This window comes from Castor canadensis, chromosome 17 (assembly GCF_047511655.1).
Source record: "Castor canadensis chromosome 17, mCasCan1.hap1v2, whole genome shotgun sequence".
Classification (NCBI taxonomy): Eukaryota; Metazoa; Chordata; class Mammalia; order Rodentia; family Castoridae; genus Castor; species Castor canadensis.
In genome coordinates, this window is record NC_133402.1 from 8972714 (window position 1) to 9255777 (window position 283064).

General features: G+C 51.6%; 5 protein-coding genes and 1 pseudogene across 10 annotated transcripts in view; 3 read left to right on the top strand and 3 right to left on the bottom strand.

Annotated features, from left to right (window-relative positions):
• The first annotated feature begins 1719 nt into the window (after positions 1–1719).
• Positions 1720–191108, top strand: Clec16a (C-type lectin domain containing 16A). 6 transcript variants are annotated; one of them, XM_074059116.1, is made up of 25 exons: positions 1720–2007; positions 13246–13414; positions 13689–13817; positions 17040–17173; positions 22878–23026; positions 25432–25537; positions 27136–27259; positions 29921–30095; positions 31434–31487; positions 34925–35038; positions 51611–51842; positions 65447–65582; positions 70142–70242; positions 83777–83899; positions 87122–87231; positions 87806–87850; positions 90180–90230; positions 91822–91950; positions 100214–100334; positions 143207–143358; positions 145692–145896; positions 148085–148252; positions 178642–178785; positions 184719–184842; positions 188056–188193. In XM_074059116.1, the coding sequence occupies exons 1-24, from the start codon at positions 1965–1967 to the stop codon at positions 184793–184795; spliced, it is 2991 nt and encodes a 996-aa protein (XP_073915217.1). In that variant the 5' UTR covers positions 1720–1964; the 3' UTR covers positions 184796–184842; positions 188056–188193. The 6 variants fall into 6 exon arrangements, with proteins under 6 accessions (XP_073915217.1, XP_073915213.1, XP_073915214.1 ...); XM_074059112.1 differs by lacking the exon at positions 184719–184842 and having other exon boundaries at positions 188056–191108; XM_074059113.1 differs by lacking the exon at positions 184719–184842 and having other exon boundaries at positions 51611–51794; positions 188056–191108.
• Positions 11798–12865, top strand: LOC141418472 (small ribosomal subunit protein uS5 pseudogene; annotated as a pseudogene).
• Positions 191109–233584: 42476 nt separating the features above from the next.
• Socs1 (suppressor of cytokine signaling 1) lies at positions 233585–236054 on the bottom strand. The gene is made up of 2 exons (XM_020152918.2): positions 236011–236054; positions 233585–235515 (listed from the first exon to the last, which is right to left on the bottom strand). Exon 2 carries the CDS (start codon positions 235463–235465, stop codon positions 234803–234805), a length of 663 nt encoding a protein of 220 aa, XP_020008507.2. The 5' UTR covers positions 235466–235515; positions 236011–236054; the 3' UTR covers positions 233585–234802.
• Positions 236055–246109: 10055 nt separating this feature from the next.
• On the bottom strand, positions 246110–246430 carry Prm3 (protamine 3). Its single transcript, XM_020167234.1, has one exon. The coding sequence runs from the start codon at positions 246428–246430 to the stop codon at positions 246110–246112; it is 321 nt and encodes a 106-aa protein (XP_020022823.1).
• A 1613-nt stretch (positions 246431–248043) lies between these two features.
• Prm2 (protamine 2) lies at positions 248044–248563 on the bottom strand. Its single transcript, XM_020167235.2, has 2 exons — positions 248284–248563; positions 248044–248069 (listed from the first exon to the last, which is right to left on the bottom strand). The coding sequence occupies exons 1-2, from the start codon at positions 248561–248563 to the stop codon at positions 248044–248046; spliced, it is 306 nt and encodes a 101-aa protein (XP_020022824.2).
• A 32410-nt stretch (positions 248564–280973) lies between these two features.
• Positions 280974–283064, top strand: part of Rmi2 (RecQ mediated genome instability 2) — a 6983-nt gene continuing 4892 nt past the window's right edge. Inside the window, exon 1 of the mRNA XM_020167238.2 lies at positions 280974–281294. Coding sequence (XP_020022827.1) covers positions 280997–281294 — 298 coding nt within the window. The 5' untranslated portion in view covers positions 280974–280996. The remainder of the gene's footprint in view (positions 281295–283064) is intronic.

The following is a 283064-nucleotide window of genomic DNA, read 5'->3' on the forward strand; positions in this document are numbered from 1 at the left end:
CCGAAGGAAACTGCGGGCTTCCTCTGTACCTTGTGGGACTTGGGTATGGCGCACGCCTCTTTGGGACTCAGTGTCCTCGTTTTAGACAGAGGGGAGTGGGGAGGGGCGGCGGACAGTTCTACTGAAAGTCTTGAACAGTCCCCAAGCAGCTGTGGGTTTTTGTTTGTTTTTAATGGGGTGAGGAAGATTAATCAGTGCCCCCTTCGCCTCTCCAAGTTCTGGCGGCTGCCCATGACGGTGAATCTCAATTGTGGGGTTTGGGAAGACGGGATGGGGGCGAACCCAGGTAGGTCACATCTTCAGTCAGTAAGGTTGCTTATTGTTTCTTTTTACTTTGAAATGCAGGTTATAGTAATAAATGGATGGCTAAACAGCCAAACAACCTAAGTCCACTGAAAAGCGAGTCTCTCCTATCTGCGAATTACTCTGTTCACGGGCAACCGTAGTGCATTTTTAGGACTCACTTGGCCCAAAGTGCCTTCCAAAGCGGGTCAACGAACCTTTAAGGCCACCCCGAGCTGGGTGTTTTCCATGCTCTGTTTAACTGGAGCCACACGAGCTCCAGTAAATGTCCGTTTTTACAGATGAGAAATGGAGGGGACCCTGGAAGCTGCTGGCCTGGGTGTGTTTCTTTGGTGGCCGGAACCTACTCATTTTTCCTCCATAACTGTCGCTCTTCGAGGTGAATTGCAGGGGGAACCATTAACTTTGCACTGGTCTCCATTTATTCCCCGTAATTCCCGAAGGTGAAGCAAGCCATTCATTCACTCGGTTGGTCTGCGAATATTCATTGAACGCCTACTATGCGCCAAGCCTTGGGCTGGACCTTGGGGAGAACATTGGCTCCTGGCGCAATTCTTTTCTGAGAACCTAAATGGAACACCATAGTCCTTAAATAACAATGAGGCGTAGAAATGAATGATTTTGGGTGAACACCAGAGAAATCCAATGAAAGTACAGGATGTCCAGTTTTGGTCCGGTGCTGCTTGCAGACCTTTCCAACATATACTTTAAACTGAAGTGGAAGGGGAAAAAGGTTTTGAGGACAAAGAAGGCTGTTAGTGAGTTGGTGCAGTTCTGGTTTATTAAGGGGATACAAATAAGGATACCGGGGTTTGACCCCTGGTTCTGCCACTGACCTCGGGCCAGGCAACCTCCCTGTGACTCAGTTTCCTGGATGATAAAACTCGAGAAATAATAGTGTCTACTTCATAGGGTTGTTGTGAGAGCTAAATACTTTAATATAGGGCAGTGGCGCATCGTATGTGCCATGCAGTATCTATTTTAATTAATTCATAAATTATGCGGTACTGCGGATTGAACCCAGGGCCTCCAGGTAGGCAAGTGTTCTACCACTGGGCTACACTTCCAGCTCCCTTTAAAAAAATTGAGACAAGATCCCACTAGATTCAAACTTGTGATCCTTCAGTCTCTGCTCAGTCTCTGCAGTAGCTGGGATAACAGGCGTGCACCAGGCGTGCGCCACCACGTCCGGCCCTATTGTTATTCCTACCACAAATAGTTACTAACATTGCAGCGACTTTCTCGGGGCTACGCCCCCAGGCCTCCAGGTCCCGCCCACTCAGGCAGGGGGCGGCCTACTCTCCTCTCGCCCCGCCTCTTCGCGAGGGCCGCGCGATGCATGCTAGACCTTGTAGTCTGTTCCGAGAGTCCTGTCGCCTGGTGCCTCGCAGGCAAACTGCATTTCCCAGAGCTTTTTGCGGCGGTGGCCGTAAAGCGCGGCGGTCGAACGGCCGGTTCCGGCTGAATGTCAGTGAGGGGCTGTGGGCCCGGGAGGAAGGTGGTTGGCGGTTCCTCCACCACCTCCGCCTCTGCCTCCTCTGCTTGTGCGGCCGCCGCGGGCGCGGGACCGCTCGGCGGGTCGGGCATGAGACCGTGAGGCGAACGACGGGCCGGGGTCGCCGACATGTTTGGCCGTTCGCGGAGCTGGGTGGGCGGGGGCCATGGCAAATCGTCCCGGAACATCCACTCCTTGGACCACCTCAAGTGAGTGTGCGGGGGGTAGAGGGGGGGTCCTCGGGACCGGACGCGGGGACGGGGACGCAGAGCTCTGTTCGGGGGACGCTGAAGGTGGCGGCGGAAGGGGCGCCCGGGGAAGGCTGTGCGGTGGCGACAAGCGAGGGCTCTGGGGTCCGAGCGCCTGGGTTCCAACCCTGGCCCCGTCGCTCCTGGCCAGGTGACCTTGGACAAGTCGCCTAGTTTCTTACAGTCCCCGTATCCCCACCTGAAAAGTAAGGGGCTGAGGTTTCGGTTTGTGCACGTGGACTTCGTTCTTTCCGGGGGCAGACGGGGGTCACTAAGCCTCCGGACAGCTAAAGGGCCAAAGGCACGGATCCTGGAGTCGGCCGGATCTGGGTTCGAAGCTGGATGTATGCACTTAGGCTTCAGTTTCCTCAGTTGTAAAATGGATAGAGTGACAGTACCTGTTTCCTGTAGTTATTTTGAGGGTTGGCTGCATAAGAGAATGGCCAAAGGCTCAGAACTTGTACGAGAGTACTCAAAAGGGCAGGAATTAAAAGAACATAGTATTTTCTGGAGAAACTCTAAGCAGGGTTGCTCTGAGTGGGGACAGATAGCAGAGTCCTGGGAAGCAGGCGTGCACAGAGATTGGAACCAGACTTGTGTTCCAATTCTGGGTCCCCCACTAATGGTTGTGTGACCTTGGACAAATTATTTACTTCTCTGAGCCTCCAGTTCCCCATCAGCAAATGAGGATGCTGAATATTGTGCAAGGATTCAGCAACGTCATGCGTGGATTGCTACAGAGTTGTTACAGAGTGGGTGGCCAAGAGTGGTAGCTGTGTTTATTAGCTCAGCAGGGCCTTCCCAGATCTCCCTACCTAATGTGCTACCCCCACCCAATTCCTTCCTGTCACATCGTCTCTTGATTTCATTCCTTGCATCCCTGCCCTCTTCCTTTGCCCTGTTTAATTTTACATTTCTCCCATCTCTTATGCAGAGAGACTGCTTGGTTTGTTCACATTTGTATTTCCAGAATCTGGTACTGTAGGAACTCAATGGATACTTAGTGAAAAAAGTGAATGAATGAATTGGTGAGAGGTGCAGAACATGCAGGCTGAGATCCAGGATTTGGAGGGCAGATAGGAGAATGATGCAAAATAGAGAACTTTGAGGAGGGATGGAGTTCAGGGGGGAAACTAGGGATGGAGGTGCTGAAGGGAGGAGTAGGCAAAATCGTTGGTGGTAAGAAACAGGCAGACCAGGCATGTTAGCTCACTTCTGTGATCTCAGCACTGGGGAGGTGGAGACAGGAGGCTCGAGGTCCAAAGCCAGTCCAGGCAAAAAGTTAGTGAGACCCTATCTCAACAAATAAGCTGGACATGGTAGTATGCCTGTAATCCTGGCTATGTGGGGGATTAGCAGGTAGGAGGATCGAAGTCTGAGGCCAACCCCAGGCGAAAACTCAAGACCCCATTTGAAAAATCTTCTGAAGCAAAAAGAGCTGGGGGTGTGGCTCAAGTGGCAGAGTACTTGCCTAGATAGTGTAAGGCACTGAGGTCAAATCCCAGTACTGCCAGGAAGGAAGGGAGGGAGGGAGAGAGGAGGGAGGGAGGGAAAGGAGGGAGGGAGGGAGGGACAGGCTGGTTTTAAGAAAGAGAGAAAAAAAAAAAAGAGAAGTGGAGGGGAGGGGAGGAGAAAAAAGAGAAGAAAAGAAAGAAAGAGAGAGGCTGGTTTCCAGAGGGAACACACAAGGTTTCTAGTGGGGAGTAAGGAGGGGTTGGGGAGGGTGGAGGAGCTACAGAAAGGAAGATAGGATCTGTGCAAGGAATGGTGAGAGGGGACCCAGTGGAGGCAGGAGTGTTGTGATTCTCCTCTGTGTCCTTTCTAGCATGGAACAGGCATTTAATGTTTGTGGGTGTTGAAGAGTTAGGGGTAAGATGGTTTTGGTGGGGTGCTGGGGAAAGAAGACAAGGAGAGGGAAGAGGTCCAGCCAAGGATGGGGTTTGGTAGGGAGCAGGAGTCTTAATGGGAGGACAGTTGGCCTGGAGAGGGAACAGGGAGTGGCCAAGGATTTCAGGAATTCATCCAGTGGGTGGATAAGGCTGTCCAGAGGGATTGGGCTTCCTGCCAGCCCCAGATACCTGTGGGCTCTCACCTGACTCGCCCTTTTGAATCACTTTATTATTTCTTGAACGCTGTAATTCCTTCAGTCCTCACAAGTCTATGAGTTGTAGGATCTCTCATTGCTTCCATTTCTGTACAAGTGGAAACTAAGGTTCGAGGAGCTTACGTCACTTGCCTAAAGGTGACTGCAGCTGAAGGGTGTCAGAGGCAAAACTTGGCTCTGGAGCTTGCATCTGTTTCCCTGTCTTTCTGAATGAAACTTCCTGGTTTTGGGAAACTCTCTGCTCATCTGAGTGTCATCACCAGTAGGCATCCTTGCTGGCCAGCCAGTGCACCCTGAGAAACATAAAGGGTCTCAGATCCTTTGCAGTGGCCTGAGGACTGCCCAGCTTCATTGTTGAGGTTGCTGCAAACTGGAGCTGCCTGTCCTAGATTGGGCTCATCCTCTTACTCTGGATGACAGCCTGAAGAGCCTGGCGATTTGGGTCTTGACTGGCATGAGGCTTGAAAGATCCCAAGGTGACTTGGAAAAGAGTGCTGTGAGCAGTTATGCCCACCCCAGTGCTGGGCTGCGAGTCATTTGGCCGTGATAGTAAACATCTCGGGAACAGAACATCTCATTCCCTAAGGGAGTCTGCAAGCTGATGGGGGCAACGGCCACTGAGCCAGTGACTATACAGTGTGTCTGCTGGGATCGCAGGAGGCCCAGGGTTCTGGGTCATTCCCTTTCAGAGTCCCCAGGGTTGGGTAGGGGTCACCACATGGAACAGCCAGATGTGGGAGGGGGATACCATAGATAGGATCCTGGGGTTTGTGACATGTCGGGGTGGAACTGGTAGTTGTAGGAACAAGGGTGGAGGTAAGAAGGGTCTTCATCTGACATATGAGACCATTGGTCCTTGCTTGCCTGGGACTTGGGGTTTCCCAGAACATGGGACTTTCAGTGTAAAACCAGGAAAGTCTTGAGCAAATTGGTCACCTTCCCTGTGAACAAGTGACAGTCCCTAATCTGCTTTGTCTTGCCCTGGGGCAGTGTGTGTGAGAGGATAGGTTATGATATTAAAATAATTTAGAATATAAATATAATTTTTTGGTTGTTGGGTTTTGGTGGTTTTTTGGTGCACAAAGTGTGTGAAAACCTTTCTTTTTTAAAAATTATTTTATTCTCAGAGCACTCCCAGCTTATAGGCTGGAAAGGAACTTTCCTGTTAGATGGGTTCCACTTTAGCTGAGTAATGGAAAACTGGGTGCCTGGGCTCTTTGTCTACTGAATTGAGTTAGTTATTTAGTTGGGTCAAGTTGAAATGGTGAAGAGATTTATTTGCTGTACATTACTGGTGGTTTATTGTCCAAACTAAGTGGCAAGGCCATGACATTAACTGACAGATGCCCGCTACCAAGCAGAACCTCTGCTGGTAGAGTCCTTTGATTGCTGCTGAAATGCTGTCTTGACATGGGACTGTGAGTCCACAAACTGATTGAAGCTGGTTGTTGTGTTGCCTTCATTCTGGACACCTGTGTATGGGGTCGAGTGTTGCCTGTGTGCTAGTGGAACTTGATGGGCTCCTGAGGCCAGCTATTTAGCCTCTTTCCTTCTCTTGGCTCTGTCTCCTCCTACCTTGGTGCCATTCTCAGCAGGCTCAGCAATGCCTGGGAAAAAGAGAACTGCTTCTCCTCCCTGTCCCCGGCCCAGTCCTCTTTGGTTTAGGTATTTTTCAGTAGGCTCTCATGTTATACCTAGGCTTGCTTTGAACCACAGTCCTCCTGATCTCTACCACCCAAGTAACTGGGATTACAGGCTTGAGCCACCATGCCTGGCTTCCTTTTCTTAATAGTGGCACAAGTCTAGAATTAAGTGTCTCGAGACCAAGCTGGGGGCTCATGGCTGTCCTGAGGTAGTCACTGTGGCCAAGGGTGTACAGTGTTCCAGTTGACCAAACCTCCCTCATGTGCTCCTGGAGCCAGGTGGGACCAGTTCCCCTCATGCCAGGGGACACAATGGGAGCAAGGGTGGCTTTCTATGGGAGAAGCAGGGGTTATTATCCAAAGAAGTGGGATGTCCACCCAGCAGGCCGGTGCTCACCTGCTCTTTGTGTATTCCTTGTTTTGCCAGTACTGGGAGCTTAGGGTACAATATTGCCAGACAGATTTTCTTGAAATATCATACTCACCCTAGCACAACTAAGGAGTCCCAGGCGCCCTCTCAGTCAAGTCTAAATTCTTCCTGGCCTCAGAGCACTCTGACTCGGTTTCTAGCTCTCTAGTTTGGGAGCATCCTGGCAAGCAGACGCTGTTTGAATGGAGATCTAAGGGTCCAAAGGGTGTGTAGTGGCTCACAGGTGGAAGGGGAGGTGTGGAGGTGGAGGGAGGGAGTTTCCGAGGAGGCAGCTGGGGAGTGGCACATATTCTGGAAGGGAGTGTGCATGGGGAATTGGGGTGAGAGGCAGGTTTAGGACCCTGAGGTGCTGCACATCGTAATTCAGCTAAAAGAATTTGAATTTTAGGTGTGAACAGTGGGGAGAAACTGAAGGTTTTTTAACAGAGGGTGCTGTGGTTTGGCTGAAGTTTAATGAAGGGATCAGAGGAGGTCTAGACTGGAGGTGGGCAGCCACTAGGGGCTGCTGCTGCTGTCTTCTGGTGGATTGTGGCAGCACTTTGCTGGAATCTGAGTGCATTTCACCTGATGGTCCTCTCACTCACTGGCAGGCATCTCTCATGCCCACCTGGGTTCACCTTTGCTTTCCACTTGAGCTCCCTCTTTTCTTCCTGCCCATCCTAGTGACTTCAGCCAACAAGAGTCTCTCTGACTTCTCTAACTTCTCTTGGGTTTGTTCTCCCTGCCTCACCCCGTTAACATGTTCTTACATACTGTCTGCTTCATCTCCAAGACTGGACTCGCTGCTAGAGCTGTGGGTTCTTCAAGCTTCATCCAACCTTGACTTAGATTCCCAGGAAGCTGCCCTGGGTTCCTCAGGCTGTCCTTTTGTGATCAGAAGTCATCATAGTTTATGTATATCTGTTATTTTTCCCACAGTGAATGTGTGTCTTCTGAAGGCAGGGACATGGCATGTTTTGCGGGGTGGTGTTGGATGCCGGCACAGAGCCTGGTGCTCAGTAAGTCACCAAATCCCTGTGACAGGATGAATGAAAGCCAGTTCTGGCCGGCCTTTTCTTCACAACTGCTTGTTCTTACCGGCTTGATTACAGCACCTGTGTGGGAGTCTGGCTTTCTCTAGGCTGATGGCCCTGTCTCCACTCTCACTCTGTATCCTGGGCCCAGTCCCACCTGCTGGCCTAGTTTGACATCTTTGCGGGATGATTTACCAGAGTACCTCCTGCAAACACCTTTCCCTAATCCTCTAGTCTGAGCCAACCTGCGTGGATCGCCTCCCAGTCCTTCTGGCCAGAAGGCTGGACTCTAAGCAGATGACTTTTCCAAGGCCCAGAGAAGTAGGGAAGCGGAATTTGGGGGATGTCTTGAGGGTCTCTGCCCTCGCACTGAGCAAGCCCATCCAACTTAGTGTCCCACAGTTCTCACTGATGCCCAGGGCTTTGTCATTTGGAGGTGAGTGTGAGATTCTGTGCCCCGGCCTCCTGTCATTCTGCCTATCCTTTCTCACTCCAGCCTGTGGATGAGTTCAAGATCTTCTACTAGGAGCATCCTAAGAGGCACATTGTGGTCCAAGTCATAGAAACTGTCTTTAGCTGCCCTCAGAAACTGCTCTTGCTAAAGACAAATGTGGACTTTGCATTGCCTTCTGTAAAATGGGCATAATGATTGATTTCCACGGGGGTGGGACTTCCTCATGTCACTTGTGAATCAGAGGCTCTTGAGGAAGCCAGCTCTGGTGACATGGGCTTTGTTTGCAGCCATAGTCCCGGGTGACTAACCTCTAGAGCACGGGTTGCAGGTTGGCAAAGGCTGCAGTGTTTCACCGTATGGGCATGGCAGCTCCAGCTCCTCTTTCTATGGAGTTGGCTCATGGGCCAGGGTCTGCAGAGCTGTTGTGGAGACAGATGATCTTGGCTCTTTTCTGAAGCAGGGGTGTATGGTTAGTCCTAAGAACTTTCCTTATGACCTGATACGTATTTGCATGGTCTTTGGTTTGTTGTTTATCTATTTGGTTTTCTTTTATGCTAGGGACTCTTAACTTCATGGAATGCTTAGCTAATCAGCATTGACTTCATTGTTTGCATTTTCTGTAGTAGACAGCTTATATCATGGGTTTGGAGTCAGCCTGCCTGGTTCTAATCCTGGCTCCACTCATGCAGCAACTGGGACCCTGGGAAGGTCCCTCAGCCCACACTAGGCTGCTCAGGGATTTAGGTATCCCCGGCCTGTAGGACGTTTAGATAGGCTCTTGGTGGGCATGATTCTACCAATTAACCCAGTCTCTTCCCTATCACTTTTTCAACTAAGAAAGACATTTGTGATGCATAGTCTACCCTGTGGTCATGGTCCCAAAATGAAATTTGGAGCATCAATTATACCTTCTGCAGGGAAGCAAAACACGCAACCCAGCTATGAAAATATCCACGGCAAAGAAAAAGGCACAGGGGAATGGATTACATCTCCAGCAGTGGCTTTGGGCAGTGGCATGCTGGCAATTTCCATGTTTCTTTCTTTGCTTTTGTCAAAGTTTACAACTTCTCTAAAATGAATGGTACATTTCTATGCTGACAGTTATTAAACTGTTTATATCCCGAGTGATTTAATTACTTGATCCCTAAAAGCTCTGGAATGAAATGCAGCATTAAAATATTAAGTCTTAATCCATTCAGCTTTTTCCCCAGTACATGCGGACAAATGTATATGAAGGGTTTCTTCCTAAAACGTTATCAAAACGGTTTTCCACGGCATTGTGGGCAAAAAGATGAGCAGGGTACCGATGTGCCATCCTAGAGCTTAGGGTTGAACCCCAGTGGGTGTCTGTACCATCAGCAGCAGCCATATGAAAAGTAGCCATGCCCCCACGCCATTTCCACTTGCATCAAGAAGCTTCGACTTACCTAGGAGCAGATAGACCCAACACAAGATGTGCCAGACCCCTGTCCAGCAAATGGCCAGAATTGCTGCAAATAGCCTCACGCTGCTCTACTGTACAGATGTCAGCTTTCCAAATTTAGCTGTAGATTTAGGACAGTGTCAAAGGAAATCTTAGCAGGTGTTTTTGTGGACACTGAGAAGGTGATTTTTAAATATATATGGGAATGCCAGGTGTTGAGAATGGCCAATATAACATTGAAAATATGGAAGGAAAGAAGATGGAGGGCGTGCATTACCTCATGGCAAGACTTTTTGTAAGGCTGCAGTGTCAGACAGCATGGTATTGGCACAAGAGTAGACAAATAGATCAATGAAACCAGAGCAACCAGAAAGAGATTCGCATGTGACCACCTGATTAACGGCAAAGGTGACACTGAGGGCAGTAGAGAAATGAAGGCCTTTCAGTAAATGGAGCTAGATCTCCACATAGAAAACTTAATTTTGGCCCATGTCTTATACCAACATAAAAGTCAGTTCCAGGTGTCCCTAAGCCTCAAGTGTTGTGTTGGTCTGTACGATGGTAACAGTGGGCATGTCCCATGGTTATCTGAGGGTCACGTGAAGCCTCCACTCAGTGGCAGGCTCATGGAGGAGCTCTAGAATCTTCTTTCAGAACCTACTACTCTACCCTTTTTCTCTCTGTAAGGCCTTCTAGTAGCTACTAGGATTTTTTCAGAGATTATTTAATGAAAGCAGCAACCGTAATAATAATTAGCTCTTGTGTTATTACATAGTGACTGCCAGTCTAGCTATCTGTCTCTCTACTTACTTGTTCCTCCTAACAGCACCATAACAGGTGGTGCTGAAGTATCAGGTGCTGTTGCTGTTACATTTTACAGATGAGATAGCTGAGGCATACAGTAGCTTGCTCAGCATCACCCAGGTAATAAATGATAGCTTTGTGCCCAGACTCTGGTGTGTGAGCACTGGTGTCCGTAATTAACCCACATACTCTCCTGCCTCTCCCAAAATGACCCTGATTTTTCACTTCCTGTTCCTGTTTATCTGGGCCTTCCCATTTCAATGTCTCCCTTGAGGTCATCTTTCCCTGATGTTTGCACCCAGCCTGATCTCACCTTCCGGAATCCCTGGAATAGCTTTTGTGTAACTTAGTAAGGGTGTTAGTAGTGCCCCCTCATAATGACCTCAGTATAGTAATATAAGCAGTTAGCCCTGCTTTGATGCAGTGAGTGCTTACTGTGTACCAGGTGTCTGCTTGACTCTACCCATGCATTATCGTGTTGAGTGTCTAAAATAACACAGTGAAGAGAACTCAGCTGTGACTGCTGTTTTATAGAATCTGAGCTTCAGAGAGGTGGGGTGAAGTGCTTTGTCCAAGGCCCCAGCTAGATAGGGTGAGGGATCAAGCTCAAGACAGTCAGACTCCAGAGGCCAGCTCTTCACCACAGGGCTGGGCTCTTGCTAGCTGGGTCCGCCACTTGCACCTCTGGCTGTGTTTGGTTTTGTGTGTTGTGATCCAGATTATGTTCATGAAGACCCACTGCAACATTTATTGACCACCTGCTGTGTGCCAGATATTTTGGAGTGTATTGGGGTCACCAAGATCATAAAGATGAGATTTCTGACCTTGGGGAGCTCGTCTAGTAAGGGAGGCAGATCGCTGGGAATCAGGGAGGTCTGTGCGGTAGCAAGGGCACATGGGTGCGGAGGTGCTGGTAAGGAGGCTGCAGTCAGATTCATGGGGTTACAGAGGGTGGGGTGAGAAAGCCTTCTTTAAGGAAGGCTTCACTAATAGCCACCTGAGCTGGGCTTTGACATATAAATAAGAATTTGCTGATTGACAAAGTCATCAAGGGCATTTTAAGCAAACAGCCCTGTCAACTGAGGTCAGACCTGGTCCTAAAGATCTTAAACTCCCCTGTCCTTGTTGGGGGCCCTTGAAACAGACTCTTCCAGGGCACTGTATGCCATCCAGAGTGAGGAGAAGCTGCCCCTTACCCCACCTGCACTGCCAACAGTGCCTTATCACCAGCAGGGCTTGTGTATCCTGCAGAGAGTGTCACTGCTGGGGGCTGGAATGTATGCAGCTTAGTGTGCACAAGGCCACAGTTCTGTCCCCAGCACCTCAAAAGCAGCTTTAGCAGGATTGGGGACCCTGCAAGTGTGGGTGTACCAGGAGCAACAGGCAGTCTGATGCAGGAGGCCTCTGAAGCTGCTCTTTGAGCCTCTGGGGAAGCTGCACTTGATTTCATGATGAGTGGGTTCCCTGCAATCATCCCAGAGAGGTTCAAGTGCTGTGTTCCTTCTCCCAAAGGGAAACTGGCTCTGTGGCCCTAAACCCACCTGCCGCACCGCTGGTACGTTTGGACATGAATGGTGGGAGATTTATGTTTTTGGAGGGCACACTTCCTATTGCATGCTCAGAATTGCACAGAGCTGCTAATTAAATGCTTGATCATACCATGCCTTTTAAAATGTAATAGACAGCAACATATTAATAAATAAGCTCCAGTGCCCTGGAAGCTGTAGGTTGCCCTTTCCTGTTTTGTCTGCAGGCTCTACCTCTTTAGATCTTGCCATTTTTCGAGATTATAGATGAACAGTCCTATCTAATCCTTCCTCAGTTGCTCTCACCGGCCCCTTTCCCCTAACTGGAGGTACCCATGAAAGAAGCCAGAGGGTGGCTTTCCCCCAGTCACTTCCTCTGTGTCTGCTTTTCCTTCTCTGTGAGACTCTTTTTACAGGTGAAGTTACCTGGATGTGTGGCTCTGAAAAGCCATCTTAAAAGCCGTGGCACTTCTTCTTTCTCCGGAAAAAACACCAAATGGCGGATGATGCCGGTGCAGCAGGAGGGCCTGGAGGCCCCGGGGGCCCAGGCATTGGAGGCCACGGCGGCTTCCGTGGAGGCTTTGGCAGTGGCCTCTGGGGCCGCGGTAGCGGTTGTGGTCGGGGCCACGGGGCTCGTGGAGGCAAGGCTGAAGATAAGGAGTGGATCCCTGTCACCAAGCTGGGCCGCCTGGTCAAGGACATGAAGATCAAGTCTTTGGAGGAGATCTATCTTTTCTCCCTGCCCATCAAGGAGTCTGAGATTATTGACTTTTTCCTGGGGGCATCCCTCAAGGATGAGGTCTTGAGGATCATGCCTGTGCAGCAGCAGACTCGGGCTGGCCAATGCACCAGGTTTAAGGCATTTGTAGCCATTGGGGACTACAATGGTCATGTCGGGCTGGGTGTTAAGTGTTCCAAGGAGGTAGCCACTGCCATCCGAGGTGCCATAATCTTGGCCAAACTCTCCATTGTCCCTGTGCGGAGAGGCTACTGGGGGAACAAGATTGGCAAGCCTCACACTGTCCCATGCAAGGTGACAGGCCGCTGTGGTTCTGTGCTGGTCGCATCTCATCCCTGCCCCCAGGGGCACTGGCATAGTGTCGGCTCCTGTGCCCAAGAACCTACTGATGATGGCTGGTATTGATGACTGCTACACTTCAGCCAAGGGCTGCACTGCCACCCTAGGCAACTTTGCTAAGGCCACCTTTGATGCCATCTCCAAGACCTACAGCTACTTGACCCCCGACCTCTGGAAAGAGACCGTGTTCTCCAAGTCTCCCTATCAGGAATTCACTGACCATCTTGTGAAAACCCACACCAGAGTGTCTGTGCAGAGGACCCAGGCTCCAGCTGTGGCTACAACATAGGATTTTTTTAAAAATATAAAAATAATAAAGTGAATTAACCCTGTTTTAAAAAAAAAAAAAAGCCGTGGCAGGTGGCACTTCCAGGATATTGCGCCAGGCTGCTGGTCCCACACCACTCAGGAGTGGCCTCAGCAGTTCTCTGGGTCTCGTCTGCCTGTTTGCCCCAGCGGATGGCTTCCAGGCCTGTTTGGGTGGACAAAATACAGTCCCATTACCTCTCAAGTGAATTTAACTCTGAATTTAACAGTCTGTGCTCAGCAAATAAGACTGCTGCCTCTGCTTCACTTGAGCCCTAAGTTCTGACGGGCATGCCACCCCTTAGTGGGAGATCATGGGCATTCTGAGGGTAACGTTTTCTGCGCAGTATTTGTATCCCAGCCGTTGGCTTTGAGACCCACCTTTCCTAAGCGGTGTCCCCATCTCTCTGAATCTCAGCATCAACCTGGCTGCAAGCCCTGCATCAGACACTTGGCGCTGAGCTGCATCTCTGCCGGCATCAGACCACTGGGGAGCTTGTGAAACAGGCGGTGCCTCCTCCGCCCTCTGTTCTGCTGCACCCAAATCTCTGGGTGGCTCCACTGCCCTGCTTCATCCAGCTCTCCAAGTGAGTCTTTGTACACTGAAGTTTGACATCGGCTCTCTTTAAGGTCTGATGATGCTCTTGCTTCAGTTCGGGCTGTGCGTCCTCGTATTTAATGCCCTAAAGCATTGCCAGCCATTTTCCCTGTGTGGAGAGGTGTGTCTAATCTGAATGCAAAATTATGCTAACCAGATCTGAAATACTGTCCTGTCTGTCTTGTCTCCCAAATTGCTAGTGGCCATGGGGCCCGGCTTTCATGCCAGTTGGTAACCTCTTTTTTTCCTCTCCTTTTTCTTAGGTATCTGTACCACGTTTTAACCAAAAACACCACAGTCACAGAACAGAACCGGAATCTGCTGGTGGAGACCATCCGTTCCATTACCGAGATCCTGATTTGGGGAGATCAAAATGACAGCTCTGTGTTTGAGTAAGGCTTCCCAGTGCCTTTGTTTTCTCATTCTTCCTCTTCCTTTGAGTGTTTTTCCAAATGTGTTCCATGAGTCATTCCTGATGATGTCAGGACTTGACGCTAATTTGGTCTTGCCCAAATACCTAGTTATAGAAAATGTCCTTGGAACACTGTAGCAATGACAGCTAAACAGGAGTTGTAGAAAGCAGTGTCTCTAGAAAACCTGAAGATGTCATGGTTTAATTTCCAAGTGTGTCGGATGATCTCCCCTAAGGTAGGAGACAATGTCCTAGGTGGCCAGGTCTAAGTGAATGGAAAGGACCTTGCCCTGGGGAGCTGCTGAAGCCACCAGATAGTGTGTTTACTGAGAGCCTGGCAAGGTGCTGGGCTTTGAGGAAACAGGTAGTTTTCCTTCACCCCAGGTGCAGGTGCTTTGGGTGTCGCATTTTACTCAAGATCAAGTAGCAGGTAGATCGTGAAAGAGCAGTTCACACGCACAGCCCGGGAGGGGCTTCTCCTCATCCTCACTCTTCCTGGACAAGCAGCCCTAGGCCAGGTTTCTAGTCTCCCTGACCTCTGCTTCCTCAGCTTTAAAGAAGGAGAGCAAAGTACCCTGCCCAGTGCCTGCACAGAGCAGGCACTCAGAGATAACAGCAGGCGATAAAAATGGGTGTTGAACCAGCACGGCCTCCTCAGTACACTGTCACCGTCTTAGTGCCTGAGGATTTTCTGTTGGGTTATGACACCCAGATTGTACATGTGCGTGCATATATATGCACATATTCATTCTCAATTGTTAAATGTTGAGGCCACGTTTAAAGCCTGTTAAAAAAAAATAAAGGCGTTCCATTTCCAATCTGGCTTCTGTTAGTTATCCTGAATTGGTTTTCAGGTTAGCTCTCTGTTTTTATCAGTAAGCTTATCTATCAAAGCTCCTTGTGGAAAATGCAAACTCCTTAAATGCAAGCCTGTGACACAGGCCATGAGCCCCAAAAGAAAATGCTGGGGTTATAAAGTGAGGTGTTGCTTATACATGGGGCTAGTGCCCCATGGGGAATTTGTTTGTATCTGGTTTTGGAAATGAGAAAGACGAAGGTTAGAGATTAAAAATTGGTTCCCCCCCTTCCCTTACTAGAATGGACTTTCTTAGTTCATTCTAGCTTAGAAAAATTGCTGAGCACTGGGCATGGTAGCTCATGTCTGTAATCCCAGCACTCAGGAGCCTGAGGCAGGAGGATCACAAGTTTGAGGCCAGACCCTGTCTCAAAATAAAAGGAAAACTGCTGAGCTCTTGGTCCCAGTGATTCCAAAATAGCCAAACAGTGTGCCCAAGAAAACTTTGTTTTTAGTAAACTCCAGACTGGATTTCAGTTGCCAGTGCTCGCCTGGGCACCCACAATGCATTAGCCACCTTGTCTCCCAGCCTCCTGTGCTCCATGGCAGCTTCTGAGCCTTTCCGTGTTGTTTATGGCTTTGACAGTTTCGAGGGATGCTGGCCAGATGTGCTGGAGAAGGTCGGCATCTGAGCTTGTCTGCTGATCTCATTAGACCGAGGGAGGTGGGGCAGAATGCTGCAGAGGTGAAGCGCCCTTTCTTCCCCACGTGGCAGGGCGCTCAGGATCATGGTGACCTCTGTTGCCTCACCACCATGGTGTCTGCCACAGGTCTCAAAAGCTACTCTTTTCCCCTTTCCCTAAAGAGCATCCCTAAGTCTAGTCCACCTCCACCTGCCAAGATAGATAAGCTCCACCTTCTGGAAGGGCAGAGTACTTCCAAACAATATTTGCAGGTTTGCATGGATCTGTCTCTTCTCCCGCATTTGTTCATTTAGTTATCACTTCCTTATCACAATACAATCTCATGGGTATTTATCGTATACCTTGGGTAGCAATCCAATACCGCACTGTTTATCTTGTTGCTCACATTGTTCCAGCCTTGGCAACTCAGGCTTCTTTCAGGTTGGTCGCCATGTCCCTTTGATATGCTCTTGTCCTTTTGTCTTTTGAGCACTTCCTTCTTGGTACTATAAGATACTCCAGACCCACCTTGACCTTTTCCCGCACCTACCTTAGAATCAACCATTTTCCCAAGTAGTGTCCTAGTCCCCTAAGGAGTATCCAGCCACACCTACTGAGTCAACCCCTGAGCAAAACCTAGGTGCAGACATTTTGATAAGTTACCAGATTGTCACTGTGCAGCAGTAAGAGTATAGGTGATACAGGAGAGTCACTGATTTATACAACCTGAAAGGAAGGTAGACAGAATAGTCAAATGACAGAAATACTCTGGAGGTCACCGTGAGTGGTATGTATAGGCAGACAGGCTCCCAGAATCAGAGTGGGAAAGACTTCAGGATTTTTAGGTCATATTTATTTATTTATTATTTTTCCCTTTTGTCGATGCAAACAGAAGCTGTGCAGTACTGCACCAAGGTATAGGGCCCTAGTCCCTGGAGCTGACAGTAGAGGAGAGAGGCACCCAAGACTGAGCCGCCCAGCAGATGCTTATGACTGCAGAGGGCGCTCCTGAGCATCCTTGTGGCAGGCTGACCTGAGCTTGGACACACAGAGCAATAACTAGAAACATCACTTTCTTCCTTAAAGGAGGGCTATTGGGAGGTTCTGTTGCTAGCATGTACCCTCAGAAGTCAGTGCCCCCAGGCTACATGTACACCAGTGTCCTGTCCAGAGCAAGAAGGCAGAAGTAGGCTTGGAGTCTGGCTAGGGTCCCTTGCCCACACCAGCACCTTCATCTTTCCTTCCATTTCTTTTCCCTGAGCTGTGGAAACTAAACTTGATGACCTGCAGACCAGCATTCTTTCATTATTCAGCACTATCTTCCCCCTCTGCAGGGAATTCCAGTTGCTTTCTTAACACTCAAGATATTTGAGCAAAGGAAAGGGGCTGGGTGAGGATGATGGTACTGAGTGTGTGATGGGAAGTGCCCATGGGGTTTCTGAGCACAGGATCCCATTCTGCTCACCACTTCCTGGGTCAGCACTGTCCCCACCATCTGGGAAGAGTTGAAAGGCTGCATATTGATGTCCCTGGAAGGCGGAATCATGGGAGCTGGGTGGTGTGGAATCTGAGGCCAAGTGAGTGACAAGTGAGTGTGGATATACTTCTCTACAGATGCTCTTGCAGGGGCAGGTCTACATGTGTGTGTGCTGTGACTGTATCAGAGGATGACTTCATTTCCCACCTCTCAAAGCCAACTGACCCCTCCCTCTTCTCTCCCCAGCTTCTTCCTGGAGAAGAACATGTTCGTTTTCTTCTTGAACATCCTGCGGCAGAAATCGGGCCGCTATGTGTGCGTCCAGCTGCTACAGACCTTGAATATCCTCTTTGAGAACATCAGTCACGAGACCTCGCTGTGTAAGGATCACTTGATGTTGCCTCTGCCATGCCCAGTGGTTTCGTGTGTCTATGCCTACTGCGTACTCTAGTCACTCAGGCTGCCCTAGCAAGGCACTGAAGCTCGGAGTGGCTAAACAGTAGGAATTTGTTTTCTCTCTGTTCTGGAGGACAGAGCCCACATCGAAGCTGTCATCAGGGTTAGTTTCAGGTCAGATTCTTCCTGGCTTGCAGGCAGCCACTTTGTCTGTTTTCTGTTGCTCTAGCTAAATGCCTAAGACTGGGTAATTTATAAAGGAAAAAGGTTTATTGTGGCTCATGATTCTGGAGGCTGAGGAGTCCAACATTGGATAGGCACTACTTTGACTAATGGAAGAAAGTGTGAGGGCAGAAGGGCCTGTGCAAAGGAGAAAGAATGCTGGCTTTATAACAACTGCTCTTGAGAACTAGTTCAGTCCCATGGGAGTGAGAACCCCTGTGAGAAAGGCTCCACCCCGTGACCTAAACCCCCAACTAGGCCCATCTCCCAACACACCACATACAGGGATTAAGGTTCTAACACCTGAACCTTTGAGCTCACACTCAAGACTACAGCAGCCACTCAAGCAAGCAAGGCTGGGTAGGGGGTCGGGGGGATATTAATCTCTTTTATCTCTTATAGGAACACCAGGTTCATCAGATCTGGACCTTTACCACCTCATTTAACTTTAATTACCTCCTAAAAGTCCTATTTCTAAATACACTTGCATTGGGGGTGATGACTTCAGCATGAATTTGTTGGGGACACAGTTTAGTCCTCAGCACTGTGTTTACCCTGTGTGGTAGGGTACTATGAAGGGCTGAAAGGGCTCCCCTCTGCTGACTAATTCTGGGGTGTTCATGTCCTTCTATATGGTTTGATATTAAAGAGTCAGTTACTGAACCATGGGCCAACAGCATAAACACTGGAGGAGCAGGCGCCGAGAACTTGATCCAGGACCTGCTGGGGTGTGGGCTTGGATCCTCACCCTTCTGCTTCAGTTTGGCTTCCCACCTAGGGAACGTGGGCTCCTGGGCCCCGAACCTTCCCTCACTAAGCCCGGGTCATTCATCTGTGACAGCCACCCCTGAGGGAGAGGGACCCCTTGAGTTGTGAGCCCAAAGTGGCAGATCTAGTGAGGCCTAAGTAGATAAGGGGTTTCAGCCCAGGGGAGCCATCCAGTGGTCTAACTGGGGTGCTTGTGTCTCCCAGGAGGCATCAACAGCGTCTGGAGATGGGCTTGGTTTGTCATGTCCAGGTAGAGAGGGGTACTGCCTGCCCCTGGTGGGTGGGAGCTAGGATGTTCCTACACATCCTAGAGCCCAGGACATGCCCACAGAGAATAGTCCAGCCCAAGCCATGGCCAGGGCTGAGGTTGAGCAGGCCTGGCTTAGCTCCTCATGCTCCATGCATGGTCACTAGCTTTGTCATTCCAAGATGACCCTGCCAAGCCCAGGCCCTGCCAGCAAGGAGACAAGTGGCCGAATGTCTGTATCAAAAACACGTTCCCTCCTGGGACAAGCCTGAAGAAAGTGGCTGGTATGGCAGAGTGTCTCAGGTGGTAGAGCGCTTCCCTAGCAAGCATGAGGCCAAGTTCAAACCCCAGTACCACCAAACAAAAAGTGGCTGCTAGAAGGAGGTAGACATGGAGACCTTTCTTCTCTAGCCAGAGCTGCTGCATGGTGGTTTTCGACAGCAGCCGCTAGGTGGAGCTGCTGTCTCGGAGACTTTGCTCACACTTCCCATGACCACAGACTGACAAATGTGGGCTGATTCATGTCTCCCTACGTGGTTTCCCTTGTTATCAGCTTCTTTTTCGCTGGATATGAAGCAAGTGTGGTTTCTGAACTCTGAGGAGGGAAGATCCAGCTCAGTGGCTCAAGACCAAGGAGGCAGGCGTAACCATGGTGGGGCTGACTCAGCCATACATTCCCAGGAGTGCTGGGAGGAACTAAGTCTCTGCACGGGTACCTCTGTCCAGCTGAGATAGGAGCAGTTGATGAGGACAGTGGCTTAAGGAGTGTGCAGGAGCGTGGGAATCCGAGCTCTGCTCCAGGCCTGGCAGGCATCTGTAGCATTGGTTTTATCATTTAGTGCAGTGTGTCCTCATGTCCTGTCTCCCGTTGCCCTTTCTAAGCCCAGCTCGATATAGGACTATGGTATTAAAGATGGGCTTTATTTAAAAATCCCCACTTTTATTGTATATATTTAAGGGTAGAACTTGATGATTTGATATATTGTATATTGAAATCGTCACCACAATCAGCCTAATTAATATTTATCACCTCACCGACTTAGTTTTTAGAGTGTGCTGAGAACACCCAGGATCTACTCTTAGCAAATTTCAAGTGTCTAATACAGTATTGTGACCAATAGTCACTATGCTATACTGTATATATCCAGAATTCAGCAGTTTGCAAATCCAAAGCTTTATACCTTTGACCAACATCTCCCCGTTTCCCCTTCCCGCAGCACCTGGTAACCAGTTCCGCCCTCTGCTTCTGTGAGTTTGATGATTTTAGATTCTACACACAGTGATCATGCAGTGTGCATGGCTTTGCTTGCTTTCCCTCCCTCCCTCCCTCCCTTCCTTACCCCCTTCTGACTTCCCTTCCTATCCCTCTCTCTTCCTTCCTTCCTCCCACCCTCCCTCCTTTCCTTCTTTTTTGTAGGGTCTTGCTATGTAGCCCAGGCTGGCCTTGAACTCATGAGCCTCCTGGGATTACAAGCATGTGCCACTGTGCCTGGCTATAGCTTTTCTTGTACTGGGACCAAAGAGGGTGCCTTGCTGTGAGAAACACAGCAAGTGCCCTGTGATTTACAGCCCATCCATACGGACACTTTTAAAAGCCCTGTAAATCAGCAGAAATCACTGCCTGTTCACAAAACTTGTTTTTGTAAAGGAGGAGGAGAGGTAACCTTTGTCTTTATTTTTATTTTCTAATCATGGAAAGAAACTGTTTTCACAGTAACATAATAGAACACAAACATGCACAGGTGCAGAAAGTCGATTTCCTGAGGACCTCACTGGTTGGCGCCAGGTGCTGTTCCCACCTTCCCAGCCATTTCTGATCTCCTCCTGTTCTCCCTGTGTCCTCCCTGCTTTGGTGTGCCAGCTGTGTCTGGCTGTGCCATGGTGGATTTACCTGACCATGAGCCTTTAGGGGCTTTCCAGTTTTTCATTATTACAAGCAGCCATCGCCCGAACGCATCTGTTGCCTGTTGATTTGATGACCTAAGTGACAGAGGCCCGAGAGACTGAGATTACTTACAGACTCCTGGGTTCATTACAAAGGATGCCACAGGAAGTCAGGCACATGGTGAGGGGATAGTAGAAAAATCCCAGCCAAATGACAGAGGCCCCTCCTCTGCCCCACAGTGGTCTCCCAACACCCACAGAGTCATCTCTTGGAGGCCCTGGAAAAGTCCCTTCAGGGAGCTCCAGGTTCCTAGTGCAGCTGAGACACTCAGGGCTCGCTTCTGAAGCACCGCATAGCATCTGTGCCGTTGGCAGCCTGGAAGCCACCGCAGCCACCCCAGGTCTCAATAAGATGCTGGCATTCTCTTCTTCTGTCAGTCTGTGGCCCCCGTCCACAGGCAGGACAACTGAGGGAACAGAAGCGCTCCAGTAGATCCCTGTGGATTGGCACATTGTGGACTATTCAAAGAATGGAATTCTGGACAGCTGTTGGGATGAAGGACAGCAGCCATGCCCAGCAGTGTGGGTGACTGACCCTCAGGTGTGAAGAGCCAGCAAGTGAGGCCAGGCACAGGCAACACATTCTGTCTGCCTCTGGTACACAAGGTTCAAGAGCAGGCACACTGGTGATGGGCGTGAGAAGGGGCCTGCCTGCGGGAAGGTGCTGGTGGGCAGGGGTGTGAGGGAGCTTTTGAAAGCAGCAGAGGTAATGGCCCGTCGAGGTGGGGCCTGGTGATGTGCATGCAGTCACATTCATCATGCTGGATGCCCATGCCTTCTGGGGCCTGTGTACATGGGCTGGAGATACCTCAGGTGTCAAGCTGTGCCCTTGGCATTTATGACAGATGTGACCTCATTTTAAAAAGCATTGGATTGAGATGTTTAGAACTACCATCCCAGACCCTGACTTCTCTTGCAGTGGGCCCTGAGAGCTGCTTAGGAGCAGAGATTCTGGAAACTTCCTCTAAGGCCACTGTCTGCTGAGCCTGCTCAGAGAATGCACAGTGGCCTCCCGGAGAATTGGTTGCTAAGGAGACCCAGCCAGGAAACCACAAAGGGCTGCTGTCCTGTGCAGGGCCCCTGTGTGGCTCCTGGTGTAGCTCTCTGATCTCAGAGAGAACATCCAGGAATACTGCAGTAGCCTAAGTTAGGTCCCCAATCCCCTGCTGGACTGTTTTCTGCTCTCCGTCCTGGAGAGTCCTGAGAGGAGTCATGCATCCTTGCCCTCGATGCTGCCTGTGCCCACACTGTCCCAAGTGCTCTGCACGTGAGCCCCTGTAATCCTCACAGCGAAGTTCCTGCACTTGTCTCGACACCTGGAAACACCTGGGGAGGAGGATGGTGAGGGTGGCTAGACAGTGGCAAGATTGGACCTGGCAGTGAGGGTCTGAGTCTGTCTGCATCCAGTGCCTCAGGAACAGGGGTTTGTGTGGGAAAACTCATGGGCCCTACGAGGCCCAGCATCTGCCAGTGTGTTTGGCTCCAGGGGATGCTGGTCGGAGGACCGGGTTCTGACCCACACTACTCTCTGTCTCCCTGTAGGGTATGGCCCACCATGTCCTGCCTCTGACCCTCTGGGGAGGCATGGGGTGGGGGGAGGCTGGAGCAGCAGCACCTGTTTTAAGGTGGCAGTGAGGACTTGGAACGTGTCCAGCAAGGGCCTGACCCTGAGATTCCAGACTTCAGGCCACATGCCTGCAGTTTTTTCTGGTTGATGCCTTGGCAGTGCTTTAAAGAAAGGAGCTGTGGCATTAAGATCTGTTTGCAGCTCTCCTCCCACAGTTGGACGCTCTTGCTCTCGCCATGCAAGGTCTGCATTTCCACAGGGCCCAGGGGCCCAGAGCTGGGTGGGGGTGGGGCTGCTTTCTAGTTGGCCCTGGTGCCCTCAGGCCCTCCGTACCCCATTTTCATTGTCAGCCCCATCGTGCAGGGCAGATGCAGGCTCCCACATTGAGCCCGAATTTGAATTCCTTCCCTGTGACCTCAGGCAAGTTAATAAACTTCTCTGAGCTCTTTTTTACCAGGTTGCAAAATGGTAAGGCTGAACCCTTCTCTACAGTGTCATGGTGACTGTGGATTATACTATGAACATTCAGAATAAAGTGACCCCAACAAAATCATGTTGCTACATGGGAGGAAAATGCGTGTGCAGCCCTTTATGGCCTTCAGGGATGACCATGTGACTTTTGATGGTCAAGAGAAACCCCCACCTCAGGCAGCCTCCCCTGCCTCCCAGCTCTGCTGATCTTTTCTAGCTACAAAAAGGAACCTTCACTGGGTTTTTTTTTTTTTTTTTTCTGGCTGTACAAGGGCAGGGCCAGGCTTTCCTCTGGCATTGTCTTTGAACTTTGTGTGCAAAAGGTGATTTCTTTGCAGGTTAAGTTCAACTGCCCATTTGTTGAACGCCTGCTCTGGAACCTGAGCGGATTGAGCCTATTTTTGTGGTCCTCTCTGTTTCCCTGCTTGTCTCTGGCTGACCCACTGTTTTGCTGTGTTTCTCCTTCTAGATTATTTACTGTCTAATAACTACGTCAATTCCATCATTGTCCACAAGTTTGACTTCTCCGATGAGGAGGTTATGGCATACTACATCTCGTTCCTGAAGACGCTTTCACTGAAGCTCAACGACCACACTGTCCATTTCTTCTACAATGAGGTAAGCGGTGGCCAGGCCTGTCACAGCGCGCCTCCTGCCGCACGCACGCACGCATACGCTCGCTGTCACGGTTTCCAGTAGTACCGTGTGACTGTGCATGCTTTAACATTGTTTAACTCAACAAGTCACCTTTTCATTTTAATGGGAAATTCAGCGTGTGCTGACAGCACTATATGTAGCAGGGAGGAGAAGTCCACGAGATGTCCTGGGGTAGTGTTGCCCTGTAGGAAAACAGGAACTCTGTTCAGACCTGGCTTTGCTGCTTCCTTGCTTCAAGGTCTTGAGGAACTTCCATTCCCTCTTTGAGCCTCAGTTTCCTCATCTGAGAAGTGGGGTTAAATATTACATACTTTGTAGGATTTTCAGGGGTCAAGTTGAGTGAGATGATGTCATCAGGCATCTATGGGTACCTCAGCCCCTAAAATGTCAGACGTGCTGTTCTCTACAAGCTAATGTCCTGCTTGCTGTTCCTTGGGAGAATTATTAGCCGTTTAAATAAATAAATCTCTGCTGCACTCATGATTGGAAGGTCAGTGTGTCTCCTACACTAAAATACATATATACAACGCTGGCTGTATTGGGGCTAGATCATCCTGTGGCTTGGCCACAGCATCAAAGACCAAGGCTTTTCTGTTTTCCTGCTCTGTGATTGTGCAGTTGGTTCAGCCCACATGGTCACAGGATGGCTGCAGCAGCTCCAAACATTACGTTCTCACACGTTACTGCCAGAATTTCTGATGAGATCACTTCCCTTCTATGTCTCTTTTTGACTTCCAAAATACTTTCTCAGTAGTCTCCCACCAGACTTCCTCTCCTGCCTGACAGGTCAGAATTGCATCACATTCCTCCGGTGGGTCTGGTATTAGGGATTAGCCTTGCAGGACTGTTCTGGCACAGTCTCCAAGAAGGCTAACGTCCTCTGACCCCTAGAGTAAGCCATCTAAGAGCCCAAGGCAAACTGCAGTGCCTCCTGTGGTCCAGCCTGAGAATTCACACGGCATCACTTCACCATATTCTTTGGTCACACAGGCCAGCTCTGACTTAGTGTGGGAGGGGACATTGAGAGTGTGTGAACACAGGGCAAGTGTCTTTGGGACCATCTTGGAGGCTAGTCACCCAAGTATAGGCTGTTTGCATGGCAGATGTCTTCTGACTGGTGGTCATGCACATTCACTCCTGTGTTTGAAGTCAGACCATGTCCCAGATGTATCCTCTGAGTTCATTTGTCCCTGGTGGTGTGACAACAGCAGCCTGAGCCGGATTTGAAGTGTTTAGTGGCAGGGAAGAGATGGTCTCAGGGGAAAGAATGTGACTACCTCTCAACCACATCATGTGGTCTACAGTGAACACTGGGCCAGTAGCAGGCACACAGGTAGGTTCTCAATAAACCCATCCAGAGGACGGATGGACGCCCAGAGGCTCTCCCAGGCGGAAGAGAGCTGCCTGTGAGGCTCAGAGCAGGGTGAAGGACAGATTCTTCCCCTGCAGGGCTTCTGAGCTCCAAGCTGGAAGGACCAGAGGCCCTCCTGCTAATCATCACAGGAGTGGCTGGGGCCTTTTCTTCTTTTGAGGTGGACTTGATTTCCTCTTTAATGTGAGCCAGTAGACACTTGATAGGTGCCTACTTGACTCCAAGTAGGGCGTCCTTATGAGGGGTGTCACCTGTACCCCTCTACCTCCTTAGCTTGGAGGGGCTGGCCTGGAAGACACCCTCCCTCCCTGCGTCTTCTTGGCTGTGGGTGCCTTCAGTGTGGAGCCCAGAGCCATGTGAATGCTTTGGCCACAGGAGGGCAGCAGAGTCCACCCTGTAGCTCCTGGTCCAGCGCAGGATGTTCTCTCCTTAGATTTCAGGGGGTTCCCTTCTCGTTGTCCCTTTGTGACAGCTCTCTTTTCTTCCGTGACAGGGTTTGTACTTTCAGTATTTCCAGACAGAGAACAGTGCAGAACTAAGTAAAACTGTACCTTTTATTAGTTGAGCAGCACCCCCTCCAGTACTGCTTAGGTGTCAGATGCTGGGTTAAGCACTGGACTGGATATGGTCTCATTTAACCCTACAATTAATAAAGTGAGTGTTATAACCCCATTTTACAGACCCGTAATCAGAGGCTTAGAAATAAATGCTCCTTACACAGCCAAGAAGTGGTTGCATAGGTACAGAGTCCAAGTCTGACATTCTCTTACCCTTTGACGTTCTCTTACCCTTTCCCTTTTCTTCTGTGGCCCCGCCTCCCCTTCCTTCCCACACTCCCCATAAGGAACGAAGCACTGGCTGCAGGTTCACTGTGGCAAGGTTCTTTTTCTTTTTCTTCTACTGCAGCCTGATGGATTTCAGAAAGCCACAGGGTGGTGGGGAGGTCAGGCCCTCCTTAGGGAGTTGTAACGTTTTGGTACCCCTCTTGTTTTAGCACACCAACGACTTTGCCCTCTACACAGAAGCCATCAAGTTTTTCAATCACCCTGAAAGCATGGTTCGAATTGCTGTGAGAACCATAACTCTGAATGTCTATAAAGGTAAGTTTCTCTCCGAGCGCCTGCTTTCCGACTCGGCCGCAAGTGCTCGCTCCCTTGGTCCACGTGTACTCAGAGTGATAGGGAGCTCACTTGTTAGAAGCCACATTGCTCATCTCCCCAAAGACCCGCACTCACCAAACACACAGCTGGTCTCACCTTCTCCTTGCATGCTATGCAGAAGTCAAATGTCCCACTCTGAATAGGATTCAGAGTGGCCATGTTAGAACTAGATAAAGTAGAGATGTCTTTTAAATGTTAGATTTTAATTTTTGTGTTTTGGCTTGTAAAAGGATTTTATCTTTACGTAATGTGCAAAACTGTTTCACACCACGACCAGCAGGGGCAGTATAGTATTCCCAACCAGCCACAAAGGCCTTTGCACACTGCCTCCTGAAAGCAGGGGTGCAAAGACTGGCTGCCCACACACTTCCAGAACTGGAATTACCCCTCCCAGTTATATTCTGGAAGTTTTCTACCTAATGCCTGGTTAATTCCCTGTGGCCACCATTGTTTCAGGAATTGGTTTTCATGAATCAGTGACCTTCAATCGGGGATGGGGAAGGGGCTCCTTGGGCTCATGTCAGCCTTGGTGTGGGATGACATTAAATTTAAGGGCCTTGGGCTGGTGGAGTGGTTCAAATGATAAGAGCACCTGCCTAGCAAGTGTAAGGCCCTGAATTCAAACCCCAGTGCTGCCAAAATAAATAAAATAAATGTAAGGGCCTAAGAGCCCAGTGGGCCCATCCAGAGGTTGTAAACCAAGGGCCTGCAGGCTGAATCGAGCCCCTGGAAATGTTTTAATTGGCTTAGATGGTTTTGAAAAAAAGATGCAGTTGCCAATATTTAAAAATGAGGAAATCTCCATGACAATGTGGAGTTTTGACTTGAGGATGTAGATCTGGCTGTTCTGGGCCAGCATGGTCCTGCAGAGCAGGGTCAGGGCCCCAGCTCCCAATCTACACTAGGACCTATTGGTTTTAGTCACTGGGTCGCCAGCCCACCCCGGTCCGAGCCACAGTCGCTCCCACTACCCTCCACCCTCCGCCCTCCATTTTCTCTCGCGCTCTTCTGACCCATGTCTTTGGGTTTAGATGTCTCCTGCCCCAGTTCTCCACCCCTCTGGGCCACTGCCTCACCTTCCCAGTTCCTAACCCTGTTAACTGTTGTCTGTTTTTTCCTCTCCTTCAATGACGACTCCTGTTCCTTATTCCAGTGTCATGTAAGTTATTAACCTCTGGTTTTCCGCTTTCTTAACCTACCCTTACCCATAAATTCAGGGAACTTGCTTGTGAATGCTATGGGTCTCACTGTAGTGCCATGTAGTCCCCTGATGAGAACCAGCCTCTCCCATGCACTACAGCTGTTTAGCCCTCTCATTCAGTTTATTAGCTGTAAGAATAGCATGAGAATTGCTGCAATGAGTGTAGTTTTATGAATAAGTTAAACATCTCCAAGTATTTCCAGGAAAGACAGACAATTCCAGGTTATAGCCAGACTTTTTCATTGTGGTTTGTTGGTTTTTTTTTTTTTTTTTTTTTAATTTCCCCGAAGTTATTTTTGGTAGCTTGACATTTTTTTTCTTTTGTGAATTTTCCCAGTGGATAACCAGGCCATGCTACACTATATCAGAGATAAAACTGCTGTCCCTTACTTCTCCAATTTGGTCTGGTTCATTGGGAGCCATGTGATCGAACTCGACACCTGTGTGCAGACTGACGAGGAGTAAGTGACACCAGAGCTTGGGGGGGTAGGGGAGAAGTCGTTGTCCACAGAGGAAAAGTACAGATGAGAACAGCCCTCACCTGCCTGTGTTTAGTTAGAGCGGGGTTCTACCCACCTGTGTAGGACACGTGCCTTCCGGAGGGTGACAGGGAACAGTGCACCTATAGATGGGACCGCTCAGCGGTGGGAGAGATCGGAGTGAATGAATAATCAAAGTGGGAGCTGTCCACACAGTGGAGTGCCACTCAGCAATAATAGTAATAAGGCAGGATGGAGTGAGTGCAGAGCCTCAAAAAACTGTGCCAAGAAAAGAGCAGACGTGAAGCACTTCGTGTCATATGACTTCATTTGTGTGAAATACCCAGAATAGGCAAATCTAGAGACAGTACAGATGAGTGGTTTCCTGCTGGGGGTGCAGTATGGGAGTTGGGGGGGTGGAAGCCACTGCTAATAAGCCATTGCTTTTAGCAGCTGGGATAAAAATGGTCTCAAATTGATCATGATGATGGTGGACAATTCTGAGCATACTAAAAACCAGCTAAAGACACTACACATCTGGTTGGGGATGTAGCTCAGGGTAGAGTGCTTGCCTATGATAGGTGAGGCCCTGGGTTCAATTTCCAGCCCCACAAAAAGTGTTAAAAATGCTTAGAACTTTAAAAAGCTTGTATTTTAAAAGTGGTGAGTTTTATGGTATGTGAATTATGCCTCAGTAAATCTGTTTAGAAGATATTTAAGATGGTGATTTTTGTCATTGGTGATAATTTCCCACAGCAGGATTTCTCCTCCTTGGCACTATTGACCTTCTGAACTCGGCACTTCCTTGCTGTGGGCTGTCCGTCCTATGCACTGTAGGGTGTTTAGCAGTGTCCCTGGCCTCCATCCACTAGAGGCCAATGGCACTCCTTCCCAGGCAGAACAACCCAGAGTGTCTCCAGATATCGCCAACGTCTCCTTGAAGGAAAAGTCACCCTCAGTTGAGAAGCACTACCCCAGAACAACAGCTTTGCCTAGGCCTGGACAGAGGACACCTGGCCAGAATCAGGAAAGGAGGTCTCCCGGGGGAGAGGAGCTAGACAGCTACACTCGCAGATAGACACTGGGCAAGAAGCAGGGCCAGTAGAGGGCTGAGTTGACTGGGCATTTGGGGAAATAAGAAAGTCCCAGATATGAGACCTAGTGAGACACTTCCCTCTGCAGAGGGCAAAGCTGTACGAGGAAGGACATAAGGACATGCACTTGGCTCTGCAAGGAGCGGTTCTGATAACTACTGTTGGGGAAGGGCTGGATGGGACATGAGGAGTTGTGTCACCAGAGGAGGTCAAGAGATAGTATCTAAAAAGGCCCATTGCAGAACAGAAGTCAGTGCAGATGGTGGAGAAGTAGGGAGGAGGTGGACACAAACTACCAGAACTGAAACCTGCCTCCCCTGGGACGGGAGTTGCTGTTGTCCCTTGTCAGCTGATCAGTACTATTTGAGTTTTAAACCTGTGTGCATACATGACTTTGATAACATTTTTAAACTAAAGAATGTAAAAGTGAGGTTTGTTAGGTACCCTACTGAAGAAACATTTGCACAGTATGTTACTAAGACTAGCTGTGGAAATCACATATGTGCGCTATAGGTCTCGGTGATGGGGGTCACAGGCGCTCATTATAGTCAGTCTTTGCATGTAAATTTGTTAGTGGTATTTCTAAAGATCTTATTAAAGTACAGTGAGGACAGCTAACCCAAATTATATAAAGAAGCCAAGTTGGTCCTGCACTTACTCTCTTGAAGCAGGGGGGCCAGATGGCTAGCAGTTCAGATTGACCTAGGGAGAGGTAAAAACAGACTGTCAGGCAGAAGTCCCAAAACATTAGCAGTGGACACTGTTACTAGTGTTACAAGGGACCTTTTCTTTTTCTTGCTTGCTTTATTTTCTTTTTAAATCTTCTGTCTTTTGAAGTAGCCATCCGTAATAACTTGAATAATAACAATGACGATACAAACAACACCTTAGCCTAGCTAGATTGCTGTTGGCCATCTCTACCCACTTGAGGGTGGCAAAGGTGTGTCCCTGGCTGCTTTGATTCTGTCCTTCTGGAGTGTGAGACTGACAGCGCCCAGGAACCCCAAACATCATGGCTGTTCTGTAAAGACACAGACACCTCCCGCCCAGGCCTGGGGACGGGGTGTTTGTCCTAGCTTTGTATCCCACATGTGGTCAGGCTGCATGCCACATGTGGCTGCTGAGTAAACCCTGCTTCTCTCTTCAGAACTCCTACAGCATGTTAATTGGTGAGGATTTATGGCTCCATTACTACCACTTATCTGGGAGCCAGGGGATCTCGCCACATTGGCTGGTGGTGGCTCTTGTGCAATGGCTTATTACAGGAGCTTAGCTGCTCCTTGCTTTGCTTACTCTGTTTGTTTGGAGGTGTAGTTGAGGGTGGCTTGTACCAAGGCCCTCAGAGGATGGGTTGCACTGAATCATTTTCCTTTTGTGTATCTGCCAAGTTGGGGCAGGAGAGTGGTCTCAGGAGTGAGACTAGCTCAGATATTGGGTGTGTGAGTGAGCGGGCCTCCAGCCATCTAAGTGTCAGGTCCAAATCTCAGAATTTAGGTCCAAAGCCTCTGAGCTCTGGCCTCCAGGCTGAGCTGGCCATCTCTCATGGCAGGCACCGGAATCGGGGGAAGCTGAGCGACCTGGTGGCTGAGCATCTGGATCACTTGCACTATCTCAATGACATCCTGATCATCAAGTGCGAGTTCCTCAATGACGTGCTCACTGACCACCTGCTCAACCGGCTCTTCCTGCCACTCTACGTGTACTCACTGGAGAACCCAGACAAGGTGGGTCTGTGACCTGGCCTGCTGCGCCTCTGGTGTCTTGGGGGCCAGGGGAGCCCTGGCCTTGACCAGGGCTGACTGTGCTTGAGGGTGGGGCCTTTCACAGCCCACTGGCTCTCCTCCCCTCCCTCTTCCTTAGAAAGAGGGACTATGAAAATGACTGAGCAACATAGGATTCCTGACATCAGCCAAAGCAGGAAATCATGCAAATTCAGGGGTTTGCTTTCTGCACACCCTTCCCTGAGGTGTTCTCATCCCGGGCAGCCTTTTCTGATAGTTACCAGAGTTAATTGTTTTGGAGAAGAGCCAGGCAGCAACACAACTCACAAGAAGTAGATGGGAAGGATTCCAGTCACAGTTGTCAACAGGTCACAGGCCTTAGTCCTTGGTGAGGATAGATGGAGACATGTGGCTCCATGGGTAACCTCCTGCCCTCTGGGATTTTACTTCAGCAGGTCTGGGGTGGGACCAGAAATCTGTGTATTTTACTTGCTCTGAGGTGACTCTAAGCAGCTGGTTCTGGGATCCCTTGGGAGGCCTCTGTCCTTCCCTGCAGAGTCAAGGGGGCTGGGGCGTGGGAGGGAAAGAGAGAGAGAGAGAGAGAGAGAGAGAGAGAGCAAGCGCACACGAGCAAGCTGAGTAGGAGTCAAGATAGCAGATGTGTCCTAAGGGAATGTCATCTATTTGGAGATGGAATGTGAGGTTTCTTGCCACAACAGGTAAATATGTTAGAAGTTGCAATCCTAATTAGCTCTACCCATGCAGCTAAGGGAGACATCAAGAAAGCTTGGGGATTGGAGTCCAATCTCCGCCTCTTCCCTTTCCTAAGCCTTCAGCCTTGGCCAAGGCAATAATGTCCTGAACCTGTCTCTTCACCTGCAAAACGAGGCTCTAATGGTCCTCTCGTGTGGCTGGTGAGAGACAGGGCATCGTGAAGCCCCATCCATGTGAGTAGCTGCTTTGAGGCCAGAGACCCCAAACTTCCCCCTCCTGAGCACAAGTGTCTGGGGGAACCTCTTCTTTGGGGCCCTCAGTGCCCAGCGGGGAAAAGCAATGCTCCTGGTGACTTCTGGAGCCAGCCCCTCTTGGGTCAGCTGCCAAGCTAGGACTGCGGGTGAAGGATTTCTCAGGGGACAAGCAGTAGCCTCCAAACGTTGCGTAATCAGGTCATGCCTGTCTTTTAGAGTGAACAGTTGACTAACACCAGGAAAGCGCAGCTTTGTGGGGAAGGGCTTGTCAGGGGCCAGGGCACCTCTTCAAACTGATGGCTTTTGGTGTCATGCATTTTCTGTGGCTCCCTTTTGTGACCTGGAACCCTCTCTTTCCTCCAACCTTTACTAGGGAGGAGAACGACCGAAAATCAGCCTGCCAGTGTCCCTCTATCTTCTGTCACAGGTATGTTTCCACTCATCAGGGTCCCCAGCCCTTTTGGGGTCTTGTGGTACGCCTAGGCCACATTGCCTGTCTCTGTGTCTCCACCTTGAAATAAAATCATAGTCAGAAGAAAGGGCATTCTGTTTTCCTGTTAGAGATGGCTGTACCTTCTTCATGGCAGGGATGGAAATTTAAAGAGAAATGAAAAATAAATCAAACCTGGCACTTGTGTAGTTGATTTTTCTGTGGAGACCACGGTTTCTAAAACAGCCAGAGTGTTCTCCATACTCTGGAAATGTGGGGTCCTGGCTCTTATTCACAGTATTTTGGAATAAGCCCCAACTGCTGGACCACAGCCTGCACACATGCAATGGCCTTGGTTTAACAACGTTCTTGCAGTGAGGCTATTTTTAAAGGGTTTTGTTGTGGTTTTACTTCCCAGATTATCTTCTGAGAGGAATCTTGCAGTAACCTCAGCACCCAGATTTGTGACACTAGCCAGTTTGTCTGCCTCCCCTCCTTAAACAACTGTGCTTCCTTTTTGTAATTATGTAGCATTTACAAGAAGGGAAAAACTCCATGGCGACTCAGTTACATAACTTCAAAAATATTTTTATTGCTTGAGGACCAGACTCACAGGCCATCTCATCAGACTGTCAAGTAGTCAGACATTCACCCAGAGCTCTGCTCTACTTTGGCGGTTGCAGCAATACTGATTTGCTTGGACAAGAGGCTGGTCTCCCAACTGGATCTCCTGCCGTTTTGAGTTTGGGGTGAGGTTGACTCCCACTGGCCCAAGAAGAGAGCCTGAGGCCCTGCCTCTCCCAGCTGTAGGTCAACTGGGATCCTGAAGTGCCTGACCACTGCTCTGCTCACATCCGGAGCCTGTTCTGGAGGCTCTGTTTACTCAGAGCTCTGCATGGTGCTCACTCTGTCTGAATGCCCTTCTGTGTGCTGGAGCTCAGCATAACCCCAGTTCTCCTGGCAGCTTTTTCTGCATCTCTTGCCGGGGATTCTGGGAAGTTGGCAGGACCTGAGTGGGACAGCTGCTCAGCCACAGTAATCCTGCAGAAAGCATCCTCAGGAACCCCACCTATTAGAGCAGTGCATGACTTCTCTGAGGAGTATGGCTCATAGCCATCCCTTTGCTGAGGAGAGCTTTGCCTGTTCTCTTATTGAAGGACCAATAGCATGGGTTCCTCATTATTTCACTATGCTTATCTTGCAAAAAAGCATAGTTTGTAATTCAGCCTGGTGCAGTGGCTCAGGCCTATAATCCTAGCTATTTGGGAGACAGAGATCCGGAGGCTCGTGCTTTGAGGCCAGCCTGGGCAAAAAGCTCATGAGTCCCCATTTCAACTAATGGCTAGGTGTGGTAGCACGTACCTGTCATCCTAGCTAGTGGAGAAGCATAAATAGGATCGTGGTTCAGGTTGGTATGGTCATAAAAGTGAGGCTTTATCTCAAAATAACCAACATTAAAAGGGCTGTTGAGTGGCTCAAGTGGGATAAGTGCCTGCATAGCAAGCACGAGGCCCTGAACCACCACTACCACCAAAAAAAAAGACCTCTTTTAAAGACTAAAGTCTTGAGCCCTTCTTCCCCTTCTTCCACATTTAGCTTCATGTGGCCTAAATGTGTAAAAACTTTACACATGAACCCATGAAAAGTCACATTAGTGGTGTTACTTAAGTGTGATGACTGCTGCTTTCCCATGAGACTAAACTGCCTCCCACACTGAGCATGGTGTGGACAGCCCTGCCCAGCTCTTCAGTGGGGGTCTGGGCACATGGTCACATACCCTCTGTGATGATCGCTCCATTCTCCCGGTCCAGAGCCATGAAGGTGAGCACTGCACATAGGCAAGAGTCTGTCCACAGTAGAAACGATGGGCCTTTGTCTGGGAGGGGCCTTAGGACGAATGCTTATGGACTGAATAAAGGAGTGAATTTGTCACATTCACACAGAGTGCGTGGGAGATGGCTGTGGAGTGAATGAATTCAGTGATGGGCTGCCTTGGGCCTGAGCATAGTGTGGCAGTAACTTGGCTGTAATGAAGGTGAGAAAGATCATCACCATCATGGCTGCCGTTGAGCACATGCCCCAACTCTGTGCTGGGTTAACACAGTTCACCAGAACAGATGCATGGTCTCTGGGCTGGTACAGCCTCCTGGTATTTTAAAGACAGATTGCCCCCATCCTTTGTCAGGTTGATGTCACACTTGTCTTCTCTGCTTGTACATGCATTCAATCTGAATTATATTATTTGAATAATACTCCCCTCCCAACAGCATAAGCATGGGGAGAAGTCTCCCTGATAGGGATAACCAGTCGGTTTCTGTCTTTACTTTACATAAAAAAGTTTTTCAAGTTAAAAATTTCAACTGGGGGAAAACCCCGTTTTCTTTCTTTTTATCAAGTTCAGGTTTCTGGTTTTTCTCTGTCCCCATATACAACTATGGTTACAGGGTTTCTTCCAGAGTTTTCTACCAGCTGTTCTCAGCCAGCGTATTGGGCAAGTGTGGAGATGTGTTTGGATGTCATGACTGAGGAGGGGGTGCCCTGCCCCGCCGTGGGGAGAGGTCAGGGATGCTCCCGAGCACACACAGGACAGCCCTGCGGCAAAGCATCAGAGCTGAGTGTCACTAGTACCAACGTGGTAAACTCTGTTCTCTGCGTGTATAAATGAGCAAGTACATTGTGCACACACACACACGCTTGTATATAGATACACTGCCTTTATATTTTAAAACAAGGGAACAGGTAAGTGTGTCTACACTGCCAGCTCCACAGGTCCGTCCTGGGCCCCCTGATTCCTAATGTTGCTCCTTTGAACACTGGCAGCGGATTGGGTAGCAGGGCCACAGACAGCTCAGTCCTTCTCTTTTGCCTCCTGGCACAGCTGTGTTGGCCTCTGGCTCTTACGACTTTTCTTCCCCAGTTTCCATACCCGTGACACTGCCATGGAGTTCCAGCAGGCTAAAAATCCACTGCAGGGGCTGGAGCATTTCCAGTGACCAGATTTCCATATGCTACCCCTTTGCCATCCCTTGTTTGGAGCAGAACTTACTACCCCCTTCTTCCCACAGAAGGAAAGTACTGGGATGGTGCCTTTTAGTCTTATCAGAGTCGAATTTGATACTAGCATGCCTAGGGAAAGGAAGGCATGTGCTAGTTTGGCTGTTCCTTTCACCCATTGCTCCACTTCAGGCAGAGTTGGCTTCGCTCAGCCATGAGGGATGGTCTGGCCCTATGCACTTCCTTCCAAGGAAGAGCAGCCTGCCAAATAGGCAAGAGTCTGGAGGAGAGGCCAACCTTTGAGAGGAGAGGAGCTGATTTCTCCTGGATATGACTTTTCCCTCGGACTCACCAAGCCCAGCCTGGGTGTCTCTGATTGGGAAGGAGGAGGTAGAGAGACTGCACTCTTTCATGCTAACCCCTTTCTTCTTTCTCACCAGGTCTTCCTCATCATCCACCATGCCCCGCTGGTGAACTCGCTGGCCGAAGTCATCCTGAATGGCGATCTGTCTGAGACGTACCCTAAGCCTGTACAGGATGTTCAGCGGAGTTCTGTAAGTCAGTAGCTTTAGGGCTATGTTTCACCGTGATAAGAAGCCATTCATTGTCTGTTTGGTTAATCAATGGGACTCTCAAGTCAGAAACCATCATTCTGCTTGTGGAGCCACAATGATGCACAAGCCATTTGCGAATTCAGAGAGCCTGGTCCGAGGCTTAAAGCGCACATATGCCCTGGAGAGTCTGGGTCAGCTGTTACCAGTGGATTTGATTGACAGGAACTGTACTACTCTGGGCCTCAAATCATGTACCTGTGAGGCATTATTCCTGGGCAGGGTGAGAGATGAGAGGATGCCCTCTCTAAGGCACAGATATCTACAGCAGTTGGGCAGTGACCATTTATAAATGATGCTGGCCTGTGGGAGGGCAGTGGGGAGTCCCGGGGACCATGGCAAACAGAGCTCTTACCTCCTTTGCATGCAGCTGCTGTTCCACCTGGCCTACAGTTCTGCAGGAAGACAGATATAGTTATTGCCAGGTCTCCTCCTGTTTCCAGAGAAGGTGGAAATCTGCATTTTTGTGAAAAATCTCTCATGTTTTAGATTATCATCAAACTATAGATGAAGGCAAGCTTATTTGTGATATGCAGGAGCTTGGAGTTACATGTCACACACTGATGAAAGAAAACGCCTGATGGCTGGGGCTATGACTTCTCCAAGTCCCCCCCTTGTCCCCTGTGCTTCTTTGCTATCATCCCTCTTACCAGCCTGCTCAGGTGTCCTGAGCTCTAGGCTGCCTGGGTAACTGGCCCAACCCATTCTTCTCCCACCTGTCCTGTGCTTCTGCCTTGGTACCTGTGTCCTCACCATACCCACACCTGGAAGTGCTTGTGCTTGCTTCTCCCGATCAGAGATCCTATTTTGTGGCCAGAATTGTGTCTGTTGTTGAATTGGCTGCAGCCTGCGCCTGGTGCACACATCTGAGATGAGCACGGAGCATTGTGTACAAAGGCTGTTTGATGAGGCCCTGTCTCTGGGTGCTGGGCCTGAGCTGTCCAGGGCAGTACCTGCATTGCCGTATGCATGGGTGGAATGTGATCCTACAGATGAAGGGCCATCGCTTCAGGTTATTCAGTTGCAAGAGGCCCCTGTCCGTCTGGTTTTTCAGGTGTGCCATGGTCTGGCCAGGCCATTTTGCTGTTTTGGGTGAGCACTAAGGCCCCTAGAAAAGTTCCCAGAACCTTTCTCTCCTTGGTGGCAGTGGCATTGTTCAGTGGAATTGAATGGGCCTTTTCCTGGCTTGGCCTGTTCTGGACTCATTGAACAAGTGTTTAACAAGCCCTTTCTTTGGGTTGTCATGCCAGCACTGTGGATGCACCAAATTGTGGTCTCTGATTCAGTGGAGCTTTACAGTCTACTGAAAAGAAGAGACAGAGGTGGGTGCAATACACAGACAAAGGCCCACCTCAAGTCTTTGAGTATAAGTGCTCCAAAGGGAAGGAAGAGAATTGGACTTGGAGGTTTGGTGACAAGTGTTGAACAGGAAGGACTCCACTAGTGGTCCATCACTCAGTCTGGAAAACATGTAGCTGACTCAGTGTTCATGGGACCAGAGGTATTTCTGTGACTTCCTAAGCTAGCTTTTGCTCAGTGACTTGGGATGCTGAGTCAGCAGAATCATCAGGGCCTCCAGTCTAGGATGCCAAGTACCCCACCAGTTGGGTAACCTTGGCAAGTTGTTTCATTCCACTTGGAAAATGGGGAGAGCTTGGCAAGGTGTGAGAAAATGTATTGCAACATACCTGTAATCCCAGCTGCTCAGGAGGCAGAGGCAGGAGGATCTTGAATACTAGTAGACAAAGGTAGTGGGGAGCCCCTATCTCAAAGACAAAAGGGATGAGGGTATAGCTCAAGTGTAGCAAGCACAAGGCCCTGGGTTCAACTCCCAGTACGAAAAATATTGTAAGAAGGAAAAGGAAGGAAGGCAGGGAGAAAGGGAAGGAAAGAAAAGATATTCCAAGTGCCCAGCAAACGCCCCACAGGTTGCAGCCTGGCCCTTAGCTTGTTTAGCCCGGCTTCACAGTATTTGAAAGAAACTGTTATGAATTGTAACATTAGGATTTCCCAGGCTTTACTTACCATCCGGGATCTCTGAGTCAGAGATGTGACTCCCAATTTCTGCAGAAAGCCTCCAGAGGCTGTCCCCATCTGATGAGATACACGTTTGTCATTAAATTTGCCTTGTCCCTACCCAGTGCACTGCTAATCAACACACTGTTGGCATTAATACCAATTTGAGAGGGATGGGATCTCTTTGGACTTTGCTGTGGCACATGATTTTCAGAACCCAGAGTGACTGCAAAGGCTTCTTCACAGGCATCTTCCCAGTGCAGTGTTGAGGTTAGACTTGGTCTTGTCTGACATGATCCCAAAGATCTTGGGGGCTCTGGGGCTCACAAGGTTCTTTTCAATTGTGGTACCAATAGTTAACATGAGACCTACCTCTTAACACATCTGTAAGTGTATACATAATATGGTATTGTTGACTGTAGACCAGTGTCCCACAGATCTCTTGAGCTCATTCCTCTTGTAGTCCAGGGGACTCTCCAACCACCTGCCAGCTGAAACCTTATTCCCCTTGAACTACTCTTCATTTCCCTCCCCAGCCCTGCCCTCACCCTCCTACTCTCTGCTTCTATGAGTTTGACAGTTGTAGATTGCTCATATGAGTGGGATCATGCAGTATTTTGCTTTCTGTCACTGGCTTATTTCACTAGAATAATGTCCTCCGGGTTCATCCATGTCACGCATGGCAGAATTTCTTTTTTTAAAGACTGAATAAAACTGCATTGTATGTATATGCCACTTTTCTTTAGCTTTTCGTTGTTCGATACACAGATTTTTTAGTAGAATTTTTTTTCGCTGAGATAATTGTAGATTTACATGCAGTTATAAGAAATAATGCATAGAGCTCTTCCCCAGTTTTGTTCCATGGTGACGTCTTGCAGGACTGCAGGATGTGGTCATGGAGACCTGGGTTTGCAGTTGGAGCAAAAGCACATTGCAGGTTACTAGTGCCCCTCAGCTTAGGATTCCGGCTTCAGGCAAACTCTGTCATCAGAGGGAGCTTTCAGAAGATCCACGCTGTTTCTCATGGCCTCTTCTCGGGATAGAAGTCCCACCTCACTGTGAGAGACACACCCCTGGTGTGCCTCCACCACTGGCTGTGGTGGAGGCCTGAGCTGAGAGCAGACTGTAGGGTGAAAGGAGCTGCAGGACCAGTGAAAGTGTCAGCTTTCGTCTTTGTCCTTCCGGGTACTGCCTTCCCCAGGTGTGAGATCAAAGGCGCTGTGTTCTGAGACTGCAGGTGAAATCCAGGAAGAGAAGAGGCATACAAAACAATTGTCATCTGCCACTTGCTTGACAGTAGTCCTGCAAGATTTCCCTTCCTTCCCTATAGCGAGAACAGTCTCCTATTGTTTCCTGCCTGGCTCGGATGTGGTTGATCAAACTTGTTTTAAGTTTCTTGGTCTTTTTTAACCTACTTTCTCCTTCCCGTAATTTGTAGATAAGTTACTGGTATTGCTTCATTTTTACCAGCAGCCCTCTCACCAAACCAAACCAAAATTGAAGAGAGAGAGAAGCAGAGTGGAGAGCAGAGTTATTCAGAAAGACTGTAATTTCGGGTTAAATTTGACACGCATCAGCATGCTCAGATAAATGTCTTAATTGAAATCCACGTGTGCAGCAACATCATACGTTCCTGCTAGGGGACAGAATTTTCATTCTGTGGCAGTCCAGTGCTGAGCAGATACTGTTTCTTGTGGGGGAGCAGAGTCAGAGAAGGAGAACTCTGAAACTAACATGGAAATTTTTGCAAAATGAATATAGATTAAAATTTGGGGGGTGTGTCATTATCCTTTTTCTTGAGACAGGATCTCACTACGTATCCCAGAGTGACCTTGAGCACTGGCGTTACAAGCATGTGTCATCACCCCTGGCAGGGTGCTTTTTTTTTTAAAGAGATTTTTTTCCATTCTGGGCTCTGAGGGAGAGTTTCCTTAGTTCTCGCATTCCTTTATGCATTCCATAGCACATGTCTTTCTGTGCACTTGTGCTGAGAGGTTAGGGGTGTGGTGACACACAGCTGAGACGCACTTCCTGTCCTCCCGGCTTCTCACCCTCATAGGGTATGGCACCATTGTGGGGCTTGCCAGAGATGCAGAGGGGGTGTGGGGTGCTGAGATGAAGGAGGTAGTGGGTGTGGTAGCAGCAGAGTCACAAGAGCTCTCATGATCTTGTCATAAGGCCTCTAAGAGCAGTAAACCTTTTGGAGCCTGCCCCTTGAGCGCCACCTTCTCTGGGACCAGGTTGGAGGAGGTGTGTCAGAGCCAGTTGCTTCTGGTGCTGTTCCACCTGCCACCTTAAGAGGCAGCAGAGTACTCTGAAGCCAGACTACCAGGGGCATCTCAAACCCTGGCTGCTCATCTTCTTAGGTGTCCTAGGGTGAGTTACTCCAGCTCTCTGGGTCTCGGTGTGAGCAGTGAGCATGGGTCTGTGGGGAGGATTTGATGCTGTGTGTGGTGCTTACTCCGAAGACTAACCTGCATAAGTGCACACATCTTAGATGCTGTCATCACAGTGGATCATTTCTGAGGCTGTGTAGTTTGTGCTCTCCTGACTTGAGGCCTCCCTCCCTAAGCTTCGAACTGGGTGCTGGACTGACAAATACGGAAGCACTGTGCAGTGCATCCCTTGAGAGGCACCCCTGAAGCAGATGCAAAGGCATGGAGCCAAGAGGTACCAGCAGCGATGATGTAGTGACTGAGGGGAGACGATCAGGATTAAACTTTGCCATTGTGGGAGCAAAGCTCTGTGTGTGTATTCTGTGTGTGCTCCCTGACTTAGCTGTGAGGTTTAATCTCTGGAAAGTGTAAATACTTCTCTGTTCACATGTGGTCCTGCACTGGATGGCTGTGAGTTCAGAAGGTGGAGTGAGGATTCTGGGGCAGAACAGGCTTTCCTGACCTAAAATACCAGCATTGAGCATCGCTCTGTAGGCACCAGCTCAGCCCATTGGATCATTCCCAGATGATTCTCTGGGGGAGCTGAGAGTAAGTGTGCACCTCGGTGTTGGCTGCTAGTTCTCTGTATAATGCCTGGCATTTCTGTCACCTGTCTTCTGCCCAGCAGAGCCTTCAGTGGAGCACAGGCAATGGAGCACATGGACTGTGCAGCTCCAACAGTCACAGCCTAGCTTCCCTGGGCTGTGTGCTTATAGGTCAGAGCATTAACGATTGCTCTGGCTCTCCTCAACCCTGCTGCAGGGCTGTCCCCAACCTGGGCTCTGGATTTGCATCATGGCAGCTGGGTCTCCAGGGGCAGAGCGGCTCAGGCGAGCACCCCTTCCTGCTGGGACTGGAGCTCCCCTGACTTCACTCCTGACCCCAGCTAACCAGAGGGGAGTCTGAGGCACACACTTTCTTCTTCCTGAAAGTGCTAATGGGCCTGTGGGAGAGGGTTGGGAACACCGAAGGAACTTATAAGCAAACCTTCAAATCAAGGTTGTCATTGACCCAATTACAGATATTCCCATAGAAGAATTCTATCTAGGTGTGCCTTCTCCTTTTGTGTGGCCATTGTGGGATTTCCCATAATCCCTCACTGGAGTTACAGTTCCAGGGTGCCCTGGTCCCCTGCAGAAATCTTGAGCATGGCGCTTTGGTTCCCATGAGAGAGCTGTGGACAGAATCGGGGAGAGGCTGGAGTGTTGCAACCTGTCCCACAGATTGAGGAGGACTCTGTGGTCTTAGCAACAGGTGTCCCTCCCAAGGGCAGAAGGAGGGCTAAGCTGCCGATAGGAGTCCCACAGTGTTGAGGCTCCAGGCAGGAGCAGCCTTGGTGGGGGGCTGCAGGCAACTTGGATTGAAGGTAGGCCAGGGGGTCCTGCTCCTGGTCCAGCTGGCCAGAGAAGAGCCAGGGCCTTCAGAATCCTGTATCCTGGGAACCACTGGGGAAAACCAAAGTAGGCAGTGGGCAGGGCTGGGGACAGGGGACAGTCGCAAAGGCTCTGAGAGTCAGACCCTAGCTGGCTTTTTTGTCTTCTCTGTGGCATGACACAATGAGTTGGGGTTAGCCATAAGCCTGGAGACAGCTCTGTGGTGTGTGAGACAGCTCTGGTCCACCCTGAGCTATTAGTAACTTCCAGACTTCAACTCCAGTCAGGAAATGGAGGGTGGGGACAGACAGACGAGGCTCCTGCCACTGCTGGGGTCTGTGTCCTGGGGCTTGGCTAGGAGTTATTGTTGGTGGCATGGTGATCAGAAGATGTCCAAACTCTGTGTCCCCTGGGGAAGAATCCATGGCAGGACACATGGGTATAAATGGAGTTTATTAAAAGGGTAGGGAAGCACAAAAGGGATGGTGGGCACAGGTGGAGTCTACAGGCAGATGGAGCGTGCTTCTCTTCCCCAGGTGCTTTTAAAACCTATGCTAACCTATGGGGAGGGAGGAAGCAGGTGATTCCATCCAGCAATCAAAGAGTGGGGAGGGGAATGGGTGGCTTCTGAGTTGGTGAGGGCAGTCTCTGAACCAGAGTATGGTTAATCTGAGATGTAATATTAAGTTTCTATGAGTCCTGAACTTTCCCTAATTTTAGCCTGCCTCATTATTACCAGTTGGCCTTTTGGGCAGTTGCAATTTCTAACCTGACTGTAAGTTACTTGACGGCAGATCTGTATTTACTCACCTCTTCAACAAGTAACTGCTGGTGTCTCCCATGCACCTGGGACCATTGCAGGCATTGGTCTTCATGCATGACTTCATGGGAAGAGACGGGAACAATAAAATGAATAGTACACATGCAGAGTTAGATGGGAGGGGCTCTAGAAAAGCAGAACTGAAGCAGAACCAAGTAGGGATGATGGGTCATGGGTGGGGCCAGAAGGCTTGGAAGGATCCAGTTCTCATAGGGTGGCTGTGATTGGCCCCTTAGGGTTGGGAAGGTGATGTGTGAGCATGGATTTGAAGGAAGGGAGAAGCCATGGAGATACCTGGAGGAAGAGCCTGTTGGCCAAAAGGAATAGCCAGTGCAAAGGCCCTGAGGCAGGATGTGCCTGGTGTGTTGGCAGCATGGCAAGGGGGTACAGAGCAGATGAATAAGGCTGGTGAAGGCAGGTGGAACCTTGTAGGCCACTGGAGGATTCAGGAGTTGACACGGAGGGAGTCATGTCCCCAGTGACTGGCATGGTTCCTGCAGTGAACATTGATTGTTTTGAAATACTCAGTCTCAGTGAAGGAATCAAATGCCATGTTTCTAATGAGCACAGAAATCCAATCTTGGTCAGTGGCAGCACCCTCGAGCCAGGAAACCTGGTTTTATTTTGGTGCTTTGCCTAATGGGAGGCTGGGGACTGCCCATGGGTGAAAGCAGGCCACTCTGCTTGCTTCCCAGAGACACCTGCCTTTTCTGGGCCCCCAGCAGACTTAACAACAGCCAGGTGATGGCGGTGCTGTGCATCACTCTTTCATGCCTGAGGGCAGCACAGCTGTTCTCCAGGGAGGTGATTCCAGGGGTTTCTGTAGAGCACTGTGAGCCACAGAGTGGTAGATCCCAGCTATCCTGAGATCAGTGGCATCTAACCACTTGATGGGCTGCTCAGAACCTTACCCTGTGAGGCCCTCATGGTAGCCTCCAAGTAAGCACTGAACAGAGTCTGTAGCCTCGTGAGCAGAAAGGAGAGAAAGGTAATGTGAAAGGACTTTATCCACTGATAGCATTGCTCAGGTGACCCTTCGGTGACAGCTGGCTCGTTCCCTGGGTGAGCAGTGCCTGTTTGCTCAGCACAGGCTAGCCAGTGGCTCACCCTTGACTCACTGCCATGAGTGTTTGCTGAGCACGCATACATTGCAGGTAGTGCCATGCTGTCCAGGGAACCAGAGTGAGCAGGAGTCACATCTCTGTCCCAACAGCACTTCCACAGATGGAAGAGCTCATCTGGGAAGGAAACAGATGGCCCTGGGAGGTGACATGAGGGCAGTCCTCCCTAAAGAGGCAGCCCCGCAAGGAGTTGGAGGCATGAGTCAAAGACTGGTGGGATGGGCTGGGGATGCAGCTCAGTGGTAGAGGGCTTGCTTAGCATGTGCAAAGTCCTATATTTGGTCCCCAAGAAGACAAAGACAGGTGGGAATCAGCTGGGTGTGTCTGGGAACAGAAGAGAGGCTGTGTGCAGGAAACATGCTGGGTCAGCAGGAGAAGGACTGCTTTTCATTCTGTAGAAGGTAAGTTTTGTCTCACTCCACATCTTGTTTCATGCTTCTCATCCCCAGAGAACAAGGTAATGTTACTGTCCCAGACTCTCCATGGGGAAGCCAAGGCTCCCAGTGATTGAGTGACCCTTTGGGACTGCAGGTATCCAGCCCTAAATCCTGTGCAGTTTTTGTTCATGCCCTTTGTCCCCATCGGCAATGGAAATCATGTCCAGTTCAGCGTGTGGTGTTAGGATGTGACTTTCTGGATGACTGTTTCTGGTAATGGAGGGTCACCAGTGTCTCAGTTCACTGTCTTTGAGAATAGTGTGCGCTTAGCAAAATGCTCTTCCTAAAGAAATACAAGTGCGTGTGACCTGCCTTTCCTCCCGCAGGCAGTGCGAGCCACCTTCTGTGAGACTGGAGGCCTGTAGGACTCCTGGGGCCTCGCCCCAGACAGTCCCAGTGCATCCCACAGTCAGTACTGGCTCTTTACCGTGTGCCAGGGACAGCACCAGACACTCACGGTGCTCAGCCTGGAGTGCCGAAGGGGGCACAAGGCTGACCACTACAGATTCTATAGCAGGTCAGAGTTCACTGCCCAAGAAGTGGCCACACTGTCCCTTGCTGCCTGACTCACAGTCTGAGCGCTGAGCATGGACCACAGAGTTGGGATTCTAGATAAATGGCCTTTCCCTTTTGCCTCAGTGCTCCCTGAAAACTGGTCAGTTTGGGAGATGAGGGCTGTGGTCCTGTGTTAATGGACGGGGCCCGTTACCTCTTCCCTGTCCCTGTTCATTAGGTTTATTTTCCCTGTTAAATTTGGCAGCATTGTCAGATTCTTCTCTTAACGTGCCTGCAGCTATACGCTCTGGATGTGTCTGGGCTTTGCTTTAGCAGCCTTGTGCTATAGGCAGCCGTGTGACACATTCCGCGCCCCCCCCCCCACGTGTTTATCCCAGCCCATGTCTGCTCCAGCATAAGAGCCTCACCCTGCCACACTTCTTGTATGGCTTGCCTCCCTTCACAGACAGTTGAGAGGTCATGTGCTGTAAAGTCTTTGGCTACAGTGGTATAAACTTGGCCACTGTGACCCCTGTGACTTTTGGTCTCTGGGTATGTGAAATAAAAATGTGAAATGAGGGCTGAGGATGTACCTCAGTGGCGAAGCTATTGCCTAGCCATTTGAGAGGCCCTGCTTTCCAGTGTCAGCACCACCACCAACCAAAAAAAAAAAAAAAAACAAAACAAAAAAATCCTTTGACTGTCACTGAGCTTTTTCTCCAATTAGTGTGATGTGGGCATGGCTCAGGGCTTTTTTAATTTGTTTTGGTTTTGGTGGTACTGGGGTTTGAACTCAGGGCCTTGTACTTGCTAGGCAGGCATTCTACCACTTGAGCTATACTTTCAGGTTGCTTTTTTTTTTAAACAAGATCTCCATATATATCCCAGGCCAGTCTCACACTTATTCTGTAGTCCAACTGGCCTTGAACTTGGGATCCTCCTGCCTCACCCTCCTGAGTGCTGGAATTACAGGTGTGTGCTGTTTATGCTGGGTTTATGGCTCAGCCATTACATCAGTTCTTCAGGAGGCTGGTCTAGTGTCGGGTAGCCAGCAAGTGCTATGGAGGGAATGCAAGTTTGAGCGGTACAACACAATGGTCATGCAGGTGGGCATAGAGCCAGACTTCCCTGTCACTGTGAGAGTGACCATGGGCAGGTTCCCAGGGAAGTGTGTGAAGTGCTCAGAGCAATCCCAGGCACTCTCAAGTGATCTCACTGGGTATTGAGGTCTTCCTGAAAAGGGTAACAAGAGGGTGTGGTTACCTCTATAGCACCTCTCAGCAGCCCCCCAAGGGAGAGGCTAATGTGAGGCCCACTGAGTGAAGCCAGGGCTCATTCTGGCACCTTTTGGATGGGTGGACCCAATTTTGGATCACACCCTGGCTTTGAGCTCTATATCTGCCAGCTTCAGTCCCTGCAGCAGGAGCACCGCAGGAGGCTGAGTCCAGCCCATGAAGAAACTATGAGGCCAGCAAGCAGGGAGTCATCAAGAGTGAGGGGGTCACATTTAAAACAGCGTGGCTGATTTTGAGAAGTTAGTCCTCTGGTGCTGTCTCTCATCCTATGATAACATAAATACTTTTCACATGCCCACTGTGACAGGCCATAAGCCAGTATTAAAAAATACTTCTGGGGTACAGTATGATATGATAACATAAATACTTCTCACATGCCCACTGTGACAGGCCATAAGCCAGTATTAAAAAATATTTCTGGGGTACAGTATGATGTTTTGATCCATGTATACAATGCATAGTGATCAAGTGAGACTAACTGGCTTTTCTACCTACTCAAATGTTGCTTCTTTCTCTGTGTTGGGCTCTTTGGACTCTTCTAGTTCTTTAAAAGTAGATCATTAATATTCATAGACTGTAGTAGGCTTACTGTGCTTGAGAACACCAGACCTACTTCCTCAAGTTGACTAGCTTGGTTCCCTCACACTCCCTTTCCTAAGCTCCAGAGGTCACCGTTGCTCTCTTTCGTGGAATGGATATTTCAGCTTTTGTGTGACTGCAGGCATGCCGAGCAGGCAGGATCTCGCTGCAGCCCGGTGGTGACCTGCCTTGGAGCTGCTGTTGTATGTTTTCCAAGAGGAAACTGAGGCTCATTTGTGCTGTCAGGATGCCTCTGCTGGTCAGTGGGTCTGAGATTTGGACCCAGGTCTGCCTGACGTGGGCATGTTTTTGTTAGCATGGCTGGCCTCCTTTCTTAGGAGAAAACCTTTCTCCTCCCCTCTAAGCCCTTAGCAGAGCTGTTGAAACACAAGGAATCCAGTGACTTCCTCTGCAAGCCTGGGAGAGCCTCCAGGTTTCCTCAGCCTTCTGGTCACCATACTGCCTACCCAGCCAGACAGAATCCAGAGCCAAGCGGCCTCCCCTTCCTTTCCCTGCCCCTCTATCGCCGATATTTCTCCTTCCTGTTCTCATCCCCATTCTCCCCCAAGCAGCCTGTCTGATGCCCTCATGTCCCCTTTCCTGGTCCCCTGCCAGCCACTGCTTTCCCTCTTCCCATTGTAACACTAAGTGGGGAGCTGCAGGGAGCTAAGCAGGGTCATCCTGCCCCTCCTGTACCCCGAGCATCATGAATGGGGCATTTCAGCAGCTGGCTGGAAGGGCTGCCCAGCTGGCCCAGCACCACACCAGACTTCCCAGGAACTCCAAACTGCTGTGCTTGCTGCCACCCGGGGAGCTGGCCAAGGTCACCCAGGGCCTAGCAGACATAGTGGGCAAATGGGCTCTTTTGGGCACACCTAGCTGCAAGCTTCTAGAGGCTGGGGCTCCGGGCTGGCCTCTCCTAGCCTTCTCTTCTTCCCAAGTGCACTGGTGAATTCCTGTTGTTGTTGTTCAAGACTCAGATGGGTCACCTCCTCCATGAAGCCACACAATGCTCTTGTCCAGCACAGGCCTACTCTTTGAGCCCTGGCACTCCCGTGTGAGCCTCCTTCCCCAGGACTCACAGTGCTTCTAGCATCTCAGTCTAGGGCCAACTTTCCCCCCATACAGAGGGTGTCTTTGGAAAACTTTGTTCTTTTTTAAATTGTGGTGAAATAAACATGACTTCAAGTTGACCATCTCACTGTTTTTAAGGGTATGGTTCAGAGACATGAAATGCATTCTTTAAAGATGTTTTTACATTTATTTACTTATGATTTTCTGTGGCAGTGTCTGCCTCAGTCTCCTGAATGCTGGGATTGCAGGCATGTACCACCTTGCCCAGATGGTGTTTTTACATTTAAATTGTACTATCTTGGGTCAAAACAACTGCATACTATGGAAACAGAAAGAGCGGAAAGGGAAAATTCCCCCAAACTCAGTATCTTCCTCATAGGGAGCTACTGGTTGCAGTTTATGTATCTTTCCAGAACTTTCTCTATACATTTTCATGTAAATGTTTATCAGATCTGGGATCTGGAACATAGAATATAAATATAATCCATGTTTTAACTCTGTAGACCTGGTTTTTACCCATAAACCGAATCATTGATTGACTGCTTCATTAACTATAACTCACTTTTTGTGTGCAGTCTCTGCCAGGTCTTTCTAAACTGCCACACCCAGACTTAGTGGGGGACATTCTGTATGATCCCAAACTCCTCCTCCACCCAGGCCCCCAGGCCTTCGTTGTTCCCATCCTCCCTCCCTTTTCCTTGTCTTGTAGAGCTTGCTCTCAGACCCCCCATCTGAGAGGCCTCAGTCTTCCCTGACCCCCCTGGGGATTCTCCTTCCTGAAATATTTGACTCTTTAGAAAGCAAGGACTAGAGCCTTGGGTTGGAGGAGCACTAGGCTGGGGGAGGTTTCCTTTACCAGCAGGCAGATGCACACCCTCTGGGGAGTAGGTAGCTAAGCCCTCTGGCTACCCTTGAAATCCCATTGCTGACTTTCCAGTGGCCCTGACCCTAGAAGCCAGCCTAAGAATCCAACCACAGAACTCCAGGCCCTCTGGCAGAACACATAGGCAGCAAGGAGGCCCCTTCCCCATGTTCCTCCTGAGCCCTGGCTCAGCCCCTGGGAGATGGACCCTTGGCCAAACCCAAGCCTATGACATTTGTGAAGTGGAATGCTTCCTGATGGAGCATTATGTACTTTGCTGTGAGAAGCTAAACCTAAAGTCTTCTGCGTTTTGACTCCAGAGGGGGCTTTGTCATTTCTTTTTGTTGGTTTCATTGCTTTTTCCTTGTGCTAGGGTCACTCTGACGGAGTTAGGCTCTTTTTGCACCCCTTCCCTCCTCCCTTCTCTTCTCCTTTTTCTGTTCTTTTTCCTTCTCTATGCAGAATGACACAGACCTCACCCTGCAGCCAGGAGCTCATGCAGCAGCAGCTGGAGAGCCCCTGCCCTGCTCTAGGCTTAGTGCTGAGAGCGCAGCAGGGAGGTGACACCTGGATGTCTAGAGTCACAGAAGAATTCTGGAGGTCAGCAGCCAGAGGATTTTGAAAGGGCAGCAGCCAGAGGATTTTGAAAGGGCAGCAGCCAGAGGATTTTGAAAGGGCAGCAGCCAGAGGATTTTGAAAGGGCAGCAGCCAGAGGATTTTGAAAGGGCAGCAGGGATGATCATGAATTTCTTCCTACATTTTCTAGCCAAGTCCTACCAGCTTCTCCATGATAACTATGGCATTCTGATGTTAGTATTAAGGAAAAATCGAGTTTTTGATATATAGAGGAGCTGGACGCCAGTGGCTCACACCTGTAATCCTAGCTACATGGGAGGCTGAGATCAGGAGGATTGAGGTTCCAGGCCAGTCTGGGCAAATAGTTTGAGAGACTCCCATCTCCAAAATAACTAGAGCAAAATGGACGAGATGTGTGGCTCAAGTGGTAGAGCGCCTGCTTTGTGAGCACAAAGCCCTGAGTTCAAATTCCAGTCCCACCAAAAACCAACAAACAAAACATATATATATAGACATATATACACACACATATACGTATGTACATATACATACGTACATGTACATATGTACGTATGTATATGTGTGTATATATATGTGTGTGTGTATATATATATATATAAATATAAAAGAAAACAAAAATAGTCCATCATCCCAGTGTCCACCTGACCCACATTGAATTTTAAAAACATAATATGTTTGCATAATGAGAAATTTCAAACCAAATGAAAACATGTCAGCGTGTTGTATGTGGTGGGTAGGCGCAGTGCCTTCCCTTTCTCCAGAGTTGAAAAGTGAACACGTTCTCGGGCCACTTTCCAGGGAAAGTTGTGCTTCCACTCTTGCGTGTAGCCTTTGAAAGCTTTTGAAAGGGACCTGCTTTAGGGCCTCTTCCTGCTTTCCATCCCAGCACTGTTTCTGCATCAGTCCGCCTAAGAATCAGAAGACCTGTCTCTTTAGCATGTGATTGGACTCCCACTATGTAGCCAGACAGATCATAATTGCCTAACCGCTCCCTCGCAGTGGACCTTTAGGTGGTTTCCAGCTGTTCACTGGACGGTTACGTTTCCAAGATTAGAAATCCCCACTAAGCATGCTCCCCTCCCTCTCCTTATCATGGAGAAAACAGGTCCTTCGGAGAGTTCTTAAGTCCATGCCCGCGGCTGTTATTTCTCTATGGACACAGGCCAGCAAAGGAAGGTGGCTGTCATATGTTGGATGCTTACTGTTTTGTCACTCTCTGAAGGAACTTTTTGATTTTGTTTTGTGGCAGTGCTGGGATGGAACCCAGGTCCCCATGCTCTTCCACTGAGCTGTGGTCCCAGCCCTGCAGGAGCTTGAATTCAGTTTCATTTGGTTCTAGACCAGAATGATTCACCTGATAAAGAGCTCCTCTGGGGGTCAGAGCATCATGACAGCCTGAGCCCTGTGCTGTCTTCTCTCAGTTCTGTACTGAGTCCATGTAGAGCTCAGTTTTCCTTAGTCATCCTGTGAGTGTCTGCTCATGACCTCCACCTGGGAGGTGTTTGCTCGGTATTTGCTCTGGGTTTTCTGTGTCTGACAGTGGATCTCTGTGTGGCTTGCTCTAAAATTCCCTGGGAGAAGGCAGTGATGGGAAGACGCAGTCACTTTATCTTGTGGGCCTAACTTGCCAGGTTGGTCCTTCAAGAGAGGGGGGGCTGTCCAGGGCTGCATTTGGTCACGCAGAGTCCTAAGTGAGTCCTGATGGATGCCGTCTGTCAGGCAGTGCGTGCTCTGCAGGCCCACATCTTCAGGCTCTTGGTGGCTGGCGTCTGTAATACACTAGCCGTGTTTCCTGGGCAGTACAGTCATGTCTCAATTTATCTGTCATTTTTGTGGTTGAATAATCCAAAGTGGGTAAATAAAAATGAATGTTTGGATTTGTATGCTAATTTGGCTCACAATTGAGTTTGTTTTGAGCATTATTGAAATTAATTTGTGTTCCTTGAGCATATCGCACTTATTGGCAAGGTATGGTGGCCCCCAGAATACAATTGATGGCTCTTTCGGGTAAATTCATGAGATGGGTAATCCATATCAAGATAATGGAAAAGTTTATTCTAAAACTTTTTTAAATGACAAAATGATGTCTGAACATTACTCAGAGTCCGCCAAGAGGAAAACACTACAGTCAAAATCCTGTCCCAAGAAAATCAATTTCCTTGTCTTTGCTCCTTTCTACACATAGTCCTTTTGCATGTATAGACTTTTTTTTTTGGAGACTATTTTGTTGTCCACTGTGTTGCCTGGGCCGGCCTCACACTCCTTGGGGTTAAGCCGTCCTCTTGCCTCAGCTTGTGAGTAGCTGGGACCGTAGGCACGTGCCTCCGTGTCCAGAGCATGCACGCTTTCTAAAGAGCGCTAAGCATGGCACTGAGACTGCACTCTGTTCCCGGGGAAGTACTATCATTTTAAGAAGAGCAAGCTTGGATCCAGATTCTAGCTCTGCAGCACAGTAGCTAGTGCTATTGGAGTCTCGATTTTCTCAACTCTAAAATAGACCCATAGTTCTTGTATATCATGGCTGTTGTGGAGACAGAGATGCAGGAATAGTGGACATGAACCCAAGTGATAGGGACCCTTCTCATTTCTCTTCGAGGACTCTGCCTTTTCCAGACAGAAACTTCCTTTGGAGTGAGTGGTCTTTGACTCAACACTGGCGCGCACCAGGCTCTTTCTAAGGAGAGCCAACATATAACTGCAGCCAGCTTGCCATACGTGCTTTTTTCTTCTGTTTATTTTTATAATAGCAAGACATGCTGGTGTTCCATTTCCTGTAGTAATGCATAGCTGCCTTTAAAATGAACTTCTGTGTGGTTGGAGGTGTAACTCAGTGGTAGACTGATTACCTAGCATGCATGAGGCCCTAGGTTCAATCCCTAGTACTACCATAAACAAACAAATAAAAAACTTACATAAGTTAAAAGTTAATAATAATGCCAGTGTCCTACAACTAGGACACAGATGGTGTGACTGTGTGGCCTCTGCGCTTTGGCTTCCTCTTCTGTAAAGGGAGGACAACAGTCATCAAGTCATGGAGTTGCTGTAGAACTTAAGTGAGATACTATAGTCAGAGATCTGGGAACAGCAAGTGTCACCTACAAAGTGTGCAAAAGTGCTAACTAGAAGTGCTTTTCCTATGTGAACAGCTGTTGTTTGGGGAGTATAGCACTGGGAAGTAGAAAGCAGCATTTCTGATGTAGGACTGAGCAATAAGTGGTAGCTGGCACAATGGTTCCAGTCACTTGATAGTCATGACGATCTTAGCAATATGAATAGTCCTGACACCAAACCAGGAGGCAGCATTTGTTGTTGGGGGATGACTTTCTTAGATGGGATCACTTGGCAGCTTGCCAGCATCCAGTGAGATCCCAGCATCCCAGGTAATCTGTGGCCTTTCTTGGACTTTCTTAGGCCAAGCCCAGCATTCGGTGCTTCACTAAACCCACTGAGACCCTTGAGCGGTCCCTTGAGATGAACAAGCACAAGGGCAAGAGGCGGGTGCAAAAGAGACCCAACTATAAAAACGTGGGGGAGGAAGAAGACGAGGAGAAAGTGCCCACTGAGGACAGCCAGGAAGACGCTGAGAAGGCTAAAGGTACAGAGGGTGGTTCAAAAGGCATGAAGACGAGTGGGGAGCGTGAAGGTGAGTGTACCCAGGAACCACGTCCTGCACCATGTTGCTGCCCACAGCCAATGCTGCCGTCTGTGTCCTCTGTCCTTTTTCTGCTCCCACATGTGTCTTGTGGATGCTTCTGCTTGTCCCCACTGCCCACCAATGTACCTCATCCCAGACAGAGCAGACAATCAGAGGCAGCTGGGGGTTGTCACATCAAGACAAGTCCCACCCTCGTTGGATGGGTGGCCAGCTCTCCTAGCCCCATCAGCAGGGCATCTGTAGCTGTAGCAGAGCTGCTCACTTAAGCTGTGACTGGCTTTCCAAGTGTAAAAAGAGGACCACAAATAACACCTGCGGTGTAGGACTGTTAGGAGATTGAAACGAAATAATGCTTCTGTTCTGCCCAGAGCAGTGACTGGCCTGAATGAAATGCTCTGTGAGTATTTGTGGCTGCTACTGCCATCACTGTTATTATCGTCATCTTCATTCATCATTAATGTGTACTCACTCCTGGTGACTGGGGATGATGATTTGTATCCAGTGCACTGTGGGAAGAAAAGGGGGCCTATGAAACTATTTCTTCTAATAGACTATGGTTTCTTGGAGTCACAGAAGCAAATGTAGTCCCCCAGATTCTTCCACCAAGCGTTTCAGAAAATGCGTCAGTGTGGCGTGAGGTACACTGTGTGACGCATATGCACTTGGTAAGCAGAATCCTTTCTGTCCTGGGATGATTGGCTTTGCCTTCTCCACCTCCCCTTGTTTAGGTGCTGACACCTTTTTGAGCTTGACAGTGTCTGCTCTGGGATCAGGCACACATGGGCTGGCAATTACTTATGTCATGGGCCAGGCTCACAGCCACACACAGATGGAGCTCTGGCCGCAGCTCCAGGCAGTAGAAGAGGGGGTGATGGGGACTCTGCGTGCTGGCAGTGGGGCCAGGGCTCTGCTCACTGGAGGGAGGGTCCAGCCACACTTACTGAGGCGGATGCAGCCTCTTCTGGGCAGCCTGGCTGGGGTCTGCTACAATGTGGGGCACACTGCCACTGACCTCCTGAACCTGGGCAGTGGCGGCGCTAAAGCCACCTCTCCCAGCCTCATCAGTAGGGCATCTGAAGCTGTTGCATGAGCTGCCCATAGAAGCAGTGACCGGGAACTTCTTTGCCTCTGGGAGTTCCCTGCGACTTGGCCCCCAGAAAACACTCCCACCTCCCCAATCCACTGGCCCTGCCCCAGCAGGGTTTTCCTAGTAGTAATCAGCGAATGCCATGATTGCATGACCTGGAGCCTCCTGGCTCTCCTCTGAGCTGAGATCCCTAGCCTGCTTTTATCTGTGTTCAGTGGACAGTAAGCGTTTTTCATTTAGGAGTTCATTTGGCCTGGGCAACCTTTGTCAGCAAATATCATTTTGGTGGGAAGTTGAGGGAAAAACAAGGTAAGTCATACTTATTTGCTTCTTTAGGACATTTTAGTGTGTTTGTTAACTGGACAGAATGCTATCTGCTTAAACCCTAGGCTTAGCCATTACATAGCCACAATGGGGGCAAAGTGGACATCTTCACCTTGTTTTGTACACTGTGTTCTTGTCCATTTTGTCTTGGAAGGATGTTCCTGGTTTTGTTCCAGTCCTTTTAAGGGTTGCTCTCTAGCCAGACCTTGGCTGTGACTAACCATGGTATGGACAGAGCCGGCTTGGCCCCAAAAACATAGTCAATTAGTCAACCCAGACCCAGTGCTTGGGGACTATGGACCAGCTCAGCAAGGCTGCTGTGGCCACTCGGGCTGCTGGGATTGGAGTTGGGCTCTCTGGAATTGGGAGTGCTGAGCCCTACCTCTTTGTGCAGAGGACTGGGGAGGAATTTTCACCAGCCTTCCAAAGTGGGTTTCCCAGATGGTCACTTGACCACATTGTGCCATACAGCCTAAGAATTTCCCCGGAGGCTTGCTCAGGCCTGGTGTTAGCCTCAGAGGTCAGCCAAGCGTGGCTCTCAGTGACCCCCATGACCATTCGGTTGCCCTCATAACTTCTGGAACACATTAATCATTCCAAAACATGACGGACCTGTCACCTTCCCACTCAGCTCACTTAACTACATATAAGCTGTCACGGACCTGTCTTTCCAGGAGCAGCACTTGTAGTCTGGAACTTTCTGAAAAGTCTGTTAGATCTCTTAGTCCCCCTCTTGAAGGTGCAGTGGGGTATTTTCTGCTTGGACAAAACCCCACAGCTATTAATTCCTGTGACTCAGAAGGGCCTCAGGCACATTCCTTCATTCATGTTGTGATGCAGAGGACAGCGGAGAGGGTGTTCTGGCCCTGCCAGCTAGGTCTGGGTCAGGTGCCTATGGTAGCTCCTTCCATAAGGTGTGGTGCGCGTTTCGGAAGCAGGGCATGGGTGCCAGGCCACACTATGTACCCATACCCCCAGTTTCCTCACGGCCATCTACTTGCTTTCTCCCTTCCTGGGCTAAGGTGGGGCTGTGGGTCTACTCTCCTCCACGTCATTCCTCCTCTAGCAGACTGCTCTCATTGTCCCTGGATCCATGAGGTAGTTGACAGTCTAGTTGTGACAGACACACACAAGTAACTCTTTAGAGGCTGGCACCAATCCGTCCCCATCTCTGCTGCCTTCCTTCTAGTCATGGAATCTACTTAAAAATGAATGTGCCTGGGTATGGTGGTGCATGTCTTACAAACCTGCCCTCAGGAGGTGGAGGCAGTGTGGGCTACATAGTGAGACCCTAGCTCAGAAAAAGAAACCAAAAAAAAAGGACATGTGGTCACGAGGCACAGTTTTGCCATGACCTGATTTGAATGTGGCATTGATGTATCTTTTACAAATGCAGCACCCAGAATTCACACCTCCTCCACATTTAAGCACAGACAAGGAAGTTGTGTGAAATGAGTGTGTGCCCCTGACCCATCTACTCCCATCCCCAGCGTGCAAAGAAATTTGCTCTGCCTCAGTCCCAAGTAATGGGTGACTCATTCTGAAACCACGAAATCACAGGGCCCTCAATCTGCAGAAACTGAATATTAAAAGGAAAAAGGGATGTCATAGTCCCTGTAATCAAAGAAGTGTTCACTCTGCCAAAGAGTCAAACATGCCAGGGTACAAGTTCATTTCTTAGCTTGCCCTTCAGTCTGAAGGACAGCCATCTCTTTGTGGATTTACTAAGAGCGCTAACTTCATAAACAGACCTGAGACAAGAGACTAAACCATTCACACTCCCTGTTTGAACAGCAGGGCTGGGCTTTTGGTTTCTTGCCTGTGGAACAAGAAGGCATTTATTACCTAGCCTGAACCTGACTTTCAGAGCCTGGCCTTTTTCTGGAATTCCAGTAAGGGTGTGGAGTGAAGGAAGGCAACTGATCTCAGCTAGGATTGAGGGATCACTGGAAGTTTATGCCCCCAGCTTTGCCTTTTTTTTTTTTTTCCTTCTGTTACTCTTTTCTTAAAGTCTCTACTAGAATAAAATGAAACCCGGCCTCATTTGTCTTGCAAAGCCTGATGGTATTCTGACCAGGTGAGCAGGGACTAACTGTTGGGAGGTTGAGGTCTGAATCCTAGCCCTGCCCTTGGGCAGCTGTGTGACTCTGGGCAAATCATTGCCCAGACAGGTGTCATTTGTCCACCTGGAGAAAGGCCTTCCTAACACCCAGGCCTCAGGTTGTCACAGTGAGAGCGCCTGCACTGCAGCATTTACCTTGTGACATGAAAGCACCAAATAGGAGCCCTGGCCAAGGTGGAACACAGGTTGAGGAACTTGGTTGGGTGAACTCTGTGCTTAGACCCCTGGCAATTTCTGCAGGGCCCATTCCTCTGTTTCTATTGCTGATAAGTGAGGTGAGTGAATGAGTGTGGATATAAGTGTGTGAAATAATGGGAAGAGAGGGAGGAGAAGGAGTGAATTGGTAGCCTGGACACTGTTGGGAAGACGTGGGTGTCAGCTTTCCAGTGGCTGAGCTAGTGGGAGGAGGAGGATTAAAGGTGAATGAGAACAAATACTCTGAAGAACAACTTCTCAGAAAACCTTTCCCACTCAGTCTCCTGCTGTTCAAAACCAAAGGACAGGGAACTTCCAAATTCTCAGCTCACCACACTTTATTCTCCCCAGGGCAGGGGGTGGTGCTTGTACCTTGAAACTCTGCTCCAAAGCAGCCAACATCACAAGATTCCACACTCACACATACACACACACACACCCTGCCCCCGCCTTCCTAGGTAACCAGCAGATCATCTTCCCCTTCCCTTGATTTCTGTGAAGGCTTCTCCTTCTCCCCTTCCCCTCTCCCATTGTCTGTCTTGCTGTGGTTTCTGGAACATGCAACACAGGGCAATGGGGAAAATCCTTGGACTTGTGAAGCAGGGGTACTCTTCGGAGGCTATGCCTGCCACTTCCCTGAAAAGTACTTCATTACCAAATAGGAATCCAATTAGAATGTGTGTCATCATTCTAGCAAGTCAAGGAATTATTTTTGTTCTTTGAAAAGTCAGTGTGTCAGAACCCTGGAGCTGAATATGTGGCCAGAGTTGTCCTATCAGGAGGCAGAAACTGGCGTCCTGGGATCCTGAGGGCCTTGAGCCTCTCCTGGCCGCCACGGCTCCTGTAGCCCTGCACAACTGCTATGTGGATAGTGAATGATAAATGAGAGGTGGGCCCTACCACTCTGGGTTTTGGTTTTGGTTTTCTTGTGACAAAATATACTTATATAACATAAAATTTACTATATTAACCTTTTCTTTTTTTTTTTTTTTTTTTGCTTTTGAGGTGCTGGTGTTGAAGCCAGGGCCTTGTACATACCAAGCAGGCATTCTATACTGAGCCTGTGCCCTTCCGCCCTGGCCATTTTTAAGTGTGCAGTTCAGTAGTGTCTTCATGTTGTTGTGCATCCATCACCACCTTCTCCAGAATTCTTTTATCTTGAAAATCTTCCCAGAAACTCTGTTCCCACTAAACAACTCCCATTTCCCCTTATCCCAGCACCTGGCAACCACTACACTTTCTGTGTCCATGGATTTCACTGCTCTAGGGAATCTCACATAAGTGGCCCCAGACAGTATTTCTTTATTTTGTTATGTTAGTGGAAATATTTTTATTATTTTCAGTAATCTGAAAAAATGATACATGAATGTTATTTTTACAAACCATTTAAACAAAGTAGAAAATGAAAAGCTCCATAATCAATTCCCATGCAACCACCTTCTGAGGGTATGGGAAGATTTAGTCACAATATAATCATTACATGAAATGGAGAGTATTTATGTGGTCATTAAAAAAAATAAGCATGAGTTGAGCCAAAAAATTTAACATAGCTACTTTGGGAAGTTGGAGAAACATAGAAGGAGTAGGAAACTGGAAAATTCCCCTTTTATAAAGTAAGTGAAATGTGTGTGCTTAGCAATTTGTGTGTGTGCATGGAAACAAAAGCTAAAGAATTAGAAGTAGTTCTTCTGGGGAGTGGAATTCAGCACCACAGGCAGGGCACGCAGATACCACATGTGGCTGTGAGCCTTGCAGGAGAACTTTACTTTGCATTTTATGAGTGTTTACTGGTTACCCAGACAGAATAAAGCCAAGAAGTAAGATGCAGCGTCCAGGTATTTAAACACAAAATCCTCCTGGAAAGCTTATTACGATTCCTATCAATGGTAGTAAATCACTCAGCTTCTCAGTCCTTACGAAGTTTTTGATTTAAACATTAAATTTACTTCAAAAGTCCTTATATAAGCCAGTCATAAATAAAGCTTTTATAATGTATTTCTAAAATAAATAATTTCAATATCTGCTTCATGAGTGACAGTAATATTAAGATGATAGTACTGTTTTCCTAGATTTTCTAAACTTAACAGTTTTCAAGATTGGTTGTTAGTAGCAAATCTTGATTTTCAGTGCAGGTTGAGGATCCTCATTAAAATGTACAGGGCCACAGTGCTCTCAGACTCTGCAGTGTCTGTGACTACTCCCAGTATCGGGAGAAGTCAGTTATCTTGGGGATGGGATGCATTTTGTTTCAGTCACACCTTACCTACATAGCCCAGAGGGAATGCCCAGGGAGCAGGCTCCACAGTGTGGAGTTTTCACTTGAGACATCCTGTCAGCGCTCCAAGTTTTAGATTTTGTAGTTTTGCATTACTAATGCTGAACTCGAACCTTGCTAAAGCAAGACAGAAACATGATACTTTAAAATTATTTTAAATTCCATAGGAATTATATTATAATAAAAAAAGCTATTTAGTGTTAAGTGTTCTCATGCTCAAATTCTAAAAGTAATCTTTAGTCCTCAAACTGATTTTTTTTTTTTTGGTGGTGCTAGGAATGGAATGGAATGGAACCCAGGGCCTTGCACATGTGTGCCAAGCGCTACCACTGAGAGGCAACCCCTACCCTCCCAGCTGAACTTTGAACTCCACATTTTTTCTGTTTTAGTGAAATTGATGTAATAACTATGATGTTAATCAATGTGTTCTTCCTCTTCACTGAAATTTGTGCTTTTCTTTGTCCTTGGGCACCTTTATTATCTGCTATGGAGGCACCCCATGGACTGTCTTCTTTGTGTCTCGCTCTTGTGTTCTGGCTTGCTGAAATGCTATGGCCTGTCAGGTGTCAAAGGCAGGCTCTGCCACCCACTTTCATTGTCTCCTCTTTTCCCAGTTTCTTCTGGCTCAGGAATTTGCTTGCTTTTCTTTCGTCTTTTTCTTTCTCTTTTGGAAGCCCCCTTGTGCAAGTGTTGGTTAGGACAGCGCAACTGGCATCCATCCTCCTGCTTTCCTAACATGGAGATCCCCAGCATGGCGCTTCTGCATGGGAGGAACGGGACAAGCCCCATTGCTCTTTCCTGTCAGTGCACAGCACCTTTATCACACTACCAGGTACTAACCATTGTGCACCACCCTGGACGACGGCAGCCCCTTTACTGTCTCTGGGATCTTTCTCCTTCTTCAGAGAAACCCTTCCAGCTTTACCATACTTGCAAAATACCCAGTGTAGGCTACTGTTTGTCAGGGAGGAGGGCCAGGTGGATACACACGCCATGCTCTTGCTTGGAGCCAAGTAGCCGTTGTTTCTTTAGGTGGAGTGGCTGGGAAGCTGTGAGAACACCAGCCTCTCCCTACCCGACACAGGCAGGTGGGCGGGCCTCAGCATCATGGCTCTGGCACTGGGATGATGGCAGCAGCAGGGCCTCTTCCTGCTGTCCCAGAGCTGGAGCCTGCCCCCGCCCCCTCCCCCGCCCCTGCCTCAGACCACCTGGTGACAGGTCATTAATCCTGCTCTGATGCTGGCCAATCTCCCCTTTCAAGTCATATAACAGCCCTTGTTTGTTCAAATATATTTCTACACTGGATTTTTATTTATACTGGGCTTGTGCTTATAGAAGCAATTTTTCAAACTTTACTTGAAAATAATTTCAAATTTGCAAAACCTTGTGAAAACAAAATATCGTAAAGAACCCCCATTTACCCAGCTTTTTTTTTTAAATTTTATTTTATTGTTTTTACATTTACTTACATGTATATATATTATTTGGGCCACACCCCCCCCCCATTTACCCAGCTTTCTGATTTGCTTACTGGCATTCTCTCTCCATTCTCTGTAAGCGGGGTCCCTCTTCTCTCCATGTATTAGTGTGTCTCATGCACATAGACACCAGTGTTTTCATGGTCCCCACTTCGCTACTATATTTAACTTTTTTGGTATGCAGAGCACCCCAGAGTTGGCCCATGGGGATGCTTTCCAGTTGGTTGCCATGACCTTGTGATAAGCCCCTGTCATTTTTTTGAGCAGTTTCTGGCAGAAGATATTCCATGTTCATCTTGTACTCTTCTTCCCAGTCCTGGAGTGAGCCATTTCCCTGAAAAGCTCTCCTTACTCTCAATGGGCATTACTTTTACTTTTTTTTCCCCCGCAGTATTGGGGTTTGGACTCAGGGCTTTGTGCTTGCTATGAAGGTGCTCTGCCACTTGAGCCATGCCCTCGCCTCAGTTGGCAATAGTTTTAGAGACAAGACCTGGGCACTGAATGTTCTTCTTCTGGGATGTCTCTGCTTTTTGGTCCTTTCAGCGGACAGAGCTAAGAAGCCAGGAAGAGGCAGGGCATATGTTCCCAACATGCACATGTCTGTTTCAGAAATTGAAAGTTAATACCACCACCTCCACCTCCAATCCGTTTCCATATGGTGCTTGTGTTCCTCCATTCCAGACTTGTATGTATTTCCTTTCACAGAGAAATTCCTGACTCTCTACAACATTAATACATTTATTTGCTCAATCCTGAAATACAGCCAAAAAATTTCAAAATTGCTTCACTCAGAATTGTTTATTGTTTAGTAGTAAAGAGCTGAGGATTGGTCTGTAGTGCTTCACCCTCTATTATACCACTGTCCCGGTACTGCACTCACCCCCACCCAAGTGTGTATGGTGGAGTACTCTGATCACCGCTGCTCAGGTTGGCCTGCCCGTCCTTCCTTCCTTTTTCCCTTTCTGGGCTGGGTGTGACATGCATTTTAAATAAATTTAGCCACCTCCCACCACGAATTTAGGGTTCTCCCCTTTATTCTAGTGATACGGTTTTTGTGTGTGTGTGTGGTACTGGGGTTTGAACTCAGGGCCTTCACCTTGAGCCACTCCACCAGCCCCTTTTTGTAAAGGGTTTTTTTTTGAGAGAGGGCCTCGAAAACTATTTGCCCAGGTTGGCTTCGAACTGTGATCCTCCTAATCTCTGCCTCCTCAGTAGCTAAGATTACAGGTGTGAGCCACCAGTGCCCTGCTCTCAGTTTTCTTTTTTAAATACGTGAGATATCAATACTCAAAACTGTGAGACCCTGTCTCAAAATTAAAAAAAAAAAAAAAAAAAAAAAAGATTGAGTGTGGTGCCACATGCCTCAGGTGCCTGAGATCTCAGCTACTGAGGAGACAGAGGCAGGAGGTCACAGGTCAAGGTCAGCCCAGACAAAGTTAGCCTAAGACCCTATCTGAAAACAAACTATAAAAGCCAAAAGGCTGAGGAAATGGCTCAAATGGCGCAGTGCCTGCCTATTAAGCACGAGGCCTGGGTTCAATCTGCATTAGTGACAGACAAACAAACAAACCAGATCTGGTGTTTTCTTTGACCTTGCACATGGGGCAGGTAGCATACTATATGTGCTGTTGGCTCTTTGCTCTTTTTATTTAATAGGAGCTCTGGAAGTTCCACCAGGGAGCTCTTCCTCCTCCTTCTTACAGTGGCATTGTGCGTGTCATAGCTCAGTCAACAGTCTCTTGTCTTGGACATTTAGGGAGTTCCCAGCATTTGGGAATTACACAGCACAGTGAATATCTTGAGTATGTGTATTTTCATATTGTTGGAGGTGTTTCTGCCAGGTAACTTCCTACAAGAGGGATGGGTAGGTTGAAGGTTATAATAGTAAGTTGGACTTCCCTTTTAAACTATTTCATTGGGGAAAAATAGGGAGCTTGTTGGAGGAAAATGCTAAATAGGGCAGGAGATAGGATCTAGCATGCTAAGGAAGCATGCTAGAGACCCTGGGTTTGATCCTCAGCAGCCTCCCCTGCTCCAAGGGTTAAATAAGAAGTAGTGCAGGCAGCATCCACACATGACATGCGTTGTTAGGGCAAGCAAAGCTGGAGCTCAAGCCTCAATGGCTTGAGCTCAGGGCTAAACGGTTGCTGCAGTTCTTTTTAACCCCAAAATTGAAGCTGCTCGGTGGGACTGGGATGACTCACAGTGCAGTGAGATTCAGATAGAGTCCCTGCTTCAGTGACCATCAGTGGCAGACTGTCTGCATGAGTCCATTGGGTTGCTTTGCTTGATGGCAGAAGCTGGCTGCACTGAGATAGAAAATGTCAGCAGGACAGGTGGGAGTGGGGCCCACACGGCGGCACAGAGCCACACCGGATGTTCTGGTGTGGCTAAAGAGGACTTCACTGCGACCTCTCCTCTCCAGTACCCTCTTTTAAAGATGTCTGTAGAGTCCATTCGAGAACAGTGAGAAGTGGGGAGATGCTTACCCCCAAAGCTGTCACCACTCCCGTGCCAACAGCATTTTACATACAGTTTCAGGGAGCTGGCACACCCCAGGTAAGGACCATCATGTTAAGAGCTATTTGGGTACAGTTGTTTAAAAGAAGGGGGGAGCCCTGGTTGGACATTTGAATTGATCTATTCCATCTGGCAAACTAATCTGCACAGAACAGCTTGTTCCATCACTGTGGTGGCTGGATGAGAACTCCACAGGGAGCAAGGGACATGGCTGGGAGTGTTCTGGTGACAGTGGAGAGGCCCCGCCAGCCTGGGCCTGCACCAGTTGGTGACATGGTCTAGGGAGACTTTCATTGCCACGTTTCTAGGGCTGGGGCAGAAAACTGTCCCGGCTCCGGCTGCTGCGTTGTAGCTGTGCTAAGAATCTCTGCACTTTTGGGTGTTGCTCCCTCAGATAGTTTCCAGGATTGGACGGAACCAGCAGTGTTCAAGGCAGTTCTTTGTGAAGCCCCAAAATTTCAAGAAGGGTTCCCTGTGGAGTGCCTCTGAGGAAGCTGAGGGCAAAGATGTTTGGCACCCACCAGCCTTTACCTAGAGCAGTCCTGCTACCTTGATGGTATGCCTGGAAAACTGCCGTGCACATTAGTATTGATGGACTGGGGTGTGGCTCAGTGGGAGAGCACATGCCTACATGCATATGGCCCTGAGTTCCATCCCCAGCACTGCAAAAAATAAAAACACCCCAAATTATTAGCAAGCTGCTTAAAAAGAATGTTTGACAAGCACTTCCCTGGATTGTCTTTAACCTCTCCTCTGCTCCAGAATTCTGGTGGCATCCAGGGAGTTTAAAAGCTGGTAAGGGGACAGCTTTATCAGGCAACTTGGCCTCCAGAACAGGCACTGGGTCTTGGCTCTGCATCCATAGGAGTTCTGGGAGCTGAGTTCCCACCACTTCAGCCTGGCAGGGTGGCATCATGAACGTGAAACACAGGGGAGATGGGCTTGTGGTCACTATGCAGAGGTCAAAGGCCAGGAGTCTTGCGGGTAGAAATTCAGTTGTCTTTGATGGCATGCTTTATTAGTAAACACAATGTACATGTGAAATTGAAGCCTGCACACTCCAAGAATATATGTATTTGTTATTAATTGCACATTTGTATTACTGTGCTAATTTATAAACAGCATAAAGTGAACAAAATAGGTATTTTAAAGATAAGAATAGTTTAAAATTAAAAAAAAAAAAGAACTACCACGAAGTCAATCATCTCGCACCCCACTGAGGTGTCTGTGCCCCATTCTGGAGAAACCTGGGGTGTGAAAGGGGCTGTGCACTGAAGGGGCTGGCAGAGGTGGACACCAAAAAATGGCAGCACCACCTCCTTCTCTACTACTGCCACACGCTTCCTGTCCTGTTGTGTACTCAGCAGCTTTCTTTGCATTGACTTAATAAATTTATCCTAATTCTAAGCAGTCCTGTGCACATAAGAATAGGCTGTCTGTGCAGCTAGGATTTTCTTCTAGTGCCCATTAAAATAAATACAAAACCATACAGACAGAACTTGTCCAGAGGCCACTTAGAAATCATTGCAGATCAGATCGGGAGGGCAGGGCTTCCAAGACTGGCCTCCCAAAAGCCCTGGTCCCATGTGGACTTGCGTGAGTACGTTCCTCCATGTCAGGGGGTGGTCACAAGTGTAGTCATGCTTACAGAATCTTAGGAGGTGAGAGCGTGAGACGCCTCCCCATTAGAACACTTTGGGCACACAGCCACTGTGGATTGTGTTGGTCTGTGGACCACCCCTGCCACATGTCACAGCCAACATGGTTCGGTGCCAGCCATGTCTACTGCAAAACTTCCTGCACTGGGCTAGACTGAGGCACCAGTCCATTTGTCCATTCAAGAGTTATTTATCATGCACTTACTCTGTGCCAGGCCCTGGGCTGGGCATTGGAGATCCAGGAAGGACAGAAGATGAGGCAGCTACTCTGTGAAGCTCACAGTCTAGTGGAGGAAGCTCAGCAGTAAGTGGGTGAAACAGTAGAGAATATGAGATTCAGGTAGCTGTAAGGGCCGTAAAGTAGAATCAAGGAGAGGAGGAGAGGGGACAGCTCTCCCAGGTAGAACTCCAAATGATTGACCCAGATGCCCTTCTTTAAGCATGGCCTGCGCTTCCTGACATGCTCCTGCAGAGCACAGAGTGGGCATTAGTGCAGTCAAGCACTGAAGACTAACAGCCATCAGTCATGTTTCTAAGATGCTCTTGGATGTGATGTGACAAGAGGGCCAGTTCCTCTCTGTCGTCTTCTCTTCCAAGCCCAAACTTCAGCCTAATGGTCAGATTGAGGAACTCTTCAAAATCCCTGAGCAGATCCTCACACTGCCTAGCTTATTACAAGCAAGGAGAGTCTGAGAAACAGTCGTAGCCTGGGGAAGCTAAGCCCCCCACTCAATGGAACTGGGGGTCCTACAGCAGAAAGACATAGTTGGGAAAAAGGAATGAAATCTAAAAGAAGTATGTAGTTTAGTTAATATTAAAAAAGAGGTAAAGAAAAACCAGGTGGAGAGGATGCCCAAGAGGTCTTCAAGGAGGGGAGCTGAGCCTTGAGGATGTGGCAGTCCCACCTGTGTGAGAGAAAGAATAGCCATGTAAAGATTCTGGGGCGGAAACATGCATGGGGCATAGAGAACCATGGAGAAGTACAGCCCAGTCAGCGTGTGGGAGCTGGTGAGGAGGAGAGGGCCAGGACGTGAGGTCAGAGGAGGACGGGCCAGGCTCAAGGGAAGGCACAGCATACTGTTTGGATTTCATCCTGAGTGTGACAAGAGGCAGTGAGAGCTATGAACAGAAGAGTGAGGTAATTTCCATCTAAGCTCACTCATTCGTGTGAACTTAGAGGGCAAAAAGGAAGCTGAGACGTCAGGAGGAGACAGTGGTGGAGGCATCAGAGCTGAGCCATGCGTTCTCCTCCTTCTGGAAACACAAGTATGTTCATTTCATCATTGTTTGCTCCCCCATTACTTCTCTCAAAGAGGGGAGACTACCTGAACCCTGAGTTCCAAGGGTTGCCTGAGAAAGTCCTAGTTCATATGGTCAGGACTCGGGTGGAGAGATCCATCTGTAATTGCAGATGCTTCCTTTAGTAGTTCTCACTTTTCTGAAAATAACAGTGCCCACTATGCTCACGCTGGTTGCTAGAAGTTGCTCTTACTTCACTGGAAAAAAAAACCCAAAATATCCCAAAAGATTCCTTGCCCCGCTCTGCCTTCCAGAAGCGGTGAGTAGAAAGTTGAAGGCAGGAGGTCCAGTCATGCCAAAGCTGTTTTTAAAGTGGAAACAGCTTCAGAATGTTTTCATTGGATGCAGGTGTCTCACTAGCCACATGTCACATCATCTAAGCTGCTCCAGTCCTCTGGGAAGGAAATGTGCTATCAATAAAGTACTAAATAAATGATTGCAGTTTGTGTTTGGATCTCAAAGTCAGGGCCACATTTCTTGGTGTTGCCAAGATGAATGGGGAGAGAGGTTCTGGCCCAGTTGCTGTGGTGTGGTGCTGAGGTCCCAGCTGCACACTCAGACATGAACATTAGGGCGTCTGCTAGTGGAGGTCTGCGAGGTGCAAGGCTCAAGCTGTGTCCGCCTTTGCTTGCAGAGATCGAGATGGTGATCATGGAGCGTAGCAAGCTGTCGGAGCTGGCAGCCAGTGCCTCCGCGCGGGAGCAAAACACCACAGATGAGGAGAAGAGCGCTGCTGCCGCCACCTGCTCTGACAGCACGCAGTGGAGCAGGTAGGCCCTGCTGCTGGCCTGGCCCCTGGGGAGCATCCTCAGGGAGGAGGGGTGGGCTGAGCATGGTGGCTGCAGTAGCTCCTTCTGCCAGCCTGATGACCTCTCCTGTTTCGCCAGGCTGTTTCGCTTGCCCTTGTTCCCTCTTCTCCAGCCTCTGGCCATAAAGGCACAGCCTGGCCTTTGACACTGGAGTGCTTGCCCCTTGGAAAGAGGGTGGCCAGGACAGGGCACCAACACCTTGGAGCACTTGGCAGCTGGGTCCTGTCCAAAGTGTGCAGGCCATGTCCCCATCCGTCCCCCATCCCCACCGTGCTCTTCTCAGGAGGGATCCCCTTGGGGCCAGCTTTGGCCTCCCTACTAGCTTACTTCTGCCACTCAGACTGCCATGGTGGGGCTTCTGTCAGGACTCAGAGTCTGTAGTTAACTGTTGCGAGGGCTTCTTCATTCCAGGGTTGTTTCCTCAGCTGTCCCATGTCCACCTGCATAGTCCCCACAATGACCTCCTATGGACCCTGCTTTAGTGTTGACACAGGAACCTTCTTATTCATTAATCCAACTTCAAGGGGGGTGTCAAAGCCCACCCATTTTTTCCCTCCACATCATGTTTTCCTCTTTGGCAAATGTTTCAGTTACCTAACAGATGGGATTCATTTTTATCAGCTGTGCCAGAGAGCCATTTTCAGTTTTTGTTAAATAAAAAATACTGAAATACATACCTTGTGGGCTCTCAGTTCATATAACCTGTAAAGACCCTTTATTTTTATTTCATTTAATGACAAAAAAAAGTAACTCATAAAACTTTGAAAATGAAGGAAGCCCTTCTAAAGTGCAGAGGTGGGGCAACCTTTAGCTGCTTGACATGGAATCATTAGAGTAGGAATAATTATAAATGCCACGAGTGACGAGAGTGGAGGATTTCACGTGGCGGTGTCTCTGCACCTAAGTGAACACTGCTGTGTGTTCAGTTTCGTAGGTCCCAACGCACGGAAGCATGGAAACAGATGGAGCACAGGTGGAGCATCCTGTGGTCATGCTGTGGCCCTGGGACAGGAAGGAAAATTTCTGTGTCTGGCCCCTTCTGTAGGAAGCAGACCAAAGTGTTTGTTGGGGCTGGTGGCCTCTTGTTTTTTGAGTGTTAACAGAGAGGTTTTCTTCAAATTGGCCGAGATTCTTTCTAACCGTGAGTGGTTAACGTATGTCTTTGGCCACATGGTTTAATAAGGGAATCCTTGAGTTAGGCTACCTGCAGGCCTAGGAAGCTGTGGACCAGATCCCTGCTCTTCCTGAGGCCAAAGGCCAGGGAAGAGACTGGCCCAGCTGGAGCGTTGCTTCTCCTTTGCAAAGGTACTCAGTCGCCAGTTGTCAGAGACTGTGATAGCCCTCTGTCCCCCACTTCCCAGTGCTGCAGCAGAGAACATGCTGACAGGGAGGGAAGATGGCCACTTGTTCTTCAGGACCTAAATTTAATCTTGGCATTGATCACTTGCCCAAAGAAAACAGCATAGTGAAAACTAGAACTATTCTTATACTCCTTATGTATTGTGGGAAACATGGGCACTCAGGGTTGAGTGTAGATAGACTTCAGAAACTAAACGCATTCAAAACACTGTTCTTTTCTCTACAAAAACTTGTACAAGGCGTGACAGTGATGTACATTCAGAACATCTTGTGACGTCTATGGAAGGAATAAAAGTCCACGTGATTCCCGTATGTGGAGGCTCTGCTTTGGTCACCAGTTCTGTTCAGTGCTAACATTCGGAGAGTTCTGCCCCATCCGGCAGATGTGTCTGCTGTCATTTTTATTTTTCCTTGTTTTCTATCTAATATCAAATCCATTCATCTTTTTCATTTTATTACCATGTTGGTAAACAAAATGCCTTGTGGCTTCTTTATGCTTTCTCTGGTACATTAAAGGTGGTGTGTCCCTAGTCCTCCTCTGCTATTGATTGGTTATTCCTATTATTCCCAAACAAAAATATAAGCCAGATTTCAAATAAATGTCTGGTCCTTTACCCTGCTTTTTTTTTTTTTTTTTTTTTTTTTTTTGGTGGTACTGGGGCTTCGACACAGGGTCTTCACTTTGAGCTACTCCACCAGCCCTATTTTTGTGAAGGGTTTTTTCAAAATAGGATCTTGTGGAACTATTTGCCTGGGCTGGCTTTGAACCATGATCCTCCTAATCTCTGCCTCCTGAGGAGCTAGGATTACAGACGTGAGCCACTGGTGCCTCACTGCTCTTGAGTTTGGAGGAATCATTACTGGGAGTTTACAGAAACCCAGATCCACTCCTGGCAGAGCTGTTAACATGTCTATAAGGTGGAGCCCCAGTGGGGCCAGAAGAGCAGAGACTGAATGTCAATGTCCCCTTTGAGGTTTTTCTTTTAATTTTTGTGTGACACATGCTATTTGAAATGTTACCAGTACAATTTTACTAGTTTTTCAATTTAGTATTTTGGGTTTTTTTTCTCATACAAAATGATGGGTTTCATTATTACACTTGACATGTTTACAATGTACTTTGAGTCTGTTCACCCCCATCACCCTCGCTTCCCCTCTTCCTATCCCCAGTCCTCTCCCAAAATAGTCTCCCGATTAGGCTTGTGCCTTTTTGTTTGCATTTATGGATCTAGATTCTGCATAGAAAGAAAACAGGTGACATTTGTCTTTCTGAGTCTGGCTTATTTTTCTTAACATGATGATCTCCACCTCCATTCATTTTCCCGCAAATGACAAAATTTCATTCTTTTTTGTGGCTGAATAATAGTCCATTGTATATATAGAGCACATTGTGTTTATTCGTTGGTTGTTGGGGCACAGAAACTGGTTCTGAAACTTGCCTCTTGTGAACGGTGCTGTGGTAAACACAGGTGTGCAGGTGTCTCTGGTGCTGCTGGCCTACCTCCCTTTGGGTAGTTCTTCTAGGAGTGCCAGAGTCATAAGCTAGGTCTGTTTTCAGTTTCTTGAGGAATTGCTGTGTTGATTTTCATAGTGGCTGCACTAATTTACATTCCCACCAACAGTGTGTAAGGGCTCCTTTTCCCTGTGTCTTCACCAGCATTAGTGGTTTATATTCTTAATGATAGCCATTTTGAGAGCTGAGGTGGAACCTTGCTATTGCTTTCACTTGCATTTCTGTTATGGCTATGGCTGTTAAACATTTCTTCCTGTGTTTATTGGCCATTTTACTTTTGAAAGCTGTTTGATTCATTTGCGCTTTTATTGATTGGATTATTGGTTGTATTTAATTTTCTGAGCTCTGTATATTTTCTGAATATTAATTCCTTGTCAGATGGTTGTTGTGAATTGACATTTATGGAGTTCAGAACTCAAGACAGTATAGAAGGTTTTGTTTTTGTTTTTTTAAAGATTTATCTATTTTATTGATTTTCAAAGAATTTCGGAGTTTTTTGGTGGGGTGGAGGTTGGTGATACTGAGGCTTGAACTCAGTGCCTCATGCTTGCTAGGCAGCCACTCTACCACTTAAGCCATTCCTCCAGCTCTGTATATTAGGTTTTGCAGTGTACCGTTTCCCTCCTGATGATCGCTGTGTGTCCTTCCAGTGCCCTTGGTCACTAGCTAGGGTGCTCTGCTCTCTGAGCCTCAACCTTGCATCCAGAGGGGGAAGACACAGATGGCCACAGAATCACACCTGGATCAGTGCATATCCAAGGCTGGTAAGCCTTGGAAGGGCGTGTTTGGGATGTGTGGTTTCTGACATCTGCAGCCACTCTTTAGAACTCACCCACAGAGTCCTAGTGGCGAGACCTCACTATTGACTCTTACAGTCAGGGAGTGTTGGTCCAAGAAATTGCTGTGCCGGGATCCTGCCAAAATGACATCATGGAGAGGTGCCTTTGAATATTAAGAGTAGAAGTCAACAGGAGCTGCCCAGCTCTGTGCCAGTCAGCCTTGCACCTGAGCCTTCCCAGTCACCCACAGCTTTTAGTGCCTTCACACAGGGGCGTGGGTAACTGGCAGAGGGTCTGCAGATAAGAAGAGGTCAAATCAGAATTAGAACCCAGGCAGTCTGGCTCCAGAGCTGTATTCTTAAACTTGTTCACGTGTTCCTTGTGGCTTTTTTTTTTTTTTTTTCTTCTTTTTTCTCTTTTGGTGGTGGTACTGGAGGTTGAACTCAGGGCCTCATGCTTACTAAGCAGGCGCTCTACTGCTTGAACCACTCTGCCACGTTCCTTGTGGCTCATCTGATATGGTGGGTCTACTGTGCTTCCCTGTTTTTCTCTCTTGACACCCTTCACTTTGAAGTGGTGACATGCATTTGTCTGTTCTGTCTTTGCCAACTGGCATCAGAGTGCCAAAGAGTGGGCACTTTGCATTATTGATCCCTAGGCATCTCAGACACCTGGTGAGTAATTGTTGAGTGACTAAGTGATCTGTTCCTTGGTCAGTTCCCCTCTTGATAGCAGTTTTCCATCTCTCATTTGTGGACTTACCACACAATAGTGGCTTTAAGTATAAGGCAAGGATGGCTGCAGACAGGCGGGAGAGGGGAGATGTGTGTGGTGTGCTAAGGCTCAGGCATGCTCCTCCTCTTTTCCAGACCCTTCCTAGACATGGTGTACCATGCGCTGGACAGCCCTGAGGACGACTACCATGCTCTCTTTGTGCTCTGCCTCCTGTACGCCATGTCTCACAACAAAGGTAGGCATGCTTACTCTCCTCGGGCCTTCCTGGGGCCCGGGGCTCAGGGTGGGGAGAGGAGAGCACCGTTGGGGAGGCGTTTCTTTCTGGCCCGTGGTGGACTTCTGCACGGCTTCTCTTCAGCCTTGTTAGAATGTTTTAAGTGAAGCCGTAGCAATGGGTGACTCAGGCGAGACGGGAAAGGTTAGGATGTGGCTGGCTTCACACTGCTTCTGTCCACCCCTTGCTTTATAGCTGATTTAGTCACTGGCCACTTTCCTAACATCACAAGTGGCACCAGTCAAATTGCAACCTTGGTGTTGCTATTTATAACACCTGGTGCTCTTGCTGTGGGTTTGGAGCTGAAAGAGACCTCAGTGGAAACACAGGTTTTCTTTCTGAAGAAAGGTGTGGTTCTCTGGCTTCCCTGTTGAGGCTGTGTGGCCAGGAGCCAGTGCACCTGACAGTCACTGGGACTTGTCATCCCCCTCCCTGCCCACTGCTGGTAACAACTGGTGTTTGTCCCACCTGGCCTGACATGGCCACATTTGGAAACTCCCATGTTAGAATTTCTTCAAAGAAGAATTCGGGAACATTCTGCTAGCCTCTGTCAAGAGCTGGGCTTGGCATAGATAATACAAGCGTATTGAGCAAGCCACGTCCGGGCCTGGCACTCCAAGGATCATTGTCTCAGGCTTGGAGTAATGATCACTGCTCGGGAGGGTCAAGACTGTCACCACTTCACAATTCAGCCTCTGTAGCACTGCCGGATCTTCTCTTACATTAAGACTGTGGCGACCCTGTCCTTTCCCATTCAGAAACCTTTAGTGCATCCCTCTCCTTCCCTTAACTGTACCTCCTGTTCCTGTCACATGGGGTATTCAGTCTGCACCATCTTCCAACTTGGTCTGATTCCAGAACTTCCTGTTACAGTCCGTTGGCTGTGCCCAGGTTTTAAATTTTGATGCAGTGGCAGAACTCTTTCATAGAGGTAAACTTGTGGCAGCTGTCATGATACTCGATGAACTCTTCAATGTTCTTTTGGTTGCAAGCCACAGAAACTGCCTCTCATTAATGAAAGCTAAGAGAGGAAGTCTGTAAGAAGGCCTCTGGGGCAGTTCACAGGATCCAAAGAAGCTTCCAAAGAGCCTAGGGAAGCTGGACAGGAACTGTCCAGGAACTTCTGGGGATCCCAGCAGCAAGCGTTCATGGCCTCCCCACAAGGGCTCTGATTTTGTCATAACAAATCCCAGACTAGGAGTCTGTCTTCATTCCTGTTTCAAATTCTTGGGCAAGAAATCTGATGGGTGCAGTGGTTTGTGCCTGTAATCCCAGCACTTCGGAGGCTGAGGCAGGAGGATTATGAGTTTGAGGCCAGCCTGGGCTATATAGCAGGACCCTGTCTGGAGGAGGTTAGTGGGGGTGAGAGGGAAGGGAGGTGGAGGGAGAGAGAAAGAGAGAAAGAGAAGTCTGATGGTACCAGCTTGGTAGCTTGGGGGTGTTTTCAGCTTTGGACCAGTCAGCAGTGGCTGGGGCACAGGGTCCTGGGGTTCTGGCCTGTGTCTGGGACTGTTCCTAAGGACAGTAGCTTCCATTGAAGTCCATCAGTTGCTCCCTACTGGGTGCTAATACACCCACATCTCTTGCCTTATGGTGCTCATTTGTGTGTTCTCCTGTGGTTTTCTCTTCCCTGTGTCACCACCTCCCAAATTTCTGCTTGTCCCAGGTTCTTCAGAAAGCTGTCTCGAGTCCTATGTGTGTGTGGGAGGGTTAATACCATCTATTGGGACACTTTACACACACCGCTGGATCTGACTAGCCAAGGCTTTGTTCAGGCTTTGTTTGTTTTGCATCTGTCTCCATGAATTACACAGTCTGTGTCGTCTTGTGACCCTCTTGTTTGATTTGCTGTCAAGGTTATGCCACCTCATGAGATGAATTAGGAAATACACCTTCCTTCATTGTCTCTTCTTAAATGTCTCTTAAACCAGTAATGCCATCCGGGCCTGTAGTCTGGAGTTTTTCTGAGGGAAAGGCTTAATCATTGTTTCTTCACTTGATACATGAATATTTGACATTATTTGTTTCTTCTTTTGGGGGCAGTATCAGGATTTGAACTCAGGGCCTCACACTTGCTAGGCAAGCATTTTATCTCTTGAGCCACACCCTCAGCCCTTTTTTCTTTAGGTCATCTTTGGGCTGTGATCCTCCTACCTCTGCCTCAAGTAGCTGTGATTATATGTGTGCTCCATCATGCCAAGCTTTTTTTTTGGCAGCACTGGGGTTTGAACTCAGGGTCTCATGCTCGCTAGGCAGGCACTTTTACTGCTTCAGCCACAGCTTGTCTTTTGAGATAGGGTCTCACTAACTTTTTTGCTCAGGCTTGGCCTTGAGCTGTGATCCTCCTATCTTTGCTTCTCAAGTAGCTGGAATTACAGACATGTGCTACCACTTCTGTCAAAGGTTATCTCTCTCCTCTTGAGTGGGTTTGGTGTTTTGTATCTTTCAAAGAATTTGTCATTCCAAAATTTGTCAAGTCTATTGTCATAAACTTGTTGGCAATACTCCTTTGTTGCTCTTTTATTGTCTGTGAGATCTGTAGTGCTGTCCCCTCTCTAATTCACAGTATTGATGGGTAATTTGGATCATCAGGTTTTATTGCCGTTCTCTATTGTTTTCCACTTCATTGATTTCTCTTCTCTATTTCTTACCTTCTAGTGCTCGCTTCAGATTTAATTTACTCATTTATCTTACTTATTTGTAAGATAGAAGCTTACATCACTGACTTTTTAAACCAGCCAAATTATTTTTATTTGTTAAATTAACAAAGTGAATTCAGCTGACTTTTGTTTGTCATGTAGTTCTGTGGATTTTAAACATGTATGGATTTGTGTGCACACCACCAAAGTCAGGACACATTGCACTTCCATTACCTAACACATTCCTTCATGCCATTCCTTCTCAGTCACAGCCTCTCCCCACAGTCACTGACTATCAGTCTGTCTTCTCTCATAAGAGTTTAGTGAGGCATGTTTCTCTGTGTGTACACCATCGCTGCATGCAGTAGGTTTGGTTGGGGTTTTTTTGGCAGCACTGGGGTTTGTACTCAGAGCTTCACGCTTGCTGGGCAGGTGCTCTACCACTTGAGCCATTCCAAGCACTGTTTTGTGTTGGGTATTTTCAAGATAGGGTCTCATGAGCTGTTTGCCCAGCTGGCTTTGAACCACAATCCTCCTGTTCTCTGCCTCCTGAGTAGCTGGGATTGCAGATGTGAGTCCCTCGCCCAGACTGCATGCAATAGATCTTGATATATGTAATTTATTTTCCTTCATGTTGAGATGCTTTGTAATTTCCCTTCTGGTTCCTCGTGTAGTCTGTCATCTGTGTAATTTCTTGCTGTGTTTCTGTTACTGACTCTTCTTTTACTTTTGGGTCATATTTACCCTTGCCAGTTTAATTGTTGCTTTCGTATGTCTGGTCATTTTTGATTGGTTGGAAGTTATCGTCAATTTTACATTGTTGGATGCTGGTTTCTTTCTTCCTTTAAATATTTTTGGGCTTATGGTTTAACTACCTAGAATCCATATAGTTGTTTTTGAGGCTTTTAAGCTTTGGTAGGGCTGGTCCAACCCCTTTTCTGGAGGAGGAGGCACTACTAGGGTTTGAATTCAGGACCTTGCACTTGCTAGGCGAGGTCTACCACTTGAGCCCTGTCCCAGCCCCCAAACATTCTTTAGTCTGGGGCTGACTTGGCCCCTACCACTGAGGCAGTGACCCCCTGAGATTCTAAGCAATATCCCATGGTTACTGGCCTTTCCAGGCTGGCCAGCCCTGTGTGAGCTCCAGGGATTGCTCCCCTTTTCCCATGGGCAGAGTCCAGCACTTAGCTGAAGTCCCAGAAGGAACTTCTATACCTCTGTAGGCCTCTCCATGCCCCTCCCCAGGACTCCCACAAATCCAGCTGCTTGGTCCCTCTGAACTCCAGACTCTGCTCATCTCAGACCCTGGCTAAGGCTCTGCAGAAAGGAAGCTGGAGCAATCACCTGGCCACCTCCTTTGTTCCTCTCCTTCAGGGGTCGCTTCCATGCAGCCTCTTGTCTTACCCAAAATCTGCTAACCAGTGGCTTAGGTATTTGGTCTTGTTTTCTGAGTTGCTTGAATTAGGAGGGTAAACCCTGTCTACCTTCTGTGGAAGGCATGGCACTTTTAAGTTTTATTGAGATATAATTGATACATAATAAACACATATTAAAGTATACAACTTGGTATGTCTTTACAAATGTAAATACCCATGAAACTGTCACCCAAATGTTTCCTCATGCCTCTCCCTCACCCTTCACTCTCTCCTCCTTAAGCAGCACCAATCACTGCTCTGTCACTGGAGACTAGTTTGCATTTTCTAGAAGTTTGTACACAATCATGCAATGCGTCTTCTTTGAATATCTGCTTAGTTATTTTGAGGTTCACCATGTGGCCATGTGTTTCCTATGGAGCAGTACTCCATTGTATGAATTTGTTTATCTGTCCTTCTGTACCTCTGTTTATGGGCTTCTGGTCATTTCCAGATTTTGACTATTACGACTAAAGCTTCTGTGTTTGCGTATAAGTCTTTTGTGTAGCCATATGGGAGATGTATGTTTGCCTTTACATTTTTTTTTTAAAGAAACTGCTCCACTGTTTTCCAAAGTTCCTGTATAGCTTTACCTCCCATCCCCATGTGCAGAGCTCCAGAGCACTCCAGATTCTTCATCTCTTCACCAACTCTTGGAGTAGCGCCTTTCCAATTTAGCTGTTCCAGCAGCTATGTAGTGGTGTCTTTCTTGTTTTGTTTTTAGGTAACTCAACTGTTTTTATTTCACTTTTTCTTTTGCTGTGCTGGGTATGAAACCAAGGGCCTCATGCATGCTAGGCAAATGCTCTACCACTGAGCTATACCCTCTGCCCTTTTACTTCTTTTATTTTGTTTTGCTTTTTGAGACAGGGTCTCCCTGTGTAGCCCAGGCTGGCCTTGAACTTGCCATCCCCCTGCCTCTGTCTCCCAAATGCTGGGATCACAGGTGTGTGCCACCATGCCTGGGCGCGTGGCTGGGTACAAGTTCTTTTTCAGATGTGTTTTGCAAAGATTTCCTCCCAGTCTGTGGTATGTCTCTTCATTTTCTTAACAATGTCATTTGAAGAGCAGACACTTTTATTTCTATAAAGTTCCCATGGCATTTTTTGGGGGGGGGTATTTTTTTGTTTTCCAGAGTATAATGGCTAAGAGTACAAGCTCACGGACTTAAATTCTAATGACAACTTTATATTGCTTAGGTAAATTTACTTCCGAGCTTTAAGCTCAATGGCACAGGCAAATTCCCTTTATATTTTAGTCATGGAAATGACTACATACTTAGCACAGTGTAACAAAATGTAATCTTAAACATTTCCTCCTCTGGGTTGGGGTTGTGGTTTAGCTCAGCAGTACAACATGTGCTTACCATGTGCAAGAGCCTGGGTTCAATCCCCTCACACAGCAGTTTTACCCCTCCTTTCCCTGCGTGTTTTCTGTGCATTTCTGGACTGCCAGGCATGGAAAGGCAGAGCCCGGGACTCCCCTGCTGTCCTGCAGTGCCCGTTGGCACGTGGCCCTCCATCAGTGCCACGCCATGTGCTCATTGGTTGTCTCTAGCCACATGGCAGATCCCAAAGGCTGCTGCCTCCTGGCAGCCTGTTCTCAGGGCCTCACCAGAGAAGGTACCACCTGTGATAGGCAGGGCTCCAGGGACAACAGGAAAGCTCTCTGTCTTCGGTGGCCTTCCTTCCTGCAGCCACAGCTTCCAGCAGTGCGTGGAGAAGTCTGGCTTGTATGCCATGACTGCATGTATGTATGTATGCTGCACCTGCCTTCCTCCAGTCTTGTGGCCTAGAGGGGGCCTCCGGTGCCTCTGCCTAGGGCCACCTCTCTTTTTCAGGAATTCTTTGAAAAGAGTGGCACTGTGTACTCAAGGGAATTCAGTTCTCTGTTCATTTCCAGCTGTGCCCTGCATTGATCCCTTCCTTCTCCCTTCCAACAAATATTCCTGAGGCCCTGCTAGATGCCAGATGCATGGTTAATATGGCGAGCCAATCAGATACCTTCGTGAGCCTGGGGTCTGCTGGGGAGACAGACAGTACACTACTAGCCAGTGAGGATAGGTGTTGCTGGGGGATGTGATGGGGCAGGCCAAGGGCAAGGCCTGGGTCCGCCTGGGTGACCATGAGAGGTGGCAACAGGCTGATGTGCTACAGAAAGCCAGGAGAGCAAGGCAGGGGTGGGGAGAGAGAGGGAGAGTGGCAGAGGCTACAGCAGCATGGTGAGTGGAAACTCCCTGCAGCAGGGACGCAGGGGCTTAGATTGTACCCCAAGGGGAAAGCACTGAGGGTCTTCCAGTCTGCCTGGAAGGCACCATGTGCCTGCCTTCTTTTGAACATGGCATATTTTGTCTGAAGTCTCCTTTGATTTCAAAAGACTGTGCCAAGTAGTTCACCAGCAATATCCTTGGCTGGTTATTGGACACATGTACCATGCAGGTGGACCCGGGTGTAGGCAGCATGCTCAGCAAGGGCCTGCCTTGCTTGAGACAGCGTCCATCCCGTAAAATACCTACCAGGTGGCTGCTCAGCACAGAGCCCATGTGCCTGGTGGCAGGTGTGGGTGACCCTGCCCATGGGAGTCAGGGCCACCTTCCTGAGGACACCTGGGCAACTAAGGAAGAAGTGGCCAGAAGATTGAAAACTTGCCCAGGACAGACGAGAGCACAGAGCACCATGTGGGATGGCATCTGTTCACCAGTGTGGGTGGGCAGCATATGCCATGGTGGCAGGGTGCTCTGGGAGGCAGGCATGCTAGAGCCAGTCTACAGTGTAGCATAGTAGTGACTGTCAGCTGTGCCCCTGCACACTGGTCAGGTCAGGAAGTGATCTGATCCACTGTGTGTCCCTCAGAATGGGCACTGTTGTCTAGCCGGAAGATGGGAGCCCATAGGGAGATGTGGGCAGTCTCAAGGGGTGAAACCAAGAGTCCTGCTCGCTGTTCAGCAGATACCTGTTGAGTGCTCACTCTGTGTGAGTCACTGGAACAAGTCTGATGAGTGGCATGACAAGAAGAAATCTGGTGATGGTGAGAAAAGGAAGACAGAAATGGACAAGGAATAGTGAGGAGTCACTTGTACTGGTGGTTCAGGGTTACTTGCCAGGGGTCAGGGAAGGCTTCTCTGAGGAAGGAACATCAGAACCAAGGGCCTAATAGTGAGAATGAGCCAGGTTTGCAAAGTTCCAGGCAAAGTGCTCCAGGAAACAGCATGTGCAAAGGCCCTGAGGTGGGAATGTTCTCAGATATTTGAAGAGCTAGCAGCCAGCCAGGTGGGCAGGGACAAGATCACAAAGGGCCTTGAAGCCAGGAAAAGGAGTTGAAATTTTATTCCAAGTGCAGTGGGACACTCTCGAGGATTTCCAAGAGAGAATGCCAGAGCAGATGGGAATTTTAAAGGAACCTTTCCTGCTGCGTGCAGAGCAGATTAATGGGTTGGGGAGTGGATTGCCAAAGAGGAAGTTGGGAGATTTGTTAGGCAGCTGCTGTGGCTCCCCTGGCAGCATGGGAGATGATGTGGGCTGATTAGGGTGGGCAGTAGAGGTGGGGTCTGGATGGATCTGTGATGGGCTTTGGAGCCAGAGCCAGAATGCGCCGACAGGCCGGATGTGGGCATGAAGGGGAGGGTGAGTCAAAACTGACTCCTTCAGAGTGGCTGGAGTAGCTTGTCCACCCTTTACGAAGACGGGGTGGCTGTGGAGGGGGTGGACAAGAGAAAGAGAAGGTCAGGGAGTCCTGTTTGATTTGAATGGAAGGTATCAGGATGAGGTCCAAGTATCTCTCACTCCTATCACTCAGTGACATCTAGTGTCTAGAACCGACAATTGTGGCCATGGAGAAGAACCCAGATAGTTCAAGTTTGGCCCCTAGGGGACCAGGTCCCTGGGGAAGCCACCTAGTGGAGGAGCCCCTGATGGGCTCCTGGCATGGCACTTGATGGAGGCTCTGGTGTGGTGGTTGGTTGGCTTTCCTGGTTTGGTAGCAGGTAGGTAGCCGCATGTGGCCCCCCAGCTCTCTTGTCCAGGTCATTACTCCCTGAGCAGGTCCCTGAATGAGCTAGTCTCTTACCAATAGGTTTTTTCCCTCCAAAGACAATTTTAACATAAAAGCAATGTTTATGAAAACCAAATGTGAGCTCAGGCCTTCCAGTAAGTCACAAAAGATTAGATGCTGAGCAGAAATGAGCAGGCCACAGTGGGAAGGGCTGCCTGGCTGGAAGAAGGGTCACGGGGCTCAGTCAGGCCACAGAATGAGCTCTGCTTTGGATCTGGAATGGAAGACGCAGCTTTGCTTCTGGGCAAGTCCACGGAATTGGCCCACTTCTCCCCCTGCCCCTCCGGTTCCCATTGTTTGCCCGGGAGGACTCTTGGGCTTTTTGTTTTGTTTGCTGAGAAGTTGCTAGAACATGGACGAGAGGTGTGGGAAAGGGCGGAAGGTAATAGGGTAAAGGAAGGCTGTAGTCATGTAGAGCGCTGGCAGCTATCACATTGGCCCTCAGCTGACACATGAGCAGAACTGGAAGACCACTGGAAATTGGCCCAACATCTGGTTAGCTTTCGACAGAGCGGGTTTATGATTTCCCAGAGCGGGCAGCACTCGCGTGGCTGCAGCCAAGGAGACATCACATGTCCAGGGTCTTCTCTGGTTCCTTTGCTCTGGGTCTTGTCTACTGTTACTCTGCATGGGTGCCACTACTAAGGGGAAGAATCCAGAAACCAGGGCTTCAAGGGGAAGCTCAGTGACCAGTCACTGACAGTGGGAGCCACACCCTTCCCCTCTATCTTGGATTTGAGTTAGTGGGGAGTTCCGCCCCTCCCACTCCTCCATTCGCAGAGGGGATCTGCTTTGACTCTTTGGGGCACACAGGCTATGGTCCCAAGCCCCCACTCCCCACAGACTGCTGGCAGAAAGGAACATGGACGCATGTGGCTTTCTGGAAGTAACATGGGGCTGGTGCATCTTGCTGGGCCACGTGCAGTACTTTGGCTTCTTTGGAATTTATCTGTCATCAGGTGCTTGAGAGCTGAGTAAATAGAACAATATATTTTCCACAGTGTTTATTTCAGTCGGAGGGAAATGACTAGCAAAGAGTCTCTATTGGCTTCCACAGAGCCTGCCTTCTTGTGACTGAACAGCACAGAGGGTGCGTCTACACGCATGTCATAATATGACCTAGACCTTATTCATTCAGGATTGTCAGGCACCATTTTGTTTCAGACTGGTAGCTTAAAAACCCAAATCAAATGCTTTCCTACAAATGAATTGCATTCTTAAGAACAGTCTTACAAAAGACTCGTTACAGAAAATGGAAGTGAGAATGAGTCATCTGTCCACTTGCTGGGGTTGGTAACTGCGCTAACCCACAGCTGATGATTTTGTTGCATTCTTTCCAGCCTCTCGTGTGAGTGACAGTTGTGCTCCTCTGCACAGCTGTCATGGTGGACCCCCTGCTTTACATATGTTTGCCCCTAATTTTGAAACCTATCTGAGTCTCTCTCCCTTGTTTGTCATGGGCTTTATCAAAATTAGTTTACTCCTTTAAGATTTATTTCAGCTGGGCATTGATGGCTCATGCCTATAATCCCACTTACTCAGGATGCAGAGATCATGAGAATCAGGTTCAAAGCCATCCCAGCCAAATAGTTCCATGAGACCCTATCTCAAAAAACCCTTCATAAAAATAGGGCTGGTGGACTGGCTCAAGGTGAAGGCCCTGAGTTTAAGCCCTAGTACTGCAAAAAAATTAATAACTTATTTCAGCAAACATTTGCTTCTAGATAATGTGACACACAGTTCAGACAAGAGGAGGGAAAAAGAACTGACAAGCAGGGCTCCTGAAGCACATAGCAGAGAGTTGGAAAGGGGCCAGGAGCCACAGGCTGCCTCCAGCTCTTGGCTTTCCCTGCTGTCCGTGTGACCTCATGTGACCTCATCTTCTTTGAGTCCCAGTTTCCTCACCTATACACTAGAGATCATATGACCTCTCCATATGGTCACAAGGATTCAGCAAAGTATGCACAATGTCCCCAGTTCTTCAGAACTTACTCTACGAAGGACAGTTGTGTGTGTGTGTGTGTGTGTGTGTGTGTGTGTGTGTGTGTGTGTGTGTTGTTTTGTGGTGCTAGAGATAAAACCCAGGACCTTGCACATGCTTGGAAACTTGTCTTTGTAGCAGAATCTTCCTCTCTTTTCTCCCCAAAGAGACCTGGATTTTTAGTGATTTGTTTTGAGTGAGTACTTTCATAAGTGACTGGGCCTGCTTGAGAAACACTCAGTGGTCAAGGCCCCAAGTGCTTTTGAGGCGGCTGGACCAGAGTAATGTCTGTAGCTTTCAGGTGGCTGCACAGAGCTTGAAAAATGAGGGCCAGGGTGGAATGATTCAGAGTAAATGGGATTTTAGCTGGGCATGAGGACACACATCTGAAATCCCAGCACTCAGGAGGCAAAGGTAGAAGGATCAGGAGTTTGAGGTGAGCCTGGACTATATAGTGGGACGTTGTCTCAGAAACAAACAAACAAAAACAAAAAGGGGATTTAAGAGGTAGGGGTGGGAGACAGAAAGACCAGAGACAGGAGATGAGGCACTTAGCCCATTTTGAAAGAAGGGGGAGGTGGGAATGGGTCAGAGATACTGGAAGGCACTTCAAGTGTCACCACATGCTATGTGGTGTCCACTCTGCTGTGTCTCCTTGGCTGGCGATAAAATCATCTCCCATGGAATGCAGCACAGGGCCAGGACTGTCTGGGTAAAGGGCCAGAAGTTTGGAGACCACCCCAAATCAGCCAGAGCACAACCAAGTCTGGTCACCTTCCTCTAGCCGCCTCTCCACCAATCTCCCGTCAGCATTCCTAGTACCCATACACTCACCTGTCCCTTTTCCCTGCCGTCTACCTTGTCACTTCATCCCCAGTCCCCTAGCCAAGCCCTCCCCAAGTGCTGCTTCTCTCCTCAAAGTCCCCCCTTGGCCTGGCACACCCTGGTCTTCCCTGTCCATCTCAAAGCCAATTCCTGTCCATCCTTCAGAACCACCTGAGCAGCTTACCTCCTGAGGGTCCCAGAACGGTGCCTTCTTCAGGCTGCCTTCCTTTTGTGTGGGGTTTTGTTTTTTTGTTGTTTTATCATTCTGGGGTCTGAACTCAGGGCCTCAAGCATGCTGGGCCAGGACTCTACCAATTGAGCCATGCCTCCAGCCCAACCAATTTCATTAGGTTGGGTTTTCTTTTTGTTCGTGGGAAGCCTGGTGTTTAAAGGGTTAACTATCAAGACAAAACTCCCACACTGTACACCCGCCAGCCACCGTGCTGGGCTCACCCTCCTCCTGTGGTCTCCTTGGGAGACGGTGAGCCTAGGGGCACACAGGAGGCTCAATAGGGTGTACACCTTGGCACTGCTTTCAACGTGGACTCACCCCATGGGCGTGTAACCACCCTGCCTGTCCGGGCCTCTTCCACCCTTTGCAGTCATCTAAAGGCAACTTTGAGCTGTGCCTCTGATAATCTCTGTGACCTTGGGGAAACACTTCACTACTCTGAGCCTTAATTTCCTTCTCTAAGGGAAGGGGCTGGACTTACAGGCTGATCCAGAGTGAGTGTTTGCGTGCTCTGGGACCTCCCTTTGCAAGCGCCAAGCTGCTGGTTAAGAAAGAACAGAATGACCCCAGAGGGCTTTTCTTCCTGTCTTAAGAAGGTTTGTCACAGATTTCTTCATTTTCCAGAAATCCTAAGAGAGGGGAGGGGCAGTAATAGAAAAGAGACAATGGGCCTTCCCCAGGAAACTCAAGCCCTGGCCAGTTTGCCTCTCTGTGACAGCTCCTTCTGGAAATAGGGTGACGACTGATGGGTCATAAAATTGGGTGCCAGAGTGTCAGTTCACAAAGGACCAGAAATGAAAGGATAGAGAGATGTTAGGACTGTATGAACATCTCTGGGAAAAACAAGTGGCAGAAAGATTCAGTTGCCATTCTTGCCATTTAGTGAGCCAACATGCCTCAGTTAGACATTTACCACCAAAATGTAAGCCATAATCCACAAGTTAGACTTCCACGGCAGGCAGATTCTTTGACAAAGTCTCCTTTGGGGGTGCGAGAGAGTCTGCCCAACTCCAGCCATCGTCCGTCCCTCACCTGTGTCACTCCTTGGTGTGACTTGCCTCTGACTGGAGTGCGATGTGTCCGTGGTTATGATGCCAGCGTGAGCAAGGAGTGAGTAAGGAGTGATCGAAGAACAAGGGAGGAGTGCCATCGGATCTGGACAGTGCACTCCTCCTGCACTGCTCTGTCAGGTCCTAAATGGGGCTGCATCTGGTACTCAAGGGCTGTATTTCAACAGTTCCAAGAAGTGCCACCTTTTCCCCCTTTGGAATAACAAAAAGAGACACTCGTCAGGCACAAACAATCCACTGAGGTCTCCCAGCTTGGAGCAAGTGAAATGTTCATTTCTACAGTGTAGTGTTCAAGGCCCATGTGAGCTGAGGAGGTAGAGTTTGGCGTCTTGGCCTGGGCCTGGGCTGTTGTAGCCCTGATAGGCTTTCCTGCAGCCCCGGCTCCCAGCTGTTTCTATAGAAAAACACTCACATGGCTGGCAGCGTGGAGCTGCCCATTCCTTCTTCCCTTTCCCACTCATCTCTCCACCTAATCTTGTCTTTTGTTTTTATTAAAAATGGAGGTTTCCCTGGAGAAGTGGTCCCTCTGCCTCTTAGTGACAGATATACTCTGTTGCTTTTGTAGTCTGTGCCCCTGCCTATACTGAAGGCTTAACTCAGACCCAGGTGCTTTCTGGCCCCAGTGGCAGGGCTGCTATTTGCCCTGTGTGCTTAGCAGCCAGTCCAGCTCTTCACTTTGCCATAGGAGTTTGAGCGCGTGAGCACTGTGGTCTGTGGTCTCACATGCCTGGCCTGTTTCCCCAGGTGTGGAATGTGTCCGGTACAGATGTGGTCTCCGGTGGCGTTCAGACCTGCCACAGAGCGGCAGCGAATTGCCCTGTGGAAAAACTAGTCGTGTTCCATTCCTTTCCACTTCCTCTTCTGTGTCTAGGAGGGTGTCACTGCTGGGGGCCAGTGTGTCACCATCACCACTGAGGGCCTGCCAGTCTCCCTTTACATAAAGATAGAGCAAGCCTCCTGCCATAGCGGGTGGACAGCAGTTGTTGGCCAGAGAGTGCAAACATTGCTTCATTTGTGTTTTGTACTTGCTCTTAGTTATTACATCAGTGCTGATTTCCTGCTTACAAGTAGCAATAGAAGACACACGTTTTAATACATTTATGGACACTCAAGGCACAGAGAACATGGGCATGAGTTACAGCACAGGTAGTGGCTGGACTGACAGAACTCACGAAGGTAGAACATGGGTGTCTGGAGTTGAAGACACCCACTCTGCAGAGCCTTTAGGAGAAGCGTTCTCCCAGGAAGGCAGCTCTGTTGACGTCTTTCCCCTTTCTTCATACCAGGCATGGATCCTGAAAAACTCGAGCAAATCCAGCTGCCAGTGCCTGATGCTGTGGAGAAGACTGCATACAACTATCTCCTGGCTGAGAGGCTCATCAGGATCATGAACAGTGCCGCCCAGCCAGGTACCTGCCTGCCTGGGGCTTGTCTTTTCACAGGGCTCAGTCAGAGGAGTCAGATCCTTCTGAGACCAGACAAGTCTCAGCCAGCCCTTTGCCCCTGGGTCACCAGCACCTATAGTCAGGCCTGCATCTCTGGCTCTCCTCCCCCACTGCAGCAGCAACCAGCTCTTCCTGTCCATCTGCTAACCGACCCTGCTTAGCTTACGAGATCAGGCGCATTCAGGGTGGCATGGCTGTAGATAGCACCCAGCTCTTTTTCTCCTTCTGCACCCTCTCTTGCCTGCAGTCCTCTTTTCTGGGTGGCCCAAGCCTTTGTGGGAATGAAGTAGGCCGAGCATCTGAGTGTGGGGAGGCTTTGAAGATTTGGATGAGGTGCTTTGGGAAATACTCACCTTACCTAGTTAGTTGACCCAGGCCAACACCAATCCACAGCTAGGCCTAGAGCTAGAAAGAGCAGGCTAAGTGACCTAACACAGAGTTTCTCAATTGGGTCACGTGATTTTTGCCCCCCAGGGGACATGGGACAATGTCTGGAGACATTCGTGGTCATCATAACTAAGAATGCTACTGGTATCTATTGAGTGAAGGACAGGGCGCAGCTGACCTCCCACAGTGTGGAACAGCCCCACCACACAGAATGATCTGGTCCCTGCTGTCCACAGTGCCAGGGGCCAGAGCTCAATTCCCAGAGACTTCTCCACAAAGGAAGGCGAGAGGCCACAGAGCAAGTATGTAGAGGAAAGGGCCAACTGCACTGCTGGCCTGGGGAGAATACCCATCAGGAGCAACTTTGGGTGGGCCCAGGCCAGGTCGGGATACCATGGTAGAGCATCCTTCAGGAGCTTCTGAAGAAAAAGTGAGCAGGAACCAGACTGTGACGGAGACAGAATTTGCTAGTGAGCAAGTGGAGGGGCTTGGAGAACTGGGGGCTGGTGGCCTCGGGATGTCAGCAGGTATCAGAGTATTTATTCACTGGACAGATGCCTTCTAAGAGTCTCCATGCCAGCCATGTCATGGGTGACCAGGGGCCAGGAAGTGTGGGATGGACTGGATGAGACTCCTGCCACAGTTGGTGGACTCCACGTGGAGATGGGCTCTGGAGCTCAGAGAAGAGGTCAAGGACAGAGCAGGCACATGTGCGGCCCAAGAGAAGAGACAGGGCTTCATCCATACTTAGGGTAATGAAGAAGAGGAACCTGAGCCGGGAGAAGAGGGGCGGGAGGGTGTGGCTCAGGACAGAGGGTACCTGGTGAGGGCAGCTCCTGCCAAGAGCTCCTGTCAGAGCATGTCCCTGAGGATGGTGCCAAGGGAGAAGTTGGCAGCAGCTGTGGGAGCCAGCAGAGGGGGCAACGCAGGTCTGGATGTCCTGTCAGGAGAGGAACCTTCAGGGTGAGAAGGGGTGGCAGCCCCTGGGGGCTCTGCATACAATGGCCCGGCTTCTAAAGAGAACAGGTGAGGCAGCTTGGAGGCATGGTCTGGAGGCTACACTGAGGACAGGCCTTGCTAGTCCTCTCTTCCCCTGGAGAATCAGGACCAAGGGAAATAGGAGCAGCTACTTGGCAGGAACTTGCAGTAGCAGGGGCTGGGGTGACCTCAGGAATGTTGAGGGGATGGTGTTGCAGGAGTCAGAGTTTGCTGCCCAGACCACTGCAGGTGGGGGTTGGCATAGTGGTAGGCGGGAGGAGACTACTCTGGAGAGAGGCACGCCGGGCCAATGGAGAGAGGCTCTGAGTGCAGGACAGGAAAAAACCATGGGCAAAGACTCGCCAGCCTTTTCCTGTGGTCCTCTCGGGTTTGTGCCCTGCTTGGCAAGGCCTGTTTTAGGTGTACGTAGCTTATTTATAAGCACAGGTCCTTCTGTTTCCTCTAACTGCCACAGTGTTAGCAAAAGGACTGGCTAGGAGGTGTGCAGGGCAATTCTGCCATGAGTACCCCAATGGCCCACCCTCTTCCCTGTGTCTTCCCTGTGGCCTTCCACACTAGGACCTTTCCTCAGAAATAAGCTTAGAGACCCGTGGGACCTTGCCTAAGAGCAGTTGGTCTTCAGCCTGGCCATTACAAATGACTCTGAGAAGAGGTACCACGTGTGGGTTTTGACCCAGCTGTGACACCCTAGACAAGTTACTTCACTTTTCTAAACCTCAGCCTTCAAAGCACCTATGGCAGTGGGCTTTCGTAGGGATTCCTTGAGAAGGTGTGCCTGACACTATGCCTGACTCACAGCAGAAATAAACAGAGAAAGAAAGCTGTTCGAAGTCTGTTGGAATCTGGCTTCAGGCACAGCTGGATCCAGATACTCAAATAACGTCTTCGAGACTTATCTTTAGGGCTGTGACGTAGCCCAGTGATAGAGTGCCTTAGCATGTTCAAGACTCACAGTTTGATCCTCAACACCAAATAAAAAAGGCAAAAAAAAAAAAAAATAAAGACTATTTTTGAACTCTGCCACCTTTTGGGTTGGCTTGATACCAGCATCTGTAGCCATCCTTTCTCTCCTGGACCTCCAGGCTTACCTGATGGAGACACATCAGTTTGGGCAGTCTGGTTGGAAGGGAGAACTAAACTGTATGTGCAGAGCACTCTTGGAAGATTGAAAATGCTGGTGAGGCTGAGGAGGGGGCTGCAGGTTAAAATGCTTACACCATCCAGGCCACCAGAGCTGTCTTCTCTGCAGCCAGTACAAAGATAGACTCACTCAGTGCTGCCAGCAAGCTGCAGATTTGAGCCTCCCTGTCTCTGACTGGCTCCCTTGCCTATTCCCATGCGATCCCTGGGACCAGAGGAGTGGCATACCTGACCAGTCTGGGCCATGTGCTCATCACACCTGGAAAAGGAAAGGAGACCAGTCCTACCCAACTCTACCCAACTCACATGCCCCAGATGGGGCTAGTGGAAGTGGGGATACCCAGTCCTGGAAGTGGGGCAGCACACTGGATGGGCACAGCCACCACAGAGGGCCATTCTCTAGGCCTGTGGTAGCATTTACTTACCTGCCTCCCCCGCCCTGATAAGGGACCTCAGGGAGGTATTTAGTATAAGTATTGAATTAGAACTGATTGGGAAGGGGTTGGAGGTGGTGGCTCCCTCTGTGTCCTCACTGGGTGTTGGAGCCTTGAGCAGCTGCCTATCAGCTGACATGTAAACTGTGCAGTAGATAAGGCACAAGCCTTGTGCTTAAAGTGCTCAGCCCTGGGAGCGCCAGGCTGACCCTGCTGTGATCTGCAGATGGGAAGATCCGGCTGGCCACACTGGAGCTGAGCTGCCTGCTCCTCAAGCAGCAAGTGCTGACCAACAATAGCTGCATCATAAAGGACGTGCACCTGGCCTGCCTGGAGGTGAGGGCTCTACCCTTCCCCGCTCCTGCCCTGCTCCTAGTGTCCTGGCACAGCTGGAAGAAGCTGACCTGAGGCTCCAAGGCTTCGCCAGTCCTCATGTCCATCAGGAACTTCCTTCGCTTGGCACCACTGGCTCCTGAAGGATTTTGCAGCTTCGAATACAGTGGTCTCCTGCATTTGCCCTGGGGCTTTTAAACTGTTCCTTCTGTGTTACACTTTTGTACATACACACACACTTACTTAGTTTTTTGTGCTAAAATGTACATTTACTAAGTTTTCAGTAGCTTTTGTGGCCCTTCCTCCACATTTTCCACATTTTTTAGAAAATGTAGGAAGTATGAAGAGGTGAAAAGTAACTATAATGATGCCAGGGTGTTCTATGCAGAGTTCTCTCTCTCACACACATGAACACACTGACCAGAGAATTTGTTTTATAAAAGTGGAATCCTTCCTAATGGCTGTGCTTGATAATCTGTGATCTCCCACTGAATTAACCATTCTCCACATCATTACATTGAATCGTTTGCCCTTTCCCTGAAAGACCTACCTCCCTACCTCTCTTCTGTTTCAACAGGGGGCGAAAGAAGAGAGCATCCACCTCGTACGACATTTCTATAAGGTAAATGCAGTGCTATGGACAGCCCCATGGGGTGTCTTGTAGAAACAGAGCGTGGTGGCTAGTCATACAACGTAAAGGTTATGTGTCTTCAGTTACTTTTTATCCCCATGGGTACAATAAAAGTGTTCAGTTTCAGTGTCCAGAGCAGTGATCCCTGAACTTTTCAGGCTTATCAGTAAAGTTTCTGAGGACTCACCCCTAGTGTATGACAACTTGTTTAGCAGTTACATGTGTATAACTTACGAATCGTAAACACGTGTGCCTATATTACGCAAGGGATTCTGTTCGTGAGTTATATATACAATACATATAAAATTACTTGTCAATTACTTGTGATTTGATCCATTATATCTGTATAATATTTATGGGCATATATGCTAAGGAACCTCATATAGGCTTCTAAACTTTTATCATTAAGTGTAATGAGATTTTGTTAAGTACCACCATGACTTAGAATCTGAAACATTTGTAGAGATTTCTCTTCAGGTTCCAGGTGATTCATTTTAAAATATCTAGTTGCGGTGGCTTTGTTCAATTCTTATCTTGGGCACATGTTTCATTTCAGGCTGCTGTAACAAAATCCATCAGCTTGGTGCTCATAAGCACTAAGCATTTATGTCTCACAGTTCTGGAGACTAAGAAGCCCAAGCTTAGTGTAGGAGTGGGTTTGGTGAGGCCCACTTCCTCCCGTGTCCTCGCATGGTGGAAAGGGCAGTTTTCCTCAGCCTCTTTGACAAGGCACTAATCCCCTTCACAAAGGCTCCCTCATGACCTTAGTACCTTGTAAAGGTCCCACCTCTTAAAACCATAGCCTGGGGGTTAGGATTTCAACATAGGAACTTGCAAAGGACTCATTCAGACCTTAGCCTTCGCTCAGCAAGACTCATCATTTGTCAGCCAGAGAGGATTAATCCATATATGAACAGTCCTCATACTCTGCTAATTGTTTGGCTTCCACAGCAGATCTCTCCAGGTCCGGTGGCTATGCTGCCCCTGCCAGGAGGGACTGGTATCAGCCTGTGTTCCCTGCTGCTCATGTGTGCTCTCATTATCTGACCTCTAACTGTGTTTCTTTTCAGGAATTTCTTAAGCTATGCCAGCATTGTTAGTGTTTGTTGAGATGAAGCCAGGTCCTGTAGTCTGGAAATCCTCCTTCCAGGCCCAGTGGACCCCATCCAGCCATAGAGTGACTGCCCAGACAAAGGGGTACCACTGAGGGTCCCACACACATCACATGGGGAGGAAATCCCATGTTTTCCCTTAGAGCAACTCAAACCTCACTTGGGGACACCCCTGCCCCCAGCCAGCCCAGAAGAAAGCAGAAAGCCCAGGTTGTCCTAGTTGTCTTTGGGACTCATTTACTATATCTGTCTAAATCCCCCCCCCCCCAAAGCTTTTGGATTGCAAAACCCTTGAGGGTTCTGGGCTAACAAAGGGAAAACTGTATTTGATTTTCAGTTCCCTTCTCCCAACCTGTAACATCTGTAACACCTGTACCCTATGTACATCTCAGAAGCTCTTGGATGTCTTTAGGGCTGTCATATCTGTTGACACCACCTACACCATGCAGAAATGCTCTGACAACTGACAAATAGAAAAAGGATCTGTGCCCTTTCCCTCCTTGACTTGGTGTGTGTGAGTGACGGAGGTGACTATTTCTGGACATAGGAGACAGAGAGAGGATTGTTCTGATAGTCATTGTCCACCAGAGACTATAGTGACTGAGCACTTACATTTCCCTGGCCCCAGATGAGTGGCAGGCTCTGTGCTCTGCAGCTTTTGTACATTAACCCATTTTGCTTTCAGGATGACATGGGCTGCCATGGGGGTTTGTGTTTTGTTTGTTCTTGTTTTGGTCATTTCTACCCTGCAGAGAAACACAGAGAGACCCTCTGGTTTATGTATCTCAGACCCATGTTGGTCTCCCTCACCAACCTCTTCTGAAGGGGACCTTCTGGGTAGTCTCAACCCTGAGGAACTATAGGCCCTTTACAAACAGATGATGTTATGTACTCAAAATATTAACCTTTATTCTACTTTAATTATGGCTAAGGTTATTTTTGTTGTTGCTTTTTAACTGCTTCAGTAGAAGAACTCTAACTCAATACACTTTTCAAAAAGGAGAGAAAGGCTGTGTGGTACAACTTGATGTTTGGTCTTTCATCTGAGCGTGTGTGTTTGTGTTCACGTGTGTATTTTACTTTGCAGTGATTTACGAGAACTCACTAATGGGAAGCAGATGGCCTCACAAGCCCAGGGCTGAAGTTTATAGTACTGTATTCATGGAAAAACTATGAATAATCTCTTCCTTCCCTCCCTTTCTGTACAGGGAGAAGAAATCTTTCTGGACATGTTTGAAGATGAGTACAGGAGCATGACAGTAAGTAAGGGGCTAGAACATACCTGGCTGGCACACCCACGGAGGACTCTGCCTGACCTGGGGCTCTGAAGTGGAGCCTTTTGATCCCCACCACCACTAAAATGTCAGATTACATTCACTTTCCCTGAATCGGGCCATGTCTGAGATGGGGGAGATTCACTTTGATGTGAATCGTGCTGGGGAGGTATCTACTAAGGACTGACTTACTCTGTATCAGGATGTTTTCTTTTTTTTTTTTTTTGTAGTACTGGGGCTTGAACTCAGGGACTATACTTGAGACGGTGCACCAGCCCCTGTTTTGTGTTGGATTTTTTCAAGATAGGGTCTGGCGAACTATTTGCCTGGGCTGGCTTTCTGAGCTCTACACTGCAGGGCCCTTACCACATCTCCGCCTAAGGCCTCCTCTGGGCCTTCTCAAGTCTCTAGCCATGCCCAGCAGTGCCCAGAGGCCAGGCCTCTCATGACTGTGACCATGATCATGGCCTCACTATCAATGCGCAGCCCCATCATCCTTAGAGGGGCCAGACTGGACTCTTCAGATCATTCATTCTGAATGATAATGCAGTGGGCATAGTTGCCTATCTGCTGTTTTATCTTAACTCCCCTCCCCCAGCAACGTAATTCCCCAGTTACATTTCCTGCTGGGAAAGGTGAAGTTCATATTTTACTTGGCCTATGGGAACACTTGGGCTCCTAAAACCCTGCTCGATGTCTTTTGTTGCTTACTGACCGCATGACCTTGGGCAGGTGGCTTCAATTCTGAGTCTTGATGGCTTTCATCTGTCCGCTGGGCCCATGTTACAGAATTGCCCTGGCTGGATGTGAACAACCAGCAAGGCGCCACATGCAAAGTCCATGTTCAAAAAATAGTCCTTTCCTCGCCCTCCCACCTTAGGGAGCTTCCTCAGTTTTGTTCTAATCAAATGTTTATGGTGTGTCCTGCACAATGCCTGATATTCTCCAGAAACACAAAGATGACACACCCCAGGCCTGTGGCTAAAGTCAGTCCTCAGCTCAGCCCTTAGGTAATCAGCCCCAGAGAAAATGCAGAGGAGACAGGCCCCTCAGGGCTGGGAGAGACACCACTGAAACCAGGCCTTGGCTTTGCCGCTCCCCTCACCTCCCTTAGGTCCCTGACTTAATGCTAAAGGTATAAAGGGCTCTGCAGTCTAGCTTCCCCCATGGCAGGCTGGAAGAGCTCCCTGAGAAGGCTATGAAGAGTGAAGGGAGCAGAGCAGAGGTCTGCAAGCCAGCAGGGTGGCCTGGGTGGGGATATGCTGTGCCACCCCTGCTCTGAACTCGGGGATCGGGAGAGGAGGGAGGCCTCTGGGGGAAAGTGCTTAATGTGTCCAGTAGGAGACAGGCCTCCTGCACTACGTGACTCAGTGGCCACTGGGTTCAAAAGGAGCTTGGGAAAAATAAAGAGCCTAGTGCTCACATGTCTGGCAGCCTTGACACACGGTCTCAGTCTCAGCCCAGGGTGGCAGTGCTCCTTGGCTCTGTGCAGTGCAGGTGGAGGCCTGTGTGGCTTCCTGCTGCCTTTCACCAAGTGACGGACCATCCTTGAGACTTCCCGTGATGTCTCTTCTAGATGAAGCCCATGAATGTGGAATATCTCATGATGGATGCCTCCATCCTGCTGCCCCCAACGGGCACGCCACTGACAGGCATTGACTTTGTGAAGCGGCTGCCGTGTGGTGACGTGGAGAAGACCCGGCGGGTGAGTGAGCACTGGAGCTGGCCTCTCCTAGACAGCCTTTGGCCAGGGGCCCTTGGGGCCAGGAAGGAAAGGGTCTCTGCCTCCTGCGTTAGCTTAATCATGGGTAAGAGTGCCACCTCCATGCCTACCACCACAAGTGTCTTTCCCTGGCATCTGGCACCACCGTCAGCTGCAGGCAGGCCACCTCCACCATGCAGAGTGCAGCCTAAGCCCTGAGCTCACTGAGCGGAAGCCAGGAGGCTGGGCTTCTGTGAACTGTGTATGTGTGTGAGGGGGGTGGTGTATACAAGAACATCAGGGCAGGTGAAGTGGGTGTGAAATCTTAACAACGCCGAGGCATCAGGACCCCCAGAGATGGCGTGATGTTAAGATATCTGGCTGATCTTGGGGGAGGCACACGCAAGTGAAATTGTGATTGCTGTGGCGCTGCAGGAGAGGCGTGTAAGAAGGGCAAGGAGTTCTCAGAAGCAGTGGAGCACACGCTGCCCTTATCAGCACTTTGCTCTGAGGCAGCTCTAGGAAGCAGCCTCAGCCTGGCTCTTCATGGTACTTTATCTCCCTCAGAAGATCACAGTTTCTTTCTTAGAAAGCATCACAGCCTTTTCCTAGAAAATCATTCCCTGGAGATGTGAATGTTAGTGGATAATTTAGAGGAATTCATTGCACACGTCTCCTGTTAATCACCATGCTTCTTCTGCCTCAATCTGGGTATGCAGCAGAGGGGTTTCACTTTGGGATTTTGGGAAGCAAGAGGGACCTACCCTGTGTGCCTCAGACAGGAGGAGTCTGCAACCTTCCTCCACCCTGCTGGTGCTTTTGCCTCGGCAGTGACTGGCCCAGGGGCTGCAGAGGAAGTGGGACCCGTGTGTCTTGAGTCTGGGCGCATTCCCAGCTGTCTGAGCAAAGCCACAGACCTCACCACATTACGTGCCCTGCCCAGGGCTACTGCCCTCCTTCCATGTGTTTGGCAAGTGTTCGGCCAGCTGGCCAGGCCCAGGTTTTGTTGGTGGGTGACACTGTCTGCAGTAGACGTCTCTGGCATCAGGTCTCACTAGGAGACTAGTTCTGAGGACCTGGTATTGTGTCGGTGACTCCTCGACGCTACAGCCCACCTTAGCCTTTGATTGGCCTAAGAGTTGCTCCTCAGCAAGGTTCCAGCAAGGCTGCGTGCCCTCCACGGCCCCACCTAAAGGTGCAGGGCCAGAATGCAGAGCCACTACCTAGGCGCACTTGGCCTTCCTTTGGTTCTTGGTCATCTGTGAACACGTAGCCTCTATCAGAAAGTGGCTCCTTCCTTTCAGTTCTTTATGTGGATTTCCTTATTTAATTCTGTTCTGCCCTAGGAGGCAGCACTGTTGTTATCCCCGTTTCCCAGAGGAAGCGTCTGAGGCAGGAGGAGGTGGAACAACTTGCTCAGTCATCCTGGTTGTCAATAGCTGAGCCAGGAGTTGACCGAGGCCCTGAAGCACCTACTGCTCCATGCTGTGAGCCTCCTCATATCTGCTTACCCTGCTTGTGCTGGTCACAGGGACATGGAGGCAGTCCCAGCCCTCAAGAAGCCACTCTAAAGGGCGAGGTGGGCAAACAGTGCAACCCACATGCCCGACCATTACTAAAGTGGCAGGGGGTGGGTCCCTAATACCCACCTGTGGGAAAGGAGGGGACAGGCCCCAGGGGGTGGCCCGTAAACCAAGACTGCAGGGGTGGACTGGACAGGTGGGGGAGGCAAGGCCCAAGAGAGATGTGGCATGTCCCAGCATCTCCAAGCAACTGGAGCTGAGCAGAAACTGATGGAGCTGGAGGGGAAGGGCTGGCAGGAGCAGCTCATAGCACCTTGGAGCCAGGTAAGGACCTTGGCCATCACCTCCTAACACTGTTTGATGACATCATGTCCTGCTGGGCTGGGGCAGACCATCCTATCCATAGAAGAAAAATGGGAAGACTTCAGCGTGCACTGTCAGGCATGTGTCAGAAGTTGTGTGTCCCTTCTGAGCCACCATCTGTTCTTCTGTAAAGCAGACTGCACCCACCTTTCCAGAGTTCCTGTGAGCACAAGAGCATTGTCACATCCTTGGTGAAAGTAGTTCTCATCTTCTCTCCCCCACACCCATCACTAGGTGCAAGTTCCCAGGGCTGTGCCTCCTACCTCCCTTGCCCTGGAGAGAACACTCAGCCCAAGTGGCTCACGGAAACACAGGTGGAGCTCCTGGGGGCATTGGGGCTTCCCCAGGGTCTCTTTTTAGGCCTTCGTGTGTCTGACTGGTTTTCAAAAGCAATGCTACAGTTCCAGCATCCCTGCTAGCAGAATGATAAAAAAAAAATAAAATAAAAAAATAGGGTAGACTCAAGCCAAGTCATCCAGTTTAGAAGAGGTTCCGTTTGTGACTTCAAGAGTCAATTTTCTGAAGGAGCGTTTTGACCACTCACCTCAGTCCAGTCCTTACTGTGAGGCAGCTGTCTAGAGTCACCTGGAAGCTTTGTCCCTCCAGCCTGGTTCAGAAATCAGCACACAGCAGTGTGCTTTGAGTTTGAGCTAAAGGAAGTGTATGCTTTAGCAAGCAGTTGAAGGCTCATCTGGTTGTTTTCAAGATTTTTGCTTGTATCCAAAGAACATTCCTTTCATCCCTTTGGATTCAAAAGTTTTCTTTTTCTTTTTTTTAAACTGAGTAGGCTTTTTTTCATTTTTAGGAGGCTGGTCCTTTTCAGAAATCCTTTATTTTTCTCAAGGACTTGGAAAGAAGTTCCGACAAGCCTTCCTGGTAGATTACTGCCAACTTGTCCAGTATTCATCATGCACTCCTCAGAAAGGAGTCCTGTGTGCCAGGCACTGGGCTGGGCCTGGGGTGCGGAAGTCCCTGCTGCCTGGACCTCCCTCTCTTCACTTGGGGAAGCCATCTGTATTAGCAAGCACCCAGTGCAGCAGGGGCTAAGGGCTGCGGCCTGAGGGAGTGGGGCCTGTGAAAGCTGCTCTGCAGAGCTGCGTCTAAGCAGAGACCTGGAGGATGAAGAGGAGCCATAAGAGTAAGAGTGCGCAAGGTGGCACTGTCCAAATGGACAGTTCCATCTGTGAAAGTCCTGAGATGTGGAAGAGGATGGCGTGTTCAAGGAGTAGTACCCCTGGAGTGGAACCCGCGGGAGGGGCATGGGACTTGGCAGGCCTCAAGAGGTATCTGGCAGCACAGTCGCCTTCCCCTCTCACACATTATGAATCGCAGCACTTACTCTACATGTGATGTATTTATTCAGCCTTCTCTGTGTGAGATACAAGGACAGAGTAAGACCAAAATAGCCCAAGTGCCACTGAGCCGCACTGGCTAAGAAGGGAAGTTCATATTGAAATAAAGGTCACTGGAGCCCTTAGGGTCTGATGGGAACACTCAAACAGAAGTTGGGATTGAGCTGGCGCCACCCACATGTAGGGGCAATTGAGAGAGGCGGTTAAGAAAGGCTGCAAGTTCATGAGTCAGACCAACTGCAGCTCCAGCCCAACTTAGCAGTGTGAGCCTGCGCGAGTTACTTGGGCTCCCAGATCCTGAAGTTCCTCCTGTGTCCACCTCTTAGCCGTTGCCCAGAGTAGATGAGAGCACAGCTGGAAAGTGACAAGCCCAGTGCCCACAGACAATGAGCACTCAGAACTTCTGGCTGGACAGCAGTGGAGTTCAGTGGCATCCTCCATGGGCAAGACATAGGGTCTTTAATCTTCTGCATCTGTGAGGCTTAGGGCTGGAGCAGACACTTGGTCTCCTGCTAGGCCAGGACTTGGTGAACATCGACACTTGAGCTGAAGTGCTAACAGTCTTCATGTGTGATCTTGGAAGTCATGCTGGAATAAGTGATGGCGGCTATGTTTTATTTGTCTCCACCCTGTTACCTGCTCCCTTGAAAATCACAGCAATTTTTGTGCTTATCACTCTTAGCCTTGAGGAAATAGGAATTATGTTTTACTTTTTGCTATGTATTACACATTAAAGAAGATTCAGTAAACTCGACATTTTAAAAGGAAGGAAAAAGAACTTTCCATGATTTCATCACCCAGAAGAAATAGTGCTTAGACATTTTTTTGTGTTTGCATCTTCTCATGATGGCAAAGAGTGTCTTTGTCATGGTCTTGCTTTCCTCCCCCTGTCCTTTTTCACCCTTCTCATTGTAGTTGTTTATGTTGTGATACAGTGGGTTTGGGGGAGGGGGGTTCATTTGTTTTCAGTGTGGGGGATGGAATCCAGGGCCTTGCCATGCTAGGTAGGTGCTCTACCATTGAGCTACACCACCCACCCCACAAAGCAGTTTTAATAAGTCTGGGTTTTTTGGTTGTCGAGAAAGGGTCTTGATACGTGGCCCAGGCTGGCCTCAAACTTGTGATCCTTCTGCCTCAGCCTCCTGATACTGCAAGCATGTACCGCCACGTCCAGCTGTTAAGTCTGATTTCTTAGGACTGCACAGAGGTCTCTCTGGTGACTTTTGCCATAATTACCTTAGGTATTTTCCTATTAGCAGATTCTATTACATTATTTTCAACTAAAGTGTAGTGGCCCATCTTATGAATATAGTGTTTCCTTTCTTTTGAATTTTTTCTTTTAGGATAAGGTCTCAGAAGTGGAATTTCTGGTTCAAAGGGTATGGACATTTTTTGTGCCTTGCTCCAGTCTGCCACATTGCTCTCCCGGGGGCTGTCCCATGTCAAACTGCTTTTGCACTTTTTTCAAAACAACTGACTTTCACAGCCCTTTCCACCACCTTGGTGGGCTTCTAACCTGAGTAACTGTCACCTGACCCCCGGCAGCTTGCAGAAGTGGCAAGAAAGCAAGAGGGTGAGAACTGAGACTTTATCCCAGGGCTCACTGAGTCACCCATGCCGTCTGGTTGCAGTCACTGTGGATGTCCCATGGCACACCATTCCCAGAGTGCAGCCCTGGGGCTTGGGAATTCTGCCCTCACCTCAGGCCCAGCTTGAGCTGAGGTCTGTGTGACTCCAAAGTCATCCTCCTTCCCCCACTCATTGGATTAGTTCCCTGAAGATACCGTGTTTATCAGAGTTTACTTCCAGACTGAGAGGCAAGGAAATTGGAAAGGTTTCTTGTATTTGAGCTCAGTTGGCTTCTCCCCTTTCAAAATTTGATCTAGTCTCCCAGGGTCCACCCTGCTGATATTCTATGGAAGAATTGGAAAGAGTAATCCTTTCTTCTTCCTTTTTAGTAATGCTTTAAAATTTGCATCCTTATTTAGCAAAGCAAAGCACTCAATAAACCGTGGGCCCTAAATCCTAAATCTTTTGAAGGCCAAGGAGTGCAGTTGGAAGAACAGACTTGGAGCATAGTCCTCCACTGAGTGACCTTGGGCAGGCTGCCTACATCCCTGTGCCTAATGAGGGAACCACGTAGGGTTGGTCAAAGGCCTGAGTGAGATGACACCAATGGCCCCACACAGTGGCCAGACAAAGCACTACTGTTTCAGGGGGTGGTAGGATGGAGTGTATGGACCTTAGCCTCATGTTTTTGCTTTCTTTGGTGGATTTTCAGGGTCATGGGCTGGTCAACGTACCTGCCAGGCCCTCACAGATACCCTGGGGAGCCCAGCCTCTCCCTACATGGAGCACCCTCCCACCGTGAGACTCTGTCTCCTGCCATTCGTGGGTGTGGGTGGGGCTCTTGTGTACTCTGCCTTCCCTTGAGAGTTGGGGCAGGAACCAGGAAAAGTATTGGAATTTTATTTTATATGTTTTGTATTCTATTTTACATTTTGAATTATTTTATTTTCACTTGTTTGCATTCCTGGGAAATCTTCCATTTTTTTTCATTTGCAGAGCAAAAGTAGATGTTTTACCAGAAGGGCTACGTTAGGAGCCACATTGGGAACTCTTTAACGTTCAGTGGGAAGCTGTAGGTTTTCTGAGTGATAGGCTGAAGAAAGCCTGTGTGTTTCTATTTTCTCATGCCCATCTATGGTCTGCTAGGGTGTTTGCCTTCAGAACCCAAAGAGGACTGGAGATGCCACACATGGAGTGCCCCAGCCTGCCTGTGATGAGTCTTTTGCTTCTTCTTTCCCCATTCCTGAAGTCATGACTCCTTACCTAAGAGCTCTGACCACCCGATACTTCCAGTGACTGTCCACATCTTGGTTTCTCTGCACTGGGCTGGCCTGGGGTTTAGCATTTCCTGGTGCACTGGGTTAAGTGACACAGGCTGGTACTGTGGACTCTCAGCTCAGCCCTAGCAGCTGTATGAACCAAGGTCATTCTGCCCACTCAGCTCCTCCTGGAGACTTAAAGTTACAATAAAACACACACAGCCCCTGGCAAGCAATGAGTGCTTGCTAGATAGAAACTCTTTTTAGTTTTCAGTGGAGGGACACCTCTTTGTCTTCTGATTGGTACAGAGGAAGACTGTGCTTTAAAAACTGTTAAGGACAGGTCAGGTACAGTGGCTCACACCTGTAATCCTTGCTACTTGGAAATAGAAATTGGGAGGATTGAAGTTTGAGGCCAGCCTGGGCAAATAGTTCGTGAGACCCCATCTTATAAGCTAACTGGGCTTGGTGGCATGCTCCTGTCATTCCAGCTACTTGGGGGAGCACAAATGGGAAGATCACAGTCCAGGCTAGCCCAAGCATAAAAAGCAAGGCCCTATGTCAAAAATAACCAACCCAAAAAAGGCTGATGCAATGGCTTAAGCAGTAGAGCCCCTGCCTAGCACGGTTTAACCCCTGAACCACCAAAACCAAAAACAAACCTGTTAAGGACATTGAGGTCAGATACTAATGCCACCACCGGCATCACAGTGTGGAAGCTGTTTTCTCCTAGTTTACAGAGAGTGCTTTCTGGTTTACAGAGAGGACTGTGTTACTTCCATCCAACCCCGGGGTGGGGGTGGGGTAGGAGTACTCTTACAGTTTTTTGCGTTAGGAACCTATCCAAGGCCTCTCGTTGCTTCGAGGCCAAGGCAGGATCAGGGTTTAGGCAGGCTGATGGATCCTCATTGCCGGGGTCATCAGAAGGTGGTGCCATCTCCGCTCTTTGCAGGCAGGAATGTATCCCCTTCTTTATTTCAGGAGGTACCTTCCTGGATGAAGGAAGCCATCAGAGCCATAAATAAGAAGACCCAAAGTACACTGGAATCTATCTTGGTACAGCTCCCCAGTAGTGATAGTGACTTGTTCCCACACCTTCTCTGTGCCCAGCATTGTGCCTTTCAAGTGACTGGATGGCCACCCTTTACAGAACACTGTGCTAGCCACTTCCCCTCCAGCCTAATCTTGGGGCTGTCTCATACCCCTGTGAGTTAGGGATTGCTGTGCCCAGTCACAGATGAGGAAAATGAAGCTCACAGAAGCTGGGGCCTTGTCTAGCATAGTAGGGCTGGGATTCCAGTGTGGACCTTGTCTCTGCCTCTGGAGCTGTGTCCCTCGTCTAGCCCATGACTCCATGCTGGGAGAAAGGCCTAGAGACACCCTGTCATGTGGATTGCCCTCTGCTTCCTGGCTCTAGTTGGTGGCAAGCCTGCTTCTGGGGCTAACAGCCGCTTCCTGTATAATTTCATTGGCTTCTGGGGACTCTGCCTCTTTTGTGCTCTCTGGAAGATGTCTGATGGCCACACTGGATTCTGACAGACACCCTTGTCCTGGGCCAAAAATCCCTGTGCTGGCAGAGCCATCTCCACCCACCGAAGGCTGGCTGGGAAAAGCCTGAGGGGCACACAGGAGACATTGCCACACCCAGGGCACCTTGGGAGTACCAGCCCTCAGCCCTGCCAGTAGCACACTCTTCACCATGAAGTAGAGGCCAAGAGGTGGAGAGGCCCACCTGGGGGCAGGATTTTCAATCACCAAAGGCATATGCATGCTCTGCTCTTGTCCCCTGCCCCATCAACAAACAGGACCTCAAAACACTTGCTAGTGCTTTGGATTCCATGACCTCTGCTGGCTTGGGTGGAAAGGCAGGCCAAGTCCAGGCCTCCCTGGAAGCACAACCTTGGCTCCTTCCTCTCCGTGGGTCTTGGATGCCTGACTAGGACTCAGGCTCATGCTGAGCAGGGACCTCACTCTTGGCAGGTGCTGGCAGGTGCAGGTGCTTGGTGACAGTGAAATGACCCAAACCTAGCCCATGGATGACTTGAAGGGCAGGCTTCCCCTTCTGTCCTGCTGGGCCCGCTCCAGGTCGCAGTGCTGGAAATGGGACTATGTGTGGTCCCTTGCCTTCCTTTCTTTCTAACGAAGAGTCACCCACCCGAACCGCCTCTGCAGTTCTGCTCTCTGCTCTCTGCCCGTCCAGGCCATCCGGGTATTCTTCATGCTGCGCTCCCTGTCACTGCAGCTACGAGGAGAACCTGAGACCCAGTTGCCGCTGACACGGGAAGAGGACCTGATCAAAACCGATGATGTCCTGGACCTGAGTGAGTGAGATGGGGGACCCAGTTCTGCTGACACACACCACAGGGGTGGTGGTATGTGATGTGCATTTTGTGATACCCTTTTTCAGTGACCGTGTACAGCGTGTATGCATGGCCTATGAACTTTTGAAGGAAAGGTCCCTAGATTCCAAGCATCTCTACAGGTTCTGCTTACTGGAAAGCAGTGGCTTTGCTGAAAGGTCTAAGTAGGGTGTTGAGAGGCTCGGGCAAGAGCGGGCCCGCTGCTTTGACTGCATTGTGTTGTAAGGGTTTTCTGTGGGCTCCACTGATTAAAGGATTCTGCTGATGCCCACAGGAGTTGGCAAAACCAAGTCACCAGTGTCAAGGTAAGCATGAGGGCTCTGGAGACCCTCAGCTCAGCCTGTAGCCTTGGGCTGCCCGTCTGATCATGCCCAGTTTCCTCCATAACATGAGACTGAGATTCACTTTTATTCACTTGTGGCAGGGTCTCACTATGTAGCCCAGGCTGGCCTGGAACACACCATCCTCCTGCCTCAGCCTCCTGAGTGCTGGAATACAGTCATGTACCACCTGGCTGGTGGCTGAGTCTTAAAAGAGACAATGGGTATAAAGTCTGGTTGGGTTCCTAGAACCCTTCCCACGTTTGTACAGCTTTCTCTCTCTCCTCCATTTGCCATGGGACATGTGCACATTGAAGGACACCATGGTGGTCTATTAGGAATCTTTGGTTATAGGAGGCAGAAAACCCCAATTAGTCTGGCTGGTGGTAAAAGAAAGGGGAAATGGCTGATGTCACTAGATGTCCAGGAGTAGCTCTGTCGTTCAGGCATGGCTGGATCTGGGTACTCAAAACAGTACGGTCAGGAAGCTGCCATTCTCCATCATTTAGCTCTGCTTTCCTCTAGTCCAGCTTCAGCCCAGGAGGCCTTTCACCAGGTTGTAGAATCCAGCAGCTTTGGAGTTCTCTCTGCCAGCTAAGCAGCCCAGACAGAAGCAGTTACAAAAGTCTGAGGTAGAGTTCTCAATGACCTGGATCAGTGGTAAGAGGAACGTGAGGCACTGACTCGCCCTGAACACAGAAGTAGAGTCAGGTCCTTCTGACCCTGTCACCTGAGTGTGAGGAAGGAGGAGGCCTTCAGAGGATAATGTCAAAGGAGAGGTGAAGGTCAGGCAGACAGGAACAGCTAATGGCTCCTCTGCTGTGCTTTCAGCTCAGACTGATTGATGTATAATGTACATAGAGGAAAATTCACCAAGCTTTAGTGTGTGATTCAGTGAGTCTTGGCAAAACTGTTCAGTTGTGTGCCCAGTGATCATGACCACTGAGCCCTGGCTTTCAAGCCAGAGGTCTCACCACTGCTCTTGAGCAGTTGACCAAAACTGCTGCCAGAGCCTCCCTTTCTTTGCCTGTAACATGGGGTGGTTGGAGCTGGGCGTGTAGCTCAGTGGTCGAGCACTTGCCTAGTATGCACGAAGCCCTGGGTTCCATCCTTAGCACGAATAAAGGAGTGGTCTTTCTGGTATTTCAGGGTTGTTTTGAGGATTGAATGAAGTGTAATAGGAAGTATGGGGTGACTGAGCACAGTGCCTAGCACGTAACTGTGCTCAGCACACGTGTTGGTGTGGCCTGCAGATGAAATGCCACAATGCTTTTGAAGAGTGAACATACTGCCTGACCCAGAGCTGGAGATCTGAAATAAGACCTGTGCATGTCACCTGCTTGTCTCATTTTTTCTGGCCTTCCTCTTGTTGATTCTCTTTCATCTTTGCCTTTCTTGGAAAAACAAAGCTGTAACCCTTCTGTGCTCTATATTCGTCTCCTTTGGCCCTTTCCCCCTGGAGAAATGGCCATGGTGATTTCTGTAAGGGTTTAAATTGATCGAGATGGCTGAAATCATAACCCAGTCTTTCTCTGATCTAATCCAAGTAGAGGAAGGAAAACAGCAGGGCACTGAGAATGTGTGCATCCATGAAATGGAATTAAATTTCATGCTGGGAATTCACATTCCTTCCCTCCTCCCCCTAGGAATGGTCCGCTGAAATAAAGGTTACAAGTATTTCACTTATCAATTTTAATTGATTAGATTGCTAGTGGAGATCACTTAACTAAGACTTTTTGGGTAGTTGGCCATTAAGAAGGGCTGTCTGTCTTTACCCCATCTGATTGCAAATTATGTCTTTTGCTAAAGAGGGTGACATTCAGAAAATATTGGGGTTATGGATTTTAAAAGTGCATGGTACTAGAATAAGATGCATGTGTTGTGAGCTGGCTTCTTTTTTACACAATGTTGTTTGTTCATAAATGCTGGGAGAAATGATCATACTTTGCAGTGCACAAAGTGCTTTCTGCACCTGTGAAGGTGGAGCACCCTGGGTGAGGGCTGATGACTGGAAGCTGGGCTTTGTTCGAGGAAGCTGACTCAGGGAGAGAGATTTGGGATTGGTCAACTGTTATCTCCCTTGATAAGGCCTGATGGCTTAAAGAAATGCCGCTCCACACAGCAGGAAGCGGTGACATAAAGTATATTTACTGACCTCATCAGACTATGATAAGAAACCACTGCAGGAAGAACACTCCCCAGGAGCCAGTTCAAGTGTTTGCTGGCCAGCAGCAGGTGAGCCCTAGCACCAAAGGTGGCTTCTGCCCAAGAGCATCAAAAGGTGTGGTCATACCCAGGAAAGCAACATGCTTACCTCCCCATGCTGAAAGGTTGTTTGCTGAGGAGGGAGAGTGGCACTGGGTAGAGGTCTCCAGCTGACAGAGGTCCCCAGCTGACTGTCATGGGCTGTGCCAAAGGAGGGAATAGGGGAGAAGGAAGGGAGAGGAGAGCAGACCAGATAGATGAGCTCTTTGGAGCATCACCACTGCCCCCACACCCCAGCCTCAGCTCTGGCATTTCTTTCCTTCTCCCCTGGTAGTTTTATCTTCCACTCCTTTTAAAATACCCTGGCACCCACCCACCCGGTGTTTAAAGTGAATGGAACCCGCATATCATTGCCTCTTTAAACACTTCTCTAACAGACAAGGACTGTGCATTATTCTTAATTGAATTGATTGCCACCATTTGCAAATCCCAAGTGTCCCCAGCCCTGGTGGTGGCACACAGCTTTGGGCTGGAGGTGGGGGTGGGGACAGCCCTGGAGGTGGAGCTAGTGCCCCTTTGTGCTCCCAACCTGTCTCCTGGTCAGTGGCTTGGCCGCCTCTAGTGGAGCTGAAAGTAATCAGCCTTGAGGCCTTCCCTTGTGGGGTCTCCATGCGCAGGAGGTTTAGTGGCCTGGCCTCTAGAGTAGCTCTAGATGCTCAGGGAGGGCTGGGGAGGGGCAGAGAGAGCATGTGCCGTGCTCATTGTACTGCCCTGGGCGCACAGTAGGTGCTCAGGTGCAGAGCTGGCTGTGCTCCCTGCCACCACTGCTGAGAGACATGCACTTCGCTTTCTGCTTGAGCCATGCCCTGCATGCGTATGCTGAACTGTTTAAAGCTTTTTGTCCCTGACATGTGAGCTCTCTGGGGACAGGAAAGACAGCTCTGGCCAATAGGAGGGGCTGTGGTACTCCTTCACTCCTGTGGCCCACTGATAACAACTGCTCCGAGGACCAGCAGGCTTGGAGGAGAAACCCCAGGCTCCTGCCCAGGTGTGGCCGTGGAGCCCCGACAGGATTCCTGCCTATCTTCAAATGACACGGGCCATCATGGTACTGGGAACATTCACCCATTGTCCAGGCACCTGAGAGGCCCCAGGCAGTCAGAGATGCTGGGCTCCCAGCTTCCTTCCAGTTCCATTCATGTGGGCACTTGACACACACATGGTTGTAGCCACAGCACATGCTATATGCATCAAGTCTTGTCTTCTGATCTTAGAATACACTCAATGAAAATCTGTTCCATCAAAATCCATGCAAGCATTCATTCAGCCATTTATTTAGTACTTACTGTATGCCAGCACTGGACCAGGAGCTGGGATGTGATTATGGCAAAATCCAGACTTGGCCTCTGGTCTTTGGGTGCAGCCAGTTTGAGGGGAAGAGAAGAGAAGGGAGCAGACCAGTAATAGGCAAGTAGGTAAATGAAGTTGACCAGCAGGCTCCTTGCTGGAAAATAACTGGGAGAAAATTCCTCATAGGCTGGCAAGGGAAGGCCTCTCAGAAGAGGGGCCACACCAGAAGGGGCCAAAACTTTCTATGAGAAAATGCAGAAGTGAGTATGTCAGAAGTAAGGCCAAGGTGGGTGAGACCCTAAGGGAGGTGACGAGTCTCTCACGTAAGCAGCAAAGGAACACAGTGGCTGTGTCTCAATTGCAGGCTTGCCTGTGGAACATCTGTCTAGAGCTGCACCTCCAGGTCATAGGATCCAGCAGAGGCCTTTGGCCTGTAGTGAGGGGCTATAAAGGACCTGTGGCTTCGTGGTTATGAGCATGGGCCAGTGCACCTGGATGGAGAGCCCAAGCCTGCCCTGGCATTGCCTGTAGCATCCTTTAGGCTAGCAGCTGTGGCAGCCATGGTTCCCTCAAAGTCCTGTAGACGAGTAGCCTGGGTTCCTGCAGAGTCCCTTACATAGGCTGCCACAGCTCCTGAGGCTTCAGCTTTTGCAGAGAAGAAGTTAACCAGAGGAGGGAAGGAGCAACGAATGTGCAGTGCCTAGATCAGCTCTGGCACAATGGCAGTGAGACCATTTAGGAGGGATGTAGGTAGGGATCAGTGCCATGGGTACAGGGGGCTGGGACAGGGTGGGGACACATTTTGTGACTGACTTGTCACAGCAGAGCTGGAGAGTCCCACTGACTCTGGGGATCTGAACTTGGGTACATGGTGGCAGGGGCAGGAGAATGGTGAGTTCCTCATGAGGTGGGCCAGTCCTGGAGGAGGAGCCTACACAGCCATCCTGCAGAAGCCTCATCTACAAGGTGGGGTCCACATGTGGCTCATGCCCTCTGGTTTGCCTGGGCAAGTATCCCTGAGCTCTGCTTCATCCTGTTCTATGGCCTGGGCACAGGGCTCTTCCTTGCACAGAGACCCATCCTATTGGATCCAGCTTGTCCTCTGGATCCCACACCATTGTGCCTTTGAAGCTAATCATCAACGACAGCAGTTCTACCTCATTTGTGTCACCTCTGGCAAGTCAGGCTGTAGTAGACCTTCCTTCTGCCCTCCTGGCTCTTTCTAACCAGGGTCTGCTTGTTTAAGAGGGGAGGCAAAGGCTATGGAGGAAGCTTTGGGTCTCAGAAAAGTTTGGTATAATCCCAGCTCTTTTCTTCCTGGCCATGATACTTGGACAAACTGACCTCTCTGAGCCTCAGCTCTCTCATGGATAAAATGGGAACATCAGTGTTCACTCTGCAGGATTATTGTAAAACAGATACAGGATTGAAACTGCTGGTCCTCAGGCAAGTAGGTCCACAGATAGTTTGGTGGGCAGTAGAATGTCTGCAAGCAAATTTGTGTTAGCCACTGACATTTTAAAGTCAGGATATTTCACTGTAGAAACCTAACTACCTATCTTGTTGAGTATAAGAAGATTGGCCACACAGGGCCTGTGTACCCACAGGTAGCAAGAGGCCACCCCTTCTCATGGGGAACACCCTTGACTCCAGCCACGAGCCTCCACAGAACTCCAGGCCTGTGTGTCCAGCTGCACCTCATGGCTCATCTCCTGCTCACCAGGAGCACTTCAGAGCCCAAGCTTCCTACAAAAGCAGCCTGGAGCCTTTCCATCTCAGTTGACCTCAGCACGTCTTTGACCCCCCCACCTCCCCACTTCTCTCATACTCAACTTTCAGTTGGTGAGCGCACGTACTCAGCTCTTCCCACCAAATGTCACCTCCCATCTTTCCCTGCTCCACCCTGGTACCCTGCTCTGAGTTGCCATCAGCATTCACCTGGATCATTGTAGCAGGCTCTTATCCAATCAACTGCTTCTCAACTCAGTGTGCATGTCATCCTTTCAAAATACAGTCCTTCAGTGACCCTTGAACCTGAACACCCTCTGGCATAACCTTTCTCTACTTCTTGCTCTTTTTCAGACATGCCAGGCACATTCATACCTCAGGACCTTTGCTTGGCTGTGTCCTTAACCCCCACAAAACCACTTGCTCTCCAAAATTAGCATTCTGTGAGAGACTAAAGGCCTGTGGAAGCCCACATGTGATGCTGCTCCAAATTCTTCCAGCCTTGAGATCCAGCCTAAGTCCTTTCTCATCCAACCTTTGCTGATGAACACAATTGTGACTATGAATGTTCTGAAAGACCTATGTGTTCCCCCATCTTCCCCTGTCCTCATGCCCTGCCTGCTTTGTCAAGCTCCATTGCATATGAGAGCTTTGAGGCACATTGGGACTCCCTGCTGGGCCTCTTCTTCCTAGAAGGGAGTAGCTTTTTTTTTTTTTTAAACAGTACTGGGATTTGAACTCAGGGCCTCATGCTTGCTAGGCAGGCACTGTACCACTTGAACCATTCTACCAGCCCCTCTCCTTGCATAGAGATGCATGTCTAGCAAAAGTGTTATGGAGCTCCCCAGGCAAATGATATGGTTTGAAAATGTGAGATCATTGATTTGTCTTGCAAAACCAATGAGTTTTGTGGTCTTATTTTTCAGTTCTGGAAAATTCTCCGTGTTGACTTATTTTGCTGATGGCCCAGTCACGGTCATGTGCCTTACCTTGGTGAAAATGAGAAAATAGCACAAATAATAAAGACCATGAAAAGCAAATCCAGAATGTGTAAATATCCTAGTATCCTAGGAGATACCTGACTTGAGCTTTCAGAAATGTTAACGCTGAGCTGGGGGTATCTCCGGGTTTAAGCACCAAAAAGAGAGATAAACCAATAAAATACCCAGACATGAGATAACTACCCCCCTCCCCAAAAAAAGGGAGGCAGGATGGAAGTACCATTCTTAGGTTATCTGAACTAAAGAGAACTGGCAGCTATGGGTGTTGATTGAATCTTGCACTAAGAAAATCAAAAATGGCTTTTAATTAAGACCATTTTTCTGGAAATTGGGGAATTTGCATGTGAATCCATAATTTGACAATAGGGTTGAGGTCAGTATTATGTTTCCTGGGTGTGATGATAGCATTGTGGCTCTGTGGAGTCCATCCTTGTCCTTGGCTGAAGTGCGTTACTGTGGTGTCTGCCACTTTGGGACCACTCAGAAAACAGTGGGCACGAAGGGGATGGGAGGAGGGGAGCGAGTGCAGTGCATGTTAACAGGTGGTGTGATTCAAGGTGAAGGGAATGAGTGTGCTCATTGTACTTTCTTTAAAGTTGTCTGGAAGTTTGAAATTTTTCAAAATAGAAGTTTAAGAATGTGTCAGGAAAGAGAGATCAAGTTGTTGGAAATCCAGCATTCAATACATAGGGAATGGAATATTCCCTAGATTTCAGAAAGCCTGGGTTTAAATCCCAGCTGTGTGACCTTGGGCAAATTAATTCACCTCTCTATAAAGTAGGGCTGATTGTGTCTGCTTCTGTATCCTATAAACTAAAAGATATCCAGCATCCAACTCAGTGAACGTAGACTGTACACTGATCCTTGAGATGCTTTCTTGTCCACTACAGAGTCTCTGGAGGTATCTGACAGAGCAAAGCCTCACGATTGTCCTTTCCAGGATCCATGATGGCAGGTGGACAAGGTCACCCCGGATTGCTAGTTAGAAGAGGTTTCTCGGAGAAATGACTTTCAGGAGAGCGGGCAACTGATTGGGCTTTCATTTAGACCTGGGTGGTTCCTCGGGGGCCTGTAGTTCTGGCATCCCAGCAGGGGTCCTGGAGAAGCAGTTTGTTTAGTGCTGATGCTGAAGTGAACCAGTGTTGTTAAGGTGAAACCAAGATGTGAGTGGGTACCTGTCATTTGCAGAGTCAGATGTGGAGGCAAGTGTGGGTAATGGCCCTTCAGCCTGCACTCCCCCTTCCATACCCGGTCTTCAGTGGGAGCAACAGACCAGTGCCAGGAGCTCATTTGGTGGGGCACCCTGGTGGGCATCCCCGCAGGCCTGTTACCCAACCTGCTGACTTGTCTCACTGCAGACCTCACAATTGGGCTCACCAGCCATGCAGCCCCTGTAGCTCCACCCCTTCCCACTCCAGCCCTCTGCCTCCTCCCCTGGCCAGTGTCTCCTTCAGGGTGCCCCTCCCCTATGAGCTTCGTGCTCCTCTTCCTGCCTGTGTCTTGGTGCATCTCTATGCCCTAGCTACAGTGCTGTGCGCTGGCTCCTGCCCGGAGAGCTTTCCATCTCCTGGCCTCCTTTCTACAGCTCCATTCCCCTTGGGCACACCTCAAACGAGCACCTCCCACTTGGTTGGTGTCTCTCTGGTGCCTGGCATGGCACCTGGTACACAGTAGGCACTCAGAAAGGACTTGTTGACAAACGTGAGGCCCTGAGTTCAAACCCTGCCAAAAAAAGGGGGGGGGTTGTTGGATTGAACTGATTCAAGTTTCAGCAGCCACCTTAATTATTTGTAGACACTCCGAGACTTTCATTAACATGACAGTGGCATTTTTCAACACTGTTTTGTGTAATTTAAGGCAGCTGTATTGTTAGAATAATGATGTTTGTCCCTTGTTAGGTACATTTGAATAGTCAGGTTCCCAGCACACACTTTTCTCCCCCAAAATAGCCCCAGAATCTTGTACCCATGGTGGCAGTTTCTAAAAATGTGGATCGTCTCAATTTCAATGATTTGAAGAACCCCAAATCATTTTCCAGCTAAGGGCTAAGGCATTTCTCTTTTTTCTTCCTCCTCCCACCCCATTACTCTGCTTTAAAACTGGGGCTCTGAGCTGGATGGATCAGAAACAGTCATGTTTGAATGAAACCACCAATTCTCTAAGGAAATGGGGAGCACGGGATTAACGACATTTCCTCTCTCTATGAATTAGACTTTTTCCCCGTGTGCTTGATGAATAATATTGCTGGCCACTTTTCAGAAATGAAGTAGAAATAAGGAGAAATGAAATTTGTATCTTATAAACTGACTGGAAATGTGATTATAATACAGCTGTCAGTTTTGTTCAAGTGGAAAATTTTTAAGTAAATCCAATTGCAGCATTATTTGGTTCTTTTAAAGCAGGGTGATGTAGCTGTTTCCTGCATATTGATTATTTGATTGGTACCTGTCTGCTGGACCTATTTTTTTCTTAGTAGCTCTCATTGATGTGGTTTAATGTATATTCCTGTAATCTTTCCCCATTTTATAAACTTACAATCATAATTGAGCTACATTAGAGAGACATGTTCTGCTGAGATCACAAGGTCACCTAATGACTGTGCGCTCTTTGGTTGGCTGTGGATTGAAGCGGTTCCAGGACAGTTGTGAACAAGACAAACATTTTTTTTTCCTCTCCAAAGCAGGATTTCTACATTCCAGTCTGCACACTGGGGAAGTAGGGGAGACTGGGTTTAAGCCTTTTCCTTCTTTGCCTATTAAAATGATTGTTTTTACTGAAGGCACGCTACAGTTTGAATATTTTTCCCAAAGCCCTGACTTCCCACACACTTGAAAACAGGGCCATGGTTCTGTTTGCTCAGCTAGGAGGGCAGCTGGTAGCTGTCCTTCTGTGCTGGGCAGGTTCTGGATGCTGTCAGGGGCAAGGACGGATCCTGCTGGCAGGACAGTCTCAGCTCTGGCACCCTGAGGCACTGCCACTTGATGTGTTTCTGCCTTCCCACCTCAGATCTCTGTGGCTGTACTTCACGGGGTCTTGGGGAGGATGGGTTGTTACCTATGAGTGGCCCAAGAAGCTGGACATCTGGCTTCTAGCTCTTATCTGAGCCCCATCCTCCCCAGGAAGTAAGTGTTAACTTTGCTGAAAACCTCCAGTACCTTGTTTCCTGTCTTCCTTTTATCCCTGCAACCACATGCTCAAGCAAATCCTGTCAAGTTCAATCGTCAAATAGATGGAGAACCTGTGCAACTTCTCCACCCTGCTCAGGACTGGGACACAGCCCTCTGACTGGGGTGGCTTCCTCCACCAAAGCAGACATCAGAGCCCTTCAGGGGCCCAGACTTCCTATCTCAGGGTCAATTCCAGAGTCCTGTCACCTGCAGGGCCCTGCACCATGTGTGCCCCCCTTCCATCTGTCCCTCACTGTGCTTCCCAGGCGTACAGAATTCTAGGCTGCTGGCTCCCCAGTGGTCCCAGCTGTGCTTCGTCTCACTGCCTGCTGAAGCCAGCTTGCTTGGTACCTGGCTGGCTTTAAGACCCAGTACAAGAATTCGTGGGGGAGTCGGGCTGAGGGTTAACGTTGTGCTTCAAGACACCCTCACTCTGGCCCACTCACCACTACACAGAGCTCCTCTCCTGGAGTCAATGGCTTCCCACTCATGATACACCCACCTCCTCCACCAGCCCAGCTGCAAGGAGTGACACAGAACCTAATGGCTGCCTAGGCCTCAGGAGGGAAGGTTGGCTTCTGGCCCTGATAGCTGATCAACCACAGAACACCCAAAACAAATCTCTGGGGAGACTGAACCAGCGATAGACAGTGTGACCTTTATGAAGGTCTAAATCAGAAGAGGGCCACCCCCATGCCCCTCACCTCTCCTGGCCCAGAAAGCCACTGGCTACTTTCCCCAATGTCTGGTCTGTTTACCAACCCCACTCTGCTTCCAGTCAGTCGTCCCCCTCCAGCCCACTCTGACCCAATGAGAAGAACAGACAGGGCTGGGGAAGAGACCAGCCCCTCCCACCTTCTCAGGGAGATGGTTCCATTCAGATTGGGCAGAAGCCTAAATATAAACCACACGAGGCTCAGGAGCCCCTGGAACAATGCAGAATGTCCATTGAAGTCTGTTAAAGAACAGACACCCTGGTAGAAGCCAGAGGCTCTACAGAGTCCTGGGGATCAACACGATGGATGGCACAGTAGTCCATGTGCACGGAATGGCAGATGTTCTCCACTTTGCTAAGCTTTGAAGAGATGTACAGAATACCAAGCTTGGGGCATTTTAAAGCCTAAATTAAGTCATTTCTACTTTGACTTGTCTGAAAATAGAAGAGAATGCTCCTTTGCCACACGGTCCTTGCCTAGCTGCCCAGCTGCCCAGCTGCCCAGCTGAGGAGATGCTCTGGGCCATTAAATCTGCCCCTAACCTGGCAGCCTGGCACAGCAGGTAAGGGGAGGCCAGTGGTTTCCAAGTCAGTGGGATGCGGCTCCTTTCCAGAAAGTTTCTGTTTTTCTGGCTTTGGGCTGGGCCCTGACATCTGTGTGCTTCCTAGCAGATTCATTGCACAGCCAGTATTCAGAACCATGGGGTTAGTCATAGTGAGGAAGGTTCTGGAACTCAGCGCTTCTTCTTTGCTGCTCTTTCCAAAGTCCAGTTCCCTTTGGGAGTTCTCCTTGCCTGCCTGCTGGCGAGGTGGCTGGAGGTCTGCAATACAATCTCAACTCTCTCTAGGTCCTAAAGTTGGCTTCCAAGGTGGAAACCGAAACCGTGTATTTTCCAGGTCATGCTCACAAGTGTGACATCCCTCAATGAACTGGCCCCAGCTGGCCTTAACTGCCCTATCTTGAGCACTCTGGAAAGCAAGACGTGTGCAATGCAGTGTCTGCCTGGGTGTCACCTGGGCATGGAGAGAGGTGCTTGGGAGAGGCAGGAGGAGTCACGGGTTCTGCTGTCCTGTGGCTCCAGCAAGGCCCGTCCTGGCCAGTAACCTTGCCTGGTGTGATTCTGCCTAGGTCAAGGTCAGCATCTCCACCTTGGGCACCTTATCTGAAAGCAAAAGTGTCTGTTTTGATGCGTGGGTCTTCCTGGATGTTATCCTCGTGTCCCATCCTGCCCACCCTCCCCTTCCCTGTGCTTCAGAGCTGAATGCCCCACCCTGCAGCTCCCATGTATGAGTGCACACTCAGGTAGTCACTCAACTGTTCTGCTTGACATTGTTTATAATCACTGAGTCTGGGTGGAGCAGGAGGCTCCCTTCCAGAGCTCACAATTCTCAGCATGGAAACCCCAGCCTGCTCCTAACACTCCTAGTTGTCCTGAGCCAGTGCGGGTCCTGGGAACAGTGATTCTGTCTCAGCAAGGTTGTAAAAATGCTTTGAGGAGCAAACTGTCCAGGCCAGAGTTAGACAGCCAGACTAGGAAGGCTCAGAAGTTGGCAGGGCCGAGCTGGCCTCCCCAGTCCTTACAACTTTTTGAACTCTTTGTTTATAAGTTTACAAGTGAATTGAGAATTTCACCCCATCTTCCCCTCTGCTCCTTGGTCTAGTGGGCCACCATTTTTTTTTTTTTTTACACCAACTTAGTTCAGGTTCTTCCCTCTCCCTGCCAAAATAAATAAATAAACCCATGCAACTTCCTGGCTTTTCAACTTAGTGCATCCAAATTATCTCTCGCATTCATCTTTCTTCTTACCCATACTCAGCCCTTTGAATCTTATATGTTTTGCATTTTTCTAAATGCAATTGGGGTTTTCCAGAGCTGTACAAAGCCAGGAAATACTGAATGTCATTTAAATGACTCCTGTTAACCTTTAGCCTTTAACTGGTTTCTCATAGGACTTGCTTCTTTCCCAACTCTGCTTTGCATTCTCCATGACCTGGGATTTAATGGAAGTCTGCAGCTTTCCACTCCCTGCTGAGCTCTGTTTCTGTTGTTGCCTCTGTCTGTCCTGTGAGCCCTGCTACCAGACTCCTATAGCAGAAGTTAGAGGGAGAGTGCAAGTCCCAGGCTGTGTCTAGCAGAAGGAAGGTTCCAGGCAAGATGTTGCCACTTCCTGAATTCTCCAGGCCCCTGGCCTCAGCTGCTTCCTTTCCTGTCATGGTGTCGTCCTCTGCCATGGTGCCACAGATGGTATTGAGTGACCTGTTTCCTGGGATCTTAACTCATTGGACCCCCACAAACTGGCCAAGTAGGTCCTGCTGTCACCTTCTTTTATGGATGAGGATGCTAGAGCAAAGAGAGGCTCAGAAGCCTGCCCCGTGTCATGCTGTGTCAGAGGCAGGCACCAGGTTACAAGCACACAGCTCAAAGTGCAGCCTTTGCTAAGACTGGGCTAGGACCCCTCTGTCCATCCATCCCCGGCTGCCTGGTGGGTTCTGGGTCAGGTGCCAGGACTACAGAAAAGGATAAGGCCAGCCCTCCTCCGGCAGGAGTGAGACCCATTGGCAGATGGGTGTAGGTACTGCAGGGAGCAACAGGTGGACAGAGGGTAACTGGGGCTTTGCTGGGGCCAGGAGGCTGAGAATTGCTTGAGAGCCAGTGCTCGTGCCCTGTGTGTTCTGAGTGACTGCTTGACAGGTATAGGCAGGTGAGGATGCCGCAGGCACTGGCGTGAAGACACAGAGGTGGGCTTGGCAGCCCTGCTCAGTAGCCCACGTCTAGAGCACCAGGTAATGTGTTGGTTTCCTGTGACTGTTGTAACAAATGTATACAGACTTAGCTACTTAAACCCACACCAGTTCAGGGGTTCAGAAGAATGGTTTTGGTCTCACTGGGCTAAGAGCACCTGTCCTCTTGCCTTGTCTACATTCCAGAGGCTGTTTGTATTCCTTGGCTTGTGGCTTCTTCCTCAGCCAGCAAAAGCAAGTTGAGTCCCTCCGACCTGTGCCTCACTCTTCTACTCTGAAGGACCCCTTCTAGTTAGATCCAGCTCACCCAGATAACCCCCCCATCTCAAGTGCTTTAGTTTAATCTTGTGAATCCTGTTTAAAGATTACATAGTCACAAGTTCCAGGGATTAGTGTGGGCAACTTTGGGGCCGCTATTTGTCCACCTGGGTTATGGAAACTGGAAGCAGATGGGGCAGGCTCTGTGTGATACACTGGACCCAGGTGACACTGTGCAGTGGAAGAGCCCCTGAGAATCAATGGCAAGTGCTCTGGGGTTCTGTGACTGGGCTTTTAGGGCCTTGGCAGGTCCCTGAGGCTTTTTAGCCCTGTGTAGGCCACTGGTGTGAGAACTAGCAAGGGCCCCATTTTTGTGCTTCTAGTTGCAACTCTTCTCTTGGCCCTACTCCTCCCACCCCACCATCCCTCCAATGTCCCTAGCCTTTACCTGCTGCCTTTCCCAAGCCTGGGTGCCCAGCTGTGTCCTGCCTTCTCGCCAGTCTTCTTTCTCCACCCTACCCCTGTATACCATCTCTGGTAGCTCAGCATACTTCTTCTCAGACTTTCCTTGCCTTTTGTCTCTAAAAGGCTCAAATACCATTCTCCATGGCCACCTGGTCTCCCAGACTGCCCCTCACACTCAGGGCCTTTTCATTTCTTCCCACAGACATCTACCCAGGACAGCCATCCCAAGCCAGAGGGTGGGGCCTTGCCAACCAAATGGAGTCAAATTAGACTTTGAAGGATTAGAAAGTTCATTTGTTCAGTGGTCTGCTACAGAGGGTTGGTCTTAAAGTGGTGGGGTTTAAGAGTTTTTATTGACTGTAACAGAAAAACATACTGATTCAGGTCTCAAATATACATATGCAAACTGAAGTTCTATAACACTGCTCTCCATTTCAACAGTAATCTTAGAAACTGTGCTTGTGTGTGCATGTGTGTGTGCATGTGTGTGTACATGTGTGTGCATGTGTGTACATGTGTGTGTGCATGTGTGTGTGCATGTGTACACATGGTAAATCACGGTACCCAGATCTGCTGTTGACTGTTACTCAGCCTATAGTGCCAGGGCTCCTGGTGTCTGCCACTTCTCCAAGTGCTGCCCTTCCCCGGGGACCCCTGTCCAGTCTTTCACTTCTCTTCCTGCCGTGAAGAAAGTGTTTCTCTTGAAAACAAGAGCCAGCTGCCCCCACTCCCTAAATGATACTGGGCCACACCAAACACAGGAAGTCATTTGGGTTAAAATTTGGAGGTTAATGGTGTTTGGGGCTGTAGTTCAATGGTAGAGCATGTCTACCCGGTGCTGCCTCTCCACATCCTTCTGTCACCTTCTGGAAGGAAAGGGATAGTTTCTCCCGAGGCCAAACTCAGCTGGGTCCTGAGGAGCAGAGCCACCTAGCCAGGGTAAGAGGTTTTAACTTCCATATTTGGGGAACCTACATTCTAGTTTTGCTTTTCAGTTGTGTGTGGGTATGAGGTTGTAGTTAGCACTGGGAATTGTGGAAGGTGGATAACTAGCAGCCCATCTGTGGCTTCTCCACCAGTTTAGGTGAAACTAGGGGTAGCTGGGAGTTGCAAGCAAGGTTGCAGTCTTTAGGCTTGTCCTCCTGGCCCCAGCCCTGAAGCAGCAGGGGATTCCTAGAGAGCCCGGCCAAAGATTCTGAGAGTCCTGCAGACCCAGAGCTGGTCAAGCAGATGGGAGGGATGAGAGCTGCAGCTCACCTTGTGTGGGGTGCTGCCTGAACATTCTCATGTACAGGGCCCCCCAGTAGGTGGGGCCTAGCCAGCATCTGAGCCCAGGGCCTGGTCAACTCCAGAGTCCTCAATCTTACCCTGCAAGCCCCACCTCCACTCATCCCACCCAGCATCATCCAACCATTTTCCACTCCAGACCCTTTTTCCTACTCAGCACACACAGCAACATCGTCAGTTCCCCCACAGCAGTTTGTTTGGGACAAAGATGGGGCTCAGGCCCAGAATACTCACCACGGCCCCAGAAGGTGGGCCAGCCTTCTGCCTGCTCAGCTTACTGTTTGAGGGGTCCGTGTGTCTGCCTCACGAGGGGGAAGGATGGCTCTGCCTCTGCCCACAGCAGCATCAAGGCCCAAGCCCTACTGCCTACTGGTCCATCAGGATCTGAGTGGTCTGACCCTCTGCCTTCTTTCCAGCCTTAAGACCACCCTGGGAGCCCACCACACCATCCTTTTCCAGTCCCTCACTGTGACCTGAGCACAGCTGACCCCGCTTCCTGACCCTTTCTAGTGCCACAGCAGCACCCCATCCTCCTTTGCTCAGCTGACTCCTTGACATCCTCCAGCTCTCTGCAGACAGGTCACTTCCCAGCAAAACCTTTTCTGATCACCCAATGTCTAGTTCACAGCATTTCCTGCTGCGGGTGGTAAGTGCCTGTTTTGTGTGGCTATTTGATTTGAGTAGGTGCCTAGCTAGTTTGGGGCAGAACCCCTGACTGTTGCTCACACCTTACCATGTGGTAGGTGTTCTGAAGATTCGTTACAGATGGGTGATTAGAAATAAGAGAGTGGGTTAGGGACTGAGCCCACAAATGAGGACATCAGCCTTGTTTTTAAAACTCCCTCCGTGATCCTAGGGCTTCAGGGCATGGCTGTCAACCCAGCCATTTGACAGACATCTGACATGGCTCTCCACTTTGGGTTGGCCTTTTTTTCCCATGGGGAAGTTGGAATGAGATCAAGACTTGATTTGAGGGCCCAGCATTAGTCTTCTGAACTCGCCTGGCTGTGTGAGTCATCTCCATGGTGGAAGCAGGCAATTTAAACTCTAAAGGTCAATCAATACGTCAGAATACAGAGTAAATCAGCTACGTTCCACCCTGTGCCCTTCCATTCCTTGGAAAGCCTGCCCTCGACCCATGCCCCTTGAAGATGCTGCAGAGGAAGAGGTAGCCCAGGCTGGATGGTGATTACCTCGAGGAAAATTAACACCATGACATCAGTCCTGAAGGCAGAAAAGGCCTGTGGCCAGATGGCTGCACATCGACTGGAATAACTCACCAGCCAATGGGCCTGGTTTAGGGAGGCCTTTCCTTGGCCTTGCACATAAATCAGCAGCCCCTGTGCAGAGAGAATGGTAGCCCTTGTCAGGGATGGGGGAGGGGAGCCACCTCTAGAAGCCCGTCTCCCAAAGGGGTCTGTCATTGTCTGAGGGAGCAGAAGACACCTGTCTGACACCCTTCTCAGCCAAGACCTTGCTGTGGATAGGACCCCACATCCTAGGTCCCAGAAGGACTGCAGTAAGGGGTTTTTAGCCAGGCTATCAGAGCTATCATGACAGCCCTATTTTCACTCCACAGGCCTTAATTTGATGGTCAGGGGTCATGTCTGTGGCTTGTCAACACACAGAATGGTTTTCCTAAAGGAAAGAGCTTGCCTCATGTTGAGTGCCCATAAGCACCCTGGAGACCACAGACCCTCAACCAAGTCCCAGCCTTGCCACTTGCTGTGTGGCCTTGGCTGCCCTTCAGACTTCCAGGTCTCTGTTTCTGCAGCTGTGAAATGGGAATAACGAGGTCCCGCAACCATATAACAGAAGACCAGAAGGAGCACTTGGCAGGCAAAGGCATTTGGAAGTATTTCGAAAAGTATGCACGTGATAAGCTCCTGGCAGGCAATACTCTCCAGTGGTGGTCTGGGGATGCCCAAGCCAAGAACAGCCCTGCTGTCTTGATCATAAATGGCTTTGTCACACTGTGGGTGTGGGACCCTGGTCCCAAGTGTCATGTCCTGTGCTTATCAGGTCAGGCCAAGTTACGCTGCAGTAACAGCTTCACCAACAGCTTAACACAACAGAGATTATTTATTATTCCCTCTAATGTCCCAGGAGCCCTGCTTGCCCTGTCACTTAGAGGTGAGGCTGGCAGAGGCTCCCCCATCCTTTAGCTGCACTGCCTGGCACCCGCCCACCTCCTCAGTGGCAGAGAAATGAGAAGGAACTAGAGGCCACACTCCAGCTTTTTTTTTTTTTTTATTCACATGTGCATACATTATTTGGGTCATTTCTCCCCACACTCCAGCTCTTAATGCTTCAGCCCCAAGGGACTTGAGTTTTGCTCTTTTCTAGTGGCCTCACCAAACTGTCAAGACGTGGGAAAATGAACTGGGGCAGGGATAGCAAGCACTGACTGTTGCAGCCATGACCACACTGATGGGCACACACTGCAGCCTGCTGCTTGGGAGCCTCTGAGCTCAGCAACCAGCATAGGATGTTTGGGGGATCAGATCCCCAGGCCCCCACCCTGAGGCAAGAAGAAATCTGCTGGGCAGAGACTGAAACTGAAAGGGAAGGGAAAGAACTGGATGGATTTGGCCTTGATCAATTTCAGGACATTAGGCAAATAACTGGGTGAGCCCACTTGCCTGGGGCAGGGGTTGATTTGCAAATGATTACATTCCTAAACCGCAGTGCTGCTGGCTGACTGTCAAGCACCAGGGCAAACCCCGGAAATGACCCTCAGTTCCAGGAATTAACACCCCACTGTCCCCACCTCCCCCACTCCCATCCCTGGAAAAAGGGTAGCCTGGGAAGCAAGCCGGCTGTCCATACTGAAGGGCAGCAGAACTGGGGTGGCCTGTGTAGCCTGACCAGAGCCTTCCTGGTGGAGCTACAGAGCACAGGGGATGTGAACATAACCTTTGGGGACGCTGGCCGAGGCCCTGGTTCCAGCTCTGTTACTCTAGGAAGTAACTTACCTCTTAGGCCTTCAGTTCCTTGTCTGTGAAGTAGAAATAAGTAACAGCTGCTGACCAGGGAGGCCGTGTGTTGACCATAGGTGCCATTATTGCTGTTGTTGTTGGAGTTGTGCTTACACTTGGTGATGCTTCCATCCTGCGAACTGTGGCATCCTTGGCTTTTGGGTTGTACGCACAAGCACCACACAAAGTCAGGGATAAGATTCAGGACTGGGCTCCAGGCTCATGCCCTGGCCCAGCAAGTAGAGGAACACACACGGGGGGCAGCCCACCTGGCTCAAGTCCTCACCCGCTCTTTCCATGACCTGGACAATCTATGTTGTTTTAACAGCGCCGTTCTATAGTACATACCTGTCACATTAACTCTTTAGTAAATAACTGCCCATTACTTTTTATTTTGTTTTTGAGACAGTCCCGCTCTGTTGCCCTGTTAGCCAAGATAGGTAGACTTTAGATGGTGGTGGTAGCTGGAGCCAAGTTATTTCATACCACTGCCCAGAGAGACCCCCCCAGGTCCCGCTGGTACATGTGATGTTGGGGCTGCCCTGTCTGTCTCCTTGCAGTCCACTCATGCTCACTCCACTGGCGTGGGGTGGGGAGGTTCTGTGCCAAGGCACCAAGGACCCCCAAACGGAGGCCTTCAAGTCCCACCTTTCAGATGTTTACCATGCCACAGAACCAGCTGTATCATCTATACAATCTTTTTCTTTGAATCTACTTACCATTTTTCCCCCTCAGAGCAAGGTGGGCAGGTTAAGCCAGTCCTAAGCTTTGCCCAAGATGTGATGGGATCAATAAGCCAAGTAGGTTGTTTTCTCACTCCCCCTAAAAAGCTGAATGCAGAATGGCAGAGAGAGAGTGTAAAATCACACACATGTGTGCCATCGAAGGCTCTCTCCAGTGCCCTGTGTGGCCTGCATGCAAGGTGTACTTGTGAGGCCATCTGTGTGCCCACCTGCCTCAGAGTCCAGCTCATAGACAAGCCAGGAAGAGACCCGTTCCTTGGGGTCATCTGTGACCCTCATCATACAGCAGTGAAGCACTCTTAAGAACCATATTAATATTTTCACTTTATGAGTCTTAATTGTGTGTGTGTGTGTGTGTGTGTGTGTGTTGTTAGGGATTGCACCCATGTTAAGCAAGCTTTCTAATACACCCCGACCCTCTAGTTTTGTTTTTTGTTTTTTTTGTTTTTTTTTTTTTTGAGACAGGGTCTCCCTAGGTTGCTGGCCTCAGAGTAGCTAGGATTATAGGCATGTACACCAGGCCTGGCCTAAACTACATGTTTATGGCCTATAGATAGTAAATGTGCACAGATTTTTTTTCCCCAGTGGAACATCTGTTTCAAATTAGGCCGAGATGCATTCCAAGTTTGTGCATTCATAGGATTCAATCCCAGGTTGTTTTGGCCCAAGTAAGAAAGTTCTTTCTCTCACCAATGCTTCTTCCAGGGGCAGGGAAATAGATAGAAGTAAATTAGACTGAAGTTATCACAGTCATCACGGACAGACATTTAAAATGCCAGTTTCTTGCCCAGTGGCTGCCAGACTGGTACAGAATTTGCATTTGTTAATGAACTCTGTGGTCTCTCTTGACATGGGTACAGAGGCCCAGAGGAAGTGGGAGCTGGGAGGTCTTGCCCAGTTCCCAGTGAGGTGAGGGTGCTATTCCCAGTTTATGTGACCAGGAGGAAAGTTTGGGGCAAGACGAGTCAGAAAGCTCCTGGTCAGAGCTTTCTGCACTGCGAGCTGCAGTGGAAGCCCTGGGTGACCCTAAGGGCTTTTCGAGTCCCTGTGCTCCAGAAGCTCTGGGGCTGTATCACCTGTGTGCTCTCTGCCCCCAAAGGGAGAAGACCCGTGGTGTGGGTAACGTGGGGCCCTGCTCTCTGTCAAGTGCCATATGTTTTGGATGAAAGAAACCCTGTGGAATCCTGCCCTTGAGAAGCAGCTAACAGCCTCACCTTAGGCTTTGAGGCCCAAGCTGTGAGAGGCCTTGTGATCGGCCCAAAGGTACACAGCTAAGACAGGCAGACCAGCCTCAGAGCCCAGGGTGCGTGGCCCCCATGGTCCCTCACTCTCCCCTCCACACTCGGCCTTACCTGGTGGACTCAGGCACCCTTTAGCCAGAGGGTCCTGATGTATTTCTGCCTCCAGTGTACAGGCCGCTGCTCTGGGGACAGTTTCCAGGTTCCACTTCCAGCTGGGAGTGGGTGAGGGGTTTGGTGAGGAGGAGGAAAATCTCTGGGGTGTTGTCTCACATGCAGAGAGAGCGACCTGGCAAGGGCCACTGTGACTCCAGGACTGGAGGCAGGCTAAGGAAGACTAGCTGATATGGCCTCTGATGACAGTCTCAGGTTGAGAATATGCCTATGACCTCTAGCCATGAGCTGAGCCCCCTCCGGAGTGGACCATGTCAGTGCGCTGCAAACCTATTTTCAATGGGCCTAGGAGTGATGCCACATCAAACCCCTGGCAGTGGCTGGAAAATAGGTTGGCTCCAAACACCATCTCCCTCTTGGGCAGCCTAGAGTGGATGCCCATCCTGGCCAAGGTATGTTGGGGCCCTGCCATTTAAGTCTAGGCCATGATATCCTTTTGCCGTTTACAGGTGTACTTGTTAGGCCACCAGCTGATAGAGGAACGCATTCTCATTGTAAAAGGCTCAAACTATGCAGTCTATTCACTAAAAAGTGTAAGTGGTCCCTCCTCCACGGCCCACTTGCCTGCAGCTGCTCTCTAAGCCCCTCACCCATCTCAGCGCTGTCAAGGCGTGGTCCTTCCAGACTCAGCTCCTTGCACTTGCGCATATCCATGCTCATCTTCCTACAGAGACTCCACTGTCACCCTAACCCTCGCCCAGGTCTGGTACATAGAAAATACCTATCCAGTGAATGACTGCAGCTCTAGTTTTCACATACTTGGGACCTTATTCATCTTGTTCTGGAGTTTCCTGCATCAGGACACGAAGGTGGAGCTTACTGCACATGGTTGTGTTTAATGGCAGTGCTCTGAATCCTGTCCTGTGCACAGCCACCCTGCCGACGGATGTTGCGCTGTGTGGGTCACTCACTGTCATAGAGGACCAGGAGTGGCAGCTCTGTGAGCAACTGTACTTGCCAATGCGTTGCTTTAGTGGGAAGGGTTTCATGTGATGGAACTGCTGGACTCAGAGTTCGGTATAATGATACGAATGACAGCTCTTATCCAACTGCCCTTCCCCAAAGGACACTAACCACTATCCACCTTTGCCATTGTGCCTGAAGCACATCCATCTACTAAGTGTTGTCAGCCTATCTAGCTGGTCAGAGGTGGTTGCAGGGTTCCACCTTCCATACCTCAGGTGGTCAGAAGGGGCACAGTTCAGGGAATGGCGTTGGTAGGAACACCAAGGCCACCTGCCAGATGGGCAGAGCTTGCTGTGTGGCTCAGCCCACCCTAAAACCAGCCAGCCCTGTGCTCCACTCCTTTTTTCCATCCCATCTTTGCTCATCAAAGAGGTGCCAAAAAAGACTTCCTACAGTTGGAATTCCTGCCTCTGTCATGAGTGTGTAGAGGCCACACAGCTGTGTTCCCTCAAACCTCCACCATCTTTCACATTCAGAAAATGTTTAGACATTACCAACCATCTACATATTGTTTATTTTTTAAAAGTTCCAGAAATATGCTTGCCTCATTATTTAGTTCTCTGCCAAACACTCCATTGCATCAAATAATACATCATCCGCAGAATCCCAGTTCCTTGGAAAAACCCCAGAAGGGAGACCTGCCTCGTGTGACCAAAGCTTTAAAATCACTTTGAAATTCTTGGCTTGAGAAAGAGCTGAAAAATGCTTCATTGCTTCCTGTTTGTGGATTTATGGGATGATTCTTAGAGGCCAGTGAGAAAAGGGACCAGGGGCAACCAGCTGGAGCTCCTCGGTGACAGATGTGCTCAGGCAGGAGCACGTGATGCTGAAGGGTGTCAGCCGTGCTGCCATGGAGCCTCCACATCTCCACGCTGGACATTGCATTACTGCGTTTCTTCTGGGAACTCCTTACCCAGAGCATCTGCAGGCTGTTAGGAGGCTCTGGTGGATTTTGCTTTTAAAGCGCCAGCCTCCTTTCTCAGTTAAGGCCTGAGGCCAGCAGTTTTCTCTCTCTGTTTATATCTTCCCCGACTCACACTGAGAACTGCTGCTATTAAAAGCAGCAGGGAGATTGATAACAGGTGTTGAGAAAGATAACGCTTATTTCTTATTTCCTAACGTAAAAGGGAAGTTGTGTGTGGCTTTCAGTAAAAGTTCACGGGTCCCAGCATTTTGGAGGCTGAGGAAGGAGAATTGCAAGTTCTAGGCCAGCCTAGCCTGCTTCAAAAGAAAGAAAAAAAAAAAGCTCACAGACCTATTTAGTGGCAGCCACTGGATGAAAAAGCCCATTCTGTAGTCTGTACCTCACTCCTTGGGAAGTAAGCCCACACTTCAGAGGCTGCAGTTCCACCCTGACCACTGGGGGCGGTGGAGCTTTGTGGTCTGGCTGCTTCCTTCCTGCACCCTCAGTCTCAGAGCCTCCCCATCTCCAATGGCTGTCATAGGGTACAGGCTCTGCTTAGGGATGAGCACTGCCAAGGAGACAGGTAGAGGTGTCAGGACTGAGGGCACTCTCTGCAGAGTGACCAACCCAGGTACCTCAGTACATCTTAATCTGAGCCTGGATTTCCTCCCTGTGAATAAGGAAGAAAGTCTTGGAGAAGCTTTGAGCCCTTGCCAAATCACAGCAGGCCTCCGCTCCGATAGGTGTCACTAGAGGCTTATGCCTGAGGCTCTCTAGCAACTCAGCTACAGCTGCTCTGGGGCTGAGCTCCCCTGTAACTCACCCCACTTCTCCCAGGTCAGGTGTGCCAATGTAACTGGGCCCATGCGGGGCTCTGACACCCTGAGCTATTCTATGGGACATCACCCCCAGCTGCCATGGGTTTGCTTTGTCTGGCTCTTGCTTGCTGCAGGGTCTGCATGTACCTCCACACACCATTGAAAATAAGCTCTTTGGAAACTTGCTGCAACTATTCCCCAGCTTGTTAACATCCAGTGTTTCTTTGCAATAAAAACTTGAATATAATTGACTTGGATTTTGTTTTTGTTTTTGTTTTTGGCAGAACTGGAGTTTGAACTCAGGGCCTCACACTTGTGAGGCAAGTGCCCTTACCACTTGAGCCATGCCTCTAGTCCCTGACTTCACTTCTTACCCCCCAACTTTTAAATTTCCCTTCCTTCCTTCCTTTCTTCCTTCCTGCCTTCCTTTCTCCCTGCCTCTTTCCTTCCTCCCTGCCTCCTTCCTTCCATCCCTCCCTTCCTTTCTTCCTCCTCTCAGTGGTAAGAGCAGGGACTCCAAGTCAGAATCTATCAGGGTTCCAACACTAAGTGTGTTGTCCATTAGCTGTATGACTTTGGGCAGGTTCCTGAAACTGGCGGAGGGGGGGTCTCAGTTTCCTCACCTAGAAAATTGGGTAGTTGTGAAAATCAGATTACTTTATATACCAAAAGTTGATCAGTCCAGTGAATAGTCCTCAGTTCTGATTGCTGTCACCCTCACTGTCAGGATGGTCCCCAGTCTAGTGAGAAACAGGCAGCTCCTCCATCCCACCCTGCTGCATGTTGAAGTCCCCGTGGAGCAGGGAGGAGCTAGGATGCACATCAACTTTTCCTGAGCCATCCCTTCAGACCTGGTCCTCTTGAATTTCCACCTGTGCTTCCCTCAACCTGTCACAGCCTTTGCAGTGCCCTCTCTTGGTGCTTTGGGGCATTGCACAGGACACACCTTTACTCTTCTGTGAGCTCTACTAGACTGACACACAACAAAGAGAGAATCCTCACTGGGGTAGAGACCCCCCACCATCCCTTGATGTGAGCCTAGCTATGAGAACATTCTGGGAGGTCATCAGGTATGGCTTGCTGGGGCACATCAGTGGCTCTGCCCAGGTGTACTGGTCTTTTTCTTCCTGTTCCCCTTGGTGACAGGTGGGCAGTGATAGATCACCTTCTTTTTATACCCATGTGGCCTGGTACTGAATAGCTATAGTAACTTTCCACAGCAAACTGAACTTGTTTTCAAATAAGTCAGCACAGCCAGGCACGGGGGAGCAGATGCATGCCAGGCCAGGGGCATGGTGTAGACACCAGGGCAAGTCCGGAACTAAGTGGGATGTAGGGTAGAGGTGGAGCATGGGGCCACTGCCACAGCCACAGTTAGGGGTGACCAGGAGCAGAAGGACTAGAAGCGATGGCTGATAGGTCACACCTCTCCTGCTCAATCTGGGGCAGAGGATAGTGCCCCAATACCAGCAGGCTGCAGAGACAGGCAGCAGGGTGGATCCACGGGGGAGGGCAGTGTAAGCCGGTCTCACAAAGCCCCCACATGGGGGCCTTGGTGGTCTTTTCTATCTTCTTTTGTGACAGTGCCACCAGGAAGCAGGACTGCCCTGTTATTCTCACCCTCTTCCTTGGTACTTGCTAGGTCTGCAGGGCCCTTTACCCCAAGTCTGTCCTAGTAAACCACCTTGCTGTGTCACCTTCAGGTGACAGAAAATGTAGGCTCCAGGGCTCAGAGGGAAGCTGAAAAGTAAGGTGAGGCAAGGGTTCCAGAGGCTGGACCCAGAAGCCTCTCGCCAGTGTGGGGCAGGCTGGGCCTAAGACACTTCCAGCCCTGAGGTGCTTACAGTAAGCAGCTTGGAGGGCAGCATGCGCTCCATCCACAGGTGCAGGGCCTGTGGGAGGAGGCAGAAGTGCTCTGTGGCTTAACGGGCCCTCTTGGCTCCAGCTGCTCAGACTGGGGCAGCTGAGCGCCCCAGGAGGCTTTGCCCTCCGCAAGCTCCGCCTCCCCCACCCGCACTTTTTCCAGGCCACACCAGGCAGTTCCCTTCTTAAGAATTGACCTGGTGTGGCCCTTTTGCATCTGAGTTCTTTAGAAAAAAGTCCCTCCCCTTTTCTCTTTAGGGCCCTACCTGCCTGGGCCCCCTCTCCCTAACAATACATGCCCTCTCTCATTTCTCATTTCCCTCCTGCCTCTGCTATGCACTTCATAATACAACTCAAATGTGAAAAAATTAGCTTTGCATGGTTGCCATGAATTTTACATGAATCACATTTAAATCAATAAAGTCTGTAGAATGAATCAAGTTATCGTTATTATGAAGAAATGAAGAAGTGGGGGCTGATTTAAAGGAGCCGTGGGCCTCGAAGCCCATAATGGAAAAAGTTGTCCCCCACAAATCAGCCACGATAAAGCACTTAACCTTTTGCAGCTCTGGGCTCCCGCGGTACCCGGGATGCCTTTGAAGTGTCGACTTTCTTCTTGGGAGGTGTGATCAAGCAGAAGCAGAGTGAAAGTCACATTTTCCATGACTTGTTTCTTCTTTGAACACTTGCTAATCTTTTTTTTAAGCGGGTAATCGTTGAGATGACATTCTGTTTCAAATGTGTGAGCTTGGGATGTTTGATGTAAGTAGCAGGAAAATGTAGGCGGTAATGTTATGGAAGGTGGAAAGGCTGCCTTTTCTAGGTCATGTTTAAGAGTGAGAACCAGAGAGAAGAAAGACAGGAAGGGCAATGAGAGAGAAAAACCAGAGATTGTGGAGAACGAACGAGAAATCAGCCCAGGTATGGGTCAAGGCTGCCATCCCAGCCTGGCTCGGAGTGTTCTCACTTCCCGCCTCTCCACCTTCACCTGGATCCGTCCTGGCATTCTGTCCATGGCCAGCTGTGTTCTGGGGGGCAAGGGTGTGTGCTGGTGGAAGCAGCCCAGCAACAGAGGCTGGGCAGTTGGCACTGCTCAGTTTACCACAGCTCTCCAGATACCAGAGCAAAAGAGGAGCTAACATGAGGCGATGGTACAAGATTGGCACTCAGCAGAGCCTTCGCTTTGAAAGTCAGTGCTTTTTACTGACTCTTAATTATACATGCACTATGTAGCTACCTTGCCCTTGTAAGTAAACCAGACTTCTCCCCCCTGTCTCCCACTTTCCCTGATGACCAAGGTTATTGCTGACTGTATCCTTCCATACCTGTCTCCCAGGAAGCACACAGACCTGTGGCAGAAACACAGAGCCACTGAAATTTTTCTCAGTTACTTTTTAGATTATGAAAGTATCATGAGTTTATCACAGATAATTAAGAAAACAGAGACAAAATTTTTTTTAAAAAAAACTTATAACCATATCATAACCCAGAGATGATCATATGAGTTCATTTTGCAAAAATGAGGTCACCCAGTGCGTGCTGTTTTGTGACCTTCATGTTTCAGTCAGGGCCTGTGCACATCTGGTCTTGTCACCCTCAAGCCATCCTGTGCTGCCATACTTTTCACTCTGATACCTTACAATTTTTTGTTGGCACATTTGTGAAAATTTTGTCTGTGAAAAAAACAGTTTTAGCATCTCTTGACAGATGATGATAATTATGTAAATGATGCAAAGTATCTTCTAAAATTTAAGTACAAAGGGAGGGACATAATTTAAAGAAAGTATCAAATAAATGGTGGAGATAGTACAACTGTGGAAAAATCCTTCAAGACGTAAAGAAACAACTAAATTTTAGGAAATAGTACTTTAATAGCATTTTTAAAGAACTGATCTATAGGGCTGATGGTGTGGCTCAGTGGTAGAGTGCTTGCTTAGCATGCAAGAGGCCCTAGCAAGCAAACAAAAACATTCCCTCCTGAGGTTCTACCCTGAGTTTTTCCCTAGGATATACCCATTGTCAGGATGGGCTTGGTATACAATCGAGAATAGACTCGATTCAGGGGTTCAAGGGCAAGCACAGCTGAGCGGGAAAGCTGTGTTGTGAGTAGCCGGGTGAGTAACCAAGGGCTGTTGTGCTGATTTAAATTCACAGCTGTGAGTAAACCTGCTCACCACTTACCAATTCCCTTATACTCGAGATGTAATCTCACCTCTGACAGGTTCTTGCTCTCCCTGTGTTCTGGGCACCTCTGTAAGTGCCTTTTAATATTTCCATTGTGTGTGTTAATCTTTCATTAGAATTTGACATAGCAGAAATATTTTTAAAAGGCTTAGCTCAATTAATTTCTTCCCCTTTCTATTTTGCATCCTTCTTTACCTGAATCATTAATGGCAAAGAGTGCTGGCGTATGGGACTGAGTTCGAGGCTGCTCTGATTAACTCCTAAGGATGCCATGAACAATCCATCAGCCCTGGGATGGCATTCCAGCCTCCCTGTTTACTGGGGCTTGATCAGTGAGCTCTCCCTGAGCCTTGTTCCTCTAAAGCTTTCTGGCCCCGTTGGCCATCTGCCCCAGTGTCATGGAGTAAGAAGTGGAAGAGGATTTTGTGTTCTGTTTTGAGTTGTCAGCAAACTGCAGGTTCCTTGCATTAAGATAGCAGGGGCCCAAGCATCCCAATCAAACCCAGCTGAGTTCATTACTGGACCCCCCGAGGGTATAGATGGGAAGGTATGCCTCTCAGGTAATACTGGACAGCAGTAGAATCATGCAGGGCTCAGGTCACCTCATGACAATTAGATCAGACTGGCTGAGGGAGCACAGCACTCAGGCTCACTTGAGAGTAACACGATGTAGCATGGTGGCAAACAGAATGTGTGCTCAGTGCCCATCCTCAACACAGGTCAATCTGAGGAAAAGATGAAGACAGAGGGCAGACCTGCTGAGCCCTCTCTATGGAAGGGCCTTGTGAGCCTGTGGACTGCTGATGCCTGTGGGGGACAGGGTGGGGACAGGGATGGAGTAGCAGTTAACCTCTTCTGAGTTGCCATCAGTTTCTCTGTGTCCTAGCTGGTATGGTCACTGCTGAGGCCAGGTTGCTCATAAGGAGGCCAGCTTCCTCACTACAGGCCAAGAGAGCTAGGCTTCCAGTGATCTCTTGTCCTGGTGTTTGGGTCTAAGGGTCTCCAGTATTGTCCTCAGACTCTACCAGGCCTCATCCCCAGAGTTCTCAACTCTGCCCTTTGCCAGTGCCGGGTGCCCCAGGTGGCAGTGGACTTTACTTTGGGAAATCCTGGACCCATCTCACCCTCCCAAGTCCCTCGGCTTTTCAGCTGTCTGCACATCCCCACCCAAGTGCTGAATGGTCCTGAATGACTTTCCAACTCATTTACCCCACCAAGCCTCGCCTGCGGTCCTCAGGCCCTAGATGGAGGAAGGAGATTCCCAGAGGACGCCCTGCCCATAAGGCCAGTGGTGCAGTGTCATCCACTTCGTATCCCCACTCCCCCATCTCCCCAGAGCCCACTTATCATACCCGCTTGCTCTGTGACACGGGAGAGAGCTATGTGGGAAGGTGCCTTCTGTGGGATCTGCACAGGGCATGTTGTCTAAGGTGACACGAGGGAGATAGAGTCCCAGGAGCTCATGTGGCCAAGTTTCTCATTCCTCCCAGGTCTGGGAGCTCCCGGGGCCTGGGTCAAGCTGATCACTCCAAAGGTTATTCCCACCTGGAGCTCAGACCCAGAAGTGAAGGGGACTGTACTCCACAGTTCCAATCAGTGGTCGGGGGTCTCTTCTTTCTCCTGGTCTCCTCTGTCTAGTGTCCACTGCTGAGTGGTCCTCCTTGAAGAATTGCCCAGCCATGTAGCCATAGCCACCTGTGACTACCTAAATCTATCTATCTTTCTTTTTATTATTACTATTTCTGCTGTGTACTGGGGTTTGAACTCAGGGCCTTGAGTTCGCTAGGCAAGCACTCTACTATTTGAGTCATGTCTCCAAATTCTAGTTCCTATTTTCTGCTGGTACTGAGGTTTGAATTCATGGCCTCCTGCTTGCTATATAAGCATTCTACCACTTGAGCCATGCCCCCCAGTCCTACCTATATTTAAATGAATGAAAATTATGGTAGAACTTAAAATTCTGTTCCTCCGTTCCATTAACCACATTTTGAGCGCTCAGTAGGCAAATGTGGCTAGTCCAACACTGGAAAAGAATTTCAATTTAATTTTACTAGCTTGAAAGTTAAATAGCCACCTGTGTTGGAAGCCCCTGAACTAGACAGTGCAGGTAAGGGACATTTCCATCAATGCAGAAAGCCCTGTCAGGCAGCACTGTAGCAGGTGGAGGTTCAGTCAGGAAGGAGAAAAATCTGGGTGTGGAGTCTTCCAGAATCCCAGCTCCTCACTACTGGAATATGACCACTCATATGTTCAACCCTGCTAAACGCCAGTGTCCTCTCCTGCTGGCTAGAGACAGGATGCATCCTTCTGACGCAATTGTAGTGACAGGGACAAGGGATGAGAACAGCAGGTGTTCACTGAGCCCTGATCCTCTGCCTACTCCTTCCTTGTTGCCTGGGAGCTGAGTGTGGCTATCACCCCTATTTACAGGTGGGAAAGTGGAGGCCCAAAGCTGCACTATTGAAGTGCCCAGCCTATGGCAGGAAGCTGAAACAGTGGGGACGGTGATTCTTATCTAGCCAGAGCTGCACCTAGGGGTTAAGAATGGAGCATGGAGTGAGTGAGTGGAGTGAGCAAGCCAGCAGCCTCTGCACCAGCCAGCTGCACCCCACCAAGTGTCCACCACTGCAGCTGCCTGTGGCTCACACTTACTGAGACAACCTGACTAGCTCTTTGCTTTCCCCTTCCTAACAAATTGGCCTCTGTGGCACCTAGCTCTGTGGGCCTACCTCTGCACTGTGCCAGGGAATCCCAGGGCTTGAGGTGCTTGGCCACCCGGAGGCTGGGCTTTCTTGCCACCTGTTATTCCCTCCCACCATCAGCCTCAAATTACCTGTCTCTCTTCACCTTTGCCTTTCTCTCCCTGTCGGTGAATTTCCATCCAAAAATCCAGCAAGTGCAGCCGATGTCAGTGATGTTTACGCAGCCTGGCCAAAATGAAGTCACCCGGCTCTTGGCTCTGCAAGCGGCTGATCTCTTAGCATAGGCAGCCAAACGTCATTTTCCTGGCTGGCCTGATTCATCTGACTTAGTGTGACCCACAGAATCTTTGACAGGATTGGGGTTTGGTTTAAAGTGTACACGGAGCAATTGGACCTAACTCACCATGTGTATTTCCTGCTAGAGCCCTAGGAATTGACCCTTCCAAAGGTTGCAATAGTAGTAGACGACCTCAGGCCATTGCAGTCCTGCCGTGGCCCCTGTTTTCTCTTTTGTAAGGTACAGTAATAGCATCCTGCTTGGATGGTTTTAAGTGCTGAGCACAGTGCCAGGTGCTTGTTAAATGCCAATGCAGAACGTCCTTGAAATGAGCTAAATGCACATTTGCATGTGGGTGGAGCTTTGGATAGTCTGTTTGCAGGACTTGCTAGTGGACTTTTGGAGAGCCTCTAGACAGCTGAGCCCTGCCTTCTCCTTGTGCTAGCGCAGTTTATACTAGTCAGTTTATTTCAGTTACTGGTCACGTGGCCCGTCTGTACCCAACAGACTAAGGCCGCACAAGGGCGGGACCGTCATTTGAGAACCTGGGATTGTGTTTAGTCTATACTATATATTCTAAATATTTGATGAATTAATAAATAAAGGAGATGGAGCACAGGTGACTCGTGCCTGTAATCCTAGCTACTTAGGAGGCAGAGATCAGGAGGACTGCAAGATCAAGGCCAGCCCAGGCAAGAAAGTTTCTGAGACCTCCATCTCAGAAGAAAGGGCTGGGCCTAGTGGCATGCACCTATCATCCCAGCTTCTGTGGAAAGCATAAATTGGAGGATCATGCCCAGCCACGCACTGCAAAAAGTGAGACCCTACCGAAAATAACTGAAACAAAAAGGGTTGGAGGCATAGCTCAAGTGGTAGAATACCTGCCTCACAAGCATAAGGCCCTAAGTTCAAATCCTAGTACTGTCAGAAAAAAATTTTAAATAAGTAAAGGAATGAGTGAATGGGAAATCTTACTAATTTTTTTCATATCCTCAGTAAACCCTTTATTCGTATATAAGTTCTACTCTGGGTCTTACTTACAAGCTTCTAATTAAAGTTTCAGTGGGTTAAGTTTCAGTAAATCACTAGGGGCAAATGCCTTTATGACAGCTTTCCCCAGTCCCCAGTTCCTGGACATCTGTTTATACTCCATGACACTCTTGACAGGCCCCAGCCTCTGCAGTCTCCCCACACCAGCCCACATGTTTCAGTACCACGAAAGACAAGTTTCCCAGGCTTGTCTTTGTCTCTTGTGCCATGGCACATGTCCTGGCCTCTGCTGACTTCTACCCATCCTTCAACTCTGTGGAAGGATCTTGCACGTACCCATGCTCACTCGGTCCAAGAGCCTCAGCCGTCCAGGTCTTGGCTGTCACACCCATCCTACTCCATGTGTATCCTTCATTTTGTGTTCTGTCCCCAGTCTGTGAGCTCCTGGAGAGCAAGGACTTAGCTTTGATCTCCACCTCACCAAACCTTATCCAAACACTTTTCTTAAGAAGTGTTTAATGAACACTTATGTGCCTGGCCGTGAGCAGTGACCGAAAGTTGCAAAGGGATTACATGTGTGTACCACCACACTCAGCTAAGACACAGACTTCTCGAGTGATCACATTTGAATGAATGGGCTTCTTCTTTGTGAATTTAATAAGAGTAATTCATATACAAGCTCTTTGTACATGCTAGGCAAGTTCATTTAAAAAAAAAACTGGGGGAAAATAGTTGAGCTTCTCAATTTATCATGTTTGAAACAGGGTTTCAGGCCCCTCCTTGGGTGTAGTACTGTACAGACATATGCTGATAAGATTTCATTTCATACCTAACCATATTTGAAATCACATGCTTTAGACGTATTGCTCCAGGGCCAAAAGTTTATTGGTCATCAGTTGGAACACTAGAAATTGAAAACAGAAGGCAGATTTGGTTCATGAAGTACAGCTTTTGTTTAGGGCCAAAGGTATAGTTATCTCCACCAGAGGTCTCCCGGATTTTACTGTTAATGTTTAAGTATACTGAATTCCCACAAGCTAATTAAAAAGCAGACTGCTGTGCCGGTAAGCATTCACTCTGTGAACTAATTTCTGCCAAACGGCTATAAATGTGTCCCTTGGTATGAAATTTAGACGTTCTTTCCCATCAAAAAAGAGGCATGTGGTTTAGTCCCAACCTCTTCATTCGAGAGACAAGGAAACCAAGGCCCACCAGGGAAGGTCATTGCCTTCTGGCCCCTCTCCCTCCGATCACACTGGTCCTCGCCAGCCCTGGCTTGTCCTGCTGGGCTGTTGAGATGGCATCTCTGTGCCAGGCACTGGTCTCCACTTTACAAATGTCACTGAGTCTCCATAGCAACCCTATAGGGAAGTACTACAATTACTACCCATTCCCGAGGGCACTTTTCTTGTGAAGTACCTTAAAGAGGAAATCTAAGGGAAAGAGCCTGTGGCCTTATCTCTAAGAACCTTCTAACCAGAGAGAGAAAGGAGAGGTGTGGTCACCCAACACACATGGAGAAAACTCAAAAACCCTTTCCGCTTGCCCTGACAGCATCCCTGTGTATTGAGTGGCATCTCCATTTATCCCATTAGGAAAACAAGGTTTAGCAAGGTTACCCAGAGCAGGGATATACCACCTCCTTTACCCACATAGGAGTCACCAAGCAAATACTGGGTGTTAAGACCCTGACCACATGCTGTGGAGGGGCCCAGAGCCAAGACATCTGGGGGCGGGGGTGAAAGACCAGGATGTGCTTGTTCACTGACCCCAAGGCTCCTGGGGAGCAGGAAGGGAACCACTCCAAAGCCAATCCTTAGACTACCTGATGTGACAGCAAAGGCAGGTCTCAAATTCTTTGGAAATTGCAGGCCTTCCATTTACTGCCTCACAGAATTAGGTAACTTTATTTTCTCATGCTAAATAGGGCCATTTTCAGAGAGGAAATTATGCAATGTACTATGCAAATGTGGCATTCCGAGAGTGCAGAGATAAGCGTGGTCAGCCCTATATTGTAAGATGAGGTCGGTACCCTGGTGGCAGGCTGCTTGTCACCTGATAAGGGAATATGCCATGCTCTACTTGGAATTGCTGCTCATTGAGCTCCTGTTTCTGGTAACTGCATTTTCATAGAGCTGTCTATCTGTGAACTTTGTGCAGTGTGATTAAGAGGAACCAGGAATAAAGCTTTTCCGAGTTGCCCATGTCTGTTTGGCCTCCATCAGCTGGGGGCTGTGCACATTCTGGGTACGTGGGAACAGGAAGGGTAGAGGTCTCTCTTCTCCCGAGAAGAGTCTGGAAATTTTCCAAGTCAGGAAGATGAAATCATGTGACTAGTTTCCTTGGCCATTTTGTGAAAGTCCTGTATTTTACTAGGCATGTGCTTTTCAAACTGAAAGACAGGGAAGTAGCTATGGAAATCCCCACCTCGGGAAGCAGGTAGAGCTGAGCCAAGGCCAGCCCTGTCCCCAGCTGTGAGCACCTGTGACAAGCTGCCTGGTCTCCCAGCCTCTGGCTCCTGGTCTGAGCCAAGCACCAGTGGGTGCCCCTCCCTGCACCATCACCTACCCCACAGTAGCTGCAGAATGAGCAAGTGACAGATTTACCTGGCTGTGGCTGCATGGATGCAGTCTCCTTGATGGCCTTGGAGCCCTCTAGAGACATTAAGACTGTGGGTAAGAGGTGGTATCTCCTGCCATCCCTCAAATCCCTGCTGCTTCAACTCAGGAGCCAAATGAATTTTCACAGTACAGGACTGTGTAGTAATCACTCAAAAGTGATATAAAGGACTAGTGTGTAGCTCAGAGGTAGAGCACTCACCTAGCATACACAAGACCCTGGCTTCCATCCCTAGCTCTGGGAAAACGTGAGAGAAGGAAGTCAGAAAGTTAGTAATCATTATTGCACAGGGATTGTGTATTGACCTTGGGTCAGACATGCCCCTGTGACAATCTGAACTTGACAACAACCAGACCTAGGGAGTCATCTTTTCCCCCAGTGTGTGATCTTGAAATCTTTCTCAAGCATGCAGCCAGGTTTAGAGAATTGTACAGTGAATACCTGTGTACCTACCCCCTGCCTTCTGCCACTAACACTCTATCATGCTTTATTACCTGTCTTCTCAATCCATCTTTTTTTTTGGAGGTGGGGGAGAGTTTACTGGGGATTAAATTCACGGCCTCCAGCTTGCTAGGCAAGTACTCTTCCACTTGAGCCACACCTTCAGTCCTTTTGCTTTTAGTTTGGTTTTTCTTTTCCAGATGGAGTCTCAAACTTTTTCCTGAGTCAACCTTGGGTAGCAATCCTCCTACCTCCACCTCCCAAGTAGCTGAGATTATAGGAGTGTACCACCACACCTGGATTCATCTTATTTTTTTTACATGTATTACAGCCCTCAGTACCTTTCTCTGAGGGTAAATAATACCTCAGCTTTGATATCATGAAGTAGTGCTATAAAGTCTTGTTATTGCCCCAAGCCTGCAGATGAGCCACCTGAAATGAAATCACATGCCCAGGGTCAACGCAGGTAGACAGCAGCAGAACTAGAAAGTGCTATGGGTCAACAGCCCCAGGCCCAACTCCTAGTTGCCCCCCTCCCCCCCGTTCAGCCCCCCTGCATCTAGGACTGTGCTCATGGGTGAGGAAGAAAATCAGAATGTGTTTGGGGAGCAGTGCTCTCTCAATAGGACTTTGGCCAGTTGGTGTTGGTATTGGGGGCAGAGGCAAGTGGAAGAGAGGAGGCCTGAGGCTGGGAGTCAGGGAGGCAGCCCCACCAGTGGCGGCGGAGATCTCAGAAGCAAGCTGTAGGTCCTGGTTCCCTGGGTAACTGGGTTTCAGCAAAAGTCCTCCTCTCTGTATACCTTTTCGTCCAGAGAACACCAACAACACACCTCCCTTTATTCGTGAGGGAGATGCACCCAATCCCCTCTGCATTCCAGGGAGTGGCACTGCACAGCCTCTGCTTGCCCTGCTGGAAGGAATACTTTTGTGTGCTTCAAAGAAGACAGAGTAATTGATTGCTACTTGCAGCAAATAACCCATGAGTTGTTGCTGGGTTGATGGAGAAATTGTTACTTAATTTTCTTTAAAGGATTGATTAGACTGTCAGGACAAGCAGGCAGCCTAATTGAGTGTGCCGGTTCACACTCTTAGTGGGAAGCATCAGCGGGGCAAGGGCCATGTGTGCCCCCACCCCCAAGGGTTCATCAGGGTTCAGGGAGGTCTAGGTGTTGCTCCTGTAAGACTGTTCTCCTTTGCTGTCCCATAGACCTGACCACAGCCCATTCCTTGTCACTCCAACTCAAGTGAATGGCACTGGAATTGGCACCTGCTTCCTGTAGAAAGTGCTCACAGTGGCTCCCAACGAAATGTGATGTGAGCAGCTTTCTGATACCCTGCATAGCGTCCTTTTCATTCTGCAGTGGTTTTGGATTGCGCCCTCCCCCTGGCCTTCTGACTAACCTTGTGTAGCCTATGCCTGCCTCTTTCCTCCATCCCTGGTGACATGGCTGAATCCCACAACTCATCACACACCTCCCAGCCAAGGATCACTGGCTGGGAAAGGGCCCTCCCCTCCACTGCATTCTGTCACCAGGGAGCCCCTACCATGCTGGCTTTCCCTGAGTTGCTGTCAAAGCATTATTCAGTGACACAAAGTACTTTCTCCATCCCACAGAGGCTTGTCCCCAGAGTGTCAGACAGTTCTAAGGGGCTATCAATGGTCAGTGGCCAGTGTTATAAAGGCTCCCTTAGGGCAGGGCTCAGCCTGTCTTTTTCACTGCTGTATCCCAACATCTGAAAAAGAGCCCAAGGGGTAGCAGTAACACACAGGCAGGAAGAGAAACCCAAGGGTGAAAGAGAGTCTGGGTTTCCTTACTGCAGGAGGGCCTAGACCCCCTGCTGAAAGGAGTCACCAAGTACCCAGTAAAGAGGGGTCACAATGCCTTCCAGCACAAGTCACATTGGTGGCAAGGTCCTGACTTCTTAGCATGGGAGAGTCATGCTTTGCCCTTCAGAGGGATACAGAACCCATAGTGTGAGGCGAGCTTCCAGAACCCCTGTGGGGTCCTGGTGTATATATGTCTCTGTAGGGAGGCCTCCTCTGGCCCTTTGTCTGTCCTTGCCCCCAACACCCATTCTCTCCCACATCTCCCTAGACCCCAATGCCTGGCATTCTAGAACTCTCCACTCACTCGTTGCTTCTGGAGGCCAAGGCCAACCCCAAGGAGGCAGGGACTCACTGCTGGTACCTTGGGGTGGGGGTGGCAATGGCTGGTTGAAGCAGTACTGTGGGTCGGGGGGCGGGGAAGAGGCACTCATGGCTTCTGGTGCACCATTTTGAGGCCGTGGTTCTCAACCCACTGTGTTTCTCAGTGAAAGCCTTCCTCCACAGCTCCCTCCCTCTGACAGGCCAGAGCCCATTACTGCACAATAAATACATGGGGCTGGACTGACTTCCTCTGTATTTAAATGAACCCTTCATAATAAAACATGGATGCTAATACATAGTTTAACTCTTGGTATCGGTGGCTCCGACTACATTTATAATCAAGGAAGTCTTCATCCTTACAGAGAGATCAAGGGGAAAGGACACAGACCCCACCACACACAGTGGGAAGAGTCAGAGTCAGACTGTAAGAGTGTGTAGTCAACATAGAAATCCACTTTGGGGCCCTTCCAGTCTATTCTGGTACACCAAGGTTGGCACTACTTTGTCTTAAACCTTGAACTTTCCAATTTCCCTTCTGATCAAAAGAGCAAGCTTGGCTGGGTGTGGTGCCATCCATCTATAATTTCAGCACCTACAAGGCTGAGGCAGGAGGATCTTGAGTTGGAGTCCAGCCTGTCTCAAACAAAAAAAAGAGGAACTTTAAGGCTTTAGGCTATAATTTATTAAAATGTTTTTTCTCGAATCTACTTTCATAATAACTTTATTGACTATAGGTGGTTCTGGTTTTCCATACATGGGAATGATGTGAGGTTTCCTTTTTACGTAAATTTATTTGAACAAGTGCTTCAAGAGAAAAGGCAAGCAGAAGCTCTGCTTTGCAATCGTTCACGTGCAGATGAACCAGAACTTCCCTTCCACTGAAGCAGTAGCAGCTTCCATCAGCTTCCTAGCCATCAGCTGGGAGCTGCTAAAGCATCAGAGTCTTCCCTACCTGGGATGATGTGGCTATGGAAACACCGAGGTGTCCGCCGTGTCCCCAGGAGACATGGTTCAGTGACAAAAGTACAGCATAGGCAGGGTGTACAGAATGCCAGTACTTGTGAAAGAAAAGGTAGGCAGGACATAGCCACAAGAGCAGAAATGCACTGGGGACAGATAATAAGAAATCCACATGGTGATTATCTCTGGGGAAGGAGACTTACTGTCCACTGGAAAAAAAAAGTCTCAGACCTTTTAAATTGGGAACATATACTGTGCTATCTAGTCAGAGATTGATAGGGTTAATGTCTTCAAATAAAATGAAGTGGCAAATCTTTTCAGTCCTCAGATAAAAAAACAAAAGGCAGTGCCTAAGAGTAGAGGGACAACAGTCACCTTTCCTTGGGGCAAGGTTACACTGGGAGGCGTGGCACTCCATCAGGGTCCTGGAGTCCAGTGCAGACACCTGCCATCCCACCTCTCTGGGTCTAGTTCCCCCCCACCCAGAACACAGACTCATTCGGTGGTACTCTCTGGTATCCTGTCCGCCCAGCCCTGCCAGTGGGAACTGGGTCCTCTCTGCTGGACTCTGGGCTTTCAAGGTGGGGGCCACACCTCACTGTCAGTCTTGCCTATGCCTGGCAAGCACGGGACCTAGCCCTGAGTGGGCACTTGGACTGCATGTGCGGGTTGAACTAGACACCAGAGCTCTTGCACTCCCAGGTCTGGCTGTTTTAGAAACGTCACAACTGTGAACCGAGGGTACCATTAGAGAGCTCTCAGCTTCTTGCCATCACCAGTCTGTCGACTGCTTTTGTGATCTTGCTGGCTAGACTGGCCAGCAACTTGGCCAAGGGCTGCTGCCCCTCCCAAACTGGTCCCCAAAAGGACCTAAGGTCCTTTTTGTTAGGATGTAGAGCGAGTCCCTTTTCTCTTTACTCAGTTTTAAGTATGCAAATAACATACCTGTTTTCCCATTGGAAAATCAGAACACTACACGTAAACTAAAATTGCCTTGCAACTTGCTTTTTCCACTTACGTTCTTGAGACTTGTCCCTCTTGAAATATCAGGAGAGCTAATTCATTCCTTGTTAGTGCTACAGTTTTGCTCTGAATGAACCAACACATCTTCTTCAGGCTGTCCCTTATTGCTGACATTTGGGTTCCCACAGACCCAAAAGCTGCTTTCAGCATCCCGTGGGTACCCCTTGCCCACGCATCTGAGCGTTGTTCTTAGGAAGGTACCAGTTGCCGGTCATAGGATGTGAGGCTTTCGGTTTTAACAGATATTGCTAACTTGCCCTTCACGGGGCTGTGTTAACTGATTGTTCTACCAGCAGCTTTTGAGAATGCCAGTTTCTCTGGGCCCTCACCAATACCTGATGTTTTTAGACATTTTTAGTTCTGCTAGCACCATGGGTGGAAGATGGCATCTGTTTTGATTTGGTTCTTGATTTCTCATGAGGATGAGCACCTTTGTGTGTCTGTTGGCTGTCCCCTTGTCCGGGAAACTTCTCATTCATTACTTCATTCACTCAGATCACATGGCTGTTCTCCTTTATCATCTTCTGTTCTCAGCAGCTTCCCCCAACCACCTCCAAGATACTGAGGATTGACCTCAGGGCCTTGTGCTTGCCAAGCAGGTGCTCTACCACTTGAACCACACCCCAGTCCTTTTACTTTCAGTTTGTTTTCCAGATAGGGTCTTGTGCTTCTGCCTGGGCCAACCTCAGACTATGATCCTCCTACCTCTGCCTCCCAAGTAGCTGGAATTACAAGTGTGTACCACCATGCTCCTACCCTAGCAGTACTTTTTAATAGAATTCTAGGCCCTACCCTCTCCCTAAAGTTGTTGGGAAGGGAGCCAGGAGACTCAGATGGGCACTGAGATCTGGAAAGCACTATGGATGGATGGCCAGGGGGCTACATGCCTTGGCACCTGCACAGGCCTCTCCTGGCCACGGGCCACTCCTGACAGTCAGTCAGGGAGGCTCCTGAGGCTTCCACCCACCACAACAGAACTGCCCATTGAGTCCCTCCTACATGCCCACATCCGTCATAGGACCTCAGCAGCCTGCATGACTCCCAGTGAAATCTATACCCACACACACAGAGGCTACAGGAAAGTGTGGGCAAAAAATAGGACTCTGTCCCAGGAACTCTCCTGGGCTCCCTCTGCATCTGAGGCACCATGACCATCCAGACATGATCAGCCGGTCCCCAGGGCCCCACACAGGAATGTCCTCAGCCTGCATGGGGGGCAGCTGAGGGCTGAGGGGGTACAGGAGTTCCCTAACATGATACTGAGAAGCCCACAAGGCAGTCACCCCAAACCAGCATTTCCTTGATCTCCCCTGAGGACACTGTTCTCTTGGAGTCGGTGGACACTGCTTCATTTCTCCTTAACTACCTGTGACTGGCAAAAAGCAGAGGCCCCTCACAGGTACATTGCATCTTAGCTTTCTCATGAAATCTCACCGTTCTCACAGGGCTTTGATGTGTCAATGGCATTTCTGAGAGCTGTTCCGCTTTGGGGTTTCATCCTTCCTTTTTCGTTCTTTGTGGCAGATGTGATAGATCTTTTTCCCCTGAAGCCCCCAAGGCGGCTCAGCTTTGTGAAGGAGTCGAGTTGCCTGCCAGCAAACTCCTCCTCAGTCAGTAAGCAGTTCCAAGTCATCCACCCAGATGATGACTGTGTCTGCTTTCCCAGGTTCAACCTTCAGGCAAGGATAGAAGAAAGAAAGCCCAGTTGTCTTCTTGGTGGAATGGGAAAAAGGAAAGGGTAGGAGAGGGAGGAGGCAGAGAAAGAAAGGGAAAGAAGAGGCAGCTATTAATTTTGTTCTATTTTGAGAAAGAAAAAAATTCTCATTGAGAAAATGTTTAAAGTATTGAGTAAAGACCATAAATCCTACCTACCACAAAGAAAATGTTTCTAGCCAGGCGCCAGTGGCTCACGCCTGCAATCCTAGCTACTCAGGAGCAGAAATCAGGAGGATCGCAGTTCAAATCCAGCCTAGGCAAGTACTTCAAGAGACCCTATCTTGAAAAAAAAAAAAAAACCAGCCACGTTGGAGTGGCTCAAGGTGTAGGCCCTGAGTTCAAGCCCTAGTTCCAAAAAAAAAAATAATAAATCTAAGAATGAATAAGAAGGCTTTTGTTTTTGGTAATACAAAAGACTAGATATCCAAAGAAGGCCATTCAGTGTGGAAGTAAAAATCCTGGATAAAATATGTACGTTTAAATATTTTAGGATCCTTGACTGCACTGTTGGGAAAGAGAAGAAACTTCTTGCCATAGATAAGAAGAAAATACAAATGCAGAGAGTTGGGCATGTTTGATGTGTGGTGCTAGGTACCCAAACATCCCCAGTGTTGTGCACTAGAGAGAGGACACAGAACACGAGGCCTGGGAAGGCAGGGTGAGTGGACTAAAAACACCTCCAGGAAGAGAATCCCAGGCAGGTTACACCCTCAGAGGACTGAACTGAGCTGTATCTTTCTGGGGTGCCCTAAAGAAAAGGCGCCAAGGGAGAAATTTTCCTCTCCTCCTTCAGTCAAGTGAAAAGTAATGATGGCGGTCCTTGGAGTATAGCTGAGCCCGTTTATCATCATGTGTGTTCATACCACCTGTGTCACCTACTCCTTCCCCCCAGTAAATATAACTCAGATTGAACATTCAGTTCAAGAGCTCCCAACAGGCCTTATTGCAATGGTGGAAGTATTCCATTACTGCAGTGTAGCAATGCCCAACTGTGAGCTTACTGAAATTCCCAATGCACCTTAAAATGGTGAGGAGGAACCCACACCACCTACCATTCTTCCCAGCAGAGATTTCTGTTGATATGTTGGCACGTTGCTCTACACTTCTGTTGTAGGAATACTTTTTTTTTAACATATCAAACTTATTGTATTAAATTTTCTGTCCTCTTTTGCATTTAAAATTGTCATTATACTTCTATGTAGGTAAGATTTTGGGGGGAGTGCTGTACTGAACCTGGAGCACATGCTACACAAGCACTCTGCCACTTAGTCACACCCCAATCCCACACAAATAAGGTTGTTAACTTATCTTTTTATATGCTTTTCAAAAGCATGTTTTGAATGCTTTTTTATTTTAGAATAATTTCAAGTACATGAAATAAAAACGAAATGTATTTTCCTGAGGGCTGAGAGTGTGACTCAGTGGAAGATCACTCACCTACCATACATAAGGCCCTTGGTTCAATCTCCAGCACTGCAAAATAAAAGAAAGAGAAAGAGCCGGGCACGGTGTCTCACACCTGTAATCCTAGTTACTCAGGAGGCAGAGATCAGGAGGATCAAATTCAAAGGCAGCCACAGACAAATAGTTCAAGAGACCCTATCTCGAAAATACCCAACCAAGAAAAAGGTGGGGGTGGTGCTGGTGGTGTGACTCAAGTGGTAGAGTGCCTGCCTAGCAAGTGTGAGGCCCTGAGTTGAAACTCCAGTACTGCAAAAAACAGGAGAGGGAGACAAAGGAAGAAAGGGAGGAAGAGAAGGAGGGAGGAGGGAGGGAGGGAGGAATTCTCGATTCCCCAATTCTTCAACTTTTCCAGTTCTCACTTCCTTCCCCACAGGGAACCACTGTTCATAGTTGGGTTACTAAGTTTTACATGGGTATTTAATTTTCCATCTGATAGGAAAAAAAATCATATTCAAATTGTTCTCCTATTTGGGGACATCTCGGATGTTTCCTTGTTTGGCTATTTTTTACCTGGTAGAGGGAACTTACAATAGACTGTAGATGTGATGGGCCTGTGTTACTCAGGTGACTTCAGAGACATCATGATCAGACAGTAAGTGAGACATGGGGTAGGGAGATAACTTTCAAGTAGGAGAAGGGACTTAGCAGATATTGAGGACTCCTACACCCAAGATTCTATGCTAAATCTCTATTCTTGCTCTCTGTTCTTAGTTACTGCCCCCAAACACTTAAAGATAAGGGATCTTCCATTTCACAGGTGCAAAACCATGGTTCAGAGGGGCCAAGTGTCTTGCCCAGGGTCCCACGCCATCTAGGCAGAGCTCTGTTGCCAGACAACAAATCATGGCCTTGGCAAAACTATAACAAAGAGCAGGGGACTCATGTCCTCCTGTCTTCTCTTAGCTGAATGTCATCGTGATGTGAACTGCCTTTGGTCCACAAGGAGCACTGAGGCTCCTGAGATTTTGGCCGTTGGTTGGTTGTTTTAGTGCTGGGGATGGAACCTAGGTCCTCGAGTATGCTTGGCAGGTGCTCTTCCAGTGAGCTACCCTCCCAGCCCCAACTGTTGCTTGTTTTTAAGCTATGATTTAAGTATCTAATGTGCAGTGAACATTGGCCTAATGGTTTCTAGAACAGATTGTGCTTGAGAGAGTGTGCATTATTCCCATGTTTTTTAGCAGAAGGATCTGCTAAAACTTGCCTAGGATAACTAGCTAAGAAGGGACTCAGACCCAGTTCTTTGTGACCCTAGGCCTCGGCTCTGACCCCTGATCAAGAGGCTGCCCAGTAGAGTAAGAGGCAGCTGGATCATCACCCTGAGACTGGGTAGCCAGACTGGGCCTCACTCTGCTCTCTGCTCTCTGTTCTCTGACCCCTCCTCCCAGATAATAGTGACCTGATCGCATGCACAGTGATCACCAAGGATGGTGGCATGGTCCAGCGCTTCCTGGCTGTGGACATTTACCAGATGAGTTTGGTGGAGCCTGATGTGTCCCGGCTTGGCTGGGGAGTGGTCAAGTTTGCAGGTCTTCTGCAGGTAAGATGGCCAAGTGCTCTGGAATCTCTTCTCAGTCAGCTGTACAGACGCACACGCCAAACCATTAGCTTTGTAACCCATTTCTAGTGACACAAGGTGGTTCTCACAGAGAGACAGAACATTGCACAGGTAAGGGCCAAGACCTCTCTGACCAAAGCCCCCAATCCTTCCACCTCCCCTCCATTATCAAGCTGCAAGAGGTAACCTCCATTACCAGGCTCATCCTTCCAGATCTGTGCCTCTGCAAATGCATAGAATCACAGGTACTTGTTTTTAAATTGTGCAGTCACCCTCCTGTCTGCAGGTTCCACATCTGCAGATTCAACCAGGTGTCTATCAAAAATCTTTGGGAAAAATTGTTTCTGTGTTAAACACATGCAGACTTTATCATTCATTATTTCCTACACAACTATTTCCATAGTGTTTACATTGTATTGGTATTATAAGTAATATAGACATGATTTAAAGCATACAGGAAGATATGTGTAGGTTATATGCAAATACAAGCCATTTTATATGAGGGAGTTGAGCATCTGCAGATTTTGGTTCTGGAACCAGTCTCCTAGGGATACCAAGGGATGACAGTGCATGTGGTTGGCTTTGTGCATTGTTTGTGGTGTCACATTAAACATTTTCTAAGCCTTGCTTCTTTCACTCAGTAGTGTCTTTGAGATTAACCATGTTAGTGCATGTGTACCTGCTAGCATTCTTCTTAACTCCTGTGGGACTGCGCCAGGGAATGTTCAGCCTGAGCCCTGTTGACTGTCCCCAGCTGTGTCCCTTTCCACGAAGTGCTGCTACGAACAGAACTATACTTCCTATGCACTTGGGCAGGATTTCCCTGGGCAGATAACCAAGAAGTTGGGATGTGCCTATTTTAAGTGTTCATAGATACTGCCAACTTCCCCTAAAATGATTGCTGCTCCTGGCAATTTATGCGAATTCCCTGCTCACCCCCTGCCCCAGCACAGCAAGGCTCTAAACTGCAAAACACCAAGTTGAAGTGTGGAGGTTTTTACTGTTTCTCAATGTGAGGGGTGATGCCAGCCCAGTGAGTGAATGAAACAACAGCCTTTCAGCTCACACCACTGCCATCCCCCATCCCTGAATTTCTAGCACACTTGTCTCAGCCTGAGACTTGCCCTACTTGGAGGCAGTCCATTTCCTAGGGTGCAGCGCTGTTCTGGAAAGATCTTGCCCAGGCTGACCCCCCTTCCATCTCGCCACAGCATAACCTGCCGGCTGCGTACTGCTCTCCATGAGAACCTCGCATGTGTTTGAAGATACTACTGCAGCCTCTTCCCTGCCTCCTGTTTCAGGATGGTTCCATTTAAAAATGTCTTTTAGACAGTGTGATGAGAGGGGCAACCGCAGGAGAATCTTTCATTTAAAAAAGACTTGCATGTAAGGCGTTGTCTATGAGGTGACTTCACTTCTTATTTATCCAGACTCATGATGAGTTTCCCTTAGAATTCACTGTCAGGGAGGTGTCTACCCCAAAGGATTATACGTGTGCGCCACCCAGTACTTACCATTTGCCAGGTCATTACTGCATGTCAGGCTCCCTGCTTTCAATTCCTACCAGCCTTGCCTAATGCTCGCTGGCATTGTTTCCAAAGAGCCTGAGCCGAATGTGATGCCTCAGAACGTAACCATATTCCCTTGCAAGCCTTTTTCAGCATGCCTCTCCTCTAGCACTGCTGACCTTTGGGGCTGGCTCCCATTCCCTCGAGCCTGTGGGGGAAGCAGAATCTCAGGCTGTCAGTTGGACTCACTTGCTGCTTGTCTGTCTCTTTTACACTTTTCCCAGGGAGCTTTCCTGAGATCTCTGAAAGTGCCCTCGCTCCCTGGTCCTTCCTCAGAGATGTACTAAAGTATGCTAAAACGATGCCCTATTCTTAAGAGAAACAAGTAGACGAGTGACTCTGCCTGCACTCATGCCACAGGGTAGTAGGGATTTTAGTTTGCTGAGAAAGAATTATTGGAGTTTACTGTTGAGTTACCAGTGGTCCCTTGAAGAGACCAGTGTAGCCTTTTGTTCACTAGTTCCCGAGTCTTCATGGAAGTGGGCACCAGCCACCATACCCAATGTTGGCTCTTTTCGAGCACTCTGCTTCCTGCCCCGTCTTCTCCCACTGGGCCTGGGCTGGTTTATGCCCATCCTTGGCTCTCTCAGACTAGGGCGCTGATGGTCCCCTTCACAGCAAAAGCAGAATCAAATTGGGGGCCTCTCTCTAGATAGGATGCTCCCCCCGATCCACGCCACTGCTTCCGAGCAGCTGTCCTCCCCCAAGCCTGACAAGCACCCTTGCCTTTGCCTCCTCGCTGTGCAGGACATGGAGGTGGTTGGTGTGGAGGATGACAGCCGTGCCCTAAACATCACCATCCACAAGCCCGCGGCCAGCCCCCATTCCAAGCCCTTCCCCATCCTCCAGGCCACCTTTGTCTTCTCTGACAACATCCGCTGCATCATTGCCAAGCAGCGGCTGGTCTCGGGCCGCATGCAGGCAAGACGCATGAAGATGCAGAGGATAGCCGGTAAGTGTGATGGCGGGCCCTAGCACTGGCTGTCTCGTGCTCCGCATGCTGACCTGCACAAATCCTCTGGCTCCAATGGGAGAGGACCTGTATAGTCAGGACTCACTGTGCTTTATGGGGAAGGACAGTATGCTTGGCTACACACGCACACACACACACACGCTGTCGTGCTCACAGTTGCAAATCTTTGACATTCCTCTCCCACCTTAGATCCTCAAAACCCCTGAGATTTACAGGACCTCTTTACAGGACCATTTTTATAGAGGGGGAAACAAGTTTAGTGACTTGCCAGAGTCACACAGCCAACAAGTTGGCAGAACCCAATGCAGTGTTTGTTTTGTTGTTGTTTTGCTTTGGATTTTTTTGTTTGTTTGTTTTTTCAGGGCTGACAGTGAAACCCAGGGCCTCACACATGCTAGGGAAGTGCCCTGCCACTGAGCTCCATCCTTGACCCAGCAGAACTGCCTTCTCTAAAACTCGCCCTTCCCCCTTCCTTCCAGCTCACAGAACAGGCAGCCCTGCTTGGCAAGGGGCCATAACCCAGCACCAAATTCGGAAGTCACTTTCTATTTCACAGGGATTGTGGTGAACTTGGAGGAAGCTCCAGTGTCAGGAAGGCCCAGGCTTTCTTAGTAAAGGTGCTCAAATGAGGTGTTCTGTTCCTTCATGGGATGGAAGCCAGGGCAGTGTCTTGGAGTGGGGGAGCTTCTGTCAACTCCTAAAACTGTCTACTGCCTTTCCCTCAGGACTCCCAGCACCTTAGCTCGGGCACCAGTGGTCCCTGTGAATGGCTGCTGAGAAGAGAGGGCTGCCAACCACTCTTAGGCCAGGAGGGGCACTCTCTCAAAAGACAACCTAAAAATAAACACTGTGGCACTAGGTGCTGGACAGAGTGAGTGCAGTGGCTTATTGTGCATGCCTCATTGATTGGTGCCAGCCTGTGTCCCATGTCATCTTCTTCCTTGTTTTTCATTTAGCTGAAACTTGGCCTACAGAGCCATTACAGAAGCATTTTGTAATGTGCAAAGTGACTTAAATCATTCAGCCCTTTCTTTTAAGATTTATTTTTTACAGCTGGCATGAGGAGCAGATATTTCATTTGAAAATTGAGAATCGTGCTATAAAGTGGCTGTTAGAGCTAACGTGTTGGGTGTTTCTTAAATTGATTTTAAAAAGCCCCTCTGAACAGATAGATCATGAGACCTGTTTATGGAATGGAGGATAGCGGCTGTGAAATGTAAACACATGGTCATAAATACACACATACAGCTTCTTTTTCTCCCATGCCTTCCCGTGTGCACCCACAGTCAGCCCTCCAAATCTGCAGGCTGTGGGCTACACACGCATGGATCAACCACCCAGGGGTCATCAACACTCAGAGAAACATCTGTACTGAACACAGACAGACGCTCTCCTTGATACTACTCTGTAAACATGCAGCATGACAGCTGTTTCCAGAGACACCTGGTATTTGGTGATTAGAAGCTTGGGGAGGTGTACAAGTACTGCATCACGTCACTTAGGGCACTTGAGCAGCTACTTGAGGGGTCCCAGGATCCATCCCCTGCAGGTCCTGGGGAGCCACTGAGGTAGGTAGAGACGTGTATGCCTGTGTATGTGTGTCTTGCAGGGTAGAATTGGCTGTCCTCACTTCAGGCTCTGAAATGGCCCCAGCAGCTAAGTCCTTAATAAGGGTCTTTTGTCTTTTTCTGTTTTTTTTCCTTTTGTGGGTGGTGTGGAGTGGAGGGTGTTACTTTTTTGGATTTTTTTGAGACAGAGTCTCACTGTGTAGCCCAGTCTAGCCTGGAACTCATGATTCTCCTGCCTTAAGCCTCCTAGGTGCTGGGATTATAGGCACATGCTACCATGCCTGCCTAGTATGGGTCTCTTACCAAGAGACTTTGGAAACCTAAGTTCCAAAATGAACACTGGCCCTGGATCCATTCCTTTCCAAGAACCAGGTCTAAAACCCCTCCCTTCTTAGTCTCAATTTTGTCCTGAAACTCTCACTAGATACCTGGTTGTGTTTTGTGTTTTGAGCCTCAGTAGGATCATCAGTGTTCTGGTCTCCCCACATCAAGGCAGTCTGTTTGCATCTCCCAAGTGACTAGCAGGACCACAGCTCCTATCACTTACCTGTCCCTTGTCGCACATGCTAAGAATGTGTTATGATGTTGTTTGATCAAAGCACTCCTGGACCTCCCAATCCAGCCAACAGCCGAAGTCCTGGGATTTGGATTCCGCGCCTCCTCTTCCTCCCAGCACCTGCCTTTCCGCTTCTACAGCCAGGGCCGCCGGGGCAGCAGCGACCCCACAGTGCAGCGCTCCGTGTTTGCATCTGTGGACAAGGTGCCAGGTAAGCTGGCCCCCTCCTGGTAGGGCCTGGGGACCGTCCTCAGAATCTTGTCCTTGTGAGGTATCTGCCTCTGAATGTGTCAGGCACAGCTCAAGTTAAGCACCAGCTCCAAAGCAGTCTTGTCTTCCTTTTCCTCTGCTGGTCCACATCTGTGCTTTGGTTTTCCAGAGATTTTTTGGGCATGTGGAGGAACTTCTCAGAATTACGACCAAGGAGTTTCTTGGAAATACTTAAATTACTAGTAACGAGCTTGTGGGAGAGCCATTTCCCTCCACGGAAGGTGAGAAGATAGAGATAGTCTGATTCCTGGCCCAAACCTTGAAGAAGTGAGACTTGAGAGGAAGGCCAGCTGCCCACAGGCTGTCCATCTCCTCCATCTGGAACAGCTCTTCCCACTTTTGTCAGCTCCTGACCTCCCCCAAAAGGGAACTTGAAAGTTCAAGGTCACTTTGGCAAAGTGAAGGAGCTGCTTCTCCAGAAAAGTGGCTCTCCTTCCTTCTTGACATGCAGGCTCTAAGTGAATCCAATGCCTGATCCAATGTCCCTGGAGAGAGAGAGAGAGAAAGAGAGACTTTCTCTCCATTACAAAATGTACACACTGACCAGGCTCCCCCGCCCTCACCCTCCATGGTCAGGGCTCCAGCTTGAATGGCAAGAGTCGCCAGTTCTCCAAAGTGGTGTAGCTCTAAGAGCCGGCCCCAGTCAGGTCCTCGTTCCCTGGGATTCCCTTCTACTTCCATCCTTCAACCTGACTAACTCATCTCCTGTAGACATGTACATCACATGTGAGATAAATTAATCAAATCAGAGGATGATTTTATATACAGATATGTATATATATGTATTCCTACTGTAGGCTTATGATTTTTAAAAACCCAAACAAGACATGATAAATGAAAGATAAGGCTACTTTGCCCCAGAAGTAACTACTGTTGACAGTTTCTCTTACCGTCTTCCAGAGATGTTTATTTGTGTGCTAGGAATGTTCTCGCGTGATTCTGTGAGACCATGTGTGTGACACTGCACCTCACTCTGCCCTTCGTGCCCTCCTCAGTGTTACATATTAGCACATATGTTGATTTCATTGTGATTAACTGTCACGTAGTGTTCTAGTGTACAGATGAGCAAAAGCATCTTTTACAACCGTTTTGTGTCGATTGACATTTGGGTCATTTCCTATGTTTTGCTCTTATAGTGTCACTGTGAACACCCTTGGGGTGTCTTTGTCATTGTGTGAATCCTGCATGTCTGTGGGGTAAATTCCTAGTGGTGGATCTGCCAGGTCAGAGGGGAAGGTTATTAATCTTGACAGATGCTCTTCTAATGTGCTGTCTATCAGAAGTGCCCCCACTCCCACAACCTGGGAGTGTTTTTGTTCTAAAGGTCAATCCTAGTCTGCAAGGCTGATGGCAGCCACTAGGCAGTGTGCACTGTTCCTGCCCTTCCAGGGTCTGCAGTGCACCTTGTTAAAAGTTTTGGAGTGCTGGGTGCCGGAGGCTCACACCTGTAATCCTAGCTACTCAGGAGGTAGCGATCAGGAGGATCACAGCTCAAAGCCAGCTGGGGCAAGTAGTTTGCAAGATCCTTTCTCAAAAAAAACCCAACAGAAAACGGGGCTGGTAGAGTGGCTCAAGGTGTAGGCCCTGAGTTCAAACCCCAGTACTGAAAAAAAAGAGTTTTGTAGTGACCATTAATTACACCTGTGAGTCTAGATCAGCTAAATACAGCTCAGTTTGGTAAGAAATTCTTGCTTTGGGTCATTGAGCTCTCAGTTCTGGAACTTACTGGTGCAGAAGGAGAGCCTAGACCTCATTTCTGCTCTAATCTGGAACAAGGTGGACTGTGAACACAGTGCCAGCATTGCATTCTTCAGCAGCTGCAGGATCAGGTTCCATGCCCTCTTCCCTACCTCTCCCACCTGTCAAGGCTTCCAGGTGAGCTGTGAGGTCATCAGGTGCAGATTGCGTAGCCCACTCCAGGGCCTGGGTCCACCAGGCAGGGCTGGTTGGCACAACTGTGTGAGGCTGTGCTTGTTGAGGCTGCAGCATGCCACAGGGAGCTGCTGAAGGTGGCATCCAGATCTTGACTGAGTCTCCCCCTTGAAGTGCCGGGAGGTGTGGGGAGACCAGGGCTGGGCTTTTTTATTGTCCCCTGGGAGGCAGGCCTCACTGCCCTCATGCTGAGATTGGGCACTAGAGCGGGGGCTTGAAGAGCACACAGCAACCCCGTGCCTCCTCAGGGTGAGTGTGGGATGCTGGGCAGGGAGAACCACAGCAGCCGCCACATCACCACTGCCATCTCAGCATCTGGGCCTCAGGAAATGGCCATTCGGCATCCAGAGCCATCCTCGGTTCTCCTCCCACCATGCCTACCACCAGAACTCCCTCCACCACAACCGCCTCCTCCCCTCAGAACTTAGATCAGACCCTGCCTCCCTCCTTCCTGTGGTCTTCCAGTACTTTCTCACGGCACTAGAGCAAATCCATACCGCTCCTCTGATCTCCCACTGAGAAGTGGCCAGCCCCTGCCCCATCCAAGCTCACACCGCTCCCTGGCCAGCTACAGCAGCCCCTGCTGCTCCAGGTTCCTAGAAGACATGGAACCCAGACAGCTTGTGTGTGTGTGTTATGGCCATCAGTGTTCATGGCATTGGAAATAACACTGGAAATGCTTTTAATAATTGCCTAATAAATCCATTGTATAAAAACATAAAAGCATGGCTTTTCTAAAAGCGATAACTTTTCTAAAACAAAAAAATAGTTTTATATTTTTGCAAATCCCTTTGGAGTCTGGCTCCTCCTCTCTGCACTGCCTTCAGTCTGTAGTGATGCCTCTGCAAGCGTTTCAGCACACCCTTGGGAAGGCTTTCTTCTACTTAGGAACATAGGGACTCCCCAGTACACCTTGAGAACCTTTGCTGCCTCGGGGCCTCTGCACAGGATATCCTTGCCTCCCACTACTGCTCAGTGCTCAAACCCAGCATGTGTGCCTTTTCTCATCACCCCCTGGCCACAGTTGCACCCTTCCCCCCACCATATCAGCCTGTTTATTGTCTTCATGGCACTGCAGACTTTTACCTGGTATATTTGAATACCCAGCCCTGACCTTTCTCCCCTGAGGTGAAGGTCACTGTGTGGCACTCTAGTCTATCCTATTCACCACTATACCCCTGTGCTTACCACTGTGGTTTCATTCAGTATTTGTTGAATGCAAAGTGAGGTTCTTCTATGATAGCCTTAGAGTAGATCCCTTCAAAGGCCTTTCCCTTATCTAGACACCAGAAACACAAGGACATTCCCCTGGGGCCCTAGACATTTAGAGTTTGAGTTTGTGAGCTTTGACAGGGGACATAGGCTCACTGAGACTCCAGATGACCTGATGCAGCATTCCTCCACTAATTTCTGTTGCCAGGGCAGATGCACCCAGGTGAAAGTCTGACTCAGCTGCGCATCGTGGAATTTTACTGTCCCCACCTTACTCACTTCTGCAGAAGCTGAATGGGAGCTGGGCAGGGGTGGGAGAGCTGGTCACCAGAAGCTTGACGTCCACAGCTGCCATTGGGGGCCTGAGGACACTGGACATGACTCCTCCCCACCTTCCAGAAGGGTGTCCCTCACTATAGACTAGACCACATGGTTGCAGAACCCTAGGCCCTGTGGGAGTCTTGCCTCCGCCTGGGAAGTAATTCACAAGGAAGAAAACAAGTCTGGCTGCATGCCTGGGATGCCTGCTTGGGGTTTGCTTTATTAGGGCACGTCTTTCCCATCTTAGCTGCCTGTCCAGGTAATTGTCACAGAGCAGAGCATCTCTCCTTCAGAAGCTATAAATGATTACACTTGATGAAAATATACCTTTCATTTCCTTGGAAGAGATACCAAAGTAGAGCATAAATCAGGCCTAATAGGTGACTGGCCACTCTGGTGTGTTGTTCTTCTTCCATTTGGCTTAGTGAGAAATCACAAATTCTATTTATTGGCCTGTTTTGTGTTCGTGATGCTCATGCCCACATTCTGGTCTCCACAGGAGCAGAGACTTGTGACTATACCTGGACAGGGAGGGAGGGGCAAGGGTGGCTAGCAGCATGTGGCCAGGTCTAAGCTCCAGTCTGATCTCTTCACAGCCTAGAGTGCTGTGCTCCTGGGGTTACTGCCCTAGTTGTCCCTACCTTCCGGAATCTCTCATGGCAAGCAGGATGTCCAAGATGAGCCCATAAACTCCAGGTGGCCTCATAGACCCTGGAGCAGAAGTTCTTCCCTGGCAGCAACCCTGGGTGTCCTGGGCAGCAGCCTCCACTTGGAGAGCCAGGACTCTTAACTCTAGAGCAGCATTCTCACTCCTGGGCCCCTTCTAGTTCAGAGGCTACTTCCAGAGACTGTGTGGAGGCCGCTTACAGGTGCTTGCCTGTGGGGGAGGTGGGATAGGAGGGCTGAAAGAATGCAGCTCGGAGCTCCCAGAGCAGACCCACAAGGCAGGGGATGTCCACTGGCTTCACTGATGGGGCTTGGTGATTCTCCCATCAGCCCTGTTAACCCTGCTGTCCACCCCCTCATTGGTGGCCTGTCCTATGCAGGCTGCCCCTCCACCCAGGTTGAGCTCCAGCTCTCCTTTCCCCTCTGCTCTGTAGATGACAGCCCAGCAAGTCAGCCACACTAGCTTTCTGTCCTGGCCTCACCAGTGCCTCTGACCTGTTTCCCTTGCCCAGAACTTCAACTTTTAGGGTTCTGCTGAGACGCCTCTTCCAGGGCCTGCCCCTGTGCCCCAACCCACCCCAGGCCCTCTCTGCAAGGCAGCTGTTTTTCATTTTTTAAATAGGGGTAAAGTTCACAGAACATAAAACTAGCCATTTGGAAGTGAGCAATTCAGTGGTAGTTTGCACAGTCACAGCATTGTGCTGTCATCACTTCTGCTAATTCTAAAACCTGCCCCAACGTCAAACGCCAGGCCATTAGCCATCACTCCCTGCCCTGGCCACCCTGGCAGCCACTGAGTTGCCTTAGGTGAGGGGGTGTGATCACGGTAGAGCGCTTGTCTGGCACATGTGAGGCCCTGAGTTTCATACTGTCCAGCACTGGGATGAGGGGGAAGAAGAGGACAGAGAAGGGGAACAGGAGGAGGAGAAAGAAGAAGAAAAGAAAAAGGAAATAGATTTGCCTGTTCTGGATGTTTCACCAAACCCCACATCTGTGGCCTCTTGCGCCTCGCTTCTCTCATCCCACAGTTTAGGTTCACCTGCCCTTTTATGGCTGAATAATAGTCATCGTGTGGATAGGCCACTTTGCTTATTCCTCTTATCTATTGATGGATGCCTGCGGGCTGTTGTGACAGAGCTGTTAGGAACACTCACATGCAGGTTTTTGATTGAACATTTGTTAATCATTCTTTGGGGTATATACCCAGTGTGGAAGCTGGGATAAATGATAATTTAAGTTTTGAGGACTGCCAAATTGTTTTCCCATGGCCTTTGCAAATTTAGCTGAAATTGCCACACTGTTTTCCTGTTTGCTGCCACTACCCTGCATTATCCCTTGGGACGGGACCTGTTTTGCTCACAGTATTGACACTTAGTACTCTGGTGCTCAATGGATGGAGGGCAGAAGATGGGGCTGTGGGAATCGGGTGTCTTATCTTTCCAGTGACTAACCTCCATGGGCCAGCATTTCCATCCTGTGCAGGTCTGGCTCCTGGCAACCAGCTAGGGTTGGGGTGCCAGCCAGAGTGTTGGACTTCATGCCATGAAGGCCCCGCTCTACTTTTCTGGCTTCCTGTCAGGCTCAGAGCTCTCTTCAGACAGACATTTAAATCCAGGGAGGATCTGGGCAGTGCTGCTTTTCACGGGTGTTATGTTTATCAAAGGCAAACAGACAGGTCTTATAAAGCTGCCCGCCCAGAGCATTGCTAGTTCAGTGCAAGAGCCTGCCATGCCATGACAGGTGTTAGGGTACTGAGGAGGAGTGCAGAGATTACAGAGCACTGGAGCCTTGCACAGGCATCTAGCAAAGAGAAGAATTCAATGTTGAATTCATAGACTTTAGCTCTGACTTCCTTTCCCCTGGGGATGACAGACTAGGTGCTAATGTCATCTCCTTGTGTGTCACTTTACAAACTGCAGCCAGTGTTGTCCTTTCAGCTCCCCAAGGCAAAAATACTTTTTCTGGAGTCACACAGGAAGGACCTGCCACCCTTCAGCTCCCGGCCCCCACAGCTACTCCCCGCCTTCACCTCCCTGCTCAGAGAGGCCCAAGGATCAGCCAGTTGCACAAACCTTATTCCCACCCTGAGATCTATTTTTTTTTCTGAAGCAAAATGTATTAAGTTGCTAAGCATTTTAGCATTATTCTCACTTGATCTTCCAACATTTTCCCTTCCTGCATGGGAGAAAGTGACCTGCCCAAGGTCACACCAAACACCCCTTCCCACCCCAGCAAGCTGAGCCCAAGTCCACTTGCTCAGACCCCGAGCCCCCACCAAGCTGAACCCACCACCTCTTATGCGCTCAGTTTGGCACATCCAAAGTGCACTGCCTGTTCTAATTTTAGGAACAGAGGCCTAGTTACAGCCAGCTGAGCCTCCCTGGTCCAGGCAGAGCCATGCTGTCAGCTCCTCTGCTTTAGGCAGAAAAGGCCTATCTGGTTCTGGAAGCATGGGCTATAGTTTGGAAGAATGTGCTGTGTCTGGCATTTTATGTGCTAATTGTCCTCCCGACAACTCCACAGAAAGGAAACTAAGGCCCAGACAAGATTTCAAAGCCCACGTGAGGCAAGTTGAGACCTGTCCCTCTAATGCTTGCTTTAAACCCATCAAGACTGCCTTTGGCAGTGGCTGAGCTACTTCATGTGATGTCTCTGCCACCTGTCCAGAGTGTCTGTCCGTGTGGGCAGGATTGGCCCTCTTTAGAGAGGGCCTTACTGTGGCCCTGGCCCAGATAGGCCCATCTTCTGTTCCCCACGCTGGCGCACTCCCAAGTCCTTGTGCTTCAAGACCTGCCTCCCAGGGTGAGGAGTGTCCTCTGCTTGCCAGGCTACAAAGAGAAAGCCTCAGGAGCTTGGGGTGTGGGTAACACACAGCCCAGAAGGGCCTGCAAGGTGATCCCACATGCAACATGTTCCCAAAGACACTTCTCCAGTAGACACAGTATGCTTGCTGTCTGTGGAGCCCTTCCCCTAGTGCCTTTCCTGGGAAGTGGAGGAAGGGAAGAGAGAGCTCCCAACACTTGAGTGTTGCTTCACCTCTCAAGGGCATGACCCACCTCCAACCTCTGAAGGGACCATGTGCCCAGGTGTCTCCTGGTAGGACAGTGTCGGATATAGTTAGGAACCCCTGGTTTCTTATGGAGAGCTGTGCAGAGGTGTGGGAAGAGACCAAACCCCATATTCCATTGCATTTGACCTTGACTGCTCCTTAGAATGTTGTGTAGTTGCAGTTGGGTCTGCTGTGGGCCATCCTGGCTGGCAGTGCAGAACAGTCAGTCCCGTGCCTGTGGTGGTAGAGAGCAAGCAGCTCTACTGCATCCTGTGTGCTCACTGGGGCCCTGGAGCCAGCAGGCTGGGTTCAAGTCCAGCTTCCTGCTTCCACCCTGTACTTGAAAGTTTCCTAGCCTCAGACTGATTAGTTCCCTGTTGGGCCTGTCAATTCATTAAAAAAAAAAAAAAAAAAAGGATGACTCACAACAGTATGAATGTGCTTAACACTGTCAAACTGTATACTTAGCAATGGTTAAGATGAGAAATGTCATGTTATGTGCATTTTACAATTGGAAAATCAAAAAACAGATGGAAATGTCACTTGTCTCCTCAGAGCACATCCACCTGCACTCCCAGCACATGTGAGGTACACACCAAGGATTAGCTGTGCTCAGTGTCTGTTGTTGGTTCAGGGCTGTCACCCTTCAGACTCTGAATACCAAGTTCCCTTTCCAAGTTCCCAAACTCAGTTTTACAACTCAGACTAATTGTCTGATGGCCCCTCTGTAATAAATAACAAAGACCTATGACCTGGTTCCTGAGCTGCTTTCATCAGCTGCTAGTAAGACTGCCACAGCTCGTGGAGTTCAATCCCCAGAACCAACGAAACAACCCCCTAAGAGGCCCTAACCCAGAGCAGAGCCAGGGCCATCTCCCAAGACTGCCAGCCCAGCATGTATCCTGGCCTCCGTGACACAGCTGCCACCATGAGCCACTCAGCCCTCTCAACCTTCACAACAGCTCTGGGATCAGTCAGTAAACCAAGAGACCTGCATCAGAGAAGAGGGGCACTTTGCCTAGTGTCACACAGCTCACAGGTGGTTAGCTTGGGGTGCAAAACAGTGCTATTTTCTGCTCCTTAAGCCACAGCGTCTTCAGTTCTAAAGATTTTAAGTGGCTAAGCATCTGGGGATCGGGTGTACTTTGGGGATCCCCGAACTTATTGCTGTCTTCTATTCCATGTGCACCAGGAACACAGAAACCAGCAGAGAACATGACACAAAAAGAAACTTCCCTGTCCTTTTCTGTTGATGTGTAGTTTTTGCTTGAGTCCTTTATTTAATCGACTGCAAGTTCTCATTAGCACACAAATGGCAACAGATGCAAAGATTTGGAGGCTCATTTGTAGCCCTAAACCTAGAGACAGAAAATTCTTGCCCTTGCTTTTGTATGTGAATTGATAAAAAATCCACTTTGATTTGATTCTGTGCCTTAGTCTATCTCATGGAACCCCAGGGTACCCTCTAGAACAGAGTTTGAGAGCCACTTTACCACTTCCCAAAAGTTTAGTCATAGCATCATACCTTTGAGATCTAAGCAATTGAAATGCCAAATCAGTAGCGTTGCTGAGTATACAGAGGGCTTGGAAGGAAAGTAGGTTAATTTGTGTGAAGGCCAAAAGAGGCAGAAGCATTGACTTCTCCACATGTCCCTTTCCTTTGTGTCTTGGATGACCTCTTCAAAGCATGGCACCTCCTGGGGGCAGGGTGGGGGTGGGGAGAGAAGGGAAAAGGATGGGCAGTTGGTTATCTTGAAATAGTGTCTTGCTTTATGCCTGGGCCATCTTGAACCACAGTCCTCCTATTTGTGATTCCCTGTGTAGCTTGGGAACTTTTTGAACTTTTTGCCTGAGCTAACTTCCAACTGCCATCCTCACAATCTCCACCTCCCAAGTAGCTGGGATTACAGGTTTGGAGCCACACCTAGCCTAAAGGAACTTTATAAATTCTAAGGAAGTCGAATGACAAATACACTGCCTAGGGTCAGGAAAGGGAAGCTTTGCTGAGTAAGTGTTTACTGAGGTTTCCTGTGAGTCCATTAAATGTTGTTCTAGGCCCACAGAGAATGCTGGAGGGGACACTGTAGGTGTTTCAGAGCAAGGAGGCAACCCCACCAGGGGAACCAGACCAGGGTGCAATTGCTCGACATCCCTACTGAAGGGCCAGATTTATCCTGGAAGCCATTGAAGGTTCTAAGTCAACAAGGTGTGATGAGTCGTGAGGTCAGCTCTGGCTGGAGCTGGGAAGGCCCCTTCTTCGCTGGCTCCCCTCTGTGCAGTAGGTGGCGCTGTGCCCACCTTATGAATGAGGAAAGGACTCCAACAGCAGCCCCTTTCTCAGGTTGCTGTGTGTCCCTTCCATACCTCCCTCTGGGTGTTTACACTCTGTGCTTGTGCGATTGGATTATATTGCCTTTTTAAAAAGCCGAAATGACCTCTCTTTTCACTCAACAATACATCTTAGAGACTTTTTTCATGTTAGTTCATAAGAGTACCCTTACTCATTTGTTCCTGACTGCTGCAATCAATCATCTGGGCAGACCGCTGTTTATTTAGCCAATCCCCTTCTGATGGATATTTGGGCTGTGGCCAACTTTTTGTCCTTTAACAAATAATAGGCGCCTGTGGATGCCCTTGCGCAAGGGTTTCCCTAGGGAAGTGAGCATGAAGCGGATCCAGAAATAGCTAAACCATGGAACAAGCAGGATGCGGTGCCCAGTAAAGTCTGTGAGTGGGAGGAGTAGGAAGCCATGGGCTAGCTTGAGAGCCTCAGTTTCTCCTTCTCCACAGGTTCTCTCTGTATGTAGTCAACAAGGGCATTTTGATGATCCCAGATTCTGATCTAATAATACTTGTGATTCGTGGATATTATTCTGTCCAGCCTGTGGGAACCTCAATCACCCCAGGACCGCTCAGACCTGCGGGGACTGGCTTATCCTGGGCTTGGCTGGTTGTTCCAGAGAGGGGTGCAGAGCGTGGCACAACCCTTGCACCTCTGCTGGAGTACCACCGATTCTTTCTGTAGCCAGCATCTCATCAAAACGCAGCTTCCTTCACTTACAGCTGACCAACTGTGCCATTCTGTGTAAATGCGCTGTTCTTCAAACACATACACAAAGGATGATTTTTTAACATTCCAAATTGCAATATTATCCCAGAGCAAAGGAGCAGCTGTTTTGTAGCATCTCTTCACACTTAAACAGCCTCTTTCCTAAACCTCGGTGCTAGCAAGACAATATCCCAGCCATAGGCCAGGAGCTGATGTTCTGCTCTACTTCTCCACGGGCCTGCTGTGAGCTCCAGTCCTCAAAACCCTCCTCACCTCCATGTTGAGTATGAGAAAGTCAAAGGTGTAACATCAGGAGCAAGCACTCCAACTGTGAAAGCGGCCTCAGCTGTGATTTGTGGTGATTCCTCGTGGATAGAAACTCAGGTGCTTGGCATGCGTGGCAGACTGCTTGCCTTACAGGATCAAAGTCTCACAAACACCAACTTCATGCAAGGCCCTCAGCTACCTGTTTACATAAAATCAGGAGGGAACTACGTGAAAAGTGTTCTTTTATTAACCCCACTTGTATAGCTGACAAGCAAGACCCAGAAAGCAATGTCTCTTGCTAGCGCCTCAGCCTCTCTGCTGGCTACAGAGCACCACATCTATATTCTGCAGGGCCTGCTGCTTCTGTCCTGCTGGCTTCCTGAGAAAAATTTATCTCCTGCTCTTTGTTCTCTCTTTCCTGCTAAGTGGGTTTGAAGCCTCTGCGGGCCTTCTGAGGCAATGCACCCCTTTTTTGTGGCTTTCTGAGCATGGTGACCTCATGAGTGGCAGTTGGGCCTCAGGTCCCTAGTTCCATGCACACGCCAGCCTTTTGGATGGTGGGCATTATATCACAGCCTTCAGAACAGCTGGGTGGCAGGAAGAGTCAGTGTTGATGGACTATGCCTTCCCCAAACACCCCCACTCCCCCTGGTAACCTGGAAAGTATTCTGAATAGCTGACATTTACAAAATCCTGAGCATGTTGGGAAAATATGCTTTTTTAAACCAAATTTCCAGCCTGAAACCCAAGAGAAATGTCCATCATGTCAGGACAGTGCTCCAATAGACTCAGGTGGGGCCCAGCCTGCTCATGGTCCCCCTCTCTGGGTTCTTCACTACACACACACACACACACACACACTGTCTCTAAGAGCAGCTGTAGAATTCTCCTTGAACCCCCATCCTGTGTGGCCAACAGAGATGCCCTTTGTGCTGCCCAGCAGGACATGCCCACTCCCACCACAGGAAGGGCCAAACTTAGTAGCGTGAGGGCTGCCACCCCTTGTACCCACTCAGGCCATTGCATGTCCCTGCACTGGTCACACAGGCCACATCCGTGCCAAGGGAGCCACTATCGTAGGAGGTGAGGGTCCCATGCCCTGCAGTGAGAACCTCAGGTTCAAGTCCTGCAGGAAGTTCTGAGCTGACAGGGCCGGCAGTGGGGCCTGCCTCACAGGGAGGGGCAGGAGCTCCTGGGTCAGCACTGTGCCATGCTCTACGCTATCAGAATCACAACGGAGGAGAAGCCAGACTCAGAGGGACAGAACAGGTCCAGGATGTAAGCTCAGTGGGGGCAACTAGCACACCCAGGCTTCAGAGCACTCACAGGTGTTCTGGCTGGGGCTTCCAGCCATATGGATGCACACCTGTGGGCACTTGCCCTGTTAGAGCCACCATAGGAAGCCCCCCACTCAGGCATTGCCCCTTCTTCCAGGACATGCGCCGGTAAGGCCTCCTGCACCCTGCTGAGGTGCTCATGCAGCCTTGTGGGGAGGCAGGTATAGAACTAGATGGCTGCCATGCCAGATACCTGGGCAGGGGTGCACTGAGGAGTGAGCTTTACAAGAGGGCTCCAGTGACATTTGGAGTCAAATAGTATGGCATGACTGTAGATCCTTCCTAAACCTGCTGTGGGCTTGCCACCACACTGAGGTCCTCCTCCCATGGAGCCAGTACATCCCTTGTCTGATGCCCAGAGCTGCTAATTCATCTGACTCGAGCTTGCCTCACTCCTGCCCTGCACTAGCATGCTCCCTCGCATGCTTATGGTAGAGAGGCTTCTGGGGGTGAGGTGGGGCATGTTGGGTTTCAGGAGAAGCCAATTCCTCAGAGCCTGTCATGCAAACCCACTAGGGCCATGGTTCCATGCCATACTCCATTCCAACACCTGGGCAGGAGAAGGTTCTAGAAAGACACTACCCTCAAGGAGTTTATAGGATCCTGGGATGGTAACACCTAACTCACTATGGCAGCACAGTCTGGTCTGCACTGTGGTGGTAGACACCCAGGGCAGAGAGGCTCTGGAGTAGGTCTTAAAGGATGGACCGGGATAAGCATGGTGTGTTCCATGCAGATGGCATGACCAGGATGTGATGACCATGTGTTCATGTGGCTCTTCCACACAGCCCAAGGCATGTAAGGTGAGGGCACCAGGAGAGGAAGCCATGTAGAAATCCTGGGATCCATCCAGGAGCCCAGGGATCTTCTGGTAGACTTCAAGAGCCCAGCCAAAAGTCACACTCTAAACTGGCCACACAGCCCTTGGAGCAGGAAAACAGTTGGTTTCCTAGGGAGCAGTCCTAGACCAAGCTCAACCCACACTTACCTGGAAAGATGAGGTGGCTGATAACATCTCCTCATGCAGAGCAGCTGAAGCCTAAATCCACTCACTGGGCCCAGGGCCAAAGCTGGGCGTCATCCTTGACCTCCCTCACTCCCCAGTCCAGTGCCTGCCCACACCTGTCAGCTCTACCTGGGAAGTGCAGTCACGTGGTTCTCCACCACACCCGTCTAGGGCTAGGGCCTGACTAACTTATCCTAAAGGAGTACGTAGTAACTATTTTTAGGCTTTTGGGGGGGCACATGATGTCTGTCACAAGGAAACTCTGCAATTGCAGCCAAAACCAGCCATAGTGTATAACTGAGTGTGGTGCCCAATAAGTCATTGGGAGAAGTGAATAGGTGGATTGCCGTATTTGGCTTCCTGACTTTGGCTGACTCTGGATTGTTTCAGTGTCTTCAAAGTCAATCCACTCCTCTCTCCTTTCCCTTGCAGTTGTGCCAGCACCATAGCTGAAAAAACCCTTTTACAGTGTAAGTCAGATGTATGTCTGAAAGCCATCACTGGCTTCCATCTCACTCACAGTGGCTGGTATCCCACACAGTATGGTCCCTGTGCCCCCCGACACACATTTTCCCCATAGCCTTCTCCAAAGGTCCCAGGGACCTCCAACTGGGATCACTGTGCCAGGTGGGCCCCTTCTTTTTTGGTCTGCACCAGGTGGCGTTTGCTTGTCTGGACCACTCCCCCAGGTACATTTGTCCTCACTTCCCTCAGGTCACTCTTCAGCCCGCATTCTCTCAAAGGTCTTTGCTGACCATCCTGTATAACAGCAACCCTGCCCCCACTCCCAGCACTCTAGGTGCCCTACTTGCGTAATTCCTTTGTAGCACTCATCCTCTCTCAACACTTTCAGTTTCTTCCTGGTCTGCTCCTCACTCTGACCTACCCCATCTGTAAGTTCTGGAACTATAAGTTCCAGAAAGCCAGGCACTGTGTTTTATGTACTACTGAGTTCTCAGATCCTGGGCTGTTCCAGGCATATAGGTTGTGTCTGATAAATATTGTATAGTGATAGAGTGGATGGATGGATGGATATAGAAGGAGGGAGAGACAGATGGGTGGGTGGATGGGTGGGTGAATACAGAAGAAGGAAGGGAGAGATGGGTGGATAGATGGAGGAGTGGATGGATAGGCTGACTGATGATGGATGGATGGATGGATGGATGGGTGGATGATAGATAGACTGATGATAGATGGATTGGTGGCTGTAGAGGGAGAGATGAATGGATAGACCAATGGTGGGTAGAAGGAATGGGTGAATGGATGGAGCCAGTAGAACTTTATGTGTACCAGATATCATTCCCCAGTGAGTTAGGGATGAGCCAAACAGAGCAGTCCCTTTGGAATTCCCTGGCATCATAGATTCCATGGAGGGTCCAGAACTACCCATAGTCCATGCCCTAAAGGCAATGTTTGGAGAAATGGGATAGTGTACAGTAAAGGGCTCTGAGCTGGAGCTGGACTCAGGATGGAAGACTTGTCTGAGGAGGGTTTATTGACCTGGGGGAAGAAGGAAGAAGAAGAACAGATCTGAGCAGCACTGTGTCCTAGACATGATCCCCCATGGGCAGGAAAGCTGTCATGCTTTAGCCCACAGGCTGCCCAAATCCCCAAAAAATGAAAACACTGCTGTCCACTGACACCTGCCAGTGGTTTGGCTAGATGCAGAATTCCCTTTGTCATCCATTTCTACCCTGGCAGGGAAGTAGGACCCAAGACCTTGGTCCTATCTCCCAGGCAGGTGACCAGCCCAGTGCTGCCTTCCTCATTAGCCAAGAACACTTACAGGGAATTTGATTTGGGACAGTTTTCCATGGTGTGCTCTACCAGAAGGGAAAGCTCTTGCACTTGGCCCTGACTTGGAGATTGAAATCTTTTGTGCCTCATACAAGAGAACAGGCAGCAAAACCCATGATAGAAGGTGGGGTATAAGGCCAGGTTACCAACTCTACGGAGGAACAGGCAAAGCGTTCGCAATCCCCTGCCATGACTTATAACCATTGTTATGCAGTGATGACAATGTCCTAAAATTGGTGTGGCGATGGTTGTAAATCTGTAAATACACTACAAACCAGTGAGTTGCACACTTCAAATGGGTAGATTGTATGGGATGTGAATTATATGTCCATAAGAGTGTCGTATCCAAAAGTCCCATTCTAAACTAGATAGGTGTCACAAGGCCGTCATCCAGCACCTCATAAAGAGCAGAGTATCTCATGTTTGTGCCCTTTTGATCATAATCCATCTGATCTGTGCCATATTTTCCTTAAAGAAGTCCAAATGTGAAAAAAGAAATTGAAACCCAACACATTCCAGAATAATGTGGAAACCGTGGTGCGATCAGACTCACCTGGCACTCTTCCCTTCCCTAAAACTTGCTTTTTTCCATTTCTTTTTGACTTTGAAGAAAACCTCTGTTCTTGCTGGTAAAAGAGCCTCTTGTTCCCTTCTCTTTCCTGTAAATCATGAGATAAGTTTGCATTTCATACCTTTCCAGAAATCTCTGTTGATTGTGGTCTGACCTCAGAATCATGGCTTCTGGGAAAAAAGGAGGTATTAGAAGCTTTGCTGTGAGCTTTTATTGAAACCCCTGGAGTGTGCTGAGCACTTGGCTTGAGGATTTGGGACAGAAGTCAGGTGAATGGTACCTGCTTGTTGTTCTGGAGCTGACTTCCTGACACTGGTAGATGACATCCCAGGAACTTTGTCCACTCACACCAAGAACTCTTAAACAAGATGACCCTCAGTGCTGAGCCTTGTGTCTTTGAGGCATTTCAAGTCAACTGCAACCCTCTTTTTGTGTGGTGGAAGCTGGTGAGGGATGCCTGGAGGCAAACACACCTCCACAGCAGCTACTGCTCACCAACAGTCACCGTGTATCAGCCACTGCCCTCAGCCCAGCATGTGTCTTCTCCTTGCCCCCTCCATGTGTGAGGCAGGCATAGCTTTCCTGTTGCTGTCCTGACAAGCCATCTGACAGAGGAAGGATTTCTTTGGCTCATTGTTTCAGAGGTTGCCGTCCATCCTGGCAGGGAGGGTATGGCAGAGCAGAGCTGCACGCAACATGACCGGAAAGCAGAGAGAGAAAATGCCTGGGCTCTGGGTTTTCTTTTCCTTTTTTTTTTTTTTTCAGTACTGGGATTTGAACTTGGGCCTATACCTTGAGCCACTCCACCGGCCCTTTTTTGTGAAGGTTTTTTTTTAGATAGGGTCTCATGAACTATTTGCCTGGGCTGGCTTTGACCCACAATCCTCCTGATCTCTGCCTCCTGAGTCGCTGGGATTACAGGTGTGAGCTACCGGCACCCTACCCCCTCTTTTTTTTTTGGCAGTACTGGGGTTTGAACTCAGGGCTCATACTTGCTAGGCAGGTGCTCCATACCACATGAGCCACCAGCCCTGTTTTATGTTGGGTGTTTTCAAGATAAGGTCTTGTGAACTATTTTTCCAAGCTCGCCTCAAATTGCAGTCTTCCTGATCTCAGCCTCCTAAGTAGCTGAAATTACAGGTGTGAGCCATGGCACCCAGCTTCCCTTTTTCCCTTTCCATTTAGGCCCCAGCCTATTGTATGGAACCGCCCACTTTCAGGACAGATCTTTTTCCTTAGTTAATCCTCTCTGGAAACACCTCACAGACACACCAGAGGGTGCTGTACTAATCTCCTAGGCTTTTCAGTCTAATCAAGTTGATGATCAAGATTAGCCATCATATATTCCCAGGAAAACTACAGCCCCATCACACAGGCCCCATCACACAGCCACTGGAATCAGAGCTAGGGTTTGAACTTACGTCTGTTCGTGCCTGTGTTCGTCAGCTTTCTGTTGCTTCTTACAAAATACGTAAGAAAACCATCTTAGAAGAGGAAAGGTTTATTTTGGCTCACACTTTCAGAGGTTTTAATCCATGGCTGGCTGGCTCCATTGCTTTGAGGCCTGTGATGGGCAGAAGGAGTGCAGTGAGGTTGAAAACCACGTGGAGGCCAGCAAAGAGGAAGGCTAGGCCACCTCCTGACCATCCACTCAGCTATGAAGTCATGATGATCCACAGACAAAGTTAGCACCCTGATGATGTAGTCACCTCTCAAGGCCCCCCTCTGACCCCTGCTGCAGTGGATATCAAGCCCTGAATACCTGAATCTTGGGGTCACTTCACATCCAAGCTGTAACAGCCCCTCCTTATGCTGTGCCTGGTTCTCTGTCTGTCTCCAGCAGTTAGGCTCCCGAGCCAGTGCTCCTCCCCTACCTGGAGTGTGGCTGCGAAGGCCCGGCCATGTCACTGGGTCAGGAGTTGCTCAAATGATGAGAAGATGCTGGCAGCCCCACCTCTTGTGACGCTGATGTGTCCTGCAGCCCAGGCCCAGGGGCCACAGGGGAGGCGCTGCTGCCGCTGTGAGGAAGCAGGATATTCTCTGTCCAAAGAAGTGCTCTCACAATTATTTATTAATTGTGAAAGGGAAGAAAAATAATAGGGTTTCCTGGAAAGGGATAAAAGTTCAATATGATAAACTCCCAAAAAGCAATCAAAGGCCAAGGAGGGCAGAAAAAGAAAGGACCGGGAGAGTAGGAGAGCCGATGAATCAAGCAGAAGGGCGTTAGTGCAGGCACAGGCCAGGAAGGGACTGGATTTCATGGCGGTGGGGGCAGGGCTGGTGCTGCAGAGCCATCAGAACCAGCACACCATGGTGGTGGGTCAGGGAGGCAGTGGGGCTCAGCCCCATGAGGTCACCAAGCCTGGAACGAGCTGATGTGACAGAAACAGATAGACTAGCCAGCTGCTTGGCTGTCACTGCAGGCCCTGTGTATATTAATTTGGGGACATTAATACATGAACATAGGAAATTATAAATGAAACCTGTACAACTGCAGGATGAAGAACTCACAGCCCACCTGAACAGAGCATATCGCTAACCCTGCAGCTGAATTTTCATTCCTGTCTCCTCTAGGTTTTCTTCTTCTCATTCAACAAAAATTTCATAACTACTGAGTTTACTGGACTAAGATAAAAAAAATAAAAAATAAAAAATAAAAAAAATTTCAGTTACCCAAGGAATAAGGGAGTCAGTTCTTCATTAAAAAAGATTAAGACATTACAAATGGGACTGAAGCCCCCTGACTTTCCTCCCTGATTGCGATCCCCAACCCCCTTTTCCATGGTGTGACTTTCCAGATGCTTCTCTGCACAGCTGCATTCTGTGGGAGCCCCCACGGTCAGTGGACAGCTCAGAGCCACAGCCCCGCCTCTGCAGTTCTAAAATCTGAATAGCTCTGAAAACCAAAATATTTTTTCAAACTCACTTGGTGGCAAAACCTGCCCTGAACTATTTACAGGTAACATGTAGGAGTCGTCGATGGCACTTGCTGTGAGCACAAGCTTTTCTTCTACACAAATTTAACACATTTGGCTTTAGCTGCCTGAGACTTAGCTGAGGGTGGAGCATAATATGTGTGTACCACGTGGCTTCTCAGTCCTAAGAATTATAAAGTCTAGGACATATCTGGCCACAAGGCTTTAGTACAAGGAGATATAGATCTGTAATTACCTTATGGTTTGGACTGCCCTTAAAAAAAAAAAAACACCTTAAACAGAATCTTAATTCTGTATCCTCTCTACAGTTTGTTTTTGTTCAGACACTGCTATGAATTAGAGCTGTGTAGAACTTATAAATTCCAAGTGTTCCTTTTCGTGGCTGTGTAGTATTCCATAGTGTGTATACTTGTGTCTCTTTGGCCTAGCATTTTGGTAGTCCCGCACATTCATTGCCCTGAGAGTACCAGGGTGCTGCTGTTTATTCACATGTAATCCAAAAAAGTAGAGAGTAGTGGGGCACTGGGTCTTGTTTTTAATAGTGTATCAGAAGTATTTTCCTGTGCTGTAAAGTAGCTCTTCTAGGTAGACACTGTACCACTTGAGTCATTCTGCCAGCTAAGGTATCTGTTCCAAAACTTCATTTTTAATGGTTGCACATCAGTTCATTGTCTACATTTCCATGTCCTGAGGCAGCCATAACAAAGTGTCACAAACTAGAGGGCTTCAACGACAGAAATTTGTTTTCTTGAAGTTCTGAAGGCCAACAGTCCTAGACCAAGCTGAAACTTCTCAGGGCAGTGAGAAGTCTGACATGGGCCTTTCCCCCAGCTTCAGTGCTGGCTGGCAGTTGCTGTGGCACTTGACTTGTAGAAGCATCACCCAGCCCCTGCCTCTTCCTCACATGTTCCTGTGTGCACCTCCATGTCTGGACACACTGTTGTGCTCATTTGGCCCACCCCATGGCCTCCCCTTGGCTACTTACGTCTGCAGAATGACCCTGTCCAGATCAGATTACATGCCGAGGTCCTGGGGCTGGAACTTGAATGGAAGTGTTTGGAGAGGGGATGTAGTCTGGATTAGCCAATTTTTACTTGGTCTGCTCATATCAGTTCCTCGTGTTGTTTCTACTGTTTATGAATTGCTCTGTGATTGCCATCCTCATACCCAAATCTCCTTCCATGTTTCTAATTACTCCTCTAAAAGACGTTCCTTGGAGTCACAGGGAATGCCCATATTTAAGGCTCTTTCCAGAAAGCAGGGCAGGGATGCCCCACTGGCCCCTGGGACTCTGTGTTCCCATTCACCTGGCTCTGTAGCAATGCCAGCCTGCTCTGCCCCCTGTCCGTGTGCCAGCATGGACATGCAGTCTTCTGTCAAGTCACACTTCTATTTCTCATTCCTGCCAAAAAGAGAGTCCACAGGTTAACAGCAAAATAGAAGTCATAGCTCAAAATGTCTGTTTGGAGCATGTTCTCTAGCAGCCACAGAGATGAAGAGAGATTTCAGAAATACTGAGCCCTTCGGACATCAGGTAGTAAATCAATCAGTGAAATTTCACCCAGGGCATCTTGCCAAGTGAGGCCATGAGAGAGAAGTTCTCTGGCTTGGTTCAGTCTAAAGCAGCCACTGCTGCCACGGGCAGTGGGGTACTGAGCAGTTGAGGAGCGGGACTGGGGGAAGGGGTCTGCAAAGGCCTGGAAGGGAGCCAGCCTACTGGGTGACAAGTGGCAGGATGGATTCTGAGAGCTGGGGTAGGAAGGACCCTGGGAAGTCACAGACTGAACAACAGGGACTTCATGCATGTGAGAACAAAGGACCAGGCTGGGTATTCCAGTCCCCAGTTAGGAACAGAAGCGGTGTTGACCAGCAGACGCCTAACTCAGCATGGTGAGGGCTCAGCACAGAGACCAGAGAGCAGGATGCGGGGAAGGATAAATTTAGCCCATGTTTCAGGGGAGAACATCGATCTCAAATGCAGTGCTGTCTTTTAAAGGAAAGTGGAGGCCTGAGGCTGGTCATTTGGGACGATTTCACTTGAACAGATAAAAGCCTAGGAAAAGCAAGCACTTGTAACCAGCTTATCTTGCCGGTGAGCCCGCAGGCTCTTCCCCTGGCAGGAGGGTGGCTGGGCCGCAGGGCCTTCCCCAGGAAAGATGCTGCCTTGTTTTTTGCAGAGACGCTGCCTGTGGCGGTTGGCCTGTGATGCTGACATCTGATGGGTTCACAGGTCAGAGCAGGATCACTGCGCCCCTTCCTGGTTGTCTAGCAACTCACAAAGGACACCTGGAAGCTGTATTTCTTGTTTTGTTTTTTAACCCTGGGCACGTCTCACAGTCATTGGCATCTGGACATTGTTCCTGCCTGGGCAAAGCTGGGGCACTACCACAGTCCCAAACAAAAGAGGGACTATTCCAAAGACACCTCCACAGCCTCACCAGCCATCGTTCCTGTGGCCTCCCTCCAACCCTGCTCCCTTGCTGGGAAGGGGAAGAAAGTCATCTGTCAATGTTTGGGACACTGATCGTGCCTTGGGGCGCCAGGGGTCATTGAAAGGCTAAGGCGTTTCCAGGAATTCATGGCTCTGAGAACAAGGGGCTGATTGGAAAGGGGTTCCAATGAGGTATGCAACAAAAATGCCCAAATCTCTTCTCCATGCCTTCCTGACCCCTGCGTGTTGGCCATTATGTCTTGAATTCTTGGGAAGAAATGAAGTCAATTCACACAACGATGTGGGTCCAAGTTAATAATGGATGTGGAGGAAAGATGTTCAATATTTAAACATCAGAGCGCTCCATTTGTTTTGCCAGTCACCCTCTCCGCCCGCGTCCAGGATGGGTTCTGTGTCACCAAGTCCTCTCCCCGACTTTGCCACCAATGGAAACAGTAGCATTTTGGGTAGCCCCAAAGCAGCAGGAATCCTTGTTTCCTGCTGCTTTCATAAGGGAAGGAAGAAGGTGACAACATGGGAACTATGGTCTTTATGAGTCCCAGAGCACTGGTGAGGAGTTTGCAAGCTTTAGGGTCATGTCCAGAGCTGCCTCAGTTTTCCCAGATTCGTTTCTCTTTGAACTGTCTTGTGTCTTATATCCATACTGTGCTTTGATTCACCAACAGATGAGAAAGGCTTAATAATGAAATGGAGAGCTGCATTTAAGAAATGTCTATCCAAGTGTACAGACTAGATCTGTTCCTTAAAAGCTGCCTATAATGCAGAATTCTGTGAATCAATTCCTTTTTTTCTTCTTGACACACATTATATAAAAGGCAAAAGCATTCTTTGGGGTGGGGGAGCAGGGAGGAGAAAACATTTGGCCCAAGACATAATAAAATCATGCTTAAGGATGCAGCAAACTTGAAGTCTCTTAGTTAAAGGAAATCAATACTTTTATGATGAAATATTAAACATACTAAAAAAATAAGTCAAAACTACAAATGCAGAATGGCAGGGTTATTTCAGTGTTGCAGCCGTTCGCTTAGCATTGCAGGAAACACAAAGAAGAGCAGATCAAACCGACACCCTCCCTCCCCAGCTCCCTGTCACTGCCCCTTAAGTGCCAAAGTTACCTCCAGGCAATTGTTGACATTGCTGAGGTGGAGAGGAGTGTGCACAGGTGTGCGCACACGCACACACTCACACACAAACACAGCAGGGCAAAGAGGAGCGGAGAACTAGGGCAAGCCTCTTGTTGGAATACACGGCTGCTGGCCTCCCTCCCTTTGGCCCAGCCGTGGACTGTTCTCAGTCTTTTGGAGGGCTGTATTCCTAGTGGGTTGGACCGTATGACGTGGTGCTTCTGTCAGGCAACTTGGCTGAATTTTGGCAATTTCATATAGTTCTACCTAATATATCCAACTCTCTCTGAAACACATACTAAAAAACAGAATAGTCAGGTGTATCTGGAATGCAACAGAACTGCATATTTTAAAAGTCTAGATGAAAATAGCAAGTCAGTTTTCTCAAAAGCCGCTTTACACTTTGCTATTTCAAGTTACATTAGGTAAGTGCCCTTGTCTCACTCACTCCTAAAATCTCCCGTCGTAGCCAGTGACGTGGGGGAGATTTTTGACTTGCATTGCATCATTTTCTCAAAAGGGCTGAGCCATTTCCTCTGCTGCAATCCCTGTGTCTGCAGTCGCTTTTAAAAATGTAAAGCCTCAATTCGGGCCTTCTTGGCCCCAAGTTCCAGGTACCTGAATTCCAGTTAAGTCATCAAAACAGCAAGTACTACCCGGACTGCACTAACTTTCTCAGTCCCCACAAACCCTGTGTGGTGTGCTGTCACCCACTTTACAGGAGAGAAAACATAGGCTTGTGGGGTAAGCAGGTCCCCCACAGTCACCTGCCCACATGGGCAGTCTGACCTCTGGACATGCTTCCTGTTTCCTGTTCCCTAAGTGGAAGCTCCAGGCGCAGAACCGAGCATTGGTTCTTATCAGGGCTTTTCCCTTGCAGATGTGTACACAGTAGTCTGACTGGCCGAGTCCCACAGGGCTGCAGAGACAGAATTTGACAGAGCCCTGTCCACTGAACAGCCCCAGCACCATGAAGTGTGTTCTGGGCTGATAGCCATCTCTCCTTTGTGTGACTCAGTACTCACTCTCCAACTCATCCTGACCCACGCAGTTGCAGATAGTATCTTCGGTTCTTTCTGTAGCTGATGTGTAACAGGACGTCATCATCTGTCAGTCTGGCCTAACCCCAATCAGTTAACAGGCACAGTAGGACAGGCTTCAGTGAGTGGCCAGACCCTGCCCCACCCCCACCAACTTCAGCAAACCCAAGCAAGTGAAAAGAGACCCAAGCCACAGCTCTCTGCCCTAGAGTGGTGTTAAGTACATGTCTCAGAATCTCCTCCCTGTCCCCTTTGCTCACTGCCACACTCAGGGCTGCAGACACATTAGTGTCATACCCATCAGGTGACCACCTCCTTCTGACCCAGGACAGAGAAGGGCTGATGAGGTAAAAGACTGTCTAAAAGGACATACAGTCCTTGGAGCTCAGGGGCCACTAGGAGCTGGCTCAGGGGCCATTCTTGGCAAGCAGGACTGTAGTGTGCGTCTCCGGGTCTGTGACCCCTGTGCCTGGGAGCTCCTGCTCGCTGTCTAACCAGCTCCCTTTCACTGATCTTTCAGCCCTACTCGCTGCCTCGGTAAAGAGGCGGCCCAGATCGCTGGTGAGCGTTTTAGTGCTGTGGCTGAGAGACGGTTGTGGAGCGCTTTGCTTACTAATGTACAGACGGTAATGCCATCAAAGAGGGTGGGGTGGGGTGAGCCCAAGTCCTGATGACCTTCAGTCAGAAACGCCCAAGGCCAGTTTATAAGAACCACTTTCCCCATGCTCCCCACACCCCCAGCCAATTCTCTGGGGCCTGGAGATGGACCCCGCTTTGCTAACATCCACACAGCCCAGATGCCCCCATGCAGCAAAAGGTTCACTCAGCCTTGGGGTCTCTCCCATGGGCGGCAGCCCATACACACAGGCCTTTACCCAAGAGCAAAAGCCTTCGAATGGCGCAGCTAGGACAAGACAGCCCAGAGAGAAAGTACCATACTGAAAGCCCATTTTCTCTTTTCTGCAGGTTTTCAAGTGTAGTCCTTAAAATCCAGGAGGACTTGTCCATGGATAACGAGCAATAGGCTAAACGATTCTGCAAATTCCCATCTATTTTTGTATGTTATCACTTTAAAAGCAACCAGAAATAAAAATCTTTAAGTATTAGAGGTGCAGCCAGTCAGTGATCAGGGGTTACCATGACGAGGGACAAGAAGCAGTTCATGGTGGTGGCTGTAGAATTGTCACCTTCCCCAAGTGCCTGGTTTGCAGATCTACCCCCTGGACTGGTTAGGAAGCAGCTTCTTTGGTGCCAGGACACAGGAAGAACTTAGAACACAACAGTTGGGGGGAGCCGAGAAAACACCCGAAAGCCTGATTTTGTGCCCACACCCCTGAAAAGTGCGTCATGTTAGCATCTCTAAAGAGAGAGAGACAGAGGAGGGTCTCTGTGCAAACACTGAAGCCCTCACCTGGGACCTAAACCTCCATCCTGTTGGACAGTGAGGACACTGCAGACAGACACCAGGGCCGTCCTAGCCTCAGGGCTTCTGCGTAGGAGCCCTGCCCATGTGTTGGTAGATCTTTCAATTCTCTGTGAATTTTTAAGAGGTGTCCTGGCCCTTGGCAGCTTTTTGAACAGTTGGTGGCATCTCCCTGTGGTGGCTTTTCCTGGAGAGGCCCCCTGGTGACTGCCGGCCTGCCCACCCCCAACCCTCAGCCATCATTCTTTGCTTGCCTGGGAGTGGGAGGTGGGCTGCAGAGCCGCCCCAGGTCACGCGTGTGACCTGGAATCTCCACATTACCCTAGACCTTGTAAGCGGCATCTGTGCTGAGCCACAGAAGGCTGACGTCCCAGCCTCTGTCACATCCCAGCCCCCCCACCCAGGTGACCTGGCAGGCTGCAGAGAAGGTGAAAGGACTGAGCCGGGGAAGCAGCCGGCATGGCAAGAGCAAGGCCACACCACACTTGCTGCCTTCAGTTTGTGCACGAGGTCCCAGGGCTGATTGATTTTTACTGTTTCCCAGCACCGCGAGAAAATATGAATACTGCCCGGCCGGAAACCTCAGCTGCAGCCTCTGAGTGCATTTGCTAATGAAGGCATGAAAGGCGAGCTCGGGAGCTGCAGTCCTCACTCCCCATTCACGGCCTCAAGGCCTGGCTGGGCAGCTTCTCCAGTCCGCTTTTCCACCTTGACTGGCACAGATAAATGTTGGCTTCCGTAGGGCAGGCAGCTTGCCCTCCGGATCCCAGCACTTGCCCCTGCAAAGAGGTCTGCAGAAAATGGCACCGAGTCTGAGGCTGAAGTGTGCTAGACACTCCTCAGGCTCAAGGCGCTCGGCTCAGGGGCTCAGGCAAGGAGTGACAACCGGGGCTCCCAGGGGAGGCTGGAGACCCTGACCGATGGCCATGCAGACAGGACACATGCTGGCTCTCGCTCCCGAGAGTTCTAGCTCAGGGTAGCTCAGTGGCAGAGCACTTGCCTAGCCATTCATGAGGCTCTAGGTTCCATCCCCAGCACTGCAAAAAGAGAAGACAAGAATGAGTTGTCTCTGTACCATAAAAATACAGGAGGCTTACATAGAAATCCAGAGGCCAGCTGCTTCTGAAGGACCAGAAATGGCCCCTTAAGACATGCTCTGGGTGCCCCCATAGCCATCCAGAACCATCTCCCTGACCTAGAAGCACTGTGTTCTCCTATAGAGAACAGTGTTTCTCAGTGTCCAGGGCGCTGTGGAGTAACGGAGACCAGGCTGGATGCGTGGACAGGCCGGTCCACTCTGTACCTCTGGCCTCTCATTCACTGGCATTATCAGCCAGCCAGCCATACAGGGGCTGTGATTTTCAACTGTGGGGTCCACAGAGGAAAAGGGAAAGAAGGGAATCTCCTCTCTGCGAGGCCCCAAGCCGACCACAGTAGTTCCTTTGTCATCTCTTGTATAATTTAGAGTTTCACAGCTCCGAGAGAAAAGTTTGGAAAAGTCCGTCACATGCCACTATCATGTTGTCACAGAATGGGCTGCTCCAGGCAGGCAGCTGTGTCTTTGGGGATGAGTCCATAAGGGTGTCACAGGACAGGAGACTTGCAGGTGAATGCTAGTTCCTGAGGGCTGGGTCACGCTGTGCAGTTTTCCCCAGGCCTTGATTCAACAGAACTGAATGGTGGTCTTAACATGCTACAGCTGGAAGTCTACCTGCTGTCACTTTCACCTGCCTCCACCTTGTGTTGTGGGACTGGCATCAACTGGTTTCATCATAGGGCTTTCTGTGTTTCATCTCTCTGGCATAGGGCTTGGTTTTAAAATGTAAGCAGTGCACATCCGACCCAGAAGCAGGCCTGCCATACCAGAGTCTTCAGGGCGAGGTTAGAGCTGTGTCAAGTGGGTACTCCTTGGAGTGACTCCATGCCAGCCAGGCCCTTCCAGCTCAGCCTCCTAAGAGGAACCTGCGAACCCCCAGGCACTCAGGTCATTTCCCATCTTCCAAAGGGCAGATTGTACATGGTTGTACTTCAACCATGGACTCAAAGAACACAAATTTAGCCCTGGGCAGGCCTCAGGGCTAAAGAAGCAGAGGCCTGCGGAGAGGGGGGTTTGCATGGTCCCAAAGCCAGTGTGGGCAAAGTTCGGACTCGAACCCAGGGTTCAGACTTCATAGCCAGCGCTCCCGCTATCAGTCAGCCTAAAATATAAGGATGACCTTTTTGTGGTATTTTTTGTGCATCACAGAGAGCTATTCACTAGTTCATCTTCCCAGAATAATTAGCAGGACAGGGCCAGAGTCCACAGGAAGACTCCAGGCTGCCCCTGCATGGCCCAGAAGCAGGGATGTGCCTCACCATTGGCTGGGCCTACCTGCTTCCAAAGTCTCAGCAGGCCTGGCCCAGCTCTGGGAGGTGTGTTGAGGTCCTGGGGAGCCTGGGGGAGGTAGTCATGGAGGCCAGGGTGCATCCCACAGTTGTTAAGCCCCAGCTTGAGTATGCTCAGCTCCAAGTGGCTTGCCTTCCTCCTCATTCATCCTTGTTTTGTTGTTGTTGTTGTTTTTGGCAGCACTAGGGTTTGAACTTAAGGCCGCATGCCTGCTGGACAGGAGTGGTTACCACTTGAGCCACCCCACCAGTCCTTTCTTGTGGTAGATTTTTTTCCAGATGGGGGTCTCGGGAATTATTTACCCAGGCTGGCTTTGAACCGCGATCCTCCTGGTCTCTGCCTCCTGAGTAGCTAGGATTACAGGTGTGAGCCACCGACGCCCGGCTGGTAGTAGGAATCTTAGAAAATTCAGACAAGCCAAAAAAAGAAAAGGAAACGCCACCATAGTAAAACCACCTGGCCCTCAGCCTGAGCCATGATGTCCATTCACTGTGCTCTGGACAGGGAGGGGGAAGGGAAAGGGCAGCTGCAGGAGAGCCTGAATTTCTCTCAATCAAAACATGCAGGACACTTGATTTCTAACCTTTTCTTATTTATTGAGCATTTCCCGCATGCGTAATCTTCCTTTATGCCAGCATTTCTTATTATCTATTTACTTATTTATTTATTGCAGAGGGTGAATACTGAGATTGAACTCACAGCCTCAAGCTTGCTAGGCAAGCACTCTACTACTTGAGCCACGCCCCCAGCCCTTTTAGCTTTAGTTTATTTTGAAATGGGGTCTCACTAACTGTTTTGCCTGGGCTGATCTTGAACCACAATCCTTCTATCTCTGCCTCCCAAATATCTGGTATTACAGGTGTGAGCTACCATGCCCAACCTATGCCATGGCATTTTTGTCGGGGATGAAGGACTGCGTCATCTGACTGTATCAGAACTCCTTTGCCTTCCCCTTGTTATTGGACACAGTCCTACTATTATACACACCAGAGCATGGAACATTCTTGTAGTTCAGTCTGCAGCTCCATCCACAGTGACTTCCACAGCACAGGTTCCTAGATGGGGAGTGCAAGCCCATGTGGCCTTTGTTACACATTCCCCAGGAGGAGCCAAGACTGTAATCAACAGAGCAGTCCATAGAGCCTGTGGCCTGTGATCTGTGGCTTACCTGTGTATTTGCCAGGACTTGGTAGTCCGTGTGTGTTACACAAAACCAATAGGCCTCTGACTCCTTAGCAAAGCTAGTTCATCCAGAACCGCCTGCCAGGGTTAAAGCAAGAGCTAGAGGCCAGGGCGCTCACCTTCAGTTCTCCCTGGCACCCTCCTGACTCCCTGCTGGGGCAAATCGACTCTCAGGGCAGTGGCCACCTCAACTTAAGAGTGTCCCTTGAAACTGTGGGGGGGATCAGGGCACCTGACCAGGAGAAATCACTGTACCTTTCTGGGCCAATGACGAGGGAGAGAGAGTGAAAGGAGGGAAGTGGGATTTTAAACAGGACCCTACTGTACAGGACCACGGTTGGGGATGGTTTTTCTCTGTTCAGCTTGACTACATGCAAATCTTATTGGTTAGTCTGTGGCTCGGCCCTGACCCATTTCCCAAATGAAAGAACTCACACACACACACTTTTTGTGGTGCTTGATTGCAGGGCCTCATACATTCTGAACAGTGCCTCCAACTGAGCCCTAGCCCTCATGAAAGAACACCAGTATCCTGACTATAATTCCCAAGGACCATCTCCCCCATGTGTCCTACCCCAGATGTGTTATGGTGACACATCAGGTTATGGTACTATGACGATAACCTGGGTCCTTTCAGAGAGCAAGACAGAAGACCTTGTGTTCAGAGAAGGCTGTGTGGCCACCTGGGTTACAGTCTTGCCATTCATCCACTCCAGGGCTTTACCCTGATTCTGCTGTGGCACACACCAGCCTGTGCTGGCATCTCTGATAAACAGGCAGCTGGGAAAAAAGCCTACTGACACTTTGATTTGTTGAGGGGTAATTCATTCTTGAGGCAAGTAAACAGCTTGTAAACTCGGGGGTTTACCGCTTTAAGTGATTAAGAAGTGAGCAGCTATAAAACTGGCTGTGTGAGGCTGTGGCTGATTGTCCCCATGGAATTTTCCTGACCAGTGTTTGGAGCTGCTGGATGTTTGCCATGCTTCCTCTGAGTGGGCTCCCCCGCCACACACCGTCTCTCACAGAATGCCTCCTTCCGAGGACTCCAGGGGCATTGATCCTGACGTTCCCTCCTTAACAGGCTCTGCAGTAAATGGTAGATGAGGGCAGGAAACCTCTACCAAAGAGGAGCCATGCTCAGAGACACCCTACCCACCAGACCATCTACCTGGCATAGCAGTGACAGTGTTGTGTGGCTCCTGAAGCCTGGCTGGGGGGCGCATCAGTAGACAAAAACAGCTCCTCGCAAACATAGCCCTCCTCAGTGGCCAAATGCAGGGTCCCACAGAGTCCTAAGAAGGGAGGGCCAGGACAGCAGGTCCTGTCTGTAGAAAAAGGTAAGGAGGTGAGGAGGGCACGTGAGCAGGCTTCCCTGGACCACCCTCTACACTGGGTTCAGCACCCTGCTTTGTCCAGGGTCAGGTGGGACAGTATTTTAGGCTTTGTAGACCACATGGTCTCTATGGCAACTACTCAGCAACACTGAATGTGAAATCAGTCAGTGTAAACAGTTCCATGACTGTTCTCGTAAAACTTTACTTAACTAACAGGCAGTAGCCATAGTTGCCAACCCCTCCCTGCTCAACACCTGCCACCTTCCTGGGTTCTGAGAAGGTGAGACCAGCCCAGAGGAAGTGTCATCTGGCAGCTGGACTGCCATTTCTGGCCAGTGCAGAGGGCTTGGGGTCTGGGACTGGCTACTGGGAATATGCTCCCTCAGGGAGTGGCCAGGAGGATCAGGCCCCTCTCTGCTGGAAGGAAAACTTGCCCATCCCGGTCCAAACTTGGTCCAGCATCTGAACTAGTCCCCATGGGCCCTGCCCAGCTTTGGGGGTGGAGGCGGTAACAGAAGCAGGGACCATGTGTTCTGCATAAGCCCCTGGGGTTGTTGTTGATGAAGTGTTTGTTCCACGGGAGTTTTTTGTGGGAGAGCACATGTGAAAGGAGAGAAGTCCTTGTCCACAGGAAAGCCCACATCCTAGGAAAGGACCTGGCTGAACAACGAGCTGAGGTTTATCGTGGAGAACACATTTGTAGAGCACTCACCACGTGCCCGACCTGTGCTGGCCCTGCTAAGAAGTCTGTTTATCCCCACCGTGGTGCGGTTATGAAGTGGGCAGTAGGACCCCAGCTTGCCCTAGAACCACAAGGGCAGAGCGGGTATCTGGCAGGCAGGGTCAGACTCTTCTCCTACCCAGGGCGACTTCCTGGAATGGGCCTGGCACCCTCCCTTTGGCAGAGTGTAGAATCTTAGAAGCCTAAGATTCTGACGATGCTGGCCTCAGTGTGGGGACTTTGCCGGGAGCCCTAGAAACCCCAACACCAATTGTTCCTTCAAGGGCACAGTGGCCACTGCTGAGCCAGCACCTGGCCCAGGCCCTTCCTGGCCCCAAAGCTGGCTGTGCTCTTGAAGGAACTTCACATGTGTACAGGTCAGTCCTTGGCCAGTGGGGTCAGCTCATTCCTGGGAACAGACCAGAGCTCTCAGGGAGGAGGGATAGGGTTGTTCAGGGCCCTTGGCATTGAGGTGCTGGCCTGCAGTGTTCTCCACTCCATCACACACACACTCTTGTCTTGCAGGCTTCGCCGTGGCCCAGTGCATAAACCAGCACAGCTTGCCGTCCCTGTCTTCGTCATCACCACCGACCACCAGCAGTGAGAGTACCAGCCACTGCGACTCTGGGGGCTCATCCTCCACACCTTCTGCAGCCCAGAGTCCTGCAGGTATGGGCGTGTGACTCAGTGGGAGGGCTTTGGAGAACCCTGCGACCCCTTACTTCCACTGCGGCCTTTGACCCCCAGCTCCTCCTCATCACAGTTTCTGAACACAGTAGTGGTCTGCATGCCCACAAAGCAGGTGTCACCCAGGGGCCAGTGTGACTCCTGTCTCAGGCTGGTCCACTGCTGGGCCACCCAGACTATAGTGCTGAAGGGACCGAGCACCAGGTCAGCCCAGCCCCAACCGACCTGTCACCGCCTCCAGAGGCTCAGGTGTCACCAGGAGGTGTCTCCCAGAGGCAACTGTTTGAACCTAAGAAAGGAACCACAACCCCACTAATTTCCCCCAACATACCAGTTTCTTCTCTCAGTGCTTGGTGCAGTCCTATTGTCCCATAGGGACACCTTTGGGAGTTTGTCAGGATGTGATGTGGTTGCATCTTGCTGTTCTTTAACTTTGGCACAGAGAGAATCCATGAGCCCTGGAGTCAGCCTGGACCAGCACATGCGAACACACCCAAGTTCCCCACCCCACCCCAGGCCCACCTTAGCTGCTATGCTGCACCGGCTCCCAGAGAACAAACACTCCAAGTTCTCGAACAGCATGGCCCCAGTGCAGCCAGAGGAGCAGGGCTCAGGCAGGGACAGGCTTTAATGCTTCCAGCTGGTGTAGGACTTCATGCCCCAGGGGTCTAGAGGGCCCTGGTGACTCTGGTCTGCATTTGGTGGTCCTCTCTATTTCTGCATGGTCTAACCAGAGCCCTCTCTCATCGTGTCTCAGGGCCCCTTACCCATCACTCTTTCAGTGGTGGAGTGAGGGATAGTGACGAGGCATACGGAAGGGCACAGCCCATGCTACCATCCCTGAGTGCCAAGGGCCGAGAGTTTCCCGGGTGCCACATAGGTCTCTCTGGTGTTTTCAGCTTTTACATTCCTAACAGAGGGTTAAGCCAGCCTGGCGCCCATGCCTACGCCACCCCAGTCCACCCCTGCCTCCCCCCACAAAGCACCTCTTACCCATCTCCTATTGTCATGGGGCCCAGCAGAGAAGTCCTCTCAGCCACCTCACTGGGACCCTCCTCCACTCAGCATCTGCTGTTCCTCCTGCCCCAGGTTGGGAGAGGTAGCTGTAGCTCCAAGTGATTACCACCGCCACTCCCGGGCTCATGGCTGGAATTCAGTCAGAGCGTCCTTCAGACACCAAGACAGCCCTTGGGTCCCTCCTAATACTGTCCTCATATTTGTCCCTGGTCAGACATGCAGGGCTATGTCCATGTGCTCAAGTGCACACACCTGGTGTTGCATGTTTATTTCTGTGTCTGTGTGTACACCCAAACACACATTTCCAGTTGCTCCTGGGTGAAAGTTCTCTCCCCACGCAGCAGTGCCTACCTATCTTCCATTTTTTTTAGGAGACACAGCCAACAGCTAAGTGAGCAAATGAGCTGGCACTTCTTTGCCTAAAACCAAAGCCAGCAAAGACCCACAGTATCTAAATGAGCCACATCTGCATGTGTGGCTCATTTAGATACATGACAGGGGGTTCGCCGCTGCACCTCCCCCAGACTCACATCTGCAGTATGCACTACCTTCCTTTTCCTTGGCCTTCCTCAGCCCCTCTGTCCCCTCTCTCACCATTCCTTGCAGCGTGCCAAACGTGTATTCTCGCAAATCCAGGGGCTATTCACTGGGCTGTCAGGTGGCCAGGCAGTTCCAGGAGATAAGTGATAGTCAGAACCTCCAAGGTGTCTACCCCCATTCAGTGAATCCCCAGCAGGCTGCAGAGGCAAGCCTACAGGCCCCATTTTTAATGCCTCATGACAGTAAAAGCCTAAGGCCTGCTGCCTGTCTGACTCTGAAGCTCTTAGATAAAACTCACCTCCCAACAAAGGGCCGGCCTGGCGGGCAGCTCACACTCCACTTGCACAGAGAACAGCTGCCCTGGGATGCAGCTATTGATCCCTGGAAGGAGAGAGCATTTTGCTGTGAACTAGCTCCTCCTGCCAGTCCATGCAGAACAAAGTGTGTGTGTGTGTGTGTGTGTGTGTGTGTGTGTGTGTGTGTGTGTGTGTGTGTGTGTGTGTGAAGCTCCTCCTGCCAGTCCATGCATGCAGAACAAAGTGTGTGTGTGTGTCCCCACAGGGGCAGGTCTGACCTGATGGTTCCAGTATCTGCCTGGTACCCTACCAAACTGCTAGAGGGAGAGCTCAGGCTAGAGGAAGGGATAAGAGCCCTCTGCCAGTGGCCTGGCTTGATGTTAGCTCTGCGTAGTGGCCCAGTGTTTAGGCTTCTGATCAGAGAAGGCTCCCCCACATGACCGCCTGGCCAGACTTCCCACCGCTTCAGCTAGAAGTGACATCCTTGGACACCATCCTTGCAACAGCCAAGCAACAGGATGGGCTGGAGGGTGCCTCTCCCCAGCCCCAGCCCATCCACCCCACCACCCGCTACTCAGGCTGGATAGCTGCGGCCCTGCCAAGGGGCCACTTGTCCTCAAATGGTTTTTTTGTTTTTGTGGTAGTACTGGGGTTTGAACTCAACTCAGGTCCTCATGCTTGCCAGGGAGTCACTTTACCACTTGAGCCACCCCACCAGTCCTTCAAAGTGTTTTTTGAGGGCACAGTGCCACATCAGGAGCATTCCTGACCCTGTGTTTATAGCATCCAGGGTTCAGGAAACTCCCTTGTGTAGACAGCAGCACCAGGCCCTTTGGAACCAGAACTGGCAAAGCTCAGAGGCTCCTTTGCCCCTCAGGTCACACTTTGTATGATCAGGTGTTTGGTTAGGAGAGTGCACAATCAATGTCTTCCACTCTTGATGAGACGCCCAGTTTCCCTTCTATGGCTCTGCCCTGTGGTTCTGAACACTTAAATTGTACAAGGTGTCGTTAACAGCTAGGGGTGTGACAAAAACCCGGTTAAGTGGGAGGATGAGGGTCTACCGCTGCGTAGCACAGCAGGGAAGTCACAGCTCCTAGAAACTCATTGTGGGAGTGTATGAGACTGTGGACATGCTCATGACCCTGAGTGGATGATCACGGTCTGTACACGTGTGCCAACATACCACACTGTGTCCCATAAGTATGTACAATTGTGTGTCAACCTGAAATTCCTTTAAAAAAATCTAAGGAGCTAGGGTGACCCTCACATTCCTCTAGCGGTTCTCATGGCCTGGGCCCAGCCACTCTGCAGTCTTCCTAGTCTGCACGCTGCACAGCGCCCCAGTAGGCACCACTTCCAAAACTGAGCCCACCTCATGGTGCCTGGCACTATGCACTTCACAGACACACCCCACGCCCACTGGACAGTTGAACACGCAGGAACTCAGAAAGGCCATGCAACTTGTCCAAGGTGACACAGCTAGCAAGCAGGGAAGTCTGAATTTGGCCCTGCGTTTGGCAACTCCAAAGTCGTGCTGCACCTTCTGGAACAACCCAGCAGCAAATATGGTTCTTGAGTCTCTGGGATTTCCAAGTGGTGTCCCAGAGACCTAGCCTTGGTTTGGATTCTGGCTGAAGCAGCCCATGAAGCACAGCTGTCTTTCCAACAGCCCCCTGCCAGTCCCACCAGAAAGCCTCAACCCCACCCGTAAAGGCCAGGGAACTAGTACAGCCTCAGGCGCCTGGCCTGTGTGGGCCCCTGTCAGACGAAGACCCGGTGATCCCCTAAATCAACATCACAGTGGACTCCCGGTGGCCATGCTTCCTCTGCAGCCTGAGTAGGTTTATCCCCAGGTTAGAGGGTAAACCCACTGATGCTCGGCGGGGTTACCTGCCTCAAATCTGTCCAGTTCGGGAGCCTCACACTTCCTTCCTGGCTCTGAAAGAGGCCCATGTCTCTCCCTAACTGATGTTCTCAACCTCCCACTGGGCCTCCAACCTGAGTTCCCAGGCTGCCACTCTTAGTTCTGGGGACTTGAGACCTGAGCCAAGAGGTCCCTCCAGCAGCCTGGCCCTTGCGTGGCTTCTCATTCCCTTAGCAGCTTGTCTCCCTGCACTTTCTCCACCTCCAGCTTGGGTGTCCCCTGACACACACACACACACACACACACACACACACACACACACCACCCATTGTATTATCTTGCTCTAAGCAGGCAAGCTTGCATTGCGTCCCTGCAGTGCACAAGCATTAGGGACACAGGTAGCAAAGCAAGGTCTCACAGACCTTGATCAGGAGCACTGAGGCCCATCAGTTACCACAGGACCTGTATACTTGGCAACAACAAGGGGGCCATGCCAGGGCTCTATCCAACAGCACAGAACAACCATGGGGAGGGCAGTGACTGATGCCACCAGAGCCTGACCCTCTGTTTGGTTGGAGGCAAATGGAATCCTTTCCCCATCTCCCTGCAGACTCTGTCCTTCCCAGCAGCCTGGGAAGCAGGCATTCTTTAAGAAATGGGCCTCTTCCTATCAGGACCAAGGCCTCTGGCCCAACCATAACCTCAGACCTGCAGACCTATCACAGGCCCCTCAGCCAGAACGGGAGGTGACATACTGAGGGGCCACAGGCTTGCTGGTGACCCAGAGACCACCTCTGTGCCAGCAGTGCCTGCTTCTGTGTCCCCTCTACACACCAGAGACAGAACTGTGGATGCTCTTGATAGCTCTTCAATAAGTGTTCAAATGGGGAGATGGGGCAAAAGATACCCCAAACCGAGGGGAGAGCCCAAAGCTAAATTTCCTGACAACCCAAGGAGCCAACCAGAGATGACTGGCAGGGAACGGATTTTATTTCATTGTCAGCTCACCTGTCAAAGCTGTGCCAAGGGGGACTTTTGTGGCGGGCTTTCATACCCCTATACCAGTTGGTCTGTTTGCCTACCTGCCCTTCTGTCCATTTTGGAGCTTGTTAGGCTGCTGGCAAAGGCTTACAAGAAGAAAGAATGGGCTCGTTCCTGGGGATGGCCTGGCATTGGGAGCCTCTGCATCCTCCCTCCCATCCTCACCCCCTCTCTATGCCCCTTGTTTGAACACACCCCCTTCTCCCCGGCTCACCTCCCAGTTGAGCCAAATGGAGCCAGACAGCCCAAGACTGGTCTGCACATCACTGAACTCAACCATTCCAGCCCAGCAGGACTTTAAGAACAGAGACTCCACTTTTCTCTATGGCACCATTATTTTTATTGTGGTAAAGTATGCATAGCAGAGCAAGTGTCATCTTGGCCATTTTCAGTGTGAAGCCATGGCACTGAAGCATGCTCCCATCGTGCTCCTCGGCACTACTTTGAGTTTCTCTTGTATCCTGAGTTTGTCTCTGAGACTGTGGACCCCCACTCTGCAACTCCCCCTCTGATACTCCTGAGATTAGCGCCCACCCTTGGCCACCATGCACGTGGTCTCAGCTTCAGACCTGCTTTCCAAGGTGTGGGGGTCACCAGTTGTTCCTGGAGAGTGATAGATACCCTGTGGCTGGAGGCCGGGCAGCGTGTACCTCAAGCATCGAGGCTTTCCCGGAACTCACCAACCATGTGCTGGCTGGAGCAAAGGCTGACACTGAGTGCTGTCACCCCGTGTGCCAGGGTCAGAAACCCGCTGGATTTACTTAGGTGGTTTGGCTCTGGTCCTCAGCCTGTCCTGGGAGGCAGGGCCTTCAGTTCTTTACCGCTGGCCCCAGCTAAAACACACGGTCAGTTTTGTTCTTCTGTCCCCTGAGTTTTCTAACCAACTAGATGTTGCTGATGACCCAAGTCTTTCCTTTCTTCCAGGATTGGACCTTCTCTGTCTTTATCTCTCCCGATCCTGCCTCATCCTGGGGGGATGGTGCGGGGGTGTCCTTTCTGCATGGGGGGCTGGCACTCCTCCTACCAGCTGCCAGGAGCCCTCGCTCTTGTTGATGCTTCGCGTCCGTCACTGCTCTGTGTCCCTCTCTCCATGTCACCGTCACTGTTCCATTGTTAAAGGCTTTCTATGATCTGTCGCTGTGTTTTCCCTCTAGTCAGGAATGGCAGGAAAGGACGCCGGCGCGTGTTCAGCCTGTCGGAGGCCGACAGTCATGGTGGCCACTGGGTTTAGTGCTTGGAACGGCAGCTGCCCCAGCAACTCGCGCACAATCAATTCAGGCAGGTCTCCTCCAGGAACCCCCACCGCCGGGCCCACGACGTCCCTGCCACACTCAGCAGGGTCTGAACAACAAGGAGACAGGCTGGACTGAGAGGACGCCAGGCCATGCGGGAGCCTCTGACATCAGCATTTCCTCAGCTTCCCCGCAAACCCGGCTCTCCCCATGCCCTTTCTGTCCTCATCCAAATCCCCAGCCTTTGGCCGTCATGTCAGCTCTTCCTCTGCAGCCTGGAAACACTGTCTTCGTCCTGAGATACCACCCAGTGTCAGGCTCGGCAAGGCCGCCCCAGACCTGAGCTGGAGTCAGAGTGTCCCCAGGCATCCCCAAGGTCCCTTAGTTTAGGTCATGGGGACTGACTAAGGCTTGGGCAGCCGTTGGCTGGAGAATTAAGTATTTGTAAAGTCACCTTGCTTCTTTTTTTCCCCTGGCCTTGTCCAAAGCTAAGTGGCAAATTCAGTCACAAGAGGCCATAAATCATTTCCCTTATAAACATATCCACGAGTGGGACCCACTGCCTTGCATTTAACGCTCACACTCAGTGTCACGGGCAGTGCTGGTCAGGGGCACTGCCTAGCAACCAGCTCACTTTGTCAGGGCCCACCGCTGCTTCCTTCTTCTGTGCCATTTCTCCTGTGGTTTCTGCTGTTTCTTCTCCAGTGGCAGTTGCACTTGTCACGGAGCCTTCTGCCTTGTTTTTCGTTTACGGCCATCCCTCTGAGCTTTGCCCCATCTCCTCCTCTTCCCCCAGCACTTGCTCAGCCTTTCCCAGCCCCTGCACAGCAAACCCACATCTTTACTGGAAGCCACCATTCACTTGACAGGGATCAGTTGAGGCCCTGCTCCAAAGCTGCACATGGGCTAGAGAGGGCGTCGGCTAGGGAGGATGGGGTCCCACCACGTCGGTGTCCTCACAGGCCGGAGGCCTCAGAGGCCCATTCACCACTCACAGACTTGCTGGATTCCCACATGGCCTTGGCGCTGCTCCCCAGCCCATGGCCAGGAAGGCGGACGTCTCCAAAGCCCTCATCTCCTGGGCCTGACTCATGGCCTTTGAGCCCAAAACCCCCAGCATGCTAGTGACACCACAGGTCCAACGATAACCTTTGCAGCTCAGCCATGACCAGAAAACGTGACCTTGCTGAGTAACTTTCCCGGGTGAAAACCTGGCGTGGTTCTCCCTTCTCCCCCTCCCTGGACTGGATGACTTTGTAGCTTGTCTTCAGGAAGCAGTTCTTAGCAGTTCAAAAGGCAGTGTCCTAGAGGTAAGGGCACCCAAGAGGGGCTTGGTTTTCCTCTTAATACAAATGCAGGTATTTGTAAAGGAAAAGCCAACCCTTTTAACAGAAATTGTTGGTTTTTTTCCTAAAGAAGAAAGCACTGTTTGGTAGTTGATTTGTCTACAGCCACCCACATCCTTGACTGTTCTCATCACCAAAGCCCCTGGGAGCAGGGATGGAGCTTTTCCAGCTTCTGGAATGTCTGCCTTGAAGGCGCTGCTTTGAGCAAAGAAGGAACTCTTGCCTGGAAGTTTTGAGAACACCTGAAAGAAATGGTTTTGCCCCTCTATCCCTAGCCAGCAGACAGCACCACTTAGAGAATTAGTCAGCTCCCAGCTGCCTCCTTCGCAGCTAAGCTCACTTGTGGATCCCTCTGTGTAGAAGGTCCCAGCTAGGCCACACCCACTGGGAGTGAAAGCCAAGTGGGGAGCCAGATGAGCCCCTGAGAGTCCACCTTCTGTGCACAGGCAGATTGTGCAAGGTCAGGACGGGGCCGAGCCAAAGCTCGCCCAGCTCACAGGCAGCCTTTCAGCAGAGCAAGACAGCTGAAAGTCAGAGAAACCAGAGTTTGTGAGTAGCAGGAACTGAGTGTTTTGGGGGCTCAGATGGCACCTGCGTCACATTTCCAGCAGTTCCCACTGGCTCCCTGGTCCCCAGACCCACGCAGTGACAGTGGTTCTCTCTGGACCCTCTCTCTCACTCACTCCTCCCCTCTATTGGTTCTGTAAAGAAAGGGCAGGCTGGGGCTGTAGCTCAGGCATAGACCTCTCACCTAACTAGAAGCATGAGGCCCTAGGTTCCATCCAGCTCTCCCAAAGAAACCAGCCAGACAAGGCCTGAGGTGGAAATGAATTGGGCCCATTCACAGCTCACTGTGGTCGGAGCCAGGGCAGTGCGTGCAGGGGATGTTGGGGGGTCGTCTCTGCTTTTCCTTTTCCTTGGGGGTCTCCTCCTCACCCTCATACAGTCTTCACCCTATTTGCTTTGAGTTTTCTCTGCGCTCTTCCATTCTTTTGCTGTGTGTTCAGTTTGCCTTTCTGTTTTATTTTGGCTTAAAAGAGTGAAGAAAAACTAACTCAACCAGAATCACAGTAAACAAAACAAAACTAAAACAATGCCTCCCATCTTCCCCGGCCACGCAGCATAGTCAGCACCTTCCAAGCCCAAGACACGTAGGAATATGCCATCAAAGCAGGGTGCCCACCACCCCTCCTCAGGCTCTGAAAATGCCCAGCCTCCGTCCAGTCTCTTCTGGTGTCTATACAGGCCAGCTCATCATTGAAAAATAATGGGACACCATTTGTCTGCCATTTACTTAAGGGTTTTGAAAAGTGCTAAAACCAAACACCAAACTGCACAAAACACCCACCCCTGCCACTCTACCAATACCTGCCATCAGGTATTTTCATGGTCCCTCCCCAGGGCCCCTTTGGGGAAGTCAGATAATAGGGGCCAGGTGACCCTGCCCCCTTGCTGGATGCAAGCTTGGCACTTGGAGAAAGAGACAAGGCACAATCCAAGGCTTTGTAAGCTGGAAAGTTCCATAGAAATTCCTGTTCTTTTTTTTTTTTTTTTGCTATCGCTGAGGGTTTCCTCTTGGATAAGTGTCACCGTTGCCCTTCTGAGTCACAAATTCATCAGGCAGCCAGTCCAGACTGGCCCAGCCAGAAAGCCAGGTCTCTGCACCCAGAAACCGTGCTCTCATAAACCACAAGCTATTTTACACAAGCCCCCATTTTCCCCTGGTATCATGGGCCCTGACACACTTTCCCCAGGCCTAAGTAAAACTGGATTTAGCAGTGTCTGTGGAGCCAGGCCACAACCTCCCACTCAGACTTCCCAGGGCCTCAGTTTGGGACTGAAAGCGGAGGGTACCAGCCTGACCACCAGCCAGGGCTAAATGGGCTCCTGTTTTTTTTTTCTCCCCCACCTAGACGCCCCCACAACTCTGGAACAGCCTCAGCCTCACCTGCCTGACCAGTTGGTGATCATCAATGAAACGGAAGCAGACCCCAAGCCCAGCAAGAACTCAGCCAGGGGCGCAGAGGTGGAGACTGTACACTTGTCCCCCAGTCTCCTCCCCGCCCAGCAGCCCACCATCTCCCTGCTCTATGAGGATACTGCCGACACACTTAGCGTCGAGTCGCTGACCCTGGTTCCCCCAGTCGACCCCCACAGCCTCCGCACTCTCACAGGTGTCTCCCAGGCCCCCACCCCAGCCACACCATGCATAGAGACCCCGGATGAGGAGGCTGCCCACGTGGAGCCTACGGGCCCCACTGAGCACTGAGGAGTGCCAGGGCCTCCTTTGTGCGTGTAGCCCACTGGCAGGGACCCCAATGTTGATGGAGAGCCATCCGGAGCACCCCAGTTCTCCACGGCCCAGCACCACCTCCACACCTGTGCCTGCGTTTCTGTGATCAGAAGACACCCGCGCTCCACATGAATTCCTTTTTCACTTGGTACATCTTTGAGAGCAGGCCGGGACCCACAGAGACGCCCAGTGGGTGCAGATGACAGCAATGGCTGCTCAGGGAGGAGGCTGCGCTCCTTGGCTCTGCCTGGCAATAGGCAGCAGGACCCACTGGTGCCCTCCCTTCCTTTGGGCAGCTCCTCTGCACCATTCCCAGTGTGCACAGATTGGACAAAGTCACTGTGGGTTAGAGGTTTGTAGAACAGTGAACTTAGATAAATTTCCTTTGGCTATTTATTTCTGTTTTTGGTAGTGGAAGAAAATCTTTTATTTAAAAAGCATCTATTTGGGGGGGTGAAGCCACGAAAATCCTCAGTCCCATGGTTTAATGTCATCAAAAGCATCGGATCCTGGCTAGGCCGCCTTTCCCTTTCCCTTGAGCCTCTCAGTGCTTCGTTTTCGAGTTCTCAGTGTCACTTTCTCGGTTTTCTTAACTGATTCTTTCTCTGTTACTAACTCTGTAAGCCTGTGGAACGATAAAGTCCCTTCCTGGAAAGTTTAGATTATTTTTAAACAGAAATGAAGTACCCTCTGGTCACATGGAGTGAGAGGCCGCAGCTGCTCCCCACTCAGGACACCCTTCCCACCTCTCCTAGCACCGTGCAGGAACAGAGACAGGGACGGGCTTTCAGCACCATCCTCCACACTTGCTGTCTGCGTCTATCTGAGAAAGAACCATCTGGGGCTGAGAAGACCCCAGACCCAGTGGCCATGACAAGAATTAAAAGCAAGGGAAGCCATCCTCAGTGTTGCCAGCTGCCCACTGTGTGTGGGAGCCTCAGCCACAAGCCAGGCATCCCAAAAGCACCCACGTCTGTCCCCTGTCCTGTCAGCTGCTGCCACTACAGTGCAAGCTTGTCTCAAAACAAAAACCCCACTGTTCCCCGGGCATGTGCACATGAGGACTCAGATATGTCCCACACAGCTGCATGGCTTTCCTCTCCACTCAGCTAGCTCAGGTGCCACCCCTTGCCTTGGCTCCACAGCAGACCTGCATGGCTTTCCTGCAGACGTGGCCCTGGGAGACACCTCACCATCTGCCTGTAGAGGAGCATAGCCCTTGCCACCACTACCTAACCAGCCTTCTTGCAGGGCCCACCAAGGCTGGAGCTCAGTTTCCAGGAGAGGGAGCAGAGTCCTCCAGTGCTGGTGCCCAGCCAGCTTTCACCATCATAGGCACAAGGACTGCTTCTCACAGAGCAGACCATGTCGAGAAGAGAGGCCATACTGCAGGCGGAAATCCTAAGAGCCAAGAAGGGAAAGCCGTGGCCATCAGCAGAGCCCCTGGGAAGGGGAGGAAGCTAGAGTTGGGAGAAGGGAAAAGATGGCCATTGGGGAGGAGGTCCATACCACCTGGACATGGGGGCTGATCTTTCAGAGGGAGAGGTGGCCATAGGAACAAGAGCAGGTGAGTGACTTCCCACCTGTGGCCTGTGAGAGGTGAGCCTGTGGCAGGCCCAGGTCCTCCAGGGACCCCCCATCTGCTGTCCAAAATCCAGTGGCTCCAACTGGCCTTGTAGCCACCAAACACTTCAGGAAAGGTCCTGGGTGAGTGTGCAGCCAACCCTGGAGGACCGGCTGTTGAATAAAAGGCACCAGGCATCAGATCTACCTTACGCCCTGGTCCAAGAATAGGCCTATCCCCCAGCTGGGCTTACCAGGTCATTCCGAGGGGCTTCCTTCGGCTGGGGGCTGGCAGCTCACTTCTGCAGGATATGCCCAGGTGAGTAGGGCTCCCTGCCACGTCCTCAGGCCAGGAGCTCAGTAGCCTGGAGAAGGCAGCTGGTCCTCGTGGACCCACCTCATCCAGGTCTTGGCTATGCTGGTACAGGGGTCACTGCTGAGTCTTTGGGAGCACCGCACAAACCTAATAGCTGGGCCCTCCAGCCAGGCCTGTCCCCACAGAACACACTGGATCCTGGCAGTGATGGCGGGAGGTATAGCCAGGGGTCTGGGGAAGCCCACAAGCTTGGTCGTGGCCTCTGACCACAGGTTATAGGGGCAAGGTGAGCTCCCAAGATGGAGGGGTGGCAGCAGAGCCAGAGTGGAGCTGGGGGAGTGTCCCCCAGAACAGGCCCACCTGGCTGCTCTCTGCAGAACACAGTCCCCCACTACCCAAACACGGTACTAGGCGCTCCAGGGAATGGGGACAAAATGCACCTCCTAGGGACAGATACAGGGTTTCTCTGTGGTCTCTGAGGTACACTGTTTTCAGACCCAGTGAACAGGTTCTGATCTTTCCTAGATGCAATAAATGTGAAATGTTTCATGCAGTCACGTTGACAGTGGATATGAACTTCAGAGTTCCTTCTGTTCCTTTGAACTGAAAACTTGTGAATATCTGGTCCCAAATAGGAGCTGGGGTGGGAAAACTCTGTGCTCTGACCGTCCTAGGGAAGTACCTGCTTTGGCCCACGTGACTCATTCTTCATGGGTACTGAACACAAGGGTGGAAATGAAAAAATGGAACTTCCGTGTAAATTTGAACTTGGCAATAAAAGAGGAAAAAAATTACCAAGAGTGTGGCCTGCTGGTCCTTGGGGGAGGTCATGGCCTGGCAAAGGAAAACGTCCTGGGCGCTGACCCCTTATCCTGTTGTGATTACCCTCCTCTGCCTCCACTCTTGGCTTGCAGGAGGTTGGAGCAGCGGGTTCTGCTCCAAGGCTGGGACAATGCCCCGGGGGCACTCAGGGCCCTTCAGGAAGGGCCCGCCCTTGCCAGGGGCAGGGAGCTTGGTCCTGTTCTGCTGGGCACGGGCTCCCCCATCAGAGTCTCAGTTTCTGTGTCTATGGGATGGGACGTCACCAGCAGCTGCACTGCGGCTGTGATGTGCTACGGGGAGGAGGTGGGCTCTCGCGGAGGACCGCCCACCCAGAACAGCATAAGGGACAGGCTGGGGCAGGCGCAGCTCTTAGCCAGCAGAAACCGTGGAAATCCCTGGAAACAGAACAGAAGATTTTCCCTCTTTTGATATTGTGGCCCAGGAACTGCTGGGAACTCCTGCTGCATCTTGAGAGCCCAAAAGAACGAGCAAGGCCCCCTCCTCAAGGGTTGAGGTGATGCTGAGGCGAGAAGGAAGCCGCCACCAAGGACAGGGTTGCCATCCCTGCCTCAGCCACCTTTGCAGTGTTGGCCACCAGGGTCCCTTCCCCTGCTGGCCCTGAACTGTCTCAGTTCTCAGAAGTCTGGCCACAAGGCCTGGGCCCACAGAGGCTCCAGGGTCCCTTGGGTTGAGCTGAAGCCTGCTCTGCCCTGGGGCCTGGTTTCCACTAGCTATGGCTACAGGTGGCTGACCTGGGGTCCAGGGCCCCACCTCAACCTCCTGTGCCCCCACAGCAGCCCTGCTTTAAGCACATGGGCTGCATTCACATGTCTCAAGGACTTTAATCCAGAAAAGGGAACTTGCTGGCAGGAAGCCAGGGAGGCGTGGCGGATGCCGGGGTGGGCCGAGCAGGGGACCGCAGCAGTTGAGGGTTGGGCTGCCTCCCTGCCCATCCCAGGTCGCCAAGCCCGGGCCGGGCCTGGAGCACTGATGGGGAAGGAAGGAGCCCTTGCCTGCGTGCTCTGGGCTGCCCTGACAGCCCCACTGCTGTGTGAATGTCCTTGAGACACTGGAATCAGCTGGAACTTGAGTCCATACCCCAGGTGGAGCCAGGGCACCCCCAACCACGATGATCCTAGCTGGAGACCCTTTGCACAGCCCTGGGTACGGAGTAGGTGCTCGATAATGGCACTGTCCTGCCTGTCTTTTCATTGGGAGCCAAGTATGGAGCCAGCATCTGCCTAGTTTGACTTCCTGCTGTTTCCCTTGCCCGCATGTGACCTGGACCAGGTCCCCTCTGTGCTGGGTCTTGCCTGTCGGTAAAGTGACACTTACAGTCAGCACCAGCCTCTGAGGTTCTTGGGGCTTGTGCGGGTGAAATGCCAGCTCAGGGTGGCCTAGGAGGCTTTTGCAATGGTTTCTCCCGCCTGCTTTCCCACCCCTAGAGTTAGGATCTGGAATGTCCCCCAAAGGTCCCTGGGTTCAATGCTTTGTCCCTATGTGGGGCTTTCGGGAGGTGGTGGACCCCCTAAGAGGCGGGACCTAGCGGGAGGTCTGTAAGTCCCCGGGGGCATTCCCATGAAGGGGGTAAAGGAGAGCTGGGACCCCAGCTCCCTCCTCTCCTCTCCTTTTGTTCTGTGCCATGAGGTGACTCCAGCGGTGATGGGCCACCAAAGGCCCAAAGCAGCAGCTGGGCCAGCGGGGTGTGGACTGAACTCTCCAAGAGTGAGGCAAAAGAAAACTTTTCTCTTTATAAGTTGATTGTCTCCGGTGTTTGTTACAGTAACAGAAACCAGGTTCTCACTCAGGAGTCGCTTGAGGCTTCTTTGGTGGCTGGTGACCATCACTTCGCCTCTGCGAGTCTCCAGCTCTCCTGTTGTGCACCCTTCTCCCCAGACTGGAAGTGACCCACTGTAGAGCAGTCACTGTCACTGTCTCCCCGGGGCCTCGTGAGAGTCTCTCTGGAGGAGACCTGAGGCAAGGCCTGGCGGGGTCTGTCCCAGTGCATCCTGATGGCACCAGGCGGGAGGGGCAGGTGAGGGCAGGTGGTGGCGTCCTGCCTGCCAGCATCCTCGGGTCCCGCACTGGAGGGGAAGACTGATTCCCGGCCAGCCGACTGCTGGAAACCCCCTCCTGTCCTCCTTCACGGCACTTCAGGGCAGCGGGGAAAGCCCTCAAGGTCTAACGTGCTTTTCCCCAAAGGAAGAAGGGCTCTGAATCACTGGACACACATGGGGCTTCCCGGGAACTCACTGGGGTGCAATGGCTGAGAGGAGGCAGCTCCTCTGTGCTCAGCAGGCCCTGGGGCTCCAGCCCTGCCCTGCTCACCGCTTTACCACCTGGCGCCTCACCCCCATCCAGAACCCACAGCTGCCTGTCCTGGGGGCACCCCTTAGCCCAGCTGGTCTGACCTCTGCCCCTCCTCCCACTCAGCCTGGTTTCCTCAGAGGGCAGCTGTACCCTCCCAACACACCTGCCTGCCAAACACCTGAGCTGTCCTTTACTCGAGTCTGGACTCACTTTTTTTCTTTTTTCTTTTTTTTTTTTTTTTATGGTACTGAGGTTTGAACTTAGGGCTAAGGTGCTCTTACCACTTGAGCCACACCCCTAGGCCTTTTTGCTTTCGTTATTTTTCAAACAGGGTCTTGAACTTTTGCCCCAGGCCAGCCTCAGACCTCAATCCTCCTACCCACGGCCTCCCGAGTAGCTGGGATAACAGTGTATATGCCACCACACAAGGCTTGTTCTTTGAGATGGTATCTCACTAACTTTTTGCCGAGGCTAGGCTCAAACCCCCATTCTCCTGATCTCTGCCTCTGTAACTGGGATTACAGGCATGAGCCACTGAGCTGGATGGGCCCACCTTTTAAGTTCAGTGTACTTAGGAGGGAGATTTGGCTGCTTAAAACAGAGAGCCAGTGCACGGCTCCCTTGCCTCCTAGGCTGCCTGACACACATTCACCGGCAGAGTGGCTTCAACAGCTCTAGAGGCCAGAAGTGCAAACTCAAGGTCAGCACAGCCACTTCTGCCTGAAGGCCAACAGAAAACCTGAACCATGCCTGTCTCTTAGTCTCTGTGGCTCCAGCAATCCTTATTATTATTATTATTATTATGATTACTATTCATTTATTCACATGTGCGTACATTGTTTGAGTCATTTCTCCCTCCTGCCCCCACCCCTACCCTCTTCCAGCAATCCTTGACATCCTTGTGGGTGTGCCAGTCTGCTCTGTGCCTCCATGGCACCTGGGTTCTTCCCAGGGCCTCCATGTCTGTCTCCCTCTCCTTTCTCTAAGACACCAGTCATGCAACTTACAGCCCGCCCTGATCCAGGAGATCGTGTGATAAGATCCCGCCTTGATGGACTTTTGCAAAGAGTCTGTTTCCAAATATAGTCACATTCACGGGCACCAGGAATTAGCGTGTGGGCATCTTTTTAAGAGGGTCGTCAGTCAACTCATTACACCTATCAGAAATGAAAGGTACCATAAAAATACGCATAATAAAAGCAAGCCCCTATAATTAAGTCTAATCAGGTTCCATGCCATGCCTGGCCAGGGCTGGCCCTCTGTTTAAAGGGGACAGCAACTAGGATAGACGCCTCTTTGCAGCTCACCATCACCTCTGTGAGAGATCAGAAGGGCTGACAGCAGACAAACAGCCTGCTGTGGACTAAGGTACATCTGGGTCTTCGTGCCCCTAGAAGTCATCTTGGAGCCAGGCACTGGTGGCTCACGCCTGTAATCCTAGCTACTCGGGAGGCAGAGATCAGAAGGATCACAGTTTGAGGCCAACCCCAGGCAAATAGTTAGTGAGACCCTATCTCAAAAAAAAGTCACAAAATGGGGCTGATAGAGTGGCTGTAGAGATAAGAGCACCTGCCTAGCAAGTGGGAGGCCCTGAGTTTGAACCCCAGTGCCAAAACAAAAGTCATCTTTGGACCACCAGGCAGTGCCATTGCACACACAGGTCACATATTGCAGTCTGATATAAGCTGTATGATTTCATTTTTTGTTTTGATTTTTGGCTGCGGTGGGGGGGGCAGTTCTTTGAAACATGGGTCTCACTATGTGGCCCAGGCTGATCTCGAACTCTCAACCCTCCAGTCTCAGCTGCCCAAGTGCTGGGATAACAGACGTTATCCACTATGCTCAGCTCGAGCTGTGGGATTTCTTGCCAGCCTTCTTTCTCCAGCAGTCAGTCACTGACTGTGTCTAATTTGAATCCCGCTATACGTGGACACAGGATGGACGGGGGTGTTTTTGGACATTGGCCCAAATTCCCAAAGCCCGGTACCCTTCGTGAGTCTGTGCCCGTGACCCTGGCCCTCAGTCTCCCTACTCAGGTGCTCTCGGGGTTTTTCAGGCCTTACCATGACCAGCCAAAAGTCTTTGGAAGAATTTTCCAAGGCCTGGTGGATCAGGGCAGAAGGGTTTGTGGACTTTCCTTTGCCGTCACCAAATATTCTGTGTCCCCCCAAATGTCCCCAGGTGCCTCAGCTGAGATGAGCAACAGGTGGCACCTCCAGGCCTGGTGAGACCTCATGCAGGACAGAGTGGGTCCCCTCCTTGAGGCTCAGGCACCCCTGGCAGGGCCCTTGGAGTGTGGACAAGTAGACTGAGTAGTCCACACTCAGCCTGGCACCTAGGGTCTCAGACAGGGGCCCCATGGCAGCCCCGTGAGGGTCACAGGGCTTCAAGAAAGCCTGCTGCCCGTGCTGCCCTCAGATCCTGGGGAGCAGCCCCTGTGGGTGGGGCCGAGCTCTGGAATTTTCTTAAGGTCCCCAGCTGATTCCAAAGGGAAGCTGCGGGGTTCCTTTTAGGTATCTCCTTGACTGGGATGGGGGTGACCAGAGAGTGTGACAGCATTATTTCAGGGGAGGGTGGCCCTTGGGTGGGTGGATCAGTCAATGCACTGGGCATTGGTCAATTCACAGAGGCCCAGATACAGCAGGGCAGAGGAAGGTAAAGTCGCCTCTGCTCAAGCGGGGACAATGCCACCACCGGCAGCCCTCCCGGCTGCAGCTCCTGGCACTTCCCGGCCCCCATGGTCCAGGACCCAATTCCCATGAGGAGCTCCGTCATGTGTCTGCTGCTCGCTTCTGGAGAGAACCCCCGGCTGCCGGCCATGCCCAACCTTTCAGGCAGCTCCTGAGCCCTGGGTCCCAGTCCGGGGACCCCCAGCCCATTCCCACCCCAGGACCTTGGCGCCTGCCTTTCTTCCTTTCCTCACCTCCTGTTCTGGCCACCACGTGGTGCCACTTTCCAGAGGTTGTTCTCTGTCCCAGGCCACCCACTTCCTTCCTGGCATTTGTCACACCTCAAAGGGTTTTTGTTCCTTTGATTGTTCACTGCTTTGATGTCACCTTGTTTTCCTGAGACCAGGCCACCAAGGACAGGACAGGCACGCGCTGGTTCTCAAGCCCTGCTGAGGGTTGTCTTTGTCCTCGGTGTGGACATCCTGGTCCTCCCAGCTCACTTGCCTGGACCAAGATGGCTCCTGGACTGTGAGTAGCTGGAGGCTGGTGGGGCCTGGGAACCTGGCGTGGACACGGGGAGGTTCTCTCGGGTGGGCCTCAAACATGTCACCCACACCCGTCAAGCCACAGGTTGCAAACTGGCCGGCCTGGGCCGGTTTGATGACCCCAGTGGGACACACTGAAGGACTTTACTCAAAACATCAAGAAGATTCTGGATCTACAGATGAAGAGTGCTCAGAAGGGGCCCCTTGCCACGTGTGGGGACAGGTCACAGTTGAAGTGGGTGGCACACAAGGAGGACATAGGTGGCCGGCTCTTGGGCTCCGGCCAGATCTGTGGCTTGGTAAAAGTCCCAGGGAACCATGTCCACCTGGTGTCACCTGAGCAGCTGGTCCCCTCTCCTGCACCTTTAGCTCTCCTCTAGCTCTGTGGCTGCCACTGGCTGCACAGCTCTGGTTGCCATCTGTCAAAGTGTCCAAACCAGTGCGTCCCACGCCACACTGAAACGACTCCTGCGAGATTCCGCCCAGTCTTTCTCTCCGTGTTCCAGCAGCGAAGGCCACGCGTCCACGTCAGCGTCCCGTCCTGTGCTGACAGCAGCCGCCTAGGCTCAGCGTGGCCACGTCACTGCGAACGTCTGGAGAGCATCACAAGTCGTGTGGTGGCCATGTGTCCCTCAGGTCAGCTGTTGCCTCAGAATGGACGTCGTGTCCTCGGTGACCATTGTGGGAGTCAGCTTGCTGCCACTGTAACAAAATACCCAGGGAGATCAACTTATAAAGCAGGTTTATGTTGACTCGTGGTCTCGAGACTCCGGCCCATGGTCGAGCAGGCCTGTCACTGCCACACATCGTGGCCGAAGCACCTGGCAGAGCTCCAGACAGAAGAGAAGGAGCCCCAGGTCCCTTCCAGGCCATGACCCCAATGATGACCCCAATGACGACCCCAATGATGAAGGCCCCACCTCTAAAAGGCTCCACCACCATCTCCAACGGCGTCATACTGGAGACCAAGCCTTTTACAGCTGGGCCTTGGGTGACATTCAGATCCAGGCCACAACAGTCATTGTACACGATCCTTTGTCCTCTCTGCACCCACAGAAGAGCTTCTAGGCGCGGGAATTCCCACGCTCTAGAACTAGAAACTGTGTATAGACTCTAGCTACAAACTGACAAGTTCCCTTCCCAGATTACTGCGCGGTTGACACAATCTCACCATCACCAAAGGTCTGTGTTTAAACACTTCCCAATTTTCAGCTCAGACCTCACCTCCTCTGTGAAGCCTCCTTGGATTTCACCCTCTCCATCCTCCACATTCCCACACCACCCCAGCTGCAGACCTGATGTCTGTGCCACAGGGGGTCCCACCTCCCCCACTTCCCAGCAGCTGGCACTTTTTGTGTCCCTAATAGATTCTGGGAAGCCTGACCTCTGACGTCAGTATTGTGCAAAAGAGCAAGTAAAGCACAGAGGTTGAGTGACTTACCCAAGGTCACACAGAGGTTAAGATGGTAGCAATTAGCTAAGGAGTCCCAAGCCTGTTCTCAGCTCAGCCCCCACACCCTGACCACGCGGGAACCATTACTCCCACTGTCACCTTGGGTGGCCCAAGGTCACCCAGCTCAGAAGTGACAGAGCTGGGCCCGGACTCTGCAGCCTGAGGTGAGTCTCTGAGGCCGGGCGCTGTTCTCAGAGAGCGAGGCCGGCCTGGGCCTGGGCCTCGAGGGGCCCCTGCGCCCCGCTCACCCCACCCCTCTCCCTTCGGTCCCTCCTCACCCACAGCTCTTCCTGCCCATCCACCTGGGCACCACGGTCCCTCAGGGCAGCCCAGCCATTGCCAGAATGACTTGGGCCATCACCACACCCTCTGCATTGGCCGTGGTGGCATCTGTCACCGAGAGCCGGTGTGCCAGCCCCTTCCAGGAGGCTTCCATGAATCTCAGCTTTTATCCCACCAACCCGACAGCGGCATGGGCTGTGTGCTGGGCTCCGGCCGAGGGGAGGAAGCACTGGGGAGGCGCCATGAGCGAGTCGAGCAGACCTCGCAGGGGAGGCAGGCCGTGAATCAAAACCTTCAATTCCGCAGCGAGCTGGAAAGTACCAAGTTTAAGAGGTGATAAAACCAAAGCTAGGAAAGGGAACGGGCCAAAAGGCAAAGCTAAACCAGGAGGCGGGGAGGGGTGTGAAGAAGGACATTTGAACAGAGAGTGACCAAGGTGAGGAATGGAGCCTTGAGGATGTCTGTGCTGAGAATTCCAGACAGAAAACAGCCAGTGCAAAGGCCCTGGGGCCCCCTGGAGGTGCCGTAAGGGCTGGTGGCTGCAGAGGAGCAAGGGAGGGTGAGACAGATGTGTCAGAGAGGTGACTGGAGAGGCCACGGGTCCTGGAAGACCACGGAGGGAACATGGCTTTTCTGTGAGGGGACAGTGGCCCTGGAGGACTGTGAGGAGAGCAGGATTTCAATAGGACCCCTCAGACTGCAGCTTGGCAGGGCAAGGGTGGAGGCCCAGGCCAGAGAGGAGACCCCGGAGAGTCCAGCTCTCCCGTCTGCCGGGGCCCCACGTGCACAGCAGCGGTACACGCCCACGCACGCGTGCCCACGTAGACACACACGCCTTGGGGCCACACAGCCCTGAGCTGAGCTCCTAGCTCTACACGCACCCGTGACTTCCCGGCTCGGAGCCTCGTTTTCCCTCCTAGAAAACAGAACTCAGACCCTCTTCCCAAAGTGTCTGTGTGCCATCTGCCACCAGCTTCGCTCAGGAGGGTGGCAGGTGACCGGTCACCAGCCACACAGTGTCCCTTGCCTCTTTGCCATGCGGCAGGGTGCTGAGGGAGCTGGTGGCCCGGTCTCCGCCATAGCTGGCCCTGGGTGCACCCTGGCCCTGGAGCCCAGGCCTCAGAGGTAGCGGGTATCAGCCCCGTGCAAGGTGCCACCGCCAGGGCAGGGCGCGGGGCCCAGGACGCTCGCAGTTCCCCTTCGTGCTTTTAGGTCACGAGGCAGTCACAGTGGGGACACCTGGCAGCCAAGCCCACCCCCTTCTTCTCTACCTTGTGACCCGCACGCAGCTCAGTGCCTCGCCCCCGCCATCACCGTCCTGGTCCTCTGCCCCAGGCCTCAGCTCACCACCATCTCATTTAATCCTCCCATCACCCTCTGAGCAGCACCATCATCCCACTATCTCCTCCATGTTCTAGACAGGGAAACTGAGGCACAGACAGCTTACTCGGCTTGCCCAGGGTCTGGAAGGTGGGGCTGCATGAGCTCCCACGCTCTGAGCCCTACAGGCAGCCCTGTGACCAGTCCCCTTCTTCCTGGGCTCCCCCACCACCCGCCTTCCTCGCCCTGGCATGGGGGACCTGGCCCTGTGCCGCGGGGAGGGGAGGCAGAGACTTGTTCAGCAGCAGCCACATTTGAACCCAGGTCCTCATCCCACTGGGAGGGGAGCAGCCTGGGAGGCCCATCCTCAGAGTGTGGCCCCCGGGGACCTTCCAAAACCACAACCAACCCCCAAAGTCCCCTTGTGGCTCTCCACCGAGCTGGCGCCCGGCAAGATAGAAGTCTTCTCAACCACAGGCTTGAAAGCCGTGCTTGTTGTTCCTTCTCTCACCACCTCCCAGACAAAGGAAAAATCTCCACCAGCACTGGTACCTTTAATAGTCATTCAAACATTTGCCGTCTGTGTCCTTTACAAAAGAAGAAAGCTCTTCCCAGGCAGCTCTGGAGTAAAACCCTCTTTATTTAATTTTCAGGGTATTCCTTGCTGCTGACCATTGCCAGGCTGGTGCTGCCTGTGGCAGGGTTGTGGAACGCCCTTTTCAATTGTCTTAAAAAGCATTGGGTTTGCCGGTGCCGGTGGCTCACGCCTGTAATCCCAGCTATTTGGAGGTAGGAGGATCCAGATCCAAGGCAGGCCCAGGCAAAAGGTTGAGGCCTTATCTGAAAAAGCAAACTAAAGCAAAAAGGGCTGGAGGAATGGCTCAAGTGCCCAGCAAGCAGAAAGCTCTGAGTTCAAACCCCCCCAAAAAAGTGAGTTGAAAATCAATTATTTAGGTAATAGTACTCATGGTTGTACCTACTTCAGCTCAGCAGCCCTTGCTTACACTGCTTCTTGTGCCTGGTGAGCTCATGTGCATCCTTCAAAGCCCTGCTCAAACATCAGCTGCTTGGGGAGGCAGGTAAAGGTTTCTGTGGGCTGGGAGCTTCTGCCCTTTGTATCTGCTTTTTCTTTTCCTTTTTTTTTTTTTTTTTGGTAGGGGGAGCAGAACTCACCTTCAGGTGCCACCCACTCACCACCTGCGTTTCTGTGTTCACCAGCACCAGGCACTGAGCCCGAGCACCAGGGGAGAAATCAGCCACCCTGCTTCTCTGCCAGCCATTGGGCCGGGCTTGGGCAAGTGACCTGTTTTGGCCAATGAGATGTGAGATGTTAGTGAGCGCGGGAACTGAGCAGAGTTTAGATTTACATCCTGATAAATAAAAGAGAGATCCTGGGGAGAAAAAATGTTCCTCTGCTCCTGAGGGTGAGAGGTACGGGGATGAGGCAACTAGGTTAGGGCCATGAAGCAAGAACAGAGTTGTCTAAAAAGCAAGGGCAGGGGCAGGTGGAAGGCAGAAGCTTGGGGGATTGGGAGTCCAGGGGCTCATTTCACAGAGGTGGCGGTCGAGGGAGGCTGGCATGGGAGTGCGACAAGGGCTTCACTACAGGGTCTCCCACTCCCACCACGCCCCATGCACTGAGCACCGCTACTGAAAACGGGAGGCCAGAGAGGGAGGACGACCTGCCTGAGGTCCCGGGGCTGAGTAGGATCCTGACCTCAGAGCCGGGCTCTCACCCCACTCTCCAAAGTCCCCAGCTGCTGGGCCCCGCCGCCCGCACCACCCTGGCACCCGAAGGCTCCAGTACTGGAGTCAAGTTGAGGCTCAGGCAGGGCCCAGGGCGCGGAGAACTTTGTCCCGCCTGGGGACATGGAGCATGACGCCGGGCCCTGCCCACTTCTGTGAAGTAAGTCTCACCTGCCTGTTCCTAGAGGGAAGGACCAAGCCCAGCACTGACCTGCTGCACACTGGGCTGTCCCCTGGCCATGTGGCCACTTCCCAGAAAGGCAGGGAGTGGCCAAGCCACCTCCTTGTCAGCGCTGCAGTGCCTCCTGGCCCTGTGGCTGCAGCTCCATGCTCAGGGCGGGGGTGGGGGTGGACAGCAGGAGGTCTGGACCTGAGGTCCCTGTCACCGGGGCAGGGCTCTTTCTGCTGCTCTTAGGCAACAGGGCCTCAGGTTCCCCACCTGCCTGCATGACCTACGCAGCGACACTTCCCACCCAGAATTGTGCAAACGACACCAAGTCACTTGGAGGGCACCCGAGGGCGCTGGAAAGCCAGGGCGAGGCCGTGAGGGTGACACGGAGTGACTAGGACTGAAGTGTGCCAGCTCAGCCCTCCGAACCCACGGGCTCCTGATGGCGGGTTCCAGAAAGCGCGGGTCACAGACACTTGGAGCTGGAATTGCATGTGTGGTCAGCGCTCGGCCTTTTCTTGTCATTGTACCCAAGCAGCACAGTGAACAACCTTTCCTGTAGCGTTGGCCTTGCATCAGGAGTGAGTCGCAGGGCAGGGCACACGGAGGACATGCACAGGGACCCATGCAGACACCGACCGCATTGGTAGGGACAGGAACATCGGGGATTTTGTTTGTTTGTTTGTTTGTTTGATCCCTGGCGACAGAACCCATATCCATGCTAGGCAAGCTCTGTGCACCCCCATCTCAGAGAGCATCCTGGGACTTTGATGGTCTAGGGGAGACTTCTAGAATAAATCCCCACGAATGACAAGGGACCGCTGTTTCTTGATAAGCTGCTTATTGAAAGAGAAGAGGATCCCGGAGTCAATCATGGAACTGCATCGCAGATTGATCGTGACCTTCTCGGTCGTGACTTTCTGCCCACCTGGGTCATCAGGGGACGTGGCCTTGGGCCAGGAGCGCAGGGCTGGCTGTGAAGAATGAACTCTGCCCATGAAGACAGAGCTGTCCCCGACCCAGAGAGACCAGGGAAGAAGTCGCTCGTGAAACACTGAGCATCTGAGCTGTGGGGTGCGGTGGGGAGGGCAGTGTGGGGGCTGCGCTCGTTCTAGGCCGATTTGCTAGAATCGCAAGCTATGACTTTAGAGTGGCGTGGCCCCCGGCTAGTGACTCCCTGGGAATGTCACCCACGGCAACCCCAACCTGGGCAGGGAACCCTGGCACTGAGGCCTCAGGAGTCACTGTGCACATGGACTCAGCAAACCCCACGATGAGCCCACGGCTCAGCTTAGAAGCCACCAGAGAAATAAAACGAGCACTGGCAGAGCTGCAGCCTGGTCTAAGGATCCATGCGGCACAGTTCATGGGTCCCATGCTCCCCGAGGTGCACTGTTCTCTGTCACTACGCCCCCACACCGCCCAGGGCCCTGGGGTATGGGGTCTGTTCCCAGGAAGGTGTGGGGAGGCCTCCATGAGGAGGGACAGACAGAGCCAAGTGCAGAGGGGGACAGTCGGAAATGACCAGTTCAGCGGTGGGCACCTGGAGGCCACACAGCTCTGGACATGTCTGAGAACTGGAGCGGGGTAAAATGCAAATTTGGGGAGCTTAGGCAGCCTCAAAGGACAATGTGTGCTGGCAAGAGGGACACAGGTGGCCACCTGAGGTCCCTGTCCTCACGGGTCACATCTGGGGCCATGACTCACCGAGGTAGGTCATACCTGCTGTGGGAACATAGGGAGGAACAGGTCCCCAACCCATCAGGGGCTCTTGGGTCCAGCCAGTTTTTTCTGGAGACAGAGGCAAGCTGGGATTCAAATCCCTACAGTGCAGGGTGACCCTGTTGCCCTGGGCCTCAGTTTCCCCCTCTGTACAATGGGTGATAACAGCCCCTCCTAAGGGTACCAGGAGGCTCCCTGGGCAGGCAGCTGGCCTGGAGGACGGCCACCAATGGCTGCCCGGCTTATTACTTACTAATGAATGACAGGCTGGGTCAGCTGGAGTCACGGGTGAGCAGTGATCGATCCGGTGCTGCCATGAATGGACAGAGAAAAGAGAATCAATGAGTGACCGGACACCCATGCCTCTGCCTCCAGCTGCCAGCACTGGGGAGGGGCCCAAGAGGCCAAGATGGCTCAGAAGGAGGCCAGAGGTCAGATGGCATATACGTGTGACATCCTGCTTACTCGTTCCCCTGGCTCAATGCCAAGGGGCCTGGCAGGATCCCCTGAGTCACCATCCCTGCAGGCCGGCCCCAGACCACTGTTCCTCCTTCCCGGCCAGGCTCACAATGAATCAGGGCTTTTAGGGGGATCCAGAGTCAAGGTTTGGCAGGGTCCAGCTTGGCAATGGGGGCTGTGAGCAGGGCAGGGAGAAGGGGCCACTGGCACCTCCTGACCTCAAAGGCTGCAGGTCAGGGTCCACCTGCTGTGGGGACAGGTAGCTCCAACCACCACAATAAATAATGGTGCCCCTATGAAGCAATCGGCCAGGCCCATGCCGAGGGCCACACCTCTATTTCCTCCCTAAAACTTATCAACCTACCAGGCCAGGAACCTCTCCAAGCATGGGAAATCACCCCATCATCCACCTGACCTTGACTCACAAAAATAAACGCCTCGTGTGTCCTCCGAGCTAAGGGTCTCTTTATCCCCAATTTGCAAAAAAGAGAGTCTGGGGTCCCCAGGTGAGGGTTGAGGGAGGCTCCCAAGGCACCTGGTGGACCTCTGAGCAGAGCTGGACTCCATCTGCCTGAAGAAAGAGGGGTGGCACTAGGAACAGGTGATGACAGAGATGCAGGACTGCTCCTGGTGATCCCCAGGCCAGGCCGGGGAATTCAGTGCTGGGGATTTTGGATAGTTGGAGGCCTAGCAGGGGCTTTCTGGTCTTCTCACCAGGGCCCCTTGGTGATTGGGCCTCCATCCATCTGTCCATCCATCCAGGGAGTGAGCTCTGTCCCCAGCATTCACACAGGAAGTAGGGGCCCAGGGGCAGGACTGCGGAACCCAGGGGAGGGGGACCAAGGGGTGGAGTAGCTTCTCTCCCTCATGTGTCTTTGAGAAAGCCTCTGGAGATCTCTGGCAATGGTTCCTGAGGGCTCTGGGGCCCTGGAAGCCAGCCAATCCAGGCAGGATGCACACAGGATTTCTCAAAAGAGGCGGGGAACACCATGGAGCCCCGGGCCAGCTTCTCCCTCCACCTTAGGTGGCTACCTAACACTTACCCCCTCACTCCCCCGGCTGGAAGCCCCAGGCCTGGCTCAAGTCACAACAGCACTGCTTACCCTATCTGGGCTGTCTAGAGGGTGCTGTGTTTAACTAAGTGCAGTAAGAAACAGAGAGATTGAGTGATTTGTCCAGAGTTCCACGGCTCTGTGATGTGAAACCAGGATGAGGAGAACCAAGGACCCTTGCTCTTTTGCCTGTATAACCCTCAGCTGTCTCAGAAATGTTTGCTCAAACTGCAGACCTGGTTAGCTCATTACTGCTGTCTGACCTCCAGTCATTGGGTATCCTTAAAGGAAAAAGATTATAGCAATGAGAAAACCATAGCCCGTTTTTGTTCACCTAAAAATTTGCAACTGAGTATGGCAGTTCACACCTATAATACCAGCTACTTGGGAGGCAGAATTAGAATCAATGTTCAAGGTCAATCCCAGCAAAAAAAAGTTAACAAAACCCCATCTCAACTAGTAGCCTAGGAATAGCGGTACATATTTGTAATCCCAGCTACCTGGGAGGATTGTGGTCTGAGCCTGGCCATGGACAAAAATATCTGACCCTATCCTAAAAATAAAGCAAAACAGCTAGAGGTGTGCCTCAAGAGGTAGAGTGCCAGCCTAGCAAGTGGGAGGCCCTGGATTCAAACCCCAGCACACACACACACAAAAACCAAACTTATTTGCATAGGGCTAGGGATGGAGCTCAGTGACAGTGCGCTCGCCGAGCGTGTTTGGGGGCCCGGGTTTCATCCCCAGCACCAAGCGAGGAAAGAATCATTTGCATAGAAAAATGAAGGCGGTCGGTTTTGCACTACAGTGCCAGCCACAGCAACCCAGAAGGAGGAAGAGCAAGGCCACACAGGAAGTGGCCCCAGGCTGTCCTGACCACTCTGTGATGGAGACTTGGGTTCCCAGAAAGGGGCGTTCCCAGGGACAGGGTCCGAAGACCCAGTGTGATGGACACTGAAATGCCAGGCCAGGAGCCTGGGGACTCTGAGGTGGAGTGGAGGACGGTCTACTTGCCCCACCTGTCCCCTGCTGGCTGCTTTGCCCAAGGTGCCTCCCTTCTACACCCACTTGCCATACCCTTGTATGTCAGAGCTTGTCACCAGCTCTGACATCCCCTCCTCCAGGAAGCCCCCTAGATGTCCCAGTCTCCCTCCTGGTGCTCAGGGAGCTTTAGGTGCCTAGTCCTTCTGCCAGGCCCTTCATGTGGCATCTGCTTTGTCCCCACCCCCACCCTGGGGAGCGGGCTCTATTTCTGAGTTCCACTATGGAACACTGTGGCGTTCACCCAAGGTCACCGGTCCAGCAAAGGGTTGCACCAGCCAAGCAGGGTCTGGCTATGTCTGCAGGGGGCTCGGAGGTTGTGACCCCCACTTGAGGCAGCACCACTGAGCATGGAGCCCACCATCAGGAGGCCGGGGCAGTGAGCACTGGAGTCGCAGCCCGTCCCCTGGTCTCTCCTGCTGGGGAGGCGCCATATCTCCAAGTGAGAGAGGGGAGCTTATGACCAAGAGGGGGCCAGGGCTCCAAGACCCCCAGCAGAGGCGAGGACCCCACGGCACTCAGCTCACTGAGCTGTTGTGGCATGCCCCCACATCTGTCAGAGCATCAGAACGGCTTCCTGCTCAAATCCTGCTCAAACCCAACCCCAGCTTACTGGAAAGGACAGGCAAACCCGGAAGGGTGTAGGGGGACCAGGTAGTACACAGCTGCACTTCCTGCAGGAGGAACCAGGACAGCTTGGTGACAGCACAGCACACTTTAACCCTAGTGGAGTACCCAGCCACGCGTCCTTCCATGGATGCAGCTGGACGAGTGAGTCTCCATGTGTGTGTCCAGGTGGGCCTGGAGTCAGCCTTGGGGCACTCTGGCCCCTGTCCTGTGGGTGGGAGTCCCAGCTGGGGGCAGCCCAGCCTGGGGCAGCGCAGCTGAGCCTTGAACTCCTGCCAGCCCAGCCCGTGCCCATGAGGCAACATGAGGCAATGTGGCCTGCTTCTGGTTACTTTATCTATGCAAATGAAGGAACCTGGCCTCTCCTCTGGCAGCCTCTTGCTTCCCGGAATGACAGCTTTGACTGTCCTGAGAAACTGGCCTCAAGGGGACAACAGAGGGCGTGTGACTGGCTCCCCTCCCTCCTGTCCTGGACGCATCTCTCTAAGCGCAGCCTGTGCATTGGGTACCATGCTGCTGGGAAAACCGGACCTGGGGAGCTACACCTGGCCAGCCCGCCGTGTCTCTTCACGGTGTCCCGGCTCTGAGGATGTGGCTGGAGTGGAGGAGGAGGTGGGTGGCTTCGCTGGTGTGGAACACCTCCTATCTAGAAAAAGGGACACCAGACTAGACCAGGGATTTCACCTCCCCCTCTTCCTGGATGGTGCGCAGCAAAACTGCTTGCTACCAGAAGCAGGTGGGGGTTTGTGACCCCCTCTGACCGTCCCCACTGCCTCACCGGCGTGGGTCCCTCCAAGGCTGGCTAAAAGGACATTCTTAGGCACACATGTGACCACGTGACTCCACTGCTCTGGCATCTGGTCCCAGGTCAAAACTAGTCCCCTTCTGCTGTGTGTGGCCTTGTCTCCTGGTGACCGTGCCTCCTCACCCCTTCAGGGCTTTGTTCAAGCTGTGTCAGCCCAGGTCACCTTCCCTGCACATTTCTTTCTCCAACTCCTACTCATCCTTCAAGACTCATCATTGCTGCTGGCATGGTGGCTCACGCCTGCAATCCTAGCTACTCAGGAGGCAGAGATCAGGAGGATCTCAATTCGAGGTCAGCCTGGGCAAAAAGTTCACAAGACTCCCTCTTAGCCAGTGACTGGGTGCAGTGGGGCCTGCCTGTCACCCCTGCTACTCAGAGAAGTGTGAATAGGAGGACGGAGGTCCAGGTTTGTTCCAAACATAAACTGAGACCCTATCTCAAAAACAGCTGAAGCAGAAGGGGCTGGAAGCATGGCTGAAGTGGTAGAGCTCCTGCCTCACAAGTGCAAGGCCTTGAGTTCAACCCCCCATTACTACCCTCCCCCAAAAATGTCTTGTCATTGCCACCTCCAGGAAGCCTTCCCAGTGTTCTCTGTTCGGCTCCTCTTGGCTCTCCAGCCCCTTCACGTCCCCCATCACAGTGTGTGCCACACTGTCTGTCCTCACCCTTTAGTGCCTGTCTCCTCCACTGGATGGGGCTCCTTGAAGAGCTGGCAGGGTTGGGGAGGAGATGCGGAAATGGTGGTGGACAGGGCTGATGAACCACTGGACATGGGTAAGAAAGGGATGCTCAGAACCGGGTGGTCAGATTTTCACGATGCCTCGTTTGAGACTGGGAGCACTGGCAGTTGGGAAGACAGAGTTTTGGTTGTCTTCAAGCTCCACCCCCACCCCACTTGGAGCCCCTTCCCACATTTGGGAAGCCACTCCCTGGTGGGATATGGGGCAAGGCAGAGCCTGCCTCTCATGGGAGGAGCCTGATAGGCCACATCTATTTTCCCAGCCTCCCTTGCAGCTAGGGTATAGCATGTGACCAGGCTTGGCCAATCAGCAGCCACTCTGAGCTATCCTGGTAGAGAACTTGTGGATTTCTGGGGCAGTTGCAAAGAAATGGGGAGGCCAGGCTGACTCTGTGGTGGGACTGGGTTGAGGTCTGGCCTTCCCTTTCTGCCTGCCTTTTCATGTGGGCCTCCTGCCTTCTTGGGGGTTCTGTGAGCACCCCAATATCTGTTCAGACCATTTCTCTGTTTCAGTAAGCTATAATTTACCAGATCCTAGTGTCCCATGCCTATAATCCTAGCTATTTGGGAAGCTGAGATTAGGAGTATTGTGGTTCGAGGCCACCCTGGGCAAATAGTTCGAGAGACCCCATCTCCAAAATAACCTGTGCAAAATGGACTGGAGGTGCAGTGGACAAAGCGGTAGGGCGCCTGCTTTGTGAGTGTGAAGTCCTGAATTCAAACCCCAGTTCCACCGGAAAAACAACAACAAAAAAGAGCTACAGTTAGGTTCTATTTGTGACCCAAACATCCAGAGGCTCCTCTGGGACCCACTGGAATTGACCTTGGAGGAGTTCATCGACAGAGGTGTTGATCGGCGGTGTTGCCCGGGTATTCTGTAGCTGACCAGGGTCACAGTCTGACCTCAGGGTGGTACCGGAAGGGTTGGCAAGGTCTTTTTATCTGGGTGGAGCAGAGATCTTCCCAGAAGGCGGTGGGAAGCAGATCTGAACGCTGACCTAGGGGCAAGCCGTGGGGGACTCGGGACCTGTTGTGATTGCAGGCATAATTGACAAGATGTGTTTCCAAACGCTCACCCTGCTGCTGGAGAAGATAGAAGAGACAGGACAAGACTGGGAGGGCAGGAGGCCAGATGAGAGACTGCTGCCATAGTCCCAATACAGGGTCCTGGAGGCCGAAAACGAGGCCAAGGTGGTCTCTACAGGCAGAGAGACAGAGCTGAGATTCAGTGCGGGAGGCAATGGGGAGCAACCTCACCATGGCTGCCAGAGGAGAGGTACAGCCTGAGAGGCATCTCTGCCAGAGATGCAGGAGAACATCTAAGGAGCTAGGGAAATGGGGTGAGGGGATACGGGGCACCCCACTGTCCCTGCCAGCCCAGAAGACCCCTGACCAGAGACCCAGGACAGCCAGCTGGGCTAGGACGGGGGGAGGTCTGGGCCAGGGGACAGAGGTGATGGGTGCCAAGTCCAAGGTTTACCCCCCAACTTTCCCCACCATCCCTAAACAGTACTGTGGGAGCCCTGGAGCTTCATCCCTAGAGGCCATTTTAGGGATGAAAACTTGGACCACGAAGTTTCCTAGGGTACTTTTCTCTTTCCCCAAATCCCGTGACTTAAAAGCAAGCGGAGGCCTAGAATCTCCAGTGGGCTCCAAGTCACCGTTTGACCTCACTGCCATTCGTTTTCTTCATTTCCTTCTCAGTGTGACCAGGAAGGCGTTGGGCCCAGTGCCTGGAGGGAGATGGTCAGAGTGTCCTGGGGATATCCCTCCATTGTCCCACTGCTGCCCAGGACAGCCCTGCTGGGAACAGAGTTCCTGGGGTGACAGCTCAGCAGTGCAGGAAGCTATCTCACTGGGCCAGAGTCTCACTGTGCTGACGGGAGCCAGACCGTAAGACAGGGTGAGGAAAGGCGCTAGCCACCCACCCTGGGTAGAGCTCGCTGGAGGCAAAGGGCCAGGCTGGTCCCCCCACCCCGCCCCGGGGGCAGATGGCCTCTGAGCAGTGGTGGGGGAAGTGGGTCCCACCTTTTGTCCCCAGCTGGGTGGCCTTGGATGTCCCCCACCCCCACCTCCAGTCCATGCCCCTAGCACCACTTTGCAGCCCCTGGCCTCGGAGCCAGGAGAAGGCAGAGTGGGTTCATTCCTTCTTGGACCTTGAGCACCTTCTGGACCTTTTGCCTCTTCCTTCTTCCAACCCTCCTCCACACTCCATAACTCGTGCAAGGCCTGTCTGACTTCCCCTCTAGGACACAGGTGTCCGAGGGCCCTACGGTCACCAATCAGGGGTGCTATGGGACGATGGTCTCACCCTGAGCCTCCAACCTGTGTCCTTCCACAGTTGGATAGCATCTGTTCCCTGTCCCACGCTTAGCCCTCTGTGTCCTCCTAGTCATGTCCTGAATCTGTCCACCCTCTTCATCCCTGTAGCCACCACCCAGGTCCATGCCACCTCACCTCCTCTAACAGCAGCCTTTACCCTGCTCTTCTCCCCAGTAAACCCCAGCTGGGCCCGCAGCAGCCAGGGGACCACTCTGATCCCATCTCACCTGCTGGCCGTCCGCATCGGATCCAGGCCTGTGGCTCCTCCTCCACCCCACCGCCATCCCCTCCACACCTCCTAGGTGTCTCCCCACCTCCTGTCCCAGGACCTTTGCACACACACCCCGACACCCAGTAGGAACCTTCCCTGGAGCCAAGCAGGGGCTTCCCATTTGGGGGTGTGCTCCTGACTCCCCCAGGGCTGGGCCTCACCCTCCAACATCACCACACTCATGTCCTCAGCTTCTTAGACATAAGACACGTTTCTCGGCCCGTCTCTGTCACACAGGTGTCTGGGAGGGCAGCAGGCTTACTGGTTCATTCGTTCCTGTCACCTCCCTGCACCTGGAGGTTCCGGGGGAGCCACCTAAGGGCAGGGGTGTCACTGGAACACGTATTCAGACCGACTCCTCCACTGTGGAGCAGACCATGGGTTGTGAAGCTGCCATCACCACAGGGAGGCAGGAGAGAAGGTGCCTGGGGCCCTGGTGAGAGATGAAGTCAGCTGTGGGGTTGGAGAAAAACAGCTTCTTCCAGAAAGAACTGGAGGTCAAGATGACAGCACTGGGCAGCTGTGGCAGCTCTGTCCATGGCCCACCTCCTCCATCCCTTCCTGCCTCCCAGGAACTCCCTGGGTCAGTGGAGACATCTGTGCCTCTTTATCAGTGTCACCCTGCACTGCTGGAGCCAGCCTTGCCTGTACCCTACAGATCCAGGAGCTCCTGCAAACCTCTGCCCCCTTGCTGGGTGGGGGACTCCCTTAACCAATCATGGACGGTGTGGGGGGCTATGTCCCCACACAAGGGGTGACCCAGCACCACATCACAGTCACCCAGCCCTGTCAAGGGTCAGCTTCTGGGGACCCTACACTGGCAGTGCAGCCACGATCAGGTCTGGGGCTGAGAGGAAGGGAATTGGGGGCCAGGACCTTGTGTGAGTGAGGGCTTGATGGGCGGGGATCCTGAGTGGGCACTGGGTGCAGTTTCCTTGGGGACAAATTGCTGTGTTGGTTTCATATGGCCAGAAGTGCACGGAGCAGAAACTGCTGTGCTGAGCCCTTGTCTGGACTAAGCCCAGACAAGGTTCGCCATCCAGAGCAAGGTCCCAGTTGTCTGTCCCTGTGTCCCTTCCCAGCGTCGGGGCAGGGCCAACCGCCTTTTCCTGGACGAAGCTGGGAAAGACTAAAGCCAACACATCTGCACAGGGCAGAGGCCAGCCCGGAGCCTTCCTGGCAAGTGCCTCCCGGGGGACCAGGCTGCTCCCAGAAAGAGTGAGTCATGACAACAGAGTCATCCCCCCACCCCGGCAGGGCCGAGGTGCCTCCCCAGTCCATCCCACAGAGACCCCTCTCTGCCTGGACCCCTGGCAGCCCATGAACCGTCAGAACCCACATGGCTCATCGGACAGCTGATGAGAGCATGGCCCAGAAGGATCATGAAGGGACACGGAGCCCCAGCCTGGCTTCCAGAAACCCATCCTCCCTGTCAGGCTGGTACCCAGGTTTCCCATGGGGGAATTCCCCAAGTTCCACCCCGCCACCCTGGCACCCTGCAGTCATCTTGTGTGTGAGTGCCAGTCACCAAACGTCCTTCCTGGCACAGCAGTGTGAGTGGGCCCAGCACCCAAGGCACCCAGACCCTCCTGCTTCTCCAGCAGATGGCTGAGGACTGAGGGCTGTGCCACTCAGAGCGGGGGGAGGCTATGCCTCCACGGCCCCTGGAGTGTCAGCCGTCTCCTGCCTGGCACTTGGTCACCAGACCTGGCTAGAGGAAGGCCACCTACCCTGGCCTGCCCCAGGACTGGGCGAGTGGCACAGTTCCCTTTGCCCAGGACAGGATGGTTGGCTCTTTTTAACAATCACAGTCAAATCCTTTCTGTGTTCGCCCACGCCTGGCCTGCTGCCAAACACTTGGCCTTTGTCCCTGTACCAGGGATTGTCCCCCTCCCACCACCATTCAGATAAGGAAGCTGCGCTCAGAGAGGCTCAGTGACCTCCCCCAAGTGCACAGCCCATACGGGATGGGGCCCCTCTAGCAGGCTCAGCCTGGCCTTTCCTGTCCCTTAAAAACCCCGTGCTGCGGATTCAGCCCCCATGTCCTCAAGGGGAGCTTCTGGCAGCTTGAGAAATATTTATGAAATGAATAGTCACAGCTGCTGCCAAAACGGTGCCAAGCACTTGCATCTTTTTATTTGTTTATTTGACCTTTTAAAGAAGATATTCAAATTGCAAAAGGGATTGAAAGCTGGGCTCTCTCTCCCCCCCACCCCAAGGTCCTTGCAGACAGTGAATGCCCCTCTTCAAGCGTTAGCGTACCGTCCAGGCCCTATCAGTCACCATCTGCTGCGTAACAAGTGTCCCCAAACTTAACAGCTCCAGCTATCGATAAACCTCCTCGTCTCACTGTTTCTGAGGAGCAGGAATTGGGAGTGACAGAGCCAGGGCGTCCTGGCCCAACCTCTGGTGAATCCGTGGTCAAGTTCTCAGCCAGGGCTGTGGTGACGTGGCGGGTAGATTGGAAGGATCCACTTCAGGGATGGGTCACTCAGTGGTCTGCTGGAAGGAGGCCAGCATGTGAGCTTCCTGAGTCAATGTCCTTACAGCACGGCAGCTGGCTCCTGACAGGGCGAGTGATGATCGGATAGGGACTGAGCCTAGCCCAGGCTGGCCTCCAACTCTCCGTTCTCCTGCCTCAGCCTCCCAAAGGCTGGGATTGCAGGCGGGCGTCCTCATGCCTGCTCCGCTGCATCCTTTTAATTCCACAGGTCAGCCTTCGTGAGTGTGGGAGACAGCCACAACAGGGTGAGAGTACCAGGAGGTAGGAAGTGTCGCGGGTCCACGAGAGGCTGCGCCATCTTGCACCTGCCTGTCTTCACTGCACAGTGCTCTTCTGGTGGCTGTGGTGTCGTTCCTGAGAGCTGCGGTGACTCTCTTTGTGACACTTTCAATACCCGCAGAGGATGCTCAGGGGTGTGTGGCCGGCCAAATGGCACAGCCCTGAAGTCCTTCACACTTCCGGAATTCAGAGCTGGGACCCCCCTCCCTCGTACCCGAGTGAGTTTTTGACAAATTGAACCCAGAGAGTATCGACTGACTCATGAAAGACCATATGGCTCCATCTTGTTTTCTGGAGCACTCAGAGCTGCTCTGTGAGCGTTCAGACCCTCAAGGCCGCCATGCTAAGAGGAAGACCAAGGCACAGGAAGAGGCCACATCAGTCACCAGTCCTGTGACACCAGCCTTAAAGTCCTGCCAGCCACAACAGCAGACACCTGAATGAAGAAGCCCCCAGGCATTTTGGGCCACCATCAGCGGCGGTCTCAGACTTCATGGAGCAGAAAGAAACCACAGAAAAGCGGAAGAAAGGACACAGACTTTCTTTTGTGGTGTTGGAATTGAACCCGAGGCCTTGCACATGTTAAGCGAGCATTCTACCACTTGAGCTATGCCTCCAGCTTTTTTGTTTTCATTTTGCTTCTGAAACAGAAGCCACCTTTCCCCGGGGCTGACTTTGCACTCATGATCGTCCTGCCTCTGCCGCCTGAGTAGCTGGGATTGCAGGAGTGAGCCTCCATGACTAGCTTAAGTATAGGCATTTTGGATTTACACCAAGCACTTAACTTACAAAGTAGCTCATTTAATCCCCTCAGGACCCCTCAAGGCAGATTTTTTTTTTTTCTGGCCAAGAGATTCTTTATTGCTGGGTGGGAGGGAGAGAGAGCAGAGAGCCAAAAGAGAGAAGCAGGAGGGGCAAGGGCTTAAATACCCCTCAGTGGGACTCAGCATGATCTGATTTGTTAGGATCTTATGGTTCATGCTGATTGGAGGTTGGGGCAGAAGGAGGGTTCAAGCTAGACTTGAGGCAGGACTGTGACCCTGGAAACCAGGAGCTTAAGGGTGCAGTAAGAACCGAAACCCATTGGCGCCATTATTGTCAACATTCCTCCCTTTTTTGTTTGTTAAGGAAGGGGGGCGTTGTGTTCACTCTGGCTTCTCCGAGCTGGCAAGGGGCGGCGTAGGGGAAGGGAGGGTCAGTTGGCAAACAATGTTGGGGTGCTGAGTCTCATGATGGCGTACACCCAGGTTCCAAAGGTGAAAATTTCCTCCTCTGTGAAGTTGATGAAGGTCCCTTGTAGCCACAGGTCGTAAAGAGTTTCGAGCCAATCCTCCGAACTCTGCATGGTGGGTATCAGCCAACTATCCTGGCGTTTGAGAGGCTGGTGTCCCTGGAGGTACAACTGTGACTCTGAGTCCACCGTGGTATGCTTTCTGATAGCGTCCTTAAGATGCTGCAGAAAGGTAAGAGGATTTTTTTCTTTTTAAGTTGTTGCAAGATGTCCGGTGTTGGATGCGAGCGAGGGCAATCGGGAGGATGAGTCCTGACCAGTCACGTCCTCAGGGTGGTCGCGGGGTGAGTCGGAATCGGGGTCCCACCAGGATTAGTGGGGAGCCCCCATCCGAGTCACGGCACCAAAATGTTGGAAATGTAGGCCCCAAAGTGACCACGTGGAGAGGAGTGATCTGGCCAAGAGATTCCTTATTGCTGGGTGGGAGAGGGGGAGAGGAGAGAGAGGAAAGGCAGATATTATGAGACTGAAGCTCCGAGAGGTTCAGCCACTTGCTCAAGGCCTCACAGCAGGGAGAAGAAAGAGCTAGACACTAACTTGGGTCTTTCTGGCTCCAGAACCCCATCCCACCTGGGCACAGGGCTGTTGGCTGAAAGAGAAAAACACCTCACTGTGCTAAACTCAGGGATCAGCCATAAGGAGTTTCTAGACATAAAAAATGGACTGGGGGTGGTTGGAAGTCTATGCCTGGGGATTCTGGGAGCTCTTTTTTGGCAAAAACCACTTGGGAATTGGCAATTGAGGCCCAGAGAGGTGTATGAAGTAGCCCAGCCTCAGGCCTGCAGGTGCTGTGTGGAAAGTCTTGCTGGGAGTCCTGCTCGTTGGGAATCTTGCCTTAGCAGTAGTCAGCCATCTCTGTGATTAACAAACAAATGAAGACAAGACTTTCTTTCACACCAGGAGGCTTTCTAAACACTGAATTCTGACAGCAGACTTCAGGCGGTTCCACCAGCCCCGCTGCTGGTGCTATTAGGCAAGCGATGGTGAGTGAGAGAGGACAGACATCTGGATGCTGTGGTTGGAGCTGGGATACACTTCAAAGGAAGACTCACTAAGAGGCAGTGTTGCCAATGGTTAACCCTTTGGATTCAGGAGTCAGCTAGCTGCGTTTGAATCCCTGCCCTGCCACATGTCCATCGGGGTCCACTCAGGAAAACAGAAACCACAGCAGGCATGTCAAACAGAGGGAAATGGTTAGGATTGATGAGGCCACCACTGCTGAGCCTTGTCTGGAAGCCAGTGCTGCCCCGGGGCAGCAGAACATTCGGCAGAGACGGTGTTCCAGAATCTAGGAGCCAGCGCCACCCGGCAGTGAGACAGTTCAGAAGGGGGACCGTGCCACGGGAGCTGGAGAAGTCCCCGCTGCTGCTAAGATGCCATGTGAGATGGCAGGAGACCCTGTCCCCTGACCCCCAGGCTCCACCATACCTGGAATCCATGTGTTGGCCCAAGGCCACCTGGAAACGCTCTTTTCCACAGTACAGAGCTGAGCAAGGGGCTGGATCTGAAAACAAAGGTCAGGTGCTGGAATTGGCCCCCAGCAGCAGAGCTATGCTGTGACTTTCATTCTGAGCTTCTGGATGATAAGCCTCAGTCAGTGACAAACTCAAGATCCTCCTCCCTCCTCCTCCCAAGTGCTGGGATTACAGACGTGTGCTACCATGCACAGCTTGGGCCTCAGTTTCTTGCCCTCCCTCCCGACATCATGGTGAAGGTCAGGAGACGTGGCAGCAGGCATGTGTCTCTGGCACAGATCCTGTGCACTGCAGGCCTGGGGCCATCAGTGGAGCCCAACCCCGAGGAAAAGCAGTACTCCTGCTACCTGTGATGTACCCCAAGTGGGAGACACCCCAAATGTGCCATCCGAAGTGTGACCTGGCCACACAATGGAAGGCCCAGGTGAGGATCACAGATGTGGTCGGGGGCAGAAAAAGTCAGATATAAAACGTTGTTCCCTGTCTGGTTCTGCTCTTCTGAGTAGAATCCCAACTTAGCAATGGGGACAATGGCCACTTCTGGCCATGAGGCAGGGTCCTGTACTCATCCATGGGGAACCCATGGTGCATATTTGTGATAAAACTCACAGGTATGTATAACTGGTTGTGTTTTAACTCAATATGTACTTCCTAGCATTGTTTTTGAAAAAGTAACCAAAGACCAGGTGTGGTAATACACTTCTCTAATCCCAGCCTCCAGGAGACTGAGGCAGGAAGATCACAAATTCCAGGCCAGTCAGGGCTACAAAGCAAGACCCTGTCCTTCCACCACTCACACCCCAAAAAAGAAAAGAAACCAAAGGATTGTAGGAATAGTAGGGTGGTGTGCGTAGTAGGGATGGTGGATGAAGTGTGAGGGCATCACAGAAGGCCACACATGGTGTCATTCCATGGGTGAGAAGTGTCCGGAACAGACACAGGAAGCAGTCGGGGTTCCCAGAGCACGGGAATAGGGACCTAGTGGTGACTGCAAGAGGCCATCTTGGGGTGATTTCTGGCTGTAAGACCGTGGCAATGGCTGTACAGTACTGTGAAGGCGCCACTGACCTGTAACCTTAAAATGGTGGATTTTATTTTCTGCCACATTTATTTTTTTTTAAAGTAATTGAGGGGCCAGGAATGTGGCTGAGCCCCAGGGTGGCCGCCTGGTCCTGGTGTGGCCCTGGCTTCCATCCCCAGCACCGCAAGAGAGGAAAAGGAAGGAATTGATGATAAAACCAAGACTTCACACCTCGCTCTGAGGCCTCCCATGCGCCTGTGCACGGTGTCCTATTTTCTCCACTGGGCAGGTGACAGAGGCCCAGAGAGGCCATTCGAGGTGGCCCAGCCTGCAGCTCTGGCTGCAAGCCATCTGCCCGCGGTAGCAGCCAGTGTTCCTGGAAAGCAGGCAGGTGGAGTTCCTTGTAGAGATCACAGCAGCCACGGCCAGGCTGAGGTCCCCACCCTGGACACCACGACACTTCCCCTGGGGGAGGGGCAGGGCATGCAGGTCTGAGCTCTGCACATTGTGTTCTCTGAGGCTGAGAAGTCTCCTGTCACCTCCCCACTGCCTGCAGCATGCACGCTGCTACCCCAGCACCTGTGGGTCTCTGTGGCTCCCCAAGCCGGGAGGGGGCACGGAGGAGAGAGACGGGGACAACTGAGTCACAACTGATCTGAAAGACTGGTGCCTTCCTGCCGAGCTGTCCCTTGAAATGTGTGTGGGGGGGGTGTTCAATTAACCAGCGTGGAGCACAGTGTGATGAAAGCCAAGACACAGAGAAGCAGAGGGAGCCACAGCTCCTAGCTGTCCCCTCCCCCTCCTCCTCCCTCCTTCCCACAAACATTTATTAAGCACCTGCTGTGTGCCAGGCACCACTGTTGACCCTGGAGATATCATATGAACTTTAAAAAGTTCTGGCTTACCTCCTAGGGATGTTGTGTGTGTGTGTGTGTGTGTGTGTGTGTGTCTGTCTGTCTGTCTGTCTACACAGAGGGCACAAAACCGGATGTTCGTGGAGCACTTTCCCTGAGTTGCCTTCACCTGTACCCACAAAGTAGGAAATGTTCATAAACAGAAATCCAGAGAGGGGGGAGGGGGTGGGGGCAGGGGGGAGAAATGACCCAAGCCTTGTATGCACATATGGATAATAAAACAAAAACAAAAACAAGAAATTCAGAGAGGGGGAGTGACTGGCCCAAGGTCACACAGCCAGCAAGCAGCAAAGCCAGGATGGAGGCCGGCAGCTGCTCCAGACCCCTGTGCTGGGGCCGGGCACTGTGATGCAGGTCTGGTAGGAGCTGGCATCTCAGCCAGTCACACTTATTGTCACAGATGCAGGCAGTGCCAAGGGGAGGATGCAGCGCAGGTGGAGCCCCCCTTCTCCCCCAGGCAGTCCTTCACCCCCATATTCCTTTCCACGGTGTGGGGCACCCACCCAGGCCACCAGGACCTGGCCGCAGCCCCTGGGGAGTGGGTGCCTGCTCCCCTCAGGGGCCGCTGGTTTCTCTTTCTGGCAGCACTGACGCCTCCCGGCCGTTGCCGCAGCTATTCTGGGCCTCTGGCCCCTTTCACTTTCTGCTCTGCCTCTTCCTGCCCGGTGGTTCCCCGCTGTCCTCTGCTCCCCCCCGCCCCAGACTGCGACCTCCCCCGGGCCCGCCCAGCCTTCTGTCTGCACCCCTCTGTCACTGTGGCCAACCCCAGCTCCTCCCAGAAGTTGGGTCAGGTGCCCCATGTGGTGAGGTCTGGGTTTGAATCTCCCTCTGTCCCTTCCTGGCCATGTGATCTGGGCCAACCTCGTCCCTCTGAGCCTCACAGAGGAAGTGAGGATGCTGCCTGTGTTTACTTGCAGGACCTGTGTCCCTGTGGTGGCTCCCAGGTGACCCCGGAATTCTCATTCCAGTCCATGCAGAGACTCAACTATCCTTTCCCTACTGGACAGCCACATCCGGCTCCTGTGGGCTGGGCCTGAGGAAAGGGGGACTGGGCACTGAACTGCAGGGGGGACACCTGAGCTGAGTCTCAAAAGAGAACAGTGTCAAGGGGAAACAGGCAGCACAGGCAAAGGCCCAGGGGCAGAGAGTAGGGCAGTTTCCAAGCCCATCTCCTGCCCAGGCTGGGGACTTCTGGAGGCAGAGAGACCAGGCCATCCCAGGCTCTGAGTGACCCCTGAAAGACCCAGCCTCCAAGGGGCACTTGACTGGATGAGGTGACGATCGCTAGCTATTGCTGTGTACAAATCAGCCGGAATGAGTGGCTTAAAACAGGAAGTGCCTGTCGTGGCTCCTGATCCCCGGGTGGCCAGTGGGTGTCTTGCTCTGGGCGGGGCAGGCTGGCCTCCACAGTCAGCTGATAGTCACCTATGGCTGGCTGGTCCAGGATGTCCTCAGCTGGACAGGTTCCTCTAGGCTCCGTGTGGCTTTGCATCACACAGCAGGCCAGGGCAGCCACATCTGAAGGCCTAGGCAAGGATCCAGGACAGTGTCATTGTCACCGCATTTTGGCCAAAGCCGCCACATTCTAGGGATGGGAACACAGATTCAAGGTGCTTGCTTTTGGTGGCACTGGGATTTGAACTCAGGGTTTTGCACTTGCTGAACAGGCACTCTACCACTTGAGCCACACCCCAGCCCTTTTTGCTTTGGTTATTTTTCAAATAGGACCTTGCTTTTAGGCCCAGGCTGGTTGCACCCCAGACTGGGGGGACTGCAATCTTCTATTTGTGCTCCCCAGTGTGGCTGGGATGACAGACATGTACCACCATGCCCAGTCATTGGTTGAGATAGGGTCTCTCAAACTTTTTGCCTGGGTTGGCCTTGAACCACAATCCTAGCTAGGATTACAGCTACTCATGAGCCATCATACCCAGCCTGTTTGTTCTGAGACAAAGTCTCACTGTGTTGCCCAGGCTGTCCAGGAACTCTCAGTCTTTCTGCCTCTGCCTCCTGAGTGCCGGGATTACAGGTGTGCACCACCACACCAGGCTTTTTCTTACCCTTTCTCGCATACCTTTCCTCTTTTTGTACATCTAGGAGAACCTGGTCTTCCAAGGCTATGTTCAGGGTTTGTTTCTGCTACTGTCTTTCCAATTCTCTCTTCTTCACAACACCCTGTTCTTGTTTTATGAGAGCAACAGCTCTTCTTTCTCTGGGGACTCTGTGTTTTTGAAGATTGCGCCTGCCATGTTTTCTTTTTTTCTTTCTTCTTTTTTGTTTTTGGAGGTTGTGGGGTTTGAACTCAGGGCCTCACCCTTGCTTGGCAGGTGTTCTAACACTTGAGCCTCTCTGCCAGCCCTTTTTTTTGTGTGTGTGCTGGGTATTTTTTATATAGAGTCCCACTTTTTGCCCAGGCTGGACTCAAACCTCGATCCTCCTGATCTCTGCCTCCTGAGTAGCTAGGATTACAGGCAGAGCTCAGCATGCAGCTCAGCCCTGTTTTCTTGGCGTTCTGTTGGTTTTGGTCTCTGACTTTCGGTAGACGAGCTTCACTAAGTGTCTATGACACACGGAGCAGTGAGAAGTGTGGACAGGTGAGGCCCATCGGGTGATCAGGAAGGATCCCAAGAGCAGCACAGCAGTGTCCCTCCTGCTGAGAGCACTCCCCAGACACTTGCCTAGGGGGTGGCAGGCTGCCAGCTTCTGGGTCCAAACAGAATTGAGGACGGGGCATCTCACTGAAGGACACGTGACCTGGTCACCCCTTATTTGTGTACTGTCACACAATGGGCCATCCTCAAGCCCCAGGCCTGGAGGTTTCTTTAGCAGATGTACCTGCTAAGGTGCTGGTAGGGACTGACTGGCTAAGGCCTCCCAGTTATCCCTGAGTACCCGTGATGCCAGCAGTGGGCAAAAACCAACCCAGCCATGCTTGTCACTGGGCACCTACTGTGTGCCAGGCACGGAACCCAACCAGAGTCCTGCCCAGGGAGCACTCAGCGTCATCTGGAGCCATTTTTGGTGTCACAGGTCGGGCAGGAGGGGTGAAATATTCCTGAGAGCTTGTGAGCAGAGGCTGGGAGTGCTAAGTGTCCTCCAACGCACAGGGTGTCCCACAAATAAAGTCTCCCCAGCCCTGAATGCCCCGGGAGGGTGGAAGACCTCATGGAAGGGCAGAGAAATTCCAGTCTTTGCTGTCAGGGGCACTGAGACCCTCAGCCCTCTGCTGGGTGAACATGGGGCTGAGCCAGCTGCCCAGGGTGCTACTGGGGTGCCACCAGCCAGCAGGGACATAGGCTCTCTGCCCAAGCAGGGGCCTGACACGGAGCCGCAGGTGCCCGCCTTCCCACCCCGCCTTCCTCCCTCTTTAGCCGCCTGTGGATGACTGGGGTGGCAGCCGCTGCTGGGGTGCGAGGTGGCCCAGACCTGTGGCCCTGCCTGACGTTGGTCCCCACCAAAGCCATGTGACAAGACCAGGCCACAAGAAAGAGGTTTCAACAAGCACTAGTGCTTCCTGGAACTCCGGCTCGGCGACTTCCCCGAAGACCGGCTGTGCCGGGCGGGCTGCACACTGCGGGGACCAGGCTGCCCCCTTCCCCCGCCACCACCTCCGCAGCTGCCACCCAGAGCTCAGTCTGACTACCTGGAAATGCTCCACCTCCAACCCTGGCCCCTGAGGGGACAGCAGGGACAGCTCCGGGAGCACAGGGCAGGGGCCATCCAGAGGGGTCTTCCTCTGCCCCTGGGATGCTCAGGAGAGGCTGGGCTAGGCTGGGACCCCCTGCTTCCCCAGAAACCCACCCCTCACCTCTCTGCCCTGGAAAAGCTGCCTAGGGGCATTCAGCAACCAGGTGGACACAGGTTTGCCTCGATATTTCTGCCTGAGAAATGGACAGAATCCTCTGCCTCATTCCAGCAGGCAGGGGCCACCAGCCAGCAGGCCCAGGACTCCAGCATGTGACTGACTGCTGCCTAGAAAATCAGAGGGGTTGTGGGAATCCCACTTGGCAGAGGTGAGGCGTCTCAGAAACTCTGGCTCCTGGATCCCTTCGTCTCTGGGCAGCCATGATAGTCATGGGATTGTGACTTCCTCATCTCCTCAGTTCACAAACACTGGGTTATCAGAATGGGCCTGTGGGGGGGCGCAGCCGGGGACGTGGGGTGGTCAGCAGGAGATGGGGAGTACACGGGAGGAGCCAGGGACAAAGTGGAGCCCTCAGAGGGGGCACAAGTCTCCAGGCCTCGCCATTGCTCCCTCCTCCTGCTTTGGGAAGGCATGTGACCTCTCTGGGCCTCAGTTTCTCTATCTGTGAAATGTGTTCAGTGGAACACAAGACATTGCACACAAGCTTTTGCTTTTGACCTGCAAAACCAGCAGTTTCAACAACCCCATGGCAAGATCGTCTCAAGAATGAAATAAGGGACTGCGAAGAGCCTCGTGCAATATCTGTCTACAAGACAGGCTCGGTAAAGATCAGCCCTGTGGCTGGGTGCAGTGGCACACACCTGTAATCCCAGAAGGTGGATGCAGGAGGAATTCGGGTTCCAGGCCAGCCTGGGAATACACAGTGAGACCCCTGACTCAAAAAAAAAAATAGAAAAAGCAAAAAAACCCAGCCCTATGCTACAGACCACATTTTTATCTCCTCCTATAATGCCAGTGACAATGACACTACCCACGACGACTTCTTTCACTCCTTCTGCCCCGGTCAAGTGGCGTCCATTTCTTGGGTCTGTGTCACATGCACAGGACAGCTGTGGGTGTTCTCCATTTGGTCACAGCACTCGATGTCTTCCCAGGACAGAAGCCACTGCTGTCCACTTACGGTCACTTCTCTTTCTGAGCTCCCGTGGCTGGATAAAATTGTCCAAGTGATGCTGTGCTCTCGGGTAATCTTGAGCCTCTGTCCAACTACAGTACCACGGCCAGAAGTCACCCACCTTGGGACAACTGGCTCCTTTAACCCCAATGCAGGACTTTGAGTGATGCCGCAGCTCCACTTTCTCACTGACTCAATATCCTGACTCAGGGCTCATTCGGGATCCCACGTCTGTCACCCAGAGTGTTCCCCATCCTTGCACTAAGCAGGGTGCCTGGTTTCTCAGGGAGGAAGCCAGGAAGCTGGAAGGAAGGCTATAGAACCCAGAGCCCTTGGCACACCACTCAAGACCACTCAATCAGTCTCACGCACACCTGTGCATTGGGGCGTGACGCCTCACACCTGTAATCCCGCCTACGCTGGAGGCACAGCCCAGGGAAAAAAGCTAGCAAGACCCCATCTCCACAAATAAGACAGGTGTGGTGGCTCACGCCTGTCATCCAGCTAGTTGGGATGGAGGAGGATAGAGGCTGAGGATGGTCCAGGCAAACACTTGGGACTCTAGCTGAAAAATAACTAAAGCAAGTAAGAGTTGGAGGTATGGCAAATTAGAACACCTGCCTAGCAAGTGCAAAGCCCTGAGTTCAAACCTTAGTACCATGAAAAAATATATAATAAAGTATGTAATACCTTAAAGTCAACTTGGTTATGGCTATTTCTTTTTCTTTTTTTTGTCTTTTCTTTTTTGGTGCTGGGATCGAACCCAGGGCCTCACGCATGCTAGGCAAGTGCTGTACCACCGAGCTACATCCCAGCCCAGATTATGGCTGTTTCTGCCTGGCTTCCTCTCTGAGCCTCACTCTTCCCATCCATGGAAAAGGAGCCAATCCTCTGGGAACAGATGTTCTCAACTGCTTGCCAACTGATGAGTTGCAGGCCACACAAAGTCAACACCAGGCCTTGGCAGGGCTCCTGGGCTTAGGCTTCCTCACCCACGAATGGCTGTGATGGCTCCTTCCTGTCAATCAGCCCCACGGGACCACTCAGGAAAGGCCATGTGGCTGCAATGTAGGTCACCAGGAACAGACTCACTTTTTAAAAAAATATTTTAAATTTCTTGGTGGGACTGGGGTTTGAACTCAGAAGAACTCCAACACTTGCTAGGCAGGCACTCTACCACTTGAGCCACTCCTCCAGTCCTTTTTGCTGTGGTTATTTTGAAGATGGGATCTTGTGTTTTGCTCAGCTTAGCCTGGACCCTGTGATCCTTCTATGCTTCCTGCCATAGCTGGGATGACAGGTGCACCCTGCCACACCAAAAGCTTTTTGTTGAGATGGGGTCCCACTATTTGGCCCGGGCTGGCTTGGAACTGTCCTCTCCATCTCAGCCTCATGAGTAGCTGGGATTACAGGTGTGAGCCACTGCTGCTGCTTGGTATCTCTTTGTTCCTGAGGGGGAAAAAATACATGTATCTGTAGAAATCAGGTTGGTATTTAGCACTAACACTATGGTAGATTCTTTAAAAGGTTTCGGAAAGAATGTGGAAATGAAAACACAGTGTGGACTGGTAGTGGGGGCGGCAGTGGGGGGAGTTCCTGTGGGAACTCAGTTCTTTCTACTCAATTTTGGTGGAAACTTAACACTGCTATAAAAAGTCTGTTTTATTTTTTTCCAAAGGAAGGAAAATTTAAAAGTAATAATAACGTGGATTTTTTTTTCCAAAGGGAAAAAATAAATTCTTAAAAAACAACCATGAAGCCGGGTGCTGAAGGCTCATGCTTGTAATCCTAGCTACACAGGAGGCAGAGATCAGAAGGATGTGGATTTGAAGCCAGCCCAGGCAAATAGTTCATGAGACCCCATTTCGAAAAACCCTTCACAAAAAAAAGGGCTGGTGGAGTGGCTCAAGTTGTAAGCCCTGAGTTCAAGCCCCAGCACCACACACATAACCCCCTACACCAAAGAAAACAAAACAACTATGGTGCTGGGGCATGGCTTGAGTGGTAGAGCACTCGCCTAGCACGTGCCAGGCCATGGGTTCAATCCCTGCTACTAAAAAAACCTGAAAACAAACAAAAACATACCATGAGCCAGGCATGGTGGTTCCTACGTGTGGTCCCAGCACTCAGAAAGCAGAGGCAGGAGGATGGAGCGTCTCAGGCCAGCCTGGGCTACACAGTGAGACCCTGTCTCAAAATGACAACAAAAAACCCCCACAAAAACAGCACCTGTAAATCAAAAGGTGTGAAGGGGTCACCAAAGCCTGCGTTCCCTTCCCGCTGCTCTCTGCAGCTGGTCCCCGGAGCAGACAATGGTGAAAGGTGTCACCAAGGTGCCACCCAGCTCCTGGCATAAGGAATCTTGGCCCTTCCACATCAGAAGACCGTCTGTGTCTTCCTAAGGTATTCGGCTCTATTTCACACACTCGTCATTTGTTGCAGTCATGCTGCTTTGCAAACGGATTCCTCAGGGCTCTTCAGATGGCAAGTGACAGAAATGTGACAGACAAGGGACGTGGAGAGGTGGATTTCAGGCATAGCTGCATACAGGCGCTCACGCAGTGCACCCAGGCTCTGTCTTGTGCCCCAGCCCTTAACTGTCTTTTCTTCAAATTGACCCGTATTGGACTGTGCCCAGTAAGGGGTTTCACTGTGACATGTCTCTACACACAGGGAATGTACTTTGGTGGCTGCTCTCTTCTCCCTCTCCCTCTCCCCTTCTCTTCAGCTCTCTGACACATGGGCAGTCAGAGGCTCTTACAGAGATGAAAAAGTTCTGTCAGTTTCTTCAGAAAAAGTCCCAGGAAGGTCTCTGATTGGTGGAGGCTGAGTCAGGTGTCTACCCTGAATGGGGCATGGGAACTCTGATTGGCTGGGTCTGGCCACACCCACCTGCAGCCTGTACTGTGATTGGCAGCCCTTTCAGGACCATGTAGCATAGGAACCAGGCCTTTCCCTGAATGCTAAGCTCTAGGTCACAGCACACCAGTGGTGGCCCGTGGTGGCCCGTGGTGGCTCTTGCTGCCTTTACCACCCTTTTGGAAGGTGTCCCCAGGGTGAGGATACCTCATGTAGGAAAGGACAAGGCACTGTGGGATCCAGCAAACTTGGGTGTGAACCCCAACTCTAGTCCTGAGGGCTATGTGACCTCTCTGAACCTTCTTTTTCCACCCAACTGTGTGTCCCCTGGGGATGATGACAGGGATTTAAATAGAGGCCCAGGGTCTGGTCCAGGAGAGACAGCCATAATGGGGACCTGGGCGTGGCTGGGTCCTGGTTGGGGAGTGGGCACACAGGATGGATTTGGATCTCCTGTCTTGCTGTGTGGTCTTGGACAAATCACTACACTTCTCTGAGCCTCTGTACTTCTGCAAAAAGCCCCGACACATGCGTTCTTCCAGGACAGTTACCTGGAGGCTTTAACCCAGGGCACTTTGCAGACAGCACACCTTCGGTCTTCACGGATGCTGTTCTCTCCGCCTGAGATCCCCTTCCCGCCACGGCTGAACTACTTAGAAGCCTCTTGCAGGGAGACTCCCAGCCTCCACTTCTCCCACACTCTCCCCCATTCTCAAGGCCGCATTAGCCCTGCCCTGCAGAGGACTGGATGGTACTGAAGCTATGCCTAGGTCCCTTTCCTCCCTGTGCCTGGCACACAGGGGGCACAAGAAGATGTTTGCAGGATGCCTGCGTGACCTTCATGTTTACTGGGGGCCATCTGGCTCCAGTGCTGGTTTCTGTCCAGTCTCCCCTTGCACAGAGACACCTGCCAGGCAGAAGGGGACCTGGGCTCGGGCGGAAGTCCAGGCCACTGCTGGAGGCACGGCGGGCGATTTCTAAGAAACCAGCTGAAGGATAGGAAGGCTGGGCAAGGTGCTCAGCAGTCTTTTGCTTTCAGTTTTCTGCGGTTGGGGCAGAGCTTCAAATCCAGGCTTGACTGGGTGGTGCAGTGGGCAGCACTTCACAGAGGCAAGGGGGCAGCCACCACTTCAGGACACAGGCAGGCTGGGACCCAGAGGTCCAGGGTGGCCCTGGCCACACAGCCACCAGGGCAGGAGCAGAGGGATGAGGGTGCCAGGGCTCCCAGGTGGGAGGCGGTGTCTAAGTGCTGCGGCCTGACTCTGCCACCCCTGCTCCCTCATCTTCTTATATTCCTGTCTTCACCCAGCTGTTCATTCATCCATCCACCACTCTTTCCTCTGCTTTCCCCTCGTTTCTCAGTCTCTCTCTCCCCTTAGTTCAACCATCATCTGTACTCAGTGTGGGATTGTCACCCTATCTATACAGAACTCTGTACTGGTTTTGCTTCCAAGCACTTTACAGATATTAATGCATTTGTGCCCCTGAAAAGCCCATACTTAAATGGGGAAACTGAGGCACAGAGAGGTTGAGTCAACTTGCTCATACCCCATGGAAGTTAAGCTAACAAGATGGTCCCTGCCCTCCTGGTGCTCACAGTCTAGAAGACAGAGCAAACCTCTTGGTGGGTTCGTGTGGACTTTAAAGAGACAGCAAGGCACAGCAGAGTCAAGGGGGGCTTCCTAGAGAAGGCAAAGACTGGGTTGGGTTTTGAAGGTTGGGTAGGAGTTTGCCAAAGGAAGAGGAAACATCACAGGCTTTCCCCCAAGGAGCTTGAAGGACCTAGAGAACCATGTTGGAGGTGATGGGAGCTGGGAATGGCCTGGAGTCCCACAGGGAAGGGGTCAGGAAATAACAGCTGGGAGCTACTGGGACACTCCAGGGTTACCTTGCTTGGTTGAAATGACACTTCTACCACTTTCACTAGCTGCGGCCTGTGGACAGGGAGCCTTGGTGTCCTCCTCTGTAGAACAGGCAAGGGGAGGGGACCTGCTCCTTGCACTCGTTAGCAGGGTGCTCAGGGGTGCATGAACAGAGACGGGAGGTGATGGACTTTGCCATCCAGGTGACCACACTCAGTTCCCTACAACTGCCTACAAAGGGGGCTGGAGCCCACGACTCTGGTCCTCAGTTTCCCCATCTGGACTCCAGTGAAGGGGGCCACTTTAAGGCTCCAGCTTGGTTCTTCCCCTGCTCCCACACCGCACTCACCGGCAGGGGGAGCCCAGCAGTGCCCCCATTCCTCCCCCGCCCCCACATCCAAGGTACTTTCACTTCGACTTACCTTCTGGGAACCGTGTCTCTTCCTGCCACCAGGCTGGGGTGGAGGGGACTTGGCAAAGGTGAGACAAATGGCCCTGTGTCTCCCAGGGCTCAGGTTGGCTGGGAACCTTGGACTCTACAGTTTAGAACCACTTCCTTTAATTCTCCAAAGGCTTAGGTGCAGGTGCCTACTCCATGTTACAGGGTGGAAACTGAGGCTCAGAGCCTGTGAAGTGACCGCTTGTTGGCACCCACCACGGCAGGGGACAGATGTCCTCCAGGGTGTCTCTCTGGGTGATGGCTTTAGGCCGAGGAAATGGACATTTTTATAAACAGTGAGCCCCTCCCCCATGAATCTGTGATTTTCTGTTTTCGTTGACTTGTAGTCTTTTTGCTGAAGGCAAGCAACATATCTCGTGTTGGTGCAATTGCGTCTTAAACACCTGTCCAACACTTGCTAAAACTTCTCCTTCTTCTACTCTTTCCTTCTGTGTCTCACTTATACACAAGCAGACCTGCTCAAGCACAGCCAGTCTCCAGTGTCTAAAACTTACAATACCATTGAAGGGTTACCGCTTGCTGTCAGGGGATTCTGTCTGGTCACATATGGTCATTAATTTTTTTTTTTTTGGTGGTACTGGGGTTTGAACTCAGGGCCTTGTGCTTGCCAGGCAGGCACTCTACTATCAGGTACGGTCATGATGTGTTTCTCTTGATCTAAAATTTACCTAAGGCAATCACATAACCTTATTGAAAAGAAAAAAAACCCTATTAACTGAACTAGGGGTGCAGCTCAGTGGAGGAGCACTTGCTTAGCGTGCACAAGGCCCTGAGTTCCATCCTCTGCACACGCACAAAAAAATTCCCTTTAAAGCTGGGTGTGGTGGCACAGGCCTACAATCCCAGCTCTTGGGAGGCGGAGAAAGGAGAATGCTGTCTAATAGCAAGAGTTTTTTTGTAGTCATAAAAAACAAACCAGAGAAAACAAAACAAAACAAAAAGGCAAATATTCACTGAATAACAGAATGGCTGGAACAAGGCAAGGTCCTAAGAACAGAGCTGTAGTGATGTCTGATTCGCCCAGCTCAGAGCTGACTATGAAGGAACGGGTGAAGAACGGAGCTGGGGATGTATGACGCCCCAGGCTCTGTCTGCCGTGTCACTGTGCTGTGATACTTAACTGTGCCAAGGGAAGGAAGTAAAAATTGCACCTGTTTCCTGCAGTGCTTGTAGTCACCAGGCCGGAATGACTTACAACCATGCCTCGCGAGCACCTGTGAGCATTTGACAGGACTAGGTCGGTCCCTGATGCCGTCTTAGCAAGTGGCAAGGCAAGAATGGACCAGTCTGTTTGACTTCATGCTGATTCAAATATATCTGGGTGGCTGGCGTGATGCACCCATAGTAATTGTTATCCCAGTTCTATATTTGGGTGGTGACACATTTTCTTTCCACTTGTTCAGTCCTCATGACCTTCCCAAGCAGGGTAGATGGGCATGCTGACAGAGTCTGTTGCTTCTTTTATGAATGAGACTGCTACACTCACACACCGGACAGCGCCAGAACTCAAGACCAAGTTCAAGTCCTCGGTCTGGTTCTCTCTGCCCCTCTGTGCTGTCTCCCAGAGCGAAATGACAGTGGGCAGGGGCCCTCACCCAGACCTCGCCCCCTCCTTTCCATCACGCCTGGTCGCCTCTCCCGGCTGCACCCAGGTGTGGGAGGCAGTGTGTGCCTCACTGTACAGGCCCCTGCAGGTCCCCAGGTGGGGCCAGCCCCGAGTGTCACCCTGCCAGCCCCACCCTTGCACAGGATCAGCTGTGCCTCATGCTCCTTATTTGCATCCATGTCCCCCACCAGCTGCTTGTGCTGCCAGCTTCCCCAGGGTCCCTGCTGCCCAAGCAGTCCTGGTAAATCTCTCTGACTGGATTCTAACGCAGCCCTGCAGGTAACTTACCAGCCCACTGCCTATCCTGGCTTCCTCTGCCTGTGTGGTGGGGCAAAGGCAGGTGAGGGAGGGGCTCTGAGTCCTGGCAGGTTCTGTGGCTCTGAATAGCCACCGGATGTCCCAGGTGGTGGGAACACAGCATAACCTGAAGGCTTGAGCACCATGGTGGGTGGGAATCTCAGAAGCACCGAGGCTCACACTCTGACCCTGCTGTTACCCACCATTCCTTAGCCTTCCGGAGACTCAGTTTCCTCACGATGCAACCTAGTGCTAATGGGTGCTAAACTCACTAGGTGCTCAGTAAATGGCATTATTTTTAAACCGCAGCCATGCAAGGCTCACAAAGCCGCAAGGGTCATCCAGTTATTGGACACCTATCATGTGGGAAGCCCTTGACCTCCAACCTTTTACGGGAAGGAACAGAAGTTTAAGAGCTAAGGGCCACATAAGCAGTGGTAGGCAGGGGCAGCGTGGCCTCTGTGACAAGGTGAGGTCGCCCTTTGGTTTCTGAGGACTAAAGGGGCCAGGGTGGTGGCCACCCATGGGCCTTTGGGTCCTCATGGACAGAGGACTCCAAGTCACTGTTAGGCAGAGGCCAGCAATGGCTGACTCCACACTGGGGAGAAAAGGGGTGGCAGGACGTTGAATTGGGGCCTGGAACCTAAGCTCCCCTGAGGGTTTCAGTCAGGTCCCAGGACCAGGAGGGGTAATTTAAGTAGTCACCATGGGCATTGTTTCTCTGTGGGGGGCCTTGAGGCTTACCTAGACCCAGGATGAACCCCCGCCCCACCTCCTCCATGTTCTCTGGAAGCCCTGAGCCCGGGGGAGGCTCTGGGGAGTATCAGTGAGGGTCCTGGGGAGGTACTGCCCAGGTGAAGGGCATCCAGGGAGCACTAGCCACACACACTTGCTGGGACCTCTGCCTCCCTCTGGGTCCTGCATGACTGTCCCCAAAGTTGAGGCCAGCTCTGCCCTGTGCAGCATTACTGCAAGATACCCCTCACTGCAGTCTCTGGGCATATTTTGGGGTTCTACTCAGATCTGGGGTGCTCACACTTGGGGTTTCCACAGCCGTAAGGCTGCCCCAGAGCTGACCAGCCCTGGCCTGAGCTACAGGGGTCCCAACATTGTGTAGGGCAGGTCCTGCAGCCTACATCCTCCCTCTGCTGCTGGTCTGATTGGCTGGAGCCAAGGGGTATGACCAAGAATGGCCCTGCCCCAAACATAACACATTAGGCAGAAATCCTAGCACAGTAGGCTCCGTGCCCCAGTCCATCTCCACCAGCATCCAGGGGATCTGGTCACTCGCAGGCTCCCGTCAAAGTCAAATGCACAGTCTTTATATAGGCCAACAGGGTCCTATGTGCCCCCGTCTCTACCTTTCCAGGATCTCCCACACTCCGCCCTGACTTCTCTGCCAGCCTCCCTAGTAGGCAGTATCTGCCCCACAAGGCCTTTGTACAGGCAGTACTCTCTGCCGGGGATGCCTGCCTCCCATTGTGACTGGCTACCTCCTAAGTGTCCTTCCAGGTACAACTTCAGGGTGGTCCCAAAGGAGCCTTCCCCACCCACCATCCTCCAAAGCAGCCCTGCTCTGTCCAGCCCCCACTGAGGTTTCACCCAGCTCTGCGCACTGTCACTCCTTGCAATGTCTTGTTCCTTTATTCATATTTAGTTGTTTACCGTCTGATACCCTGTATGTGACTCAGTGAGAACGAGACCAGCCCCCCTCTGGTGGCTCTTGTCTGTGTACTTTAGGCTTACAGTATGCTTTGTCAGTGGGTCTGACTTTGTTGTTGTTTTGGAGACAAGGTCTCACTATGAAACCAAAGGCTGGCTTTGAACCTGTGATCCTCCTGTCTCCCTGAAGTGTTTGCTATCTGAACCGCCATGATCATTTCTTGAGTACCTGCTGCATGCCAGGTTCTGTGCTATGTGTGTTATGTCTGGTAGTCTGGTTCCTCTTAGAGGAGTCTTGGCCCTTCACTCACTGGGGTGGTGAGACCTGCTCACAAAGCTGTGTGGGGGCCAAGCAGTCTAAAGGAAGGCCTAGGACACACACTTCAAGGTCTCCTCTCTCTTTGAGAAACTCATCACTTTGGAGCTGTGTGCCTTTGAGCCTCCACTTATCAGTAAAAAGGGGACCAGAGAGTCCAGCTCAGGGATGGCGCTGGTCAGAGGCTGTCCTGCACCAGCACCCATCACTTCTCATTCTGCCACCATCCCTCTCGGTGTGGAGGAGACACGGCTGCACCTGGCTCCCCACTCAGTCCTTCACACACACCAGCCCTCTTCTGCCTTTTCACTCTTACACATTGACGTAAGTGCTGCTGAATCATGAAGCTGAGGTTTGAGAGCGAGATAAAGAAAGCTGCACCACACACACACACACACACACACACACACACACACACACACACACACACGGCCGTCCCCTGCGGGGGCAGCATCTGCACTGATCCATCCCAGGCCTGGCTGGAGTGCAGCACCCCGGGGCTTTTGCGTCCCCTTCTGTGTGTTAGGATGGATTTTTTAAATGACTCAGAAAGGGAGGAAGGGGCCAGCTCCAAGGCATACGCCCAGGGGCCTTCATTCCTAGCTGTACCTCTCAGGTTTCACACGGGGAGCGAGTTTCTGTATGCAGCAGCACTGGCGTAACGAAAATGGGATTTTAAAACATTTTTCATAGTAGGAAACCCCCCGAGGATGTTGTAAACCACCTGCTAATTCCTCCCCATTGAGGAGGATCTGGTTCCTCATCTGTAAGATGGGGTGTTAACAGTACCGAAATCAAAAGGTGAAGGTCGAGCGCTTTAACTAAGTGCCTGGGGATCCAGACCTTCAGAGCTATGTATTCCTGGCAGCAGCAGTGGGGTCCTCGCTCACCGTGCGCAGTGGTACACGGCCTCTGACACGTCGTGGCTGGTACCAACTGTGCGCCCTCCTTTGTCTCTACCCTGGGTTCCCATGTGTAAGACGGGGGTGGGGGGCATCCAAGCATTGAACAGGGTGGTGGGTGGCACAGTAGCCTGGCACACAGGTAGGGCTCACCGGGGTCTGCAGTTATCACTAGTACCTGGTCCAGTTCTCTAGAGGCCACCCAGAGGGGTTAGGAAGAAGGATCAGGGTAGTCTACACAGCAGAGGGAAGGGCACAGGGTGAGGGGCGTTAAAAAACAAAATAAAGAAAAGCAGCGCTGTCTTGGAAGTGGGGACATCACCACCTTCCCTCCTGCCTCACTACATTCAAGGTTGGTGGCCAAAGCTCTGAGGGCCTCAGTCTCTCCGGCCATCCTGAGGGGTGAGTCCCTTAATCCCCAAGCCGAGTCCAGGCTGCTACCCCTCTGCTGCTCTTCCAAAGCTGAATGAAAGGTATCATTAACTATTAGGCCATCACATCACGCTTGTGTTCTGGGCTTCCAAGGGCCACACTGACTCCTCAAGATGAGAACCTAGACCTAACCCTAAACCTGGCAATGACTCAGTCTCAGTCACCAAGTGTTACCCGTCTGTCAGGAGGAGCCAGAACCCCCCCCCTCCCCTGTCTGGAGCACTTTTTTGGCGCTGTGGGCCCAGGACCAACCTCCCCACCCGCTCCTGAGGGCATGGCCACCTCCAGGCCCACACAGCCTGCCCATTTTCGGGGCAGAAGCTGAGGCCCAGGGAGGCAGAGGGGATTGCCCAAGCCGCCTAGCGGGCCCTCCTGCCACCACAGACCACAAAGCCTCTTTCTGGCTTCACGCTGTGTGCTCACCAAAAAGTACACGCGACAGAACAGGCAGGAAGCACGAAGTGGGACTTAACCCCGTGTCCTCCTCATTCTATCCCAACTGTGCCTCTGTGGGGGAACCGAGTTTCAGCACGCCACTCTCCTCCTTCCAAAAACTCACCGGGCCTCCACCCCACCCCCGTCCTCTTCCTGGAAGTTGTTGTGGTCATACAAGCAAAGAAGTTTCCTTTCTGTCATCCATTTCAAGCAGATTCTGGGTGGGCAGCCAAAAAGGCTGGAGACAAACGGCCCAGCCCTCGGTATGCTCTGTCACAAAACGGGCACGAGGGCCAGTGCTGGATTCCCAGGGCTGTCTGTAAATCACTGAGAGCAGGCCAGGCACATCACCAGCTCGGCCTGGAGTGGCCATCTTACCAAACACACGCCAAAACTAGAATCAACGGTTTCTGTCCCCAGAGAGTGCTGGGTGGGGCCCAGCCACCCCAGGCACCCCCACAGCCCCTCCAGTGGCTAGGCCAGCTTGAAGACCCGTCTCCCAGGGACCTGCCCAGAACCCACAACGACTTGACTTCCAGCAAAGCGCACTCTCTAGAAACCTTGTGTTTTCTTTAAAAAAAAAACTTTCATAATAAAGTTTATTACCTAAACTGAGTGTAAAAAATATCAAATAGGATTCTGCACAGCAGAAAAATAAAGCCAGAGACCCTCCCCCACCCCTGGTTTGTGCAAAGATACTGGGTATGTAAACATGAGGAGGTAGGAGTTCGGGTCCTGGCCCCAAACATAGTTAAGCTACTATGACAACCAAGGAAACCCAGAGGGAGCACCAAGAGGGGAGCAACCCCCCGCCCCAAGAGGTGGGGAGGGGTCTGCAGCCTCATCTCCAGCCGAGAGCGGGAGGCGCCTCGCCCTCCCACACCTACTCCCTCCAACCCAGGCGGGGAGGGCACCCATGTGGTCCCAGGCAAATAATAATAATTAATAATAGAAAATAATAAGTCGCCCCAGTTAATGCTGCGTGCACGGCGGGCGCGGCCGGTCAGATCTGGAAGGGGAAGGAGCTCAGGTAGTCGCGGAGAACGGGGTTGAGGGGGATGCGCGCCAGGTTCTCGCGGCCCACGGTGGCCACGATGCGCTGGCGACACAGCTCCTGCAGCGGCCGCACGCGGCGCTGGCGCAGCGGGGCCCCCAGCATGCGGCGCGGCGCGGCCACGTAGTGCTCCAGCAGCTCGAAGAGGCAGTCGAAGCTCTCGCGGCTGCCGTCCAGGTGGAAGCGGCCGGCCTGGAAGTGCACGCGGATGCTCGTGGGGCCCGAGGCCATCTTCACGCTGAGGGCGAAGAAGCAGTTCCGCTGGCGGCTGTCGCGCACCAGGAAGGTGCCCACGGGCTCGGCGCGCAGCCGCTCGTGCGCCCCGTGCACGCTCAGGGGTCCCCAGTAGAAGCCGCAGGCGTCGAGGAGCGCGCTGGCGCGCGTGATGCGCCGGTAATCCGCGTGCGAGCGGAACGTGCGGAAGTGCGTCTCGCCGGGGGCCGGGGCCGGGATCGCCGGGCAGGGCCGCCGGGCAGGCGCGGGGACCACGGGCGAAGAAGAAGAAGAGGAGGAGGAGGAGGAGGAGGAGGAAGAAGAAGGCTCTGGCCGCCGTCGGGGCTCTGCTGCCGTGGAGATTGCATTGTCGGCTGCCACTTGGTTGTGTGCTACCATCCTACACGAGGGGCCAGCCGGAGGGGTGGGCCATAGCGTCCGGGGGTGCGCTGGTGGGGGGGAGACGGGCAGTGAGCCGAGCTGGGCAAGTGAGGGGCGATCGGTCCCCTAGGGGCGAGGGCGGAGCGCCAAGCCTGCGCGGTGCCTTTGAGCCTCAGTGAGCTCATCTGGAAAATGGGCCTTTCCCGTCCGCGGAGCCCTTTCCAGGAGGCTGGGAGAATCCAGCCTCCCGGGCGTGCGGAGGGGGCGTGGAGAGGCGCCCGAGAAGCCGGTCCGACTCCAGCCGTCCGGCCCGCGGCCGCCGCCTGCTGGCCATGCTGGGGACTGGCGCCTGGTCGGGGCGGTTTGGGCAAAAGCAGGAGGACGGCTGCCCTGTGGGAGCCCCGCGCGCGAGGGACGGCCCGAGTGGGGCCGACGGGGGCCAGAGGCGTGGCAGCCGCGATCCCGCACACAGCCTGTGAAGCCTGCCGGGCTCCGGCTGCCCTGCCCTTCCCTTCCCTTCCCTCCACGTTCCCTCCCGCCTCCTGGCTCACTTGTCCGCTCACCTGGCGGCGGGGCGCGGGACGCCGCGGGCGGGGCGGCGGGGGGCTCCGGGGCGGCTCTCGCGCATGCTCCGGGGCCGGCAGCCGTGCAGCTGCCACGGCCGCAGCTCGCTCTGCTGCCGCCCGCCCCTGCACCAGGCTTTTAAACTGGTTTGGGGGCGGGGCCGCGCGGAAGCCCCGCCCCCAGGCCCCGCCTTCGCTTTCAGTTTCTCTTTCTGTGCTCTTGCGCCCCTTCTGCTTCGCCGACCCTACGCGGGAGCGCCTGTCCCCTGGCTGCGCCTCGCACCTGTCGGGACACCCCTGCATGCGGGGGCTATGGCGGCATCCCGGAGCCCTCGGGCCCTCCTCAGACGCCCCCTTAGGACCTGCCGCCCGCACTAGGGCGCGGGCTACCTTGGCGCCAGGTCCCCTGCAGTCCGGCCTTGAGGGCTTGCACCGCCGCTGACACGCCCCCCTCCCTCCAGGGGTCCGCGTCCTCCTCCCTTGCAGCCAGCTCCCTCCAGGTAGCCCCGGGATGGCGCCGCCTCCCCGCCGCGGGCATGCACCTCGCCCCCGGCGCCCCGAGACCTCAGCCTCCCTCGGGACCGCTGCCCGGCCCCCGGGGCCCGGCCGGCCCCTCCCGGCTGGCCGTCGTGCGGCTCTTGGCTTGGGCTTCTCAGGAAACAGCGCGCTGACCACAGGCTTCAAAGGAACCCTCGGGCGGCGCGGGAGGAACGCCTGACTCCAGGCCCAGTTCCTCGGAAACTGGGCGGGGCCGGGCTGGGTGCCCGGCGGCCTCCACCCACCCTCCCTGTGCTCCCGCACAGCTGGAGAAGCTGAGACTCCGGAGGGTACGTGATCCGCACCGGCTGGCGGATCCGGAGCGCAGGACCTGGCCCGCACACTGCCAGTTTTTATTTTGGGGGGAAGACAGCTGGGCACTTCGAAGTGCTCCTCCTGAAAAAAAGTAGTGGGTTCTTAGATGTGGTTCCAAAACCCTGCTTCCTCCCTCTTCCCTTACAAAATGCCCCCTCAGTGGCTCCATCAAGCCTCTGCTCTTAATAAGTCTTCTCCACCCCCCACCTCTCCGCACACTTGGACTTGGGATGGCGGGGTGGGTGGTCAGGGCTATAATTTGGACACCTTGGCATTGTTTAAGTGATCCTGTCCTTCCAGACTATAGAGTATGTGCCTGGCCTGGCAGGTGGTGTTTTTGAATGAAGGACAGGAGTGGGGACAGAGTCAGGAGGGGTCACAGGAAAGATACTCCCTGAGCCAGAGGGTTTGGTGACCAGCCTGGCCCTGGTCCACAGTGCCCTCTGCAGACAGCTCTCAGGTTGCAGCCCAGGCTGCTGCTCAGGAAGCTCTGGGGCCTGGTCACCCTGTCCCCAGACAGTCAGATGCCCATGATGTCTCCTGAACCAGCCCATCCCCCACTCCTCACCCCACCCCCCCCCAACCTTCAGCCTGGCTCAGGGGCTCCTTGGATTCACTGTGGCCAGAGCTGCTGTGTTCATTGGTGTGGCCCCCCTGTGTGTGACGTGGGAGTAGAGTGGGGGGGGGGGAGGCAGAGCTAAGCCGAAGGCCAGGGTCAGCAGTGGCTGTTCCAGAAATGTCCACTGAGCAGCTGCTGTGGGGCCATGTCCTCAGTGGAGAAAAGGTGCAGTATGGGTAAAGCCAGACTTTGAATCCAGACCCACCTCTGGTGCTGCCATCTTCTAGCCTGTGATCTTGTGTAATTTGCCCCTCTGGCTGGGGCGGGGGGGGGGGTCTGTGAAGAGGATAAGCAATCCTCCCTCTAGGTTTATAGCATGTCAGGGAGCAGTCATGGGTCCTTGCTGGTAGTAACTGCCCTGGTATGTGTTTCCTCTTGTCATTGTTCATTCCAGGGTGTCACAGACATGTTTCTGTCTTTCATGTTCCTTTTAGAAGCCCTACCCCCAAGAGCACAGGCTGAAGAGGGCAGTGTGGGAGAGGGGAGACCTCTTGAGGTGCAGTGGCCCCTGGGAGTTTGCAGCCAGAGGATGGCACCTCGACTCTGACACGGTGGCAGGGGCGCGGGCAACCTGTCTAAAAAAGGTGGCCAGGCTGGATGGCTCTGCAGGCCTGTGCCCCTGCCAACAGAGCAGGTCTCTTCACAGAGGAAACCCTGTAACTAGCCAATGGTCCTGATGACTCCTGCCTCCCATCGACAACCTTAGGAGCCACTTGGAAGAGCCACCCTCTTATCCCTGGGCTGGGGCCCTCCTCCAGCCCCACACCCTTGCATCCTCTGCCATCCATCCCCACTGCCCCACCTTCCTCTTGTTTACTGGGACTGGGTGGCCCACGCTGACTGAACCATGGATCAAGGACTCTTAAACCATCGAGGGGCCAATAATCTAGAGTGTCTGTGGCAGCTGAGACTTGGGGTATCACTTGCTCAGGACACACAGATCAGCCCTTGCTCCTGTCCTCTGTGCAGTAACTCCTCCTTGCCCCCCACTCCACGTGGTCTCCATCCTGGACTGTCTTATACCAAAAAAAAATCCAAGATCCACCTGAGTCCTAAGCCAGATGTGAGCCCAGCTGTGCTGCCCTCTGGTTATAAGTGCAGAAGGCTGCAGGTCTTACACTGGTGGCTTCCAGTCATCCCAGTCTCCATTTCCTGGCCTGTCCAGTGGGTCTGACTCCTTCCTCCACCCCGACTAGGTTGCAAAATCCACAGTGACTCAGGCCAACTCTCTCCAGCCACAGGTTCTCCTCCCCACCACCACTGACAGTTATACAGCTTTGGTTTCATTTTCTGAAGCCCTAAGTTCAAAATGAAACCAAATCCAGATGCCAGAATGGGAAAAAAAAAAAAATGCTGATTGACAGGCGTCTGCCACTTCACTACTGAAGGGCTGGCCGACTGCCATCTCCCAGGGAGCCGCAGACTCCACAAAAGACTGAACCAGGCCTGCCTCTGCCCAGCTGTGGCACTTTTAGCAAACACCTCACCCTTTCTGGGCCCCATTTGCCTCTTATGTAAAATGGTTCTGGATACTTTGTGCATCACAGGTCAGTAGCACATGCAAAGCCCAAGGCAAAGGGCCAGGTAGAGAGTGACCAGCACAGGGACGTTTTGTCCCAGGGCACACGAGACAGCCCTGTGTCCACAGCTCACTAAGCAGAGCCTCACATGTAAGACACTCCAACTCCTTTGGTGCAAGGCAGAGGCCCGGTAGCAGCCAGGGAGTCAGGAGGCCACACTGGGACTCAGTTTTTCAGTTTCTCTTTCCAGCTTGGGCAGTGCTTTGCTGGGAAGAGCACATTCTGAAAGTCCTCTCTGCCCCGCTGCTCCTCAACCCTGCTTTTCCTGTAACACGTTGATCAGCGAGGTTCCTAGACAGACCACGCCCCTAGGAGCTCAGAGTGCGAGTGGTGCGGTTTGCTGGGCTAGGTAGAAATCTGATGCTTCGTGCATGCAGTGTGACTGCAAGATGGGGTCAATAACAGATATAGTTCACTCCTTTGGTATTCAGGAGGCATTTGTTGAGTACCTACTGTGTGTCAGGGACTGGGGACTCAGGAGTCTTCAACCAGACACAGGGAGACACCTTACCACTGTGCTGGACCTGGGAGTCCCTATACCAGGGAGCTGGGAGCAAGGAGTCCCAAGGAAGAGCTGGGACATCTGTGCTTTGGAGGCCACAGCCCAAGTTCTGGATCAGCACTCACTCCCCTCCCCCACACTCCTGGAGAAGGATCCTGTTTGTTGAGCTCTGGGCCACGCGACAATTTTTTTTGCTCTGTTACCTTATCTGATCTTTCCTGTGGTTCTGTGAGGTGACAATTTTGTGGTGCCACTTTCAGATGAGGATAGCACAAAGCAGTCGGGGAGCCCACGGCAGCTGGCAAAGGCGTGGGAAATCCTGAGCTGAGCAGACCTGGCTTGAGGCGTCTGTCATGTCAGGTGGAACTTCGTCTCTCCCATTCCCGCAGAGGGAAAGAATGTGTGCTGAGGGGTGCAGAACCAGGGGCCCCCAAGCCCAAGGACAGGGGTTGAAAGGAATAAAGACAGGAGCCAGCAGCTGGACTCCACAGCAGCATGGTCGTGGGGACCCGGGAGGAGACTCACAAGGGCGTGAGGAAGGAAGAGAGAGGAGCCTATTTCAACCAGCTTCCAGAAAGCACTGTTTTTACGTTAATGTCTCCCAAACAGGAAGGACTGGAGCAGGTTTCTGAGTCCAGTCACTCCTCATTCCAGGCCCAGCTGCCCAACCTGCCCCAACAGATGTGTGACTTCAGGCAAATTAACTTCATCGGTGGCCGGCCACAGAACTGTCACAGAGGCCCAGCATGGAAAGCCAGGGCCTCTTCATCGGTAAGGGTTAGGGACACCAACTGCCACAGCCACGGCCTACAGAGACCAGGAAATATGACGGACATGTAGCCCCTGCTGGCTGGGAGAATGAGCCTGGGCTTCCAGTGGCCACACAGATTTCAAAGAGGGCGGTGATGGCCCTGGCTGCCCAACCCACAACCAGCTGTGTGGCTCCTAGCAAGTTGGCTTAATCTGGTGGCCTGGAGAACTGTCGTAAAGCACCAAGTATGGAAGGCCAGGATTCGTTCAGAGTCTGCTAATAAGCCACAACGGATCCGCCGCCCTGCCTATCCCTACCCCCAGATAAGGGTCAGAGGCTGACAACAAGGAGACCTGGCAGCTGACCTAAAAGATTTGGAACTTGATGTGAGAACCCACGCAGAGTGCTGGATCAGGATGACCCCCCACGCTGCAGCCCTCCCTGTGAGGAAGCTGCTGAGATTGTCAGTGCCCCATGTCTTCCTGCACAGGCTCTGGGCTCCCCTGTTGGGGACAGGGATGGTGGCAGTCACTGTAGAGTCACCTGCCACCACATGTGTGTACATCTCCCTCTGCAGCAGCAGTGTTCAGCAGGGTTTCCCGGCCCCAGCCACTACCTGGTATCTCCTTCCACCTATCTGGAAGGTACACAGCGATGTCTTATTATTGCTTTAAAGTCTGCTTTATTTGTTGATTGAGAGAAGCAGACATTTATGAGCTCCTGATGTATGCCGGGCACATGTTCAGTATTAGCAATGCAGTGATTAAAAACAACACGGTCCCTTGGTCCTCTTCACAGGAAGGCTCAGAGAGGTTAAGAGAGGCCTAGGGCCACCCAGCAAGTGAAGGGGAGCTGGGGTTTGAATGGATCCGTGTGGCTGCAGAGTCGAGCTCTTTTGCCTCCTGAATCATAACTCATAAATTAAGTCTCTGAACCCAAGGGCCAGAACCCTCAGAACCCATGCACCCTCCTGGTGGCTGAATTTATCATCTGTTCCCGTTTTTCTAACTTTGGGTTTCAGGCAAGCTGGTCCTTGACCTACTGCCACCCCACCCCAAACCACCAAGAGTCATTTTCTTCCTCTTGTCATTGCGTGTGGTGGTGGTGTATACCTGTGTGTGCAGGTGTGTGATACAGGAGCCTGCGTGTGTAAGTCTGCATGGGTTGGAATGGCTTCGTGACCAGGTGTCTGTATGTCTGTACCGTTTTTGTCTGTGGGGTTAAGAATAGATCCATCAGCCCCTCAGAAGTTGCTCTGTTTCCCTCTGCAAGCACACATTGTAGCTTTAAAAGGTCCCCTTCCTTCAGTGACCATGTCATAAAAGGGTGCAGCCCAGGTAAGGAGGTCCTCTGGTGAGCTTACTCCCAGGTGGTGCTGTCAGGCCCGTTCCCTCTCGTGTGACCTCTTCCCTGCTTTGTGCTTCCAAATGGCCCCAAAACATGACTGGGTTTGAACTCAGGCACTCTAGCTTGAGCCACTCCTCTAGCCCGTGTGACACCTTTTTATTAGTGAAATCAAGACACCGATTCAAAGCTCATCTTCCAGGGTCCAAGCTTTAATCAATGTTGCGTAGAATCACGAGGCAATGCGTTCCTGCAAGAAGATTGATGTCCTAGCACTCACACAGGATGGTCTTTCTGCGCGTGAGTCCAAGGCAGGAACGAGCCGGGAGTGCCATCTCGTCACTTATATTTTCGCCCTGAGCCAGGAGTGGGAGAGGGACCTTAAACAGTGAGCACTTCCTGGCCTCTCTAACTCCCCCTAACCTGTTCATTGTAACTGAGCGCAGACTCAATCATCTCTCCGTCATTCCATCCTTTCCCATCCTAGCCCCTTGGTTTAATGATAAGCCTAGTGATTTCACCATCCACCCATGTATCTCTTGCTCCCATCTATCACTGTCTTCCTAGCCTGCCTCTTAACCCATCAAACTCATAACACCAGCTAGTCAACTAGCCATCGGTGTGCCTCCACCAATCATATCCTTCCAACTTTAACCAACCACCTAACCATTGTCCAGCCCATGGGTCATTGGATCCCTGCGTGCTCCTGTCCATGCTGTTCTGCCATTCAACACACACATCCATTCCTCCCTCCCCCATTACCCATCCACCTACCTGGCTACCTGTCTAGAACCCACTCAACTTAAAGAAACCAGCCGTGCGTTGGATGGACGTCCAGCTAGCCAGTGGCTCTTTCTCTTTGTTCTTGCCTGTAGTCCCTTCTCAGCTGACTCAGGGTAGCAGCCTCCACCTCCTCACCCCCAGACTCCAGCCGGGCTGCTACCCCCATCCATGGGCCCTGGCCCTCCCCCCTTCCGGAAGGGTACCTGTGCTCTGCCTCTTTGATCGGTATACCCGCTTGTTCCTCCTGACTGCCCTTTTCTTGTTCACCTTCCCTTCCAAGGTCTTTTTGTTCTTGGGGCAGCTGCTGTAATGAGCAGGCCGTGGGGGAGAGAGTTGGGAGTGCGTGGTCTGTCTGGGGGGCTTCGGTGGCGGGCTGGGGCTCACACTGGAGCTCGGACGGCCAGGTGAGCTGCAGCTCCGGCCCCAGCTACAGCCCTGGCAGTGGAGGCTGCAGGTGCACTGGCTGCAGGTGTGGCTTTGAGGCCGAGAGCTGCTGTGGGGCTGGGTGTGGGTGGTGGGAAGGCTCTGCATCTTGGTGTCCATGGGAGGCTACGCTTGGAGGGGCAGAGGCCTCCTCCTCTTCCTCTCCCAGCAGGCCCAGCTTTACAGAGGCCCAGCAGCCCCTGGTTATATAGCTGAGCCGATTGTGATGGCACAGGTCACAGAGGGTGACAGATGTGGCCAGGCTGGGACTAAACCCTTGCCCCTTATGCTCACCCCAGGGCAGGGAAATCTTCAAGGCCCTAGGGTTCACTTACCTCTGGTTAGGAAGTTGGGGTCCCAGTCAGATTGAGCCAAAACACACGTTCCAGATATGCACCATCCTCGTTTTCAGCCTGGACATTCACCTCCCCATGGAGGTGAATCAGACTGTGATCAAGTCTTATGTGAATCTGTTCATCTGTTCATCCGTCCATCCATTCCTCCCTCCAACATTATTCCACTCTTTGCCACTCTGTCCCATTAGTTTAGCCATCTGTTCTTCTATCCATCGTTAGCCCCACCTCACAGGGACATTGAAAGAAGGAACTAAGGGAAACTCAGCTGGCCAAGGCTCAGCCACCGTCTGAGCCCGAGGGATGCTACCTTTCCACTGGCAGCTTTGTTGGTGCCAGCACAGCTCTGGCCCCGGATTAGAAGTGCAGTGGTCAGGCAGAAGATGAGTCCGTGCTATGCTGAACAGGACCAGATGGCTTCTTGGATGGGTGACCCCTCAGAGCCACCAAGTGCCCTGGTGGTGGTCTTGGGGCCTGCCTGGCCAGCCCACCTCCCCAGCAGGAGTTCAGAGCCAGGTTCACATCCCAGTTTGAACTCTGATCTTGGGTCAGCTTGAGCCAGAGTGGCTCCCAGAGCTTGGCTGCCTTGTAAGACAAAGGGTGTCTTTCCTTCTTCCCTGGCATTGTTGGGAGCCTGCGATGCCCATCAAGTCTGGAGGCCCTGAGTCCTGGCCGCCTTCCGACTCCAACCCTACCCCTCCCATGAAGCCTCCCTGTGCAGCTGAGTTTGTGCCATTCCTGCTCAGACCCCTCAAACTAGGGCTGGGACTTGCCACCCCGTTTGCTCTGCTGGGATTTGGGGAATTCCACCCCAAGACCCCCCCCTCTTCCCAAGTCTTGACCATGCCTTCAGGCTTAGCTCTTGGCCACTCTTGTGTGTCCCAACTGCCTCTTCTCCATGGGACTCCCTCTGTGTCCCTCCCCACCAGGCACCCTGGCCCCAGCTTGCTGTGCACCCCTTTGCCCCCACGTAACTCTGTCTCTGACTGCCAGTGTTTGCCCAAGTTCATATCTTAATAAACATGTCAGATGCTTGCCACAAAAACTGCATTCTCTGAGCCGGTCCGATGCACCAGGTCCCTTCCCGGGCAGCCTTGACAAAGAGCCTCACAGAGGGCTTAGTGGCTCCCCAAAATCCGTGTCCACATCCCCACCCCTGGAGCCTGACATTGTGGCCTTAGTTGGAAAAGGGGTCTTTGTGGGTGTACTTAGGCTAAGACTCTTGAGAGTGTGCTGGGTCACCTGGGCGGGTTGCAGTCCACTGACTAGTGTCTTTGTAGGGGACAAAATATCTGACACCCAGGGAGAAGACCTGAGAAGATGGGGCTGAGGGCCACGTGCAGCTCAGCAGGACAGCACTTGTCTGGCACATGAGTCTCTGGGTTCCATCCCAGCCCAGCAAGAGAAAAGGAGACGGAAGCTAGGGTCCTGGCAGCCAGAGTTCCGCTGCTTAAAGTCACTGAGTCTGTGGGACTTGATGCCACAGCCAGGGAAACTCCAGCTCCCTGGAGTTAGGTTCCATGCTCACATTTCAAAGGGGATGGGGACAGGGAACATGCCCAAAAGAGGTGAGGTGGCTGGCCAGGGCCACGGCTCTTCAGTGTAGAGTCACATTCTAGCCCAAGTCCAGTGTCCCTCAGGGCTAGGGTCAGGGTCAGGGTCAGGGTCACTATGGGACCCACAGCATAGTAGCAGTGGCCTAGCTGGGGTGGGCTTGAGGGTCCCTGTGGGGAGGGGCTAGGCGCACCATAAGGACTTTCTGGGTCCCTGACTCCCCCATCTCTACCACCAGGGCTGCCTCTCCTTCACACTGTCCCTCCAGCCCTCCTGACATACTTCTGGAGACCCTGTGGCACTCACCATACCCCTGGCTCTCCCCTGTGAACTGTCCCTCAGGACAGAGACTGCTCTTTGTCCCCAGGCCCAGTAACTACAGAGGGCCAGGCACACAGCAGGGACTCAACAGACACTGGCCGGGTGGGTGGACCTGTGAGATGTAGAAAAAACAAAGCTGGCCACACAGGGTCCCCTGGCACGGGGGTGGTGGGACTGGGGGGCAGCAGGATCCCTTCCTTCTCCCTCCTCTCTACCTGCCACCTGCAGGTCGCCTGTGGCCCCTCCAGCCCCCAGCATGGTCCCAGCACAGAGCTTCCCTGGGACACTGCTTCCCCCACTCCACTACCCCAGCCAGGGTCCTTCTCAGGCCCAGGCACTGATGCTGGAGGATGGCAGGGGACAGGATCTCATTTGTCATTTCTTCGGGGTAGAGGAGTAAGGGATCCAGGGACAGGAAGGCAGCAGATCAGACATAAGCTTCTGAGCCGTGGGTGAGAGGGCCAGGCCTGAGCTGTCCCCTGTGCCCAGCAGCTCTCAGGTTTTGATGGAGGCGGGGACAAGCTTCCAGATGGGGCCCAGGCAGGCTGAGGAACCGAACCTCCTGAGGCATGCATCCAACAGGACTCCGGCAACAACTTGTTGATTAAACACCTGTCCTACACCAGCATCTCGACGACTGGCAGAAAAGAGACCAGAACCCAAGTGTGTGGAGCTCCCGAACTGTTAAGAAAATACCGTCTTCACTCAGGGCAGCAAAATGGGGACCGACCTGAGCCCCCTTCCTGGAGATGGATGGCTGAAGTGACCTTCCCGCCCCCAAAGCGAGGAGGATGCCCACTGCCTCCACATTTCACCTTCCTTTGGTGGCCCACGTGCACCGGGGCGCACTCACACGTGCCACTCACGTGCCACTCACAGGCACACTCACACAGTCTCAGCAGGGACAGGACAGAAACTAGAGAGCAGACTTCCTTGGAGACTTTTTAATTGACTCTTTTCTGAAAGTCCTCTCTGGAACTGGGCGGCGGGCACCCCTTGTAGGGCCGTCGTGGTGGGTTAGGAGTGCGTCTGCTTGGGCTCAGGGTTTGGCTGGGCTGCCCCGTTATCCTGGATGCTCTCGTCCTGCTGCTCGGGCTCCATCAGCAGCAGCTTGCCCTGAACTGGGAGCTGTTCCTCCTCGTCCTCTTCCTCTTCCTCCTCGTCCTCTTCCTCTTCCTCCTCCTCCTCCTCCTCGTCCTCACCCTCCGACGACAGAGAGAAGTTATCTTGACTCACACAGGCCACAAGCTTCTTCATGGAGGATTCATGGCCACGGCTGTGACCTGAGTTGTGGCCTGTGCCATGGCCCGTGCTGAGCTTGGCACAGCGGGAACCCATGACCCTCTTTGCCTGTCTCTCTGGACTAGAGGCAGGTGGGCAGGGCTGTGAGGGTGGCAGGTAGAGCACTGACATCACAAAGGGGCTCATGGGGCCCACCCGCCACCCCGGAACCTGGGGCTGAGCCGGGTGGGGCCAGCCTAGAGAAGGACTTTCCTTTGAGCTTGATTGAGGACTGGGATGGAATTTCTGGAAGCAGAGGGAGACACAGAGACTTCTGCACAGAGAGGGCTGTGCAGAGTTTGTGGTGTTGGGGTCAGGAGAGTGGCTGGCTTTGTGCAAAGGTGCAAGGGAGCCTGGGGGCTGGGAGTGATGAGTTTCCCGATCTGCTGACACTTGGCAATGACCACTGAGCTGTGAACTTAAAAAGTATGTCTCAGTTCTCTATGAAACTGGGGGGGAAGAGAGCTCCCCAGTGCCAAAAACTCATAAAAAGCATCCCCCAAGCCAGCCACCAGTGGCTCAGTCCTGTAATCCTATTCGGGAGGCTGAGATCAGGAAGATTGTGGTTTGAAGCCAGCCTGGGCAAATAGAGTGGCTTAAGTGGTAGAGCACCTGCCTAGCACTCAAGACGAATGAGGCCCTGAGTTCAAACCTCAATACTGCCAAAAAAAAAAAAGCAGCACTCAGAAAACCTGAAAGTGCCTCTAACATGTTGTAACTTTTTTGGGGGGGTCACATATTTTTCCTTGTGGTAACAGGGATGGATCCTAGGGCCTGTCACATGCCAGGAGGTGAAGAGTCCCCAGCAGTGCTTTGCATGCTCAGATGACGTTCACCCAGGGTGTGGTGATTTTGTTGTTCCTGAGCACACCGGTAATTCACATAAACCAGATCTTGCCATTTGTCCTCCATTTACCCTTCATGACAAGGAGCTCAAGTGGTAAAGCCCCTGCCTAGCAAGTACAAGGCCCTGAGTTCAAATCCCAGCACTGCCAAGAAAGAAATCCATCTGCTAACCTGGAAACACAAGGTGGAGAGGTGATCAGGTGGGCATCTATCCCTTAGAGGTGACCAAGGCCTCCTCTGTTTTCTCCACCTCTCACCCTCAGTTCCCGCGGTAGACGTTGCTCTTGCTGGAGCACACCAGACCTGCTAACCACCTCAGGGCCTTTGCACTTCTCACTCCCAGTTTTTGAGATAGGGTCTTGCTGTGTAGCCTAGGCTAGGCTTGAACTTGAGATCCTCCTGCCTCTACCTCCTGAGACACTGGGGACTTGAATGACTTAGGACTCCATCTTTGGGCTTGGTGGGAAGGTGACAGAGGTGATGTAGATAAGCTGTTGCAGCTAGAGATGAGGGTAAAGGCAAAAGAATAGGGCCCTTGGTATCATGAAAGGACACAACTGGACAGTGTCACAGATACTTTGTAGGAATGTCCCCACCCTCCTGGGTTCCCGCATGGAGCCAGAATGGTGATGTGTGCACAAAGGACAGCAGGACAGAGCTGTTCATGTCAAGCTTTATTTGCCAGGTGTCTTTGCTCATGATTACATTCGATGGGTTTCTTGGCAATCAAGGCTCAGGCATCAGCGTGGTGGGGTGGGGTGGCCTCCGTGGTGTTCCTTGGGCAGGGTGCAAGGACCTGGGAAGGTTTAATAGCGCCTGCTGCATCATCTCCTCCTCCTGCTTCTGCAGCCTTTTGGGAAAGAAAACGTTCTGGTTGTGATGCTGCCCGGGGATCTGTTGGGAGAGGCTTGGGGTCTTTCCCTTGGGTCACATGGCAAGGTGGAGCCCTGGCCTCCCTCCTGGCCTGCTGCTCAGGGACATAGGTGCAAAGGGGCTGGGGTCCCAGCTGCCCCCAGGTTTAAAGAATACTTGATAAAGTATTCTACTTTATAATGGGGGCATACCTCTGCGGTACCGCCTTCGGTGCCTGCAGCTGCGTCTCCGCCTCTGGCAGGACCTCCGGCAGCAGGACCGACGGCGGCCGCAACAGGACCGGCGTCTGCGGTGGGAGCAGCGCCGTTGTCGGTAGTGGCCACAGTGCATCCTGCCGTAGATCTCGATGCGCTCTGGGTTCAGATCCTGCTCCTGCTCGGGATCGTCCTGGTCCTCACGGTCATGGCCGTGCTCCTGCCTGTGCTCCTGGCATGGGCGCTTGCTGGGGCTCCTCGCACGGCAGCGGACCATAGTGCCAGGGACTCAGGCGGCTCAGGGCAGAGGCTGCAGCTGGCGTGGGGTGGAGGAGGAGGGCAGAGGCCTGCCCACCTGTTCTTGGTGTTGGTGTTCGTCTGGTGTGCAGGGCTCCGGGGCCCCTGTATATGAAAGAGGCCCCACTATGACCTGGAGGCCCGCCCGCGATTGTCCCCACCCTGCCCGGCCCCGCTATGAGGGCAGCACGGGGCAGGGCCCCTTGGCACACAGGTTGGGGGTGGGGGAGGACACAAGGAAAGGAGCCAGCTTTTCATCCAAATCCAAGCTCTTGTGGATGGAATTGCACACAGTCATTCCTTCTAGAAGGTTTCCCACCCCCTTGGGTCTGTGCCTCCATCTAGGATGTTGGGTTGCTCCAAATTGTGCAGGTGCAAGGTGGACGACAGTGTGTGCGGCAGGCGTCTATCTGCTCACTCTCCTCACACTACATCATCTCCCTTTTCGAGATTGTTCAAGGTCACTGCTGATAAGGGATAGGCCACCTGGCTATCCCTCCAAAGCACGCTCTGCCCCGCTCCTGGGCCTCTGTTTTTAACTGTGCAACAGAAAAGCATCCTACCCAGCATGCCCTCTGTTCCATCCCCAGCACCAAAATAAAAACGGACGTGTTATTTTGTTCCTTGTGGCACTGGGGTTTGAACTCAGGGCCTCCCACTTGCTAGGCAGGTGCTCTACCACATGAACCACATATCAGGCCTTTCTGCTTTAGTTTTCGAGTAGGGGCTCAGGTTTTTGAGGGGCTGGCCTGGATGGTAATCTTCCCACCTCTGTGTCTTGCCGCATCACCGGGATTACAGACGTGAGCCACCCCACCCAGCCTCGAGTCTGGCTAACTTTGCCGAGGCAAAGCTCGTGATCCTCTTATCTCTATCACCCGAGTGGCTGGGATTATAGATGTGTACCACTGTGCCCAGCACTGTGCAGTGTTTTGAGACGTATTAAGTGAGGGTTGGTCCCTCTGAAGTCCAGCTTCAGAACTGCAGCAACTGAAATCCCAGTTTCTCTCCCCTGCCGCGCAGGGAGAATGTAGCAGACAGACATCACCTTGCATAGCAGAGACTTGAGATGGAGCAGTGGCCCTGACTTATCTGGGTGGGTCTGGCGCAGTCACAGAGGTCCTTATGAGATGGCGGGAGAGGCAAGAGAATCACAGAAAGGGTGGCGGAGGCCTCGCTGCTGGCTTTGAAGGTGGAGGCTTCCCCTGAGCCTCCCAGAAGGAACTAATCCCACTGACACCTTGATCTCAGCCCAGCCTCAGTTCTGACCTGCAGAACTGTGATAAACTTGTGTTCCAAGCAGTGATATTTGTGAAGATCTGTTACAGCCTAATCCTGGCAAGGGCCAGGCCACCCTCCCCGGGGTGTCTATGTGCTGTTCCATACAGGGACGGAAGGGACCTCCCCTGGGGTTACTTATTCCTTATTAGAAATATGAACGACCAGGGCTTCTCCCAGGCCCTGCTAAAATCAAATCTCCGTGGATCAAAATAGAAAAACAGAAAAGAAGCCAAGACCCACCCAGAGGGTCTGCGTGTTGACCAGAGCTGTCACCCTCTGCCTGGGCACAGAAGCCATGCTGTGGGGACCTCCGGGGCTCCATTTGGCTCAGACCTGAGGCAGGCAGTTGAGGACAGAGGTGATGCACCTGGTGCTTCGTGAGCACAGTCCTAGCCATGGCACCTCAGAGGGGACTAGTGGCCCTGTCTCTCCTGGGAACCAGGTCTTAAGAACTCTGGTCACTGACAGATGCCCCAGGCTTGCTAGAGTGTCATGAAATGGTGACCCAGGGGCTGGGGAGGGGCTGGAGCAGGGCTTTCCCTCGCTTGAAACTGAACCTGTGGCCCAAGTCCCATGGGGTTTCCCACGTCTGGGTTCCCAGTTCCCTTGGGATCCACATGTCATTGGGGTTTTGAACCCTTTGGTCTTGAAAACTTTGCTACAGGCAGAGGATGCACGGGTTTGAGTGTGGGCTTAGGTCCCCCAGGCTGGCGAGGTCCCGTTTCACAGGTGAGAACTTTTACTTCATGGAGCAAGTTTCTCCTGGGCAAGTCGTCACAGCGCCCACAGGACAGATTCCTAGGACAGCGGGGACTTTTGAACTTCATGGCTTTCTCAAGGCAGACTGGCTTTCCAATGTAACAAAGCCCTTCAGAGTGGAAATTTCAATGTGGGGCTGAAACAAACCACGTGACACTTTGGGGACCCGTGTGAGATGGCGATGAGCTGGTTAAGCCTGAAGTGCCTCTGGGGACTTTGGATCCCTTTGGGGCAAAGCCTCAATGTGGGACACCTGCCCGTCCAAGCACCGAGCCACTGAACAGTGAGTGACAAGTGCTCAGTGGCCGAGACGCACATGCCCGCCAGGTAGGTACCGAAGACAGATGGCTTGAGGAGGCTGGTCTCCCCTGTGACGGTGCCACAACTTGGTACTGTTGCCAAGAGGGTCACACACCCTTGCACAGACCGACCACACCCCCAGCCCGGATTCCCATCGCGAGCCTCGCCCTCCTCCCGCCCCCAGCCCCGCACTCCCTCAAGGACCAGGAGGCGGCAGTGGGATGAGTGTGACATTTATTGACAGGCGGCTTTGTTCCTGAGCAGGCTCCTGTTGTCCCTCGGACACATGGTGGCATTTAAGATGTGGCAGGGTGTTGAGGTCTGGTGGGGTCTCAGGCAGGAGTGTGATGGACTTGGCTATGGTCGGCACCTAGCATCTTCTACACCTCAGGGTGTAAGTGCGTTGACCGTAACACCCTGAGGGACAGGAGAGGCGTTGAGAGGAACCCCCGGCTCCCCGGCCCCCGCCCGGCCCCGCCCGGGAGCCCCCCCTTACTCCTGGCCCGCCTCCGCCTCCGACAGCACTGTCTCCTTCCTCTGCGACATCTCCGCCTGCGGCGGCGGCGACATCTGCTCCGGCTTGTGCTACGGCAGCAGTATCTGCCCATGGAGCCGGGTGCACTCGGCCTGGACTTGACTCAGAGCAGTGGGCACCACCTTGGTCGAGCCAGCCAACCTGTGAGCAGGTGGAACTTCGCGGGCTGTGAGCCAGGCCCCCGGCCCCGATTCTCTTATAGACACCTGGGGCCCCCCAGGCATTGTGAGGTCAAGGGGGCCCGGACCTCACAGAGCAGGGCCAGCGCTGGCCTGCTTCGCGTCCATATATGGGCGAGTGTGGGGAGAGCAGACCCCAGGCAGGGTCTCCGTGTCACAGTCAAGGGATTACAAGGTGACCTTCGTGTAAGGGCCCTCCCTCCCTCACTCAGTCAACCAACAAACTATTACTAAGTGCCTACTGTGTGCCTGATGACCCAGGGACAAGTGAAACAGACCTGTTCCTGCCTGGCAGACTTTGCAACCCAGGGAGTGCCGGCCAGTGACCCTGAAGGGCATCTGAGTGGGAGGCGGGAAGGAGAACAGCTCCCGGGAGGGCCTGTGGTCCTGTTAGATGAGACATGGAGGGTGTGACTGCGTGGGTACCACTGAAAAATAAAGTGAATAAATACGTGATCGACTCCTTGTAATTCAATAGATTGTCATTAAAAAGAGGCAGAGATGGGTGAGGGGGTAGTGGGGCAGAGGGCATAGAATTTAGTTGCTCATCTCGGGAAAGAGGTTGTTTTGTATGGCTCTTGAAACTGTTCTCAAACTTTGAGGTTACTTCAAAATTATTAATTTTTTGGGGGGTGGTACTGGGGTTTGAACTCGGTGCCACTTGCTAGGCCAGCACTCTGGCACTTGAGTCACTCCCCAGCCTGAGAAAGTGTCTCACTAACTTTTTGTCTGGGCTGGCTGGCCTCAACCTGTGATCCTCCTGTCTTTGCCTCCAGAGTAGCTGGGATTACAGGTGTTTTCCTCCATGCCTGACTCAATTACAATTAAGTAAAAGAAAGAGGAAGAGAGAAGTGTGCCCCCGGGCTGTGTGGGGACACCACACTAATTTGGGCCCCAGCTTTTAACCTTCTGCTCTCTCTTCAACAAGTGCATTTCATTCTCAGAGTTGCCTCACAGCCCGAGATCAGGGCTGCCTAGGACGGTTGTGCAGTTTGAGAACTGCTCAAAGCTCCCAGTCAAGGGATTTAGTAGGGTCTGACATGCAGCTTGGGGTCTGCTCGCTAAGCCAGGTCCTGTCCCCAGCTCCTAATCAATCATTCACCGTACAAATCTTTTTTCAAATTTGCACAAAGGTACTCAAAGGCTGGCCGTGGCCTCGCTGGAAGTTTAGCCACTGTCCAAGCAGGAATGGCTAAGGAGCCATTGTCTGTAAAGAGCTTTCCCGTACGTCCGTCCTTCCAGCAACTTCCCTGTGGACCATTGGCCTTGCTTTAAGCGTGTGCTAAGTGGGCGTGGAGAGGGTTCCGAGGGGGAATGTGACTGCAGGCAGGCAGCTCGTGTCCCTGTCCCAGAGAGGGGCAGCCCCGCTCCAGTCCAAGCCGGGGGACACTTGCATTTCAAGCTAGTCCTCTGGGTAACCTGGTCATCGCTCACTCACTGACTTATGTCTCCGCGAACGCAAAAGTCACGATCCTAACCCTCTAGCCCCTAGCGCCTCCAAACCGCCCACTTGGACCCGATGGAGCCCACGGGAGGGCAGAGGTGGGTGTTCACCTGGCATTCATTGACACAGATTGAGGAGGTGGAAGTTTTTTTGCCTTCTGGCTTTTATTGAGCACCTCCTATGTCTGGGTCATGGGGGATGTGCTCCTGCCTAGGGAAAGAAACCCACAGTCAGCTGGGCACACGTGACCCTTTGAAAGTTACTACACGTGGACACCTAATCAGACGTGACAGAGAGGGGCCAAGGGTCCGGTCAGGCTGCTTGGGAGATGCCTGTAGGAGGAGCTGATGTTTGAAATGGGAGCTGAGTGACAAGAAGGAGCCCTAGGTGCCAACAGCTGTCTGGGGCAGGCGTCCAGCTGCAGAGGGGCTAGGGCTCTGCACCGCACAACTGCACGGGGCCCAGGCTGACCGCAGCTCCATCTTGTGGACACACAGCTTCTGATGGGGCCTGAGCAGCCACACCGGCCACCACACTGGGGACCCGGGCAGTGACACTCTTTATGCCTTCACTGCCTAGGCCCACAAGGACATGCTCCCTTCTGAGCCCACGTCCTGGACCATATGCCTCTATACAGCCAAGTTCCTGGCTTGATGTTGCTCTGGCGTTGGGGACCGTGATCCTGGCATGTCCTTCTCACCACCTGTCACAGTGGCAAGGGGAACACAGACCTGGGGGGTGGACAGAGGGGCGGCAGGGCAAGAGGACCACCCGGGAGGTTGGAAGGCTGCTCTGAGGAGGGAGAGGATGTGTGTGGTCACCGATTTGAGGGGGACCCTTGGTAAGGGGACAGCATGTTGAGTTCTGGGGACAGTACTGGAATGAAGGAAGGCCACCGAGGCTGCAGAGGGCAGACGGGCCAGCCTCTCAGCTCTGTGGAGGGGCCGGGCACTGACCCACCAGCGAGGCTTGTGGGCTGTAAAGTGGGCATCTGGTCCTGGCAGGGGTTGCCACCTCTGGTGGCCTCTGAGATGGTGGGGCTGTGACCCTGCTTAGTACAGCACTAGCTGGTGTTATTTATCCCTCCCCACAGTGGAATGGAAGTTCACGATGGGGAGCTTTGTGTTCACTGAGGCCATCCTTGTACTGGGGACAGAAACCCATGGGAGAAAGGATCCCAAGGGTTTTTCTCGTGACTGATGAATGGCAGAATGGCTTTGTGTGATAAATTCAGTAGGCTAATGCTTTTAACATGACACGCAGCCTCTCCCTGCCGGCTGCCCGGGTCCTCCCAGGTGTGGCCCCAGCTGAGAAATGCCACGGCCATCACCAGGACCCCGCCATCTCCCACACTAAATCCCAAAAGGACTTTCAGCACTGTCCCCTGAGGTCCCAGCTAGGCCATCATGTGGTGTGACTCACCCCCCTCCCAAGTCCACCCCCACCTCTGTGATGTCACAGTAGCCACCCGCGCTGGCCGCCTTGGCCGTGGAGGGATGGCGGGGGAGACAGGGTAGGGATCACAGACTCCCTGTGGCTTTTGGGAAGGGTGACAGCAGGTAGTTGGCTCTCTGAGAAGACAATTGGCAGGCAGGTGACAATGTTTTAAATGTCCTTTTACCCACAATTCCATAGCCAGGGACCTGTCCTGCACAAGTTTTCCCGAGCTGGTGGGAGGGTGGTCATCAGAGCATTGTTTTCAGGAGGAAAAGTGAAATGAATGAACACCTTAGGGACACAGGGACTCGATTGTCACATTCTTACGAGGAACAGCTCTCAATCCCTTGAGACCATGTAGTGTGACAGAGGGAGGCCCACACTCTATCCATCCTGAGCCAGTTACTAAAATGCACAGCTCGGACCGGGCACGGTGGTGTAAGCCTGTAGCCCTAGCTATCGAGGAGGATTGCGGTTCGAGGCCAGCCTGGGCAGGAAGTTAGCGAGACCCCATCTCAACCAATAGCTTGACGTGGTGCTGTGTACCTGTCGTACATAGGAGGATCGCAGTCTAGGCTGGCACAGACATAAACGCAAGACCCTATTTGAAAAACAAAAGGAAAAGGACGGGTGTGGCTCAAGGGGTGGAGTGTCTGCTTTGCAAGTGCAATGCCCCGAGCTCAGCCCCCCACACCAAGAAAATGACACACACAGCTCATCCCGTGTTCAGACCGTGGAGCAGTCGCCATCCATGCAGAGTGGAGGGAGGAGCCCAGAAGGCCACGCAGTGACATCACCGTGGGAAAGGCTTCACTTTCCACTTTATTTGCCTGGAATTGTGTGAACTTTTCCTGGATGGGGTGAAGATGCTGCTGAATGCAGAGTGAGTTTTTCCTGTGATCTGGGAGAGGGGGAGGTGACACCCCTGCTGTCCCCACACTGCTGTGTGCTGTGGCTTTGCTTGTGGCTGTCCCTGTCCTTTAGTAAACTATCTGTTCTGGAAAGACGGAGGTTAGTCTAGGACTTGCCGCACACCCTCACCTGTTTCCTCCATGGCTGACACCAAGAAGCCACTGTCGGACATAACTGTCGACAAACCCACGCCTTATTTATTCCAGAATCTGCTCAGGGCGCACGCCAGCTCCCTGCATAAGACGCACGTTAGCATCTTCCCTGCGGCTCGAGTGCTTGTCACAATGAACACGTCACCGCTGATATGTCCTCGTTAATAAAAGTCCAGGCTTCACCCAGACTCCCCCGCCCTGTCTCTGTCGCCGGGCTTCTGGCCTGGCTTTGTCTCTGAGCCCCTGACGGATGGGGACTGGCCAGGTCTCTCAGATGTCACTCAGGTTGATGTTTCCCTCATGACTAGACTGGGGCTATGTCGGGGGGACCCCAGGGTGAAGGACCTTCTCCCCACGAGCCTGCAAGGCAACGATCCCACAGGGCTGGGCCTGGTCACCTGGCTGTGGCAGCATTGGTGCCATGTCCCCCATGTGGTCACTTTGGAAGGGGCCTCTGGCTACTGTGCACGTGTGGAGAGGGGCATTTCTCTCCCCCCTGGGGAAACAGGTCTCCAGACTGGAGAGTTCTCTCCTGTCCATTTTTTAATTCACTCGTTCATCCATATCAGCATGGACACGTGGATGCCTCCCGCCACGGGTTATAAGCCACCGTTACTCTGTCTGTCACTCACATTGTCACTTGGGGGCCCAGAGTGTCCCAGTGACACAGCCCAGGACTGAGAGTGTTGGGCTCCCTAAAGGTGCTCCAGGCCCACCCCACACTGTGTCCTCAAGGACGATGGCATTAGGACCCATGATCTGGCTGCTGGGTGTGCTGGTGGCCCGGACCGTGGCTGCCCCAGGTCCTCTTAGCTGACCGTGTCGCTGTCTGATGGCCGCTAGCTAAACGTGATCCGGCTGACGCTCCCACCCTGATCCACTGCCGGAGGACCACACTTGTCACCTGCCCCTCACTGCCTTTTGCTTAGACGTCAGTGCCAGCACCTGTGTGTGATGGCTTCTTCAGAATCGCTACGTCCACCCTATAACCCACCCTCCGCGGACTCCACCCCGTCTGTCAAATGCCCTGTGTGGGGCGGAGCTGTGAGCTCAGCGATCAAACAGACCCTGCTGAGCTGATGGAGGGCACAACAGGGCGGGAAAGAGTGGCTAGACCGTGTGGAGGTGGGCAGGGTGACCGGCCATTCAGGGAGAGCAGGGCAGGCTTGGTTGAGGAGACACTGAGCCTGTTCTGAAGGTAGTGAGGGAGTTCATGATGAGGCTATCGCTTAAGAGTGTTCCAGACAAGAGGCTATCGCTTAAGAGTGTTCCCCAGTGCAAAGGCCCTGGGGTAGGGACACATCTGCTTTGCTGTGCCCAAGAAACAGTACAGAGGTCCTTGTGGCTGCAGCAGAGTGTGGGGGGGTGGCAGATGAGGTCATAGAGGTGGGGGCCGAGGGATGGACGGCTTGGTCAGCCTCCCAGGATCGGATGCTTACTGTGAACGAGAGGGTGTCTTTGCCCACAGACATCTTTGCTTATGATTGACAATAGCTGAAGCCCATGGCTACCACGATTCACGCTGTGCTGACGTTCTGTGGTGTTCACAAGTGCGCAGTCTTCCCTTCAGAGGAGTTTCGTTGCCTGAAAAACCACATGTTCCACCTCTTCACCCTCCTCCAACCCCAAGCAACCACTGACTGGTGTGTGTGTATTTTTGGCAGCACTGGGGTTTGAACCCAAGGCTTCTCACTTGCAAAGCAGGCGCTCTACCACTTGAGCCACACCTCCTGTCCATTTTGTTCTGCTTATTTTGGAGTTGGTGGGGGGGACTCCAGAACTGTTTGCCTGGAGCTGGCCTCAAAGTGTGATCCTCCCAGTCTCAGCCTCCCAAGTAGCCAGGATTACAAGCATGAGCCACCAGCACCTGGCTCAGTTTCCCCTTCTTACCTCAGCCCCCCCTTCCCCCAGGATATTGGCGTCTATCATTTATTTCCAGGTCTATCTCCATAGACAGACTTGCGTGTCCCCGACAACACGATCCGTGTTTTGGGGTGTATCTCCAAACAATGAGGAGCGTTTTGGAGTGTTGACGTCTTTGGTGTCGTGCCATAGGGATCAGGGACTTGCTGTCTGCTGAGTGTGTATGAGAGTGTGTGTGTGCGCACACGCGTGAAGTTCGCCCACGTGGACTGTGAGGAGGAGTGTTCATGTGTGGCTATCTATAGTTACACAGGCCATGTTGGGAGCCCATGGCTCCCAGGGCCTCCAGGGTGGGCCCAGCAGCTGCCCATCCTGGCTAGCAGTGGAAGGGACTGCAGGTGAGAGGGACTTGCAGGGCCCAAGGCCATATGACGTCTGCATTTGCCATCAGCAGGCATGGAACTTCTTTCCAACGTTCTGTCGTCATGAATAGGTGCAGTGACCAAGGAGGGGACCTCATGTCCCTGGGCTCCAGAGAGTCTTCTCAAATGCATCACCTGGGCAACAGTGCCCAGTGCTCTCCCCAGGAGGGTGACACCAGGCTGTAGATGGGAGGGAGTGCTGCAGTAGAACAGGATAGCTTCATGGGGGTGTGAACCTTGGAGTGGGGTTTTGAGGGGTGAATAGGAGTTCACAAAGCCAGCAAGGAAGGGAAGGACATTTATTAGGTATTAAACACATTATTCATAAAAATCTCACTCCAAATGAAGGACAGTGTGAGGTCTGATTGTCTCCTTTCTCAGACTGCCCAAACGGGAAACACAGAAAACTCCACCAGGCCTCGAGCAAAGGGGTCACTCAGGTCCAAGTAATGTCAAAAAGTGAAGTTAGAAAAGATCCCCCTCCCCCCAAAATATTTTGACAACAAAATGCCTTTGTTTCTTGTGGCCCGTGGGTGTTTTGCAGGCTTGCTCCCAGTCGGGGAGGAAGCCACCTGCAGCCAGGCCTGGAGTGAAATGCACCAGCTCAGGCCCGTGTGCCACACGTCTCACAGCCTTACCAGCTGCCCACGTCTAAGAGTCCCACATGGAGGCATCCCAAACACTCATGGGTGGAAGACGGGACAAAACTGGGGTGGAGCCAGGGGACACGGGATGCGGAAACTCGGCCACAAAACAGAGAAAACTTGGCACACGCCCGTCACACGTGATTCACGTTCCACGCTTCAGACAGAGGAAAACAGACGAGGGGGGCGCACTGTGTGACTGATTGCCTTGGGTGCAGTTTTTCTTCATTTAGCTTTTGATTAAATTCACTTTTTTGTTTTGTTTTAGGGTCTCACTATGTAGCCCAGGTTGGCCTCAAACTTACAATCCTCCTGCCTCAGCCTCCTCCAATTAAATTTACTTTTTAAATTGACACATAAAAGCATACAAAAGAATACAGGTCAGGATGGCCATGATGGCTTAAGCCTATAATTCCAGCTACTAGAGAGGCAGAGAGCAGGAGGATCATGGTTTGAGGCCAGCCCCGGCAAAAAGTTTGAAAGACCCCTTGAACCAATGGCTGGGCAAGGTGGTGCTGCCTGTTGTCCCAGCTACACGGGAAGCACAAATAAGAGCATCACTGTCTAGGTTGTTCCAAGCATAATGTGAGACCCTGTATCAAAAATAACCAAAGCAAAAAGGGCTGGGAGATGGCTGGCAAGCACAAGGCCCTGAGTTCAAACCCCAGGCCTGCCAAAAACAAAAAAGTGTACATGTTTTGACACATGTCTAGATCGAGTAATGTTTAAATCAGTGTCTTTACTGGAAACACTCACACTCCTTTCTTCTAGCTCTTTGAGTGCTTGCACTTGAACAAATCTACTGGTACAGCCATCAGAGCAGTTGGCTGGGGCAGGGGGACATTTGTGGGCTGGGAAGGGACACAGGGGATCCTTCTGGACTTGTGTGCCCTTGATCTTGATCAGAGTAGTGAATCTGTATTTTAAAAAAATCATCAAACTGGTTGTTCAGAGTTGATAAAGCTTGTCACTTTATTATGTAATATTATTCTTCAGGGAACAGTAACCTTGGGTTCCCCCCTCCCCGCCCCTGCCCTTGTGCACACCCTGGACCCCTCACACAACCGGACCCCGTGCACGACCTTGGATCCCATGCACAACTCCAGGTCCTGTGCACAGGTCCTGTGCACAGCCCCAGGTCCCATGCACAACCCCGGGCCCTGTGCACAACCCCAGATCTGATCAGGCACTGGTCTGGGCAGGAAAAAGAAACTGAGCCACTCAACCACCAGCTGGGGCTCATTCTCACTTTCCCCGCCTGCTCTGCTCCCGTCCGCCAGGCAGAGGAGGGGTGTGTGAGGCCACGGTGGATGGGTGGATGCGCTGCGCTGCGCGGTGGCTCCCTGCCTGCGCTCTCTCCGCACACAGCCCTGCCTGCGAGGGCCCCTCTTCCGCCTAGGAGCCAAGATCTGCTTCCCAGCCTCAGCCCTAAAAGGGGGTGGGGAGGGGAGCGTCTGGCCACCCTCCCGCTGTCCCTGTGAAGAACTGCAGCTTTGTGGTTAAGAAAGTCATAAAACGAGGGACAAAGGCGCTTTGAGAACTATCTGTAGCTGGTATGTTGCTGAGACCCCTCTGGGGACCCCGCTAAAATGCAGGTCCCTAGGCCCAGCCACACACCCTCAGTGTGTTTTATGAGGGTGACAGTGTAGACACATCCCAGGTGACTGCCATCAGGGAGGGAGCTGCAGGCTTGGTGTGTCACATCTCCAGCCCAAAGACAGGTGACCCGAGTACAGCCCGGTTCTGAACCCGGTCCGGGGGCGTTCTGGGAAGCTCACCACGAATCTTACGGATGGACACACTGAGGCTGGGGGATGAACCCATGGAGTCAAGGTGAAGGCCAACGGGCTCAGGCCTGAGGCCTCTTGGTTGTCCTGGGGAAGCCATGGCCTCACCCCCAGGCCTTTCCCTGCTCCCCGAAGCCTGAGTTAGTCCAGGCCCTCAGCCATGGGAGGCTGGGCCAGGACACATTGTGGCAGGAGGGCATCCTTGTCTCCAGCTGGGGTGACAGTCCAGGCGCGAGCCCTGGGTGTCCCACTCCACGCCAGCAGAACCAGGCACGCCCGAATGCCCAGGCTGCAAGTCCCAGTTCTGAGTCAAAGAACACTGTGGGGGAGGGGAAGGAAGGGTGTCCGGTGGAACTGAACCTTTGCATTCCCCGCTCCGAGCCTCAGTTTCCCCATCCAAAACTGGGGCCGGCAGGATTGACCTTGCAGGCTCTCTACCTGAAGCTTAGAAAGGACTGCAAGTTCCAGAGCGGGAAGGCAAGGGAAGAGGCAGGGTGTCCAGAACTTGGTGGGACTGCTTGCTTTGTGTCCCTGTTCTGCCCGTACTTGTCATATGACTTGGGTGCAGGGCTACCCTCCCTCTAACTGTCTAGCTCATGCCCAGCAGACCTGGGCAGTGCCTGTGGTGTGCAGCGGCCACTGGCCTCAGTCTCCTCATCCGTCAAGTGGGAACACGCAGACGGGGATGTGACTCAGTGGTAGAGTGGCCACCCATCTTCGGCTGAGTGAGGCCTCGGGTTTGTTCCTCGGCACCGACAAAAGAGGAGGGGGTGGCAGTATGGGGCCTGGCCTCACACGCGTGCTGGGAGGCTTAAATAGCTGAGCTATGACTGTCCCAGCAAGCACAGGGCTTTGCTGTTTTGGGATGGTGGCTTGATGACAACGGAGGCAGGAAGCACAGGTGTGCTCAGGGCCACTTTCCAAATAGGGCCTGTCTGCTCTGTGGCTCATCTGGGTTTTGAAACTCCTGGCTCCAACCAGCCAAGCCGGCTCAGTCCTCGGCTTCTTGCCCCCTCCTGGTGGCCTGACCAGGGACACACGGTGGCTCCTGTGGACGCAGTCCTCCCTGAAACAGGAATGCTCAGATGATGTTTACGACTGCACAGGTATAAAGACAGGCACAATCCAGGCTGAGAGGGTTATAGCAAATTCCTCCCTCCCACTGATGTCCCCTGTCTTCTAAGAGAAGTTAAAATTCATTTCAAGGCTGGGTGCAGTGGCAACATCTGCAATCCCAGCTACACGGGAGGCAGAGAGCAGGAGGATGGAGGTTGGAGGCTGACTCTGGGCAAAAAGTCACGGAGACATCTTGACAAATAGCTGGGTGTCGTGTGTCCCTGTCATCCCAGCTACAAGGGAGGCATGGGTAGGAGGATCACAGACTGAGGCCAGCTCCAGGCAAAAAAATAGCAGATCCTAATAGAAAAATAACTAAAGCAAAAAAAGGGTTGGGGGCTTGGCTCAAGTGGCAGAATGCCTTCAAGGTCCCAAGTTCAAATCTCAAAACTGAAAAAAAAATCTGCAGTACCTACCAGCGTCACAGCCATGGGCATTGGGCCTGTGGAGCCCAAGGAACAGGGCAGCGTGGCTGGTCTTTACCAGCCGTAAGTCACCCCGCCTCTCTTGGAAGGCTTCCTCGTTGCACTAGAAACTATTTTCCGGGAAATGGTGTCCCCCTGAGGAATGTCCCCGCAGAACCTTGGTCACGTTGCTCCTGAAGTCTGCTCTTTCCACCCCTCTGGAAATGTGGGATGAGACTAGAGGCACCATAGAGTCTGCCAAAGTCACCTTCCTGCCCATGACACCAAAGCCATGGAGACTGGGGTGCTCGGCACAGTGACCAACCACCTCACGTTCAGAATTCCGAACCATCGTCTCCTTGCTACCCAGATAAGGAAATTGAAGCCCAGAGACGCCAAAGAACTTGTCCACGGTCGCACAGCAAGAGGGGGCTGTGGTAACCAATGACTCAACGCGGAGGCTTCAAATCACAGAGCTGTGTTCTGTCCTCCTCCTGAAGGCCGGAAGTCCAAACTCAAGGTGAGCGGCAGCTCCTGCTCTGGGACAGAATCCGCTCCTGGCTCCCTCACTTCCCGGAGCTGCTGGCTGCCCAGCCAGGGTGTGTGGTCACCTCACTCCTGGCTCTGCCCGGTCCTCCCTGTGGGCTCCTGAGGTGGGGCTCAGGGTTCACCCTAATCCACAATGAACGCTTAAGATCCTTAAGATCACATCACAGAGACCTGTTTCCATACCAGGTCACCATCCAGGACTACAGGGCAGTATGGGGTCCTCTTTTCAGGGTCACTCCGCCCTGGGATGCAGGTACCCCGTGGGACTCAGAAAAGTCTAGGTCCTTTGCACATGTAAGGCCAGCCCTGTGTGAGTGTAAAAGCAAGCACTGACATGCCTGCCACTGCCGGCCATCTCTGGGGACTCTGCCCAACCTCCTTTAGTCTGGAAAAGAGCCCAGCAGCTCCTATGGGTGGCCACAGGCCCGGACAAGCCCTGCTTTATCTGCAAGTGGGGCCTTTTGTCTTTCCAGCCTCCAGCCTTTCTCTGCCTCCCTTGGTGGGGATGCTGCAACCCTTACCCTTTCACCTGTTGACAGGTATCTCGTAAAACGTGCTTACCCCTGTCTGTCCCAAGCTTCAAAAGAACTGGGCCAAGTCTGTCCTCATTACTGTGCCCTTTGCTTGGAAAAAAGGGAAATTCGTGCACACGTGCAGACATCCTACAGTGCAGCCCTCCCGGCCTTACCCACCTCCATTCCATCTCCCCACCGCCCTCCTCCTCCACCCTCAGCCCCTGTCAGGTACTGGAGTAGAAATTCTGTGGCTGCCTCAGGGCCTTTGCACAGGCTGTTCCTGCAACAGGAACATTCTTCTTTCCTACAGGAATGGCTGGCCCCTTCTTATCCACTCTGATCTTGGTGGAATGTGACAGTCCTGCCCTGCCAGGCTCAGCCACTTGGGCGCCTACTCCTAGTCCTTGCCTCACCAATGGAATGAAGACAGATGGGTGCCTGGCCTCCCTGTCTGTCTGCTGCCACCTCTCTGCACCTGATCTCGATGTCCTGTCTTGCTCACAGCTCAGCTCCGCACGTGCAAATCATAGGTGCTCAAAAACCAGTGTGCCGACCACATGAATTGCGTCATTCTGTCTCAAGAAGACTCTAGCTGCACCAGTGGCTCACGCCTATAATCCTAGCCACTCAGGAGGCAGAGACCACAGTTAGAAACTAGCCTGGAGCAAATAGTTCTCAAGACCCATCACGAAAAGGGGGCTGGTGGAGTGGCTCAAGATGTAGACCCTGAGTTCAAGCCCCAGTAAAAAAAAAAAGGTGGGTGAGTTTCAAAGGCGGAAGGCGAAATTCCCTGAGTGGGAGGCAAGCCACGGTCCCTGTAAGAGCATGGTCCTGGACACAGGGTCCCATGGGGTCAGGTCAGTTCCCAGCGAGGTCAGCGTTGCTTGAAGACTGAGAAGCACAGCTGTTTTAAAGTCGTGATTAAAATGTCACTTGTGCTTGCCTTGTCTCTTCTTTCCTGATGGTGTGTCGTTCTGCTCATTTCTAAATGCGCCCAGCCTCCATGCCAGCTGAGGTCACTAAGTCATCTGAGAAAGGACCCCATCTTGGCTGTTTGGCTCACAGTGCCAGATATACACTTGGTGCCTCATTAATGCTGCTGGGAAGACAGGTCCGGCCTCGGCTACCCTGTGTGCGGAGCCTGAGCTGATGAAGTCCTTCTCTGAGCCTGAGTTCTTGGTCTGAGGTGGTGCCAGGACAGCCCTCCTGGAATCTGAAGGAACTGGGGTCCTTGCAAGGTGGCCGCCCTGCCCTGTGCCTGACCAGCAAAGCAGCAGAAGTCCCCCCCTCAGTTCTGGATCCCAGGAGCCTGTGCCATCCCAGGTGTCTCGGGGACTCCTCCAGGGAGCCAAGGGGTTGCTGCCACACTGCAGAGGTCAGCCCTCTCTCTGGGTCTGGGGACAGAGTGTGCACGGGCCGTGTGGGGTGACGATGGTGACAGTAAGAGCACCAACAGCTAACACTGACCCAAGGTCTGCTCTGTGCTGGGCACCTGCTGGAAGCTACGCACGCCCATCCCACCAGTCATAGGAGGGCCCTGAGGTCAGTCGCATATTACAGATGAGAAATAGTTGGAGAGTCCACGGCCGTACCAGCCTGCACGCATCCAGTCTCATCTGATCTTGGAAGCTAAGCAGGATCGGGCCTGGTTAGTACTTGGATGGGAGAAAGACTCAGAGGCAGCTCAGAGAGGGAGAGGCCCCAGCCCGAGATCACACAGCCAGTCAGCACCTGATTAGTCTCTAACCCTGCCAGAGCTCAGCCTCACTCCCTCCATTCTGCCTGCCCTGCGCCTGTTTTCGGGGGTGAAATTTAATTTGCCCCAGTATCATGGCCAAAGATGGAAGCAGCCTAAGCGCCTGTCAACATCTGTTCATGCACACGGTGGTGTGAGTGGATAGAACCCTTGTTGATTTATTTACTGGCAGTACTGGGGTTTGAACTCAGGGCTTCACACTTGCTAGGCAGGTGCTCTGCCGCTTGAGCCACGCACGCCTCCAGCCCTTTTTTACTCTGGTTATTTTGGAGATGGGGTCTCACTTTTTGCCAAGGCTGGGCTGGACCATAGTCCTCCCATTTTATGCTTCCCGCCGTAGCTGGGCTGACAGGCCTGCACTGCCACAACCCAGCTTCTTCTCACTGAGATGGGGGCTCCCGATCTCAGCCTCCCTCATAGGTGTGAGCCACCAGGGTTGAGATGTTGGTTGAGATGGGGGTCTCATGATCAGAGCTGGCCTGGAACCGTGTCATCCTGGAAGACAGGTGTGAGCAACCGAAGCCCAGCCTCACCTCTCAGTTTTGCAAGATTTGCAGATTAGTCGCAAATAATGTGGACGTACTTAATGCGACTGAAAGAGGTTACCATGGCAACTCTTAGGCGTATTTCCCTGCAATTACAACTTTTCAGCGAACACGACTGTGGCACAATATATTTGTACCAAGTGCACAAACCTGGCATGGAATGTCACACACAGGTGACCACCCAGGCTGAGCTGGAGGACGATGCTAGCTGGCTCCCACCCAGTCATCATCTCTCCCCGTGGCACCCAAGCTCTGGGGGGTCAGACTGTACCCCAGAGAGCCCTGCCCATTGTAGAGACAGAATCGTGTGGCATGAACTCCTCCATGCCTGGTTTCTTCCTCTGAGCATGGTCTCCGTGTTGATGGCTGCCATTATGTTCTGACTTTTTCACTGCTGTATTGTATTCCACTAAATGCACAGACCAGGACTGGCTCATTTGTCCTGATGCTGGTGACATCTCTCCCCCATATGGAGCTGTTATGAGTATGACTAATGTGAGAATTCCTGTGTCATTTTCTTTTGGTGGTACTGGGGTTTGAACTCAGGGCCTCACACTTGCTAGGTAGGAACTCTACTGCTGCTTGTGCCACTCTGCCAGCCCTTTTGCTTGGTCTCTCAATTTTGCTGCAGCTAGCTTCTGATCACAATCCTCCTACCTCCGACTCCTCTTGTTTGTCTTCCGATGAACACGTGACCGCTCAGATTATAAGGTTGTAGGCTGCCAGGTGCTGGTGGCTCACGCCTGAATCCTAGCTACTCAGGAGGCTGAGATCAGGAGGATCACGGTTCAAAGCCAGATAGGGTCTCACGGCAAATAGTTCTGCGAGACCCTATCTCGAAAAAACCTTCACAAAAATAGGGCTGGTGGAGTGACTCAAGGTGAAGGCCCTGCGTATTGCAAAAATAATAATAATAATGTCACATGCCAGCAAAAACTGCCAGACACATTCCTAAAACGCTGTGCCAGCTCACTCCTCCCCACCACCACCACACATGAGTTTTCTTTATTTTATCTCTTCATTTTTGGAGACAGAGGGGTCTCCAAAACTAGACTTGCCCAGTCTAGTCTTGAACTCCCGGTTCATGAGATCCTCCTGCCTCTGCCTCCTGAGTAGCTGGGCTCACACCACGTTTTGTTCTTCCCCTTTCACCTTCTGGGAGCCGTGCTGTGCTGTGCTGTGCTGTGCTGCTCCTCCTATAAAAGTGACCGAGATTGGGGTCCGTTTGAAGCCTGGCCCCCAGGCTGGGGATGGGTGGGCACTTACCCCACCCTTCCTGAGGACTCCAGCTGGGGAAGGGTCCTTCTGAAGTGCAAAGAGCCATCTTCGCAGGCTTGCTTGGGATCCCCTATAGCAGTAGTTCTCAAATTATGGTCCTGATTGGCTCCATGGCTCCACCTCTCACCTACCACGGGGTCAGCGTGACCCCTCTGGGTATTTTGAATCTCCAGAGTGGGTCACCTGTGTGGGTCACTGCCCAGGCCCTGGACCAGCCAGGGCAAAGCTGAAGTATGGGGGGCTGTGGGGACAGGGCTGCTGCCTTAGGACTTTCAGGGGAAGGAGGCCACAGCTGGCAGTGCCTTTCTCTGCAGCACCTGTGGCCTTTCTCAGGTTTCACTTTCTGCTTCCTGGAAAGGCCGGGTCTTCCCTCCAGTGGCTCCTCCCCTCCGCACCCCTGGTCCAGGCTGGTAGATAAGCAGTGCCCTTGTGTCTGCCAAGGTGACACCCAGGCTGGGAAGCGTCAGTGCGCCGTGACTCAGTGTGGCGACGCTGTGATGGCAAACAGCTGGAGACGTGTGTCCAGAGGCACGGTGCTGTGTCCACACCTCCTCTCGCAAGGTGGCTTCTCTGTGCCAAGGGCCGTGGGCAGCTGGAGCAGGGGAAAGTCAAGGCCAGGTGTGATGTACGTGAGAGTGGAGAGCAGTGCCGGGTCCCTGTGCCCGCAGGTGCACAGCACGCCTTCCGGAAGGCCCCAGAGACCACAGAGCAGCGAGCACAGCGCTGCCTCCAGGGAATACAGCTGGGGCCGGGGCCTGGGGACCCAGCGGGGGGTGGGGGTTGGGTAGGGGGAGCAGGCTCTGCTTAAACCCTGTGTGTGAGAAGGGGCAGCCTTCCCTCTCCCTAGCTCACTGCTCATTTCCTGAGATTCAGATTAAAATTACTTAGGGCTGTGGAGTTGCGCTGTCTGGGTTCCAAGCCTGGCTCTCCTGTCCCCTCTCCAGTCATCTCGGCAAGTCCCTCAGCACAATGTGATTGATAGGAAGTTGACATCGTTAATCTTTGATGTTGGTGTTATGAATATATTGATGAGTGTGATAGCCACTCCTGCCTTGTGGCTTAAACGGGACAGAGCAGGGACAAGCTGGAGACACCATGGACACATGGAGAGCCTCAATGTGCTATGGATATGTACCTGCTGCTACGGGAGGCGGGGCAGGCAGAGATCTTTATATCCATTTGCAGATGGGTAAGTCGAGGCACAAAATAGCAAAGTCCAGAGCAGAATCGGGGTGTCCAGGGTCCTAAGCCTGTTAGTCACCTTAGGACAATCTCTGCCCTTGTGAATGGCGTTCACTATGTAGCCCAGGCTGGCCTGGAACTCAGGATCCTCCAGCATCAGCCTCCCCAGTAGCTGGGATTACAGGTATGCACCATCACGCCCAGATAACTCCTGTTTTTCTAGCACAGGAGTCCCTTGGGATCTTGTTTGGTAGAAGGCAGGTTTGGACCCACAGGTGCTGGAGGGCCTTTGGCTCTGGATTTACAGCAAGCAAGCAGCCACACTTGGAAGACCTGGGATCTGAATTTGCCCTGGGGTGTGGCAGATGTGTGTCCATATGTGTGAAAGGCACCGAGCTGCACTTGGAAGATGCATTTTACCATGTGTGTTACGCCTTGAGAAACAGGATCACAGACAATTTGGGGTTCTGCATTTAAAAGTAACACTGAGAAAAACAAAACAAAAAAAACAGTCTAACACACACATGATTAATGTGCCCCCGCCTGGCCACCCACAGAGCCCCAGAACCCCCGATCCAGGTGCAGGGGTGTAGACCCAGCCTCTCTCAGGAAATGCGTGAGGTCCCCAGCCCTGGTCAGGAGCCAGAGCCACCTGCTTTGTGCTTTGTTGCCTGGCTGCAGGAGGAAGGAGTGGGAGCCACACAGGAGAGAGGCCCCCAAGGAGCAGCTGTGACAGCCCCATTCCTCCCTGCGCTCAGTGCTAGGGTCTGTGTGTGACTGTTTCCGCAGCAGGACCTGCCCTCTGTGTCCCTCTGTCTCTTGCTGTTGGGGTCCCTGGAACCTCCTGGTGTGGCCTCTGCCCTCCGGGGCCGAGCCCACCTGCTCCGTGCCTTGGTCACTGTCTACTTTGTGGCCCTGCCTGGCTCTTTCCCTCCCACCAAGATGCCTCACTCTTCCTTGATTTCTTGCTCAGTCCCTGAAGGGCCATGGAGCTGAGTGACACCACGTGTGCCTCAGGACTGACTTGCAGAGTCCTTGGCTCAAATCCTGGACCTGCCACCTAACAAGTGATGGCCTTGGACATGTCCCTTCATTTGCCAGTGTTTATCAGAGCCCAGCACAGTACTTGGTCCTCTGCAAAACCCCATCCAGAGTAAGTGCTCAGTGAACCGCCTGACTCTGTTCACCCCAACAGTCATTTGCTGTCCTGATACCCACTCCCCACAGGGTCATCCATTAATGCTGCGACTGACTCCTCCTCTGGGTCCCCACTCCTGGCTGTGAGTAGTGGGTAGAAGGGGCTCCAGTGCCAGGAGACATCTCGGGAGCCTCTTCAGCTGTCCCTCAATCCTGGGGAGCCCAGGCAGAAGCCTGGAACATCCACAGAGCAGGTGGCCCTGCTTTTGTCACCTCCTAGAATCCCTGGAATTCCCGGATTGGAAATACAAGGCTGTGATTGTGAATGAGGAAGACGAGGCCTGAGGGAGTCTGTAACAGACTGAGGACCTGGTGTCTGGTCCTGCATTTGGGCTGCTGTGCTATGGTGGCTTGGGGGAGACCCCAGGGGCAGCCCTGTCCACCAGGCTCTTTGCCTCTGTCATGGGAGAAAGGTGAGGTTGGCAGGCAGAAAAAAGATGGAGGGAGGGCCAGCAGGCAAGTCCAGGAAACAGAACTGTCCTCCAAGGGGGCGTGTTTGGTTAAGTGCCTACTGTGTGCTCTGCAGCCTTATTCACCTAAGCCTCACAGACACCCAGTAAGGAAGGGTCCAGCTGGGACCTGAGCTGACACTGCCGTGGGGAGACCGGTGGCAACCACCGTGTAAAGACCTGAGTAGGGAGAGGAATGCTCTGCAGGGGATGATATATCAGGGTAATGGGGGGGGATGGGCGGGATGCTTTGGGTGGGGTGGGGGTCACAGAGGACATAAGATGGGGAGCAGCAGGAGCAGAAGCCCATGTGAGAGGCCGAGGGAAGAGGGTCCTAGCACAATGACAGCATGTGCAAAGGCTCTGAGGTGGGAGGAACAGCAAGGCCTGCTCTGCTGGGGCTCCAGGAGTAACGGAGCGGAGCGGGTGATGGGGCTGGGGAAGGAGGCAGGCACCAGCCGGCACCGTGCATAACACAGGGGAAAGCGAGTCTCAAAAATGAAATGCTTATAACCATCTGCTTTTGCACAGGGCCAGGTTGTGCTCTTGGGCCTGATGAACATACCCAAGCCACACAGCCGTTGGGTGGCAGAGCCAGGATTTAAACCCAGGGGTGGCTTCCCGACCTGCCTTCAGTACCCCAAGGCCAGTGTCCTCATGCCTGTGACAGCATCAGCTGGACAGAGCCTCGTGGGGCTCGGGGAACCCCAGGAGGGCCCGAGCATGTGCATGTATTTATTTATCAAACGTTTATGGCTGGGGTGTAACTTGACCCTGTCACACCGTCCAGGCGGCAGGCACCCCTGCCTGAGGCTTTGTACCAACTCACTTCATGTCTACAGTGAGGTCGGGTGAGGGGCGGATGCAGTCGAAGTACAGTATTCGTAGCTAAGGAAAAGTCACATGACACCCTTTGTACACTTAACATACACTAACAACAGGATGTTGGTGAGGACAGAAGAAAGAAAGGCAGGCAAGATTGGGGACAGGCAGACGCGAGGGGAGGTGCCCACGTGGAGCAGAGGCTGGAGTGACAGTCCCCAGCTGCACTCAAGGAAGTGAGGAAGGATTCTCTGCTGGGCTGGGGGCTGGGGGAGAGGAGGCTAGCTCTCTGGGAGACTTGATGTCAGATTTCTGGCCTCCAGATGGAAAGACTGCATTTCCACAGTTTTAAGCCCTTGGTTTGTGGCGACTTGTCTTGAGGCCTCAGGAACTGATACACTGGGCGCCCCTCAGCAAGTCCTCTCCCCTCTCTGGGCCTCTGTGTCCTCCCTTCAGCCCGCACCACATAGCTGCCCATGACCCCTGTTAACCTGTCCCTGTCACCAGCTGGCCAGGGACCCCTCCATGACCTGTCGGATATGCAGTGGACAGGCCCCTCACAGTCATGTCTACATCTGCCTGTCTTGCAGACACAGCAGCCTGGGATCAGGAGACACGGGCCCTGCTGCAGACCTCGGTAATGTGAGGCAAGACTCTGTTATCCTCTGGGCCTCAGTTTCCCCTCCTGTATTGTGAAAGCCCTCACAGCTCATGAAGTTGTTGTGGGAGTCCCTGAGGCTCTGCCTGCTGAGAGCAGGGCCTCAGTTTGCAGTAGTGTTGGTTTCATTTCCTTTAATGGCTTTGTGGGGAGCACCTACTGTGTGCCTGGTCAGTCCTGCAGCTGCTGTCAAGGAAGTAGGGTTATTGTGAGGATTATAACTATCTCAATCTTAGTAATGGGATGACTGAGGTCCAGTGAGGTCACAACCTCTGTGGACAGCCACCAAACTAGCCCAGGTCCCTCCCCGCACCTTCAGAGCAGCTGTGTTGAGAGTGGCTATTTGGAGTGCAGGTGGAGCAGGGCTCACTTGAGTGAAGCTTAGTGGCACCAAGCCCGTTGATGGCAGGTGAGGCAGAAGCAGCGAGGGCTAGGACAGTCCTCCCAGGCCAAAGCCAACGTGGGCTGCGCAGCTGCTCTCCTGAGTGTCTGAAGCTGAGCTCCGTGAGCTCCGTGTGGGTGCACACACGAGGGCTGGGAGCCGTGTGAGGTGGCCCGTGTACAAGTTGCACCCTTGAGGGGAGGCTCTGGCCTGGAATCCAGGTGTGTGTGTTCCCACGGTCACAAGTGCAGCTTGTGTGCCACGTGAGTGGGCCTGAGACCTGGGGAGAGCAAGCCACACGCGAGAGGAGCCTGTGGGACCGTGTGTCTGTCTGGGTGCATGTGTGGGCATGTGCACGCCTGGTGATATCTGCATGCAGTGCATGAGCACTCTGCATGCGGTGCATGAGCACACGTGTGCCCGTGCTTGCGTGTGTGGCTGTGCGTGTGAGCTATACTTTCACATTTGGTGCTGCCCAGAGGCCCTGATTCCTGTAAGGCCCTGGACTCCTTCCCAGCCGAGCCTGCACGGCAGGGCCAAGGGGCACTGCAACCCGGCTGTTCCGCCCTGTGGCTTCCCTTTCTCCAGCCCTGGCCGCAGCTGCGGTGAGGGAGCACGGGAAGAAGGGACATCTGGCCTCAGTTTCTGTAGCGTGACACCGGCCTCTGCACCGAAGCTCACCACACACCTTTGCTCCACTACGGTGAAAACGCCCCTCCGGGACTAAGAGTTCCTGTTGCATTTCACACACGGCCTGGGTCACCTCTGCCAGGCCTCTCTGGTGTCATGGGGGCCTCCCTGGCCAGGACTTGGAAAGGAACCAGCTGCTAGGGCCTGGGCCTCAGTCCCCTTCCTGTGAAAGTCAAGCAGGAAGCCTCACAGGGAGCAGGGACCCTGCCTTCAGCCACTCCTCTGTGCTGGGTAGACACAGCCCAGCCTGCAAGGGACAGCTCTGCCCTGCCTCTTTGTCACAGCCCTGCGTGCTTCCCGGAGCTGCCCAGACAGCGTGCCCTCCCGATCCCCTTGGAATGACCCTGGCTGGCCCTGGTTAGCATTTCTGTTGTCCAGGAGCTAAATGAGCGATGGTTCTTTAATTCTGCGTGACTGCTCCTTGTATTTTCAGTCCCATTTTGCAGAGTCCCAATCAGGAGCCCACTCAGGATTGTGTGCTGGGAGGCAGACAGGCTGGAATTCAACTCAAGCAGACCTCAACTTTGGAGTCTCCACCCTATACAGCCCTCCGGGAGGGGTCCTGTGGCAGGAGGAATGGCAGGATGCAGAGATAGGAATGTAGGTGCACAGAGACCTCCCTGGGGGTGGCTGGGCTACAGGGAGGAGGGAGAGCTGAGTCCTGGCTGGGTGACCTGCTCAAACTCTTTGTCCCAGTCAAGGGCACCTGGACCTTGGCATTCTGTATTGTCTCGTTGGCCCCCCTCATCAGGCCAGTGGGTGGGCCCCCCCCCCGGACTGTGCTGCTCCAAGCCTGTGCCAATCTCCCAACACTGTATCCACAGACTTCTGCTAGCTCTCCAGGAAAACCTGGAGAGGGAAATGCAGCCTCCACCCTCCAGATAATGTCTGTTCTGTTGTGTTTGGAAGAAAAGCCAGGTTCCTGTCAGCAGCGCCACCTACCTTCCCCATCTCATCCCTGGCTGCTCCTCCTCACTCTGCCTCCACCACAGGCTCTTCTGCTCCCTCCTCTAACTCACGCAGCCATTCGCACCTCAGGGCCTTTGCACTTGCCTCCCTCACCTGGACCACCTTTCAGATCCTCAGCTCCTGGTCACCTTGCACATCTCAGCTGAGGGACCTTTCCTGATACAGATCCTCTTCCCACCCCACCCAGCTCACTTCCTTCTCATGCAGGCTCTTGAAACCCAACCCATCTCCAGCCCTGTCCTAGACTGTAAACCTCACAAAACCAGGGTCTTTGCTGGGTGCCAGTAGCTCACGCCTATAATTCCAGCTACTCAGAAGGCAGAGATCAGGAGGATCACTGTTCAAAGCCAGCCCAGGCAAATAGTTCACAAGACCCTACCTTGAAAAAAACCCAACACAAAACAGGGCTGGTGGAGTGACTCCAGTAGTAGAGTACCTGCCTACCAGAGAGAAGCCCTGAGTTCAAACCCCAGTACCGCAAAAAAAAAAAAAAAATCTGGGTGCTTCCTGGCTTTGTTTATCATTGCACCTCAGTACCTGACACACAGCAGGCATCTGGTGAATGCTTGTTGAGTGAACAAATAGATAAAGAGGTCTGGCTCAGCCTTATCTTCTGTGAAATGGGTCACATAGACCTCCTGACTGGGGAGATGTGGCTCAGATAATGCTTGCTCACAGTCAGGCTTTTTCCTCCCCCATCCAAGACCTCATCTGGAGCCCAGTCCCCTCCAGCTCCCTCAAGACCCCTGTCCTGGAGCCACTCTCCTGCAAGCTGGGCTGCCACCACCAGCCCCTTTGCAGCCAAGCCCCTGACCACAGGTCTCCAAGGACAGCGGCAGCACTGGTGCCCAGAGCCCAAGCCCCTGGACCATGCAAATTCTGTCCCCTAGACTGGCAGCTGTGGCTCATTACAACCTTTTACAAAGAACTTCTCAGCCGACCCACACTTCCCTTGTCCCAGCTGCATCTACTCAAGTGTGTCACTGCTTTGCATGGCTAAGCTTTGAGTCCCTTCTAAAGCCAGTGGCTGGGCAGGGTGTGGTCTGCCTCCCTGACCCATGATGAGGGTTGTGTGTCCCCCAGATGCCTCAGCTCAGGACATGGGGACAACACCCCCGCCAGCAGTGGAGCCTGCTGGGGTTTGGAGAAACTATTTTGGGGATTCTGCAGGGGCTCATTTTGCCCATCCCCCACCTCCTGGCTGAACCCCATCCCAAAGCAACTCACAGAAAACACCCCTGGGGTTCTGGGGGCCATTTCCATGTCTCAAGCTGTCTGGGTGGTTGCCTTTCTCAGAAGCTTTGCTGCAAACTGGCAGAGAGGTGCTCAGGCTCGACACTCTGGAAGTTTCACTTTCCCAGAATTGGGGTCATTGTGAGAAAAGGGGTCTGTCACAGCTCCCTCGGTTTCTTGTTTATGCCTGGGAGAATTTTCACATAACCAAGGTCACCAGGCTGGGCGTGGGGGAGAGAGGGACCCTTGCACAGGTTTTTAGGGTGGAGAATGGGTTAATGGCAGAAGAGAAGCAGCTGGCATGACCTTTCAACTCATAACCAGTCACCTGTGGGGAGGACATTTGGCATTTTCTCAGATGTTCTAGTGGAAGGAACTCACACTTCGGAGGCACGCTGCTCCAGGGTCAACCTCTTGTTTGCTGTGTGGCCTTGGGCAAGTTACCTAACCTCTCTGAAGCCTGGGTTCCTTGAGGTAGATTTAGGACATAGTCACTCGAACATTTTTTCTAGTTTGAAACTTTTTTTTTTAAGTTGAAGTGTGTACTAGTTAGGGTTCCATGACTGTAACAGATTCCTGAGGTAGCCAGCTTATGAAGAGAAGAGGCTTATTTGGGCTCATGGTTTTGATCCATGCTCAGTTGGCCGTGTTCCTTTGGGCATGTGGAGGGCTGCACAGCAGAGCAAAACCGCTCACCTTGTGGCCAGGAAGCACAAAGGACAGGTCCTCCAGTTCCCTTGCAGGGCACATCCCCAGTGACCTAGGCCTCCCACTAGTCCCCACCACTTAAAGTGTCCATCAAACTGGAGACCAACACATCAACCTTTGAGGACATTCCAGATGCAAACCATAGCAAGGTCAAGTTCAAACACGTAAAATGAACCAATCCTAAGTGATTCCCACGATCATGGTGCCGGGTGGGTGGCCACCACCTCTGTTCACTCTCAGGACACTTATTGCTACCCCCAAGGGAAATCCCAGATCCATGAAGCCATCACTCCCAACCCCACTTCCGGGTGGGTCTTAAACATTCTTATGCAGCACTGATGGACTTTCTTGAGTGCCCTAGGTCCCCTGAAGAAGAGACGACATGTTCTGGCTAGACCCCAACCTGTGACAGCAGGAGGTCTCCTTCCTCTTGCACAGAGCCCCTAGCCTGCGGCTGGTGTCCCGCGCTGAGTGTGTGCTCAGTTCTAGGAATTTTAACAACCACGACCAGGTCACAGAATAATCTCATCACCCCCAGTTGCCTCTGGGTGCTGCTCTGTAGCCAGCTGCTCCCTGCTCCCAGTCACTGATCAGTGGCCAGCAGTGTGTGAGCTGGCGAGTCTGGCTTCTTTTGTCCAACGTTCACCACACGCCCTGTGTATCCATGACTCCTTCTTACTGCTGGGTAGTGGCTCGTGGTGTGGGCAGAACACACGCCGTGACCTCCAGAGACCTCTGGAAGAATCTCTAGGCTGTCTCCAGTGTGGACAACCATGAATAGACTCATAGGAACATTTGTGCACAGTTGTTTTTTTGGGGGAGGGGGCAGTACTGGGATTTGAACCCAGGGCCTGGCTGTACCACTTGAGCCACATCCCCATCCCTTTTTTACTTTAGTTATTTTTCAGATAGAGTCTCACACTTTTTTGCCCAGATCAACCTCAAATCAGGATCCTCTTATCTATGCCTCCCACTTAGCTGGGATTACAGGTGTGAGCCATCACACCTGGCTTCAGTTTTATTGTTGTTGTTTGAGATGGAGTTTTGCTATGTAGCACAGTTTGGCCTGAATCTCACTATTTACTTATGACCCTCCTGCCTCTGCCTCCTGAGTGCTGGGATGGCAGGCGCGTACAGGTTTTTGTGTGAACTTGTTCTCATTTCTCTAAGGTGGACACCGGGGCTGGGCTTGCTGAGCTGTGTGGAGGAAAACACGGGACTCTGCTCTGCTTGCCCCTGAGTGAGTCAAACCTCTCTGGGCCTCAGTCTTCCACTTCTCTAAGAGGGGAATTAGGTTCCAGCATCTAAATGGCAGGGGGACAAACACCCCTTCCACCACAGTGTGTGGTACGTGTGCATGTAAGCATCGCGGCAGGAGCCAGGAGGACGCCAGCACGCATCGAGACTCATGCCCTGCTGTCCTGCCCCGGCTCCTTTGGGCCTGTGGAGAGCAGGGACCTATACCTGACGTGCAGTCCAGCACAAGAGGCACCAGAGGCCAAGGGCAACAGCGTGCCTAGGAGCCTGCTCATCCCTCAGTTGGGGAAGGGTCAGCGGCAGGTGGCCAGGCCTGGGAAGCATCTCATGGTCCCACCCCAGAGGTTCGGGTGGAAAGGCACTAATAGTGATCCTAGACACTGGATTATGGAGAGCCCTGCACGGGACAGCCACACAACAGACTTGCCTGGCGTAGCCTGTCCTTCCTTCCATCCACCCATCATGCCACATTAATTTGTGGGGCATTTCAGAGTAAGTTGCAAACATCTATGCACCGCCCCACACATTCTGTGGCAGGCATTTCATTAATTAAAGGTCACGATTTGTTTTATTCATAAGCCTGTATTTGAAAAACTCCCAGGGGCCAGGCACCCACCCGTGGCTCACGCCTGTAATCCTAGCTACTTGGGAAGCCGAGATCAAGAGGATCAAAGTTCAAAGCCAGCCCAGGCAAATAGTCTGGGAGACCCCCCATCTCCAAAGTAACAAGCACAAAATGGACTGGAGGTGTTGCTCAAGCAGGAAAGCGCCTGCTTTGCAAGTGCCAAAAATGACCCAAACCAAAACAAACACAGCCTTCCGGAGAATTCTTCCCTGGTGATGATTTGGGATGTGGCTAGGAGCTGGCTCGCTGGTTTAAGACACTCACCTCTCACCTGGGAGCCTGATTATTGAAAGACACTTGGAGGGCCCCTCTGTTCCAGGTGAGGATTGGTCCCTGGTGGCACCTCTTACCAGCTGTGTGATGGTTCAGGACAGCTCATGTCACCTGTCCCAGCCTGTTTCCTCATCAAGGAAAACACCTATCTAGGGTTGTCATGAGGCTCCGCACGTGCAGTGGCTGGTGTGGAGCAGAACCATAGGAAGGGTTCAATAAATGACAGCTGCTGGCTGTCATGACAGATGGCGCCACGTGGATGCCCTTCGGGAATAGCCCCCTGTGCTGGGACTATTGCCACCTCCTTGCCACCAAGAGTGTTTGGAGGCCTGGGAACCGGTGAGTGGGCAGACAGAGTTGGTGCCAAGCCCACAATTCCTCCTGCTTCCCTTTGTCCTCCCGGGCAGAAGCAGGACAGCCCCTTCCAAAGGACGCCTGCACAGAGGGCTGCTTCTGGCCCAGGGTGGGCCGAGGGATTTTGGGGGGATTAGCTCTCCATAGAGCTGAGGCTCACCCAATGTGGATGTCAACAGACGCCAGCTCTTTTGGGACAGTAAACTAAGATGCTAAGTTCGAAACTCCTGACTCTGGTGAAACACTACAGCCCTTGGGCTGTAGCTTCAAGGAGCTGCCCTGGTGCCCCGAAGCAGAGCTCACAGTGCAGTTTGCAGGCTGACTGCTCAGCAAACAGCTAGCCCACCCGCAGAGGACTCTCAGGGGCCTGGGGTCAGTTTTTGTTTGTTTACTTTAGAATTTAATTTTTTTTTTTGAGACAGGGTCTCACTATGTATCCCAGGCTGACCTTGAATTTTTAATCCTACCTTACAAGTGCTGGAATTACAGACAGGCACCACCACATCCAGCCACCAACATCTTTTAAAGCCTGGAGACAAGACATTAGAATGACTCAAAAAAATCAGATCTGGCCACAGGACCCACATTCCAATGTGGCCACCATGGCTGGAGTGTGACTGGCCCAGATAACCACCTGCATTCCAGTTTGTCACTGCTACACCAGAGAGACCTGCTTGGTCACTGTTGGCTCTGAGGTGGAGCCTCCAGGCCTTGCTGGTGAGATGGACTGACTCAAGTATCCACGGTTTAAGACAGAGTACAAAGCTGAGCATGGTGGCAAGTGTCTATAATCCCAGCACTTGGGAAGCAGAGGCAGGGGATCTGGAGTTCAAGGCCAATTGGGGCTATATACTGAGACTGTCTCAAAAAAACAAACAAAAGACTGAGTGTAGCCAGTAGCTTAGGACACTGGTTTTCAGTGGGGACAATTTTAGCCCCCTGGGGACATTGTTGGTGTCTAAAAACATTTCTTGGTTGTTACAATTTGAGAAGGGAGCTGCTGTCATCCAGCCAGTGGGGGACAGGGACAGGGATCCCACAGTAAACCTAGGACAGCCACCTACAACAGGATCATTGTTAGAAAAGCTGTTCCCAAACAGTGATCAAAGAAACACTGAAAAGTGGCTCAGCAACGCAAAAAGAAAAGTTTTCCTTCTGCAGAAGGTGCAGCCACCGAGCAGAGTCAGACACAGAACACACTGAGCGGGGAGTCAGCTCAGTTTTTATCTCTTTGCCCCTCACCCTGGTGGACAGGTTTGGGTTCACAGTCTTCCCCATTGGCTAGCTATTGTTTGGGGTAAGGGCAAGGTTTTCCCATGCAGTGACATTTTTACAGCTCAGTGAGAAAGTGATTTCTCAAGATCCCCTGCAGATAGGGGAAGGAGGCTGACATTTTACTCATCAAGCAGTTTGAGATTAGGGCATCTGGCGGTAAACAGCTCTTTGACCTTGCAGGGTCAAGCAATGCTTCACAAAACGTGTTGGCAACAATTCGAGGAAGTTAGCTAGCATCTACACATTAATTCCTTCGACAGAAAAGACCTAACTTGAGTCCATTCTCACAGTCCCCCCCCCTTTTATTTACAGTTCTTTTCTTCAAACTTAGCTAGTATTAACTGACTTTTGGTCAAGCCCGACCATCCAGTTGCTCCCATCCTTATCATCCAGCCCAAAAAGTCAGCAGGAACAAGGCTGAGAAACCTCTGATTCAGGGGGCATCCGAAACCCAGCCTTAGAGCGACGGGCTGCATCCTGCTGTAGGCAGGGCACGGTGGCCAGCAGGAACTGGATGATGGAGCCAGGAGTCAATGGGGGAAGGCATGCCAGGACCAGGCGGAGGGCAGCACACACAAAGATCCAGAGGCATCTTTGATGGCGGGAGGGAGGTGGTGATCACGTGAGCAGTGACGTGGAGCCTGCGGTTCAAGCAAGATCAGATTCAGGGACAGATGGATTTTGGTTTGAGTTCTGGCCCTACCCTTAGCTAGCCATGTGGCCTCAGGCTTGTCATTGGCCTATGCCTCAGTTTCCTCCTCCATAAGGAGGCCGGACAGGCATAAATTGGCCCCACTCCTCCATTTCTGCCCTGTCCAGTCATTCTGAGGTAGTGGTGGCTTCGTTTTAAAGAGGTAACTGCCAGCACCAGTGTGGGGTATGCTGGGAGGGTGATCAGGCCAGGGGATCTGCCTCTTTACCCAAGTCCCTTCCCTGATATTTCTCTGGCCTTCAGATGCCTTGGGGAAGGCCAATGCAGGCCCCCAGGCATGAAGGGATAAGGTTCTTCCTGGTTATATCTCAACCTGGACCCTGGCTACTCTGCAGCACACGACTGAGGTTAGAGGCCAAGAACCTCGTAGAGGCTGCCTCGCTTCTGCAAGCCTCAGTTTCCTCACTTGTGTAGAACAGGCTTCACAGGGCCTAGGGGCACGTGGGATCACGTGGGATAGCCCCTCCAAAGTTCTCAGGACAGAGCCTGGTCTGGGAGGTCTTAGATCCTTTATAAAGGCAATCTCTTCCTGAATAACCACAAATCCTGATCCAGTGAATCCAATCAGGACCAGTTTGTTGGGGATTTGGTGCAGCAGTTAGTAGAATTTACCAGGACAAACAAGTCCGGGGAGTAAGTTTATTAGGATACAGAGAAGCCGCAGGCAGCTGAGCACAGGGAGTGCAGCTACCGCTGTGCAGATATGAGGTTCGGGCAGGTGTGAAAGCAAAGCACAGGAGGGCAGGTGGCTCAAGAAGGAGCCCTGTGTGGATTTTAGTGATGGGGGTGGGGGTAGAGAGATGGGAGGGGCACCAATATTTAGGAAGGAAATGTCCTAGAATTTGATATGAAAGGTATACACAAAGATTTAGCTTTAAGTAGTCCATATCTATAAAGCGAACAATTCAAAATGAACTTAAAGTCCAACCGCAGGGTATTTTTCACAGTAAGACGCGTGGAAAATTATGCAGTTATTAAGAGGAAGCCGAGGGGCACTTATTGGTGTGGATAGATGTTCATTATTAAATGATAAACAATGCAAGTATTTGTATACCAAAAAATGTATGTACATATATTTTAAAACCTGTAAGTTATTGCACCCAAAAGTTAACAGTGGATACCTCTGAGCACTTTCTGCAACTTTTTTCTTATTCTAGGTTTTCCTTTTCTAAATTTTCTACAGCGAATGTGCATTTCTCTTGTGAAAAAACTGTGGTATTTAAATTTTAAATTCTTATTAAAATGTGATAGACAAAAGCAATAACGAAAGAAAGTTTAAAAATTATTTTATTGACATAATCATTACACATATTTACGGGAAACAGTGGATACCTGCACACTTTGTATAATTATCAAATGGCGCAATTAGCATATCCATCACCTCCTGTATTTACCATTTCCTGATTCGGTTCAGTAATCACTATTATTTACTGCGGTGTGACTAGAAATAATCGCATTCTCCGGGCGACGTGCATGCACGCCAGTACTGAGAGGCGTTGAAAGAGGGAGTTCTTTACCTCTTGCCTTCGCTCACCTACTTTTTCATTGCATCCACTCAATCCCAGTTTGGGGCGGGTAGTTACCTGACGTACGCATGCGCACTCCTGGCGGCTGGAGACGGCCTCTCGGCCCAGGCCCGCCTCCCGACGTTGCCTATTGGCGGGATCTTCCGGAGCGCTCCTCATTGGTGGCTACGGGCCAAGCCTCGCTGCCTATCAAAGTTGGCGGGAGAGCGGCTGGCTGAGCAGAATGGCGGCGACTGAAGACTCATTTGCGGCTGGCGGCCCGGCGGCGGTGCGGCTGCCGCGGTTGCCGCCGCTCAAGGTGCTGGCAGAGCAGCTGCGGCGCGACGTGGAGGGTGGCCCGGGCGCGTGGCGGCTGTCGCGGGCGGCGGCGGGCCGTGGACCGCTGGAGCTGGCAGCCGTATGGATGCAGGGCACCGTGGTGGCGGCGAGCGGTGGCGAGGCGCGACTGCGGGACCCGAGCGGGGCCTTCTCGGTGCGCGGCCTGGAGCGGGTGCCGCGTGGGCGGCCCTGCCTCGTCCCAGGTAACCCGGGGCCGAGCCGCGCCGTCGGAGGCGGGAGTTGAACCTGACCTTGGCACTCTGCGCCGGGCGGGGGCGGGGGCGGGGGCGGGGCGGCCCCTCCCCCCTCAGGGCCCCTCCCCTCCCCCACGTGTTTCTCGTGACCCGCTTTAAAATCTCGGGCTCCTGCTCCTCCCTCCCCCACCCCCACCCCCACCCCCACCCCCACCCCCACCCTAGTCCTGACCGCTGGGCTTCTGTTATTTGTCGCCAGCGCCCTCCCCACAGGTGATTTTCACTTTCCCCTCTAGGGACCACAGTATTTCCCCACATCTGAACGTCCTTAAGGTCTCGATGCAAATGTAGGGTCCTCAGGGCAGGCCAGGGGACCGGGAGGAATGCGGAGGCCGGTCCCTCTCCTTCTGGACCTGGGGTAGGCTGCAGCACACTGATGTCTGCCTCTTGTCATGGACAGCTGGTGCTCAAACTGGACGAGCATCGGACTGGCCTGGAGGGTTGTGGAAGCCCAGAGGGCTGTGCCATCGCTACCCTGGCCACCCCTTGATGCAGGGCGGTGCTGGAACTGTGTGGTTCTGACGACTTCATTTCCCGCATCTGGCCCAGTGCCCGACCTGTAGGTGCTTCAAGAGCCAGTTGTAAGCCAAGGGCACTGGGCACCCAGGATCTCATCCCATAATTCCTTGTAGTGTCCACTGAGCACAGGTGACACTCTAGGCCCCCTGTGAGGTGCTGGGCTGCGGTGAGACCCAAATAGGTAATACCTGCCAGGGAGCAAATTGGGAACAAGTTTCCCAGAGGAAGCCAGGTGCCAATGGCTCACCCCTAATCCTAACTGCTCAGGAGGCAGAAATCAGGAGGATCATGGTTTAGAGCCAGCCTGGGAAAGTAGTTCTTGAGACCCTATCTCAAAAAAACCAATCAGAAATAAGGGGGAGGTGGGCTGGAGGAGTGTCTCCAGGTGTAGGCCCTGAGTTCAAGCTCCAGTACCAGCCGATTGTTGATCACAGCATTGGTGCTAGGACCTTGTGAAGGCTCTGGAAGCCTAAAGAGTCAGGGCCTGCCTTCTCCACTGCTCCCTGCCCTGTGGAATCCGCCAAGGTCCCTCCACCCCTAGGGGCCTAGCTGTGCCTAGCGTTGGAGTGCGGGTGAGTCTTGGTTTCAAGCTAGAAGCAGGGCAGGTCAGTGGTTTGACCTGGGCTGCTTTTTCTCATAGATTCCCAGCCTTCCCCACCGAACTGGAACATTTTGTGTCTTTCTGTATTTGCTCTCCCTCAGCAAAAACTAGGCAATAATTTCTGTCTTCTGTGTGGGCTCAGTAAGTAAAAAATTACCCTGATCAGCACCTGGCTTGTTTTTTATTAGGACATGCTTGTGTTCCCTCCACTGTTCCTGCTCCTTGACAGCACAGGACTGGCAAAGTAGAGCCAATGCCTCTTTTCACATAGCGTGCAAACCAAAAACATGGTTTTTACATTTTTTTCTTCTTTTTTTTTTTGCTGTACTGGTGTTTGAACTCAGGGCTTACACCTTGAGCCATTCCACCAGCCCTTTTTTGTAATGGGTTTTTTCAAGATAGGGTCTTTGAAACTGTATGTCCTGGTTGGCTTTGAACCGTGAGCCTCCTGATCTCTGCCTCCTGAGTAGCTAGGATTACAGGTGTGAGCCGCTGGTGCCTCGCCTTTTCTTTTTTTTTTTTTTTTTTTTTTTTTTGCAGAGCTGGGTATTGAACCCAGGGCCTCACACACATGCTAAACAAGTGTTCTACCACTTGAA

Excerpts from the sequence above, each read along its gene's own strand:
- Clec16a (XM_074059112.1), top strand. The coding sequence starts at position 1,965 with ATGGCAAATCGTCCCGGAACATCCACTCCTTGGACCACCTCAA. Across the intron at positions 2,008-13,245 it reads CACTCCTTGGACCACCTCAA|CATCAACCTGGCTGCAAGCC; the intron begins GTGAGTGTGCGG and ends TCTGAATCTCAG. Across the intron at positions 25,538-27,135 it reads AACTCTGAATGTCTATAAAG|TGGATAACCAGGCCATGCTA; the intron begins GTAAGTTTCTCT and ends GAATTTTCCCAG.
- Socs1 (XM_020152918.2), bottom strand. The coding sequence starts at position 235,465 with ATGGTAGCACACAACCAAGTGGCAGCCGACAATGCAATCTCCACGGCA.
- Prm3 (XM_020167234.1), bottom strand. The coding sequence starts at position 246,430 with ATGGGTTCCCGCTGTGCCAAGCTCAGCACGGGCCATGGCACAGGCCAC.
- Prm2 (XM_020167235.2), bottom strand. The coding sequence starts at position 248,563 with ATGGTCCGCTGCCGTGCGAGGAGCCCCAGCAAGCGCCCATGCCAGGAG. Across the intron at positions 248,070-248,283 it reads CCGAAGGCGGTACCGCAGAG|GCTGCAGAAGCAGGAGGAGG; the intron begins GTATGCCCCCAT and ends CTTTCCCAAAAG.